The sequence below is a fragment of the Vombatus ursinus genome, unplaced genomic scaffold, assembly GCF_900497805.2.
Source record: "Vombatus ursinus unplaced genomic scaffold, bare-nosed wombat genome assembly UNPS02014818.1, whole genome shotgun sequence".
Lineage (NCBI taxonomy): Eukaryota > Metazoa > Chordata > Mammalia > Diprotodontia > Vombatidae > Vombatus > Vombatus ursinus.
The window spans coordinates 62,196,511-62,441,878 of record NW_020954596.1 but is presented as its reverse complement, the minus strand read 5'-3'; the positions used below and the strand labels follow the sequence as shown (position 1 = coordinate 62,441,878).

The window sequence follows — 245,368 nt, the reverse complement described above, 5'->3', positions numbered from 1 at the left end:
AAAGAAAGAAAGAAAGAAAGAAAGAAAGAAAGAAAGAAAGAAAGAAAAAACCTACCAGAACAGAACTGTCTAATGAATGTCTACACATGCTCAGTAACCTTTTCAAGGGACTCCCAGTACAAGTTATTGAGACTGGATCACCAATGTCTCTACATAGGGAGATTCTATAGAACACACTCTGCACATCACATGCACCAGACCCTCGTTACACAAATAATATTTTACAGGTTGATTGAAGATGTCAGTATTTGAATGACATTGTGAAAACAGCCCTGAACTTGGAACCAGAATTTCTGGATTCTGGTCCCAGCTCTATCACTTACCAGCTGTGGGAAGTTGGGCAAATTATTTCACTTGTCTCAGCTTCACTTTTCTGACTGGTATAACAAGGAATTGTGACTAGGTCATTTCTAAGGTCCTGTCCAGCTCTAACAGTCTATAGCAGTGGTTTTTAAACCTCTCTGAATATTCAGGTTGGTAAGAGGAATTCCTGGACCATTGAGTCTCCTGACCCATTACCCAGGCCTCAGGATTCCCTGCCTCCCCTATCACTCTCTCTTTTCTTTCTTTACAGGATTCACAGAAGAAGAGGTGGTCTTCTATTTGTACCTTCTCAACTAGAGCAACTACTGTGAACACAGCAAGCCAGGAAGAGCAGTCAGCAAACTTCAGCTGGGGAATTTAGAGATCTTGGAGTATGGGAAGCAGTTTTGAGGGACACCTAGAACACTAGTGTGCCATAGCACATGCTTTAAGAACCACTGGCCCATAGGCTTAAACTATTAGATAAGTCTGGGTCACTGGTATGAAATTTGTAACATGTGAAATGCAAACATACTTACAGAAATTCAAATTTATTCTCATTTACTTGTAGGGACTAGAAGATTTAATCAAGGCAGAACAGCTTACTTAAAATAAACCAATGACTTGCCATGATTGTAAACTTTATCCTAATCTAGGAATTTGTTCATTTCTCCTCCTAGCCACAGATATTAATAAGTACTTGGTCTTTAGCCTCAACATATTCACATGCATTAAAAGTAATGAATACAAAATTATTGTGACACCATTTCCCCCAAGCAACATTTAAGTTAAATGTGATAATAGCCAGAGAAAATAAAATTACTATTGTGTTTAAAGATTTATAGTTTACCTGGAGAAAGTACATATAGTAATAAGATGCAGACAGAACTACAAATAAAATTAGCTGACATTCCTAAATATTTATATATATATATACATATATATATGCATATATATGGATAAGAGTTTTGCTAATACTAAAAATTTTATTTTGGTCTTTATTAATAATTATTCAGCCGTTAGTTAGCCATAGCAACCTAGCTAAGATATACAATTCACAATCTCTCTGTCTTCATTTTGCAGCAGATTAAAGGTAGAAGGAAATAGAACTCGTGGGTTTAATTCAACTCAGCACTTTCTAGCAGGGATGAAATAGTATCCATTATATTCACTGCAGTGGTTTTAGAGCAAACTGAAACATAAAATATACCCAATTTAATTAAAACATAAAAAGAAAATGAGGTATCAATAGTAAAAGAGAGGGAGAACAACAGTGTTGATGTAGTTATCTTATTTATACATCTAGATTTACGACATCAAAAATAGTGTGGGCTTTAAGCAGTCATTAATGGGAATATGGTGAAAATAAAGCAACAAAGAAAAGCAATTTAAATAAGTAACATTTTTCTCTTTGTATTTAACCATCTTTAAAGAAGTAGCTATTAAAATTTTTAAAACAGCTTTTAATCAAAGTTTAGTGGTACAATATTTAATTGAAAACAACACCAGATGTTCTTTATCAAAACAGCTTTCATAATGGCTAAATCAAGGTCTTGGGAGCTACTTAATGAGATAATTGTGGGTCTGTTTCCACTGCAGCAAGGCACTATTAATTTGTAACACTGAAGCGGACAGGTAGGGGTGGAGATGGGGATGGGCATGGACACGCGATAGCTGGTGAGAACTCTTCAGCTGCAATCCATCACTCTCTTTGTGATCTAAACAAATTTAGCAACAACAGATCCCAAATTTCAAAGCAAAAACCACAGAGTAGCCCCAAGGGATCAGCCTGCCCTAAGGGCTTCAATACTTCCCCAAATCACATTGGTATTCTGTTGACAATGATAAATAAAAGAAAAAGTTGAAAGCTACATGTGGACCTAAGAGTTTGCCCTTATGGTCTTTATGATTAGAAAAAGAAAGGGGTGGGGGGGAGTGGGAACAATACAGCCCAATCCAATCCAACAGTAATTTATTAAGCACCTTCTATGTGCATAGTCCCATTTTAGGTGCTATGGGAGGACATTGACAAGAGTTGCATAGGATGTTTAGTCATAGAGAGCTGTGATCTGTACTGTTGGAGGGAATATGCATGTGATGAAACCACAAAACCATCTGAGCTTTGAATATAGGTGCTGGGGATACAAAAATAAGGAGAGGGACAGAGACAGAGAGACAGACGGGCAGGTGAACAAACAGAGTGAACTACAAAGGAGCATTTAAGCCCTATTATGCAGGGGCAGGGTAGCAGGAGAAAAGGAGGAATCTGAAGAGAGAATCCAGGCATAAGCGAGGTAAAGGACCCTTCCTAAAATGTCCAAAGACAAAAGCAAAAATAGCACCTGGGCACAGAACTACAATTCTAGGGGGCGAGGTGCATACAGATAAGTATCTATTTGACTTTGTCTAAGTGGAAGAAGATAGTTAACTGAAACTAGGGAGTCAGGAAAGGCTTTCAGGAGACAGCACATTAGTTGAATCTTTTGGTAGTTAAGGAAGGAGTCTATTAAAAGAATGGGGGAGGGAATAGCCTTGTTCAAAGGCATGGAGGTAGGAAATGGAACGTTAAATTTGTCGATAACAAGAAGCCCAATGTCTCTGGAATTTAGAGTAATATAGGGGAATAATATCCAATAAGTCTAGAAAATCAGACTGGAAAATTTTAAAGAGCTTAAAATGCCAAGATGAGGAGTTTGCATTTATTCTACGGGCAATAAGGAGCCAATCCAGTTTCTTGAGCAGTAGAGTGATGACATGGTGGGTAGGGATCTTGGCTGAATGTCAGGAATACCTAAGTTCAGATCCATTCCCTAGCTAAGTCTCTTAGCCTCTATTTCCCTATCTGTAAAATAAGATATTTGGGCTCCATAGCCTCTAAGGTCCCTGCTGGTTCTAAATCTATAATCCTAACATGATTTTGGCAACTGTGTAAAGGCTCCATGTAGAATCACTGCCTTTAAAAGATTTTTGTTAAAAAAAAATTCCTCACTTTTAGTGGTTCCCTATTGCCTCTAGGATAAAATACAAACACCTCAGCTTGGCATTTAAAGCTATTCACAGTCTGGCTCCACTATACCTTTCATTTCAATTCATCAGGCATTTATTGAATGCTTTCTATAAAGGAAGGTGCTGGGCCAGACATAGGATACCAAAACAAAACAAAAACCAGTCTTCCTTCAGGAGATTGCATTCCACTTTTACACTTTAATTACTCTTCTATATGTCTTGCACAAAGTAGGCACTTAATAAATAATTAACAAATGATAACTGAGTTGCATTGAGTTATCAAATTATTAAAAACTAGAAATACTAGATATTTACAAGTCATTTATCAGTATATTATACAGTTGTTATTTAACCTTGAAGCTTATGAACTTCTTTACAAAGAAATATGTTAGTCTCCATTTTTAAAAAATGTATTCATCTATTTAGAATAGAGGTTTGTAACCTTTATTGAATGTCAAGGACCCTTCTGGCAATCTAGTGAAGTACTTAGAGCCCTTCTCAGAATAATATTCTTAACTCCATAAAATAAAATACATAAGATTACAAAGAAAACCAATTATATTGCAGTAAAGATGTAATTTTTTTCCCAATCAAGTTCACGGACATCCCTTAAGTCTATTCACAATCCTATTAGGAGGCCATGGACCTCAGGTTAAGAATTTCCCGTCTAAAGACATTCCAGTCCTGTTCGGATGCATAAAACACACTTTCCCCACACTTAAGTTTGCAAACCTATTTGTTTATACATAGGCAAAAGAGGCCTACCAAGATCCAATCAATTCTCATTATCTCCTAGGCAGCTGTTTAATGGTATCTTTGTTAAAAATGGAATTCCTTTCAAAGAAAAGAGAGATCATTACCTTGTGTTCATAAAAGTTATAAAAGATTTTTTAAAAATGGATTTCTTTGTGTTTAATATTTTTCTCTTTATTTGGGAAATTTGGGGGCGAAGAGGTAGAAGATGCTAGTACTCGCTTTTGTGAACTGCTTTAGAAAGGTGTCTTTGTTTCCATTTCTTAAGGTTGTGGGGGTGGATGGAGAGGGAAGCTGTTCAGCTCAGGGCTGCTTGGATCCTCAGCCTAGATGCGAAAGTTTCCTTTTTGGAGTTGGAGTGGGAGGGCTGTGAGGAGGAATGGTGATGGATTCTCGGGAAATATTTGGGGGAATGAGGGGTGAGGAAGGTTGTCACGAGGTAGGAAAGCGAATTTGATAGCAGCTATAATGATTCTGAGGTTATTGCTCTAATTGTATGAGCCTTGCTTGCCAATTCAGATCTTAGCTTTGGAAAAGAGCTGCCCAGGAGTCTCAAATACACCTAAATTTTGGGGAGGAGAGGTGGCAGATTAAATAAATGCACAATTTTTGGACCCTGAAGGTGGTATTTGCAAGTAAGCACACTTATACAATTGCAAATATATACACAATGGTGTGCCTTAATAAATGTGCCTTCATGGGGCACCTAGGTGGCGCAGTGGATAGAGTACCAGCCCTGGAATCAGGAGGACCTGAGTTCAAAACCAGCCTTAGACACATAAGCCGTATGACCCTGGGCAAGTCACTTAACCCCATTGCCTAGCTGAAAATAGATAATATTTAAAATAAATAAATAAATGTGCCTTCATGGCACAACATATTTGTTTTCTTTTTGTTGTTGAGTCAAGTCAGTCATGCCTGACTATTTGCGACCCCATTTGGGGTTTTCTTGGCAAAGATACTAGAGTGTTTTACCATTTCCTTCTACAGCTCATTTTAAAGATGAGGCAAACAGGGTTAAGTGACCTGTCCAGGGTCACACAGCTATGGAAGCACCTGCGGCTGGATTTGAATTTATGAAGATGAGTCTTCCTGATTCCAAGCTCAGTGCTCTATGCACTGTGGCCTAGCTGCCCATTTATTTCCTTAGTGCTTATAAACATGTATGAGCTTCACAAATCTTAGTTCTCAACAATTCATAGGTTCGTAGGTTCAGAGTTGGGTGGTACCTTAGATGGTACCTTCTAGTCCATCCTCTTCATTTTGCAACATTGGTCAGAGTGGTCAGAGTGACCAAATCAAAGTTACTTAGGTGGCAGAGATGGGATCTGAACATAGCTCTTTCCTTTCTACCATGCTGCTCTTCTGATCACAAAATAAAATAAATACATAGCTTTCCAAAAGTCCTACAAATAAAACTGAAGGCAAACACAAACAATTAGAGAATTTTCTACTCTTCCGGATTATCTAAACTCTGGGCCTGATAATCGGCCTTTCTGGAATTCAGTTACAGACTTGTAAGGCAAGATGTTCTAGTATGTCCCAGTGAGGCAGATAGGTACCTGTAGGGGTATGTGTGTGTGTATGGAATTAATATAAAAACTGTCACAGTATCGCAGACCCATGTATTAACTAGCCCCATATTCCAACTCTGACAGTGGGGCAAGGGCCATGTTGTAAAAAGACTAAGCTTTCTTCTTTATAAACTCTGGGGGTCCTTAACCCAACTCCCATTGGAACTGACAAGTCAAGTGCCCAGAACAAGGCTACATCTTTCCCTTCAGCACCATAGGGCAGCCCCAAAGGAGTGATATGATTTTTCTTTAATGCTATCACCTTAAGTTGCAACTCTAATAAGTTTTCCCTAATATCAATAGCCAGTTATAGTTAATATCTCCTTTATATCAGTGGTTGTCCTACTGATTAGTGCCCCTAAGTCACTTAATTATGTAACGTAAGTTAGTTTTTACTAAAGGATATTTACTGGAAAGCTATAGCAAGAACATAAATTACAAACACATGTGCCTGAACCAGTTATACACTCTCCCCTATCCCACCTTGGCTCCTTGGGACAGTGAATTCTGACTTAAAAGTGTTTGCTACAAAGCATTCACCTCCCACCAAATGCACTTCCAAATGAAATGGCAAATACACCAGATGAGTGGAATCCAGTATCTTGGCCTACATATAGTGTGTGTCTACTGCTGGGCTGAATATTTCACCCTTTGGGCCTGAGAAGGCAGACCATACTTGACTGGCTGGAAACTCTGGCATGAACTTAACATCCCAGACCTCTGATGGCTCTCCTGACCTTTTGAAGCTCACAAGGTCACAGTCCAACTATTTCCATCTCCAATAAAAGTACAGACACAAGAACAGAAGCAATAGCAAAACCATGTGCTTATGGCTTTCAGCCAGCTCCTGATGAGCAGGGACCTGAAGACCCTCCCCACCAAGAGGCCCACAACAGCTTCTTCTTTTTGCTGGACACTAGAGAAAGTAAAAAAAGCCTAATTGCCCCCAAGGTCTTTTGTATGCATTTCCAGTTCCAACTCAACATTCAAATAGGTAGCCAGTCTTTAAATGTCCCATTCTTTCAACACAGTTGGTGAACAGACCTCTGCATAGCCTAAGGGCCTTCCATTACAGGCCATCACACACTTCCAGAAAAAGGTTCCCCAAGCCTCCCTCCTGCTTTGGCTGCTGCCTTCTTTGAGGACAAGACTGTATCCCATTATACTCCTTGGCATCATTTTCAACTGCTAGCCTAAGTGTCACTTAACCTATCATGGATCCATCTTCCATGAATTCATTCATTCCATAAATATTTACTGAACACCCGCTATAGGAAAGGCATTGTGCTAGGTTCTTCCAGAGATCCAAAGAGGAATAAGACATAAATCCATCCCCATAGTAGTGTACAATCCTGAAGGGGAGAAAGACAGTTAATAATAGCTCAGATGCCCATCACCTCTCTCCTAGACTGTTGCCATAACCTCCTAGTGAGTCTTTTTGCCTTAAGTCTCACCCCACTCCAATCCACCCTCCATACAGCTGCCAAAGAGATTTTCCCAAAGCACAGATCTGCCTGTTTGTTACTCTCCTAGTCAGTAAACTCCTATGGCTCCCTATTATCTCTATGAGAAGATATAAACTCTTCTGTTTGTCATTTCAAGTCCTTCTCAACCCGGCACTAACCTATCTTTCCAGGTTTATTATACATTACTCCTCTTCACACATTCCAAGGCCAAGTCAAGTTGGCCTTTTTACTGTTCCATTTCCCATCCCCATGCTCTTGGGCTAGCTGTCCCCCACCTCTGAAGTATATGCCCTCCTCATCTCTACCCCTCAGACTCCCAATTTTCCTTCAATATTTCGTCCAAGTACCACCTTCCTAATCCACCACGCCCTTGTGCCTACCTCACTGTCAATTAGTCTTTAAGATACCTACCTCTAGATGTCCATTTTGTCTTCACCAAAAGAACCTAAGCTCCTCAAGGGCACAAATGTTCTACTTTCCACCTTATATCACCCCTGCATCCTGGGCCTCTGGCCAGTCATCTTGACTTTTGTCTTGTCACCCTGGAGGACAGAGTGAGGCTGACTACTTCATGCAACTCTGCCTCACTTAAATCCAACTCATGAGTAAGTCAAGACGTCACCCTGTGATGTCATTGGTCCTCTTCAAGCATGAAGGACCAACAACAACAACCAGCCAAGTACAATGCTTACCACATAGTAGGTGCTTCATAAATGCCTGCTGATGACTGTTTGCATTTAAATCTTATGAAGATTTACGAAACACTCTCCTGTGGTCCTAGGAGGGGGGAGTCCTAAGAATTATTCTCCACTCCCTTTCTAGATAAAGCAACTAAGGGTCAAAGAAGGGATATGATGTGCCCAAGGTCATGTAGCTAGTAAATGGCAAACAAGATTTGCTTTCAGGTCCCCTAATTTCAAATCTAACGCACTTTTCACTACACCTCACATACTTTTAATCTAATTATGATGTATCATATGGGTGGTGTGGGCAGCTAGGTGGCACAGTGGATAATGTCAGGCCTGGAGTCAGGAAGACTCATCTTCCTGAGTTCAAATCTGACCTTAGATACTTTCTGGGTGACCCTAGGCAAGTCACTTCACCCTGTTTGCCTCAGTTTCCTCATCTGTAAAATGAGCTGGAGAGGACATGGCAAACCACTCCGGTATCTTTGCCAAGAAAACCCCAAATGGGGTCAAGAAGAGTCCAACATGACTGAAAAATGACTGACTATGGGTAGTAGCTACAATATGGGAAATAGGGAGGGGGAGAGGAAGAAAGTTCCTATGCAAAGTACACATTTATTACTTTGTAAAAGTCCTAGTTTTTTAACTCTAAAAGGAATGAAAGCTGAGTGAGTAAAACCAGCAAGCCAGTACTGACATCCTTCACCACCATTTCATTGAGCCAGAGCCTGTCCAGCCTGGAGGGACCTTAGAGATCACGAGGCCTAAACACATCATTTTACTATAACTTGATGCCCAAAAACGTTAAGTGATTTGCCCAGTAATGGGGTCAGCCAACAGCAAAATGGGGAAAGAGAATCCAAGTCGTTCAGTTCTCAGTTATAAAGCATTCCCTTCCTTTGTGGGAGTTTTCCCACTGCTTTGGGAAGCTCGAGACCTTTGATTAGCATGTGCTTCATGCTACAAATCCAAGCCACCCCACTGTATGCTGCCTGCCAGAGTAAGGGCAATGGAGGCAGCATGCATAAAGTGTTCCCTGTTGGCATCAGTTCTCTTCTCATAACAGCCATCCCACTGTGGCTTTTCCAGAATAGCTTGCCCTCCCCAATTTTGTTTTTCAGGTTGCTTATCTGTAAAATGGGTATAATACCTGTGAGACTCAAATGGATAATGCATGTACAGTGCTTTGCAAACTTAAAGCTATGGAAAAATACACACACACACACACACATACAAACACACACAGACATATGCTAGTAATTATTACTGCTGCCTGAAGCTGGAGCAGCCTGGCTAATACATCCTTTTTAAAAGCTTCCAGGATCATTATTTGAATATTCTATGGCATACTGGGAAAATACAGTCTGATATCTACAAAGTAAACCATACTAGTCAAATTGGGTGGCTGCTTTTCCTAACTACTCTTACTGAAATTGTAATTTCAATTGTAATAAAATTGTAATAAAGAGTATTTATTTTATAGCAAAAATGAATGTCCTCAACCCCTTGGATAAAGTTAAAGATTCTTAGTTCCTGATTAGTCAAAAGGGGAAAAAAAAAAAAGAAAATCCCCTTCAAAAGGACTAGAAAGGGGAAAAAAAGGAAAAATGCTGAGGGTTTTCTGGGCTATAATAGTATTCGTTTTGCCCCAGTGCTTCAGATTTCCTTTTTTGAAAGAAAAGATGTCTTGGGAAGTATTGATGCTTTGAGAGACCAAGAATGAAAGAGGCATCTTTGGCATTAGGCAATTGGGATTTGGAGCTTGAGAGCAATAAAAGATGAAAATCCTGGAATTCACCATTTGCTTCATTAAAGAGCTGTCACTGTACCCAGGGGGCCACGCTTCAGATGTGGGTGAAGTGATCTCTGCGTCATTTGTTTATGACTACATCAAAAAACTCATTGTCAGGAGTGAAAGGCTCTCTGCAGCAATCAGAGCCTAGCCTTATAGCCGATTCATCAGTGAGCAGAATGGAGATGGAATGGACTCCAACAAAAAATAAGCGGTTCCCATCTCGAAGCCTAAGGAATGATTCCTCCAAGTTATCGTTTTACAAGTTGCCCCTTCTGCAGCCTAAAACTTTGCTCAGAGCTGAGCTGATGACTGGGCCATTTATTCCCTGAAAACATTTCATTCCCCTCCAGTGTGACATTGTATCAGGTATATTATCATAACAAGGAGAACCTTTTTTTCAAATCTCCACTTTGCGAAGGTGAATTATGGAAATGCAAGCATGTAAGATTAATATAAGGTATTGCATCATTTAACACCAAATGATCATATCATTTTCCCCACAATAAAAGAAGAATGAAGCCTAATTAGGGAATAACTCAGACAGATTCTTCTACTCATCATTAAGAATACTTTCTTATTAATTATATAGCTATAATCCATATTAAATGTGAAAGACTGTGTTAAGGCAAAGCAATATTACAAATTTAAACCTGGAAGTCAATAAATGGTAGTGTTTACCTAGCTTTATTAACAGCTCAACCACTGTATGCTATGCACTGGGCCAAAATTCTACATCTCCTTCATAACATTTTATAATTGGAAAAGTGCTATTATTTAATGACCTTCTGAAAGCTTCCTGGCTTTCAATGTTATGAAATATTATAGGGGAAAAAAAAGATTACCAAGGGAGATTGGTGAAATATTCTGCCTTGAAGCTTGTAAGAAACAAATATCATAGGTACTCTCACACTATATGTCTAAGATGATTTATATTAAGGACTATCTAAGCCAAGATGGTCAGGGAACACTAAATTAACTTTACAGAGTCCTTATCTTATGATTCTGACACTGGGTATTTCATACTATTAATGACTTTACAATGATGTTATTAATCACATATATATATGAGAGGTAGCATGGAATAGCGAATAGTTAGCCTGTCTTAGATACTGGTTGTATGACCCTGGGCAAGTCACTAAATCTCTCAATGCCATAAAAAACTCTCTAAGATTATAGATTGCTGAAAAGGTACTAATCTATATTGGCAGAGGGAGTTTTCTCATTGGAAATTCTTTATCCCAATGAAGTCTGGGCTTAATGCGGCTTCTCCAGAACAAACAAATATATGTATAGAACCCCATCTAAGAGGTAAGATATACAATTCTATGAAAAACCTTTTTGTGTACTTATCGAACAATGAATGAGGCACCTGACATTTGAGTATCTTAAACCAGAGAGGTAGCATGGAATTGTGGCTAAAGGGGTAGACTTTGAAGCAGGAAGAGCTGGGCTTAAATGTCACCTCAAATACATACTAGTAGAATGATCTTGGGCAAATTACTTTTCTCTCAGCCTCACCTGTAAAATGGGGGAATAATGTGTGTAAAACTTACCTTATGGGATCGTCGAGTTAATGTATGGGAAACACTTTATAAATGTTAAAATACTACCTAAATGTCAATCATTAAATATTCAAAATCTTGAAAAAGTTCATAATGAAGTGAAGCTGGCAAGGGAAGCTAAGGACAATTTTTTTAAAGCCTATTGAGGGAAAGAGAAGAGATGGGACCACTGGTTAGGGTAGAATGAATGGTGACAATGGAAAAGCCCAAGCATCACAACTTTTATATTCATAGGGTTAAGCTTTTTGATTTTGTTCTCTGTGACAAACAGAATGGCTGGGGGAGATGATACCAAAGATAAGTAGGAAAATAGTAAGAAAGCATCTTACCATCTTAAATACTTACTACTCACGGCTGGTCTTGGTGAGGTTAAATCACCAATCCAAGTTGGACTACCACCTAGTGTTCTGAAAGAACATGATAACATAGGACTGGAGATGGCAAATGTTTACCTGATTTTCACAAAAAGGGAAGAGAATAGAGGCTGCGGATTTTATAGACCCAATGAGCATGACTTTGATCCTTACAAAATTATAAGGCATAGTATTAAATGGACTAGAGAAATAATGAAAATCTAGAAAAGGAAATGGTAATCACAAAGAACCAGCATGACTTCATTAAGAACAGATTAACATAATTTCTCTTTAGGGCAGATTTCATCTTTTTTAAGTTTATATAATAGAGAAAGACAGAGACAGAAAAACAGAGAGACAGAGGAGAGAGAGGGGAAAAAAGAGACAGATGAACAGCAGCTGGGTGACTTAATGAATAGAGTCCTGAATTTGGAATCAGGAAGACCTGGGTATAAACCCTGCCTCCAACACTACCTTACTATATGACCCTGGCAAGTCACTCAACCTCTAACTTTCGTTTCTTCATCTCTAAAATGGGGATAACAATAGCTTCTATTTCAAAAGGGTTTGTTGTGATAATCAAATGAAATAATGTGTAAAGTATTATGTAAATAATTCTAGCTATTATATATATATGCATATATATGTATGTGTGTATATATATGTATATATATGTATATATACATATATATGGAGAGACAGAGAGAGACAGAGACAGAGACAGAAAGAGAGAGAAAGAAATAGCTGAGAAGCATTAGGAAATGTGATTCACAGCCCCAAAGTAACTGGCAAGAAGAGGGCTGCTGGAGAGTAAATTGAAGCCATGGCTTGAACTGGTTCTAGTGGACAACTAGGGTAACCACCAATCAGGGCCACAGATTGGAAGTTCTAGGGATGAAAGGGTTAGATGCCCAGGGTTGTGGTGGCAGGAATGGATAGAAATTTGTTGTTGTTCAGTCATGTCCAACTCTTTGTGACTCTACTTGGGGTTTCTTTGGCAAAGGTACCCAGTGGTTTCCCATTTTCCTTCTGCAGCTCATTTGATAGAAGAGGAAACCGAGGTAAATAAGGTTAAGTGACTTGCCCAGGGTCACAAAGCTAGTAAGTATCTGAGGACAGATTTGAACTCAGGAAGATGTGTCTTTCTGACTTCTGGCCCAGCACTCTATCAATTGCACCACCAGATAGAAATTACAAAGAAGCAGATTCAGACTGTGTAAGGAAAAACTTTAAACAATTAGAATTGTCCAAAAATGGAATGGGCTGCCATGGGAAATAGTGGTTTCCAACTTACCCCGCTTCAAGCAAAGGCTAGATAGTCACTTGTCTGTTCAGGGCTGAATTCAGTGGCTTCTAACTCGAAGTCTCATGGAAGTTTTCTTCCAACTGTGAGATTCTGTGCCCCTATAATCATTTCTGTATGGTCATCTGCTTGGAAGAAAAAAAAAAAAAAGCAAATGTGAAGTAACACTAGAGGGCCCTTTATTTCAAAGCATTGCCCAAAAATGATCTATTAGTGCAAGTAAATCTCATTTTACATAGTGAATGTTTCCTGAAAAGGAGCATGCAAGTTTAATTTTAGCCAATCGAATCTTTTTTTCCTGAGTTCAGTTAATTCAATTGAAAATAACCTAACTTCATTTCTATTGGTTCCTAACATTCTAAACTTAGGTTCTTGAGGCCACAATCTCGATGTTAAGTTGGTCTATAGACTCATTTTTAAATTGACTGGCTTCAGAATTGCTTTTCAAAGAAATCCAACTATGAAGCATTTTGAAGAAAAAAAAATTGTGGTATGAATCATAGCCTGTTGATTTATCTAGTTTATAAATTTCAAGTTTTGATTAATATATTTTTATATTTTATTTATTTTTTATTTTATTTTTCATTTATGGAACAAAACAAGCATTTCCATAACTTAGTCTAATAAGATGATTGTACATGAAACTGCAAACCTACTGTGCACAACTTGCTATTCCTTTCAAATATACAACAAAATTATCATATAAATTTCTTTTTTTCTTTTTTTTCTTCCCTTTCCTGCCCCTTGCCCTTGAGATGGCTCCCATCAGACACAAATAGGTATGGGTATGTATGTATGTATGTGTATATATGTGTGTGTGTGTCTGTATGTAAAATTATTCCATACATACTTCTATTTATCAGTTATTTCTCTGGATTTCTGCATATGTCCTTTGTAGTTAATTTGGGTATTTATGATAGACAAAATAACATTAGCTCAAAGTCATTCTTAAAACAATATTGCTGTTACTGTTCTTAAAACAATATTGCTATTACTGTATACAATGTTCTCTTGGTTCTGCCCATTTCATTCTTCATTATTTCATGCAAGTCTTTCCATATTTTTCTAAAATCGTTGAACTCATCATTTCTTATAGCACAGTAGTATTCCATCACAATCATAAGCCCAGAGATGGCAGATATTATCCTAATTTTCACAAAAGGGAAGAGAATAAAGGCTGCAGATTTTATAGACCCAATGAGCAAGACTTTGATCCTTACAAAATTATAAAACATAGTACTAAATGTACTAGAGAAATAATGAAAATCTAGAAAAGGAAATAGTTCATTTTGTTCAGCCATTCCCCAATTGACAGGCATACCTGCAAATTCTAGTTCTACTTGTTTTCTTAAAGCAAGTCAACATCAACATACCTTTGTCTTTTATTTTTGTCCATCCCTTCAAAGCAGGCTCCTGGGATCACCCCTGTTACACTGAAAACGTCAGACCCTTAGTACTTTACATTTGTAAACTGGGACTTCTAGCCAAGATGGCTGCCTGAATAGGAGGCCAACTGCCCAGTTCCTACATACCTACTCCCGCAAAACCCCGAAGTTTGGCCAGACAAAATAGTGATCAAGAAACCCAATGTAAAACTACAGTAAGTTATTTCTTCCACCCCAGAACTAGACACAAAGTTAGTCAAAAACCCACAAGCCAGTACCAGCACAGTGGAGTAGCCTCCCAGCACAACCAAAAGTGGAACCAGGAGCCTGCAAGCTTCTGTGACTGGAGGCAGAGAGAGCAGAGGGTTCCCCCTGAGAATGCCCCCAGGATAGTTAGACCTTGGAAACCTTAGGGAGCAGCAGCAGACAGGCAGCATGACCATTAAGGTACCATAGTGCCCAGTCAGCCCCTGGCCCCAAAAGCTCTGAGATCCCCAACATTATCCTGAGACTCCAGAGAGGGCCCTGAAAATCCAGGTCTCTGAACTTCAAATACCCAGAGGGGCCCAACTCCAGAGGTGGAGGTCACACACAAGAACCCAGGTGACTCAGGGCAAGAGCAAGCAGGACTCAAACATCCTATCCAAAAAAACACAGTAAGAGGCAGAGCCTAGCCTCAGAAGAAAAGCCACAATTCAGGAACTGAGGCTGGAGAGATACGCAAATTTAAGAAGAAAAAAAAAACAACTAACTATATAAAAAAGTTATTGCAAATACATGGGGATCCCCCCCCCCGAAAAAAGAACAAATAATTCTATAACAACTGCAAGCAGAGACTCAAAGGAATAAAAAAAAAATGGATTTTCCACAAGGACTACCTAAATACCTAGAAAAAATGAAGCAAAAAAAATTTTTTAATGAAATAAAAGGAAAGAATTGGAAGGTGAATAAGTAGCTTTGAAGAGAAAGTGGTAAACTTTATCTAAGAAACAAAGCCCCTGAAAACTAGATTAGACCAAAAAGAAATCAATGACAGAAAGAAGTATTAGAATATTTGTAAACAGATCTTCAACAAGTCGTGTTAGAGCTGTTCTTTGTGGCCACTGATTCAATGAACAATTCGATTCAACAAACATTAAACCAATCACTACTATTTCTCTTGGTCTTCCCCAGTCCCTACCCCAGCATGCTAACAAAACTCAGTCTCCTCCATCCAGGAGCTTGTTAAGGAGTTTGACAGACAAAAGAGATCAGAAGTTGCCTAGTTAACTGTTTACTAGCCTCAGGGTGGGGAAAGGAGTGTGAATGAAGAGCTAGCATGGGTGGATGAGTAAGCTTGAAGAGCTCCCTTGTCTGAGAGATCCTTTGTGTTGAGTTTTTGGGAGTGTGTAAATTGGGACAGAGCAGAAGAAGTGACTTAAGATGCACTCTAAAATGTGGAGCATGGAAAAAGTGAGCACAACATGACCCAGAGCATGAGGCATGTTTGACTGTGATAAGTTTGTGACAAGAGGGATAGAAAAACTAATGAAAAATAAAACATAAATGTGCAAGAGACATAGGAAGTACTAAAGAAGCTAGTATCATGGAACCATTCAATAAGCACAGACAGATCAGTAAATCCAGCTAACCACCTTATAAATGCAAGTACATGATAGGGGAAAATAGTTAGACAGCACTTGACCTGAAAAGTAACTGAGGGTTTTCATGAACTTTAACCTTAATGAATCTGCAGTGTGATGGTAGCCAAAAATAAATAAATAAATAAATAATGTGACTATAACCTTGACTCGCCTAAACAAACGCATAGCTTCTAGGACTATGGATGTACACACAGGTTATTTATTTTTTGACAAGTCATGACATGTGTATTATAGTGAAGGCTTAGAATCTGTGATGGGTAGTAATAGCTCAAAGTAATAACTTTCAGCTAGGTGGCGAAGTGGATAAATTGCCAGACCTGGAGTCAGAAAGATCCAAGTTCAAATCCTGCCTCAGACACTAGCTGGGTTATCCTGGGCAAGTCTCTTAACTTTGTTTGCCTCAGTTTCCTCATCTGTAAAAAGAGCTGGAGAAAGAAATGGGAAACCACTCTGGTATCCTTTCCAAAGAAGAACCCAAAAGAGGTCACAAAGAGTTGGAAATGACTGAACAACAATAACTCAATTTCTTAGAGTTATTTAAGGTTTACAGAGTGCTTTCCTCACAAATAGACAGTTCAATTGTTATCACTGCCACTTTACAGATAACGAAACTAAGACAGAGGCAAAGTGGTAAACATTGCAGGCAGGATTTTCTGACTCCCAGACAGGGGTGAGTGTTCTTTCCACTAAGGCATAGTAATATACAAAGGAAGCACAATTTTTCAATACGGAGAGGTGAGAGTACAGTTTTCAGATCTTGTCTACTATTCACAAATTCTCGGACCTAGCTCGATTTCAAGGGCTTATTATTCATACTTAGTATGGCTTTCAGGTGATGTGATTGAAATAAGATAGGCCTGAGGTTACATCTCAGCCAGCTCCACTCAGAACCTCCAATGCTCTGCAAAACTTGACAGTTTCTAAAAACAAATTGGAATCATTCAATTCACTTGCAAAAGGAAACGATAAAGTCATGAATAAAAAGAGGAGGGGGCTGTGGAAATAATACTTTATAAGGTTGTCCTGAAGAACTACCTATATGTGTATGCATATATATAAATACATATGTGTATATTATACAGCCATAGAAATTCAGTTGTCCCAAAAGTCTTATGGCAGTTTTAAGGTGCTATGAAAGTTTTAAGCTGCCCTATGACTTTTGGGACACCTTGTATACATCTCTACCCTTAATATAAGCAGATCTCAGATGTCTTTTGAACATACCAATCATAAGTGAATTGGGAATTGCAGTGTGGTACACTGGGTAGAAAGCTGGCCTCAAAATCAGAAAGATCCACAGGCAAGACATATACAGACCTGGGCAAGCCACTTCAGGTTTGAGTGTTCAAAGCAACTCTCTAAGATGCTAAGTCTCAGAGGAGATATTAAGCGGCATTGGTGTTTCTTTATCAGGGAGCTTCTTACACTAGTGAAATTACAGGTCTAGTCCCAAAATAAGCCTGTACTCAGGCTACGAAGTAAGGATGTACTCTGCCATTAGTAGAATTCCTTTGAAATCATGGGCTACACCTCACAATTCAACAATTATTCTAAGCCAAAGGCAGATCTTGGTTTAAAAATAAAATAAAATTTAATTTTTTTTAAATCATTGCTTGCCTATATGTCGTTCCACCTCTTACTGGGGGAAGGGGCTCCACGGCACCATTCTTTGATGACCAGGGTATTTGCATGTTAAGCCAGATTGTGGAATGGAAGACTGTCTCTCTCATCCTCTTCTCCTTCACCCCTAAAGGAATGTTAGGCATCAACCTCTAGTATAGCTGAACAAGTTTGTCCGAAAGTACTTCTGGGACCCAGAACTAATTCCTTATTACCAAAGCTCTTTAAAATGATTAAATTGCAGAACTGCATGTGACCAATGGAGAGAACTCACTACACCCATGAAGTCTTAAATCCAAACAAAAGATACATACGTTTATATAGCACCTTAACGTTTACAAAGCACTTTCCTCAGGATAAGTCCGTGATGAAGGTGATGTTAGCATTATTATTATTCCCATTTTACGGATGAAAAAACTGAGACCCGGAGAATTGAAGTGACTTGCCCAAAATCTCAAAGGGAGTGTGTTAGAGCCAATCTGAATCTTAGCCTCTGGACTCCAGGTCCAGGGTTCTTTCCACTAGACCATGAGGCTTATCACTGAAAGGGTGAGAGGCCAATTTGTAGAATTTTTAGGAGCGATCCGATTTAGATTTTATGTGTTAACATATACTTTTTTTTTAAAGGAAGAAGAAACGAATTGGAAATGATTTATCCTGAAAAGCTTGTAAAACGCCTGCAGCTTGACACCGAAAACCAAACTGGATGAAGAGCCAGCGGAGAAGAAAGCCAGCTGTGGATCCTGAAAGACGATTTGGGTGGTTCCAGTTCTTCTCTCTCCAATTTCTATTGAAAGTACAGCCAAAAGCTATGGTACAATCCAGTATTCCTTCTGGCCTCTCAGAAACATGGATATATTCACCAGTTTAAATTGTTCATTAGTTTCAAGATTAAAAAAAGAAAAAAAAACCTAAAAAATGGGAAGGAGGGTAAAGGACGGAGTAAATGGCATAAGGAGAGCCAATTTCTCTTCAGCCACAGCGGCATCTGGCCCAGCTCCACTGAAAACTTCGTCAAATTCAGTGCTCTGCAGAACGTGAGAGTTTCTAAAAACAACTGGAATCATTCAATTCAGTTGCAAAAGGAAACTGTAAACAGTCATCCATGAAAGGGGAGGAGGTTGTGGCAATAATATTTTATAAGGTTGTCCTGAAGAACAAACGAGAAAACTTACATAAAATGAGCAGCATGTGTATGTGATGAAGGTGATTCAAGTACTACCTGGAGTAAGTGGATGTTGAAGCGGCACTCGCTGTGTTTTTATCCCTAAAGAAGGTGGGAGTAGGTGAGAACTGACTAGGAGGGGGTAAGAACTGACCAGAAGGGGAGATACAACTTTTTTGCATGGGAAAAGCGGAGACTGGAAAAAGAGCGTGAAACCCTCTGTGCACACAGATTTCCCAAGTGGCCGGAGCTGCCTCCGCCTCCTCGCCTTTCCCAAGCTGCAGGGAAGCAGTTTCTCTCCGCATTCCTGTGCGGGTCAAGCTGCCGCCCCCTCGGTGTACTCCGGGAATGGCCTGGGCGCTAGGAGGAGGCGGGGGAGAGAGCTTCTCTCCTCCCTGGGGTGTGGTTTGAGCTGCGGAGAGAAGGCGGAGAGGGGGTGCGGTTTAAGAACTGGACTCGGTCCCTCCCCAAAGTCAGGGGCCAGAGCGGTCCTAGGCTCCGGTTTGCGTGCAGCGGTGCCAACAGCAGCAGAAGCCGCAGCTCTCACACGCAGCCATGCCACCGCCTCCGCTGCGCCTCCTGCTACTCTCCGCCACCGGGCTACTGCTCCTGCTTCTGCCCCTCTCCTCTTCCTCCTCTTCTGAAGTCGGGGAGCCGGCCGCCTGCGGCCCCTGCGAGCCTGCCTCCTGCCCGCCCCTGCCCCCGCGGGGTTGTCCCCTAGGGGAGACCCGCGACGCCTGCGGCTGTTGCCCGGCGTGCGCCCGCGGGGAGGGAGAACCCTGCGGGGGCAGCGGCGCTGGCAGGGGACACTGCGCGCCGGGCATGGAGTGCGTGAAGAGCCGTAAGAGGCGGAAGGGCAAAGCCGGGGCAGCAGCCGGCGGACCGGTGGTGAGCGGTGTGTGCGTGTGCAAGAGCCGCTACCCGGTGTGCGGCAGCGACGGTAACACCTACCCCAGCGGCTGCCAGCTGCGCGCCGCCAGCCTCCGGGCGGAGAGCCTGGGTGAGAAGGCCATCACCCAGGTCAGCAAGGGCACCTGCGATCAAGGTGGGAAAAGAACGCGTGCCTCTCCCTCTGCTCACCCCCATCCCTTGCGTGTTGCGTCCCGCTCCCCTAGTTCCAGCAGCTCCGAGGGTGCACGCCCGGAGTTGGACTCCAAGTTGAACGCCCCAGGTTAGAGGTGAGCGTAAGTGAGAAAGCTCAGGTTAGATGTGGGTCCTGGAGTCTCTCCGCACCCCGCCCCTTGCCTGCAGGGGAAAGGTTGTTAGGCCAGGAGCTGGTGATGGATGCAGTGCGCACTAAGGTAGTCAGTGTCCTTTTTTGGAAGTATGACTTAGGAGTTTGGTTCATGAGCCAAAAAACGGGGGGAGAGAACATGAAAAGGACTGTTTGGTTCTGGAAAGACTTACTCAACCACTCGCACCCCACCACCACCACCCAAAAAAAAGCATCCCTAGCGTTTTCTCTCTTCTTGACAACTGCATCACACTTTTCGCTCCATCTTGAGGGCCTTCTTCCACGCCCCTCCCCAACTCCACGTCATTTTCTGTATCTTACTCTTGGGATGAATTCTGAGGTGTTGGCTGGTAAAGGATGAATGTGACCTCGAAGTTCGGGAATGGGGCTTTTAGAACGAGGACAGGTGTTAAAGACTGTTAAGGGGTCCCCTGAACTTCTCTTTAGTGAAGTCATGATTGCCTGTTGACACGGGTGCTTAGCATACTTTGCTAGGACTAGGTCCCAAGGGGATTAAAAGATTTGGGTGACACTGTTTGTTGTTGTTTATAATAAATAACATTTATGTAGCGCTTACTATGTGCTAGGCACTGTGCTAAGCTCATTATCTCCATTGTTCTTGTGAGAAGCAACTTCACCTGATGAGCGGTGCTCTCTGCATGAAAAAGTAATTTAGGTGAGGTATTCTTTGTGGGCCAGAGGAAAATACAAACTCCTTTGTGGAATGCCTCGGGCTTGAGATGTGTTCTTTTTTTATTATTGTTATTGTAGTCTGCTATGAATTTTCATTGTTGTATTGTTTTCTTTCTTGTTTCTTTCATGCTTAATTCATCTGCAGGACATGCTGTTCAGAGGATACCTTTGAAATTTTTCTTGACAGTTTATCTTGTTTGCTTAGTTTGTCTCAGATAGGTCCAAAGTTGATACGAACTTAAGGCCAAGTGGTGACCAATTTTTTTCAAAAGAAAAGAAAATAAACAAAGTTCAGATTCCCAAAGAAGAAAATTGAAAGTGGAACTCCAATAATAATAAGTGAAGTAACCAAACTAACTGAAATGCCCTTTTTCTACAAGCAAAAGTTCCAAGGGAAAGTTAGAATTCCAGACACACTTACTCACAGCCAAGACAGAGAAGGCTTTGTGAGTTGAAACCTTAGGAGTCATCTAGTTCATCACCACCACCCCATTTTACAGATGAGAAAATTGAAGCTCAAAGATATTGCCAAGAAAGGGAGTAGGTAATACATGCAGCAATCCAGGGTGTAACATATAGGCAGGAGCAGTGGCAAGAAGAAATAGTTTTTTATATTACTTCTTTTTTATGAGTACACATTTTAATGCCAGAAAATTTTGTTCTCCTTGCCTGTTAAGTATTATTTTGTGATAAACCACATGAATAATAACAATAACTGACATTTATACAGCCTTTTAAGGCTAGCTAAGTGTTTTTATGAACAGTGTCTCATTTGAGTCTCACAACAACCTTGTGAAGTGTGTTCAGACTTCACCCACCTTTACCGCCTACAGCTGGTAAAGTCTTTTGACTTTCAATTCATTATTTTTTTCAATATAAAAGTTGGCTCAGTTTTCTAACTTTCCTTTCTGTATGTTTTCACCTTTCTAAGAACTTAGGCAATGACTATTAAGTAATGAAGCAGATGTTGCAAGATAGATGAAAACTGACCTCATTACTTTATTCCAAGTAATAGCCTTTTCTCCACATGCCTAAGAGCAATCTAAAGTGTAAACTGCTTAAGGGCAGGGGTAGAGAGGCTGCCTTAAGGCCATAGAAAATGCCCACATCAATGTTTTACTCCAAAATGTTTGAGTTTCAGTGATATTTTTTTTCTTTCAATTTAAGAACTTTACTTGAGTTCCACCTGTAAGTTAGAAGGAGCAGTTAGGTGAGACAGTGGATAGAATGCCAGGCCCAGAGCCAAGAAGACTCATCTTATTGAGTTCAAATCTGGCCTCAGACACTTAATTAGCTGTATGACCCTGGTCCAGTCACTTGACCCAGTTTCCTTCATTTCATCATCTGTGAAATGAACTGGAGAAGGAAATAGCAAACCGTTCCAGTATCTTTGAAGAGTCAGACGTGACTGAAATAAAACAAGTCGTTTTATTTTAAAGAAATATTTTTTCGGAATATTTTAGAGAAAAGAGGGCCTGAGGACGACTTAATGATTCTTCATATTTTTAAACATAGTTATGAAACAGAGAATGTCAGTCATCAGTTCCACAACCTTCTAGAAGAAAGAAGTAGAGGATATGACCTTAAGCTACATTTAGAAAGAGAAATCCTGCTGAAGGGTCAGGGAAGATGTCTTTGCTATAAAGATTGTTGAACTCTGATGAAATCTTTCTGGAGACATCCTCTAGAAAATTTAGGGATAGCCAGAAGCAAGAGGAGGAAATTTATGATCTTTTTGAAGTCCTTTCCAAGCTCTAGAATTCTATGATGTGATTAAGATGAACACCAATTTCCTGAGAATCTCAACTAGCCTTTTAAAAATACTTTTATTGATGCGTTTTGTTTTTACAGCACACTTATTTCTGAATATATCCATTCCCCATTCTCTACTCAGCAAACCTTCCTTTGTAACAAGAACTTTAAAAAAGTTTCAGAAAACCCAACCTACACATTGATCATAGTAGCCCACACACGTAGTAGTTTACCTCTCCAATGAAAGGAAGAAAATACATTTGCTCAGTTCTTTGGGGCCAACTTTTTATACATAATATTCAGTTGTGTTTCACTGCATTTTCTGCTTTACATTTTTAAAGTCATTGTGTATACAGTTTTCCTGGTTCTGCTTACTTCACTCTTTATCACTTCGTGTGTCTTCTTATGTTGCCTTGAATTCCTCGTATTCATTATTGCATAAAGTGCATTACTACTCCATTGCATTCAGGTAACCTGATGTTTAGTCATTTCTCCAATTGATGGGCACCTATTTGTTTCTAATTATGTGCTACAAATTAAACAACTCTCTCAGATTGGTTCATATGACAGAAAAGGAAAATGGCAAATGTTGATGGGTATGTGGGAAAATTGGGACACTAATGCATTGTTGGTGGAGTTGTGAACTGAGCCAACCACTCTGGAGAGCAATTTGGAACTGTGCCCAAAGGGCAACCAAACTCTGCATACCCTTTGAACCAGAAATACCACAACTAGGTCTGTATCCCAAAGAGATCAAAGAAAAAGGGAAAGTGCCTATATATACAAAAATATTTATAGCAGCTCTTTTTGTGGTGGCAAAGAATCAGAAATTAACAGGATGCATATCAGCTGGAGAATGGCTGAACAAGCTGTGTTATATGATTGTGATGAAATGCTATTGTGCAAAAAAAACGATGAGCAGGATGCTTTCAGAGAAACCTGGGAAGACTTATATGAACTGATGCAAAGTGAAGTGAGCACAACCAGGAGATCCTTGTGCACAGTAACAGCACTATAGTAGGACGATCAACTGTGAATGACTTAGCTATTCTCAGCAATACAGTGATTCAAGACAATTCAGATGGACTTATGATGAAAAATGCTATGTACCTCCTGAGAAAGAACTGATGGGATCTGAATGCAGATTGAAACATACTTTTTTACTTTATTATTCCTTTTTTACTTTATTTTTATTCTTTTTTTACTCTATTTTTCTTATTATACTTTATCTCTTTTTGTGTGCATTTCCTCTGACAATGTGACTAATATGGAAATGTTTTGCATGACTGCACATGTGTAATCTATATAAAATTGCTGACCTTCTCTATAAGAGGGAAGGGAGAATATTCGGAACTCAAAATTTTTTAAAAATGTAAAAAAATTTTGTTTACATGTAATTGAAAAAAAATAAAAATTAAAATCTAATTGTTTTTTACTATGAAAAATTTTATTGTGCTGCTTTTGTGTATATTGAACATTTGTTCCTGCTTTTGAGGCTATATGGTTAGCAGTTGGATCTTTGGGTCAAAGGGTCTAGGCATTCCAGTCACTTTTTTTTTTTCTAGCATAACTACAAACCACTTTTCAGAATGATTGCCCAATTCATAGCTTCATCAACAATTTATTAGTGTGGTTATATTCCTTTAGCCTCCCCAATATCCACCACTGACTTTTTTATCTTTTCTTACCTCTGTTAATTTTCTGGGTGCGAAGTAGAACCTCAGTTGTTTTCATTTGTATTTCTCTTACTATTAGTGACTTGGAGCAATCCTTATTGCCAATTGTAAGAGAACTCTTTTGAGAACTCTTTACATCCTTAAACCACTTATCCATTGTGGAATGGCTTTTGTTCTTATATTTATGTTAAATCATTATTTATCTTGGATATGACATTTGTCAATGGTATTTAATGCCACTTTTGCTCCAATCTATAGTTTTCCTTCTTATCCTAGCAGCATTGATTTTAATCATGCAAAAGCTTTTTAATCTCTTTTAATCAAAATTATCTGTTATATCTTTTATGATTATCTGTCCCTTATTTGGGTAAGAATTTTCCCTGGCCTGGGACATTATCATTATCATCATCATCATCATCTTATTAATTATTAATAGCTAATCATTGTTATCCATATTAATTATAATCTTTATATTAAATATAGCTTATTAATAATAATTAAATAGCTAACATTTACATAGTGCCTACTCTGTTCCAGGCACTGGGCTAGGCATTTTACAAATATTATCTCATTTGATCCCCATGACACTGGGAGGTAGGTGCTATTGTTATTCTCATTTTACAGTTCAGGAAACTAAAGCAGAAATTAAGTGATTTGCTAAAGGTCAATTAACTAGCAAATAGCTAGCTGGATTTAGCAAGTATTAAAAAAAAATAGCAAATAGCATAGGGCTGGATTTGAACTTGGATCTTCCTGTTTTAGGTTCTAGTGTTTTATCTACTTTTCCTGTTATCAGCATGGTGGCACAGGCCTATAATCTTTGCTCCCTTAGAAAGCTATGGGTAGTGGATCTCTTGAGCTCAGGAGTTCCGAACTACAGTAGACTGAGCCCTCAAGAGTCGGGACAGCGGTAAGGGGTAGAGGGTCTGGCAGGTTTCCTGGGGCGGGGGAAGGAAGCAGCTCAGGCTTAAAAAAAGAGCAGTTCCTCTCATAGTGATGAGTAGGGCATTGGGCCCACTGAGTAGCGCCTGCACTTTCAGTCTGGGTGAAATAGAGAGACCAAGTCTTTAAAAATAAATAAGTAAAAATGAAAATAATTTTCTATAAACCATAGTTGTAAAAAGTACCTCTATCCTTTTTTCCTTTAATTTTTAAAGATAAAACATTTTATATTTAGGTCATCCATTTGGAACTTACTGTAGTATGTGGTATGAGATGTTGATCTAAACTTTTTTTCTTCCCAAACTGCTTTTCAGGTTTCCCCAACAGTTCTTGCCTATAGGAAGTCCATTTCCAAGTAATTTGTGCTCCTGAATCTATCGAAAACCCGGGAATTGAGTTTGATGTTTATTTTTTAATATTTGCTTATCTCATTTCTTTCACTGATCTGTTTTTCTGTTTTGTAACCCATATCAAAATATTTCTGATGGTTATTGTTTTATCATGTAATTTCTCTCCCCCCTCACCTTTTGTTTCATTATTTCCTTAGAGATTCTCACCCTTTTGTTCTTCTAAAACATTTGGGCATTATTTTATCTACTTCTAAAAAGTAACTCCTCAGTAGTTTCATTTGTAGAGAGACAGGTTCGCTGCTGCCCAAAATATAGCAACAGAGATTTTTTTTTGGTTTTGACTGATGAAAGAGGAATAGGCTTGGAGTGGTTGGGAAACTCTAAAATTTTATCCTTTGGTCCTGGTTCAAGTTCATTTGCATGCTAAACCAGGGGAGACCTTTGTAGATAATTGTCTGAAAAGAAGGGATGAGATCTTTGAACAGAGTTGGAGGTGGAAAGAAAACAAATTAATCTTACTCTGAGGGCTCTCCGCCTTCTATTTATTAGCTGGGTATGGGAGGCAATCTGGGCTAGGTTATAGCCACTATACCCAAAGACTAGAGCAACGTTGTCCAGCTGGTTGCCCTGAAGAGATGAAGCCTAGATGCTGATGGGCACGAGAAATGCCACCACAAAACCACTGGAGACCAATAGAGCAACACACAGCAGAAATTCCTATGCTCGACAAAGATCACCCAGTGGTCCAAGCAGCCAGCAAAAGATCAATGAATCAGCATCCCATAAGAATACATCATACCCTGGAATCTCCAAAAGGGCTGCTGAACAAAGTACCCAGTGAAGAAGGCCTTCTTCAGGGAGGACTAGGCCCAGTAAATTCCAGATGGTGAAACCATCAGAAAATATTCAGACTTTCAGCACCAGTGACATGAATTGCCCCCACACAGGAGTCGTCCCCTCATGTAAAACCTCTCTATGCCCACTCTCTCCACCGCTGGTGTATGTGTATGAGAGGGTGGCTCAGGTTATTGAGGGATGGTCTACTCTATTGCAGTTTTTCATACTATGTGCTTATTCCTTAATACTTTTGCTTTAAAGGAATTGTATCCTCTTAAAAAAAAAAAACACACATGATGTCTTTGAGACTGTGTCTTTGAGAGAAACCTGATGTAAGAACCTGTGGTTACCATTCTGGAGGCTTTAGGTATTAAAGCCACCGATTAGTTGCTATAATTGTTATTATAGACCTAGTATAAGCAATGACTCTCCCTCCAGTTATCCAAGTCTTCCTTATTCTGTCAAGGGTACTTGTAACTGTCTTTAAGTCTTGATTTTTTTAAGCCTTTAAGCCTTTTTTGTCTTGATAGATTGACTCCTAGGTCTCTTATGAATTTGGTAGTTATCAGTTTCATAGTTTTGCAGACTGCTAGGTGGCACAGTGGATAGAGCACCAGCCCTGGAGTCAGGAAGACCTGAGTTCAAATCCAGCCTCAGACACTTAATAGCTGTGTGACCCTGGGCAAGTCACTTAACCGCTGTTTGCCCCAATTTCCTCAACTGTAATTTCCTCAGCACCTCCCTCCCAGGATTGTTGTGAGAATAGCATGAGATGATACGTATAAAGCATGCCCACTGAGTGGCATGAGTAGGTGATTGTTGTTGTTCAGTCATTTTCAGTCACGTCTGACTCCTCGTGACCCCATTTAGGGTTTTCTTGGTAAGGATACTGGAGTGGTTTGTTATTTCCTTCTTCCAGATCATTTGACAGATGAGGAAACTGAGGAAGATGGGGTTAAGTGACTTGTCCAGGGTCACACAGCCAGTAGATGTCTGAGGCCAGATTTGAATTCAAGAAGATGAGTCTTCCTGACTCTAGGCCAGGTGATCTATTCACTTAGCCCCCTAGCCGTGTCCCTCCCCCCTCCCCAGGTAGGTGCTTATATAAAAATGCTCATTCCCTTCTCCTCCCCTTCCCTTATCAAATAGCACAGTCATCACACCCCTAGAGCCTTTTTTAAAATGGTCCTCAGGGTAGATGCCATGGAACGGCATTCTAGATAAGACTGCCTTATAAGGACGTTCTTTTGCTCCTCGGAATTCCCTTGGATTGAGTCCAAGCCCAGCCTTCCTCATACTGAATTCTTCTATAGTGAATAGGATTATTTTGAGGTCTCTGTGCATTTCCTTTAACTTGGCCTACCCTAAAAGTGAACTGATCTCGTCTTTCCTTTGAATCTAATTTGTGGGAAATGCCATAAAGCACAGCCTTGCATAAATGTCCAAAGTCGTACGTCTGTGTGACCTGAGCTATAGAGTGCATGCATCGCACTTTTGTATTTGAGTGTGCGCCTGTAAAACCTGAGAATGAAGTGGAAACATTCCGAGAGACTTCAAGATGTGTGGACATGGGAGGCACAGAGATTTTGAAATCTCACCCTCTTCCATTCATCCTCCGCACAGCTGCCAAAATCATTTTCCTGAAGTGCAAGTCTGACTGTGTCACTCCTGTATTCAGGAGTGGGGGATAAGAGGACTAGGATATTACAAACTCTGCATTTTAGCATTTAAAGCATGTACCATCTCAGCCTCAAGCTTCCTCTCCAGCCTCTTATTATATAGCACTCCCCTTAACTCACTGTGTTGTTCGTTCTTTGTTCTGGAAGAGGACCAATGACATCAGGAAGGTGATGTCTTGACTTGCAAGTGAATTGGGTGTAAGTAGGGCAAAGCTGTGCAAAGTCATCAGCCTCATTCTCTTCCTTCAGAGTCATCAGAGTGCCATGGCCCCGTTCACTCTCTGGTCCAGCCAGATGTGATGTGTGCTGGATGGATGGAGCCAGCTTGAACGGTCTCTTAAATTTATTGTATGAACGTTTACATCTTGGAAATCAGCAAAAGCTACAAATCGTGGCTTGATTATTGTTTTGTGGTTTATCTACACTTAAATGATGGAGAAAGTAATGCTGCGGATTAAATTTAAAAGTGTATCTAGTTTCCCAGTTTTTTTGTTCTGTTTCCTGGAGAGCCAGATGTTAAGCATTTTACCAGCACGGCACTGGGTCCAACCATAGTGGCCCCATTGCTGCTCCTCACACAAGATACTCCATCTCCTTTCTCTTTGTCTTTGTCCTGACTGTCCCTTTATGCCCCAATGTGCTCCCTTCTCACCTCCATCTTATCGAATCTCCTTAGCTCTAGCACCACCTTCTACATGAGAGCTTTTCCTAATATGTTCAGCAGCTAGCGTCTTCCCTCTCAAAATTTACCTTGGTTTTGGCTTGTGCATACTGTTTTATGTATATGATGTCTTCCCTAAGCTGCTTGCCGGTCAAGGTCTGCTTCGTTTTTGTTCCTACTTCCAGCACCCATTGCAATATTAGGCCCATAATAAGTTCTTAATAGATGCTGTTGTTTGATTGAACTGAACCCCCAACAGGGGCCTGTGATTTCTTTTTTTTTTCTGAAATGGGCCTTGGAAATAAACCTAAAAACCCATATACCTATGAACCACAAAGGCACAAGTGGATGACTTCTTCACAAATAAAACCAGCAAACATTGGCGCTAAGGTTTGCTCTAGAGAACTTTGTTTAATCAGGAACTTGATTAATAGTTTCATGGTTAGTTAGGAAGTTGAGTATGGGGCTTCTTCCCAGGGTTACATAGACTGACTTCCTTGGTGGTCCTAAATTTACCTAATGATTTGGAATTCTTTTATGTGCCTGTCTAGACCAAACACTTCTTCCCTTTTTGGCACACCTCATAGACTAACACGTGTATGTGTAAATCTAGAATAACATGGGCATGTGAGGCTACACATATTAATCAGGGCCCTCCTGGCAGAGTCTTTCCAAGCTGCTGAAAGTTGAGTAGTTGAGGCCTTTCTCTTGATTTCATATTAAACTTGACAGGGGATCCCCAGTTGAGTTCAGCCCACTCCTTTGCTGATTCTTTGGATATGGAGAAATAAAAGAAGGCTAAAGGCCTGAAGAAATGTGTTTATGATTAACTTATGATTGTCATTAAAAGGTTTAATGTATTTAAACTAAATTTGTATAATGGAAAAAAAAATAATCCGGCTCTTTAAAAATAATTCTGTTAAATTTTCTTGAGTCATTCATCCAGAGAAAAAGGTTAAATAAACCGTTGGGGTATACCCAATGACTTCATACCTTTACTGTAAAAAGTGGGAGGTGGGTGAGACTGGAGAGAAGAAGACTGCTTCAGGAAAACTAAAGAGAAATGACTGTTCTAGATAAAGACATGATAGAACAAGCATAGTTAACTGAGAAACAAAAAATATCACAGCAGGTGAATTTAAGATTCTTAGCACATTTAGATAATAGTGTAGCATGCCATGTGTACTTAGATATTTTAAAATGTGAAATAATAGAATAAACAAGAAAAAATCTAGGTACAAATCGCAAACTATCATTATTTAACTGTGATAAGTTTAAAGTGAAATGATGCAGTATGTTGTGTAAGCACCTGTTTACCTTTATATAAATGCAGTGGAGTAATATTTCCTTGAAATTCTTGTTTCTATATCCCTTAAGCTTTTCATACCTAAATTTCTCTGACTGCTATTCTATCCCTTAAAGTATTGCCCAGCTCGCCACCCGGTGCAAATAAATAGTAGAGGCATAGTTAAGAAGGAGAACTGAAAATCTTCTTGAGGATTACCCCCAAAGTCTCACACATTGTTGGAAATGTCACAGAGCTAATCATTGGAGATAAAGTGGATGATTTTGCTTACCTAAAACTAAGAAGCTTCTACAGAAACAAAAGCAGTGCAGTTAAAAGTAGAAAGGAAATAGTTAATGGGGGGGAATATTTGCAAGTCTCTCCGATTAAAATCCTTTATCCAAGATATATAGGGAATTGATACTAGATGCTCACATGTATCCAGTAAAGTGGGGGTGGGGGAAAGGGAACTGGCAGTTGTAATACCCTCTCAAAAAAGAAAGCTTATTGAATCATTTTTTAAAAGTCAACAGAAGATAATAAAAATGTAAGATATTATAAAGATGATAAAGTTCAAAAGGAAACAGAACACTTTTTAAAGTAACAGGTCAAATTTATTCTATGCTTTTTTTTGCTTCTTGGTGAAGCAATCAGGGTTAAGTGACTTGCCCAAGGTCACACAGCTAGTAAGTGTCAAGTATCTGAGGCCAGATTTAAACTCAGGTCCTCCTGACTCCAAGGCCAGAGTGCTATCCATTTTGCCACCTAGCTGCCCCCTATTCTATACTTTCCTGAAAAGCAGTCTGTGCATAATAGAGATTTGTAGCTTCACATACATCCTTTGTTCTGTTTTGTATATGGAAATGTGCGTGGGGGGTGTTAAATGCAAATTTTTTTAATTTGAAAGATAAATGTCACAGAGGTGATAAGTGGAGACTTGAGTTTGGCAGTCTTCCCAGGAATCCTACAGATTTCCTGGAGCAGCCCTAAGAACCCCAGAATCCATCTAATCCATCTAACATGCCACGTCAGAGTCTTGGAGTTTCTGTGCAGATTATTTGAAGGTAGGCCAGAACTTCTCCATGCAAATGTCATTGAAAGTGTCTACCAATCAGCTGTTATTACCTCATGGCCACCAGTGAACTAAGCAATATATAAGATAATTCTTATTCCAACTTAAGCTGTGGAACTATCAACATGAAGGAATTTGAATTTACAGAAAGTTACAGACATTACCCTTTACATCCCCTTACCCTTGTCTTCCCCAGCACAGCTGCTAGGTTCTGCAAAAGCACCATGGTAGAAAAAATACCTTATTGGGTGGTGTGGGGGGGGGGAGGTAGAGGGGAGCAGCAGGTAGGGAAGGGGGAGGGAAGGAGGAAGAAAGAAGAAGAAAATTGGAATGCAACGCTGTGCTGGAGCCAGCTCCAACCAGCTAGCCAATTGTTAAATTTCTAGCATGAGCATTTACAATTAGGAAATTGTCCAAACCTACACATAAAAGTTTCATTTATTGTTTTGTCGATTGTCCAGTCTTAATAAAGTGATGGAAAATTGCTAATAATTCAGATTAAACTTAAAAGAATGTCCTGTGCACATTCTCCCCTTCTCCTTGCCAGTTGTTAATCATTTAAAGAGGGTGACCAGTAGGCTGCAAACCCATCAGAGAGTTAAGGCAGTGTCTACTCCAAGCATGTCAAGACTCCCACTGGTAGAATGGGCAAATGAGAACAATTTGTTCCAACGGCCTTTGAAGCAGGAGTCATGGAGCACTTAGAGCTTGGTCAGATATCGAAGACATCAAGGCCATCCACTTCACCCTGGGCCATCAGTAGTCTTGACTTTTGTCCTGCCACTGGCTTTTAATGACTCTGGAAGAGAGTGAGGCTGATGATTTTGTGCAACTCTGCTTCACTTAAATCCACCCATGATGTCATTGGTCCTCTTCAAAAATGACGGAAGAGGGGCAGCTAGGTGGCGCAGTGGATAGAGCACCGGCCCTGAAGTCAGGAGGACCTGAGTTCAAATCTGGCCTCAGACCAAACGCTTGTCACTTACTAGCTGTGTGACCCTAGGCAAGTCACTTAACCCCAATTGCCTAAAAAAAAAAAAAAATGACAGAAGAACAAAAACAACCAGGATATCTCCAGGAGGGTTCAGGGACCCTAAAAACTTAATTTTAGGGTTTTTTCCCTTAATATTCAGGGGTAAAGAAAGAGCCTTTAATGTATTCAAAAGGCAGAGATGAAGCTGCTTTGAAACTCTGTGTTCTTTCATATATGTTCCAAAGAGGCCATGTTCCTCTCTTACAGAGCAGGATACTTTCTTTGGGTTGCAAAAAGCTCAAAGACATTTCATTTACCTCCTCATCCTTAAGTAGGCCAGCGGGTCAAGTGGTTGGAAGCTTCCACTCTGACATCTGCCCCAGAGTAAGGGGGGAATTATCAAGCAATATACTGCCTTGTACATTCCAAAGAGACCACACACAGAAGTGTAACTGTTGGAGTCATTTGGATAATCCAAGCCAGCAGGGTCTGAGACTGTTGTCTCCAGATATGAGTTATCGGAACATTTTGCTTAGGAAACAGAAATACAGAAGTGAATTTAAATAGCAGCTGTAGCAGTTACATTGGAATCCTGACTTCCAAAGAGCTACCCCTGAGGAATCGGTAGTGCATTTGATAGGGAATAAAATGCCTAGGCAGCAGCACAGTTCCAAATTAGGCAAGGCTAGAGGAGGGAAGCCATGCCGGGCAACGGCTTATTAGGGATGTTAAACCCAGCTGGAAGGGGCGTCACTGAACCAGAGATCAAGGAATTGCCGAATTTTTTGACAGCCCATGTCAGATATTAAGGCAAAGCTCTGCCAAAGTGGTGTCAAAGCATATCAGGTGCAGAATCAAAGAACAGTAGAGTTGGAAGTGCCCGGATCATCTGCTCTAGCCCACCCCCAAAGCAGAAAATGCTGTGCTGAAGGTACTGTGAGATTATTCTGGATCACAGGGCTGTTCGGCAAAGTTCATGAAATAGATGAAATTTGGGCTACCTTTCCACTTCCCCAAAGCAGCACTCTTTATCTTCTTTTGACAGATAATAGATGCTAGGTGGTACAGTTCATGGAGCTCTGAGCCTAGAGTCAGGAAGGGGGGATAGAAAGAGTCCCTCGTATATCCCCTACCTTCTTGTCCCTTTATTTTGTGGTCAGTTCCCAAAGGCTTTTTTATTCTATCAGCCCTCACGTCAAGAGCCTCTACCACCCTATTCTGTAGCTTTTGGAGGGTGCAACCTATAGTCAATCACCAACACCACCCACCCACATATATCCACCATACCTAAGCCACCCCCATTCCTACTTTTCCTCCCGGCCCATTGTCATCTTCCCCAAGGAAGTACTGACATGAAGACTTAGCACACCTGGACCAGAGACATAATTTTGTCAGTTCCTTTAAAAAAAAAATCCCTGGGTCCAGAGAATCTGCACTGTCCCCTAGTATCTTGGTATCAGAGCACATAGCCCAGGATCAGTCTTCCCCTCTTAAGAAATACAAAGTTTCTATAAAGCAGAGGGTACCACAATTGAGTATGGAACAGAATCAGCCCCTGCCCTGATATTGTGTGTGTGAATGCATCGCCATGGCCGGCTCAGGCCCTGACTCAGACCTGCAGGGTAAGAGTAGCTGTATGTAGGTAAATCCCCAGAGCAGCAGAGAATGTAAATGCTAACTATTAACTACCCTACTGGGAGATGGTTTATAAACTCCCTGAGTTTCTATTTATCTTACTTTGAACCCAGTCAAAGGCAGTGCCACAAATATCTCAAGGTTAGAATTGCTGCTTGAATTTAGATCTGTTCAAACAGAATCACGGAAGAATGTTCTTATAAACAAATCATCAGAAACTTCAATCGTGACCTTGTTCTTCATAATCTCGGGGGACAGAATCATAGGATCATGAATTTAAAGCCAGAAGGAACCTTCGAGAATGCCTTATCCAACCCTCTCATTTTACAAATGAGTAAATTGAGGCCCAGAAGTTAAGTGACTTACATAAGGTCAGTACAGGTAGTAAATGGCAAAGTCAAAATTGAACCCAGGCTCTACAGCTCCAAATCCTGGGCTCTTCTCATTGTCCTGTACTGGCTTCGGAGCTGCCTGTCCTTGAAATATCCCCAGATTTCCAATGCAAACAGTGTAATAGGAACCACCCTTGATGTTGGGGTCAAATGTAAATTTTACTTTGCAGCATAAAAAAGTTTCTGCCTTCAAAGAGAGTGGAACACCTCTCACTTTCTAATTGATCTCCTTCATGGAGGATCATTTTTAATGTAACAGTCTTTCAAATATGTTAACAGATGTAGCGCACATCCTCCAGAGACTAGGATTCAAAGAAAACAAAATGAGCGCTGCCTGGGATTGTCTGACCTTAATGCATCTGCATGGCTACAGAAGTTGTTTGAGGAGAATGAAACCACTGTATTAGAGAATATTTCAGAAGCTAGAATCCTTTTTATTTGTTCTGAATTCAACGAATATCAAACAAAATGAACATTTTCCATCTACATGGCAGAAGAGAATTTCTATTATGTAGAGCTTGCTTTTCTCTTAAAGTAGATAATAAATTCAACATGCAACTTTCAAAGTCGTCTGCCTCTGTTTGTCTACATTTTCTTCTGGCCTTCCTCTTTTTTTCCCCAATTTTTTTTGTTGGAATCCCATTCCTAGAAAAACCTTTGTAACAAATACTTAGAGTCAATCAAAACAAACTCCCATATTGAGCAAAAGTACACATTTTAATCTGTATCTTGAGTCTATTACCTCTCCAACAAGAGGAAGGCAAGCATGGTTCCTCATCAGTCCTCAGGAATCATAATCCCATTTGGTTAAAAGGAAGCTTAGAGTTTACAGTGCATCTCAAGTCAGAATGTGTTTATAATTTTCAGTGTTTTAGCTGGCTGATTTAATTAACCAGAACTCATAAGCATTTTGAGAACGTCACCTCAGTGGAGAGGGAGAGGGGAGGGTGAAGGGGATGTTTAATAATGTGGACATTTGGTCCAGATGTTTTGGAAAGATAGAAAGCATACTGTACTTAGAAAACCTGAGGTGCCAGTCTCAGCTCTTCTCCTTATTAACCGTGTAACTGTAGATGAGTCATTTCATTCATTTGGGCCTCAGTTTCCTCATCTATAAGATGAGAATAATAATTCTTGCATTCCCTTCTCAGGTTGTTCTAAGGAAAACATTTTATAAATTATCAAGAATTCTGTAATGTGAGCTACTCTTTCAGGTTTTCCCAGCTGAAGTTTTTGGTGTTACTTATTCTGTGCTTTCCTTCACGTATAATGGATGCTCTGACCTCATCAGTGAGGCACGTCTGAGTTTTTTTTTCTAATAGCAGTGATGCATTTGGACTTACCACCAGTACTCTGCAGCCTTATCTGTGTTGTTCCGGAGGGCAGTGTACTGAAGTGGGTCCACCATCCAAGGATGTGAGAAGATCCACACAGAGATCCCAAACCTTGGCTTTGTTACCTACTGAGCTAACGAGCCAAGCCTCGACTTGAAGCGAGTCCTAATGAAGATTACCCTTACTCTGATGTCCTGTTTTCACTGCATTTACTAAAAACTAAAATTAGGGTGAATCCTGTGAAGTCCTATCACTAGAATTTGCACTGCATATTTTCACTGGACTGGAATCAATGACCATATTTTACATAATTATAGCTTTGACTAGTACGAATTCAAATGCATGTGACCACTTTAGGGGATTTTTTATTCACACTAATTGGGACCTACCTGTAGATCCAAATCTAATTACTCTAATTACACTTGAGTCAGTTCTTTAGTTTGTGGGATGTCTAGGCTCCATACTGCCCCCTTATCCTCTTTCTTGTGACTTACCTATTGGCTCTTTCACTTCTCATTTTCTCAATTTGGGCTTTGGGAAGTAACTAAAAAAAGAAAATGAAGTGGAAACTAGGCCTGATGATTACCTATGAGTTTTTTAGGGTATGGTATAAAGCCCAAGAGTGTCTTTAACCCTGTTTAAATACTGCATACTAGGAATCTTCACGTGTCTAATACCTCCCTTTTGTCTTTAAGCCAGACTCAAATGCTACCCATCTAGGACACAGTCATTGGTTCCACACTGCCTTAATGTGTCCTGGATGAGATTGTACCACTGTTTGTCTGGCTGATCCCTCCTTCTTACTCTATGACTGACCTGCCACCTTTTCTGGCCATTTATGTCCATTTGCCCAAATCACTTAACCTTCTGGGGTCTTCACTATAAAATGAAGTATTTGGACTAGCGGACCTCTGAGGTCCCTTCTAGTTTTAGATTCTGCAGCTTTATGATCTCATGAGCAAGTCAAGATCAAACAGTTTGGATTCAGTCAAAGGGCCGCACTTGAGGACCTAGAGGACCACATGTGACCTTGAGGCTGCAGGTTCCTCACCACTGGACTAGTCATTCTATTCTTCAGCTAGATTTGAAGCTCCTTGAAGGCAGGGACTGTTTTTTATAAGAGGTGACTCACATGCCCGGAATGGTATTGGCCATGCTAGCTACTCAATAAATGGTTATCAGTCGATTAAGCTTTCCATTGATACAGAGTTGTTTGTAAAGAATAAGGAAACTTAGGATGGACTTAGTTAAAATTAAATAAGTTGTTGAGTAATTAAAGTGGTGAAAATTAATAAGCAAAAATTTTTATTTTAAAAATCTTGGGAAATAAAGTGTTGTGCTTTTTCTGCTGGAGCAAAAGATGAAAATAAGCATGTTAGTGTCCCCAGGTTTCCAGCCTAAGTTATCCTTGACTCTCCCCATTCCTCATTCCCCTAGGCAATCAGTTACCAGGTCTTTTTTTTTCTGCCTGCACAACATCTCTCATCTGTCGTCTTCTCTCTACCCACATGGCCACCACTCTAATCCAAGCCTGTGGAATCTCTCACCTGAAATATCATAGTAATTTAGGCTATGTTCTTAACCAGAATTGACTTGGCTAGTCCAATGATTAAAGCTTGGGACTGAAATAGAATGAGACACATAGGTGGCAAAGAATTGGAAACTGATAAGATCCCCATCAGTTAAGAAATAGCTGAACAAGTTATGATATGTGAGTGTGATGGAATACTATTGTGTTGTAAGAAATGATGAAGGGGATGGTTTCAAAAAACAAAACAAAACCAGGAAGACTTGTATGAACTGATGCAGAATAAGTGAGCAGAATCAGAACATTGTACGCAGTAACACCAATATTGGAAGGGTAATCAACTTTGAAAGATTTAGAGATTCTCTGATCAGCATAATGACCAACCACAATTCCAAAGGACTCATGATGAAACATGTTCTCTACCTCTAGATAAGAGCTGATGGATTCCGAGGACAAACTGAAACATTTTCACTTTCTTTCTTCCTTCCTTCCTTCCTTCCTTCCTACCTTTTTTTCCTTTCTTCCTTCCTTTCTTTCTTCCTTTCTTTCTCTCTTTCTTTCCTTCTCTTTTTCTCTTTCTTCCAACATGGCTAATGTAGGAATTTGTTTTGTATGACTATACATATTTTAATGGGCTTTGTTTTTCTTGCCTTTTTGATGAGTAGGGGGAGAGAGAGAATTTGAAACTCAGATGAAAAAATTTTTTTTAATGAGACACATAAATCATCAATCACTTAACAAAAAAATTTACTCAGCAGTAGGAGGGATAGGACACTCAGCAGGGATACAGCATGAGTTCAGTTAGATGTCGTCTTTCCCCCAACCCTATCTCCATGTGGAAAGGCATCTGGTCAGAAGGGTGAGTTGATTCTCACAGTAGTGGGAACCGCTACCAGATTGCTGCCAAAAAAAATCTTTCTAAAACACAGTTCTGACCAGGTCACTCTCCTGCTCAGGGATCTTCAGTGGCTCCCTATTGCCTCAAGAATAAAATATGAACTCCTTAACTTAACATTTAAAGCCATACTCAGTCTGGTTCCGGCCTGCCTTCTAGATTTCATATTGTCCTCCTTCACTTATTCGATCTCTTGCCTCCATGCTTTTGAACAGTCTGTCCCATATGCCTGTAATGCACTTCTTCCTTTCATCTCTTAGCAATATAGTTGAGCCTTAAAGAAACTTAAGGATTTTGCCTCCTACAGGAAGCCTTCCTACCCACCCCCTTGATAATGACCTCACCGCAAAAAGGATTGCATATAGGACTTTGTTCATCACTTCTCTGATGCATTTATTTATGTAATAGCATTCAGTGTTAATATCTTATTTCCCTGTCAGATCATAAACTCCAACAAGGCATGGACTGCCAACTTATATTTTGACTCCACTCCCTCATTCTGGTACCGCACCTTACACATGGCAAGTGCCTAATAATTTGCCTGTCAAATGAATAAATGAATTCTATTGCATGTTCAGCTTACCAGCTTTGTGAGTTTGTCCATAGAAAATTTTTATAATCTATAAACTATTTTATCACTAATTTGCCTCCCCCTTTGGGTTGTGTTCAACATCAGGCCTGATTCAAGCTGGTCCAGCAGTTCAGATTTGGTATTGAAACAAAGTGAGACACACAGATCATCTGACACTTAACAAAAAAAAATGCACTTAACAGTAGCATGGAAAGGATGCTCAGTAAGGATACAGCATTGGTTCAATTAAGTCCATCTCCTCCTCCCCATCCCGCAGATATAGAAATAGGTCTGGTCAGAAGAGTATGTTGATTCACAAAGTAATAGAATATCCTTTACATCTGAGAGGCCCTGACTGCTCATTAGCCATTTTATTTTATTCCCAACAGAAAGTGTCTTCCTTCTATAGGAGTAAGAATGCAAACTCATTTTAAAATTTTCCAAGGCAAAACAATTCAGATAAAACCTACTGTTTTAAACAGAGAGAAAAAGCATTCCAGCACCTAGTAGACCTAACTTTTGCATTATTTGCAAAGATTTTCACATCACTGTTCTTCCTGCATTAGTACAGATAGTTGAGAATTGAATGTACTAGGTTACACTTTGCAGAAAAAATTGTTCCTACTATGCCAGCCTGAAAAATTACAAGTTAAGAGATCTTCCAAATTTATCTACTTTGTGATCAGAATTGATTAGTTAGGCATAGAAGAGATTCTGACTCAGTTCAGTCATAAATCTAACAGGACAGAAAGAAATTTCTCAGACACTGGTTTGTTCAAGAACCATTTTTGGTGATAAATGCTAATCAGTCAGTCTCCAGGTCTCTGCCTAATGCAGGCTTGACTGCCTTGTGTGTAGGGCCCAGCTCAGGTGCTGCCTCTTCCAGGACATTTTTCCCTGATCCTTCTAGCTAAAAGTGATCTCCTTCCCTTTTGACTTTCTCAATTCTCTTTGACCCTTTATGTACTGAAATCACATTTTAACTTATTATTATTATTATTATCATCATCATCATCCTTTCTTCTTTCTCCTTCCCATTCTTCCTGGTCTCTCTTGAATTCCAGGTGCCTTGAACAGTGCCTTATACATAAGGATGGGGATTAGACTTGGGATTCATTGATACAGGGCATTCTTGGGTGAGGACGCTCCCTCATTTCAGATAAAACCTACTGCTTTAAACAAAGAGAAAAAGCATCCCAGCCCCTAGTAGACTTAACTTTTGCATTATTTGAAAAGATTTCCACATCACTGTTCCTCCTGCATTAGTACAGATAGTTGAGAATTGAGAATTGACTATACAAGGTTACATTTTGCATTTCAGCACCTTCTGGTCTTAGACAGTTGCCTACAGTGGTGAGGGGCTGGGGAGGTGGGGGGGCAGGGTCGACATAGCCAATACCATCAGCAATTTATGATTATGGAGAGAAGTGGTCTAGGGTCACAGAGTCAGTGTGTGTAAGCTACAGGACTGGAACCTAAGCCTTCCTGGCTTCAAAATTGACTCTATATCGGGGTATACTAGTAAATGTTTAACAACCAGCTAGGGGAACAGGGAGAATGTATGCAAAGACACACTTTTAAGTTGAATTGCATAATTGGGATTTTCTCCATTATTTTCTGAAGTCTAAACAATCAACAAAAGAACAAATCAGTCGGGGCAGCTAGGTGGCACAGTGGATAGAGCACTGGCCCTGAAGTCAGGAGGATCTGAGTTCAAATCCAGCTTCAGACCAAACACTTGACACTTACTAGCTGTGTGACCCTGGGCAAGTCACTTAACCCTAATTGCCTAAAAATAAAAATTAAAAAAAGAACAAATCAGTCTCTGATTTGTAGCACTCCCCAGATTTCCAAGGTATAAGTGGTCACACTAAAATTTACCAGCCATTTCCATTGGTGCTGCAGCTCTCTATCTACTATGCCACGCATTATCTCTCTGGCTTCTCTTTAGCTCTTATAAATCCTTTGTCTTTTACTCATGATTTCCATGCAGAAAAATAGGTATGAGTTTGTAACTTTTTTTTTTTGGCTTCGTACATCATAGGTGCTTAATACATGTTTTGTGACGTCAAAATAGTAAATAACTGAATTGACTAAGGAGGGTATTAGATTTCAACTGAGAGAATTTGCAAACCCTCCAGAGAAACCTGAAAACAAAGTTTGTTATGGCAATCGTTGTGTAAGGCAGAACTGCTATAAAAAATTCTTCAAGTTGGCAGGTTTTTCCTCCTCAGATTCTGTTTCATTAAGCTGTGGAAGTAGCCCAGTTGATCCCAGATCTTTTTTAATATTAGCCCAGTTGATCCCAGATCTTTTTTAACATGTAAGTTCAGTGACTAGCACTGAGATCTTGTCTTTGATTATTTACCTTAATCTTGGACTATCCCTTTCTGCCTTAAAGGGAGATCACAAACCCTTTCATTTTTTAAAATCAGAAAATAAATTACTTGTAAAATTTCTTACTGATCTCAAGCAAGTTTTTGGAACTGCCTTTAAAAAGGTGACCAAGTCTGTTTTTCTAAGGTTCCTTGATCTCCAGTTTCATAACAATTTTAGCTTCTTGGAGGCGCTGAGTATGCAGTAACTTGAACTTTGGGGTCTTTTTAAACCTTTGTCCTCCAGGACAGCACAGTGCCTCCTTAAAGACACTTACTAAATATTTTGTGGAATGAATAAGACAATTAGGGATCTGTGACTGAGTTAACTAAAGGGTGAGGGGGAATGTATTTCTAAGAAGGGAAGAGTTTGCATGTGTTGGTTATAAATCAAACAGCATTTTTGGAGCTCATGCAAAGAATTATGTTGATTACTAGGTAGAGTTCAGAAGTATTCCAATATGCTACACTATTTAAGAGGGCAGCTAGATAGATAGCAGCAGATAGAGCGCTGAACCTGGAATCAGGAAGACCTAAGTCCAAATCTGACCTCGGACATTTAGTAACTGTGTGATACTAGATAAGTCATTTGACCCTGTTTGCCTCAGTTTCTTCATCTGTAAAATGAGCTGGAGAAGGAAATTACATTCCATTATCTTTGCCAAGAAAATCCCAAATGGGGACATGAAGAGTCGGACACATCTGAAACTACTGAACGCCAACATACTATGTAAGAATAATAATATATGTTGATTGATTGACATGGCCACCTCCCCCAAATGCTTAGGACCAAAAGTCTAACATTAACCTGTGAAACAAGTATAAAAATATAACACTAAGTAGTGTAAAGTTCAGGGAAGCCAGTGAGGATAGGAGTGGTCAGAGAAGAAGAGGTGCAACTGGAACTGAGGAGGACTGGGATATACTATAAAAATCACTGGCTCTGGACTCCCAGGTCCTGAGTTTGAATCCTGCCTCTGCCCCTTGTGACCTCTGTGACCTTGGGTAAATCACTTAACCTCCCTAGGCCTCAGTTTTCTAATTAGTAAAATGACAAAGTTTAACTAGGTGGCCTGTGATATCCCAGATCCCTTTGGACTCTGATCCTGTTGTGTTCCTTAAAGGATGCGTAGGATTTGGGTTGGGGGTGGGGATGGGGGGGAAGAGAGAGAAAAAGTGAGTGAGAGCATTCCAGGCACAACTGATGTTCTGAAGTTAGAACTTCCAAGAACCCACAGTCACGTCCATATCCCAATAGAGAAAATTAAGAAGATTTTAATTAAAAGGAAAATGCAAATTACAGTAATGGGAATGAGGGAATTCCAGTGCTCCAGGAGCTTACATTCAACCAGGGAAGAAAATAAGGATATACAAGACACATACAAAGCACACACGCATGACCTTGGATGGCAAGGCGCTTCCTAGTGTATGCCTTGCTGCAGGAAGGGTGCCTGAGATGAGTCTTGAACAAGCTAGGAAGTTCAAGAATAATGATGATAATAATAATAGCTACCATTTATATAGTGCTTTAAGGCTTACAAAGTGTTTAAAATATGTTATTTCATTTGATTCTCACAAAAACCCTATCAGGTAGGTAGGGAAGTAGGTGGAGGGTGGGATGAGGGGTGCAGCAGTAGCAATAGTATGAGCATACTGATTAAATTGATTAGGGTTATCAAAATTACTCTCCCAATAGCTAACATTGATATAGTGTTTTAATGTTTGCCAAGCACTTTACATATTTTAACTAATTAGATCCTCACAACAAACCTTTGAGTTAGGTGGTCTTATTCCCATTTTACAGATCAAGAAACTGAGGCTAGGAAAGTTCAATTCAGTAGACATTAATTAAGCACCTACTATATGCAATAAACTGCTAAGTACTGGCGATGCAAAAAGATGCAAAAAACAATCCCTGCCCTTAAGGAGCTTACAGTCTAATGGGGGAGACAACATGACCCCAGGGGGGTCAGTAGGTGGGCCAGAGGAGAGCATTCCAGGTATGGGGGACAGCCAGAGAGAATTCCTGGAGCTGAGAGATGGAGAGTCACCAGAGTCCCTGGATCACAGAGTACGTATTGGGGAGTAAGGTGTAAGAAGACTGGAAAGGTAGGAAGGGATTGGGTTATGAAGGCCTTTGAACGCCCCAAACGGAGCCTAAGTGACTGGCCCAGGGTTACACAGCAAGGGAGTATCTGAGAGAGGATTCACACGGAGGTCTTCCAGGCTCCAAATCCTGCACCCTCCATACTGTGCCATCTAGCTTACAGATAAGGAAACTGAGGTTGACCCAGGTTGTGCTTGTCCAAGTTCACATAGCTAATTAGCATCTGAAACAGGATTTGAGCGTGGTTTTCCTGACTCCAAGTTCAGATCTCTCTCTCTCTCTCTCTCTCTCCGGTTCCATGTAGCATGGGAATGGCCAGTGCCAAGACAAGTGTGAGGAGCAGGAGGTAATGAGCAAGGCTGGACTTTAGAATGCCAAGAAGGAGACTGGAAAGATAGGAAGGGGCCAGGTTAAAAAGTTTGAAGTGCCAGACAGAAATGTCTTAAGCATCAAGAAAAAAAGCTTAGCTTCCAGATCTTTCATGCTAAGAGATAGCATAACAGAATAGATGAACTTGGATTTGGGGAGACCTAGGATCAAATCCTGCCTTGGAAACTAGCAGCATCACCCTGGACAAGTCACTTAATTCCTGTGTGCCTTTAGAGCATTCATCTGTAAAATGAGGGGGTTGGGTTTGAAGACCTCTAAGGGTCCCTTCTAGCCCCAAATCCTCAAGTCTGTGAGCCTGTGAAGCTATGAATTTTTGCCTCCTCTGAGAGAAACACAGCATGGACTTACAGTGCCAGGCACATATTAAGGTGCTGGGGAAAATAATTTGAGTGGAATTCCAGCCTTTGTGTTTACATTGTTAAAAAATACTAATAATAACTCTGTGGGGTTGAAGAATGCAAAAGGTGGCAGTTTTACTAAATAAGGTAACTAAATAAGGTTTGGGTGGTAACAGCGATTGTCTTAATAGAGCATGCCCAAAATGCCCCCAAAATAGCCACAGTGAACCAGTAAACCTCCACCACCATCACCACCGATGAATTTACCAAAAGAAATCACGAATTTTCTGGTGCAGCTATAGTATTACTCTGAAAAAAGTGATCAAAATAAATCACTGCTTTAAACCATATCTCTACCTGCTGAAAAATCAAGCCTGCGCTGATCTCTGAATTCTGAAGAATAAATCATGCGTTAAGTCAGCTTGAATGAAATCAAATCCACCGTGGAAATTCCCCCAAGCTTTCATCTCTGTGAAATGAAAGTATGACCCACTGTGGAATTCCTCTGGCCCCAACAGGGAAGTACAGTAAAGAAATTGGCCGTGTGTGGAGCCGTGGCTCCCACGGGTGCTCTTCCAAGCCTGACCCTTATCTCAGCCTCTAGAAATTACCAGGCACACAGAGAAATGAAGGGGGATTTTTCAACTGTATCCTTAATTACTTTCTTTTTGTCAGTTATAATTGTATGGCACTTGACTTTGGGAATACCAACAGGCCTTTGCATATTTCCACATACCTTAAAGGAGAAACAAATAAATAATATATTGGTCACAGAAAGACATAGTCTCTTCTCACCAACACCAGCACCACTACTCCTTGATGGGGATGAGAAGGTACCCAAAGGGTAATAGTCATAAGGTCATTGCTCACCTGCAGTTATTGAAGTTGAAGTTAATCAAAAGTTGGGCATGTCCTCTAATAGAGGCAATAGCTTTTAATGCAGTAGGTTCTTAGATTTCGTGGTAAAAAAGAACTTAGAGCCAATCTAGTCTTCTCTCATTTTAAAAATGGAGCCCAGAGAGGTTGAATAAATTTCTGGGGTTCGCACAGGTGGTAAATAACAGAGGTGTGATTTGAACCTGGATCCTCTTATACCAAATCTTGATTTTTCTACACCATACTAGGCAACCTCAGATGGAGCTGTTCAGGTTTGTTTGTTTTTTAACCCTTTGGATGTATGATTATTAACTCATCCCAGTTTTTAGAATTTTGCAATTCTAATATTCAAAAATACCAGGATTCCCGCTTCCCTGTGTGTGTCTGTGAAAAAGAGAGGGATGAAGTTTTAGGGTCCCACATAAGGATGCATAGAATGTAAACTCCTTGAAGGCAGGAACTATCCACTGTAGCACCTAGCTGCCCAGAGGCCATTGTAGAGTTATTAACTGGCCTAATTTTAATATTGTTGTGTCACAAGGAATAGAGAGGCCAGAGGGGAAGATAAAGGCCAGTCAGTGGAGCGGTCAGAATACACATACAACATTTGTCGGTTAAGTTCACTATCTTATATGGGCACAGATTGTGGCTCCTCAAAACAATTAGAACGGTCACACCAAAGATCACTAATCACAGATCACCATAACAGATGTAACAATAATGAGAAAGTTTGAAATATTGAGAGAATTACCAAAATCTGACTTAGACATGATGTGAGCACATGCCGTTGGATAAATGGCGCCAGACAGACTTGCTCAAAGCAGGGGTTGCCACAAACCTTCAATTTGTAAATAATGCAATATCTGCAAATACAGTAAAGCAAAGCACATTAAAATGAGGTATGCTTATATATTTCTTCTATTCTAATTTATTATTTGTAAATGGCATGATATAATTTTTTTAATCAATGTATGTTATAACGTGCTGTGGTAGTACAATAAATAAGACATGGTCCCTGCCTTCAAAGAACTTCCAATATATGTGTATATATGATAAGTTGCCCATGGTAGGCATCCTGTAGATACTTATTGAATGAATGGGAATCAGCAATTCTCTTCCCTTCTGAAGTACCTACTATGTGGAGAGAATATTGATTTGGTAAAGTAAACGCTCATTGTTCAGACTGAGGAGAAGGGCTATCTGAATTAGTAAAGGTCTATATCACATATTACTTTGAAACAAATGACATTTCACAGTTTTCGGGTTCATATAGTGACAGTTCTTCTAATAGGTGTTTTATTGATGCTTCTTTTTTTGCATCACTGTCATTTTATCATGACTCCACCCACCCCCATAGAGCCTTCCCTTAAATCAAGTACAGTGAAAGCAAAACAAGCCAACACATTAGCTATCTGAAAATATATGCCTCAGTGTGCACCTGTAGTCCACCACCTCTCTGCAAAGAAAAGGGAAATGTGTTTCACTGTCAATTCTCTGGAGGCAAGATTGTTCTTTGCATTAATCAGAGTTCTGATATCTTTCAGTCTCATTTTCCTTAATATTATTGTGGTCATTGTATAAACCGTTCTCTTGGCTCTGCCTCCTTTAATCTGTATCATAGGAGGCTTTCCAAGTTCCTCTGAATTTTTGATATTTGCTGTTTCTTACGATGCCATATTCTCTTACTTTTATATACCACCATTTTGTTCAGCCATTTCAAGATTGATGAGCATCCACTTTGTTCCATTTTTTTGCCACCACAAAAAAATGTTGTGGTGAATATTTAGGGGATTCATGAGATCTTTTCTCTGCCTTTGACTTCTTTGAAAGTATAAAACCCCTTAGTAGCCAAAGAGTTTTGATTGAGCCACTCTCCTAATACAGTTCAAAATTGTTTTCTAAAACAGTTGAGCCAGTCTATAGTCTCACTAACAATATATTAGTGTACCAGTCTTCCAAAAACCTTACCAGCATTTGGCATTTTTATCTTTTGTCATCTTTGCCTATCTGAATCGTGTGGGTTGAAATTTCCAAAACTGTTAGAATTTGCAGTTCTCTTATTAGTAGGGATTTGGAGCCCTGCGGGTATTCCTATTATCAAGTAAAGCTACTAAAAACCTTGGGGTGTTGCTGACAAGGGTCCATAAAGTCAAAGGTATGGTCTTTCCAGTAACAATGTATGGCTGTGAGAGTTGGACCATAAGGAAAACTGAGCACTGCAGAATCAAATTGTGGTGCTGGAGAAGACTTTTGAGAGTGCCTTGGAGAGCAAGGAGATCAAAACAGTCAATATTTAAAAGAAATTAATTCAGACTATTCACTAAAAGGTCAAATACTGAAGCTTAAATACTTTGGCCACATAATGAGAAGATAGAACTCGTTGGAAAAGACCCTGATGTTGGGAAAGATTGAAGGTAAAATCAAAAAAGGACGTCTCAGGATGAGGTCGTAGATAGTGTCATGGAAGCAATGAACATGAGCTTAGACAAACGTCAGGAAATAGTGGAGGATAGAAGGGCTGGTGTGTGATAGTCCATGGATTACAAAGAGTTGAACACAACCAAACAATAATTGTCTTTTACCTATTTTTAAATGTCAAGTAGCAACTTAGATCAGGAAAACAAAACTATAAAAGCATAGATCTGAAAAGAGGCTTAGAGATCATTTGGGCCAACTCCTTTACAGCTGACCAGACTAGGGCCTGGAAAGATTAAATGATTGTCCAAGGTTATATAATACCTCCTTAGTAGGAGAGTTAGGGGATTGCAGGTCTGACTCTCAGGACTTTGTTCTTTCTTGTTCCCCAGCCTGCCATGTTTGGCTGTCATAACATTACCTTGTGGTTCGAAGACCCTTCTCGCCTCTTGAACTCAAACAAATAGAAAGGTTCATTAGTCCATTATACCTATATGGAGTGTGAAAGTAGCATCAAAATCACTTTACAGCTATGAAAGGCAAAGATCAGTTCATTCCATTCCAGGCCCCTGTCCTCGGGGAGTTTATAATCTAATAGAATCTTCAGTTTAGGATCTCAATATAGTTGAATAACGATTAAGTATCAGAAGCAGAATTCTGAGTCTTGTGCCTGGGAATCTAGGACCCTAATTTTCCTTCTGGATCTAAGGGGTAGTACTACTAGGGGACAGCTATATGAGGTAGGGAATAGGGCCTGTGGTTTCCATTGGTATGGGGAACTCCCTCTACCAATGCAGTTTGGCCTCAACTCTGCCACTTGTTTTCTTTTGAAATTGTTTACAGCATAGAAGAGTTCGGTCCTTTGGCCAGAATCACACAAGCAGTGTGTCAAAGGTGCCTTCCTGATTTCAAGAAAGGAAGATAGTTCTCTACCACACCAAGCTCCATCTCAGTAGTATTATAGTTTTGTTTTGAGATCAAGTATTGTCCCTCTATCATTATCATCTGTTTGCTTTGTAATCCTGTGTATTTGACTTTATGCATTTAAAAACATTCCTCTGAGAAGGAGTGCCCAGGCTCCCTCAGCCTGACAGAGAGGTCCATGACAAAAAAAGATTAGAAGCCCCTGCTGTACTCTGGCTCCCCACATCTTTAAGAATTGAAGCTTTGTTGCTATTCAGGTACTGATATTTCTCAAAGACTAATGAAGATCCCCTTTCTCCGACTGAGTGGCAGATGAAGCATCCGGCAAAAAAATAATTTTTGTAAAAGGTGGGAGTACATTTTTAATAGCCTCCTGGGGGTTACACTGCTAAAAAGGATGTGACTAATAAAGAATGTGACTTCAGAGACTCTGCATGTAAGTAACCTCTTGTAAATATTTAAACAGAGAGGTCATGCGTGTTTTTCTTTCTGAGGGAAAAATGTGCAGTCCCAGGGGGAGATAATTAATCTAAACATGAGTTTCCGCCTAACTCATTTTCTAAGCATTATAATAGAAGTAATTTTTAAAAACCCAACAGACTTCTTTCAACTTAGAACTGTAGCCAGATTTAAACAAAAGGAAGAAAGCGGGGTTCCTAGTTTTAAGGGCATACGTAGACCTAGTTCTAGGGGCTAGAAATTCAGAAACAATTAAGGGTCGAGATTAACAGAGAGCCTCGATGACACTAGTTTCTCTGCATCTCACCCTTACTCCAGTATTGCTCTTTGGGGCTGGCTCACAAGCCCCACATTTACTTTCCAGGTTGAGATACCTCCTTCCTGTTCTGACAAAAGGTGGAAGCTCTGTGAGGAAATGTGCTTTGGCCTCAGGGAGGAAAGGTGAGAGGAACCTATGGCATCCCTCAGCATCCTTACCCCACTCAACTCGCTCGGCAGGAGAAGAGTTCTGGTAGCATGGGCCCTAGGCAGGATGGAGAGAGGGAGGGGCAGGCATTGAGCCAAATGTAGCAGGCCCCTTGACAGGGAAAAGGAAAAAAACAGCCATTTATTTACAGCCAAGAGCATTTAGTTGCTGCAGATGTCTAAATGATGAATTGGACTAACCTTAAAAGGAGACCCTCCCTCACATTCCTGTACCCTTTCTTCCTATTGGCAGCTTCGTTCTGTTCCTGACGTGCATCTTCCCTTTCCAAACCGCTGGGATGATATGCTTCTTTTGGGGGAAAGATGCAGAAACAATAATTGGCATTCCCACTGGTTGGTTTAAAAATACAGAGTAAGAAAAATAAACTGTGTTCAGTCAAATTACTCAAAATGGGCCCAGCATCCAAGGAAGTTTGGATGCCAGTTTTTTGCAAGTCCATCTTACAGTGAAAATTCAGTTTCCCATGAGTATATAAATATACGTTTCCATTTATGGCGATCGTTACCGCAATATTACGGGGTCTACAGCACCGATGCCTGTGGCAGAACTTGTTTGCTTCCATTTACTTTGGTTTGCATTTAGAACACTTGAGAATTTTTTCTGCATGTTTTAGTTTTAAATTCTCACTTTGTAAGGATCAAAGAGGTGTTGTCCTCCCTTTCCACTTTATAAATTTTTTTTGTGATAAACTATTCTATTTTTAAACACTGAATTTTAGAAGTCACATTCACTCATTTAATAAATATGACCTGACTTTATGTAAATCATTTTGCTAGGTACTCTGGGGGATATAGAGAGGAAGAAAACCCTGGCACCATCATCCTCAGGAAGCTTACATTCAGGCAAAGTTAATTGTTGTGTTCAACCCTCAAATCCATCCCACTTCTGAATGTTTCTGTTACTTTGAGAATAGAGTCATCCTTCAAGTCACCCAGGTCTGAAACTTCCCTATCTTCCTGTACTTCTCACTCTGCCTCGCACCAAATATCCAATCAGTTTCTAACTCTTGTGGCTTATACATCCATAACATCTCTCACGTACATCCCCTTCTTTCTGCCCCAGCAACCATCACCTTAATTCAAGCTCTTATCATCTCTGGACTAGTGCAGTAATTTCCTAAGTGGACTCTTTGCTTCAAGTCTCTCCCTACTCCAGTCTAGTCTCTATATAACCAACGGATTGATTTTCATAAATTGTAAGTCTGACTATAACACCCTCCAGTGGTTCTACAGTAGCCCCAGAAACAACTCTGTTAGGAAGAAATCAAAGTTATCAATGATCACATGAAAAAAATGCTCTAAATCACTAATAATTAAAGAAACGCAAATTAAAACAACTCTGAGGTACCACCTCACCTTCATCAGATTGGCTAAGATGACCGAAAAGGAAAATGATGAATGCTAGAAGGGATGTGGGGAAATAGGTACACAAGTGTGCTGTTGGTGGAGCTGTGAACTGGTCCAACCATTCTGGAGAGCAATTTGGAACTATGCTCAAAGGACTACAAAACTGTGCATACCCTTTTACCACCCAGCATTACCTCTTCTAGCCCTATCCTCTGAGGAGATCAAAGAAAAAGGAAAAGGACCCATATGTACAAAAATATTTATAGCATCATTTTGTGGTGGCAAAGAGTTGGAAACTGAGGAGATGTCCATCAATTGGGCAATGACTGAACAAGTTATAATATAGGAACGTAATGGAATACTATTGTGCTCTGAGACATGATGAAGGGAATGGTTGCAGAAGAATCTGGGATGCAAAGTGAAGTGAGCAGAACCAGGAGAACAATCTATACAGTAACAGCAATATTGTAAGGAAAATTGACTATGAAAGACTTAGTAACTGAGCAATACCCACCACAACCCCAAAGGACTCATGTAAAATGTTATCCACCTTCAGGTAGAGAACTGATGGTCTCAGAGTACAGACTGAGAATATTTTTTCCTTTTTTTCCTTGCTCTTTTTTGGGGAACATGGTTAATGCAGAAATGTTTTGGGTGACAGTATGTGTAATGGGTATTGTATTTCTTGCCTTCTCAATGGTGGGAGAAGGATAGAGGGAGGGAGAGAACTTGTAACTGAAAATAAAAATAAAATGAAATTTAAGAAAAAAAATAGACTCCTCCATTTTGGTATTTAAAACTTCCCAATCTGATCACTCCAATTTATCTTTCCAACCTTTTACTCACCATCACATCCTCTACAGTATCTAATCAAACTGGCCTTTTTTTTTTTTTTTTGCTGTTGTTTATATTGGCTGTCTAACTCCTCTCTCCCATGCCTGGAATGTACAGTTCTTTCACATCTGCCTTTTAGAATACCTGTTTCTTAGGGAGCAGCTAGGTGGCACAGTGGCTAGAGCTCCGGTCTTGAAGCCAGGAGGACCTGAGTTCAAACTGAGCCTCAGACACTTGATACTTACTAGCTGTGTGACCCTGGGCAATTCATTTAACGCCGATTGCATCACATACACACACACACATACACACACACACAAGAACACATGCTTCTTTCAAGATTCAGTTCACAGACCACTTTCTACATGAAACCTTTCTTGTCATCTACACACTACTGTTCCTCTCTCCCCAAATCACATTATATCTATCTTTTTTATACCTATAAAATATACTAAAGAGACATAAGTATAGATGTGCTGTATCTCCCAGTAGAATGTAAGCCCATCGGATCTGTTGTATATTAGGAATTTGATAAATATTTGTGGATTGACTGATTAAAATTGAAATAACCACAACAAAAGGCTATGTAAGGTAGATACCATGAGATAAGACCAAACTGTCAAAGAGGGAATTATCCTTGATGATGACCCCAGCTTAAGTAAAGTCTTCTTTGCTTCCAACCATTTTAAAATCAGTTGATCAACTCACTTGACCATATTTTCAGTACTAACCTTTTATCGATATTGTTCTACGTTAGCAAGACATGGAATGCCAGTACTTCTGAAGAGCCAAAACCAAATGTCTCCTACGGGGCAATGGAAAGGGACATGATGGGTTGTGAGCAGTCTACAACCTAGAACCAATGAGGATCTCTAAAAAAGATCAGAAGTAAAGGATGTCATCGGTGTATCATACGATTGAAAGAGGAGATAGCAAAAGTGGTGGGTGGCAAGTGGACAGTCAGAGTGCCCCACTGTAACCTTCTGGTGTTGGGAGAAAATGAGGAAGGTATCTAGCACTTTGAATGGATCATCGAAAGGTCATGATCAGCATCACTCCGGGAACTCCTGGATTGATGATATCCATTTGAGTCTCTCTTCAGCTTTTAATTTTGTACCATAAAATCATAGATTAGATTGCAGATGCCACCTGAAGCTCATGGCCCAACACTGCCATTGTGTTTTGAGGGTCAGTGTAATTATTCTGTCAGGTCTTTGCCTTCTTAAAGTGAGTTTACCTTGAAGAAACTCTGCAAAGAGAGAACCACGTTAATATGTAACATGAAGATAAGCAAAAGGTTGATTTTTTTTTCTCCCAGGGGTGTTCAACTGGAAAACTGAAGGGATTCTGTTTGCATGCCATGTAGAAGCCATAGTTCCAGTGTAAAATCTAAAATGAAGGCCAAGTTCTCTTGTTGAAGAACAGTAGGACATGAATCTTCACAAAAGGAATAAGATGAATTATTCATTTATTGTTGTTGTTTGTTCAGTTATGTCTGACTCTTTGTGTCCCCATCTGGGGTTTTCTTGAAAGAGACGCCGGAGTGGTCTACTATTTCCTTCTCTACCTCATTTTACAGATGAGGAAACTGAGACAAACAGAGTTAAGTGACTTGCCCAGGGTCACTTAAGCTAGTAAGTGTCTGAGGCCAGATTTGAACTCAGGAAGATGAGTCTTCTTTACTCTAGCCCAGTACTCTATCCAGTGTACCAGCCAGCTGCCCAATAAAAAATGAAATTAGTTTTTAAACAGAGATTCTCCTTGAAGAAATAGTGGAGTTTGTACAGAGGAAAAAAGAAAAGAAACTGGTGAAGGTTTATCCAAGTAGGAGTACACTTATGTTTCAAATAGGAGTGGCAGAATAATCCCCATCTATGTTGACAGGAGTGCTAATTTCCCACTCTTAATAGAAGATATTAATCACAAGTGCTAAAGAGTGACATTCAGGACAAAAAAAAAAATGGGCTTTAGCCACAACATGAGGCATTTAGTTTAGACAGGAGGAAGCCTAAGTGAATGTTTATACAATTAACCCAGATAGCTGCTAAAGGGGTGGGGATAGGGGTGGGGGGCAGGATGGCAGGGAGAAGGGCAGCTGCATCGTCTGTGAATGAAGGACAGTGGTTAGAGGAGGGGGAGGGAATATATGCCCCTGTAAGTTTTACAGTATGACTTCTTTGTTGAGCAGCCAGGTGGTATAGTGGATAAAGTGTTGGATCTGGTAACTCCTGAAGGACTGGAAGAACTGAGTTCAAATCCTGCCTTCCCAGCTATGTGACCCTGGGCTAGTCACTTGCCCCTCTGTCTCCGTTTTCTCATCTGTAAAATGGGGATAATCATAGCACCTGCCTCCTAGGGTTGTTTTGAGGACAAAACAAGATAATACAGGGTGTCTCAAAAGTCTTAATGCAATCAACTTTTGGAATAGCTTGTATGTATAAAGCATTTTACATACCTTAAACTGCTATATAAATACTAGCTAGCTAAATAGTAGTAGTAGTAGTAGTGGTGGTGGTGGTAGTAGTAGTAGTAGCAGTAGCAGTAATAGTATTATTCTCATTGCTCTCATCAAAGAACAATTTATTAAATACCCATGTATTTGTGGTGCTTTGCAACCACTATTAGATAAAAAGTTCTCTGGAGGTTGGAGGCTAACTATAACTTTTGTGTCATCCATGTAAGCATTTATTAAATCTTTCTTCAGGTCACTAAAAAAAATGGTTCAGTAGGACAAAGCCTTACAGCGTGCCACTAGTGATTTCCCTCCATACTGATAACCATTAACCAGCACTCTCTGGGTCCAGTTGTTCAACCAGTTAAAGATACACTTATCCCGCTCACATTTATTCCCAAAAATATCATGGGAGACTTTATCCAGTGCTTGACTGAAATTAAGATAAATGATGTCGGTTTCATTGCCCAAACTTTCCTAATGCACCTATTCTGTGTAATACACCATGCTGGGTGTTTGAGGAAATTAAATTTTTTTGTTAAGATAGGATCCCAGGCTTCTTGAAGCTTCTTAGGGCCCCTATCCTTATCAAAAAAAAGAATGAAATTAGTTTGAAAAAGGTGTGCCTTGAGACAGAGCAAAAAGGGTACGGGGAATGAAAAAATGGAGGATTTCTTTTGAAAAAAAAGAATAATAAAATTTTATTGACATTTTTGATAGTTTTTCCACCTCCTACATTTCTCAGTATAACCCACCTCTGACCCACTTCCAGAGAGAGTTATTCCTTATAACAAAAGCAGAAGGGGAAACAGTTTTGCAAAACTAATCAATACATTGAACACACAAAGTTTCATGCCCATAGGCCCCACCTCTGCAAAGAAGCTGGGGAGAAGCCTTTTCATGGGTCTCTTTCAAGGCAATGCTGGGTCATTGTAATTTTGTAGCATTCAGTCTCAATTGTTTTATTGCTGTTCTTTCCATTTACACTGTGGTAATTACTGTGTATATTGTTCTGCTGGCTCTGCAACTCTCACTTTTTTATCTGTTTGAATAATGCTTCTCTGTATTCATCACACTTACTGATTCTTACAGCAGAGTAATATTCCATAACATTCATGTGCCACACCTCATTTGGTTTATTTTCCCATAGTCGGGCGATTGTTTCTGATTCCATGCTGCTTCTTCCTATTTCCAGAAGTCCTTTTATTGTCTGTAACAAGCAAACAGTTGTAGGAATATTTAAATAGTTCCATGTTATAAATAAATATGTATTAATAGGATTAAACTAGTCTCCAATAAGTCCTTTCCTTAATTTGTTTCATGATCTTATGGTATCAGTTATGGGCTGTGATTTGTGATCATCCGTTCTTTCCTTCAGCCCTGAGCATTTGAGCCTCATTTATTCACTTGTCACATGTAGTTGTTTTGCCCTTGTGCTATAAACTGTATTCTAAGCCTGAAAGGCATTTTATTTTAAAAAATGTTTTTGCTTCACTGAAGTTTGATACACTTCTGGTTACCTTGCTGAAACCTCATTAAAGCTGCAGTTTAATATGTTACTTGGCAACTAGGAGATTGGGAGTTTTCTAGCTCATTAGTTAGTATACCTCCCCAAACCTACAGTAACAGCATTCCTTTGTGAATGGGAAGGCCTTATTTAAGAACAAGATTGAGGTTTTCCCATGAAAACTGGCCAAAGTAGAATCATTGGAGAATTAGCATTGGAAAGGACATTGGAGTTATGTAGTCCAGCCCTCTCATTTTCAGAGATGAGGAAACTGAGTCCCTGAAAATTAAGGTAATTTGTCCAAGGTCATGTTAAATTACTGGCAGAGTTCTTTTCCACTATAACACGTTAGTTGAGACTAAGGAAAGCAGTAGTACAGATACAAAAGAAAATCCACTTTCCCTCATTTCTCTCTGTTGTTTTCATCAGAAGTGTCTAGGTGGTGAGGGGGAGTGAGTGTGAGGGTGTGTGTGTGTGTGTGTGTGTGTGTGTGTGTGTGTGTATTTATATGTGTATGTATATTTAGATATGTATGTGTATATATATTCATATATGTGTGTGTATATATTTATACACACACATGTAGACATACACATACAATAAACTTGGAATCAGGAAGACTTGAATTTCAATTCAACTCTGGCCAGATCACTTAAAATTCAGCCTAAGTTTCCTCAGTTATAAAAATGAGGGTTGAACTCAGTGGTCTTTACAGTCTCTTTCAAGGCTAACCGTGTGTCCCAATGATCCTTGTGGAGACTAAGCTGAAGAATGGGGGGTATGAGTGTTCAGGGAGGACCAGCAGAGCCAAGTACTCCACCTCCTCTGGTATCAGGGCTTGCTGAGTCCTTTTCAGGGCTGCTCATCCACCTTGATTGTCTACCTGTCACCCAGTTCTTACCTGTGGCTCCAAGAAGCCATAGCATGCACAGCAACCACACCCCAATAAATTATTTTGGCAGATGGGCTAAACCAGAGGGTAACCAAGGAGTCTCAAACCTGTTTGTGCGTTAGGGGGGTGTCTACCCCAAGCATGTGAAGACTTCCCCTGGCAGAATCAGCAGATGAGAATAATTTGTTCCAATGGCCATGAAGGAGGCCAAAGCAGGCACTGTGGAGCACTTAGAGCTTGGTCAAACATCAAAGACACCCAAGGTCATCCACTATATTCTGGGTCATCGCCAGTCATCTTGACTTTTGTCCTACAACAGACTTCGATGCTTCTGGATGAGAGAGTGAGGCTGACAACTTTGTACAATTCTGACTCTCTTCCGTCCAATTCACACACTAGTCAAGACATCACCTATGATGTCATTGATCCCCTTCAAAAACGAAGGACACACGACAAGCTGAAGAATGTGTCTAATCTTTTGTTGGGTAAGAGGTTGGTTTGGTATCATTAAGTCCCAGATTATTTTGAAATTATTCTAATCAGGATGGACTTTTCAAAGAAGTACTCATTTTACTGTGAATAAATGACTTCAGATCACTTCAAGTATGCTTTCCCAATTTTCAGCTCTGAAACTGTAAAACATTCAGAGTCCTGAAACTTTTAGAGGCCTCCTCGTCAAGAAAGGCTTTAAGGAATGGAAGTGCTTGTTCGGAAAATAAGATAGCAAAGGCTTTTACGTATAATCTCTCTGTACATACAAGCTGTAAGGTTTTCCATATCCAATGCTATTTTTTGTTGAGTTCTAACAAAAGGTACATGCAGAATATATTTCTTGCCCTCAGGGTCTACTGTGTTCAAAGCAAATGCTAATATATAGTTTTCACACAAGTTCTGTCAAATAAGGAATTCCTGAAGCAATATTATACCTGGGTGGTATTTTTGGAACCCCTCTATGTCCCACTGTACCTCCAAATACTAATAAGAATAAGTTTTCAGAAGAAGTTTAAAAGAAAAAGAGTCAATTGTTGATGTCTCCAAAGGGGACAAAAAAAGAAATGAAATCCATAAGGCCGCCAGTTTGATTTGTTGTGTTTTACTTTTTAAAGAATAAATACTTTATTGATGCTTTTTTTTAAAAAGCACATCCATCTCACTTCTCAGTGACTCATTCCCCACTAGGACTCTTCCTTATTTTAAAAAAAAAAGTGCAGTTGAGCATAATAAACCAACATATTGTCAATGTTTAATAATGTGTGCCAAATTCTACACTTATAATCCAAGACTTCTGTGCCAAGGAGAAGGAAGCGTGCTTTAACTATTTCTCCTCAAGTCATGACTGATTACTGCATTGATGAGTAATCATATCTTTCATAGATGTTTTCTTGTACATTACTGTGGTCATTGTATAAATTGTTCTCTTAGTTCTGCTTACGCCATAGGCCTAGAGTACTTCAAAGTATCCCAAATTTATCAGAATTCTTTCAGGTCCTTGTTTCTTATAGCACAGCAATATTTCCTTATATTCATATACTGCCGTTTGTTTGTATAAGCATTCTCCAGTTGATGGGCACCAGCCCTGGGAGTTCCTAGCTCCATCGTCCAATCAGAGGGAGAGAGGGTGGTGATGAGATGGAGTACCAAGGCTGATGGGATCTTGAAGGATATTGAGGTCCTCCCAGTAATGAGTTCCCTTGGACATCAAAGACGTCCCAAAGTAGTTACAGCCAGGTGAAAAATGAGGAGGTGACCTCCTTGATGTATTTGCCCAGTAGTAAGTAGAATCACTGAGCCACAGGGTGTGCATTTCGGGAGGAGTTTTCTAGTTTAATTCCAAATTGTTTTTTAGAACACTTATTCTACCGACAGTGACTTGGTATGCCTATCTCCCCTCAACTCCTCCAGCATTAACTATTTTTTGCCCTTTGTCACTTTTTGCCGCTGAAATTTTAGTGTTGCAGGACCTGCAAAGACAAGCTCTGTTGCAGAGACAGTGCCATTCCACACTTGCAGCCATGGAGAACCATCTCCGTGCTCTTTGGGTTCTACTTGGTGGAGCTTTGGTAAATAAAAAATCCATGGACAGAGGTGGAGGGAGCCCTCTGGCCAAATGCCGTCACCTTTCTTTGAGCCTTTCCGCGGTACTATTCAAGTCTATAGACCCATCAGTGATCCCAACCAGTGCTTTTATTTGGCTTTCCTTTATGTTGGCTCCTAGTTCCAAAGTAAAATTGTCAAATCAGCCCCGTGCTTAGAATAATAGGCTTTGTTGAATTTGGAGGAAGCCGGATAAAATCCTGTAAGTAATCCTTAAAGTAAAGATGGAAGGCTAGAATTGATGATTAAGAAACTTTAGATTTGAATATTATTGTGGGCCAGGATCAAGACCACAAGCATTTATAAAGCCTACTATGTGTCAGGCACTGTGCTAAGTAAGCACGGGGGTAAAAAGAAAGGTTAAAAACACAAGTAGTTCATAGTATGCTGGGGAGACAACCAGCAAACAGCCATGTTCGAACAAGACACATTCAGAATAAGTGGAAGACGATCAACAGAGGGAAGGCCGTAGCATTAAGGGGATTGGGAACAGCTTCTTGTACAGGGTCAGATTTTAGCTGCGACACGAAGGGAATCCAGGAGGTAGAAATGAGGAGGAGGAGGAGGAGCATTCCAGGCATTTCTGGAGTCAAGAGGGAGGAGGATCTAGTGTGAGGAACAGCAGTAGACCAGCATCGCAGGATTGCAGAGCGTGTGGAGGAGTGGGGAGTGAGGTGTGAGGCTGGAAAGGTGGGAGCACACACCACAATACTAGCCAGGACTGCTGCTCGAAGGCTGCGGTGCAGACCTGGGCGAGGTAACTAGGCAGGTTGGGGTTAACTTCGTAGGTAACCAGGCAGATGGGTCCGGGATCCCGCTGGGGGCCTTCTGGGCAAGAACATAAAAGCAGTTTTTAGGAGATCTGAGAACCCAGAGAACTTCTTTTCTCATGGCTTTTATCCTCTGCACTGTTTCTGTCTGCTTAAGGAACTGTTTTTACTGGAGGTGTTTGAATGTATTTTTATTAAATGGATTGTTTGTTTGGACCCTAAGGCTCGGGGCAATCCATTTCACCACAACCCTAGACAGATAGACCTTAGGGGTCATATAGTAAATCAAGGCTCAGAAAGGTTGTGACACCACCCAAGGCCACACAGCTGGTAAGCCTCAGAGATGCGACTTGAATTCAGGTTCTCTGCTTACGAATGCCATGCTCTTTAAGTTACAACATCCTGAATTCGACTTAGTAAGAGGAATAGGAGTTAAGGAGCCAGGTTTGGTATGCTTGTCTGGGAGGAAGAACCAGAAAATGGGTGTTAAGGGGAACTGTACCATTTTAACCACTTGCCTTAGAAATAATCCAGTTGTTTTTACTCTGCATTAGAAACAGCATCTTGTAACTAAGTTCAAATCCTGTGTGTAGTTTTAAATTTCACAATTCTGAAATTTTAGGGTAAAGACAAAAGCTTGGACTGGGACTTGGATTTGGGTCCTAAAAATTGGGGGCGGGGGGGGAGAATAGGAATGTCTTAGAAAAGTCATTTAGGGGGCAGTTAGGTGGCGCAATGGATAGAGCACTAGCCCTGGATTCAGGAGGACCTGAGTTCAAATGTGGCCTCAGACACATAACACTTACTAGCTGTGTGACCCTGGGCAAATCACTTAACCCCATTGCCTAGTGGAAAAAAAAAAGAAAGAAAAGTCATTTAATCTCTCCCAGCCTCAGCTCTGATCTAAGATAAAGTGAGATAATTGTGGCTCTTAAGGGATCTAGAACTGGAGGGAGCTTAAGAGGTAATCTTGTCCTCTTCCTACCTGGAGTATGAATACCTGCTATATAGAGTATGTCGTAATAAACAGTCTTTTAAGCAAATCTATAGGGATGTAAGGAGACAGTGAGCTTGTCGGCATAATTCATAGGCTCAGTCAGGAACCACTGCCTAACCTGATAACTTTTAGAATCGGTTCTTAGTGAATATTTGCTGAGTTGAGTTAAATTGAATCTTACCCCATCTAGATGCCTTGAGAATCTAATCCAGTGTGGTCTTTGTTATTCAGAAGTTTTCCAGCAAGCTAACAGACTTCTAGACTTCTAGGTGTCAAACTCACATAGAAATGAGTTGTCTAATAAACCATACCTGCAGCCTACATATTGACTTATTAATGTTATATGTGTTCTTTCTTTTATTTTTCTTTCTTTATTTTTTTTTTGAGAGGTAGTTGGGATTAAATGACTTGCCCAGGGTCACACAGCTAGTAAGTGTCTGAGGTCATATTTGAACTCAGGTCCTCCTGACTCTAGGGCTGGTGCTGTATCCACTGCATCACCTAGTTGCCCCTCTGTTGTCTTTTTATTTATTGTGTTAAATATTTCCCAGTTACATTTTAATCTGGTTCCTATGTACAGTTTGACACCTCTCTTCTAGAGTATTTCACCTGGCCCCCTAAATTCTACTACATCCTACTAAAGATAGGAAAGAAGAAGTGAGAATGAGATGGTCTGGAACAGAGTAAGTCCTTGAAAGCAGGTAGGAACCAATGAAAAAGCCAATACTGACTTCCGTGTGCACTGACACCCAAAGCTTACTCCAGACCGGCACCAGCATGGTGCTCCTTATACCTGTAAAGTCTGTGCCCCCAGCTCAGCCCCAGTTTCCCCATGTAGATCCATGACAGCTCTGGGGTCCAATGATGTATTTCTGATGATCTGTCAAGATGGTTGCATTGTGACAGACCCCTTGACAAGTACCATTCTCACGGGCCAGGGTTTTACTGATGTATATCAGAGTGAATCAGGGGCGCTAGGTGGCACAGTGGATAGATTGCTGGGCCTGGAGTCAGGAAGACTCATCTTCATGAGTTCAAATCTGGCCTCAGACACTTACTAGCTTAAGTGACCCTGGGCAAGTCACTTAATCCTATTTGCCTAAGTTTCCTCAGCTGTAAAATGAGCTGGAGAAGGAAATGGGAAATTACAAACGACTCCAGTATCTTTGCCAAGAAAACCCCAAATGCAGTCACAAAGAGTTGGACATGACTGAAAAATGACTCAACAACATCTGAGTGAGTCTGTTCAGGAATATTCCGGGAACGTCTGGCCTGAGTGTTACCCTGGTGAAATGGGACATACCTTTTATGAATAGAGATGGAAAAGAAATTCCTCTTTGTAATGTATGATCTAGACCTGAAAGGATGTGATTTCCTGCTTTACTCCAACAATCATATCCTATGGCAATTTGATGAGAATTTTACACAATTGGGAAAATAGCAGGAAGCTAGCCCCAGACCATTAGGGCTAGGTTCCCAAAGGCTGTGGGAAGGAGAACATTCTTTGTACTATTTAGTTAATGTTTCATGCTCAAACCATGAAATCTTCCCTAAAGTAGGAACTGCAGCAAGAATAGTTGATATCTTCATGAGTGTGTGAATGAGGGGTGCTTTCCTCCTAGGAGTGCTAATGTCTTTACTACCCAGGAAGTTCACATTCTTCCAGCTCCTCCACTCGACATTATCCTCAGCAGACTAGATGAACCAAGTAGACCCAGGATCAAGGCAGAAAAAACAGGAAGTAATTTTTCAATTCCATAAACATGGGAAGCATATGCCTCTTCATACTAATGTAGCTTTTCTTAATTATTTCTATAAACTTTTTATGAATGCATTAAAAATATCCAATGGGGCAACAGTGGAAAGTGCATTGGACTTGAAAAGATCTAGAGGACCATGGTTCAAATTCCATATCTACTACTTACTACCTGTGTGACCTTGAGGCCTCAATTTCCTCACTTGTAAAATGGGAGTATTGGACTAGATGCCTTCTAAGGTCCCTTTATCTAAGATTCTAAGACCTTTGGCCTACATTACAATCCATACAAGGTGGCGCAATAAAAACTAGTGGTGTTTTGTTTTTTTTAAAGAGATAATTGACCATTATCTAACGTGCAACGGCATGCATGAAGCATACATTTCATATGGAGCACCCTGCAAGTTGGAGCTGGCTTAGGTTTGTTGGCATCTGAGGAGAGATAATAGAGGACTTCTTTTAAACTTTTGGTCTTTACGCTGAATATTTCATAATAAACATTGGACCAGGATAAGCCTGAGGTGAAAGAATGTGGGCCTTCTTTCATGAATGCCCTTGCTTTGGATGTCTGCCTCATTTAAAATCTAGGATAATGTAGGGGAATTTGGCCTTGAACCTTTCCATCCGTCTAATCTGTTTATAAGGGCTTCACTATTCTTTCTTTCCCAGAGGGGGATTCAGTCTTTTCAGCTTCAACTTTTCAGCAAGGCAGTATATAGCAGTGTTTTTTTCCAGTTTGTTAATAGTAACAAATCTATGAATGAGTATGATAACAGGGATTCTGTGAAGTCAGATGTGGGCTCATAGGGCCATTCAGTCCTAGAGCTGAAAGAGACCTTAAAGGTCAGCTAGCCCTAATTCCCTCATTTTACAGAGGAAGAAACTCCTTTTAGGGGACTTGTCCCTGTCCAAAAAAGAGGAAGAAAAAAAGACAAAGGAAAAAAAGCCTCAAAGGCCTGGAAGCCCTATAAAAACAAGAAATGAATTTTAAAACTTTTAAACTTTTTTTTTTAGACTTCCATTATTTAAGCTAGGCTCCTGTTGATGAAGCAAGCTTCTTAGATGATGGTTTCTATTTCACTTTAACTGTTCATGGAGCCATATAAAACTTTGGGACCAGAATGTCTTTCTCACAGTGGGCTTCTAGGGCCTCCCAATAAAAAAATTATTAAGACATCAGATACTCAAATGGAAAAGTGAAGAAAACTCCTACTGCTAAAGGACTAAAGTAGTGCTTTGGATATCTGGATTGTGTAGTAACAGGAACAACCCAGATAGGAACCTCAGTCATGTGGAATTCATGATGAGAAAGTACAACTCCTTCATTTGACATAGAAGGAAGTCGAGGCCCAGAGAGCTGTGAAGTAATATATCAAAAGGCACACAACACACACACACACACACACACACACAACACGACACACATACACACACATATCTTCTCCCTGACCCATCCCTGCATTTTTGTTGGCTTATTCCAACAAATTGAATCCTTCTTCACCCCCTCAAAATAGTCCCCAGATAAACAAAAGATACATATGGGTGGGGCTGGCCAGTTGAGATTCCACTATAATTCATATCAATTTACCAGACAGATCTCGGTGTGTGACTTAATAGCAGCCATATTCTTTCTTGAAATAACAAATCAAGGAGAAAAAATAATAATCTCCTTTATCATAACACCTGTCATAAGCCTAGAGGAAAATATAGGGTTGTTTGAATGTTATAAAGGGTTCTGTCTCAAATCTCTTACTGATACCTGGTTTTGAACATTGAGAGGGCAGAGGACCAGGGAAAATGGTCCCCCTTATCCCTATCCTTGAGTGAGCTGGTATAGCGGTGACACCCTAAGCTAAGTTTAGCAAAGTCACAGCCCTAGATACCTCAGTTATCATTCACAGTGGCCACTGGATTGCAAAAGATCTGAAAAAGGGCGATGCCAAGTGATGTTCAAAGAACCAAATGATTGCACTCATTTTACATGCCAGCAAGGTTATGCTAAAAATTCTGCAAGCTAGGCTTCAGCAATATGTGAACCAAAAATTACTGGAAGAGCAGGCTGGTTTTTGAAGAGGCAGAGGAACTAGAGACCAAATTGCTAATGCTCGCTGGACTGTGGAGAAAGCAAAGGAATTCCAGAAAAACATCTGCTTCTGCTTCACTGAGTACACGAAAGCCTTTGACTGTGTGAATCACAACAAAATGTGGTAGGTCCTCAAAGAGATGGGAGTACCAGATCATCTTGTCTCCTGAGGAACCTGTATGAGGGCCAAAAAGCAACAGAACCAAACATGGAACAGCTGATTGGTTTAAGATTGGAAAAGGAGTACTACAAGGCTCTATATTGTCACCTTATTTATTCAACTTATATGCAGAGTACATCATGTGAAATGCCAGGCTGGAAAAATCAAAGGTCAGAATTAAGGTTGCCAAGAAAAATATCAACAGTCTCAGGTATGCAAATGATACAAATTAAGAGGAATTGAGAAGGCTCTTTTTTTTATGTTTTTCTTGGCCAGGCAGTTGGGGTTAAATGACTTGCCCAGAGTCACACAGCTAGTAAATGTCAAGTGTTTAGTCTAAGGCTGTATTTAAATTCAGATCCTCCTGACTCCTGGGCCGGTGCTCTATCCACTGCGCCACTTAGCTGGCCCAAGAAGCCTCTTGATCAGAGTGAAAGAGGAGACTATAAAAGCTGGGTTGAAGCTTAACGTAAAAAAAAAAACCCTAAGATTTTGGCAACTGGTCCCATGACTTCCTGACAAATAGAGGGAGAAGAAATGGAAGTAGAGACAGGTTCTCTATTCTTGAGCTCAAAGATCACTGCAGATGGTGACTGCAGCCATGAAATTAAAAGACACTTGCTCCTTGAAGGCAAATCTGGACAGCATACTAAAAAGCAGAGACATACACCTTGCCAACAAAGATCCACACAGTTAAAGCTATCACTATTTTCCAGTAGCAACATAAGGCTGTGAGAAGTTGGACTATAAGGGAAGCTGTGAGCCACAGAATCGACCCTTTGGAATCATGGTGCTGGAGAAGACTTTTTAGAGTCCCTTGGACTGCAAGGAGATCAAATCAGTCAATACTTAAGGAAATTAATTCAGGTATTCACTGGAAGGTCAAATACTGAAGCTGAAGCTTGAATACTTTGGCCACATAATAGAGAAGATGGGACTCACTGGAAAAGACCCTGATGTTAGGAAAGATTGAAGGCAAAAGGGAAAGGAGATGAGATGGATGGATAGTGTCATGGAAACAGCAAACACGAACTTAGACAGACTTCAAGAGATAATAGTGGATAGACGGGCCTGTCGTGCTATGGTTTTTGGGGTCACAAAGAGTCCAACACGACTGAACAACAAACAATTCTCACCCCCACCATGACTGGTAATAGGTTGCTTCCCCTCCCAAGCAATGGCAGCTGTCCAGTGACACACTGAGATACTCAGGGAATGTGCAGCGTATAGATAATGTTGTTTCATTGTCCCAACTCACCTCTTGGTCATTTTCTCCCTAGGAAAGGGAAATGATAGTTCTCTACTTCCTTAGGGATAATAGATGCTTGTTGACTGACCCCTTCCTCAAGCTTTCATAATTGGCTGAGCCAGAGTAACATTCATGAAATTATTGAATATGAGCACATAACCTAATCAGTCGAGCCCTCCCTAATTCCAAATAGACTTTTCTGCCAACTTCTATGTATGTTATGAATTCTAATAATTGCTAGTGACAACAAGAACCTTTTTACTTTCTTCCTCCATTATCCAGCTACAGAGTTGATTATTCTCTTGTGTTCCCCCTATTTTTTATTTCAAGAAAATCCCACCTGGGTCTCATTGCTTTTCTCACATTGTGTTAAGCTTAGCTCATTTCAGTTTTCTTCCCTTTTCATGACAGTTCTTTCATTCCATGCCTTCTCCTTCCCATTGTGGGCAAATTGATTGGGAAAAGAACTTAGGTCCACTGCTTAATAATCAACCAACAACCATCTATTAAGTGCCTCCTGTTTGCCAAGAACTGTGCTAGGCAATGTACAAATTGGGAACTCAAAAATAAAAGTGAAATGATACCTGCCCTCAACAAACTTACATTCTAATGAGATAGATAATAAGTACTTATATAAATATAGATAAAACATGGAAAGCAGGTATGGAGAAGGCTGGACAAGCATCTGGAGAGACCAGGAAAGACTTCATGCAGAAGGTATCTCTTGAGCTGGGTCTTAAGGAAGCTAGGGACTCTTAGAAGTGGAAATGAGAAAGAAGGCTGGAGGAGGTAGAGTCAGTATAAAGGCATTGAGACAAGATGGAGTGCCATCATCAAGGAACAGAAAGAAGGCTAAGGTGACTAGGTGGTATGGTGTATGGAGGGGAATAATATGTACTGAGGCCAGGGAGGTAGGAAGATGGTGTAACAAGCTTTAAATGCCCAACAGGAGTTTGCATTTGGTCCTAGAGGTGATAGGGAGTCACTGGAATTTATCTAATAGGAAATTACCTAGTCAGACCTACACTTCAGGAAAACTACTTTGACAATTATATGGAAGATAATTGGAGAGGTGAGAAACTTTAACCAGGAAAACCAATTAGGAAGTTGTACTTGCAAAGCATTATAAGATTTGCTAGATGTTTTACAGAAATTCGTTTGAGTCTCACAACCATCCTGTTAAATAAATACTACAGATATAATTATTCCCATTTTACAGATGAAGAAAGTGAGACTTAGCTTGAGTGACTTGCTTGTGGTCACAAAGCTAGGAAGTGCCAGAACCTGGATCTTACTGGCTTCAAATCTAGCACTTCATCCACTGTCCACTACTCAGCTGCAGTTTAGACAGCAGCATGCTCACCACTCTGGCGTATTGGGTCCATCAAATATTCTAACCCCTGAATGACCAAGTTTTGAAGGTTCCCCATTCAACAGTCAGAAAGCTTTCTTTGCCAGGCAGTGTTTTCTCTCCATTCCCTTTTTGAGAGGAAGAAACGTACTCCCAAAAGATGATGAACACAAAGCTTCACAGAAAATTATTTTCAAGAAAGACGAGCCAGTATTCACATGGAGGAGAGAATAAAGGCTGTGCTTGCCAATGGCTTTTGGCCAGCTTTGTTTGAGAGAGTTCAAAGAAGTTCTGTAGGATGTAAATTATCCTTTTCCCATGAGAGCTTTTAAAAGAGGATCTACTAACAGGGATACCTAAAGTTTCTTTCCTCTCCTTCCTACTCCATCTCTTCTCTACCCCCACCACCCCAGAAAAATGGCAGGAGGAGGAAGAGTGTAGCTATGCTGATCAGTAACACATCTGAATGGTCCACACAATTCTTCATGTGCCATTTCATCTCTTCTGATGTGTTCTTAACTTTTTCCTGTGGAAAAATGACATGATAAGGTTATATTGTGGATGTATTCTTTATTTTTCTAGCCCTAGGTAGAAAATGTTTCATTAATCCTTTATCTTTCCTCTTCTTGCTGACGCACAACGGTCTCCTCTGGTCCACCCATTACTTCATTGCTTATCAGAAGTTCTGTTATCTTCTGTTTTGCTCTGCTCCCCTGGGTGTGTTGTGTCTACATGCCTCTGCTTTCTCTTTACTGTAGGAAGTGTAGTAAGATAATCAAGTGGTGAAGTCACCCCTTTGGTCAACATTCACTAGTTCAAGTATTAAAGCATTTCTTCCCAGACCTGGATCTTCTGAAATCTCAATATGTATTCAGATCAGCAATTCCCAAACTTGGAAGTTATGACATCCTGCCATTGTTGGATTTTGTGACATCCCTCCTCCCTCCAACTACCACTCCCACACAACTGTTCTTTAAAGTGCTGGGTGACTAGTGGCATAGATTTGTTTTTAAAATTAAAGTGATTTGATTTAAAATTAATTTTGTTTGGAAATTATTTTTTAAATTTCCTCATACCTTTTGGAGAGAACCTGGTAAATCACTAAAATGAGATTAAGAATCATTGTGTTACATTTTGGAATAAAAACTTCTCGACCTGGATTCAGATCCCATACGTGACATGAATTAAATGACCTTAGGCAGATCATCTAACCTCCTTGGCCTTAGTTTCCTCACCTGTAAAATGAGGGACTGGAGTACATGACATCTGAGATCTCTTCCAGATCTAAATCTACGAACCTGTTTTCCAATGAAATGCCATTCTTCACCAGATTTCTGATTTATTCACACTTTGTCTAAAATGTATTAGTTTAAAGACTAAGGGTCTTTAAAGAATGAAAGCCCTCAGGGTCAGCTAGGTGGCACAGTGGATAGAGCACTGGACCTGAAGTCAGGAGAACCTGAGTTCAAATCTGTCCTCAGACTAAACACTTGGCACTTACTAGCTGTGTGACCCTAGGCAAGTCACTTAACCCCAATTGCCTTAAAAAAAAAAAAGGAATGAAAGCCGTTATTGAGTTTTGCATTTTTCCCTCTGTTTTCTATATTTGTTCTGTTTGTCTGATTTTAGTTGCTCTAGGCACCTAGGTCTGTTTTCTTGTCCTTAGTAAGCTTTTAATGAAGGTCTACTGAAATGAATTCTGGAGGCTGTTAAAATGTTCAGAACCTGAAAGTAGATGTATCTTATAACCTATAGCTCAGCTCAGTTCAGTTTCCTTCCCTTCTCACTGACAGTTCAAGTTGACTGGGAAAGATCATGGGTCCACTGTTTAATAATCCATCAACAAGCATTTATTAAGTGCCTCCTGCTTGCCAAGCACTGTGCTAGGCAATGCACACACTGAGAACTCAAATATTAAAGTGAAATGATACCTGCCCTCAAGAAACTTATATTCTAATGAGATAGCAAATAAGGGAGAATGACAACAGACAGAACTTAGAAAGGACTGTTTAATGCTTTAAACCTTGACCGGGCTAATTGAGTTATAGCAGAGGCTCTTTACCTTTTTGCTGTCATTGACCCCCTTTGCAGAACAATGTTTTTAGATACATAAAATAAAATACAAAGGCTTACAAAGGAAACCAATTATATTGAAATATAGTTATCCTGTCAAAATATTAAAAAAAAAAACCAAGTGTTTAGATTCGAGGTTAAGAACCTTTGAGGAGTGGTATCATAGGATTTAGAGAAGGAAAGAACCTATAAGATCATCTAATTCAACCCCCTCATATTATAGTTAAGGAAGCTGAGGCCCAGAGACATTATTTGACTTGCCCAAAGTCACACAAGTGGTAAGTGACAGAGCCAGGTTCTAGACTCATATCCTCAGACTCTAAATCCAACATTCTTTCCATCCAACCCCCATGTGAGATTGTACTTGATGTAATTCAACTCTGCCTTCTTCCTCCTCACAAATGTCCTCCCACTGTAACCAAACTCATTTGTGCCCTTGAATCAGTTATGTGTGCAATAGTCTAAATATGATAGAAGAAAAGTATACCGCTGGACAAGAGTAAGAAAAGCCAATGCTTGGGGGCATCTGGGTGGCGCAGTAGATAGAGCACCAGCCCTAAAGTCAGGAGGACCTGAGTTCAAATGTAACCTCAGACCAAACACTTGAGACTAGCTGTGTGACCCTGGGCAAGTCATTTAACCCCAATTACCTAAAAAAAAAAGAAAAGAAAAGCCAATACCTAACTGATCCAACCATTCTGGATAACAATTTGGAACTATGCTCAAAGAGCTATAAAACTGTGCATACCCTTTGATCCAGCAATACCACTGCTAGGTAGTGTATTAGAAAAAAGAGAAAGAAAAGGGAAAAGGACCTATTTGTACAAAAATATTTATAGCAGCTCTTTTTGTGGCAGCTAAGAATTAGAAATTTTATTGTGCTGTAAGAAATGGCAAGCAGGATGATTTCAGAAAAATTTGGAAACACTTCCATGAACTGTTGCAAAATGAAGTGAGCAGAACCAGGAGAACATTTTACAGAGTAATAGCAACATTGTAGGATGAGGAACTGGGAATGACTTAGCTATTCTCAGCAAAAGATACAAGACAATCCCAAAGGTCTCAAGATGAAGTAAACTGTCCACTACCAAAGAATTAGTACTGTCTGAACCTAGACTGAAACATGCTGCTTTTCACTTTCTTCCTTTCTTTTTTATCAAGTCTCCTTGTACAGAATGATTAATATGGAAATGTTTTACATGTATAACTTATATTGGATTGCTTACCATCTCATGGAGGGAGAAGGGAGGGAGGGAGGAAGGAGGGGTAGAATTCTGAATTCAAAATTTGAAAAAGAGAAATATGTCTAACATGATTGTACATGTATAATCTATATCAGATTGCTTGCTGTCTTGGGGAGGGAGGAAAAGAGGGAGGAAAGGAGAAAATTTTGAAACTCAAAATTTTACAAAAATGAATGTTGAAAACTATCTTCATGTAATTGGAAAAAATAAAATACTATTAAGGAAAAAAACACAAATGTTAAAAATTATTTTAACGTGTAATTGAGGGAAAAAATAAAGTATTATTATTTTTTTAAGCTAACACCTATCCTGTGGAACTATACTTGATTTGGAAATTGTCCGTTTTTGTCTAAGGTGGTGGCAGGTAGAAGTTAACCAGAAAGAAGCATTGGGATTGAGAGCCTAACTGGGAGTTTATAAGTTTGTTCAAAGGGTTTGTCCCCATTTCATCACAGGCTGTTGTGGGGTTCTATTGTTAGAAGACTATGAGAATCTTTAACGTGATGCTGGCATCTCCAGGAAGGGCTGTAGAAGCTTTCTATGACCTGTCCCTGTTGTATAGGGAAGCTTCCCACTTTGCTTTTCCATCTCAGGAAGCCGAAGTATCCTATGGTCAGTATCCTCTCGTTGTTCAAATTAGGATCTGGAGAATATATGAATAACCCAGTGCCTAGTCATTTAGGGACTTCCCAGAATGGGGAGTGGGTCATAGTTGCCATTTTAGCCCCTCATGTTGCAATTTCTTCTTGTAACTCCACATCTGTCATCCAGATGGCCTTTTGATTGGGCAACCCAGGTTCTATCTCCCACTGTGTTTTATTATAAGGGTTTCAAGATAAGGTGGAAGTAGAGAGCCAAGTACCTGGATTCCAGATCTTCTGATTCCATCTCACTTTTGACTTCATGACCTGCAACAAGATAGCCCATGCCTTCTGCCTCACTTTCTCAGGACAAATTTCAACACTGACCACCCAAAAAATATGTATAGTATTTTTAAGAACCTCACACCAGAGAGTATGATTTCCATTTCTGTCATCAATTGGAAAGCACATTCTGAAGCCTTTTGCATAGTTTCTTAGTTTCCATTTTTCCTCTCTTTTTGTATTTCCAAATTTTCCCTTCCTACTCTTTCTTCATTTTATGAAAGAACTTTTTTTTTTCTCTGCTATCTCCCTTTGGCTTGGTGATACTAGTTTAAATAAGAAAAGGTTGAAGAAGGAGGGAGGCTCACTGTGCTGTTTCTCCCCCATTTCTGTGTTGCAATTCCTTCTTTTGAAAGTTTTCTCCTTCAGTCCAGCCTGGAGCTTTGGAACTCCTGGGGGAAAGCATGTTCTGGTTTGGCCAAAGCAGACCTTGAGTTTTACCGTCATCTGCTTAGTACATGAAAAAAATAAACTCCACTTCCGGGCTCTTTCTTCCCTAACTCTCAACAAAGAGGAACCACCACTGAATATGGGATGTCAAATCACTTTCCTGAAGGATTTGGCTGGTTGTGAAAAGCAGGGGGTTGGTAACGTAGATATTGTTTACCTCTGGAATTTCCCCCTTTAAACTGTTTCTTCTGTCCTCGTTTTCAGAACTACAGGCTTTTAAGGGCCATCTCGTTTTTCCCCCTTTCAGTGTGATGGCAGATTTGATGGTTGGCATGTGTATTTTTTCAAGAGTCTCTTTCACAGTAAATTTTTATTTACTAACTTATGTCTTCCTAACCTCCATAGGATGAGTTTATTTTTCTTAATAAATGAGTAGTTGTTCTAGACTCATCCTTTTGCCCCCAAAAAATTGGATGTGATTTCATCTCTTGCTCTGTTTTTCTTTTCTTTTCTTTTCTTTTCTTTTCTTTTCTTTTTTTTTTTTTTTGGCTAGGCATGGGGTTAAGTGACTTGCCCAGGGTCACACAGCTAGTAAGTGTCAAGTGTTTGGTCTGAGCCCAGATTTGAACTCAGGTGTTCCTGAATCCAGGGCCGGTGCTCTATCCACTGCACCACCTAGTTTGTTTTGTCTCAGCCGTAGGCCTGTGGGACCACAGCTACAGTCTGTGTGGATTGAGTTGAAGGGGTGTGCATGGGGAATTTTACCCAGAACCATTCGTAATATTTTGGAATTCCATGGGAGGCAGTATTCTAGCCGGAAGAGACTATTGGCCTCCAAATTCAAGGCTGGGGAGAATTCAGGAAGTTGCTTTGTTCAAAGGTTCTTTCCTGGAACCATTTCCACCAGCTTGTTATTTGTTCCACATATTTACAAATTTACAAATGGGAAATAATCCCACAATACCATGTGCTGACCACCTGCCTTGGTTGCTGTGGGCTCTCCAGATTTAGAGACATGAAGTTGTTGTCCAAGGACGTGCAAAATGACTGAAGTGGAAAACTAGAGGTTTTTCTCAGCCTGACTCTAACCTCCTAGCTTATTGCTATTTTTAAAAATGGGAAAAGAGTATTTTCACCATGTAATTAGTAAAGTACTGTTAGTTATTCGGATTAAAACATATGTATACATACATATATAATACACACACACACACACACACACACACACATATATTTGTCTATACAGTTTTCATATTGGCTCTTTCCCAACCTGCTTATGTGATCTTGGAGTCTTCAATTCAGCAAATGTTTATTAAGAACCCTACACACTAAGCACTGGGCTAGGAGCTTGGAGTTACAAAGACAAAAAGAAAACAGTTGTAAACAACCTTTCATTATTATTGTGTTAAGGTTTACATCATATACATACATACATATATATATATATATCTATATACACACACACATACACACACACACACATCAGCATGTATATGTATGCATATTTTCTCTTTGTTGTCCAGATTTAAATAATTCCATTTTACTTAGGGTTCAATTCCATAATTCTTTTTTATCTGTTTGATATGTTAAACATTTTTAATTAATTACTAATAATTTTTAAAAATTCAATATTAAATTTATTTTAAGAAAGAAATATGAATTGGAGCTGTTCATATGACTGTCCTATAACCATTTTTAGTATCTTTGTATTGGTCTGTCTTAATCTTTATCTTTTTTTTTTTTTTAAGGCAATTGGGGTTAAGTGACTTGCCCAGGGTTACGCAGCTAGTAAGTGTCAAGTGTTTGGTCTGAGGCCAAATTTGAACTCAGGTCCTCCTGACTTCAGGGCCAGTGCTCTATCCACTGTGCCACCTAGCTGCCCCTTTCTTTATCATTTCTTAAATCCAGGTAGGATAGCACAGTGAATAGAGCTCTGGGCCTTGAGTCAGGAAGACCTGAGTTCAAATGTGGTCTCAGACATTTATTAGCTGTGTGGCCTTGGACAAATCACCTAACCTCTGTACATCTTACTTTTCTCATCTGTAAAATGGGAATAACCTCACTCCCATGGTTATTATGAGGATCAAATGAGATAATAATTGTAAAGTGCATAACACAGTGTCAGGCACATAGTAGGTGTTTTGTAAATGCTTATTCCCTTCCCATTCAAATGATTTTTGTTGTTGTTGATCAGCACAGATGCCTGGACTGCATTTTTACACTCTTAAAATAGTTGTGCCACACTTGGCTGTGCTGTCCTTCAGAGAGGACAAAAGTGTCTGGCCAAAGATTTCCTGTTTTGAAACAGCCAAGCTGACCTGCACCAATGAACCAGAGCACATTTTGCAAGTCTTTGGTTTGCGGCCTGTTGTCTTTTGCCTCTGATGGACAGTTTTAGTACTTTTCATTTTTGTGTTGTTGGATTTTATCTGAACTTATTAATGACTGCTAATTTTATGGGGACTCATGATCTATGGTAAAGATGGTATTAGCAACTCGGCATTTTGTTGGTTTAGCTGAGTCAAGGACATAAAAATAACATGGCAAAAAAATGACCCAATCAAAATACCCCCTCCCCCCAAAATGTTGAATGTTCACTTTTTTCCTTTAAAAATTTTTGTATTGATTCTTTTTGTTTTTAAATCTCATTCCTTCCTGAACATACTCCTAGCCCTAATTCCCCTAGTTAGCTATTCCAGTGAGCATTGTCTTATAACAGACAGGAAAGGAAAGGGGAAAAAAAATTTAAGCAAAATTAATCAGCATATCACCAAGCCTGACTGTATATGCAGTATTCCACATCCCATACCCCCCACCCCTCAACAAAAGGAGGGATGTGTGTTTTCTCATGAGAGTTTACTTTTAAATCTGATCCTATGTATTCTGCGTTCCATATGCCCTTTTCCAAAACTGGAGGAAATAGGGAGAGAGTATTTTGATAGTATGATATAATGCAAAGGGGGCAGCTAAGTGGGACAGTGGATAGAGTGCCAGGTCTGGAGCCAGGAAGACTCATCTTCCTGAGTTCAGATCTGGTCTCAGACACTTACTTAGCTGTGTGACCTTGGGCGAATCATTTAACCCTGTTTGCCTCAGTTTCCTCATCTGTAAAATGAGCTGGAGAAGGATATGGCAAACCACTCCAGTATCTTTGCCAAGATAATCCCACAAAGGATCAGGAAGAGTTAGATACAATGGAAACAACTGAAGAACAGCAATGTGGAGAAGGCTAGAATGATCGAAAGACCTGCTTCAAGAGCTGTCTCTCACACTCTCTGGGTGTGTGATGATGGCAAGTTGTTTCATGTCTCTGAGCCTCTGCACCATGGAGTAATAATTCAAGTAGCACCTACCTCATAGGATTGTTGGAAGGCCCTCAAAAGATGATGTATGGAAAGAATGTTGCAGCAATAGCCACAATCCTGTGCAGGAGAATGGCATCGAAAGACTTCAAAACTGATCAATGCTGCCTTGGGGTCACTTCAGGAGACCGAAGGCATGAAATGCTTCCTTCTCCTCAGTAGAAAGGGGCTGGGATATAGGTGCAGGGTGGGATGGATGTGGCCAGACATCTCCACTGTGTTCATTTGTTTTATTTAATCATACTCCTTTATTTCACAGGAGAGTTATAAAAGGCAGTGATGAAAAAGAAAAGAAAAAAAAAGATCAAGAAAACTTTTTTTAAAATAAAGAATCTTGCTGTCCTTCAAGCAGGGTTCTCAACATGGGCTCCATGAACTTATTTCTTAACTATTTCAAAAACTCAATTTCATTATAATTGATTTCCTTTGGATGTGAGTTTAGGCAGTTTGAAAACATATTCTGAGAAAGGGATTCATAGACTTCACTAGACCAACAAAGGGATTCATGATGCACACAGAAAAGTTAATAACCCCTACCCTAAAGCCATACAGAAATACCAGGTATTATTATTGATAACCTCAAACCTGTGTGTACGCATGGTTCCCCAAAATCAGAAATTATAAGAGAGCTAACTTTTAGAATGACTCCCAAGTCTTTCTAGGGGAGCAGTCATCACAAAGTACTGACTTTCACATGTTTTGGGTCACTTATTTGGGAATAAATGATATGTAAGTGAATTTCTTAATTTGCTAGTGCTTTTCCCAGGTCATTTTGACTCTTCCAGGATGCAGATGTGCAGCTGTAATATGCGTAATTGAAAGCTGTTCTGTCCCAAGAATGAAAAGCTAGTTTACTGTGTGAAAAACAAGGGTCAAAGCTTCCATAGAAATTCCTCCATATAAAGTCATTGGCTTGAGAGATAATGTAACCATCCCATTCTGAGCCATCCAATTTTTGCATAAGAAAAATGTTCACAAGAAAATAAAATTAAAATCCCATGTAGAAGACTACATCTGCTTGGGTGGTTATTGTCCCAGCCTGTTTCATTTTAGGTTGTATAGCTTGGAAACTCTAGCAGCTTGGCTGGAGAAGAAAAGCATCTCTCCAGGGCATTCTTCAGCATCGAGTGAATGACTTCTGCATGTTTAAAGTTGCAAGTGTAAACCACTCCACACAATCAGAATCTCTGGGTTAGAAGGGACCTGTGAGGCCATCCAGTCTAACCCATAACTGAACAGAAATCCCCTTAACGATATTCCCACATGTTTGAAGCCTTTGTTTGAAGATCTCATGGGAAAAGGAGGCTGCACAATTTCTCCAAATTCTCTCCTTTCCTCCCACACCTTCCCCACGCCTGAGAAGGCAAGCAGTTTGATGTCAGTTGTACATGTGAAGTTATGCCAGACATATTTCCATATAAATCATATTGCAAAAGATAACACAGACCCATAAAAAAGAAAAGAAAGAAAGTTTTATAAGTTTGCTTTAATCTGCACTTTGAGTTCATCAGTTCTCTCTCTGGAGGTGGATGGCAACTCTCATCATGGGTCCTTTGGGATTGTCTTGGATCATCGTTTTGATCAGTTGCTAAGTCTTTCACAGCTATCATCATTACAATATTACTGTTGTAGTGTACAGTATTCCCCTGGTTTTCCTCAGTTCACTTTGCATCAGTTCATGTAAGTCTTCTCAGGTTTTTCGAAAGCATCCTGCTCATTCTTTCTCATAGCACAATAGTATTCCATTACATTCATATACCACAGCTTGTTCAGCCATTCCCCAATTGATGGACATCCCTTCAGTTTCCAATTCTTAGCTGCCACAAAAAGAGCTGCTATGAATATTTTTGTACAAATGGGTACTTTCCCCTTTTCTTTGATCTCTTTGGGATACAGCTTCTTGTTGTTTTTGTTGTTGTTTTCCAGTCATGTCCAACTCTTCATGACCCTATTTGGAGTTTTCTTGGCAGAGATACTGAAGTGGTTTGCCATTTCCTTCTCCAGCTCATTTTACAGGCAAAGAAAGTGAGGCAAACAGGGTTAAGTGATTTGTACATGGTCACACAGCTAGTAAGGATCTGAGGCCAAATTTGAACTTAAGAAAAGTCTTCTTGACTTGAAGATGACTCCAGGCCTAGTATTCTATCCACTGCACCACCTAGCTACCACATATGATCATTTACTATTTAGCAGATATACCTGGCATTTTTCCTCTTCCTCTTTCCCTTGTTCATAAGCCAGTTAAGTGGTATAGTTATTATTGCTTTCTCTCCTCAGGAGAGCCCCCATTTGTAGGGTTCTCCAGGCCGACGATGCCCACAGACTTCCAGTTCTTTTCACCACCCTGGATTGACCACTCAGTTTTCCAAGTTTATTCCCTGATTTTATTGTCCCTGGACCCATGGGACAAAGGCTTAGTAGGGCCACAGCCTGGAGCATCATGTCTAATATCAGAATCCTATTTCTGGAATACCCATGACTCGTCTCTGGCAAAGAAAAGAAGTTCAGTTCTCTTTTCACCAATCCACGTCCACCCCCTCTTAGATTGTCTTAAAAAAGTACCATACCAGAGATTGGCACTGCTTCCTCAGTTTATCCCTTAGGGATACACTAGAAAATTTCAGAAATGGGAGGAGGGGATGTGGGGTGGGGACATTGGGTGTTAGGAAATAGTGCTGATGTCCCACTAGGAGGTTATAGCTGGAAGAAATGATGAGAAAGATTCTGTAAAGTACAGATGGACAAAGGAAAGGGATTTGGGGTACTGTTGAGAACTGTTGAGCCTGTGACCGTCACAGAGGCCTACAGAAAATAGCTAGAAGGCACAAGCTTATGAAGGGGGACTGACTGAGAAAGAACAGGAGAAACTCAGTTATGCACAGTCTGATTAATGTCTGGGATGATCTGCCAAAAGCAGCAGTAGAAACTGTAACCATGAATGTACTAAATAAAAATTAGGCTGGAGCCTGTAGGGCAGAAATGTCATCATGTCACCATGCCTTTGACAGCAGCTGAGCTGAAATAGGCAAATCGTGGTTGCGTGTTATATTCTGCCTCCTCTCTCCTCTGTCCCTCTTTTTTCCCCTCTCTCTCCTGGCCTACCCCCACCCCATAGCTTTAAAATTATGACCATCTTTGCATGTATTGAGTACTGCATTTCATATTGCTTAGAAGATAGGCAGTGAACATTTATTAAGTGCCTACAATATACCAGGCACTGTGCAAAGCCCTAGGGGTGCAAAGAATAGCAAAAGACAGTCCCTGACCTTGAGGAATTCACAATATAATGGGACAGTAGTGAAAAGAGCACCAGATTCAGAGGCAGGAAAACTGGGGTTCAGATCCCTGCTCTAACATACATTAGTCATAGGGCCATGGGCAAATAATTTAACCACTCTTAACCTCAGTTTCCTCAGCTGTAAAATGAGGATCATAATACTGGCACCACCTACCATGCAGGGTTGCTATGTCAACCTTAAATCTCCATAGAAATGTCAAATAGTGGTGGTCTGTTCAAACAGGATACTGGTCATGACTCTTTCCTAGAAATATTACACAGTCACGTCAGTATCCACTTAAATGTGACTGGGACATGATCTGCTTCAAAATTCTTATTGCATATCACTGTGTAAACAGAGAATGTTAGATCTGGAAGAAACCTCAGGAGCCATATGAAAAACTACTACCTGATTCTTCCCTTCTCAGAATTATCTTATAGTTACTTACCTGCCTCCATGTATCTGTGTATCCCTCCCTCCACTCCAGTTGAATAGAAGCTCTTTGAGGGCAGGCACCATTTCATTGACTTTGTATCCCCAGTGTCTACTACAAAGCCTTGCACAAGTCCCCTGACGAGTGACCATCTATACTGTTCTTGAACACCACCAGTGTGAGGAGGGAATGCACTGCCTCATCACTTAGCTCATTCTATTTTTTTCCATTCAGTCCTAATTGTTTTTCCTTTCTATCAACCCCCAAGTCTCCCTCCCTGTGATTTCTCCTCCCTGGTCCCAGCTCGTGTCTCTGAAACCACACAGAATAAATCCAATCCCTTTCCCACATGACAGCCCATCAGATCCTTGAAGAGAGCAATCATGACCCCTTACCCCACCACACAAACATCTCTCCTCCAGATTATACACCCCCAGCTCCCACAACTGTTCCTCATATAATCCTCATCTCAGTGACCTCCAGTTTGTTAGTGGGTGTGTGTGAAAGTTTGGTGTTTGGCATGTTTTGAGGATAGTCTCAGTACAAGGGAAATATTAACTCCCTTGTTTTGGACGTGATGCTCGTTAATGAAGCCCAAGATCCCACTGGCTTTTGGAGGAAGCTTCTTTGCTCTAGGTTCCTCTTTTCAATATCTCTTCCCAGCTATGTTTTGTAACATCTCTCCATCATTATTCCTAAAGGATGAGAATCATAAAGTGTCATAAGACACAAACAGTAATACAGCCATGTTGAATTTCATATACAGGGTGTCTCAAAAGCCTTAGTAGAGCTTAAAACAATGCTAAGACTTTTGGGACACTGTTGTTTATCAAGCAGTCAAACAACAGGCATCTGTTAAGCATCTGCTATGTGCCAGGCACTATGCAAAGTGCTTGGGATACCAAAAAAAACACAGTCCTTGCCCTCAAGAAGCTCACACTCTAATGAGAGAGAGAACTTATAACCAACTATGCACATAGAGGGTGTGTGCAGGATAAATAGCAGATCATCTCAGAAGGACTGGGAGGGAGGGGAGATAGATAAGGATGGGACCAGGAAAAGCCCCTTACAGAAGATGGGATGGTAACCGAGTCTTGAAGGAAGCCAGAAGACAGAGATAAGAAGGAAGATCATTCAAGGCATGGGGGACAGCATTGAGAAGGAGTCAAGAGAAGGAAATAGACAGGCAACAGCAGAAAGCCAGGGTCACTTATAGAATGTCAAGTGTAAGAAGACCAGAAGGAGGGGAGGGCAGATTATGAATGGCTTTAAAATCCAAATAAAGCATTTTCTATTTGATCTTATAGGTAACCAGAAAGTTACTAGGATTTATTGAGTAGGAGTAGGGTAAGGGTATGATCAGACCTGCCCCTTTCTAGGAAAATCATTATGATAACTGAGTGAAGGAAGGACCTCAGTGGGGAGAGATGAGACAGAGAACCTGTAGCCATAGGTCAGGTTTGAGGTGATAAAGGCTACCATCAGGGTGATGGTCCTAGAATGGAGAGAGGGGACATGCTCTCACATGGAGAACTTTTGTAAAGATAGAAATGACAAGATTTGGCACAAGATCAGATGGGTGTGTGTATGTGTGTGTGTGTGTCTGTGTGTGTGTGTGTGTGTGTGTATGTGAGGGGTGAGTGTGAAAAAGAAAAACAAACTGTCCATAACCCAAGTTAGGCAGTCCCTTATACAGGATTCCTTAGTTGCTCTTTTTTGTGTATTAACATGTTTATTAATGATTGTTTGCAATGGGAAAAAAAGAGCACTTTTAAAAGCATCATAAGATTTTGTCCAATCAGATGAATCATAGAATCTCAGAGCCTGGGAGAGACACCTTTGAGGCCATCTCATCTAGCTCTGTTCATTTCAGAGATGATCAAAACCGACCCAGACAAACTAAGTGTCTTGCCCAAGGCAGTCAGCAAGTTACTGGGAGAGCTTGATTAGTTACTTGCTTTCTAGTCCAGTTCTCATTCCAGTATGCCGTGTTGGGCATCACATGAGTCAGACTTAATTGCAGGAATTGTACAGATAAATGTCTGTATCAGACTTCTGCTCTGAAAATTCCACCCTAAAACCTGGTTTTAAGCATGTAAATACCAATAAGCACGTGAGAAAATGGGCTCCTTAATTGGACAGCCTTTCAAGCAGTTAACCCAATTGCTGGTTCTCCCCACGGGCTTTCGACAGATCTGGAAATTAAATCCTAGTTCAGTGGAGTGACCCGTGCCTCAGACGCTGCATGTTTCCTGGCCTTAGAGATTTGCCTGGGAAAAATTGCAAATTTCTTCTTTGGACAAAAAATTTGGCAGTGTTTTTATCCAATTCTCAGGAAACTAACAAATCTCAGTATTCCTGCAGTTGCCTAAAAGAAACCTTCTTCTCCTCCTCTTCCCCCAGCTGTAAATCAGTTGCAACTCCATTTTTCTCTAAGAAGGAGGAATAATGCCTGAATCAGCATTGCAGGAAATGTTGCTCCCTGGAAATCTTAAATGTTTCAAGCCCCAGGTTTCATTCAGGCTGGAAAGTCAGTCAGTGCCAGTGTGTTGTATGGCAAATACAATTCAGATCCAAAGGAGAACAAAAGATTTAGGAGTCAGTAAACCTTGTGATTCCTAAACAACCCACTTGTTTAGAATAATCTTGAAATTAAGGGCACCTGCCTGACACAATGCCCACAAGGAGGGATCAGGGGCGGTAGAAAGGACTGCTTGTCGCTAGGTGTCCAATAGGCCTATAATTAAAGAAAGCTATCCCCGGGGCCTGTGGCATAGCCCCAGCCAAGCCCTGGGGTCAGAGTTTGAAACCTGAGACAGCAAGGACAAGCGCAGGTAATTTCTTTGCCCTCGTGCTCCCCTTTCCTCTAGATACTTGGAGTTTTTTGTCTTCTTTGCCACAAAAACTGTTCTCAGAAAAAGGTTTTATACACATCAGTGTGACTATAATATAGAGGAAATACAGAGTGGTACACAAAGTCCTGGACCGGGAGTCAGGAAGATCTGGATTCAGATCGAAGTCTCGCCCTCCCTGTGTGATCCTGGGCCAATCACTTCACCTCTCTGTGCCTCAGGTAAAACCCCAGGATTTATCTACTGAGTCATAGACCAGTTTTGATCTGAGAGTTCCTTATACCTGATGAAATCCCAAATCTTCCCTGAGAACCTCCCCCGGAGAGGCAGAACGAGCATAATGAAAGCACTGAGCATGAAGACATCTGGAAAAGAATCGCATTTTAGTGGAAGGAATCATAGAAGGCCTGGATTCAAATCCTGGCACATCTGCTTCCTGTACTATATGTGTAATCTGGAGGAAGTCACTTAGCCTGGGTGAACCTCAATTTCTTTGTCTGTACCATAAATTCCTACGAAATCCTTCCCTTTCTTTGCACTTCCATGTCTAGCAGGCCTTTCTCAGGCCCTGGTCAGCTGAATTGCAATCCTCTCACTAGCTTCCTTGTATCGTGTGTCTGCTCCAGTCTCTTCTGCACCTCTCCACCAAAGTAATCTTCTTGATAATGCCACTTTGGCCATCTTGCTGCCCTGTTTGATCACTTTGAGTGGTTTCTGACTCCCTACCAAGGAAAAGCCAAATTCCTGATACCGGTATTCAAGGGCCGCTGGAGTCTGGCTTCTATTTACTTTTCTAAACTTTCAACTCACAATATTTCCCCTTACATATACACTCTCTCTTCCAGCTAAAAGGATCTAATTATGATCCTGTTAGAGGCAGCTAAGTGGGGCAGTGGTTAGAGCACTGGGCCTGGAGTTGCAAAGACCTGAATTGAAATCTGGCCTCAAAAGCTTTACTAGCTTTGTGACCCTGGGCAAGTCACTTAACCTCTGCTGCCTCAGTTTCCTGAACTATAAAATGGGGATAACAACAGCACCTACCTCCTAGAGTTGTTGTGAGTCACGTAATATTAGTAAAAGGTGCTTAGCACAGTGCCTGACACATAGCAGGCACTACATAAATGCTATTTATTGTTATTAAATAGCAGAGCCAGGTTTGGAACCCAGATCATCTTCCCACTAGACCATCAAGCTGCTTAATATTCTGATAGGCTTCCTGCTCATCGTTGCCTCTTTTACCTTTAACCTTTACAGTCTTCTCATACCACCTTACTCACCCCGGTCTACTCTAGGATTCAGTGGCACCAACCTCCTTGCTGTTCCTCACACAAGTCCCTCCCATCCCTGGAATGCTCTTCCTCCTCATTCCTTCAAGTCCCAAGGAAAATCCCACCTTCTCCAGGAAGCCTTTCCCAATCCCCTTTTGTTAACTGTCTCCAATTTATCCTTTATATAACTTGTTTATGTTTACCTTTCTTTGTGCCCCCAGAATTTACCTAGCACATGGTAGGCACCTAATAAATGCTTGTGGACTGACACTAACTTCTCTTCCCTTTTCAGTTGAGCCCCCCATAAGATGGTTTGGGTCTCCCACAACCTATGAGCCAAGACTATCCTCCCATGTGGCAAATATCTGTTGAATGAATGACCACCTAACATAGTCCTGTCCAAAACATGCTTCATTCAAACTTTTCCCAGGGAAACTGTATTTTAAGGGCATCACAACTTTAAAATAATCTCATAAGACCTTATCTATCATCCTACTTTATAACCAAAGTCTACTGCTGTCTTATCTGTCTTACTTCTTACGTCTTTTTGCATGAGCCTAGGGCTATCAGATAAAATCCCCCAAGTCTAGTTACAGCTGTTAGAGCCCACCCTACCTATGGGAGTTCCCTCCATGACCTCCCTTGGCAGATGGCTTTATTCCTTAATTAGCTTCACTGTTAGCATTTCCCTTTATTTAATGTCAGGAAGTTTCCACTTGTTTCATCCCCTTCCCCCCTTGATCATAATGCTTTCCTACTATTCTTCTCTCATTTTTGTACTTTTGTTTGGTGTTTTTCCCTTAAATGTGTTATCAGAATTAAATCTAAATTTGAGGATTTTTGCCAATTTGTCTGAACTCCATGTCATGTCTTTGTACCATTTCATAGAAAGAATCCCAAAGTTGGAAGGGACCTTTGAGATCATCCAGTCGGAGCCCCACTTGAAATTGGTACCCCTCCTACATGACTCTCAGCAAGTGGCCGTCTACGGTCTGGAGACCTCGAGTGACAGGAATCTTATACCTACCAGTGTAGCAGCTCTGGTTGCTAGGAAGTTTCCTCTTTGTGTTTAGATGAAACCTCTTTCCCTGTAACTTCTATTTGTTGATTCAAGTTCTGCTATCCAGGGTGAAGCAAAACAGGTCCTATCTGACTATGCTTTTTGAAGACAAGCCTAGACCCAGTTGGGTAGTAAAAGCAGAGGACCTAGAGCTGCCTTGAATAGACTCATAAAGGAAATAACCCACTTACAGGTAGTAGAGAGTTGACTTTTAAAGTAAAACCTAGAGAGGGTTTATAATTAGATCTGATGCAGACTCCCCTGGTGTTATTCCTAACCCTGTCAATAGGATGACATTAAACCAGACCCTGACCTTACCTCAGTTTCACCCACTGTAAAAGAAAAATTGGTTAATTAGTTTTTTCTCACAGTGATGTGCTAAAAACATAGATGGGTCAGCGTTGAGTTCTACTTGAGCCTTGTAAAATTTAGTATCTAGACAGAACATCCCTGTGCTTTATCAGAAATGTAAAAGTGTTCATTTTAATGGTATCTTCTCTACTGTAATTTTAAATAAATGTGAATTCTAATGAGTTCCACGGTACATTAAAAATTATTTCTGTTCCAAGGTCTTTCTCTTCTCATGACATTTGTAGAGCATCCTTCCTAACTTGGTGATAACATGTTGTAAACTGGGACTGAATTCATCAATGTAGTGTGAGAGTTATTCCCTTTTTATTTCCTTAAGGAGGGATTCCTATTAATAATAAACAAATGATTTCTCTTCTTAACTGTCCTTTTATCGTATATATTTTGTATCCCCTGTAGAATTAAACTCTTTGAAGGCCTTTTGCCTTTGTGTCTCTAGCACCAAGATCTGCCTGCAGGCTTAATATTTCTTGAGTTCTGAATTGCTGAATTCCAGAAATCACGTAAAAATTGTCAAACACTGTCATGAAAATAATGAAATGAAACAAGCCCTGGACTTGGAGTCAGAGGGCTGGGCTCTGCTACTTACTATCTTTCTGACCTTAGAATGTCACACAGCTTCCTTGGGCTCGTTTTCTGATCTATAAAATGAGTCACTACATGAAGAAATGTTCCAAATTCCTAATAATGGAATGCAAATTAAGAGAACTCTGAAGTTTTAAAAGCTCACATCCATCCAATCAGCAAAGTTCATTAACTATAAAGATGAAAATGCTATAAATATGGAAAGAGAGGCTCACTAATGGACACTGCTGGTGAAGCTGTGAATTCATCCATCTATTCTGGAAAACAGTTTGTTTTTGTTTTTTGACTAGGCAATGGGGTTAAGTGACTTGCCCATGGTCACACAGCTAGTAAGTGTTATGTGTCTGGGGTCACATTTGAACTCAGGTCCTCCTGACTTCAGGGCCAGTGCTCTATCCACTGCACCACCTAGCTGCCCTATCTGGAAAGCAATTTGAAACTACTACAGAAGTCACTAAACTGTGACTTGGACCTTTTGGTCTAGCAATATGACTTTTCGTGCATATTTCCAAGTTGTCTACCAGAAGAGTTGTACCATTTTACCATTTTGCCATGTGCTGGTATGCCTATCATCCCATAACCTCTCCAACTTTGAGTTTTTCCATCTTACTATTTTTGCCAAACAAATAGGTATTTCAATTTGCATTTTTAAATTATTGATTATTTAAGAGCATTTTTCAAATGAATGTTGTGATAGCTTACATTTTTGAAAGCTGTTCATCTTGCCTTTGACCGTTTTTTGGGGGGGGGGATGACTTTTAGTTATATATTTCTCTCAATTGCTTATAGATTTTAGGTGTCAGAGTTGTATCAGAGCTGATGAATAAAAAGATTATTTTTCCCCAATCTCCATATTTTCTTATTCTAGCTTCACTGATTTTGTTAACAAAGATGTTCGATTTTATGTAATTGAACTTATATATTTTACCTTTTGTAATCTCTGATCCCTTGTCTGAGTGTCAGTTCTCTTCCTAACCATGTTTGTGAAAGATATAAACATCCGTTTTTATAATTTTTTTTAATGGTATATGTAGATAACATCCATTTATGCTGGTTTAAGTGTGTCTTCCAACAAGCTACCTTCAAGTGTTCCCATAAGTGTGTAGGAAATTCCTTCCCCAGCAATTTGTGATCTTGGATTTATGGACCACTGGGGTATTGTTTCATTGGTCTTGCTTATCTAGTTCTTTTATTTCTTTATTGTTGTTGTTGTTATTGTTCAGTTGCTTCAGTCACATACGACTCTTAGTGACCCCATTTGGGCTTTTCTTGGCAAAGATACTGGAGTGGTTTGACATTTCCTTCTCCAAATCATTTTACAGATGAGGAAACTGAGGCAACCAGGGTTAAGTGACTTAAGTGAAAGGATCACACAGCTAGTAAGTATCTGAGGCCAGATTTGAACTCGGGAAGATTAGTCTTTCCTGACTTCAGGCCCCGCACCTGAAGTCCACAGCGCTTCTATCCACAGCACCACCTGGCTGCTCCTTTCTATTTTTTAGTGTATCAAACTGTTTTTATGTTATTTATTTCAGAGTTGTTTTTTTTTTTTATTTCCCTTGAGATTCTTGACCTATTGTTCCTCCAACTAAAGTTTGTCATTGTACTATAAAAGGATTTTCCCTGTGATCGTTTGGTATAGCACTAAATTTGGAAGTTGATCAGGTGGTATCGTTTTTCTTATACTGGGGTGCTCAGTCATGATTAATGAATATTTCTCCAGTTACTCAAATCTTCCTTTATTTCCATAAAGAGTATTTTGTAATTGCCCTGTTTGTGTACCAGCTACTTAGAGCCTCACTTCCATTTAACCAGTTAATATCAATTAGCTTTTACAAAGCTTGTACAAAATATGTTTCAAAAATATAGCATAAACAGAAGTACAAACATCCCCCCAACCCAAGACCCATGGTCACACTCTCCTCTATACTTTCTTACTCCCTGGGGAGAGTGGGTTGAACTTAACCTAGTTTCTGCATGGCATTAGTCATATCCAAATTCAGCATAGCCACTGGAACAGTCCACATCCCCACCTACCCCTAGGGCAAGCCTAACATGGACACCATTTGACCTTCTGAGGCCAGAAGATCATAGATATCATCACTCTTTTTTAGGTAAAACAGCAAAGAATAAACACAGAGGCAAAGAACAGAACCTCATATTCATGGGCCATATATTAGCCTCAGATGGGAGGTTTCGAAGTCTCTCCCCTCACAATACTGTTTTTCATCTCTCAGAGGACTGAAGCTAAGCAGAAAGGGTCAGATCAAAGGGCTTTCCCTTCACCTTTTAAATGCCCTGCCCCCCATTCTAATTCCAAAGCCAATCAAAGATATTCCTCTTCATCATGTAGTTAGCAGACTGGGACCAGTTACAGACCTCTCTGCATGTTCCAGCTTGGGGAGAAAGGTACCTGCTTTACATATCATCATGCCTCCCCAGTAGCTGGTACTCCAGTTTCTTCCACATGAGGATTACATCAGCTGAACACCTTATGCCAACTTATGCCTCACTACAGGTCATTACTGTTATGCCATCCCTGAAGTTGAGGATGTGATCCCATGTCTCTGATATGCAGGCGTGAGAAGAATGGAGGAAGATAGATTAGAATACAGTTCAGCTGAATTAATTACATTTCATGGGATAAGGATAGGGAAATGAACTAGACCTATAATTTCATTGGTGAGAAAGAACTCCCTAGATCCAAGCCATTCCAATAAACATTTATTAAGTGCCTACTGTGTGCCAGGCACAGGAAAAGAAAGACAGCCCCTGCCCTCAAGGAGTTTATAATCTAATGGAGGGAGACAACACAGAAAAGGAGGCAGGATGGAGGGAATACCAGGGAGTATCCTTGTTCCAAGGAGTTGAAACCAGACAGGGCAGCAGATGCCGAGCAAAATGGGCCCAGTCCAGCCCTCTGTAAAGGAAAGCATTGGAAAGAGCTTGGTACTCCACCTTCCAGCTCTCCAATTAAAGGGAAGAATGGCTGAGGCTTGGGTTAGCATCATGGCAACTAGGTGGCACAGTGGGTAGAGCACTGGGCCTGGAGTCAGGAAAACTCATCTTCCTGAGTTCAGATCTGGTCTCAGACACTTGCTAGCTGTGTAACCTTGCATAAGCCACTTAACCCTGTTTGCCTCAGTTGCCCCATCTGTAAAATTAGCTGGGGAAGGAAATGGCAAAACACTCAAGTGGGGTCACAAAGAGTCTGGGTATGACCACTGAACAACAAATGATGAGATTAGAGGTGATGAGCTTAACCTGGAAGGACAATCTTGTTCTGGAGTTGAAACAAGGCATAGGAACAGATACAGAGTGGAGTAAGCACACTCTTTCTACCATATAGGTTGGTGGTACCTTTTCTTTTTTTTTTTTCTTTTTTTTTTTTTTTTTCAGCCAAAGACAAGGTTTATTAGAACATCCATCATACTGGGCAGACTCTTAAGGAGTCTGAACATGGGTAAGCTGTGGCTAGATTATAAGAATCTAAGCCGGTGGTACCTTTTCTTGCAGTTTTCATGAATAAACTACATCACTTTTTTGAGAATGCATGAAAAATTACAAAATGGCTTTCTTCTCTGTGAACCTTAAGATGTTCTTCTAATAAAGAATGCTGACTTCTCACCTCTTGGTGTCACCATACTAAATGAAGGCAGACAGAGCATTAAAGTGATTTCATAGGCTGGCAAATTGTAAGTGCTTATTTGCAAGATTGTTGTCAGCTAGCTAACTCCCAGTTCTCATGATAATGTCTTGAACTCTTTAGCTTTGGGATGTGAAAGGGACTTCTGTTCCCAAGCCCCTCTAAACTGTATAACACTGATGTATTCTTCTCCAAACAATCCCTGAATATCCCCTGAGCATTGAGGGGTCCTCTTGCCAACTCCCCATGTGGGAAGGAGGATAGAGCAGCATGGGGCATGGAGGGGGGGGTGAAGCGGGGGAGATAAATTCAAAGCAAAATGATAACAATGCCCTTGTGGTCTCTAGTGCTGTTGTGGTAGGGTCTGAAATGGAGCCCACGGCCCAGCCCTTTGCTGCTGAGTGTTTAGTTCAGCCCCGACTAGGAAATGTCTGAGACAGAAATATATACAAACAAACCACTGAGTATACTGAGTGCATCAGTGTTTTATCAAAGAAAGGATAAGATTTTCCCGCCCCACTAGCCAAGATGAATTTCCTATTCTGACCTAAGTTTAGAGGGGAGGAAGCATGAAAAATATTTGGAGATTTTGAAACACCAATCCTTGTGCTTATTCCTAGGGAGGGAAAGAAAAATAAGAAAACCCTGGAGCATAAGAAAGAGGGCTCCTATGGGAAAATCTTATATGTCATGGCCGTTTCCTTTCTAGTTCAAGAAATTAACAGTATACTAGAAATAGCACATTACCAAAGAGAGAACTTCTTGTTCTCTAACTGCTGATTGTGCCAGATAATTTTCCAAGTCTCAGGGGATAGACATCTGTCTTCCCTCCCCCCCCCCCCCAGCTTCTGAAGCCAGTACACTGGCCCACTTCCTTTTGAATATTGGACCTGTCCTTGCCAAGATCCCCAGTGAGGCAGAGATCCATAATTCAGAAGGAATGCTGCTGTTCAAGCAGTTTGCTCCTTCACTTGCCTTCCAACTCATGGGACCCATCCCAAGCTCCCAGTTCTGCCCCTTTTCCTCAACTGTGACCTTCACAAAGGTCAAGGGAAAAGACTGAAGGTCAGGATATCAATTCAGAGGTCATTGCAGTATTCCAGGCCGGTTGTGATGACCTGAATTGGGGGAGGGTTGACTGGGAGGATAACATAGTATAGTTCTTCTTGTCTATAAAGAAGTGACTAAGTTATCAAGAGGAGTAGCTAGGTGGCACAGTGGATAGAACTCCAGGCCTGGAGTTAGGAAGATTGTACTTCCTGAGTTCCAAGTCTGACCTCAGGCACTTACTAGCTGTGTGACCCTGGGCAAGTCACTTAACCTTGTTTACCTCAGTTTCCTCATCTGTAAATTCAGCTGGAGAAGGAAATGTCAAACCTGCCAAGAAAACCCCACAGGGGGTCACAAAGAGTCAGACATGACTGAAAATGACTGAACAACAACAAAATTATCAAAGAGAATATATCATTTTTTATCACAGGCAGAGGTCTTTTCTGGGATACAGGCTCCGTTCCCACTATCCCTTGCAGAATGCTCCCTTTTTCTCCTCCGGGAGAAGATGGGCTATATAGTTTCCAGCCCTCTGCCTGGGTGGAGAGGGGATGCTCCTAACAATCTCAGGATCGTCCTTTCCCCGCATGCCTCAGAGGCTCCGGCCTGAAACGGTGGCTGAATTAACCAAGTCAGTTGGGATCTGGCTATGTGACCCATCAGAGGTTCACATTCTGCCCAAACAGTGGGGCCGATTCCCTCAGTCATTGGGAATCCCACTATGTGAACCCTCAGAGTGCAGCTTCCTTTATCTGAGCCCTGGGGCAAGCCTGCTCTCCAAAGGCCTTCCCATGAGGCAGAGCCTCTGCCACCTCCTCCCCCTCTGAAACCAACCCAGCACCGAGGGGACTGGAACTTTTCCAGACCCCCTCTGGATTAAAGTTAATTTGTTCAAAGGAATTCTGTTCTCTGGAGGCTATATCGATTGATTGATTGAAGTATTTAACCGTACTGATGGAAAGGAAGACAAATGAAATAAATTAGCTGATAATTTAAGAATTATAATTTTGGGGGGTTGAATGTGTATAATATTTTGAAACAGCCAATTTACTGATTAGTGCTTAATTTAATGCTTAAATTAATTTGTATTCCCAGAACACCCCAGCAAAGCATGCTGAAGGCAGAAGAAGCCAATGGGGGTGGGAGGGGGGGAGGATGTAAAATTTGTCAAAAGCAGTTAACAAAGTGAGGAGCTTAATTACATGCCAATCAAGTATTTTACTATAGAAATTGACTGATATTGACTACTTTTAACGGATGTATATGGTTTTTTTCTCTCTCTCACAGGTCCTTCCATTGTGACACCCCCTAAGGACATCTGGAATGTCAGCGGAGCCCAAGTATATTTAAGTTGTGAAGTTATAGGAATTCCAACCCCAGTTCTCATCTGGAATAAGGTTGGTGGTAGGGAATTCTGGATAATGTCCTAAATTTATATTTTTTCATTTCATAAAGAGCTGTCATAAGCTAAAATTAAACTTTTGTGTTCCATTTTTTGTTATTTCTCCAAGATGAGTAACTACAGAGATCACCTTTTCCCCCAAAATTTGTAAGACATTTTCATCACCTGGAAAATATTCCTTACCCTTTTCCACCCTTTGTGCTGTTGCATTGATACTGAAGTCTCATGGCACTGAGCTCTGTTGTTCAAGGCAGACTAGCACGTCTGGTACGAAGGTTTGCCGAGCCCTTTTCCGGGCTGTTCATCACCTTTGGTATCCACCTGGTACTGATAGTTCCAAGAAGTTTTAGCATGAACAGTAGGCTCACCCTCGGAAACAAGTTTAGGCAGACAGGTAAACCAGGTTGAAGGTAACCAAAGGGCCACAAAACCACTGGTGAGTTAGGGGAATGTCAACCCCAAGCATGTGAAGACTTCCCCAGATGGAATGGGCAGATAAGAACAATTTGTTCCAACTGCTTTGAAGGTGGCTGAAGCAGGTGCTGTGGAATGCTTAGAGCTTGGTCAGATATCAGAGATGTTAAAGTCATCCACTGCATCACAGACCATTGCCAGTCATCCTGACTTTAGTCTTGCCACTGGACTTCATTGACTCTGGAAGAGAGAGTGAGACTGACCACTTCTGCAGCTCTGACTCACTTAAATCCAATTCACACATGAGTCAAGACATCACCCTGTGATGTCATTGGTCCTCTTCAAAAATGAAAAACAAACAGCAGCATTGCTATTCCATACCCACCAATTATACTGCTAATCTCAGCCAATCTTCTTAAAGACAAGGACCATTGGCCAACAAGACTGGCCAAGAGAACATGCGTAGATCAGCACAAATCCATTGCCACAACTGGAAAAGCAACTCTTCAGAGAGTATCCTACTATTATCCTCTTATTCAGAGAGTAATTCAGTATTGCCTTGATATTCAAAAGACTAAAATAAATAGCACTACCAGGCACCCTCTTTTATATCTTGTTTATCCCAACAATCACCAGGACCAGACTATCTGCAGCGAAGGTACTGTCATACTGTTTTCTTTGTCCAGACCAGCAGGATTTGGAATTTTGGTTTCTTGCTTCTTCCTCTATTTTTAAGTGGCTTTGAAACTACAAAGGGTAAATACATGGGATTAAAAGGATTAGGGGTGCTAAAAAGGTAGCACATAGTTTTCCTCTTCTCAGTCTTGAAGTGAATATTGGTACTGCTTCTTGGATGTTGAGTTGAAGATGAACAGTCACAATCAGAATAATTAATATTAATTCCTTTAAAAAAAGAGTCCATAACAGCTGCACTTCTGCTCTAATTTCTGGCAATTACACAAGAGCCCTGAGTCACATGTTAAGTAAATCACTCCTACAAGAGTTGAGAATTCTTGTACCTCCCACTCCCTGTCTCACCTCCTCCCCTCCTGCCTGAGCCTAACACACATATAGCAGGGAGGGGAAAAGGCTGTTCTGCTGGGATGGTGTGGATACAAACTCAAACGTAGGCAGTTGGTACAGTGGATAGAGTACCCAAGTTGGAATCAGAGGAGATGGATTTGAATTCCTGACTCTGTATCTTCCTATGCTCATTATGTTTAAAATGATGGAGCTGTTTTAGATGACCTCTTAATTCCCTTCCAGTTCTAAATCTATCAATCCTATTCAAAGGTTGTAAAGAGCCGGAAAGGGTCGTAAACATAATTTCATCCAGCTCCCTTATTTTATAGATGAAGAAAGTGAGGCCCAGGCATGTAAAATGACCTGCCCAGACAAACTGGGACTTGAGCCCTGTCCAATCCTCGCTAACATGATAGCTTCCTCTTAGGGCAGTGACTATATGGCATGTGTCCCAGTGGTCTCTGCTAGTCTGGGGTCCAGCAAGGACCAAGGATAGGTACCAGCTTTGAGCTCTAGGAGGCAACTCAGTGTCCATAAGGTAAACCATTAGGGTGCAGGAGAAAAAATTAGCACTCAAAGGAACAGCATACTGATAACCACCCCCAGCCTTCCCTGCTTTCCTTTCCATTTTCTGTGCCCTGTGCAGGCTGCCTAATTTTCGCTAAGCTTAGGCAGGCAGGTAGGAGTACAAGTAGCAACAGTAACTAGTAAGAAGCAAGAGGTAGCAGTAACTGGTATTGTCAGGGAGCCCAGGAATCAAGTACCCAAGCACAAGACTCTTTCAGCTCTGCAAACTGTTCACAAGACACACATGGCCTCCTTGTCACTTCCCCCCCAAAAAAACTCATTGGACACAGACACACACACACACCCCCAACTCACCAGAAACCAAGGCTGTGTCTGCTCATCTTCCTGTCTTCTTGCCCACTGTCCCACAGTGCCTCTGAGAACCAGGAACTTGGTCCCTAGAAACCATGTCCTGCTGCCTCCCAACCAAGATCAACTATATATATAAGGCCCTGACCCCAGTCCAGAGTCCCATTCTCATAGATGTTTGAGATTGCAGCAGCCAGGTAGTGCAATGGATAGAGCTCTGGGTACAGAGTCGGGAAGACCCGAGTTTGAATCCATCCTCAGACACTTACTAGCTGTGTGACCTTGGGCAAGTCACTGAACCCTGTTTGCCTCAGTTTCTTCATTTATAAAATAAGCTAGAGAAAGAAATGGCAAATCACTCCAGTATCTTTGCCAAGAAAACCTCCAGCAGGGTCACAAAGAGTCAGACACTACTGAACAACAGCAAAATGAGGGAATTGGACTATAAGGCCTTTAAGATCCCCAAGAAAGGGGTAGCTAGGTGGTGTAATGGATAGAGTGCCAGGCTTGGAGTCAGGAAGACTCATCTTCCTGAGTGCAAGTCTGGCCTCAGACACTTACTTGCTGGGTGACCCAGGGCGAGTCACTCAGCCCTCATTTGTAAAATGAACTAGAGAAGGAAATGGCAAATCACACCAGTATCTTTGCAAAGAATATCCTAAATGAGGTCACAAAGGGTCTGACATGGCTGAAAACAACTGAACAACAATATTTATATTAAGCATTTACTGGTGATATGAATTTGCTGAGTGTTTTTTTAAGAATTTATTATTTCTATTGATGTGAACGCCTCTGTACTATCTTTTCATGAAACCCACAAACCATAGGTTTCCAAGAACATGCTTTGAGATGAGGACTCAAATTGAAGTAATCTTATACTCAACCCTGGTATGTCAGAAGGGATGCTGGTAGTAAAGAAATGTCTAGAATTCTAAAACATCAGATATTAACTCTAGTCAACTTTCCATTTTGCATCAACAATTATTCTGGGATTTTGGAGTTTTCAAATTCCCTACAGGCATAAGATTCCATTTCACCATTATTACTACCATACACTTTTAAAAAATACTCACCCTGAAACCAGTGAACCATAGAATTTATTAATCCCTAGGCAGCCTACTGCATCTAGGACAACAGTGCCCCAGAGCCACTTTCCCCCCCTCTTTTTCAAGATAATGCCAGGCAACGTCATTTAGTGAGAGTGTTAACTTGCCGAAGGACAGCCTCGGAAGATTGCAAGCTACCTGGTCTTCCTTATACGGCATCACTTCACCAGAAGGTTACTAATGAGTTTGCTTTTGATGAGAAGTGACTGTTGGACAACCCTGGCTTATCTATCTCCTCCTTTTCCCTCTTTTTTTTTTTTTTTAAGATTAATCCTTGTTTCAGGCAATGGGTCATTTCCAGCCTGAAAGTACTATATAATATGCTCACTTTGCACAATTGCCCTGGAAGGTACTATTTGACGGCTTCAGCTTTTTCCACTTGCCTCTTAAAAGGTCTGAGATGTACAGATGTCTGCTAGTCAGCTCTGGCTTCTAGTTACTTAAATCTATAGACATTAATCTTCTGTTCAAAACAAAACAAAACAAAAAACCTAGGAAAATGGTCTCTAACATTGCTTCTTTTTCTGCCCTTCCCCTCTTGAACCATAGGTCATACCAGGTTATATAGATGGAAAATGATGGCAAGATACAAAAGCTTCATGTGACTTACCTGCAGTTATACCAGAATGCACTTTACTGGTCTCTAGGCACAGGAAAAGTTAGGGGCCTTTGACTTCAATGTTATTTTCCATTGATGAAGCTGTGCTTTTAATTACCTGAATTTGGACAGTAGGGGGACACACCCATGCATGTGGTCCTAAAGACCAAGTCAGAATGACGGACAGAGCAGGCTGCTTTAGTTCTCAGTCCTTGGGATGGCAGGTTGGCTGAACCTATTCGCCCTTATTGATAGAACACAAGTAAAAGATATGAGGATATGAGTAAATGGGGTAGGGTGGGGGGGAGCCTGCAGCCAATAGAAATATATTATGATGATCCTCATTCTCCCTAACTTTCTACCTTTAAAGGAAAAAATAAATTTGGGTGGAGAAAAGGAATGAGAAGACACCTACATGAAATTTTTTGCTCAACAGTAACCAAAAAGGGTACTGGGAAGGTTGAGTTATGATCCAACCAGAAAATCCAATGCATGATCTGTGAAATTCTAGGAATGTGGATACTTCAAAGTGAAAAGTTCATTTATTGCAGAGATCTGAGATCCTTTTTCCTCTTCCCAGGTAAAAAGAGGTCATTATGGAGTTCAAAGAACAGAACTCCTACCTGGAGACCGTGACAACCTAGCCATCCAAACTCGAGGTGGCCCTGAAAAGCACGAAGTAACAGGTTGGGTTCTGGTGAGTACTCAATACAGATGAAAATTTAATTCCTTAAGATGAAGAGAAAACAGAAGGGAGCAGCTGTGTAACACAGTGGAAAGAGCTCTGGGAAAACCTGAGTTCAAATCCAGCCTCAGACGTTTACTAGATGGGCAACCCTGGGAAAATCATTTAATCGCTCTGTGCCTTATTTTCCTCACCTGTAAAATGGGGATAATAATAGCACCTACCTCCCAGGGTTGTTGTGAGGATCAAATAATAATTTTAAAGTTTCGCACAATACTTGGCCTATAGTAACAGCTGTTCTAAAGAACAAAATCCTGTCCCATCCATATTCCTTGAGAGCCAGAATGGCAGTGGACAAGGCATTGGACTTGGAGTTGTGAAGACAAGGGTTCAAATCTTTCCTCACTGTGTGGCACTGGTAAATTCACTTAACTGTTCTGTGTCTGTTTCCTCATCCTTCAAAATAACGAAGCTGGATTTCTTAGGACCTGGAGTCAGAAAGACTTGAGTTGAAATCCAGTCTCAAAAACATACTGTGTGACCCTGAGCAAGTCACTTGACCTACAACTGTCTCAATTTCCTCATCTGTAAAATGGGAATAACAATAACAATAATAATAATAGCACCCATTTCCAAAGGTTGTTGTAAAGATAAAATGAGTTAATATTTGTAAAGTGCTTTGCCAATTTCAAAGCACTGTGTAAATATCAGCTATTATTATTAGACTCATTGGCCTTGAGAATCAGCAAACTTGCATTCAAATTCTGCCTCTCACACTAAGCATGTCACCATGGGCAAGTAACTTAATCTCTTAGTCTCAGGCAGTTCTTAAAGACTATAAACCATAGGCAAGATTTCAGCTGTGTGGGTGGAGTTCCCACAGCAATAAAATCACTTAAGGTCCTTAACATACTAATGTATCTTTTTTCTTCTCTTTATCCTTTACTGTAACTTGGTGTTGATTGTAACCATTATTTTAAGAAATCAGTAATTTGAAATACACATAACTAATTCAGAAACTCCCACAGTAGTAGTCACTTCCTCTTAAGATACAATTTTATTTTTTATGATGATCCATGTTTGCTATGTCTGATGTTTTCCCTATCATGAAACCATTCATGATCTTTATGTCTTCTGTGGTGAGCTTTTAGTGTCTTTCATTTCTTAATCCTGAACTATTTTTCATCAACCTATCTTGTGCCTACATTTGTAATGAATATAGCAAGTATTATTCAACACATTGATTTGTTTGGAGAATTCAAATTTGCCATTAAATTTCTCTAACTCATCTTTTACAACATATGACAGTTGTCTTCATGGTAGCCTTTTTGGTTCTCTTCATTATGTGTACTTCAGCACGAGATGGCTATGTGTCCCATGAAATAGAGAGTTTCTTATTGTCTTTGGGTGCACAATGATACCAACTTCACTGGCTCTCAAGGAGAACCTGAGTTATCTTTCCATGTAGCTGAAACTGTTTTGTATCTTCTAGTTTCATTTCATTGTGAGAACAATACCTATAATGGTTCATTCCCTCTAGAAATATGTTGAATCTCTAGTCATTAGAAAAGGCATTCACATTTGGAGTACCAGTAGTTAAATTCATGTTTGTAGATGGTTTAAAAATTGATTCTTTAAAACAAAAACCTGATTCTTGGCATTCTGTATTTCTTTTTCCACCACTACAAAAGTAGGCTACATCAAGATGAAGGGCTGTCTTTTTTCATTGGGTTGCCGTGGCCAAAGAATTCATCACCTAATAGCCAGGATACTGGTGATAAATCTCTCCCTACTTAGCTGGGCCACACCTCAACACGTAGGCATGGTATGTCACCAGAACTGGATTCAGAGCCTCTCCAGCATGTCAGAACCTGGCAGAAACCTCATAAACCCAGACATACTTTCACAACACAATGAAGCATCAGGATAAGATGTTTGTGGAGGAGTACCAGATTACTCAACACTAAACATCATGTATTTTTAGAATACCCTCTATAACACTCTAACTGATCACTGTCCAGCCTTGGTTTGAATACCTCCCAAAAGCCTCTTCCATTTTCAGATGGCGCAAATTGTTAAACAAGTCTTTGTTATATGGAGCCAGTTTTGCTTCTGTGTAATTTTTACTCTTTGGTTCCTGTTCTGCCCTTTAGACTTCATTCCCTGAAATTATATTGCAAGAATGTCAATATTTACACACACACATAAAAAAATTTCCATCAGGATGGAAACTGATCCAGATCATAGTACCTTCTTGTCTATGCCTTCTCATGCTGAGTAATTCTCATCCTCTTTTACTCTAATTACTCTATAATCTACTCAAATATGCTGGAAGCCTTCTTGAGGCTATCACTCAAGCTGTCCACTAATTATCTTTACATTCTACATTACTGGCAGGCTCAGCCTCCTTTACATTATCCATTTAGTGATGGACTGGCTCTATTCATCATTTTAATAAACCGCAAAAGTTTTAAAAGAATAGTCAATGGAAACAATGAAATAGTGCCTTCATAGATGGTATGACAAAAGAGGGAAATAAAAGCTCACTCTGGGGAACCTCAAATGGCTTTTTCTTTGACAGGTGTCTCCTCTGAGTAAGGAAGATGCTGGGGAATATGAGTGTCACGCTTCAAATTCCCAAGGACAGGCTACTGCTTCAGCAAAAATTACAGTGGTTGATGCCTTACATGAAATACCAACCAAAAAAGGTATGAAATTCTAAAGCCAATTGACTTAAATGCTTTTGCAAATAAAAGCACATCAAATGATATATAGTAACAGGTTACTAAGATCATAGCGATTCATTAACAGCTATCTTTAAAAGGGCTGTTTTCCTAACACTCACTATGTGGATATAAGGAATGTGGTTCTGATGTGTACATTTTGATGTATGGCTAACTAAATTCCCTAAAAATTACTTAGATGCATTCCTCTGCTCAACGTCCATTCTCAAATACCTTATTACTGACAAGGGTAACAACCATCCTCTGGTTACCCAGGTTTGCAATCTCATTGTCACCTTCAACTACCTCTCCTTCAACCCACATTTTCAATCAATTGCCAGATCTTATCAGTTTCTTTCTCCATAGTATTATCTTGCATTTGTTTTCTTCTCACCACCCACACAGCCACCAGAGTGATTTGCCTAATGTGCAGTGACTCCCTATTACCTGAAAATATAATATAAATTCTTTCATTTAGTATTTTAAACCCTTCACAACTTGTATTTCCAGCATATGGACACAGCAGACACTTTAAAAAAGTGATTATTGATGTCTCTGATTCAAATAACACGACTTGGTTTTTTAAAATATTTTTTCCTACCGCTTTCTGTCTCTTAGCATAGTATTTTCCATATTTATAAAACAGATAGTTATTTGCAGGAGATTTCCAACACACCCCACAATTCCTCTTCCCTTAGGGTATGCCCTCTGTCCTTAGAGAGGAAAACCAATAAAGAAGAATGAAAAAGCCAATAAGGAGGAATGAAAGCATATAAGAGGAGAAACACCTACAGAATCTAGTTCTAGACTATATATTGCTACTAATTCTCTTCTAGAAAGATCCACAGAGGAGCCTGCAATAATGAGGGTCCTTCCTCTTCTCTAAAATTGTACACACTATTTTCTTACTGCCTAAAGTTCTGATCAGTAGGGAATACACTTATTTTTCATGGAATAGTAGCTAATTTGCCCCTCTTTGTCACAAATAGCCTGTACAAGGTGTAACTATAGAGATAAAATGGCTTCATAATAAGCCACATAGGAAAATTTCTCACTCTTTTGTAGTTACACCATGTATTTGTGAGATGGTAAATTAGAGCAATCTCAATCCTTTAAATTAGAACTAAGGCAGCTAGTTAACATTTGCTGTATTTCTTAGCCTAACAGAGAGCCACTGAAGATAGTTTCACTAACATAAGTCTGAAATGACCTTTACTTAACCCTAGAATAGGAATAATGGAATTCTGCTTTTCAGTCTCAATCAGATTATGCCACTTAAAGTATGGCTTAACTTCAGTAAGAAAGGAAGTAGCAATAAAGATCTGCTTAATCAAGAGTTCTACAGTTACATACAGACTATCCTAGCAACAAGACTATCTTCCTTATCAGAAATTATACATTATAAAGTAGAAATGGTTCAGTCCCTACAGAGCCCTAAAACTTATATTATGATGGCATAGCTTACATACATTTGGCACAATACCTCTTTACTTAGTGATTTGTAGGTCAAGTTTCCACTCTTTACATCTGATCATTCCAAGAACTCTAAGTAAAGTGACAATGAAAGGTCATCCAACTGTGCATGTTTTTTGCTCCTGCCTTGCTACTGTTATTATTCATAACTAATTTTTACATTTTCTTTTTTAAAACAGATGAAGGTGCTGACCAGTGAAATCCTGCACAGTCTTTACCAGTATGCATAGTTTAAAACAGTCATGGAAAAACTACAATTATTGTTGTCCAATTACAAGTTTCTTTTAATCTAATCCACTAACCCTTTACATTGTATTCACTGGTGTGCAAACATACTCTCTTCATAGTATAAAATAAATGATAACACCAAGTCTAACTACAAAACTTTATTCTCTATTTACAAAAAAAAAGTGTCATTAAACAAAACTCTGCACTTACAGTACTGTATATAAGAGGCTTGATTTTTTTCCTCAGTACATACCACTTCTGCTAAACCATGCTGCATTGTAGAACCAAATCACAGCATGGTGGTATTCACAAATGATTTAGCTTACATTTACTTGAAATTTTTTTTTTAATTTCTAAACACTCATCATTCGAGGTGCAATGCTCATAGACATCAATTCCTGGAAAAGGAGTTTACAAGCATAGGGCATTCGAACCAAAGAAATCTGAAAAGAAAAAAAAGAAAACCATAATTAGCAACATTAAACAATTGAATATACCCTTGACACTTAAGACAGGGTCAAAGTAAACTGGTTCACTCTATAGAACTTGCACATGAAGTCTGTACATGTACATACCTGAGTTTTATTACGACAGCCTCTGCACTCGTATGTATGTGTCCTGGTGTTAGCTATTGCCATTATTCCACAAAGATTGCATACGTGAACTTGATATGGATCTGATGCTTCAAATAATCTTTCCCTTAGAAACTGGGCTGCACCATGAGCAATCTGACAATCTCGTTCCATTTCTCCAAAACGCAGGCCACCATCACTGACATGGAAAAATAACAGTCTATATTAAGATATTGACAGGATTAATGGTAAAAGGTGTCCATCTAAATGACATGTTATTAATAAGATGGACTGAAAAGCTTTTATACTTACTCCTCTTCCGGGGGAAAAAAAAAGCTACAACTCACAACATGGCTCACAAAGATATAAGAATTACTACTTATTAAAACTGTAAGGAAAAATCTAACAACACAATTTTACAAATGATAACTGCTTCCAGTACTTTAAATACTATTTATATGTAGCCAAGCCAGCAGTTTATCTGTTTGGTGTTTCTGCAAAAAAAAAAAAAAAAAGCTTCAAAGACATCACTTGCCTTTTCAAATAGGTCATCCAACACAATGAATACAGCAACATTTGTACTGATCCCATATTTCTCCCTACATGAAAACCTTTACAAAAAATTTTTAACAGTAATAAATGCAAGTATCTCCCTACCGAGATCTACCCTCCATGGGTTGTCTGTTAAGGATCTGAATAGGCCCTCTGGCACGAGAATGAATCTTATCATCCACCATATGCTTCAAACGCTGGTAATAAGTGGGACCAATAAAAATTTGAGATGTGATTTTTCGACCAGTAAATCCATTGTACAGGACCTGAAACAGACAAGGAAATCTTGAAGCACAGACTTAAAGGTACATTCCACAAGTTGAGAGATCAAAATGTAAAGAGATTATTAATGTTAAGGATGTCATACCTCATTTCCTCTGAGATGGTAACCATAATCAGATAACAGATTAGAAATCTTCTGCACGTTGACAGCATCATTAAATGGTGTGGCATCACCAATTTCACCTTTATTAGCTGATACCTTTGGAAAAACAGAGTTATTTCTTGAAATTCTGCTCCCCCATCCTTGAAGGCAATCTTAAAAATGTACATTTAATGAAAAGACTCTTTTCCATAAAGTATCATAAGGAAAGATTTCCTACTTAATATCCAGGGTCCTGAAAATCATGACCTCTAGAGCGAGAATGGTTTAGCTTTACAGAAAATATTCACACAGAAAAAACAATTTCCCCAACAATAAAATGACCTTAAATCAAATGGATCATAGTTTTAGAGCTGAAGCTTTCGACTTGAAAGACACATATAAAGCAGGATGAGACTTTGAAAAAGTCCTTAAAAACATAAAGTTTTAGAATACAGAAAATTTAATCATGATTGTGTAAACAAAATTCATTTAGGACTTCGGCATAGCCTTCCCACACTTTAAAAATTCTGAAATATAGGCACATCAATTCCCAATTTGAAATCAGGAAGGAAGGCAAATTATAGACTTATTCTCCTGAGTCAAGGATGACAGTGACAAAGTTATGTATCTTAGATATCTGATATTCCTTACCTTCCCTTGAAGACATTCAATCAAGTGACCAATAGTCATACGAGAAGGAATGGCATGGGGGTTTATGATGATATCAGGGGTGATACCCTCACAGGTGAAAGGCATATCCTGAAAGAAGAAATATGCTGACTCTTTTGTATGACCCAAAATTTGCCTCTAACATCCCTATCACATATTCACTCAAGTGTTGATATACAGTTTAATTTTTATCTCCTGTTTGACTTTAAAAGCAAATTTTTAAAGTCAAATTTCACCAAAGTCTTAGGGGAAGAAAGAAAAGAAAACACAGCTACCTCTTGCCTGTACTGGATACCACAAGTACCCTTTTGACCATGCCGACTGGCAAATTTGTCTCCAATCTGTGGGATTCTAACAGAACGTACCTGAAGTCAAATAAAAACAGGTCTCAGTTAAGTCCATGACTACCAGTTTACTTTCTGTCCTGTTTACACAGATAAAAACGCACTCACCCTTATTTTGCAAAATTTATATCCTTCCTGGTTTAAGGTTACCATCACTTGGTCCACAATACCAGTCTCACTAGTTCTGAGGAAAGTGCTACAGTCTCTCTTGGTGTAACGCCTATTTGTGCTCTCCAGTTCATCTTCATTTTCAGGCAGAGTTACTGTTTTGCCAATAATAACGTCATCTCCTGATACACGGACACCAGGAGCTATCAAACCGTCATCATCCAACTTGTCATAGATAGCATGCCTCATACCTACAAAACAGACAAAAAAATCCTTCTGAAACTGCCCCACATCATATAAAAACTTAAAAGAGTTAAATGTTACCCTATGAAAACTAACATACAGCATATGTAGATTATTTTAAGTCCAAAAGGTGGCAGAAATCTCCAACACAATCACTAATATTCTGTGTTCATATAATACCTCTATTCTAAACATCTACTTCACTCTGAAATAGTATTATGTAAAATGGATCAGCTGTAAGGAAGCCAGATTGTTCTCAACTTGATATAAGCTTATTATGTGATCTTAGGTAAGTCTCAGTAAGTTTCCTAAGCTGTACATGGTATAGTATTAACCCTTATGCCTCTTATGGTATAATATTAACCCAATTATGCCTATCAAACCCAAGCTCAGTGCCACATCAAAGTAAACAAGACTTTTAATACAGTTCCAGAATATTTTTAAATTTGACCGGAACTACACTGTTCTCTGGAACATCCCAAACATCTGACTCTGAATTACTGTACAAGTACAGATTTTTAAGTTCCAATAATAAATATATGATTTTTTAAAATGAAATCACTAAATGTGAGATATTATTTATCCCATTACTTCTTTGTTAAAAATTATCTGAAAGTTAAAGTTGCGTATATATGATTAAAAAATAAGACCAAATTCCATAGCCACATAAAAAAATCAGTCTCAATACTTGAGTCATTTCAAATACTGACTGCAAATGGTAAAACTGAGGCACAATGTACATTAGAGAATGGAACTTTAAACTTGAATATATCAATAAAACATTGTTCTTCTCATGTTTCTCAAACTTCCCCTTAATACAAGGCCCAACTAACAGTTATGTTATGAACTAAATACAAATAACTTTGGTCCAATTCACATTTTATAGAATATATTCTAATTATGTAAACCACGAGCCACTGTGGAACAATCTAAAATACAGTGACCTAAACAACATGAAGAAAAATTCAATGATCTATAAAATTAAAGTGAATTCCACAATTTTTACACATCAGCCTCTCTTACCCTGGCATGTTTCACGTGTTGGTTTTTCAAATACCTCTTCTTGGTCAAATCCTTTCTTAGATTCCTGTTCTTTGTAAGATCGATAAAAAACTGACCTGAAAAATAATATACATAGGCTCTAAGGCAATTTCTTTAGAGACATAGTAGAAACACGCTCCATTTAATTCCATAGTAGAAATAGACTCCATTTAATCACTTCAGAAACATAGTGCAAAACGTAAAGCAAAAGACAAGAGAAATGGTAGAGAGAGTAATTTCAAACCTAAAATGGCTCTTAGACCAGAATCAACACAAGATGCCACTTCAAAATCAGCTTTTTCCTTAGAACCCAATGACATTTCATCTCAGTAGAAGTCACTTGGCTACAAATAACACTAGAGGTTCACCATCATTTGAAAGAGTCATTAAGCCACTGGCTTTCTATATTAAAAAATTCATGATATTTTATATATTTGCCTCATTCAGTGATCACCCTTTGTATGTGATGCAGTGACTTTGAGCTAATCCACAAAACTTCATGAATGAAAGCAAAATACAAAAATGTTTCAACAGCAAAATTTTCACTGACTGTATGATGGCTAAAAATGGAGACAACTGCTTTCTGACTAAATATTAAAGAAACTAAATATGAATTTCAAGAAGTGAGATGTTAGCTAAAATCGTAAAAAAGGAAACAAATCAAAAAGATATCTTTAATACTCCCCTCTGTTTGTATTTAATGAATTTTACAAAAGCTAACCTGAAAAAACCTCTATCAACAGCAGAGCGGTTCATGATAACAGAATCTTCTTGATTATATCCAGTGTATGATGCAATAGCCACAATCGAGTTGATACCTGAAATATATTAGATCCACACACTGAAGATTAAGGTATGAACTACCCCAAAAAAAAAAGACAATTTTATTTAGAATCTATTGCATTTCTTCATATTTTCCAGAATGCTATCTTACAGGTGGTGCACACCTAAACCTGGATATTCTGATTAATGCAATGATTGGTTAACTAAACAGGTTTTATCTTTTTTATCCACATTCCAGCAAGCAATTGTTTTGACATGAAAATAATGTCACCAATCCCAATTCTGGTTATCTCCAGGCCAACTACTACTCATGGCCAATCTTATTATGATCACTACTAGTCCAAACCCATTTTCTTCCACAGTCTGCTGATTCCTTTCCCTATGGCACTACAAAAGTTTTTCAGAGCCCCTGGCCTCTGTGCATTACCAAAGACTCTGAGTATTAGTTATCAGGGGGGAAAAAACCCAGCAACAATATTCTGTATAACTGGTTTTCCATATTCCAGCTAAATAAGAAATCACATTTTTATATGTTTAAAAAAATTGGTTAGCGCAAAAGTAAGCCAAAAGTTCATTCACCCTTTGCTGGGGATGAGGTACCACAACTGATCTCTTAACAGTACAGGAGCTAAATGATGCTGGCAACCACCCAAGAACACAATGCTTATCACTGCTAAAGGCAGAACTAAGATACTCTGAGAAACGTGCCTTGGAGCTTCAGGCTTTCAAGAGGTCTCAGGCAGGAAGAGAGACTGGGGTAAGGGGAAGATAACAGGATGTCCTCACATACATCTCTCTCTCCAAAACCCTAGTCACAAGCTACCATTAAGCCACATGCTACCATTGGTATGCATCATAAGCTACTGATTCTTGCATTAGTAGAGCTAAATTCTAATCAAACATGCCTCCTGTACTGGCACTATAAAAGATGTTATAATGAAACCATTACAGTAAAGTTTCTTTCATCAGTCTGAATTCCAAAAATACCCTTCATTATAAGAAATCTGCTGACAAAGGTAGAAATACAGAAGGCAGAGGGATGTATTCTAAGAGGTAGAGTCACTCCCCTTAAAATAAAGCAGACTGTTACGCCCCATAGCTAACAAATTACACGGGATGGGATGCTCCTGCCTCTCAAGACAGTCCTCCCCACTCCATGACAGAGGTCACACAAAGGTTCCAGTTGGATGACAGACTCTTAGGAGTCCCTATGTTAAAGCACTTTCCTTAGACAAATCTAGACCTATTGGCTACTGTGACTTTATCTGATAAAGTACCACTGTTCTCTCTGTCACACTTCCCTGTTTGGCCACAACTACCCCTAAGCTAGACCTAAGATAAGAACTTCTTATGGCTTGTTCTAAACAAAGACCAAGCCTGTTAAAAGAAACTTTGTAACCAGAGCATTTGTTCATTAATTTTCACTGTATACTGTAATAGTCAGTTATGTCCACCAAGAAAGAAAATCTGAAAATTAAAGGAAAGCATGAGAGGGACATGGAAGACAAAAATCAGAATTAAAAGGTCAAAAAAAGCATAATGTCCCTGCGTGGAATAATTCCAGGTCTGCTTTAGCCATTACTCCAAATGGTCTTCTATATCAAGAAAAAGGAGGGGATTTTTCAAAGTCCAGTCAATTATCCTGCAGTTCTACATACTTCTAATTCCAGAGAAGAAAAGTACTTCATCAAATCATGCAATCCAAATATTTTTTAATAAGCAGAATTACATCCACAGCCAAGGGCATGAGATCAGTGTTGAAAGAATAATACTAGATTCTTCAGTACAACAGTAACCCCTTGTGGAGGACTTAGTAAATTTAACAATTGTAGCAATGGATTTTCCTATCAAAATGCTGTACAGTCCCTGCACAAACTAAAAAGCCGGGCCACTTTGCAGTTTAACACAAATTGAGTACAGTTAGCGGCTAAGAGATTATTATCTAGATTTAAGTTCTAAAGTGACAATGATGTCAAAGAAATACACAATCACTCTTTTACATATGGGAGGTAATAAACTAACATACCTGCTGGCAACTCTCTAAACCGCAGATACTCCATGGACCGTGTAGTCACAAGAGGCTTTTGGGGATAATAGAGCACGTGAGCTAATGTGTCCATACGAACGTGGAAGTTGGTAATATAAACACCCATCGCCTGTTTACCCATAGCAGATTGATATGTGTTTCTAGGAGACTAAAAGCAAAAAGATGAAATGTCACTGAAAAATTAAAGCATACAAAAGAATGTATACTATAGATGGAACTAGATTCATCTGATAATTTGTCCAGTAAACCAAAAAGGCTTTCTTTTTCCTTAAATGTTAATGAAATGGTACATTCAACATTAAAGAATATTTCTCAGAAAAGATATCAATTATAGTTCTTAAGAATTAAATACAATGAAGACATTAATACATTCATAATAGTATAAAAAAGACATAAATGGCAATCACTACTGAACACCAAGCTTCATGACTCTACAAATATATTGTAAATAAGTACAGTCAGTGTGTACACAATATTCCTGATTGTTTTTCTCCTTTATATTATTTTGTACAGAACTTTCCAAATGTCTGTACACTGTACACATTCATCATTCTTTATGAAAATGTAATGTCCCACTACACTGATGTATTACAGCCTGTTGGGCTATTTCCCAATCCTTGACACTGAAGGTTACCAACTCTAAGTATTTTCATACACATTTTTTTCTTTTTAATTATTTCCTTGGTAGTTAACACCAATATTGACATTACCAAATCAACAGGACTGACCAAGCAAATGGCTTTTGTTAAATATTGCTAGATTATTTTCAAATGTACAATCATACAGGCAAAGTACAGGTGTACCTGTTTTCTCAAAGCCCTTAAAACATTAAGTTTTATACTTATTTCAGCTAAATTAATGGATGTTGGTGTCACATTCTGATTAACAATAACTAAATAATGGAATTTTTAAAAACCAGAATATTTTCCCAAGATTTTATTTGCTATTTGTTTCATCCTTTGTAAACTGGCAGTTCATAAACTTCATTATCTGACAGCACACTCCTCCCTGCCTCCCCACATCCCCCCAGTGACTACATATTATCCTCATGAACTTACGTCCACTCCCTGTATATTCTGAAGTCAATCCTTTACCTAACAAATTTACTGGAAGATCTTTTCACATGTTGCTTTTCTTTTTATCTTTGTTTTCCTGTATTTAAATGTTTTAAAATTTTAATAAAATCAAACTCATCTACCTTGTCTAAGAATTCCTTCCACTACTCAGGTAGTCCACATTTGGAATAAGCATACTGTTAGGTTTCTCTTAGTTTTTTATAAGTTTTTTGTATTTACTTGTAAATTCATCTGGAGTTTACTGTGGTATATGATGGGAAACAGATATAAATTTCTTTTTCTTCATAATGTTATCCACTTTCCCCAACAGTATCACTGAATAACAAATCCTAAAAATATACTCTCTTAATCAGAAAGAGTTTTCTCAAAAACAGATCACTGTAAACTAGTCTCATATTTTATTATATTTTCCCACCTTGCTTATTATGATTCCTCAAGATTATACACTATGAGATACCAAAGTGCTACTAACCTGATTGTGATCAGGAAAAGGAATAATAGATGCACACACACCAAGGATCATTGATGGGTGAATTTCACAGTGGGTATAAGTAGAACAATAAGCAACTCCCTTCTCCTGTAAGTCATCTGGAGTCATGGCAAGCATCACAGTTTCTTCTTCAAGGGTATCAATATATTCCACCACTCCACTGGCCACAAGATCTTGCCAACTGAAAAATTAAATAAGTTTTTCCAATTCTTTATAGTTCCTAAAATCCTATACACATTTGCAATTTATATTTACAGGTTTTATCTTTACTTTCTCACTTTTAAATATATCCTGTTAAATCTGAACATGACAGAAAGACACTAATGCTGAAATGTGTGATTCAGTCCTTTCCAACTCTTCATGACCCCATTTGGGGTTTTCTTGGCAAAGATACAAGAGTAGTTTACCACTTCCTTCTCCAGTTCATTTTACCAACAAAGAAACTGAGGCTTAACAGGGTTAAGTGACTTGCCCAGGGTCACCCAGCCATTAAGGGTCTGAGGTCACATTTGAACTCAGGTTCCCCTGATTCTAGGCCCAGCACTCTATCCACTGTACCACCTAGCTACCCTAATGTGGAAATACAACTGTCAAAGTTCATTTTTTAAGAAAAGCCTAATTCCCAAATGCAATCATTCAAAATACACACATTTTCCTTCTAAATTCCTACCTGTAATTGTTATATTCACGTTCTTTTAACTGATCAATGTGCCTCTTCTTCAAAAGTAGCTTCTGTTTTTCAACGATTAAAAGTGGTCTGCAAATTCGGCCTGCATCTGTATATATCCGAATCTCTCTCTCTCGAATATCTCTGATCATAGAAACCTGTTTTTTAAAAATAAAGAAGGATGATGCATCTGTATTTTCTCTATGTCAGTAAGATTTAGCTAAGAAACAAAAATAACAGGACAAGTTCTCACAAAATTTCTGAGGCAAGTAGTTTAAAAAAAAATCATCTAAGTTGTCATTTTCAATATACATATGATATACACTACACATAAAATAAATCCAAAATTTGTGTTTATGTGGGTAAAAAAGTGCACTTGATTAATCAGAGACTGCTGTCCAAATTAATGCCATACAACTAATAAATGAAACATTCTTCTAGAATCACTAAGGTAACCAGTAGCACAATTTCATTTTTTGCCTTCTCACTGAAAATATCCCAACTGCATATGGTACACAATACACTTTATACCACCATTCTACAATCTACTGAAACCCTTCACTTTCCTGGTCCTAACCCTGCCTCTGTCACACTTATCTACTAAAAGTGAAAGGATATTAGGCAAATGTCTTGTATGTTAATATGCTTAGAACAACATTTCTAATAACAAAAATTCACATTTATATAGTGTCTTAAGATTTATAAAGAACTTTTCTCACAGCAACACTGACAAAAGTAGCATTTTATCCCACTTTACAGAGGAGGAAACTAAGGCAGTAATCAACAGATTCCTGGCTGTCAAGATTCACCTCACAAGCCATGAGGGTCCAAAGCAATGATGTTTAAGGACACTGTAAGATTAGTGAAGACCTAGTACAGCTTTGGAGACTCACTCAAAGCTAAGCATCAAAGAATCAGATATCATACCTAAGATCTGAGGTAGCTTAAATGGCATTCTGACTTACCCCCAAAAATCTGTCTTGAATACTAGGGAGAGTATAAAACCTACCAAAATCAAAACTTTGACTTATCAAAAGATTCTGAGTCTTAGTAAATTATTGCCAAGTAATTATTGGAGTAAGATTTTCCTGTTAGAGGAAAAATATAATTAGCTGTACCTGACCAAAAGGACTCAAGTTTCTGACTTAAGAAAATTATGTGATCTTCTGTAAGGACTAGGTAATTTTTGTTTGCAAAGCATCTCCAGAAAAGTGTCAAGAGGTCAAATGCAAAACTGTAATTGGAGGTAAAACAAATTCAAGGGCCTCACAGGAAAAAGCAAATAAAAGTACATCCTAGATCCCTTCTACAAGGCATGCATTCAGTTACAGAACTTCAATTTCTCCTCGAAATCTAAATGTGGAGTGCCTACTGAGAAAAGTAGCTGAGAACTAAAAGAATTACCGTATCTTCTCCCAATTTGTGAGTGAGTATGTCTCTAATAAACAGACAATATCTCTCCTCCCTCATTCAAGACACTATATAGTAAGCAGTTGAAGTTGATTGGTAATAAACCTACTCCACCTTCCTGGGAAACATATAATACTCAGATCTACTTTTAAGACCAGGAAAAAGAAATCCAAATCTGATTCAGTGGGTGGATGAGTTGTGTTCTTAGCATTCAAATGATATAAATGAGTATGGATTTGCCTTCCTGACATTCAAATCATGTTAAGCTCTATTAATTATGTGTGAAGAGACCTAATCCTGAAGCCTAAAAAGAGATGTGCTACAAGGACTCCAAAAGGATGGACGGAGGTCCAGACTTAGCAGGATGAGGAGAGGTACCACTTAAGGCCAGGACCAACTGCATCTAAAATTACTTCACAAATCAGAATTATAGTTACTCTACTACAGGTAATTAATCTATTACAAGCGTAACGAATTGACTGAAAATCTAGACTGAGATAGTTCAACTGTTGTTTCTGAGTGAAAAGTCTCAATTTGGATTAAGGGAAACTTATTCAAAGAAGCCTATGTAAAGTTAACTTTGGCTAGTCATATGAATTACTTTTTTGTCTATCCAAAGCTAAAATCTCTATTTTAAGAACCTTACTTCAGAGACAATGATATCCATCTGGCGTCGCAATTTCCTTAGGGTATTCATAAGCTGTTCAGGATCTTTATGTATTCCAACCCAGCAGCCATTAACAAAAATCTTGGTTGCACTAAAATTAAAGATTTTTAAAATGCTACATATAGTTATTCCTTATTAAGCAAAATTCATAGAACTACCACCCCCAATAAATCCCCATACGAACTCAGCAATAGCAGCTGGAGAAATTTCTTCTAGATTTTCCATACTCCATTCTTCCAAAAACTCCAGAATTGGAGAAGGTTGAGATCCGACAGAAATATAAGCCATCAGGGCTAAATTCTTCACAAGTCCTACTGCATGGCCCTTTAGAAAAAAAAAATTAGGTGGTTATTATTTTAACAAAATACATCAAAAATCTATTTCAAACCTTTTTTATTTAGTTTAATGTTCCAATCGTATCTACTCTAACCATAGTATTTATAAATCTTAGAACTGAGATGCATTACAAAATGAATTTTAAAAATAAGGATATGTTAAATTAATGATTAGCTGGATTGATGTTTTGAAATATTTACCTCTGGAGTCTCAGCAGGACACACCATTCCCCACAATGTATTATGCAACTGTCTTGGCTTTGCTAATTTACCGTCTCTACCAATGGGCGAGTTCAAACGACGCAGGTGAGAAAGAGTAGATGCAAAGGTCAGACGGTTTAATACCTGGAGAAATGAGCAACAACTAGGTTAATCTAGATTCATTTTTCTATGAAAGGTTAACAAATACTACCAATCTATCAACAAACTTTTCTGCATATACCCTCATTTCTTAAGGAAATTCTTAAACATACTGTCAAAGAAAATTGTAGTTTTCTTAAGAAAGCATACATGCTCAATTTGTTTGAAGTTTTTGAGCAATTTCCCATCACCAGTCCTACAAGACAGCTATTGTCTTTGAGGCAGCTACATGTACATTGAGCTGATACTTGGAAACACTCTTAAAATACAGTATAACAAAAGAGATGCTTAAAATAACTGAATATCCAACAATTAACTTCTAATTTGGGGGCCTTTAAAATATGGATAATATATTTTAATGGGGACTATTTTCTCCTCCTAAGCATTCTAATTTATTCAAAATTATGCTGAATAAAATGAAATGCCAAAAATTAAGATTTTCTTTGCAATAATAAGCAATTAACAAATAGATTTCCACAACTGAATCCCTAATGATTTCACATCTGGAAAAAAATGCAGCATCTTACAGACGAACAGCCCAGAAAAATAAATTCATGTCTATATTGCTAGGACTCTACTACACATTTTAAAGTTAAACTAGAAGTTACATTTGTGCAAACTTTACCTGAGATACTCCCGCTCTAGCCTGGTGAGCCTTCTTTTGATCGCCCCAGTTCCCAGTAGCTAAAGAATATTTTAAGCCATCTGATATGATCCTTGTTTTAATTGCCAACTCCAAGTTGAAGTCCTTGCCTCTATCAATAAATTTCTGTGCATATATCCTCACTTCTTTAAGTAAATTCTTAAACATGCTGCCAAAGAAAATGATTTTTTAAAAACATTTATCACACTCACATGTCAAATATTTGACTAAGCACACAAAAAATCACTGGCAAAATTAATATAGCCTAGAATTATTTACCACAAACAGCCCAGAAATTATTTTATGAAGCTTTGCTGGGAAACACACACGCACGCACGCACACACACACACCCCCCAGCAAGGAACAGGTCCCTGTGTTTCCGTGATTTCCATAAAAGTGTCACCAGTTTTGCTCCTGTCATGCCTCATCCAATCTAGTTCTTATTTCTCTGTAATTCTTACCCTCTAAACAGAAATGCAAGCAGCGGCCCAGCCAGATCCAGCCTCTTGTTTCCATAGTGATCTCTGTCATCCAGTTCCCTTCTTCCCAGGGCAGCCAGAAGTAATCTATGTACCATATACCTACAACCAAAAAGAACCCCACGTTTCTTTCTTTTTTTTTTTTTCAGGATAAGAGGATATGGAAAGCATTTACCCTAAGATAAAGTATAAAGTTCACATCTTTTATAGACATATAGCAGAAATTTCAATCAGACATTTTTTCACTTTGAACAAAAATTGCTCTCTTAAAGAGCAAAGCATTCAAAACAAAACAAAAAACATACCCTAGGAAATAGGCTTTTTTTGTTTCACAAAAGTCACTGACGCCAACGTGAGGAAGCATTTCTTTTTGTAAAACTTCTTTAGCATATTTAATTCTTTTCTCCTTAGTAACACCAGGCTTTGCTCCTCTTGAGCCAATAAAATTGAGTGCAACATTCTGCTCCTGGATGACAAAAGCTTCATCCAAAGAAGGTTTGACCTTTATATTAAAAAATTAAAACAATAATTACTTTCAATTCAACATCTCACACTCCAAATAAGTCCTTACCATCTAGTTTGTTCTTTATTAAATATTCTTAATAAATCTTTTCTGTACTTGAAAATATAAAATAAATCATAAAAGCACAGTTATATAAGTTGGATGGGACCATGGAAATCCAAGTTCTTTGATAAATTCCAACAATTAAAACTTCCCTTGAAAAAACTACCAGGAGCTGCACTTTTTAAAGCTTTCAATGAGGAATAGTAAAATAAAAGTTTTCAAGAAATAAAAAATGTAAGAATAGTTCAGTATGTTTTCTCTGCCATCAAAGTTACAACTATTCTAAATTAAGTGCACACTATTTTACTAAGGTAAGGTGCTGGGATGGGATATTCCCTCTGAGAGAGGAGAGCGAACCAAAAAATGACAACATTCCAACAGCTGGAGTTCTTTTGCTTCCAGCTATGTTCTGTGACTGGTACACATTGAATTTAACAAATATTAAGTACTTATTTCTATGTCAACATTATATGATGAAAATTAATATTTACAGTGCTAACCTTGAGGTTAAGAATCAGTCATCAAAAAAAGGTTAAATGGTAGTTATTTTACTGTTTTCTCACTAAGTTAAGAATATAGGCTAGGGAGTTTTAGGAACTTTTTCAACAATGAGGGTTAAAACAAACTGAAGATTCATTAGAAATCCTCAATTAACTAGAAAATTAAGTTAACTCATTAGCCAAAAACCACCTAATGCCTGAGTATTTAAGTTTAAAGTGGTTTTTACAAAGCCCTTCAACAGACTAAATGAGCAAATGAATTTGATCTTCACATACCATTTCCATCATCTCTGGATCTTCAAAATCATAAATAATATGTTCTAAGATGTCTCTGTCAGACACAAAACCTAATGCTCGAAACACAATGATAATGGGAACTTCTTGCTTGATGTATGGTAAAGTAGCTACAATACGCTGACCAATTGCGCTCTTCTTTGCACCCTATAAAACAAATAGCACACACCAAAGTACATAAATATTTAATATCTCACTCTATGCATTTCATAAGCACACCTCCCACACAAAGAGCAAGATTCATATCTGCTGAGAATAGGCTCACATTTTTCACATTTGAATTAAGGGGAAAGTGCTCAAAGACAAAATCCCCACAGCCTCACACACTTTCCCACCAAGGTTCCCTCAGACCTGTACAACAGGGAGGTGCACTCTGGCTGTTTAGGAATTAACTACTGCCCCACATGCACACCTCCTGTGGGTGAGGGGGAATGGAGAGGAAACATGCCCAGAAAGTTGAAAGAAGGTAGATCAGAAATTAAAAACAAATGTTAACTCAGTGCTAAGCCAGAAGTGGCTTCCATTAATGCTCCTTACCTGTCCTCCTCTTGCAAGCATGCTAACCCATATAGTACTTGTGGGTCGGGAAGAATTCTCCAGACATGACCTACATTCTCCTGTATATGCATATTTGGAATCTTTTTTGGCAAACACATATACTGTATTTGTTGCCATTTTTTCTTGGGCAATTAAAACCTATACAGAAGATGGGGGGAAAAATTCTAAATGTTAGCCATAAAACACATTAAAATCCCCAAATAGGGAAAAAAAGCATCCAAATTTGCATGTTTAGTCTATGATAATATAGTATAGAAAAATAATACTGTTAATGGTTTTAGTTTCCTTTAGTCTAAAATTACTAAAGCATTTTATTTAAAGATTAAGTCTTCATCACTACAAGATATTCATGTTGTACAAAACTCTAGGCAGTACGAAACAATTCACGTTGTTCTAAATATTAGATATATTTTCTAGACACCGAGGCAAAAGTTTAAGCTAGTTTAAATTCTAACAACCAAATTTCCCATGCCTCCACCAAGATTCCTAAAGTTTGCTTACACAATACTGTAATTTTCCAACTTTAACTTGTTGTCATTTTAAAAATATATAGCAATGTTAATTTGTATAAGAAATGTTCATTTTACCTTTTCTGATCCATTAATAATGAAATAGCCACCAGGATCAAGAGGGCATTCATTTAATTCACAGAGATCACGGTCAGTTAAACCATTTAGCAGGCAGTATGTTGAACGAAGCATAATTGGAATTTTTCCTATAAATGTTTTTTGATGCTGTGTCTGAAGCTGTTCTTCTCCCTCTTTAATAACTGTTTTCGTGATATCCACATAAAGAGGAGCGGAATACCTTTGAAAATAAAAACAAAGTGAACTTCGTTTTCTTTTCTCCTTTTTTAACCTCTGTTACAAAGGCAGCTAGTGGTGTAGTGGACAGAGTGCTTGACTGTGAGTGAAGACCTGAGTCAAATCCTGTCTCAGATACTAGCTACGTGCCTCTCTTAGTCTCAGTTCCGTCATTTGTAAATTGGGATAATAATACCACCACCAATACATTTGTGTGTAAGGAACAAACTTTCTGGTGCTATATAAACGCCATGGGGGGTGGGGGGGAGGGGTTGTCATCTACACTGTGTTAAAATAATATCACAGAGACTGCATGTTGGATGTGGAATCAGGAAGAACTGAGTTCAAAATCTGCCTTATTTATTACTATTGGCCTTCCCTATTAGACTGTGAGCTCCAAGAAGACAGAGACTATCTTTTGTTTTTTCTTTGTATCCCCCGTATTTGTCACAGTGCCTTGCACGTAGATGGCCCTTAATAAACAATTCTTATCTAACCCAAGGCAAGTCACTTAACATCTCAGTCTCAGTTTCCTCATCTATAAAACAGAGATGACAGAAACCATCCTTACAGGGTTGTTGCAAGGATCAAATGAGATACTATGTAGAAAAGGCCTTGCAAACCTCTAAGTGCTATATAAATGCAAACTATTACTATTATTTTTGCAAGGGAAGACTTGTGGGATGGATGGGGGTGTGTGACATATCTGTAAATCAATGTGCTAGAAAAATAAAAGACATTAATGAAACAAGAAAAGAAAAACAAGAAAGTTTTGGCATGATCCAGATATTCCCTAATTATTAATCCTCTATTTGGATTAGATGAACAGAGCATAATTCTTTCATGAATAGTTCAGTTATGCAGTGCACTGCGTTTTGCTCACCCTGATACCAACATGGCTACTGGATGAGGTGCCACGAGATTATGTGGCCTGCCCATGCCTTAAAAGGTTACACATCAGCTGCCAACAACAAAGAAATGTTTCTTACGTGAGATTCCTCAATCTGGCTTCATTTGGCATCATAGGTGAAGGAGCCCCATCTCTTTCCCAGTGAGTAGGCTTGGAGAGATAAATCTGTTCAAACTTCAGCAGATATCGAGGCTGGAATTAGACAAAAATATAGCAAATTCAAATCAAGGCATAATCACATTTTTACAAAAGTTGCAATGATTCCCGCTGCTGACTGCCAATACATTTTAATTAGATCAGTAGGGCAAGCACAATCTATATGGTTTCAGTTTCCTTTTCCATCCAGCTTTCAATACCAGGCAGCTCAGTGAGGCAATGCAGTGAACAATGTTAGACCTGCAGTTAGGAACCCCTAAGATCAATCTTGCCTCAACAGGTCACTGAACTTCTCTGGGGAGAACAAACTGTTCTGAGGACCAGATGATGTAAAGTGCTTCAAAAACCTTAAAGTGCTACAGAATGCCAGTTATTAGCATCAAATCCTCTATCTGATCAACATGGTATGAAATTATCTGGGCCCTGAAAAGTCAGCATAGACATTCTGTACTTGTAATTTTAGACTTACAAGTTTTCTTAACATTCAGAAGTAAAACACAAATGAAGATTTTTGAATGACCTGAAAACAGTAAATCTGTTGCTGAGTTGTTTATTCAAGAGTGATAAAGTATTTAAACTATCCACATCATGATTCTTAAGACCAGGCAGTTAACTGAGTCCTATGGGATTAAACCTGTGATTCTGAGCCCATGCTCTTAAAAAAAATGTACCTAATGGCTCTTTTTACATCTGAAAATTCAGGCATAATGGACAAGATGCCAGGCAGACTGCTTCAAGTAAGTTCTAAGCAGAGCCAGGGTAGCCATGGTTAGGTGCATGAATGGTTTGGAAGCCTGAAAATAATAGTAAGACAGTCAGCACCCGAGCCAACAGGTCAATCTGTCCCTTCCTTTCTGTTCCAAGGGCTATCTCCAACCTCAGGACATCATTACCTGACCACTGAACTATAGACTATTGTTTACAGTCTATTCCCACTCCAGAACATCCTAAAAATGTCTGTCACATCCTCCTAAAACACTGTTGCACACATATGTTTTGTTTAAAGAGAAAAAAAAACTCTTCAGTGGTTCCAGATCACCTAGAGAATAAAGTCCAAACTCTTTTACTCTAACATTCAACACCATCCAGAATCTGACCACTATCTGGATTTCCTTCTAGCCAAATTAGTCTACTTAATTACACCTCCAACACAACATGCACATTACCACCACCTCACCTTTTCTCACACCATTCCCTCCATCAGCAATTCATTTCATCATCCTTTGCTTATTATTACATGGGCACCTTTCTTGGCTCCGTATCCATGACATGCTCTTGTACTTTGGCTCCAGTCCTTTGGCTCTGGGTTTCTGACTCATGAGAATACACAAGATCTAGCCTAACTCAGACCGGCCACACTGCTCCTCCCATCATCTTCATGCCATACCCCCTTAACCTCCAACTTTCCATCTCTAGCTCTAAAATAGTTATCAAATTAACACTATTATTCCTGGTATGAATGTATCAATCAATTTATGTCTCCACTCACTATCGTGGTAACTTTCTTTTTTTGTTTGCTCTGTTTTTTTTTGTTAATTAATTAATTTATTTTTAGTTTTCAACAATCACTTCCACAAGCTTTTGAGTTTTAAATTTTCTCCCCCTCTCTCCCCACCTCCCTCCCTAAGATGGTGTGCAATCTGATATAGGCTCTACATATACATTCCTATTAAAAATATTTTCAAAAAAAATTATTTTCACATTAGTCATGCTGTAAAGAAGAATTAGAACCAATAGGAGGAACCACAAGAAAAAAAGAAACAGAACAGAAGAAAAACAAAAGAGAAAATAGTATGCTTCGATCTGCATTCAAACTCCATAGTTCTTTCTCTGGATGTGGATAGCATTTTCCATCATGAGACTTTTAGAGATGTCTTGGATTCTTGCATTGCTAAGAAGGGCTAAGTCTATCAACATTAGTCATTGCACAACATGGCTGTTACTGTGTACAATGTTCTCCTGGTTCTGCTCACTTCCCTCAGCATCAGACCATACACGTCTTTCCAGGTTTTTCTGAAGTCCATTTGCTCATCATTTCTTATAGCACAATAGTATTCCATTCCATTCATATACCACAACTTGTTCAGCCATTCCCCAATTGATGGACACCCCCTCAATTTCCAATTCTTTGTCAGCACAGAAAGCGCTGCTATAAATATTTTGGTATATGTGGGTCCTTTTCCCACTTGTATGATCTCTTGGGGATACAGCCCTGTAAGTGCTATTGCTGGATCAAAGGGTATGCACATCATCATAGCCTTTTGGGCATAGTTCCAAACTGCTCTCCAAAATGGTTGGATCAATTCACAACTCCACCAACAACGCATTCGTGTTCCAATTTTCCCACATCTTCTCTCATGGTGACTTTCTTGACCAAAATATCAACACAATCAAATCTCAAACTGACTGTACAGTCCTTGAAAACAAAGGACTGTATCTGACGCCTCATTATATACCCAACAATGCCTCACAAAGTAGGTGCTCAATGATATTTTGTGAGGACCAAATTTGATGTGCTAGAGGGTAGGAAAAGTAATGAACCCACCAAGGGATTGAAACTAGTAGGCCAGGTTTGGTATTCTGCATTACAGGGAATAGGAAAAGAAGAGGTAGAAGGCACGAACCCCTCTCCCTTCTTTTCTGTTGATCTCTCTACTCTAGCATTTCTCCCTTCTCTCCCTCTTAGCTTTTTCTGCCATTCTGTCCATCTGGTTCAAAGTGACTGTCTCTCAACCCAGAGATTTCAGGTTAGGTCCTTCCTTTCACTCAAACTGTTCCAAGAGGGCAGTTAGGTGGTACAGTGGATAGAGCTCTGGCTTTGGAGTCAGGAGTACCCAAGTTCAAATCTGGTCTCAGACATTTGACACTTCCTAGCTATGTGACCCTGGGCAAGTCACTTAACTCCAATTGCCTCACCAAAAACAAAAAAAAAAAAATTGCTCCAAGAGTTATTTCTCATCCACTCTAAAGATGAATGCAGTAACATTTTCTGGCATTATCTGCTTTTAAAAAATGATTCATACTAATGGCACAGATATTGAGAACAGAATGTGTTAAGAAATGAATAAATGTATTCCCATACTATTTCGGGTAATACTCTCTTTATTTCACTGGCAGACCAGCCTTCAGGCAGAATATCAGTAGAGCAGTACAGCTGAAAGACCCCTGGACTAGGAAACACAGGAAACATCAGTAAATTCTAGTCCTGGTTCTGTCATTAGCTCACTGTGTGACCACAGGCAAGTCACTCTGTGTCTTAGTTTCTTCCCCTATAAAAAGAAATCATCCAGTTTGACCACTCAAAGGGACCTTCCAACCTCAATGCTCTATGATTTCTTTTACTTTTGATTATACATGTAGGCTCTGAGGATAACCCACAGCAAATTTACAATCCCAGGATGGTTTCCCCTCATCAACCAACACACCACCTTTTTATTTTTATTTATTATTTATTTTTTTTGCAAGGCAATTGGGGTTAAGTGACTTGCCCAGAGTCACACAGCTATTAAGTGTTACGTGCCTGAGGCCGGATTTGAATTCAGGTTCTCACGAATCCAGAGCTGATGCTCTATCTATCCACTGCGCCACCTATCTGCCCCTTAAATCACCTTTTTAAATCACCATTCTGTTTCACTGAGGTATATAAACTCACTTTAATATTAATGTAATCTAGATATTATTAAGAAGTCAAGTATGCTTTGAGGAGGAAAAAGAGGTAAAGCCAAAGGATGGACTCTACAATGAAAAGAAATTAATTTTATTATCCGCACAAATGTACTCCTTCAATAGTATAGATAATCAAGGTGGCTGTATGTGCTCCCAAATAAAACAGCCATTAAAAATGCATATTATACTATTTGCCTTTAAGCCATGAAAGGTATGAAATTACAAAAATCAGAAGCTATTAGAGATGTCTTCTGGACTATCTTACCGGTTCTTCAACCTCTCCAGTAGCATGCTGAGCTTCAGCTTGTAAATCTATAGGTGGGGCATCCTCCACAATTCTCTGCACAGACATCTGAATGAACTCATCAAAAGAATCCAGTTGTTGTCGGACCAAACCTTTCTCATCAAAATAAGAACTGAGAAAATAGTTCAAAGATTAAAGTCAATTATAACATAAGAATGTTTTCATTGATGTTTTCAATTTTCCTGTTATCATTCTATTCAATAATGATCAACAGAACACCTACTTTGTGTCTAGCAGTGTATGACATATCATGAGATGGCAAAAATGCACAAGACATTGTCCATGTGCCTGAGCTTACATCTACTTGAGGAGACAATATTTATACATACACAAATATCAAAAACTGTAAGATAAATATTAGAAACTATCAATGATGAGAATAAAACTAAGCACCAAATTGTGGTAAAAAACAGTAAGTGATGTACGATTTCAGCGAAAGGAGAAATCAATGTAAGCTAGAGTAGTCAGAGACAGGTCAGCCAGAGAAGGATGTAAGTGAGCACTGAAATATGGGAAGGGAATTACTAAAGAAGAAAAGGTGTGGGATTAAGCAGCTTGTTTAAGAAACAGTGAGGAGATAAAATCTAGTGAGCCTAGATAAAACGGCTGGTTCAAGCTGAACGAACAGTGGACATAAGGTCAGTTAAATGGTATAAAGTCAGAATAAATGACTTTAGACTTTAGGAATATTAGTCAGATAGAAGCAGGTAGAACAGACATTAGAGGAAAGACACCGAAGTAAGAAATCATAGCTAAGAGCATAAGGTGATAAAGGCCTGGACTAAGGCGGCAGCAACAAGAATGGAGAAGCACTTCAAAGAAGAAATGCCAGGACTAAGTAACAAAAAGAGAATGAACAAAAGGGATGGGTCCAAGATGACTACAAGTTTCTAGACTAGGAGACAGAGAACTGTAGTGCCATTAATAGAAATAAACTAGTTCTGAGTAGGAGGAAAGGAGAAGGAAATGATTATAAGCTTAGTTTGGGGCATGCTATTTTGTTTGAAGCGAAAGCAGCTATCCAAGTGAAGTGTCTAGAGTAGTAGTTAGTGATGCAGGACTAAAACTGAAGTGAGGAGTCAAAATGAAATACAGAAATTGACACGTCACCTTCAAAAGTGAGAGTTACAATCATTTGAACTGATGAGCTCTCTAGAGGAGGGATTCAGAATGATCAAAGAAGTAAATGAGGAAAGGGCAGAAACACAGAAGGCAGTTCATGTGTTTGTCTTCTCCCCAAACAAGAAATGATCCTTGGGGGAAAGACTCAGGGAATAGGGCAGTGAGGGAAATTAAACAGAACTACTGGGAAACTGAAGAACCATAATTATGTAGCGTCATTAAAATTAAAATTTAATAAATATGGATCAAGTGGACTGCAGGATTAGAGATATAGAGCTGGAACAAACCTTAGTCCAATCCCTTTCATTTGACAGAGGAGGAAACTGACAGGGCCAGAAAAGGCAAAGACTACCAATTCCAGTGCTCTTTCCAGTACACAATGCTGCATATCAATGGCAATATACTAGGGGCTAGCAAATACACAGAAGAAGTGCTTCCCGCCCTCAAAGAGCTTACAATCTATTAGCAGAGATAAGACATGCATACAAGTAAGGAGGGTAAGTATATAAGAGAAATGCAAAGTGCTAGGAGAGATTTAAAGAAAGATTACTTTCAGCTACGGGAGTGGAGAGTGTAGAGCATTTGGAAAAGCCTAAGTTGGGCCTAGAGAGAGGCTTAGAGGTGAGGGGGAAGTACATGTTCCAAACATAGGGAGAGGCCTACCCACAGAAAAGCATATAGGCAAGGAAAGGGCAGGAAGAATTAATGAACAGTAAGCAGTTTATTTTCTCAAGAAAACAATTATATGTGAAAGGGATAAATTACATGTGAAAGATAACACTCAAAAGGTGAACTGGAATCAGGATATGACAAGCTTTGAAATTCAGCCCTTTGACCAAAGTCTGTGGCCTTTATATGGCAGATAACAGGTAACCCAATAGACCTTTTCAAATACGGAGGTGATGTGATCACAACTCTAACAATGCTGTGTTAGAGGAATCAGAACAAGGAATCAAAAAGAACAATTAGTGCCAAAATCCAGGAAAGAGGTAATGAAGGTCTGGGCTAGGCGAGTGGCTGTAGGAATGGAAAGGAGGGATCCAAATAGAGATATATAGGGTTTTGTAACTAAGTTCTCTTTATTCATTTCATGAATGAGTTGTGTTTTAAAATTTCTCAGTTATCTGGAACTTGAAATGCTTCCTCTGCAGAAACAAATGTTAGTTAAGTTCTAAAAAGCCTAAGTCTATAATGTACCTGAGGTATTATACCTGGAAATCTATCTCAACTTCCATTTAAAACAATGTTTCCATAGAAAATAATGATCGAAATTCCAATATGAGATGTCAAAAATACATTCTTTTCATTTTATGGTCACAGGAAAGAGATGTGATCTCCCTCAGCTCCATCCATAGATGGAAAGACCCTTATCTTTCCAGTAAGACAGGAGCTGATGAAAAGAGGGTAGAAAGCAGACAGGGGCTCTGGCAAAGAAGTGATGATCTAGACTCCAGATGTCCTTTTATTAAGGGGATTTGTTCTGTGAAGTTTGCATTCAGTCAAAGGGCCTCATTTGAGGACCTAGAGGACCATATGTGGTCTCAAGGTTTCCCACCCCTGATCTAAAGTAAGGAACCTGACGATAGCTTGAGAAGGTTAAGAGAAAAGAGAGCTCTGTGAATGGTGAGAAATATAGCAACAGGTAAGACAATGTGAGAATGAAAACAGACTTTTTCCATTCCTTTAAAAGCTGGAAAAATGAAATGCTTTATTTCAAATAAAATGAAAAATGTGATAAATTATACTATTTTACTCTCAATCAATCTCCCAGACTTTCTGTTAAGAACTACTTTTTTAGTTAGCTAAGAAAAGTCCTTCTGTCCAGATCACTTTCTGACCTAGAGTGTGTTATGACATAAAGCATTTTCCTTATATCAAAAGTTTACTCAAAGAACCCTTCAGTTTCCTTGAAAAAAATTACCTAATAACAATCCAGCAAGCTTCTTGCCACAAATCTGGAGTGATTTCATCATCATCTTCATCATATTGCATATCTACAAAGAAAAATCATAAAATACTTTATTACTTTTCTGTATTACAATAACATACATTGCTGCTCTTCAGAGTAAATAATGCAAGATTTTTGAAAATTAAAACTAAACCTTCTTCCCAAAGGACTCATGATGAAAAAAATGCTATCTACCTCAAGAGAGAGAATTGATTAACTCTAAGTGCAAATTGACATATAATTTTCTCACTTTATTTTTCTTGCTTTTGTGAAATATGACTGATATGGAAATATGCTTTGCAAGATTTCACAAGTAAACTGATAACAGCTTGACCTGTCAATGGGTAGGGAAGGGAGTAGGAGGGAAACAATTTGGAACTCAATATTTTAAAAGATTGCTAAACTGGGGGGGGGGGGGCAACCCCCTAAACTTTTGTTCTTGATTTTCTAAGTCTTTTCCCAATTCCCTTAATAAAATAACATGCATACACTCTCACGTTCATATCCCGAACAGATAATCCTCAACTCACTAAGGTATTTTTTTTAATCATTTGTAAATTAATCAAGAAAGAAATGAAAGCAGCCAACAACTTGTTAGCAACTGAAAGCTACATGTCTATATATTATGAACATTTCTTCAGGAAGACAATTGTATAATACAGGATGTAGAAAACATTAAATGGCAACAAAACAATAAAATGACAGGAATCAATCAACATGTAATTATTGATAACTACTAATAACTACTCTATACCAGCTACTGTGTTAGGCACTGGGGATATAAAAATCAAAAAAACAGTCCTTATGCACCAAGAAGCCTTGAGGGCAAGGACTATCTTTCGCCTCTTTTTATATTGCCAGAACTTAGCACAGGGTAAATCGTAGGTGCTTTACAAATGTTTTATTGTTTATCGAACAACCTTCTAATGGAGGAGACAACATAAACACACGTAATAATAAGACATGTTGTTGGGGGAAGGAGAAGAGGCGAGAAGATACTTCAAGGAGCTAGCATCTAAGTTAAGGTTTTGTAGAAAGTTTTAAGAGGCAAAGTTGAAGAGAGAGTGTATTCCAGGAACAGGGGACGGTCCCTGTACAAGGCACAAGCTTGGAAGATGGAATGTTTTGTGAGGAATAGCAAAAAAAGCCAACTTGGCTAGACTGGAAAGAACTGTAGTCGCATAAAGATTAATTCTTATATAAAGCTAATTCTAAAATTATTACTATATCTACAATCAGATCACTAAATGATTAGAAGATAACAACAAACACTAACTTAAAAGGATAAAGATGAGAAAACACTGTACCATTACAGCAACTTCAACCTGACCTAAACAAGCTGTTGGCTCTGAAAAAGAAGTTTAACCCATGTAAAAGTCTCATGAACAGGCAGTCCAAAAGAGCCCAGAAATCAGTTAAGGAAGCCAATGAAGGACGGACAAGGTGTTACAATTACATAGATTCTAAGGACAATACCAGTGTAGAGTATAAACTCATTTGCAAAACATTATGGAACAAAACAGTGAAAAACAGTAAAGAAAATGAGCCTTCAGATAACAGCTCAACTTCCACAACGTAGCAATACTAGATGATTCTAAAGCAATGAAATTTTGATTCCTATGTAGAAGGCTACAAAGTCAAATAGCCCCTGCCCTCAAATCAACATGGCGGATATGTTGCCTGTGGAAATACAAAGAGACCAAAGATGGAATGCTAAGGTTAAGGAGCAGCAAGCAGATCTGTTTTGAGAGAATGCAGCATCTTGTAGAAGGATGAAATAGTACTGGAAAAAAAGGTAAGATCCAGATAGTAAATGCTTTACATGATAGACTGAAGTTTGTATTTTATCTTAGAGACAATAGGAAGCCATAGAAAGTTTTTGAGCAGAGGACTGCTCAATCTGTGAAGGTGATTTTGTTGAGTTATATGGAGAGATGATAGGAGGAGGGAGAAACTGGGAACAGAGATGCTAATTTGGAAGCAATTGCAAAAGAGCAGACAGGATCTGTGTGGTTTTTGACAAGTCACTTATCTTTTCTGGGTCTCAATTTCCTCATTTGTAAAATAAAGGAATCAGACCAAACGACCTTGATGGGGCCCTTCCATCTCTAGGACACTCTGAAAACACTGTACCATTGCAGCAACTTCAACCTCACCTAAACAAGCTGTTTAGTTAGCATTTGTAAACTCAATCACAAATAGGACAAACACAAAATGAACTAGAAATGCAGTCATTTTTAAACTTCAAGGTAAGTGGAATACAATATTTAAACGCCACCACATTAATACCCAATGTACTATGTGAAAAAATGGTAATGATACTTTTTTCTTTAAAAAAAAAAAGTCAGGAAAAACTATTGGGCTTAATTTTACATACAAAAGAAATCTGTGCTGACCCTTTATAACTTGGGGAAAAAACATGCAAGGGGCAGCTAGGTGGCAGTGGACAGAGCACCAGCCCTGGAGTCCGGAGGACCTGAGTTCAAATCCAGCCTCAGACACATAACATTCAATAGCGGTATGTCTCTAGGCAAGTCACTTAACCCCAACTGCCTCATCAAAAAGAAAGAAAAAGAAAAAAACATTCAAAAAGAATGAAAAACATTAGTGATTTTACAACCTTAAGAAACATTTTAACGATAGCATCAATCACTGTGTGAAAATTGTACGTATTAACGTTTCCTAGTTCTAATGAGAAACATTCAGATTATTTTCCACAGTACATCTTTAAGGTCATACAACTAATAAAGAAGTGTAGAAAATATAAGGCCCTACTGTGTTACTGGCTTAAAATAAAATTTTGCCTACATTATACCAAAGGTAGCATGAAGGTCCCCCTTTAGCAAGGTGTCACCTTTGAGTATATTAAAATCATATAAGAATGTATGAGCAATGCAACTAGGGATAGCATTACTCAACAAGCCACTAACTGGTGAAATCAAATGAAGTATGGAAAATTGAGAAAATCAAACTGATTCTCTTCGGTAATTGATTTCACTTTGCATCACCACTGACATTTTGTGTAACTACCTAAGTCATGTTTCATCTGACTCTGAGTTAGGTTTGGAAGTTCAGCTTTCCTGTAAGTCAAATCATTGTTCTATTCCTGTGTCAAGGATATCAGTTATCCTTGAAGGATGAAGGTAGATGCCAGGGAGTCTGGTTTATTACCTCTATACCACTGGCTGTCCTTCAAGAAAGTCTGGTCTGTTACCACTTTGAAACCAACTAGCCATGCAAATGCATACCATCAATGAGCTTTCCATAGCGACAACATGGAAGGAAGGGTTGTTGCTAGCCCTGCACTCCAAATTTCTAACATTTAATATTGTTTTCCTCATCTATGATGCTGCAGGTTTTGTAACCAATCATACTGTTTTCCCTGTCTATGATGTTGCCTTCTAGTTTTTGGATGCTCCTCCTCTTGTCCATAAAAATAATGCCAGCCCTCATTCAGGGTCTTAGCTAGCTGAGGAGGCTGAGCCCCTCTTTATTGGAAAAGTCATGCTTTGCTAACAAGCTGATTGTGCTTGGTACTCTGTGCCTCAGTTTACCTTAATTTCAATCAAGACAACATAAGGAGACATGTTCACCTAACGTACTGAAAAGTATCATGAAAAATGTGTTGCAGAGTGAAAATATAAAGATTCCATGTTGATGACAAGGTTATCCTACTATGGAGGGGAGGGGATTAGGAGGGGAGAAAGACATTAATCAAAACTAGCTTTAAATTTTAAATCAATAATACTAGGGCTTCTGGAAAGGGCATGTAAAATGACTCCCCAATCAATCAATTCACAATCCCTGTGACTCCCTTCCATGGACACCACTCCCTTACATGTGTTGTCATCCCCTATTAGAATATAAGACCAGTAACTGCAGGGTCTTTCTCAGATTTCTGAATTTATATCCACAGCACTTACCATAGTATTAGCACATATTAAATGCTTAATGCTTTTTCATTAATCAACTTTTATGGTGAGATGGCCTTACTATCTGTCCTACTGCTACATCTTCTAAACTCTTTGGCATTCTAATCTGACCTCATGATGTACCCTAAGTACCCTGGGTTTTGCCATCATCCACCTACTGATGCACCGTGGGGACTTCCTGACCTTTCCATCCACCTCGAAGATGAATCTCATATGCATTATCTACCCCAAATAGAGTTACAGTTCCTTGAGAGCAGGGTCTGCTTCATTATTTCTATTTATATCCCCAATTCTTAGGATATAATAATTCCTTTTTCTTTTTTCATTCATTTATTTAAATTTGCAAAATATCAAGAGGGAGAATGAGGGTGGTAATCAGAATGATAACAAAGCTAAAGACAAGATAAGAAAGAAAGTACTGGAAAAAAAATTAATGCCTATCAACTAAGGAATGGCTAAAAAAATTACATACATGAAGATAACAAAATGACTGAAGATAAAAGACAAAATACAAATTCAGAGATGGATGGGAAGAAATGTAAAATGATGTATGCATCACGCAGAACCAGGAAAACAAAATATAGCACTGTGAAAAATACAAAAACAACAAAAAATTCAAGAATGATGTTTCTAAAAATATTTTAGAGCAAGTTTCTCTGATAAAGGTTTCACTTCTTAAATATATAGAGAACTAAATCAAATTTAAGTACACAAGTCATTTCCCATTTGATAAATGATCAAAAGATATGAAAACGCAGTTTTCAGATGAAGAAATCAAAGCTCTCTATAGTCATGTAAAAAAATGCTCTAAATCACTATTGATTAGAGAAATGTACATTAAAACAAGTCTGAGGTACCACTTCACATCTATCAGACTGGTTAATATGACAGAAAAGGAAAATGACAAATGTTGGAGAGGTCAGAAAATTGAGACACTATTGCATTGCTGATGGAACTGCGAACTGTTTCAACCATTCTGGAAAGCAATTTGGAACTATGCCCAAAGGGCTATAAAACTGTGCATACCCTTTGACCCAGCAATAGTTCTACTAGGTTTGCATACCAAAGAATTTTTTTTTAAATAATGGAAAAGGACCTATATATACAAAAATATTTATAGTAGCTCTTTTTGTGGCGGCAAATAATTGGAAATTGAGAGGACACCCAACAACTGGGAATGGCTGAACAAATTGTGGTACATGATTGTAATGGAATATTATGCTATAAGAGATGATGAGCAGAATGCTTTCCAAAAAACCTGGAACTGATGAAAGTGAAACAAGCAAAACCAGAACATTGTACACAGTAACAGCAATGCTGTATTATGATAAACTGTGAATAACTTATTCTCAGCAATTCAAAGATCCAAGACAATTCTGAAGGACTTATTTTGAAAAATCCCATCCACCTCCAGAGAAAGAACTGAGTCAGAATGCAGATTGCAGCATGCTATTTTTAACTTTATTTTTTTGGTGGTTTTTTTTGGGGGGGGGGGATCTGTTTTCTTTCACTACATGACCATTATGAAAATGTTTAGCATTACCCTAGAAGTATAACCTATATCAAATTGCTTGCCGTCTTAGGGAGGGGGAAAGGGTGGGAGGGACAGAATTTGGAACTCAAAATTTAAAAAAAAAACTGTCAAAAATTTTACATGTAATTGGGGAAAAAAATTCTTTTAAAAAGAATGATATTCCTTGTTCTGTAGACTTTCACCTGGAAGGAACTTTAGAATCCATCTCATCCAACCCCTTCATTTTACAGAAAAGGAAACTTAAGTGTAGAAAGGTTAGATGGGCCCAAGAAGAAGTGAAAAAATTCACCTCCTATTTCCTTCAAGAAGTGGGATACTATGGGTGGAGAATATTGTCTATACAGTCAAACAAATTGTTAGATTTTGCTGAGCCTCTTTTCAAAATCTGTTACAAGGAATGATTCGCTGAGTAACAAAGGGATAGGACTATACCCAGAGACGAATGTAACGTAACAAAAAAACTAGATTCATGAATAAAATTAAGATGGCTTAATTAAAAACAAGATGGGAGGACGAGGCAGGTTAGGAGACTCCAGGCTAGGCTCTAGTGTAACGGACACGTATCAAGATCACGCATTCGGGGACGAATATAATGTAAAACCAAGATACATTAATAAAATTAAGGTGACCATTAAAGACAAGATGGGAGGATGCGGAATTTCAGGAGAAACAAGGCTGGCCTCTCGCGTAACAGACACAGAAGCGCCAGGATCATCAGCTCTACTCATTATGTGTCATGGAGCTCAGTGGTGTCCGGGCCTCAATGTTAAAAGTGGGACCCTCGGGAAGATGGGTAATTAAAAAAAATAAAAATAAAAAAAACAAATAGCCCATCCTCCCTCGGCCCTGCCCAGGAGTTCTTAAGTGGGTTTCTTACCCTCATCCGCGTCGTACATCTTGACAAATAGTTCTCAATAAGCCTAGCAATTAAGAAACGAAAAGAAGCAGACGACACTACCACACACTAGCAAACTCGAGTGAGCTCGAGTTTCCGGCGTTCCCGGCAGACCTTGCGCCTTGACCCTACAACTCAGGTCCAGAACCTTCCGGTTCCTGCGCCGACTTCCGCTCAGCCTGAGATTGAGTGTGCCGCGTCCTGTGGTGGCGCAGCGCAGAGTGGGCGGGCCATTTCGCGTTCCGACTGCGCCGGTGCGTGAGGTGTGCAGAGACGGCGGGGTTGTGTGGGGAGCTCGTTTACGAACCCGTCGGATTCGCGCCTCTAGCAGCTTAGCGTCATTGAGGTGGGAAGAATGTTTGTAGATCTGTCGCGGTGTCTGGGGGTAGGAGACCAAACACCTAGATTAGAATGATTTTCATCCTGTTATTACTGCAAGAAAGAATGAGAGAAGTTGAAATAATACTACTTAGGTTGCGATTTTGCCTTTCCTAAACGCTTTGGGGACTTGAGGGTAGAAGCGAAAATCTGGAATCTACTTTGATCCCTTTTACATCCGCTTTTATTAATTTTCTGTTATTTTCATTTTTGCCTTTAATTTTATTACTTTACTAAATTGTAACCCTAAGTCCATGGCCAGCCATTGATTTTCAAATTGAAGGAAGGTTAATACATGAGAGTACCTTTTCCCAAGAGAAGGACAGAAGGGGCGACGGAGACTGAGTTTGACGGATGACAAGTCCCTGCTAGGCCACCGTACGGGAAGGTCTCGCGGACACGTACTCGAGTCTCGCGCCGCCCCTCCCTCTGTCTGGTGAGCGCACGCCGCTGTCCCCATGCTTCCCCGGAGCTTGTCGCGCAGGCTGCTGCTCCAGTTGCGGCGCGGAGCCGCGCCTCTCGCCGCGCGCCATGGCTTCCGTGCGCTGTGGCTCTCCCCGGGCCGGCCGGCCGCCTCTGCTTTCTCCCCGGTGCGGCTGCAGCACAGCCAGGAGGCGAGGGGAGGAAGAGGGGCGCCGGTCGTGGGCACGATGGTGGACCCCCGCCGGCTGGAGGAGAGCTTCGTGTTCCCGGAGTACGTCCCCGAGCCGGAGGCCGACGTCGAACCGTCAGTGTCGGCGGAGCTGCAGCGGAGGCAGGAGGAGGAGGAGCGGGAGCAGCTGCTGCGGGACGAGCGGCGGCTGGTGCAGCAGCAGAGGAGGATCCGGGAGAAGGGGCAGCACCCGGTGGTTGGGAGCCCCGACTCCACGGTGCCGGCCAGCGGCGTGAACTGCTCCGGCTGCGGGGCGGAGCTGCACTGCCAGGACCCCTCGGTGCCGGGCTACCTGCCCAGCGAGAAGTACCGCAGCTTGGAGGCGCAGACCGAGGCGGGCGGGCTGGCCCGGGCCGTGTGTCAGCGCTGCTGGTTCCTGGTGCACCACCAGCGGGCCCTGCGGGTGCGGGTGGACCGGGAGCAGTACCGAGAGCTGGTGCACGCCGCGCTCCGGCGCCCGGGGCCGGCCCTCGTGCTCTATCTGGTGGACGTGCTTGACCTGCCGGACCCCCTGCTGCCGGACCTGCCCGACCTGCTCGGGCCCAAGCAGCTGATGGTGCTGGGCAACAAGGTGGACCTGTTGCCGGGGGACTCCCCCGGCTACCTGCGGAGGCTCCGGGAGCGCCTGTGGGACGAATGCGCCAGAGCCGGCCTCCAGCCGGCGCCCAGAAAGGCAAAGAGGAGGTCGGCCGGAGCAGGGGCTGGGGCTGGGGCCGGGGCCGAGGTGGGGGCCCCGGCGAGCAAGCCGGCCCGGCCAGGCTGTCTGGTCCAGGACGTGCTGCTCATCAGCGCCAAGACCGGCTACGGGGTGGAGGAGATGATCTCGGCGCTGCAGCGCTCCTGGCGCTACCGGGGCGACGTCTACCTGGTGGGCTCCACCAACGCCGGCAAGTCCACGCTCTTCAACACCCTCCTGCAGTCCGACTACTGCATAGCCAAGGGCGCGGAAGCCATCGACCGGGCCACCATCTCCCCCTGGCCAGGTGAGCTGCGGGGCTCTGCTCAAAGCCCACCTCCCACAGGAAGCCTTCCCCAACCCTACCCGTTCATTTCTCCCCGTTTATCCTCGATGTGGTTTGCTTTGTGTATATTTGCTTGCATGTTGTCTCCCCCATTAGACTGTGAGTTTCTTGAGGGGAGGGACAGTCTTTTGCCTCCTTTTTTATCCCTAGCACAGTGCCTGGCGTGTAGTATGTACTTACTAAATGTTTATTGAAGTCCCTCCCTGCCCCATCCCGCTCTCGCTGTCGAGGTGCTTCCTCGTTTGCCCACGAGGAGGTGTCTGGCACCATCCTGATTAAATCCAGTCTTACTCTGCTCAACCCTTCTTGGGTCCTTATTCGTTTGTAGCCCCCTTGTGTTTGCTCTTTAAGGGGTCTTGACTTGTTTCCTGCATCCCCACGGAGCAAGACAGAGCCTATGCTTTCGAGATCTTAGCGCACCCTCTCTGTCTCCTTCTCTGGCCAGTATAATGAATGCTTGGAGTCGATAACTACTGGGAAAGAGAAAGAGGGACAGTTTTTTGTTTTTGTCTTTATTGATTAAGACTTTGCACTAAAATACATTGCATTTTATTTGCTTCATCATTGTAAAAGTTTACATGTGTTTTGATGTTTCAGGAACAACTTTAAATCTCCTGAAATTTCCTATTAGCAACCCTACTCCTTACAGAATGTTTGAAAGGAATAGGAGACTTAAAGAAGAGGCAGCTAAAAGTGAAGATGATCTTAATGAGCTGGAGCAAAAGCATCTTAATCAGATGAAAAAGCAGGCTTATTTAGTAGGTGAGTATCTTCTCAAGGAACAGATTATGGACTAAGTCCGTTCTAATCCTTTGCTGTGGAACATGAAATCAAAACTCAGAATGGTAAGGGTGACCTCTAACTAAACTACTGTTTAAAAGCAGAGATTAAAAACATTCAGAAAATGGGGGAGAATTCGTTTTTTGGTTTCTTGTGGGGAGTGGGAGTGGCATAGTAGGGTTGTAAAGTTGAATAAGTTGCCTTTCCATTGTCAGACGTAATGGCCCTTTTAACTTCATCCTGTGAGTTATCTGATGTGTTCTTTCCTGTTCAGAGACTCCAAAAAGTAGTAAAGATTGTCATTTCCATGTTGCACCCAGATGCTGACCAGTGTTCCTTTTCCTGCTAGCGGTGATGCTGCCAAGTTATGCTGAGAGCCATTGTGTTTTGAAATCTTCATTGCTGTTCAATCTCAGTTTGAATTCTTCCCATATATGCAACTACATATAAAATATTAACATTTACACTTAATTCTCTGTTCCTTTAACTTTTTTCTCTGCCACCTGCTGACTCTGGAGGTCCCTTCCAGCTCTAAATCTGTGATTCTATGCTAAATCCATTTACTATCCCATAGTGCTGATGCCATAGGCTGCCTAACTCCTGCATAGTACTTAATATTTTCTAGATCTAGAGCTAAAAAGGGACTGACCTCCTCATTTTACAAATAAAGAAAATAGGTCTAGGAAAGAGATTAAGTGACTTACCCAAAAGTATCCATCTACCTGTCCTTAATATTTCTGTGACTTAGTCTTGGTCTCTACATAGTAACTGAATTGAGAGGGACATACATAAAAGGTAGAAATTCAAACATTTTAAAGATCAATAACTTCAAAACTACTCTCCTGTTATAGGAAGAGTTGGAAGAACACTCTGTTCTCCAAAAAATGAGGAAACCACTTTCGAATTTGATGCTGATTCACTTGCTTTTGACATGGAGAATAAGCCTCCGAGAATAACGCATGAAGCACCTGCCAGGCATGTGGAATTGACACCTCAAGAAGTGAAAGATGCTCACTGGTTTTATGATACCCCTGGAATTGTAAAAGAAAATTGTGTATGTATTTTGTTTCGTGGTAAGAAGGTCTTGTCTAAATTAGCAAAAATAAATTTGAGGGAAATGTTGGGCAAAGAACTCTTACCTTCAGACTTAGTTCCACCACGTGTTATAGAACAAATATACAAATGTGGTTTTCTTCCTACAGCAAGTGACTCTGTGAACATGGAATTTCTATTGCAGACATATCTCTTGTACATTTATGGGGGTGGTGTGGGTCAAGGAGGACATGGATAATATAATTTGTTTTCCCTTTTTGGAAGGAAAGCTAGACAGAAATGATGCTAAGTAATATGAAATGTTTGATGGTGTTGGGTAGCTGCATAAAATAAAAAAGTAAAGGGGGTGTGTAAAGAGAATTAGCATTTATATAGCAACTACTATGCCAGATTTTAATAAACACCTTAAAAATATTATCTCTTGATCAACAACAAGCTAGTAAGGTAGGTGCTGTTATTATCCCCATTTTATAGTTGAAGAAACTAAGGCAAACAGACATTCTAAGGTTTACACAGCTAGTAAATGTCTGAGGACAGATTTGAACTCTTCTCTTACTGACTCCAAGCCCAGTACTCTTATCTACCAAGCCACCTACGTGTATGCACTTTCATTATATACCAGATAGTGATTTAAATCATACTTTTATTTATGAATCCATAACTTCCATCATGAAGTTAGTTGGTAATGGCAGATGGACATTTATTTTTTTCTATCAAATCTCTTAAAATGTTTTACTTTTAAGTCATAGAATTCTAGAGCTAAAAGGGACATAAGTGATAAGTGATTCTCAGCCTCAGAAACTCTCCCCCTACTTTCACTTTGACACTGCCCTTCAGCCTTCCCTTTCCTCCTTCCCACCTCTCCTCCCCCATCAGTCTAGCAAATTTTTCCTGGAAAATAACCATTATTTTGGCTAGTTTTTAAAATGTTAATTTTTGTGTTTTAAAAATGATGATGCATTCCTTCAATTATTAAAAGGCTACTATGTGCAGAACACTCTACTAGGTGGTGTAATCACTATGAAAATAGATTATGTTGAGCACTCTAAGGCTTACAAAGTCCTTTGCTTAATTTTGTGAGGTCAGTTCAAACCTGCACTATAAAATAGGATCAAATTTCATTGATTTACATTTTGGACTCATCAGTAGTTCACAAACCATATTCTGAAAACCACCATCCTCATAGCTGTATCAAGGAAAAGGGCATTTTAAAAAAATTTGTTGGTTGGTTTTATTTTTAATGACTAAGGTTAAATCAGAAGTCTTGTCAATCTAGTACTTCGAAACTTTCAACTTAACTAACTTTTGAGAGAGAGACGTAGCTCTGTACTGACAATGAGAGATGCTAAGTAGGAATTATATATTCCAAATAATATTTCTCTTAAAAGTTAGGATCATCAGAAAATTCAGATTTTTTTATTAATTTATTTTAGTTTTCAGCATTCACTTTTTTAAGATTTTGAGTTCTAAATTTTCCCTCTTCCCCATGACAGCATGCAATCTGATATAGGCTATACATGTATAATCATATTAAACATTATTTCCGCATTAGTCATGTTATGAAAGAAGAATCAGAACAAAAGGGAAAAACCACAAGAAAGGGAAAAAAAAAGAAAATAGTATGCTTCAATCTTGTAGTTCTTTCTCTGGATGTGGATAGCATTTTCTTGGATTATTGCATTGCTAAGAAGGGTTAAGTCTATCAAAGTCAGTCATCTTACAGTGTTGCTTTTCCTGTGTACAATGTTCTGGTTCTGCTCACTTCACTCAGCATCAGTTCATGCAAGTCTTTCCAGGTTTTTCTGAAATCGGCCTGTTCACCATTTCTTATGAAACAATAGTATTCCAATATGCCACAACTTGTTCAGCCATTCCCCAATTGATGGGCATCCCCTCAACTTCCAAGTCCTGGCCACCACAAAAAGAGCTGCTATAAATATTTTTGTATGTGGGGGTCCTTTTCCCTTTTTTATAATCTCATTGGGATACAGACCTAGAAGTGGTATTGCTGAATCAAAGGGTATGAACAGTTTGATTGCCTTTTGGGCATAGTTCCAAATTGTTCTTCAGAATATTTGGATCAGTTCACAGTTCCACCAACAGTGCATTAGTGTTCCAATTTTCCCATATCTCCAAATTTATCATTTTCCTGTTTTGTTATGTTAGTCAATCTGATAGTGTGATGTACCTCATAGTTGTTTTAATTTGCATTTCTCTAATCAGTAGTCATTTAGAGCATTTTTTCATATGACTATAGTTAGCTTTAATTTCTTCACCTGAAAACTGCCTATTCATATCCTTTGACTGTTTATCAATTGGGGAATGACTTATATTCTTATAAATTTGACTCAGTTTTCTATATATTTTAGAGATGAGGTCTTTATCAGAGACACTGCCTGTAAAAATTGTTTCCCAGCTTTCTGCCTCCCTTGTAATTTTGAATGCAGTGGCTTTGTGCAAAATGTAACTAATGTAATCAGAATTATCCATTTTGCATTTCATAATGTTCTCTATCTCTTGTTTGGTCATAAATTCTTCCTTTTTCCATAGATCTGACAGGTAAACTATTCCTTGCTCTCTTAATTTGTTTATAGTATCACCCGTTATATCTAAATCGTGTACACATTTTCACCTTATCTTGGTATCTAGTTTAAGATGTTGGTCTATACCTAGTTTCTGCCACATTATTTTCCAGTTTTCCCAGCAATTTTTGTCAAATAGTGAGTTCTTATGCCAGAAACTGGAGTCTTTGGGTTTATCAAACCATAGATTACTATAGTCACTGACTACTGTCTTGTGTACCTAACCTGTTCCACTGATCCACCACTCTTTTTTAACCAATAACAAGTAGTTTTGATGATTGCTGCTTTATAATACAGTTTTAGATCTGGTATGGGTAGGCCACCTTCCCTTGCATTTCTTTTCATTAATTCCTTTGATACTCTGGACGTTTTGTTTTTCTAGATGGATTTTGTTATTATTTTTTCTAGCTCTATAAAATAATTTTTTGGTAGCTTGATTAGTATGGCACTGAATAAGTAAATTAGGTAGAATTGTGATTTTTATTATATTAGCTCAACTTACTAATGAGCAACTGATATTTTTCTAATTATTTAGATCTGGCTTTATTTGTGTGAAAAGTGCCTTGTAATTGTGTTCATTATAGTTCCTGGGTTTGTCTTGGCAGGTAGACTCTCAAATATTTTATATTGTCCACAGTTAAAATTTAAATGTTTTGAAAATAACATACAGTAAGATTGATTTTTATGGCGAATATCAGAACTTCCAGTATTCAACTTAACTTAGCTCAAAGGTTCATAGGATCAGATTATCTACAGCTGAAAGGGACCTCAGGCCAGTAGTCCAACCCTTTTGTTTTATAGTTAAGGAAACTGAGGCCCAGGAGCATAAGTGACTGAATTAAAAACTACAAGTTCACAAAATTTCATGCCATTTTCTTCATAGGTCTTAAATTATCTGACAGAAAAGGAAGTAAAGATTGTATTGCCAACACATTCCATTGTCCCAAGAACGTTTATTTTGAAACCTGGAATGGTTCTCTTTTTGGGTGCTCTGGGACGCTTAGATTACCTACAGGTAAGAAAATGATATCCTTTTTAAAATGTGGCTAAGCACTTTGTGCTGTTACGGTTTTTTTTTTAAATAATGTATCTTCTTCAGGATATTGAGTGTTACCAAAAGAGCTTGGCATTTAGGTCAGGATATTTTTCTTTTCCTTTGGTATTGTTCATGCGGAAATCACATGTTTTGTCAAACACTCAAGTAAAGATATGATATGTGCCTTACAGAAACACAAAGGAAGCTGGTTCCCTTATTTCTGCTGATCTGTTGTATAGTGACTTTAATAAAAAAAAAAAAAACTTTCTGATGGCATCATATTTACATAGCATCTTTTGGGGCTCTTGGGAGTCATCCCTATTTTATTTAGATTTGGAGAAATGAGAAAAATTGACGCAGATGTATCCGAGGTCACTAAATCAATCTGACCAAGGTAGGTGAAACTCCAGGCTCATCGTGTTCAGAGTCCTTGCCACTCACAAGACCATATTCACTTGTGAAAGAAATTGTGTTATGGGCTCCTGTCTCCTTGGGGAGAAATAGCACATAAGAGTCTGGGTTAAAATATTCATCTGTTTACATATTAAGTAGCAATCCATAATAGCCTGCTTTAATGTAAATATTTTAAAGTTTCCTTCTGATTCAGAAACAAGATTAACAAAGCTCTTCAAGAAATAGGCTTTGAATAAAACTTAACTTTTGGTAGTGATCAGAAGCTTACCATTTGACAAAATTTGATAATTTTTGCTAGAAATTCCTTGGTTTGGCAAATTAGGATCACATATACCAGAGCTCTTCATTACAAAAACAGGAAGAATTTGATTTTCAAATTCACTGCAAAAGTAATGTTTTAGTAACACCAGACCCAGATCTCAATCTCTTTCTTTCTTTCTCTTTCTTTTCTGTAATAAACATTTGCTTTCTGATTTCCCTAGCAGGTGATATTGGGTTTTTTCCTTCCATTTTTTTTTGTTTTGACATATTTTAGGGCTTCGGTTGTACTGTGTGAAAGCCTAACCTTTTCGATAAAAGATAAAAATCATTTTCTGTTTCTATCAGAATATTAATTCCAACATTTTATCCATTGTGTCTCTTTGGATAGTCCCAGAGATTTTGGTCAGTCTTGGACAACCTGGAAATTGATTATAAATTTGAAAATAATTGTTTGAGACTAGTTGACTTTACAGAAATAGAGATTAATAAGAGAAAAAAATGGGGTATATGAGCTTACCTGCTATTTACAAACATAAAAGCACAGAAATGTGATATGGGTATGTATAGACTACATAGATTACATATAGGCCTTATTTTTCAGAATAAAAAGACACCTCTTTTTTTCAGTTTTTATTAAAAAATCATCAAGCACATCTATAGATAGTCATAATGGTTGATTTGTAATTAAATGGTACTTTTTATAGAAGATGTAAATTAAGGCATATTGATGACTTCTATGCTTCGAATTTTGCTCATAAAAAAGAAAGTATAATAGTTTATATTTTTATTATTACTCTAAATTAACTTTAAAAAAATAATAATATTTTTGTAAGTTTGGTTTTTTGTTTTTCATGTTGGAAAAGTGTTTTAGCTTTATTTCTTTCTTCAGGGAAATACATCAGCTTGGTTTTCTGTTGTGGCATCAAACTTACTTTCAGTACACATTACTACCTTGGAGAAAGCAGATACCATCTATCAGAAGCATGCAGGTCAAACATTACTTCAGGTAACTGGATACTCTGGTGACTGCACATGTCTGTGGCTATCACGACATGTGATAGCCCCATAAGCCCAGCACACATTCCTGATTGACACGGCTGGGCCAATAGAGCCTTTGTTAGGACACAGCTTAACCACAGCACAGTCTTTGTTATGGTTTCTGCCAGCACTAGCCCCATACTCTTTCTTGTCCCTTGTTTGCAAGAAACTGTATGAAAAGAGGGGCGAAAAACCTTTAGGGTTCCCTTTAAGTGGGGTGAGAGTAGAAACCAGTTTAGATACAAATAATGAAGAAACATCACAAATTTAACACTGAGGTACAAGGGTGCTCAGAGCTGAGTTTGAAGGGAAAGGACTATCAAAGCCTGGTGATAAAAGTCCACAGGTTAAAACAGCTCAAATTGTTCACTATTTGTGCTCAGATGCTTTATGAGCATTTTCTAATTAAGGCCTCAGAGGAATTGATGCCTTTTTTTTTTTTAAACTTCATACTGGGAATAAGAGGTTTCAGGCATTGTTGTTCCTTCACAGAGCCATGTACAGTACATTGAGTAAATCTTGACTCGTGGTCAGTAACTTTGGTGTAGTATTCCACTTAGTTCTAATCATGGTTTCAGACTTATATACAACCTTGGTCATTACAGGGAAGAAATTACCTTAGTTACCCAAATACTTAGTCAACATTCTACTTTACTTATACTTTGTAGGGTTCATCTTTAAAAAAGCACTTGATCATAGCTGCATTTTTGTTCTTGTTGTTCTGTCCTGTCCAACTCTTCATGAGCCTGTGACTATACTGTCTGTGGGGTTTTCTTGGTTCTTCTGTGGATCAAGGCAAGCAGAAGTTAAGTGACTTGCCCAGGGTCACCCAACTAGCAAGTGTCTAGGCCAAATTTGAACTCAGGTCTTCCTGACTCCAGGCCCAGTGCTCTATCCACTGAGCCCCGCCTCGTTGACATTTTGTTCTTCAGTATGGTTTATAGATTTGATTTTCTTACAGTTAAATTTCTGAACTACAGAAAGTTAAAGTCTTATGCTTCTTTGTTGCCTGATCATAGGATTTCAGTGATTTACTTCATACTTAAGAATCATGGATTTATTTTGAGTTTCTAAACATTTTTTTTTTAATGATAGGTTCCAATGGGTGGAGTTGAAAGAATGGCAGAGTTCCCACCTCTGGTTTCTCAAGATGTTACATTGGAAGGAATTGGGAAACTTGAGGCAGTGGCTGATATCAAGTTTTCAACTGCTGGTAATTGAACATTGAACACTTTTTGAAAGTTTAAATTACTTGAAATAGGCACACATTTACATTTAGAATTGCCCAAGTGATTGTAGTTCTTGCAAATAGCTGGTGTAAATAAGATATTCTAAGCTGTACAGACATGCCTAATCATAGAATAAAGACCATTTTGAGGGGTAGCTAGATGGCACAGTGGATAGAGTCCAGCTCTGGAGCCAGGAGGGACCTGAGTTCAAACCTGGCCTCAGACGCTTGACACTTTCTAGCTGTGTGACCCTGGGCAAGTCACTTAACCCCATTGCCTTTAAAAAAAAAAAAAGACCATTCTGAGGAGGAAAAAAAAAATCAGTATTTCTCAAGCATTGTATTAACTAAAGTCATTTGTGTATGTATACCTGAGTATACATACATACTTTTTTAAGCAGAGAAATTGTTTTGTTTTACTACTTTTTCCAAAGTTCTTTTTGTGTATAGTCCATCTTTGATTTATTAGGAAGGCATCTAGTAATTTCATGTGGTATTTGTTCATCTTTCTTACATAGGTTGGGTTGCAATAACATCGCTATCAGAGGACAAACTCCATCTTCGAGGCTACACACCTCAAGGAACAACTCTGACCATTAGGCAGCCTCCTCTTTTGTCTCACATTGTTGATGTCAAGGGGGAGCGAATCAAGAAGAGTGTGGCCTATAAAACTAAAAAGCCACTTTCCTTAGTGGATAGACTGAAATCAAGTAGAAAAAGAAAATAAATTAAAGGAGAAATTAATAAATGTAGGGTATTGTTATAAATTATATTTACTACAAACATGAGGATTGCTATAAATTACCAAAGCCAGTTTTTTCTAGGAAAAGATCTATAGCCTATGTTTATGCCAATAAAATTCATTTTCTGTAGAAAGAAACACTGTCAGGAAGGAGGCTTCTCAGAATTTATTTTTGTTTTTTAAAAAAGTATCATGAACATTGAATTACTGTGTTATAAGCTGAAGTGGAGCCATTATATCTGATAAAACAGTATTTAAGAACTTAAACCAGGGTTGGGGAACCTGTGGCCTTCTAGGTCCTTGGGTCCAGCCTTTTGACTGAGTCCAAGTTTTACAAAACAAATCCTTTTATCAAAGGGATTTGTTCTGTGAAGTTTGGATTCAGTCAAGGGGCCAAATTTGAGGATCTAGAAGGCCACATGTGGCCTCCAGGCAGAAAGTTCCCCACCCCTGACTTAGACTTGGGTACTGAAATAAGAGAGGCTAGTGAAGACAGAAGTTCATTGCTTGTGGAAGGAGACAAAATGCCCTCTAGCAATGGATGCTTTACCTAAATGAGTAAACTTCATTATCTAATCTCTAAGCTTTTAGGCCTTTTAACCAACAAAAGTTAAGATTTCCATAATCCGTGTCCTAAAGTGTTCAAATTTAATGGGGAACAAGTTTCCTGGTAAAACCAGTGGGACAGGAAACTGGAGTTGGCCTCAGTGCCGTTTTGTAGGCTTCATCACCATAAAAGCCTAATGGAGAAAAAAAGTAAATATTCAGACTGATAATAGAAGAATGAAGGTCTAACTTTACATTCTCATGAGTCGGGGCCTCTGGTCCTAGCTGGGTACCTTTAAATAAGATGTTATCTGATCCGTCACTCCCCTGCATAGGATTATCATCTCTGTTTTTTGGCTGGGGTAATAAAACAAGATAAGACCCAAAAAGAAAATAAAGACACTACGAAATAGGAAGTGATAGTGTTGCACCGAGGCACTCACTTCTGATGCCTCAGCCTCAGTAGTTCCTCTTTGGGGAACCACTTACTATAATCCGATAATCCTGATATGTATGTCTATAATAGTCTTCCTTGCATGTGGCAAATCTACCACCTACTTTAGAGGTTCACAACCTATGCTGCTCATCATTGCTGATTGGGGTGTTTGATTCTGACATCTGTATGTCAGTGGTACTCTAGTGATTTCTAACCAATTAAGAATCAACCTGAGTCACCATACTTCTTTTAAATACAGTAATTCAGTACGTTGCAGTTCACTAAATAGACTAATGAAACCAGGACAAGAATGTAAGGGTTTCTTGAGGAAGAAGTAAAGGGGATTGGGTTAAGGAGGTGACCTGACCCCTCTTCACTTCTCTAGTGTATAGTTTATGCTTAGAAAAAATAGCATTTATGTAAGTTTGCAAGGTGCTTTACATATTTTAATTCATTTGAGCCTCACAACAATCCTTTGAAGTATGTGCTAACATTATACTCATTTTGTAGATAAGGAAACTAAGGCAAAAAGGTTCATTGACTTACTAGGGCCAAGTAGCTAGTATCCAAGGCAGGATTTGAATTCAGTGTTCCTGATTCCAAGTCCCTTTTTCTAACGACTAGTTTAAACTAAGGATGTGCCACTGAGTGGCAAATAAAAAGTTCTATGGGATGCTGGCCTATAAGGCATAGTTTAAAACATCAAACCACATACTATGTCTAGCACACAAAAGGTGCTTAATAAATGCTTGTGGGTTGATTGACTCCCATTCTATAAATCTGGGCTGGTGAGCTGGCTCAGATTAACTGAAAGCCTTAAATTGCAAAATTCTATTTTCAAACTACTATGTAAATGCCTACTCTTAGCATGAAACAGTATCCTGGCATGTAGTCCTCCAACAGTTTTGTTTGTTTTGGGGTATTTCCCATAACAACCAGAAATGAAAACAGTAAGAGGCGCACAGGCACAGTCTTGTTTCTGGGCCACTCACAGACTTCCTTCAAAATGGAGATTTGGGAAGCTTCCAAGTCAATGACTCACCCACAGCTCCAGCTGCAGCGGTCATCAAATGGTTTCATTTCTTCACCTAGCATGTACCCCATTTTCAGAGACCTGTTTTGAAAGGCTGCTTCTGATCATTTGCTCTAGACTCCCTTCACTTAACTTTCTCTAGACTTTTTGCCCATGTTTCATTTTTCTTTTGACTGCTTCTCTCTTCCTGGAGAATTTTTTTTTAATCACAATTCTTAATTAAAAGAGCCAACAAAACTTCACAGAATCTCCCACTGAAAAAGGATATTGGGGGGAGGGGGCAGCATGTATTCCAATCTGAACCTAAATAAAAATCCCTCCTAAAAGTACCCCTCATGGGGTATGTAGCCTTTGAACGCAACTAGTAAGAAAACCTCCCAAGGCAACCCAATCCACTTTGGGATAGCTCTGATGATGAGGAATTTCTATCAAGCCTGAAGTTGCCTTTTTGAAACTCCCACCTATTGCTATTAATTGTGCCATCTGGGACCAAGGAGAACAACACAAAACAACTCTAAAAGGACTTCAAGGGAGTTACCATGTGTCATCAGTTTTGTGCCACTCCCCCATCATCCCTGCCTTAGCTAAGTCTTCTTCAAACTAAGCTTCCCCATTCCTTCTACTCATACCCATATGGAATGATCTCTAGGCCCCTCACCATCCTGGTTGCCTTCTGGGTCCTCCAACTTATCAGTGTCTTTTGGAAAACATGCTAGCTAGAGCTGAGTACCAGTATCCATATGTGGTCTGACTGGGGCATAAAACATTAGTATCCTTCCTTCCCTAGTCCTAGACCCTTTTTGGGAAACTGAGCTCTCATACTTGCTCTTAGTACCTTTGGCTCTTAATATATACTCTTTGTGAAGTAATGAATTATATATTCACTAAGAGGGAAAACATCAATGTTAACTTTTCAGCATCATCCCCAGTGTGTCCAGCAGTGATGTCATACTGTTTCCCTTCCCTTTCCCGTGAGATGGCATTTTTTTTTTGGTTGAAGAAAAAAAAAATAGCCAGATAGAACTCAAGGCTAGCAGATTTGTTATGTTCTAAATATGGGCAATTTGTAATTTCTGATCTTTAAATATTCCAAAATATCCACTCCTTAGTCCCAAGCCCTGTCTCAAAAAACTTTAGAGCCCTTTTTTCCAAGTATTCCTTAAAGGTTAAACCTTTTGATACTTGATTGGTTTACCTGCTATATTGGTCTCTACTGATTTCATTATCAATCAGTATTCTCACTTATAATCATAATAATCATAATGCTTATTCCCTGAATATGCCAATGTCTCTCTTTGGTAGATCTTACAGATGAGAAAACAGGCAGAAAGGTGATATACCCAAGATCACAAGGCAGCCAAAATAATTGTTTTTAATTTTACTGATTTTTTGTTTTATATTACCTTTATTTCTAAATATAGCCCCCTTTTCTCTCTCCACTAAGCCATCCACTATAATAAAGAATTAAAGAGAAAAAGCAGTTTGGCAAAACTAACACATCAGTCCAGTCTGTCAATAAGTATAATGTTCTATACTCAGACCCACCCACCCCTGTGTATATTTATAAAAAGACCAAGATGTAGTATGGTCAAAGGAAAGAATCAGAGTACCTGATTTTAGAATCTCATTCCCTGAGCTTAAATGCTTGTCCTGCTACTTCTCTATACCCCCCTCCCAGTCTGTTTCCACATCTGCAAAATGAGGGCATTGAGCTAGATGTCCTAAAATGTGTTCCTTTCAACTGTAAACTGGTCCTTCCCACTCTTAAAATTCTGATTCTAAATACCTTCCCTGAAAATATAAAAGAGTCCAGGCATTTCCATTCTTTCCACTTCCTATTCCATAATTTTTTCTTTATAAAAAAAAGTCTGAGTTCTGCCTACTACTTACCATATTTCCTATAATCTGATTCCCAAGTTTCATTCATTATTCCATAACAGCTGTTATCCATTTGGCCCCATAATAAAACCACAGTGGATATTTCAAGGTTATCTCATTCACAAACCATTCCAAACAGATGAGGGACAAACCCATTTTAAAGACTGTACAAAGGGGAGTTGTCAGTTTCCCCCAGTTACTCCTAGTCTTTCAATCACAATCATAATAATAGCTAACATTTATTTGGCGCTCACTATGTGTCAGCCACTGTGTGTTACAATAATCTCCTTTGATCATCCCACAGTTATAAACGGAGAGAGTAACAGGTCTGGAGCCAAAAGACCTGATATGAAGTCCTGCTCTGCCACTTAACCAGCTGTGTGACCTAAATCACTTTATCCCTCTGAGCCTCACCTTTAAAATGAAGATAATGCTATCTACCCTGCCGACATCAGTGTAAATTTTAAAAGTACTGTATATGAACTATCGTCGCTGCATAGATGTTTCTTCTTGCTCTATATAAAATGCCATTACCTAAACTCTGTTAATATTTGCTATCCATGTGGAACTCAAGCCTTTAAGTGTTCAGAATTGGGGTCTATTTTATAGGCATCTGAAGTGCTGTGCACGTATGGTTTATCCTTACAGTGCTACTCAGATCAAAGCAAATACCAGCTCTCCCCCGTGTATTGTGGTCCCAGTGTTTGTACTTTGCCAATAAGTAAGTATACTAACCAAGTACCACGGACAGATCACAATTTAAGCAGGCTCCTGATCAGTTCTGGTGAAAATCAACTAACTATAAAAGACCGTGAAAAGAAAGCTGTAGACTGGCTGGACAACAAAAAGCAAACTCATGAGAGAATATTCTAATTATGGCCTTAATGTCGGGTTGAGTAACCTTGAGAAGCCATATCACCATAGTTGGTTGTTTCCTCACAATTCAAATACTTAGAAACTGAATCACGAATTCAGCCCTCTCTTAACAACAATGTCATTTCTATTTTTGTAGAACTGGCCTTTTTTTTTTCTTTTTCAAAATGTTCCTTAATATAGTTAGTTAACTGTAAGCATGAAGGTCTTCCGGACTAGCAGTAGTAACTCTACCCAACAGCCTTCCTACAGCACCAGTTCTTCCAAGTGTGTTTAAAAGCTCACTTGAGTATTTTCCTCCTTTCCTTGTGCATAATCATGAATTTCTCTCAGTGGGCCACTTAACTTTACAGTACAAAGCTAGAGGAGAGCAGGGATGGGAATATTTTGATTGCCTGAAAATAGCGAGATAGAGAGTATTCTGTTGAAACACAAGTCAAAATATCGCTTTTTTCTGGATAAACAAAAGCTACTTTGTAAAAGCTAATTAGCTCACTGGGACTGAGAAGTGGCCTGAAGATTTGGAACAGCTGGAAACCTAAGCAAGCAGAGATAAGTGCTTTTGAGAACACAAAAGAAAACAATAGGAGACAAACTTCTATTATTCTATTAGAATGTGAACTCCTGGAGAACAGGCAATGTCTTGCTTTTCTATTTCACTCTCCAGCACTTTGCACATAGTAAGTGCTTAATAAATGCTTTTGCATTAATTCATTCTATTCCCAGGTTGGCCATTATTTCCCATTTAGCCTTGGGAAATGACTTCACTTGCCTCCTAATTCTCATATGTTAAACAAGGATGTTTTTTCCCAGAAATTCATCTTCTGAGGAAAAGTGAAGGAAAATTAATCTCTACAATGTTATGAGCCCAGGGGAAGGGGGAAGCTTAACATATGTAAGGGTAATTGCACTAAATAATAAACCACCTAACAAAAGTCAGATCAACAGACTAATCTTGAGTTAGACTGCCTATGGCAGCAATCAGCTCTCCAGTTAATTCAAATCTTTTCACTCTTATCAAAATTCAAACTTCATGTTTGTGAATTAAGCCATTGGTAATGGGCATTACTGATTACATGGTAAAAGCCAAGCACAGAAGGATTTAAACAGTTTGATCTTTGTCACATGCCTAAAAGTTCGCTCAGAGGAACTCATCCTGAAACAATCGCCACAGAAAAGCCAGAAAGGGTCAAAATGAGGTCAGTAATTCATGGTATGTGTGTAGTACAAGCTTTATTTTTAGATCTTTAGAACCTAACATGAAAACTTAGAACAAACTTACTGACTCCAAGAACAGACATGTGATTGAAGGACTATTCATCCCCAACCCAGCTCCACCAGTGACCCACCATTTGTCACTCATTTAACTTCTTGGCTGTGTCCAAATCTTAACTATGTTGTTGTAAAGCATGATCAGTGAAAAGCATTCTAAAATCCCACCCCATCTGTGTTTTGAAAACATTTTAAAATTAATTTTTGTGATAAGCAAAAATTTGCCCTTTCTTTCTCTCCACCCCACTCCCCAGCCACTTTAGAATGAATGAAGGAAAAACAAAAGTCCTGTTACAAATATGTATGGTCAAGCAAAACAAATTTCTGCTTTGATCATATCCAAAAGAAATACAAATGTCTACATATATAGACACATTTTTGTCAGTCATGTCTGACTCTTCATGACTCCATGTGGGGTTTTCTTGACAAAGATACTGGAGTGATTTGCCATTTTCTTCTCCAGCTTATTTTACAGATGAGGAAACTGAGGCAAACACAGTTAAGTGATTTGCCCAGGGTCACACTACTAGTGTCTGAGGCTGGATTTGAACTCAGGTCCCTCCTGAGGGACCTGAATTCTATCTACTGTACCACCTAGCTAACACACACACACACACACATCATACATCCATATGTATGTATATGTGTATAATTCTGCACTCTTAATCCTTTGCTCTCTCAGGAGGTGAGTAGCATGTTTCATGAATAGTCCTCTGGAATTGCGGTCAGTCATTACACTGATCAAAGTTCCTAAGTCTTTCAAAGTTGTCTGTCTTTACAATATTGTCACTGTATAAATTGTTCTCTTGGTTCAGCTCACTTCACTCTGCATTGATCATACAGATCTTTCCAGATTTCTCTGAAACCATTCCCTTCATCATTTCTTATTACACAATAGTATTCCATCACATTTATATACTATAACTTGTTCATCCATTCTGCAATTGATGGGCACCCCATCAGTTTTCAATTCTTTTCCACCTCAAAAAGAGTTTCTATAAATACTTTTGTACATCCATAGTTGGTTTATTTTGCTTAGGACTAATTCTTTTTTTTAACCTTCCTTCTAATTCCCCCTTCTTCTCTTCCCTACTATTTCCCTGTTTAGTGAAAAGTAGTTATGAAAATATTTTTCAGAGACCCCCAAAGTCATAGATGAAGAGGTATAGAGGTTTTCGGGTGCTCCTAGATGCACAGAGGCACCCCAAGATTGTGGCGCTGGGTCTACCTGAATGAATTCAACCCCAATCTTCTTCCAGCCAGAGAAAAAGTTTATTAAAGATAAATCACATATAGGCTAGGTGATGCCCCGTGAGGACAAGTGGGCATGAGAGTTTCTCAGCATCAGAATGGGGGCAAAGGTGGATCTTAAATTCAGAAAGACTGTGGGAGGGATCTAGGAGTGGCCAAGTAGTTTGGGGTGATGGGAGGAAGGGCCTAGGGAGATCTGGATGGGAGTGGCTAGTAAGCTGGGGTGAACAACTCCTGGGACCTGGACCTCTTGGTGCCTAGCTAGGATTAAGGGTGGGAAATGGCCAGGGGCCATAGAGAGTTAAAACAATGGAGGGGAGATTGGGTGTAGCCACAATGAAAGGCCAGTTGAAGCGGGGGAGGTGGTTGGGAAAAAGGGTCCAGGTAAGAATTCCGTTTGGAAGGTCTGAGAGATTTGAATAAACAATGAGAAGGGAACTCAAAGGTAGAAGTTTGCTTTCAAAGGGAGCTGGGACCAGTGAACAAACTTCTTTTTAGGGCTAGGGGCAAAGGTGCATTTGAATAAGATCAAAAGGCAAGGCTAAGGCTTTCAAAGACAGATAAAGAGAGCTTTCAAAGGGAAATAAAGGCAGTTTCTAAAACTAAGGTTTTTCTGGGACCAGTAGACAAACTGAAGCCAGGTTCTTTTTAGGGCCAGGGAGGAAAGATGCATATCAAAAGGCGAGGTCAAGGCTTTGGAAGGGAGGTAAGGGGAATCTAAAAATTTAAGGGTTTTCAACAAATGGGAGCCAAATTCCTTTTAGGCAAAAAGGGGCAAAGGGAAAAGGGACAAAGATCTCGGCTTCTGAAACTGAAAGCAACCCTCATCAATAGACATACGAAAAATTATATGTGACAAAACAAATCATGATAATAATAATAGCTAGTATTTATATAGCACTTTAAGATATGCAAAGTGCTTTACAAACATTATCTCATTTGATCTCCACAACAACCTTGTGAGGTAGGTATTATCCCCATTTTTATAGATGAGGAAACTGAGGCAAACAGAGGTGAAGTAACTTGCCCAGATCACATAGCTAGTAAGTCGGTGAGGTCAGTTTTAAACTCATCTTCCTGACTCTAAGCCCAGTGATCTATCCATTACACCAACTAGCTACCTCTGTATTTTCATGACCATACAGAAGTGCCCCCCAACATCTCAAAAATATCACGCAATTGGGAATACAGCTGAAGAATGTGTACTACGTAGTTAATTGTCTATTCAAAGACAGATATAGCAGCATTATTTATAGAGCTGGAAACAACCTAAAATTCCCTGCAATTGGTGAACAGTTTTATAAACTTATCAGTGTCATGGAAAACTGTGATGACATTAGCAATGATAAATAGGAGAAACAGCAAGAAATTGGGAAAGATGCATATGAAGTCATGATACACACAAAAAAAAGAACCATAAGGATAATACACACAATAACTAAGTCTATCTTAAAAAGAAGCCATGTACATAAATACAGAGATGAGGCAACAAACAAGTGGATGAACAGTTAGCAATTAATAATTAGTAATAATAATAACTAGCATTTTTAAGGTTTGGAAAGTACTTTCCAAATATTGTCTCATTTGATTTTCATAACAACCCTGGGAGGTAGGAGCTATTTATTATCTCCACTTTACAGATAAGGAAACTGAGATAGGCAGAGGTAAAATAATTTGCCCAGGGTCACACAGCTAATAAGTGCCTGAGGTTGTGTTTGAACTCAGGTCTTTCTGACTCCAGGTCCTTCCAACTATCCTGTAGGTCACTTATGGACTGCCTATAATGAATACAAAGTATGTAGGAATTCATTTTACATGTAAATAGTTGTAAAGATAGGTTTATTTGGGTTTGCCCTTATATATTAACTGCATAATACATTTTTCCAACAATTAACCTGATTTTCTGGATTAAAGTATTGAAAGAAAAAAATAAATATGAAAACATCCTGTGTGACTTCTGTCAGTTGTATTATTTTATAAATATAAATCTAGCACACCAGATTTAATTAGTTATAATGATTTTTTAGGAATTCCTTTGATAGCAATCAAATTGGAGAGCAGGATTAATGCACATCTCAAACGCTAAAATGAGTTTATGCTGGGCTTTTTATTTTAGGAGGTATTGTTGCAAGACACATGTGTAACGTATAAAAGTTCAAGAGACATAATTTCTGGGTAATTAATCATTTTATTAATTCTGCTAGCATATAATTAATAAAAGGGGTCAGTGACACTCTCAAATGCCAAAGATCCCCTCAAGGAACACACTCAATGCTTATATGCCCTTGGAAGAGTGGATGGTCTTGAGGGTGGCAATCAACTCTGATTTGTTAACAATTAACGAAAAGAATGAATATAATAATGAAAGGTGGGCCTATTCTAATGAGGAACTGGGAGACATGTCATTTACTTCCAAACCACCCCCAGCCTAGGGCAATCTAATTAAAGAATTTATCGCCATCCAAATCTGAGTAAAACACAATGGGCTTCCTAACCTGGAAGGAATCAGAACAAGATTGAGAAGAAAGATAATCCAATCTCATGATGGCAATGTCTTTCTGATGCTGGCTTGGCCTAGTAGAGAATAAGGTTTCAGAAAAGGATAAATCTTGTGTATCCCCAATATTAACAATTGGTTATTTAATAATCATTTCTCTCACATGATTTACTTAGGCTATAACAATAATAGCTGATATTTATGTATCACTTTAAGGTTTCCAAAGCACTTCATAAACACATCATTTCATCCTCACAACTCTGTAAGTATGTACTGTTGTTCAGTCGTGTCCAACTTGTGACTCTGGCGTATAGCACACCAATGCTATCCATGGGGTTTTCTTGGGAAAGATCCTGGAGTGGTTTGCTATTTCCTTCTCTAGTGGATTAAGGTACACAGAGGTTAAATGACTTGCCCAGGGTCACACAGCTAGTCAGTCTCTAAGGCTGGATTTGAACTTAGGTCCTCCTGACTCCAGGCCCAGTGCTCTATCCACTGAGCCACTTAGCTGCCTCTAAGGAAAGTACTCCTTGGCATCCTTATCCCCATTTTACAGATAAGGAAACTTATCAATTCAGAGAAAGTAAAGAGACTTGCCCACAGCCACATAGGTAATTAGTGCCTTAGATCTGAGCCCAGTTGTCTTCTGATCCCAAGTCCAATGCTCTTGCCCCTATACTATTCACCAGAGGTTTGTAATAACAAACCATATATCTGTTCTGTTCTTCAATTTCTCTTTTCTTTGTGCATAGACAGTCAAAATGAGCATAGTAACCTAAGAAATCTGGTGTAAACAACTCAAATGATACATTCAACTTTATATTAACTCTGCTATTACTATCGATTTTTAAATGGGTTGAAAATCCATTTAAAGAAAGCTCCCCCCCCTTTCCTTCCTTAGTCTGAAAATCAGGATGTTTAGACCAGCTATACAATCTTAAGGCAAGCAGATTAATGAGCTATCCTGTTTTTGATGAGCTCCCCAGTCTAAAGAAGCATTCAAAAGGAAGGTTCCACCGGAGTTTCTCACATAGTCACCGCACTGCTCCAGAGGCTCTCAAGTTGAGCCCTGTGGATGCATCTTCACAGACAGAATATGAGTTGACTTGAAGTCCTTGCCCTGAGTCAAGCTTACAATACCCAGGCAGCCCTCTGACATCATCTGAGGAGGAGTGGGCTTTCTAAGGGCTGACTGCCAGCAAGCTGTCTGCTGACCAGAGACAGAACTCTAGCCAGTCGGTATCTATATAAATAAAGTTTCAAGGTGGGGAGAGTTGGTGGTGAGAGAAGGGGAAAGGGGGGAGGGAGAGATAGAACAGGTGAGGGAGAGAGGGAAGAGGGGAGGAAGAAAAAGAAGGAAGAAGGGAGAGAGGAAAGAGGAAATAGAGAGGAGGAAGAAAGAAGGGAGAGAGGAAAGAGGGAAGAGAGAAAAGGAAGGAAGGGAGAGAGGAAAGAGGGAATAGAGAGAAGAAAGGAAGAAGGGAGCGACCGAAGAGGGAAGGGGAAGCCCTGCAGAAGAAAGAAACACCTCCCTACTTGAAAACAAAATGCTACTGCTGCCAGTCAAAGGCAAATGTAAGTAATTAGACCCTGGTGAGGACAGCCATTGAGGTAAGCTTCAAATAAAAACAACATGGTGTCCAGAGGAAGGAGAACAAGCTAAGGACAGGCAAATTCCCTGCCCCCTAGTCTGCAGACATCTGTTGGAGGGTGGATAGCCTTGTTACATTAAGCTGCCACCACTCCCTTCTGGTTCTGGGAGGCCTGGACCTGTGAGAGCCTCTGCATCTGAAACAATATTCTGTGAGGGACTGTCTGATGTTGGCAGCTACCAGGTTGGGCGCTGTGGCAAGAGTAGGGTAAGATCTGGGTATTTTGGAAGTCGAGGCAGGGGCTGTGGTAGGCAGAGTCATGGTGAACTGGGATGGGCTGGATACGGAGAAGCCCTGAGGCAGTGGGCAGTGCTATGTGAGATAAGCTGGGTACAAGGAAGTAGCCGGAGCTTGAGCTCCTGAGGCAAGGGGCGGTGCCACGTGGGAGTGGGACGGCAGAGGACTGAGTTCCCTTTGCTTGGTCCCCTCCCTATATGCAACGTCATCCCCAGACGCCTCTTGTGACCTTCCTGACTTCCTGGGTCCCTTTGTGCAGCACTGACCCCAGACCCCTCCTGAGTCTGACTTCCTAGGTCACGTACTCTATCTATGCGCTAATCCCAGATGCCTCCTCCCTGTATCCGGTCCTAGCCTCCTATGTCACTCCCTCCCCCTTGGTGTGCTAAACTCAGACAGCCCCTTCCGGTATCTGACCCTACAATCGTTGGCTAGAAAGCGGGCTGGGGAGGAGGGGCTAAGTAGGTACTTAGGAACGAGCGTGGTCAGATCACGCGCTCTCTCTCCTGGCTCCTGCCCTGTTGCTCTGGCCTTGCTGCTTGGGCTTGCTATGATGGCTTGCTGTGATGGCCTCTGAATAAAGCTCTGGTGTTGGTGCCTCCCAATGGCTTGTCTCTGTGTGTTTATCCAGCTGAGTACCGAAGACTCGAGTGTGAGTATGACTCTGGTAGCGTGCTCCTTATAGGAGGAGCGGGTACCGGCGTGCAGCCGGCAGAAGGTCGGCGTGCGGCCTGTACAATATTCTAATAAATAGGTCACATGGGAAGAGGGCCAGGACTTAGAGCAAAATAGACTCACCCAAGGCCAAAAAGACACTGATGGAGTTGGGATCTGGGCACCAGAAAGGAAAAACCCTGGACTTTCCCACATTGCCAAATCTCTGGCTTTAGCCTGAGGCTATAATCTGGCTACACCCAATCTCCCAATTCTGTTAACCTAGTCTTACCTCCCTATGTATGGCCCCCAGCCATTTTCCACCCTTAATCCTAGCTAGGCTCCATTCTCCCTTGGCCACAAGGTCCATGGCCCAGGAGTTCTGTTCACCCCAGCTTACTGGCCACTCCTAGGTCCCTCCCACAGTCTTTCTGTATATAAGGTCCGCCTTGTCTCCATTAAGATGCTTAGATTCTTAAAATCTAGCCACTGCTGGAATTCTTAAAATCCAGCCACTGCTTAGATTCTTATAATCTAGTCATGGCTCAGATTCTTAGAATCTAGCCACTGCTTAGATTCTTAGAATCTAGCCACTGCTTAGATTCTTAGAATCTAGCCACTGCGTAGATTCTTATAATCTAGCCACTGCTTACCCATATTCCTTAAGAGTCTACCCAATATGGCAGACGTTCTAATAAACCTTGTCTTTGGCTGAAAGAAGGCTTGGGTCGAATTCTTGGGTCAAATGCATGTGTGATTTTGGGGTCCCAGCACCCCTGAACCCCTAAACTGCATCATTATGAGTGTTTTCAAAACTAACCTACATTTATTGGCATCCACCTACTGAAAACAGGAGTAGAATGTGGGCAGTTACTTCTTCACTCTTCTTGTCACTAGCTTCCCATCACACCAGGGCCCTAATTTAGGTATTTGCAGACTGGTCACAGAAGTTATCAGGGTCCCAATTTAACAAAAACATAAAATTAGTGCTTTCAAAATTAGAAAGGACAAAAGAAATCTCAAACTCTTGGGCTGGAGTTATTTCAGATCTTTGTAAAATTCAAGACTTTTACATTAAATTTTCTTCTAGATTTGACCTAAAAGTTGAACTCATTACAATCTATGTCTGTTGGGAAGCTGGATATGGAAGTGGAAACATGAAAGGTTGGGTGGAACACAGCAGCTGAGTCTATGCCAAAAAAAAAAGTGTGAATTCTTTTAAAAAAAAATTTTTATAATTGGTTTCTTTTGTAATCCTATGTATTTTGCTTAATGTATTTTAAAATATATATATATATATGTACATACATATATATATATATATATATATATAGGCTAGATTACCTTTTTGGGTTAAGGAACCCTATAAGGGAACACTGAAACAAAGTGTCTTCACTCTGTTTTCATGGGACTGCAGTAGATAACACCAACACAAATTTCAAAAACACAGGAGTGATCAGGTTGGTTCCTAGTCCTGACTTGCACACAGACTGAAAGATAATTATAGGTACTGAAAAGTGTTTCTTGCAAAGAGCTCCATTTCCATCTCAATTACTAAATGACCTGAATTGTGATGTTAGTGGTGGCGGGGCACCAGGTACTGTGAGAAGAGAGATTCCATCTCGACACTACACAGTGTTAAAGGCCGTATCTGAGTCATTGGAACATCTGGGGAAAGTTTTCAAGTTGATCTATGGCACAATTAAACGATGAGGTTATTTTACAGGTGAAATGCTTAAATCACAAACAGTGCAGAGTGACTTCTTATGTGAAAATTGCAAGGTGCTGTTACCAGTTACATATCTGGGGAGTTACCTTCCAAGGACACCAGGCCTGAGGAAGACTAGAGTTTCATGATAAGGAAGACAAAAAGAAAAGTTGCTTCCCTTAAGCTAATTAATTACTTCATACAGTTTTCTATTCACAGCAAAAACTGAAGTGTAAATAAGTTTTTGCAACAGGCCCCATAAAGTCCTAGCTGTACAAGGCTGTATCCACCATCATTAGAGGGGTGCTAAAAAAAAAATAATAAAAACAACAGTAATCCTATGAAACAGATGAAATACACATTAACAACAGAATGCCCAACAAGGACTAGAAAACATAGTTCCCATTCCTAAAAGGTTGCATCCTCTGTTCCTACATCCAATTTCCACTGTCATCAGGTTCTCAGAAATTGGGCTAAGTTTCTTCCCCTGCAACATTCCATGAAGCTTCCAAATTTAACAGAACATCCCCAGATAGCCCTTACTGCAAGCAGCCCCCAACTAAAAAGCAGGTTATGCTCCAAAATTTCATTTGTGAGAAAGTAGGTTGGAAATTTAAACAGTTCTTCCTACAAAAATAGTGATGTAAATGATTTAAATTGTGTTGGTTAAGAGTATCTTACAAAAACCTATTTAATCCATAATATAGCTGAAAAATGATGTATTCCAAATGGAAAAAAAAAAGCAGAAATACTATTCAAATATTTCCACCACTAACATCCTAGCAGCTAGTTGGCTCTACAACTCATTAAGTCTAAAAGAGTAAAGGAGTAAAAGGAGAGGAATGCTGGTATACTATATATTTTGGAAAAATGGATTTCAGAGTTCCTATTAAGATAGGTATGCTATCTCTCTTGGCAAAGATACTAGAGTGGTTTGCCATTTCCTTCTCCAGTTCATTTTACAGATGAGGAAACTGAGGCAAACAATGACTTGTCCAGGATCACATAGCTGGTAAGTGTATTAGGTCCGATTTGAACTCAGGTATTCCTGACTCCAAGCACAGCGCTCTATTCCCTGGGCCACCTAACTGCCCAACAATGTCCAACCATGGCCTAAAATTCCACAAGGAAAGTTGGTTCAAAAGGAATAGAATCAGGGATGTGCTAGAGCTAGCTCCTGAGCCCATTGTTAAATTATTCAGTGTTAGCATTTATACTTTGAAAATTGTATATAGATCAGGGCTTGATATATTACTCTGTTGATTGTCTAGACTTAAGAAAGTGATGGAGAAAATGTTAAGAAGATAGATTAAACTTAAAAGTGTGTCATGGGTACTGTGGCAATTAAAAAGGTTGGAGAGACATCATTTCTGGGTGATTTAATCATTTTATTAATAATGCCAGCATTTTAATAAAAGGATGGTCATTTGGTCATCTCTCTTAGACCAAAGACAATCATGATGTCAGGCTCACCCTTAGAAGAAGGGTGCTCCAAAAGGTGGCAATCAGCTCTGATTGGTTAACAATGAGGTTACACTGAGGGGCTGACCTGAACTTTGATTATGTCATTTACTTCTTAAGGTACCCCCAGCCTTGGGCAATCCATTCAAATAATTTACTCCCCACTCAAGCCTGAGCAGAACACAATGGCTTCCCCACTTGGGTGGGGTCTGAACAAGAACGTTAGTCCAATCTTCTTATCAGTAATGTTCTTTAAGAGATTGGACTTTTAAAATCAGAACTTTAGAAAAAGGGGGGAACTCTGGATCTCCCCAAATTGTTGGTTATTAATAATCATTCCTCTAGGTACATTTCTTTTTTGCTGTTGTTGTTGAAAGCCAGTTGTTAAACATTTACCAGTACACTCCTGGATGGATCACTTGGAAACATGATGCCCTGAAATATGACTTTCTGAAGATATGAATTTTCTGAGGAAGATCAGGAAGAAAAGGGCAAGCAATCTGATAAAGATAGTATGCATAGAATAGAATTCATGAATCAACTGAGATTTTTTTTTTTAGATCATGTGCATAAAATGGAATCAAGGGCAAGAAACTTCAAGTGGGATGGTCCTGTAAGAATAGTGACAGGATTCATAAAGCTAATAAATGCAAAGGATAGGAAAAAAAAAGGAATAGAGGTATTTGAAAAGCTATTTTTGCAGAAAGAAAAAGGATAGGTAATTGGGGGAATGGGATGATGATAAACAAAAAAAAAAGGTGGAACAACTATTTATTTTGCATTAATTTTCTCTATTAAAGAAGATAATCCTTTGAATGAAAAGTTTCAGGGCGGGGGCGAATAGTTAACAGGGAATTGAAACCCAATCTAACTGAAAGGATGGTAAGAGAGAATGCATCTTTCTTCAATAAATTCAAGTCACCAACCTTGTACCAATAACATCACCGGTAACAAAAAGACCTGGCAAATGCAGCTCCTGAGCTGTTGTAATCTTTTAATGTTCGTGAAAAATGACAGGGGAGCCCTAGGATTAATATTGTCCTGACTTTCAAAAAAAGGAAGAGGGGAAATACTTGAAACTACAGGTCAATGAATTTGATGTCAGATTCCTGGCAAAACTCTTTAATGTATTATATTAAAGGGATGGTTTGGCATTTAAAGACCTTACCAACCCGACTACCTCAACCCTCATTTCTAGTCCTATTTGACATTACTGCTCTTCATGCATGTTACAATCTGATCAAACCAGCCTTCTTTACCACTCCTCATACAGGGCAATCTACCTCGTATCTTTGCCTTTGCATTGGAATGCATTGAAATCCTTTTTTCTCCAACAGATTGCCTCTTCTGCCATGCCCACTCATCACTTATTTTCAGTCTCTCCCTTCTACTGGCTCCTTTGCTACTGCTAGTCATTCAATTCAATAAACATTATTTCTTTTTACTTTATTTATTATTAATTTTCGACAATCACTTCCAAAAGCTTTTCTCCTCCTCCCTCCCTAAGACAGCATGAAATCTGATATAATCTCTACATGTACATTCCTTTAATAAACATTTATAAAACACCTACTATGTGTCAGGCACTATACTGGAGACTCAACTAAGAAACAGAGCTGGTCCTTGTCCTTGAGGAACTTGCAATTAAATTGGGGGGAAACAACACAAAAGGAATCTGAAAAGGGAGTGGGGGGGGGAGTGACCACCAGGAGATACCTGGCATGGGGCATGATGTTCAATAAAGTCAAAAGCAAGGACGGCTGGGATGGAAAATGTAATTACTAAAAGGTTGTAAGCCCTCTATAAAGGAAGGTTTGGGAAGAGTTAAATATTCCACCTTCCACACTCCAATTGGAGGGGAGAGGCAACTTAGGATGAGTTCAAAAGGTGTTAAGTACCAAAACATGAGTCATGCTGTATGGTGATGAGATTTCAAGTGATCAACTTATCCTGGAAAGGTGCATTGTATCCCTTGGAGTTGAAGCCAAGCAGAGCCCAGAAGAAAAATAGAGTGCCTATCTCTTCCCTCACTTGATCCTTCCATCCCCACCAACTATCATCCTGTATCTCTTTTGCCCTTTACAGCTAAATGCCTAGAAAAGTCCTCTACAATAAATGCCTCCAATTGCTCTCTTCTCACTTTTTTTTTAATTCGTTATAACCCAGCTTTGACCTTATCATTCCACCAAAACTGATCTCTCCAAAGTTACCAATGATCTCTTAGTTGCTAAATCCAATGGCCTCTTCTCAATCTTCATTCTCCTTGACCTCTCTCTTGCCTTTGACACTGTTGATCATTCTCTCCTATTGAAACTCTTTTCCCTTTAGGTTTTGGGGATACCACTCTCTCCTGATTCTTCTATCTGACCACTCTTCTGTCTCTTCTGCTGGATCCTCTTCCAGATCACTCTAACCATACCTCCAATCATAGGTGTCCCTCAGGGTTCTGTCTTGGGCCCTCTTCTCCTCTCCCTCTATACTATTTCACTTGGTGATCTCATCAGCTCCCATGTATTTAATTAGGATCTCTATGCCGATGATTCTCAAATCTACCTATCCTGCCCCAACCTCTCTGCTGACCTCCAGTCTCACATCTCCAACTGCCTGTCATACACTTGAACTGAATGTCCAATTCAATGACCTATACAAAGCCTTTCTTGAATTCCCCAGCTGGTCCTCCCTTCTACCAACTCAAAATTATTTTATACTTATTTTGTACCTGTATGGTTTATTACTATATGTGTACTAGAGTGGGTAGGTGTCACAGTGGATAGAGTGCTGGGCCTGAATTTAGGAAGACTCATCTTCCTGAGTTCAAATCTGGCCTCAGATATTTACTAGCTGTGTGACCCTGGGCAAGTCATTTAATCCTGTTTGCCTTAGTTTCCTCATGTGTAAAATGAACTGGAGGAGAAGGAAAACCACTCCAGTATCTTTGCCAAGAAAATCTGAAATGGGGTCGCAAAGAATCAGACATAACTGAAGACGACTGAACAACAACAAAAATATGTGTACATATTATTCCCCTGGCTAGACTACAAGCCCAAGAACAGAGACTTATTTTTGTACCCCCAGTGCCTTGAATAGTGCTGGTACATCACAGGTGCTTCAGAAATGGTTGACAGTTTGTGACCATTTAGAAATGAAAATAGAGTCAGCAGGATTGTACCCTGAATGGATGCTGTCAGATTAACCTCCTTTCCATTCTTGACCGACTGATAGATTGATAGATCTGAGAACTACTACCAACGTAGTCTACTTGCTTTTTCACAAGACATTCAGATGGCAAGCCTCTCACATCATTTTTTGTCAAGATACAGTGATAAGGGCTAAAAGATGGTACAGCTTGTAAATGTCGTAGTCCAAAAAATCCTCTGAATTTTGGAGTTTATTTTCAGCTCTATGAAGCACATTTGCAGCAAGCTGCCTCTGCTTTGGACTAACCCCTTCTTCTGGCCTAATACCATGACGCTTTACCCTTTCCTGGAAACTTCCTACACAGGTCTCACTAGCCAATGCCTAGTTTGTGACAGCAGAGATGGGAAATCAGACACACCTGAGCAAGAATCCCCATTTCCCCATCTGCCCTGTAAAATCCATGGCCCACGCCTGAATTACTGAGTTGCCTTGGTATGGAAGAGGAAAAAAAAATTCAGGTATCTTATGGGTCATCTAGGATGAGTGACAAGAATTTGGGAGAACAACAAGTTTAGAGTAGCCTCTTAAAGGATAATAATGAACCCCTCTTCCCTCACTTGCCGATGCCTGAAGATTGTCAGGCCCAAGGTCCCAGGGACCTATCTTGTGGAGGCAAGAACAATCAAGAGACATCTCCCATGAAGATGCTTCTCTCTTCAGGTGTCTCATGCTAGTCCTAAATCTAACCTCAAGTGAGTTCGGACAAACCATAATGAAGGCCTACTGCTCTCAGAATTACTGGCGTGTTGACTCTTTTGTGAAGTACCACAATCACCTCTGCCTCAGTATCCAGAGAAAACTGGTAGGACATGGATAGACTGATGCTGAGTAGAAGGGAGTCAAACCAGGAGAACAATGTATATAACAACAATATCACAAAGGAAAACAACTTTGAAAGATTTTAGAATTTGGAGTTGATCCTAATGATTAATTATGACTCTAAAAGACTGATATCTCCCCTAAAAGTGTAAATAACTTGCAAGAAGTTATTGATTAGAGGTGTAGAATGAGAGATTCATTTTCAAACACAATCAATATTTGCACTTATTTTGTATAATTATACATATTTGTTGCAAAAGGAAGCCTTCATTATTTTTATGAAGGTAAGGAAGAAAAAAGAGTTAATGAATCATTTAAAAGCAGAAGGAAGTAAAGTAGAAGACATAAACAAGCAAGATAATGTTGGAACTATGTTAAATTTGAATTTATATATATATGTATATAAGTACATATGTGTGAATTTATATTTATACACATACATGTGTTTATATATTTTATATATATGGAGAGAGAAAAAAAAAAGAAAGACATGAAAGAGAGAGACAGAGAGAAAAAAAGAGAGGGTGTCAGATTAAATGACCCTTGAGGTCTAGGTCTAAGGTTACAGTTTTAATCTATGAGCCTATGTCAACCTGGAGGAAGGTTTCCAGTGGAGTGCCTTTGACCTAGTGTACTGTTCAATATTTGTGTCAGTGCCTGAGATTAAGGAATTCTTGGCATACTAATCAAAATTGCAGATGAAACAAAGTTGGAAGGCACAGTTAACACATTGTACAATAGAGCTGGGAGCCAAAAAGGTCTCATCAGGCTAGAATGATGGGCCAAATCTTCTTCAAACTTCAAAGATGCTTTGGCTCATGACCCATAAATGGGCCACTTGGTGGTGAATTCTTTGGCTATGGCAACCCAAGGAAGGATAATGTGTTATGGCAGCCCAAAAAGTTAATGTGATCTTGGGCTAACTTAATAGTGGTTGAATGTCCAGAATGAAGAAGATATGCTGCCTCTAAGTTTTAGACAGGACGTTGACCAAATGATATACATGTAAAGGAGGGAGTCCAGGACTATGAGAAGACTAGAAACTATGCCATGGGAGAATTACTTAAAGGAAATGAGGATATTCAGCTTAGAAAAAAAAAAATAGAAGTTAGGGAGATTCATGATAACTCTGCCTCTCTGATTGGAAGGTGAGACCATGTACCTCAAACCTCCATTTAAGGAGAGAGCTCAACTCAGTATCTCCTCATTTCTCACCTGCTTACACTACCTTAGGGCTTCTCTGATTGACTTCTCTACCATATCTCCCCTTGCCCCACATAGGTTACCTTCTCTACCCCACCCCTTTTCAGATTCCTTTTGTATTTTGTCTTCCACTGCCTTACTTTTTTCAGAATGTGTATCCTTAGCACTTAACATGGTGCTTGGCACACAATGTGTGCTTAATAAATGTTTATGGAATTGAATTGAATTCACTATCTAAAAGGTATAATGGAAATAGCACTGAATTTTCATTCAGATCTGGTTTCCAATACCAGCTCTGCCACTTACTAACTGTATGACCTTGGGCAAATTGCTTCCCTTCTCTGGACCTCAGTCTCCCCAACTGTAAAATGAGACAACTGGACTCTATGAAGTCTAAGTCCAACCAGCTTGAAATTTATGACCCTATGAACTTAAGTATTTGAAAGGTTATAATGTAAAAAGAAGAATAGACTTGTTCTTATTGGCCCCAAAGACAGAAGTTTGAAGCAATAAATGGATAGAAGCTCCAGAAAAAGCCAAAATTCCTTTATGAAGAAAAATTTACTAACAATAACTGTTCAAAAGTCTGTCCAAAACTTTAAGTTGACTGAGATGCTGATGAGAGGATAAGAGAGTAAGCCTAAGAAGGCAGAGGATTGCCAAATAGGGGAGATAACACAAAAACAACTATGTACTAACAAGCTATATAATAAACCCAGGAATTAAACAAAATTATAAAAACTTTAGACAAACAAAAGCAGATTTCAATTTTAAAAAATTATCTTGGATCATTGTCTTGATCAGAGTAGCTAAGTCTTTCACATTTGATCATCATTACAATATTGTTGTTACTGTGTACAATGTTCTCCTGGTTCTTAGTTCACTTTGCACACTTTACATCAGTTCATATAAAACTTTCCAGATTCTTCTCAAACTATGCTGCTTGTCATTTCTTCCAGCACAATAGTATTCCATCACATTCATAACCACAACTTGTTCAGCCATTCCACAATTGATGAGCATCCCCTCAATTTCCAATTCTTTGCCACCACAAAAAGAGCTGCTATAAATATTTTTGTACAGATAGGTCCTTTCCACATTTTTTAAAAATCTCTTTGGGATACAGACCTAGTAGTGGGATTGATTCGTCAAAGGGTATGCACAGTTTTATAACTCTTTGGGTTTAGTTCCAAACTGTTCTCTAGAATTGTTGGACTAGTTCACAACTCCACCAACAGAAGCACACACTTTTAAAAAATTTTGAACTTAATACTAAATAAAATTAGCATTCCCATATACAAAGTACAGCTGAAAAAGAGGATGATACATAAAACTTCAAATTCTATTATGTGTAGCTCTCTTTTCCTTTTAAGTATATAATAAATTCAATAAATAACTTTCAAAGCTAGTCCTTATGGTTTCCTTCCAGCCTTCTAAGCAAACTAACCATCAGTCATGAGAGGGCATTCTTCTAAATGAAACAAAGCTAAGAAAACCGAGATGAGGCACTACCACTCTCGGGGATTCTTCTGTATACCTTATTCTGCTTATCTGGCATTAAGACCCAAATACAAGAGCTTTGGGGAAAGGCCACAACAAAACGGTGTTCCTGTACCTCTGGAGAGGGAAAAAATAAGCAAAAATTGAGGGTCCCTGATGCCTACTTCACAATTTTGTCTAGAACCAGACACATTTACCTTCATGTTTAAGCCCAGACAAATAAACTGCATCCGTGAGTTATTTCAGGTTTTTACCTGTATACGGTCATCCTGAGCTTATGAAAACCTTCACGCCTTAAGGAAACCACATACTCCATTCTGCTCACCTTGGCACTTAGCAAATTTGGGTAAAGAGAACAAGGATTTTGCTGTGATGGCAGTTTTTTTCAATAGAGGATGGGATTCATTGTTTGTGTCCCCAACTCATCCTTACCCTCTGCTTAGGTAGGTACCTCCTTGAAACTTAAAAAAGCTTTAAGAGTATTTACATGACAGGGCATCATGGGATTTGAATGGTGCAACAACGAAAGGTACAGGTAGCGTGTGTCCCCACCCACCTTCAGAAAAACACAGTAGGAAACTTGAATGCTCTTAGAAAATCACGTTTCCTGACCCTGAGGTAGGAGAAGGTAAAAGAAAAGCATTCACCTTCACCTTGCCATGATTGGAGATTTTCCACGGAAGAAAACAAGGAAACGTTTACACAGTAACTCTCTGAGAAGCTCATTTGGTCCCACCTAGGTGAATGATTGAGGCAAAGCAGACCCAAGCAGTCCCAGATGAAAGTACTAAAAAATTATCAAGCGTAGCCCCAAGGGATGTAGCCTTTTCAGAAACTGAGAATATCAGAGTTTCAGTGATCAAAGCCAGAGTGGTGGCTATATAGTTTCTGGGTAATTTAATCATTTTTTAATAAGGCCGGCAAGTTATTAATAAAAGGATGGTCATTTAGCCATCTCTCCTAGGCCAAAGACTGGATTGTGGGTTTTTTGTTTGTTTGCTTATTTGTTTGTTTGTTTAGAATGGTTCTGTTATTTTCTGGTTGTTTATTTTCTGATTTGACCTGTAACTAGAGCCCACACTGGATTGGAGGCTCAAGATTAGATTATATTTCCCTTCACATATATTGAACTGAAGCATAGTTGCAGGGAGAGGAATGGAGGCCCTCAGTTGGAGTGAGAGGCTCCTGTTAAATATGCTATTTCATATATTCTGTGATTCTCAACTATAGTTAAGAATCTAAAAGTCAGCAAAAGAAGTCCTCTGAGCTGTTTAAATAGAGGTTACAAAATTCATCAATTTATCTCATGGGAAAGACCGCACCCCCACCCCAGGCCACTTGACTCTTTTTAGTATAATTATAGGTCATCTAATACACCAATGGCATCAGGGTGACAGCCTGATATCAAATGAGAAGTAATACTGAGGAAGTAGTCATAGATTTAGAGCCATAGCAGGCTTGAGGGGGTATAACCTTTTCATTTTTACAGATGAAGAAACTGAGATCCAGGAAAGCTGAGTGACGTGCCCAAACACATTAGCAGCAGAGCTAAGATTTAAACCCAGATACTTAATCAATTCGGAGCTCCTTTCACTGCAACATCCCAGACTCAAAAAAGCACCTGGTCAGTGTCTTACACATAACATGTGCTTAGTAAATAATCGCTGAACCACTGAACCTCATCTAAGACTATCTGGTAAAGGGGCAAATGGCTCAACACACCTCAAAGGGCCCTGAGGAAATCACTGTTATTTATAATGATGACTTTTCTGTCATCCAGTCATTGGATATTTACTGTGTGCCTACTGTGTATGAACCACTAGCCAGGTGCTCAGTTTAAATACAAAATTTAGATTTGCCAAAAACAAAACAAAGTTTAGATAAGACACGGCCCCTGCCCCCATGAAACTGGCGATCTAGGAAGACTGAAGTCTACAGGAAGATAGAAACATGGATCACTACAACATGCAATATTACATAAGTAAATAAGAGACTCGCAGAACTAAGCACTTTGGGAAGGAACGTCAGATACGGAGTCAGAAAACCCAGCTTCAAATTCAGGTTCTGGCCTTTAACCACTTTTGGCCTCAGCTTCCTTACCTGTAAAAAGAGAGAGTTGTACTTGACATTGTCTGAGGCCTCTTTCAGCTCTAAATCTAGGGTTCTGTCATCTCTGGAGAAACCTTTGTGGAGGAGGAGGCATTTCCATTGCACTTCAAAGAACAGGCTGAAACCCTGCAGATGATGGGCAGAGAGACATCCTTGGGATATGGCATAGAGGAGGCAAGAGAACACAAAATGTGTCTGGAAGACAGAGAGTTGTCCAGTTTGACTAAAGCATAGATGACATGGGTGGCAGCAACATAAGACTGGAAAAGTTGGATGGCACCAGATTGCATAAGGCTTTGAATGTCGTACAAAGGAGCTTCTGGGGCAAAGGAGGTAGAGGTAAGAAGAGTAGGGAGTCATTGCAGATGCTTGAGTAGGGGTGGTGACATGATTAAATCCATGAACGAGCATTCTGGCTTCCATAGTTCAATACTTGATGTTCATAGATATTAACAGTAGTAATAATAGATAACATTTATATGGCACTATGTGCCAGGCACTGTGCTAAGTGCTCTATAATTATTATCTCATTTGATCCTCCCAACAACCTCTGGCCTTACTATCATTTTACAGATGAGGAATTTGAGGCAAACAGGTTCAATGACTTGCCCAGGATCACACAGCTAGGAAGAGTTTTGAGACAAGACTTGAAGTCAGAGCTTCCTCATTCCTGGCCTGGTGCTCTATCCACTGTGTCATCTACCAGCCTGATGACCATGAGCTTTCACTAAACTATTTTGTGTAGCATTTGTTTATATATCACCTGTTTTAATGGAAGGTAAGAGCATGAAGGTCAGAGACCCCCCCCCCACCACATCTTTGTATTCCCACAGTATAATAACTTGTTAGTGACAACAAATAATTCACTGAATTAAAACTTCTTCTTCATGAGGATAGGGGAAAGGGATGTAGCAAAAGAAGGTGAGGTATTCCTAAGTCAAATATTCATAACTCAGGGCACGAATATTCTAAAGCAGTTGACTAAAAGTATAGTATTTAGAATTTAGAGAAAGACCAGCGTTCACTTATACTTATGGGACAGTTTTCATAAGTTCCTATCTGCTAGGTTTGTTTTCTCACCTGAGGGTCGCCTAAGATTAGCATTTGTCTCTCAGCCTGTCTTCTCCAAAATCCTCAGGTTCCATGAGACAGCTGAAGGGGTTCTCCAAGGGAAAAAAAATGTAATAACGGTAAACTGACACTAACAGACATTATGGGTGCCTTCTTTTGGTTATGCATAGTGTGTCTGCTCAGCCACTGCAGAAGACTGGTTGGAGTCCATTGCTTGAGCTAATAAGTGGTTTGTAAATAATTTGCAACCAATAACTGAAGGAACATAATAATGTATGACCAAGTGAAATCATGTGGGTAGCAAATTCTATAAACCTTAAAGCACTTGAAGGTCTTCCAAGTGCTTTACGTACCTTTTTTTCATTTCATTCTTTGTGCATCCTGTGAGGTAGATGCTATTATTAATCCAGTTGAGTTGCTTGCCCAGGATGGCACACAGTAAGTGTCTGAGGTGTAATTAAATCCAAGTCTTCCAGACTCCTAAAGTCCAGCTCTTTTCAAGTACATTAATTGCTGGTGTTGGCCTCTGTCTTGGCATAGTACATGAAAAATAATCACAGTACATGTATTTTTAACTGTTTTACTGTCAATTTATTTTGTACCAATGCTCATTAATAGTTAACAGGAGGCTAACAGCTAGTGCATTCCTGTCATCCTGTAAACCACATTGGTCTCTTTAGACAAATCCCATTTTTTTTTCCTTTTCGGTGAAGTGGTTTCCCTTGTGTCTCCAGAATTTTATTTTTGAGCATCTCCTATTTAACTTGACAAAATTTACTGAATGCTTTTGCATGATATGCCAGGACACTGTGATAGGGATTTATGTAATATAAAGATGAGTGAGATATTATCCCTTTTCTTCAAATAGGTTATAAGACATGTATTCAACCAACTATAGTATGATCTAAAAAGAGATGCTATAAGAGATATATTATGGGATTGCAGAGGTGGCATAGATTACCTCTGGCTTTCAGCTTTAAACACCATGACTCTATGAGATGATCAGGGAAGATTTCCTAGAGGTGACAACATCCAAGCTGGACCTTGAAAAATTAATGATTTTCTACAGGCAGAAAGTATTCCAGGCAGAGGGCATCCCCTGTATAGGCAGGTCAAGTGGTGAATTTGAGAGAACCCAGAGATCATCATGTGACAGATGAGGAAACTGAGGTTCACAGAGTCCATGACATCACAGGAGGCCTTGATTTCTATTATTTTCTGAGCAATAGTTACTGAAGATGTTTTAACAGGGCAGCTTTGAGCTTTAAAACTACACTGGCTAGGGGCAGCTAGATGGTGCAGTGGATAGAGTCATGGAGGACCTGAGTTCAAATTTGACCTCAGACACGTAACACTTGCTAGCTGTGTGACCCTGGGCAAGTCACAACCCCATTGCCTAGCCAAAAACAAAACAAAAGAAAAACTACACTGGCTGCAGTAGATGGGGTGGAACAGAAGGGAGAAGACACTATAAGCTACTGCATTAGCTCAGCTCAGTGGCAATAAGGTCTTAAACTAGTCATAGACATGACTGCTTAAATTTAGCCAAGTTTCTGAAAGAGTCCTAAGACAGTTAGAATCTGGAGATACTTTATATTAAGAGCCCAAAGTTACCGCTAGCATTCAAAGACATAAAAAGGTGTGTGCCTTCAATGGTCTTCCAACACAAAGACTTCTTTCATTGTACCCACTGTACTAGTCTGGGCAGCTATGTGGTATCTCTACGTATCAATGAGTAATAGGAACACAAGCTTAAATTTCACAGGATTACTTTCAGAAATGGAAGAACTACTTTGTTGCCATTATCATCTCAAGTGTCCAAGGCAGTTGGGTGGTGTGAGAAAGCAGAAACTCAAAAAATAATCCTATCAGCACTATCTCAAAGTATCTTTTGGATTTTTTCATTAAGGCCACCACCAAGTCTTTTCCAAATTCCTCTACAATACCGATTTTCCCCTCTTAATCTTTAATCTTATAAATAAAAACAAACCACTTAGAAGCCCAGAATTTATTTTTATTATTTTGCCCTCTACTGTTTTTGCATTTAAAGTTTTTTTCCTTACATCGACTTCCAAAAATGTTCCTCCTTTTAAAGCAAAAAAAAAAAAAAAAAAGGAAAATTAACCAATGTAGATGAGCATATGTGCTGTCTCACACTAAAACAATAACAAAAAAAAATGGCTAAGAGGAATACTTCCTCATGTCTTGGACTCAAGCTTGGTCATTATATGCATGTAGCATTCAGTTGCATTTTTATTCTTTGTGTTTATATTATAGTGTGTGGGTTGTCTGTCTGGTTTTGTATACAAGTCTATGTATTGGTGGGGGTAGGGGATAAAATGAGCTTTTTTTTCTTTGGCCTTGGACAAGGGGAAAAAGAGACATTGACCTGAATTTTGATAACTTCAGAATGCTCTTACTGAAAATCAATGTTGAGAAATGAATGAAAAAGCATTTATTTTGTGCTATGTGCCAAGCATCTCCCAAGCCTAAATTCTGATTTGATGATTGCTAAGATTTTTTTTTTTTTACTTAAGTCATATAGTGATATGAAAATCATTGGTGAGGAAAGATCCCTACCAGTTCTAACATTCTGTGTCTAGGATATTGTGAACACTGGATTTAAGTGAATGGGAACAGATAATTAATATACAGTACTTTGCAAAACAAAGCACCATGTAAATATCAGTTATAACTAATTTTGAAATTTGGAGGGTAACCTGGATGGCAACAGGAACTAAATTTAGGCAAACCTCAACAAGAAAAAATTAGAGCCTATTTTAAAATAGGGTTTTACTTTTAACAGCAATCCCTCTGCTTCTTTTGTTTAGGTAAAGTTTTTGACAGTTTTATGTCTCTTTGGGGAAGTCCTAATTTGGACATTCTAGTCTGGTCTTACTCCTTTCAAGCACTTTAGGATAGCTAGCATTTGTCCCTTGGATCTGTCTTTTCGGGGAAGGTGAGGAAAAGCACATTTTTTTTAGCTAAGTAAGTAGCACATTTCCTTGAACTCGTCATCCTAAATGGCAACCATCCTAGCTGTCTTTTCTGGACATCCTCCAGTTTATCAATGTCTTTCCTAAAACTTGATATAATTGAAGATGAATACAACACTCCAGATGTTGTTTGACCAGGTTGCTGCTGGTTGTCCTTCGTTCTCAAAGAGGACCATGACATCATGGAGGTGATGCTGAGACATGCAAGTGAATTGGATTTAAGTAAGGGAGTCATGAGCCTCACTTTCTCTCGTGCAGTCATCTGGGTCCTGTGGCCAGATATGGATCAAGACGACTGGAGATAGCCCGAGACGCAGTGGGGGACCTTGGCCTTTTCAAGCTAAGGTCTTTAACAGGTCTCAATTTGACTGAGGCAGCACCCATTCTGTGATTAAGGCTTATTAAGAAATGAGGCAAGGGCAGCTAGGTGGCACAGTGGATACAGCACCGGCCCTGAAGTCAGGAGGACCTGAGTTCAGATCTGGCCTCAGACCAAACACTTGACATGTACTAGCTGTGTGCCCTTGGGCAAGTCACTTAACCCCAATTGCCCAATAACAAAAAAACAAAAAAACAGAAATGAGGCACAGAATGGCCTCTTAAAAAAAAAATATGGGAGGGCCCCAATACAGCTCTGGACAATACGCTTCTTTTAACGTAGCCTGAAATTGTATTAAATTTCTCAGCTCCCATTTCACACTGCTGACTCACTGAATTTGTATTCAACTGAGAAGCATGGGAAGAATTACATGAAGTACAGAATCTCAAAAGTAATATATATGACTACAACAATGTAAGTAGAAAGAATAACAAAACAGTCAAAACTGAAAGCTTTTAAATTATAATGATCAAGCTTGACCCCAAAGAAGATAGAAGGCATCTCCCGCTGCTTGTTTATAGACTGTAGCTACGGAATGCTGCATATAATCAGACTTTTTTGATATTGTTTAGTTTTCCTGAAATGTTTGTTTCCTTTTTATGCTTATTATAAGAGATGGCTCTCTGGGAAAAAGGGGAAGGATACGTTGAGAAACTTAGGTGAGGTAAAAATAAATTTTTTTTAAAAAAATCAATCATCTTCTGTGAAATCTACGGCAATGAAAAAATAAAGTGCATAAAGAACATTATCTAGACTACAGCATGCAGCTAGCAAATTAAAATGTAATGTGGAATATTTGTTGCACATATATAATATACTGGACCTAAAACTGAGATTGAGCTAGAAATCATTTGGAAAACCAGTGCTCTCTATTATCCCAAAGCACTCACTTCTACAAAAAGTCATATAAAGTAAGTTATTCTCTTGATGATTCTAGATATTCAAAATATTTGACACCAAAACAAAATCACATGAAACCTGAAATTTAAGAGATGTGGTAAAAAAAAATACAGGCTAATATACATTAACAATTAAGGTAGGTATACAAAAAATAGTATAAAAGACAAAGCCATTAATGAATGTCTAGAAAATGAGGTGGGATGGTCTTGTAGCAAGAATGAGAAACGATAAAATGATAATACACAAGTATCTCTGAGCATACTGGGAACCAGATGAGGATCTCTTGTATACTGAGATGATTTATAAAAACATACATAAAAATCATACAAGATGAAAATGTGAAGGATCACAATCTGTTGCTAAAAGTGATCAATTACGAAACATAATGCATTCATTTGCATATCAAAAGGTTACCTATCAAAAAGTTAATAATTAAGAAATTCAATTGGAAGAGTCCTAAGAGGTCATCTGGTTCAACCTTCTGTCCAACCAAGAAGCCCTACAATAATATCCTTGACCAGTAGATGGTAATAAATCTCTCCTTAAACACCTCCAGCAAAATAATATTCAATTATGGTGAGATCCAATTGTTAGAAGTCTTAGCACCTCTAAAGAGAAAAGAAAAACTTGAAGAAAAACATAATGAAGGACACTTCTATAGTTTAAAAATAACATAGCTTTTTTATTATCAAAAGTCTTCTATCGTGAGTTTTTAAAATGGCAAAAAAAATTCTTACCTAGCTTCTAATATTAATGAAACATTAGAAATTTAAGCTCATATTGGTACCTGCTTTTGTCACCTTCCTTTTTTTCTTTAAATAGACCACAATAATACTTGAGAAATGATGTTTTTTAGACAACCTTAAGTATGGTTTAATTAAGAACAGGTCACTCTGTAAATATAGTTTACCTAGATTTTAGCAAAAGGCCTGATAAAGTTGTAATCCAAGCTATTCTGCTGGAAAAGATGGAGACAGCTAAAATGTAGCATAATTAGATATGTTCAAAACTGATCAAATGATTAAACTTAACGAATAATTCATTAAAGGTCTGTGTCAATTTGCAAAGTCTCTGTTGGAGTGCTCCAGGGATGTTTAATATTTTTATCAATTACTTGGATAATAGCATAGGCAGTATTCTTATTAAATTTTCATCTAACACAAAACTGGGACAGCTAACACTGAATGGCAAGAGCTGGCTGTCAAAAAGATTTGATAGTTTATAATACTGGGTTGAATCAAATAAGATTAAATTCAAGGATGAATGTAAAGTATTACAGTTGGTTTCAAAATAACAGCTTCCCAAGCATAAAATGGAGATGGTAGCACTTTAAAAAAAAAAGTTTAGGAGACTGCAGATTCAATATGAGAAATGTGACATGGAAGCCAAGTAACCTAATGTGACCTTGGGCTGGAATAAGATGACCTACTATGCCCCTAGGTTAGGCACATCTGGAGTACTATGTTCAATTATGGGAATCACATTCTAGGAAGGTCACTGAAAACCACCAGGAATGGTGACAGATCTTAATTCTTTATTTTTTGGGGGGGGGGGGGGACCTAGGCAATGGGATTAACTGATTTGCCCAGGGTCACAAAGCTAGTGTTATGTGTCTGAGGCTGAATTTGAACTCAGGTCCTCCTGAATCCAGGGCTGGTTCTCTTATTTACTGCGCCACCTAGCTGCCCCTGAGGGATCTCAATTCTACACTATATGAAGACAAGCTGCAGCACTGGTAACGTGTAGCTCCGTAAGTTATGTTCAAGGAAAACATTATAGGGCGTTCAAATACTTAAAAGGCTGTCATGTTGAAGAGGCAGCAAGAATTGCTTTGTGTGGCCCCAGAGAGCTGAAGCCGGAGTAATGGGTGGATGTTACTAAAAAGGCCAGTATTTATACTAGCTACAATACTCAACTATAGCCTCTTAATTATTATTCCATGTCAAAATGTCAACTTGTTTTGCAAGTAATCACTTTAACTATAATGGCTCTAAAACAACCACCTAATAAAAATGTTACTTTTGGGGTTTTTTTTGTTTTGTTTCGGCTAGGCGATGGGGTTAAATGACTTACCCAGGGTCACACAGCTAGTAAGTGTTATGTGTCTGAGGCCCACATTTGAACTCGGGTCTTCCTGACTTCAGGGCCAGTGCCCTACCCACTGTGCCACCTAGCTGCCCCCAAAATGTTGCTTTTTACTATGAATTGTAAGGGATCCTGATTGCTTCATGCCTATACTATATAGGCCTTCTTGCATATCAGATTATCTAGTAAACTCTGAATTACAATTATAATGAAGTAATTTTCAAGGACTACGAAACAAGACTTACACCGAGGCAACACACTTTTTTAATAAAGTTTATTTCAACGTAACTATGCTTAGGGAAATACACTCATATGGGTTAATATAATGCAATTTAGTTTAACTTTACACTACAATTTGGACCAAAGACTTATACATGGTTTAGGTTTAAAAAAAAAAAAACAGGATTTGCAATCTGGTTTATTTTTCATCTATTACAAATGTATAAAAGATCCTCAAGTGCTGCTACAGCAGGCAGCAAGAACCATGAGAAATTTACCTTTGGTTTACTTCAGAAAATAATACATTTATTGCACTGTAAAAGCTTCAAACATGGTGCAACAAAACATTATAAAAATGTTTCAGTGCCAGCTTACAAAAATTCAATAACTAGTGTAGTCTTACAAAAACAAAGCATATGTACATGTGAAACAACTGCATTAGCTATCTGGATTCTGTTAATATTGCATGTAGATTGTGGATCTACACAAACCAATATTCAAAAAATTCCTTGAATTTGAGTAACACTATAAGCTCAGTTATTCTGCTGAGGTCAGCAAGGTGACAACACATTGGCTGTCAGTTTTCACCGTTTTGCAATTTGTATAAAAAAGAAAAACTTCAGCCTTTGAGCCTCAGTCCAGAATGGAGAACTACACTAACAAGTTTCAAATTCCTCATTCAAAACACACAGGACAATATGCTATGGCGGTTGCTTCTGTTAAAGGTCACGAACCTCCAAATGTCAATCAATACATCCTTCCCTCCCCCAACATAGTTCAAACTGAGAAGTGGCTCCAGAAACGGACCAAGCATGAAAGACAAGAGCAGATTGATATCTACAAGAGGCATCATCAACAAGCCTATAGAAAAAGAAGCACCTATGACTGGAAACCAAAAAGAAAGAGAAATAAGAAATAAACTGAAAATACTGAAAAAAGAAATGATGTGGTACACATAAGTTTAAAGGGCAAAGGAAACACATATTTTAGAAGACCAACAGCATAAGTTAATTAGGTTCACACACTATAGTATTTCGGTAGTTTGTTACCAATAATACAGAAGCATCAACTTACACATATGAATAGAATGTTACTTCCTGTTACTTCCTCCTAATATATTGCCAAAAATTCTAGCTTCAGTTCTATCCAAGTAAAAAACTGAAAGATGAGACATTTTCATGCAAATACTAAATATTCCAAATAAAATTTCTATTTATTGGAAATTTATATTTGGAATTATTGATTTACTTTAAATCAATAAGCAAAAATACACAGCAATAAAGGACAGTACCTAATATAGGCCTGACTGTCACAAAGTCCTGGCTTGCTGGGAGAAAGGCCTTAACTTCCACCTACTACCCAGTAAAACAAAAAGTTATCTTGCAGCAACATAGGTCTTGATCAATTTGATGATCAAGTTGTTAATTTGTTACATTTAACTTTTAAGTTTTTTAGACTAGTCTTAAAACTGGATTAGAATATTACTAAAGCTCTTCAAAATCTGTAAGAGATGGCAAATTTTCTTGCTTAAGAGATTTGAAGCGACCTAATAAAACCTCTTTCCAGAACTGAGGTTTCTGTAAGTCTCTGCTAAACATTTACCAAAAGATGACATTTTTTATTTTCATATACCATAAAAGAAAACCCAATAAAATGTACCCATGAATATTAAAAGTAGGTGTTTTTTAAAGGAAGACATAACTAGTTTCATTATAAAAAAAACTTAAACATAAATATAGTTGCAACTTGATCTTATGTTGACAATGATTGTCAGAGCCTAGTATTCAACACCATTTAATCATACTCATTCATGCACACTGAACACATGCTACATCACACAACTTACTCCTGCCATGAGATTTTTCTGCTTCCTTAAATCTTTGGCCTCCCAATACCAATCCTTTAACCTAAAACTCATCTTCAGACCACTGCCAAAAGAAGCACTCCCCCTGTCCCATGTCCATATCCCACCCTTCCCTCCCTCCCCACGTTCCCACCCCTTACCTCAGTTTCCCCATTCATTCAAGTTGTACTGCTGCACATTTAGGAACACGGCTGAAATATGATCAGAACTCATTTTCTATTATCAGGTCCCATGTTTAAAGATGAGAACCTAAACGTTAAAGTGACTTTACAGAAATGCAAGATTAGGATTTCTCAGGTTTTTTTCCCCCCACTGTGCTCAAATCCAATATACTTGCTAGGAAAATTTTTCAGATTAAAAAAAAAAAAGAAAGAAAAAACCTTTAAGTCGGATTTTCATTCGGAGTCTTTAGGAGTTGGCCAAAGAACCTATGAACAAAGGACCACTAAGAAAAAGACACCGTCCTGAAAAGAGATTTCCCTTCTAGTGCCAACTGCCCATTTTGAATCTGAGAGGTTAGCTTTTGTTTGTTTTGTTTTGTTTCCAAATAGTCTCAGGCCACTGCAAGGGCAAGCCGAGGCGCACACAGTGCTGGAGCTAGCAAAATGTGTCCTGAGAATATGTTGGGTTTTTTTAAATCTGAATGGTACCAAAGATAAAGTTAACTGTACTGGATGCCCTGTTCACTCTCTTCATAAGGAGCTGGGGTTGATCTACAAACATCTGTAAATGCCTTTTCTTACCCCAGCTGAAACCTTGGAGGACTCCAAGGCTCTGCATAACTTGAATGAAAAGGGAAGAAGAGGCAATTCCCCTCCCTTCTTCTCCAATCCCAGGTTTGCTACTTACCAGCATATTACGTTTATTTATTGGATTGGTGGCTAGTACATGAAAGGTTCCATTTATACTATACAGTTTGGGAAGCAGCCGTACCAAAACGGACTCGGGGGGAAAAAAAAACCCTATTGATGTTTGCTATGTGAGATTTTACTCACAAATTGATCGTACTAGATACATTACATGGCCAAACTGCATAATGATTGTGAAATCAAAACTAAGTAGCGCCAATTTACTATAGCCACTTAAAAATAAATTAACATGAAATACAGATTCTAATATGCATCAGATGTGAAAATCAAGATATAAAGGATTGAATCTGCATTTGCTTCATCTGCTCCCAAACTACACATTAGCACATATACATACAGATAATTCTTAATTTTAGCAAACTCAAATGACTCCCCATGAAAAAAGACAACAAACTGCAGCAAAGGAAATGAACAGAAAAATACCTGTTCTGTGGTAAGCAACAAACCTGAAAGTTTTTTTTTAAATGAACCAAAATAAACATGCATATATATATACACACACAAATATATATACACACATACACACACATATATAAAGTGTTCCTGTACAGCAAAAAAAATGCTATTTCTAAACGATTACACTGCATAGGTAAAAAAAGGGAAAAAAAAATCAAAAACACAATGTGCAACATTTTAAGCCATTAAAGCACCACCAAAAATAAAAAATAACACTCCCCTTTACTTCCCACAATTAAAAACCATTGTTATAATACTTATGAAGATTGACATATACAAATCAGAAATTTTAATCAAAAATCAGAAAAGACTAATAAAAGGTGGACGAAATTCACTGTCCATTATAGGGAGAAACAAAAAACATTTTAAAAAGTATGACTGTTCATTTCTTTAACCACACTGTGGTTTTGTTTTTTTTTGTTAAAAGTGCTAATTTTCTGAAAGAGACATCAGATTCCTTAAAGAAAACCACTGAGTAATTTGCTACCAAATGCTGATTTATACCTAACTAAACAAGGAACCTTAAACGTATTTTAGACAAAACTAGAGACTAGAAATGGGAAAAACACCGACTACCACTAACTGTATGATCAACAGAACATCTTGGCTTTGAAAATCTCATTTTAAAAATAATTTATGCAAAGGCTAATAGTTTTCACTAGTGCTAGTTTAGTAGAAAAGAGAAATCCAATTCCTTGGATTCACTAGTGTATGCAAGAGATTAACAAACTATTATACAAGGGTGGTGAAGAAAAGGTATCTACCTGAAATCATCAGATCCTACTCCAAACTTAAACAAAAGGGAATTGTCTACTGTAATAATTATTCATAAAATGTAACAGATCTCATAAAAGAATTGTAGGCTTGTTCATATAGTTGAGTTATTCTAACTCCTTAGTTGCTTCCTCAAGGTAGTAGACATTCACTAAATGTCGATTAAGGTGTTTGCTATACTCTCCTTCCTTTCTGAAAGATCTATCACAGAAAATGCAAACAAAGTTTGCCGCTTCACCTGCTGCCGCCACTTCTTCCTGGGAAGCTTTTCCACTCGTTTCTTCCTGTACAGATCGAGCACCATTCAACCCAGAGTCATCACTGCCCTCTGACATGTTGTCACTTAGGTCGCTTCCATCGTGGCTGTGGATGCCCTCATCCTCATCAATTTCCTGAGACTCACTGGCAGCAGTAGGAGCTGATGAGGGCACTGGCACCGTCTGGGAAGCTGGCTCACACTGCTCTGCTGGTGGTGAAGGAGCAGGCAACTCAGGTTCTGGTAACAGTGGGGATTCTGGCAGGGGCAGCTCTGGCAGCGAAGGGGGCTCTTCAGCTCTCAAGTCTTTATCAGCCAGATGCTCCGCTGGGCTTGGACTTGGTTCAGTTTCCATTTCACACACTATGTCAGTCTGATGCTCTTTATCAGGAAGATCTTCCTCTGGCTCACAAGATGATGGACTAAGTGACTCCTGGGCACCACCAGACTCTGGCTCTTCATCCACAGCTTTCTGAAGAGCAGCTTCTTTGTCTTCTTCCTTCTGTTCAAGGAGCATTTCTTGGTCTTCCATTTCTGCATTCTCTACATTTTCAACTGGTGATGTAGGTGCAGGCACAGGCACAGGCACAGGCGCTGGTGCTGGTGCTGGTGATGGCTCTGGCGCAGGCCCTGGTGTTGAATGGCAGTCCTGAGTGTCTGACCTCTCTTCAGTTATTGGGCTATGAACAGCTACTAAGGCATCTTCCACAAGGACTTTCTCTTTCTGCGGTTCTTCCCTAGGGCTGTCAGACTTTTCCTTTGGATCCTCTTGAGAAGGAGGAGGAGGAAGAGAAACAGGAGGAGGAGGAAGAGAAACAGGAGGAGAAGGAGAAGGAGGCTTTTCAGGGATCAGCTCATTCTGAATTGGCTTTACCTGAATGGACTTGGGCTTTTTACCATGTTTACCTTTCAAAGTTTTCTTTTTTTTGTTTTTCTTCAGGCAAGCTTTTTGTCTTTTATGCTCTTCCACTCTGACTTCATCTTTTCCAGCTTCCTGGCTCTTTCTAGATCTGCTTTCGACTTTCTTTTTCTTTTTCACCACAGGTTCTGTATCATTCACTGGGTTACTATTTAAAGAAGCTGCTTCACTTTCCATCTTTCTTTTAACTTTCTTGTTTTTACACGATTTTTCTGAACCTTTCCCTGCTTTGACATCTACCACCTTTGACTCTGTTGCCAACTTACGATTTCGGGTGGTCACTTGGCCTAAAGAAACTACAGTGCATGGCTTTTTCTCTTTTGAGGCATTTTCTTTTTCTTTTTTCTCCACTTTTACATTCTTTTCATTCATCTTTTCCACCACATCTCCCTTTGTTTTTGTTTGTTCTTTTTCAGTTTTTTCACTGGCCACACTATCAGAACCACAACTGTCTGCCTCACTCTTTTTGGATTTTTTTAGTTTCACTTTGGAAACATCCATTGCAATATCACAACAGTCGGAATGCCTGGACTTGATATGATACTGCAGATTACACTTCTTGGAAGCAGCATAATCACATACAGGACAAAGGAACTGTCGTGGGTTCACATGGAGCTCTACGTGCTTTTTGAAGTTACTACGATCAGCTGTTTTGTAGTCACAGTGTGGGCAGGTCAGCGGCTTCGGCCCATTGTGAACCTGCCTAGCGTGTCGGGTTACTTCATGCTGATTAGAGGCCACATAACTGCACTGATCACATTTAAATGGTTTCTCACCTGTAGATAAGATAAGAAAAATGGGAAGAATATAAATTTTAAGTAAAATGAATTCAAAACTAATTTGAACAAATGTAGAGGGATGGATGCGAACAGTGTACCCAAGTTTAAGCAAATATGCACAAAGTAAAAAATTGACCCATGCATCTTTTAGTTGCCATATTTACTAGTATGGTTTCTCTTCTTCCCCGCCAATATTTTGACTGTAAAAGGAGGAACTATTATCCATTTATGCTACCATTCTTAGCAACTTTAATTTGAAAATCTTAATCAAACTTTAAAATGAGCCCTCCTAAGAGTTGCATAGCAATGTATTTAGCAGGAGGTCTTTTTCTGGTACCCCTAGCTTTGACTGCTTTATCCTCTGAAACTACTTCCCATCCATTCTATATCTATCTTGTATGTACCTAGTTATTTATGCTCATGTTTGTCTCCTCCATTAGCATGTGAGTTCCTTGAGGTTAGAAACTATTTTTACCTTTCCTGTATCCCTACCAATGAGCATAAAACCACCAGGACTTGGAGGGTGATGGATAGGGGGGAAAAGAGAAGGAAGGAAAGGGTTAAGTAGCTACTCACTCTCTCCATTTCCCAGCCAATGGCAAACAACCTCTAAGTTCCTTTAAGTTAATCCACTGTCTATATTGGCACAAACCCTGTTATTATTCATCACAGTGAGAGTTCAACAACCTGTTCACCTCTCTCAGAATCAGAAATTTGTCATAAAAAAGGACCTTAGAAAGTAATTTCAGCTCTTTCATTTTAAAGAAGGAGAAATTGGGGGGGCTCTGATTTAAGTCATTTATCTAAAATTCTCAACCATATCCCCACCCAACACTTAAAAAGTAGATGATACAACCTCTTATTTCCCTGAAATTAAGGCCATCCCACAGACAATTCCCTCAAATATCTCTTCTCATGCCTCAAAAGTTCTCCGCATCACCTGTTTTCATTTCCTCCCTTCTACTTACAAGAGTCACTAAGTTTAATCTCTCTCTGTTTTCAAACCCATTCCCAGGACATTTTCTTGTTTGTCTCTCACTACTCTAATTACTCCTTTTCTGTTTTTTCCTTCTCTTCTCTCTCTACACTCTCTACCTCAGTAATCTTATTCATTTCAATGGCTTCAACCCTTCCACAAAGAGGCTCTGGCACAAGCTCTCATTACTGCATACCTGGTCTATTGCAACAGCATTCTAATAGTTTTTACCTCCAGTTTCTCCCTGTTTCAATTAATTCTTCAAACCAAAGCCATTCTAATCTTCATAATCTTCTAGTCAAACCACTCCTGTTCCGTCATCAACAATGGCTCCCTAATATCTATTAAGCAAGTCACATTTCTCTGCCTGGTGTTCAACAATCCTTTTAAAATGCTGAACTATTGTACCTCTCTATCCTAAGCTCACATGCCTAGAAATATTCTCTTCCCTATCAAGCCTGCTAGGGGACTAAGGTGGTACAGTGGATAGAATGGCAGGCTTAGAGTCAGAAAGACTCATCTTCCTGAGTTTAAATCTTACCTGAGACACTTATTAGCTATGTGACCCTGGGCAAGTTACTTAACCCTGTTTGCCCCAGTTTCTTCATCTGTAAAATGAGCTGGAGAAGGAAATAACAAACCACTCCAACATCCTTACCAGAAAACCCTAAATGGGTTCATGAAGAGTTCAAAATGACTGAAAAACTTCTGAACAACATCAAACCTACTAAACTTTTACCCATCCTTTAAACTCCAACTCAAATAGCATCTTTCTGAAACCTTTCTTAAATATTTTATCCCACTCTCAAATATTATCATATCCTTTTACTCTTTGAACCTTGCAAAACATTTTGCTTTCGATTTCATAATGAACTCAATGTGCAATACTGTATATTTTAACTATGTTTTATTCCCCTGCTAGATAATCCCCAAAGGAGGCAAGATGGTAGAGAAGAGCACTGGTTCTGGAGTCACAAGTCCTGGGTTCAAATCCTTCCTCCGATGTTCATTACCTATGTGACTTCAGTTTCACTCTTTGTAAGACAGGTGATTTAAATTAGTTGGTGACAATCTCTAAAGTTCCATAAAGCTCTAAATCTATGAAGCTATGTCAGGGATTATGTCAAAATTTTCTAATCTCTCTCAACACTGTATTCACCACATACAAGGGGTATATTTATTCACTATTTATTGAAGTGAACCAAATCCTACTTAAAAGGATTCTTTTCTGGTAAGTTCATCGAAATTTTAGAAGATGGGAGGGTACTTTATCTTATTTTTTTTTGGAAGGGTACTTTAAAAGTAAGGTAGTATTTTCAGAGGAAAACACAAGTAAATATGGCACGTAAAAGAACAAGCTAGGAAAAAAGTACAATCACAAATACATTGAAAAACAGTACCAGAAAAAAATTAAAAGGAGCAATAGAGTAACACACATTCTATCAGAGTACATACCCATCTAGATCACTCTATAGTAATATTACCAAATGGTATCCATACCCAACTGGTCCTTTGGAATGCATTGCAGAAAAATGAAAATTAACAATTGATCAAACAGAATATTCATATAGTCTGAAAGAAATCAACGTTGTTCAAAACTCTAAAAAGATTTAAAATCTATAATTAAAACTAAAATGGAAGCTTCAAAACTAAGACATTAAACTTGCTCACATTAAGACAAAATTCCATAATGAGTAATGGTAAAATAATTATCAAAATACTCAGACTCTAGCAAATTTAAGTCAAGTAATAAAAATGAATAAATAAAGCACATACATACATAATGTTAAATACTTATTTAGAATATTCCCAAAACACGTTATATGGTTCAATTCTAAGGAATCTGAACATATCTTATATAGTCAATGAAGAGGACTGACATAATAGTTTCAGATCTTGAAAGAGATGAATGTAGAAATAATATCCAATATTAGTAACTAATAATACCCTTTCAAAAGCCAATAAACTCCGAGTAAGCATATTCTGTCATAATCAATAAAGGATGCCTATTGAAAATACACAGAAATGCTTTTAAATACTTTCTCAGGTCATTCCCAAAGGGTCATTATCTACACTTAATCTTAATATGAAAAGTATGAATACGCAAAATACCGCTATGAACATGAAAGAATTTGAGAAAAAATACAGTTAAAAAAATACAACTTTTTGGGTAAGCATTAGTTAAAATATTTTCAAAATAATCAGATAGGACATAGTAACCATTAATTCATTGAGGTCAAGATCTAGGCCTATCTAAATCCTAGCTCAACCACTGATTTTATTCCACTGATTATAATTTTATTCAAAAGTTATATGAATATCACACTACACAAAATTGCTTTAAAACTATATTTAAATAAATGAAATTCAAACCATAAAATGTCATAAGTTTTATGTCATTCCATCTAAGTTTCTATAGGGATTTGTTGTTTGTTACTTCCCATTCCTTTTCCTAAAGATCTTTCCATATTTCTTTATCACCCTCATATTTATTCCATATTTCTTTATCACTCTCATATTTATTAATACTTACAGCATTATGTGTTCATCTAGTTCCCCCTTGACTGGGCAATAAGGTTTCTTTCCAGGTTTTTTGTAATTACAAAAAATCCTGTGAAAATCTTTGGGCAGCTAGATGGCACAGTGGGATAAAGCACCAGTTTTGGACTCAGGAAGACTCATATGTGACCCTGGTCAAGTCACTCAACCCTATTTGACTCAGTTTCCTCATCTGTAAAATGAGCTGGAGAAGGAAATGGCAAACTAGTCTGGTATCTCTGCCAAGAAAACCCCAAATAAGGTTATGAAGACATAGCTGAACAAATGAAAGTCTTTTTTTTTTTTAAAGGCAATTGTGGTTAAGTGGCTTGCCCAGGGTCACACTGCTAGTAAGTGTCAAGTGTTTGGTCTGAGGCTGGATTTGAACTCAGGTCCTCCTGACTTCAGGGCTGGTGCTCTATCCACTGTGCCACCTAGCTGCCCCTCAAATGAAAAATCTTTAAACAGATATCTTTGTTGTTGTTGTTGTTGTTATTTCTACTAACACTTTCAGGAAACATTCTCAACAATTGAATTGTTGAATCAGGAAATATATCTATCTTTGTAACTTTTACTGCATATATAAGTATATTAAAGTAAGTCTACAATTCTACTAGCAATGGTAGTAATCTATTTCTCTATATCCCCACAAGAAATGGGTTTTGCAACTTTTAAATTTATTCTGCCAATTTGACAGGTGTGACAACATGATTATATCTTCTTCCCAAGGATTACTGACAAATTTTTGTTTCTTCTTTTGATCACTGTTCATCTTTTCACCTCCCCTAAATGAAGTCATAGTTAAGGCAGGAAAATTTCCAAGAGAAAAAGGTAGAGTCCAGAAACTACAGATAAGTTTGACAGCTGGCAAAACTCAAAAATGGATTATCAAATTATTTGGAAACTTTTTAATGATTAACTCAAAATGGTTTCACTCAGAGAAAATTTCATAGCAAAGTAACCTCATTTGTTTTTTAAAACAAGGGTACTAGGATAACCTAGGAGGGTAACTTAAAGTCTTACCTCTGATGACTCATCACTAGGTATTCTTGAAGACTATATTTACAAAAAAAGACAATATCTCTGTTATGTGAGGTCTAGTTGAGCTAGGTACAGAAAGATTGATCACTATGTTAGAAGCCAATGAATTTCTTTATTGAAGCGACTCGTAAAACCTATCTATTTCTTCTTAGAGAGGTTCTAACTCTAGTCAGTGGCAGGAGTAACCATCTGGATGAAATAAATTATGGAACCTTGAAGGACTGTGAAATGCTTAGCCAGCAGAAATGATGAGACTGTTTTAGACAAAGTAGGAAAATGTGGGCAAGATTATACAGTTACAAAGATGCAGAACTGACTGATTACCCAAAGGGTTACTGACAGGAACGATGTCAAACTAGAGGGACTTCTAGATTTCTGTTCAACAATTTTCTTGGTGAAGATATGCCTTACCAGATTTTAATAGACACAAAGTTATTCAACAAAAACATTCAATAAGTACCTACTATATGCCAAGCACTATACAAAACTATGCTCACATGGGACAAGAGTATCAAGATTCAAAAAAATCAGCAGACTGGAATAAGGTCAATCTAACAAGATTACTTTTAGTCAGGATAAATATAAAATCCTACACCGAACACATTTAACTCCTATGAAGACAGAGGGGTTTGATTCCAACACTTCAATATGGCCCAGGGTGCTATGACTGTCAATCGCTCCATTAATAACAGCTTAAGTTCCAGGAGACAGCCATCCTTGGAGTCAGAGAGATCCCCTGCCTCTGATCTATGCTGGCTGTGGCCCTGGCCAAATCGCTTAATTTCTCAGTGCTCTTTAATCAAGACTCTAAACTGCAGAACACAGGCCTGGGTCCAAATACCCAGGACAAGAGAAGGAATTATAGCAACCACCAGGCATTAGTCAAGCTATATCTGGTTATGATGTTCAATTCTGAGAGTATACTAATAAGGAAATACACAAGCTTGAACAAATCCAGGAGAGCAAATGGGAGTGGAAAATGCTTAGCCTTGAAAGGGTTAAAGAAAAGGGAATGGTAGAGAGGGGAATAGGTGAAGATGAACAGAGGCCACGGATAAGCAAGGTCTTCAAATTCTTTGAAGATTAACATTGAATCTAATCCTGATAGTGCAGCTCCAGAGGATATAACTGGGACTGATCGGTAGAAGTTACAGGTAGGCAGATTCTGTCTGAATATAAAATAAAGCCAATAATTAAATCTATTATAAATGGATTGTGACATTATAGAAGAGAAGCAAATTATATACTTTGCTCAGATATGGGTAGGAGAGGAATTCTTTACCAAACAAGGAATAGAGGCAATTACAAAAGATAAGACAGATAACTTTTATTACATGAAATTGAAAAGCTTCTGCTAATAAAATTAATGCACCTAGGATGAGGAAAGCAGTCAAGTGGAAAAAAAAAAGGGTTTGGTATCCAAGCTATATAATCTATCAATCAATCAAGAGAGTCATATATAGTTATCCCTTCCACATCTTGATTTTCCCCGTGGAGGTTTCAATATATCATGGATTGGCAAAAGAAATTAAATAGGAATTTTGGGGGAGTTTTGCTAAAGACATAGACAACATGTGAAGGCCAGCAGATGACAAAAAAATTTAGAAACTCAGAAATACATAAAATATATGCATAGCAGTATATGATACCAACATAGTTTGTCTTTCAATACCACAATAATTCAGACTTCTTCTCTGGTACAAAGGGAGGGTCAAAAAATTTTACACAGATATTCCAGATCAAGGGGTTGATGTGCCCCTAATCCCCAATACCCCCCACCTGCAATGTGAAAGAGATAACTGTATGCCTATACAGTATACCTACAAGCCACTCTCACACAATAAGTGGTACTCAATACAATACAGTAAGTACTCAAAAGAATTGTCAAGTATTTACAACCACATAAAAGAATGCTCCAAATCACTCATAAATAAGAAATGCAAATCAAAACAAACCTGAGTTTTTACCTCACACTCAGCAAACTGGCAAAGACAACAAAAAGATGTCAACAGTCAATGTTGAAGGGGTTATGGGAAGACAGACAGGTGCATTGTTGATGGAGGTGTGAACTGGTACGATCATTTTGGAAAGCAGTTTTGAATTATGCAAATAAAAAGACTAAACGTCCATAACCACTGACCCAAAACTGTTACTGAGACTGTACCCCAAGGAAGTCAGTGAAAAGAAGAAAATTTCAATATACATCAAAATATTTATAGCAGCGCTTTTTGTGATAACAAAGAATTGGAAACTTAGTAGATGCTCACTGACTGGGGAATGGTTAAACAAACTGTTCAATGTGACTATGGTGAAATATTACTCTCTGTACAAAATGATGAGTACGATGAATAGAGAAACAGGAAAAGATCTACATGAACCAATGCAGCGTAAAATACACTGAGCCAAAAAAATAATATACACAATGACAATAAAAATGCAAAGAGCAAGCACACAAGTTATAAGTGAATGTTACAAAGTCATAAAAAACAAAAAACATGGCTTGAAAAGAGATTATGCGATAACACTCCTAATCCACCCCTTCCTGGAGCTAGGAGGTCCACACATGTTATGTACAGCATGTACTTTGACTTTTTTGTCTTTCAAAAAATTTATTTGTCATATGGGATAGCTTGTGAGGAGGATAGGTAGCAATACTGGAGAAAACTATGATGATGCAAAAAAAAATCCACCAATATCAATAAAAATTATTTTAAAAAATAGATTGTGAGATAGTAAGTTTTAACAGAGGAATTTCTAGGTTCCCTGTCCAATAAAACAATTCCTGAGTAAAGACAGGCTTACTACAGTTCCACACTGTAGAAATTACAAGATGAAAGACATCTTAGCAATAGCGCATATTTAAAAAGAGTTAGGGACTTAACTGATGCTAATTTTTTATGAGTCTATCCATACCTTTTCATCTTATGCAATTCTTGCTCATGTTTTCCCATAAATAATACAGAGGACCTACCGAGGTGCTAAAAGGTCTTTGGTCTGGGGTCTTTTTATGTTTCATGTATATTTGAACCTGTCCGTCTACTTTTGTTCTCTCATACTACATAAGTTCATTTCATTTTTCCAATCATAAGGTACCCTCAATAACACTTCTTTTGGCACTTCTTATGTATAGGTCACCACATGAAACATGCTTCAGCCATTTTTTGTAGTAGCAAAGAAACAGAAATAAAGTGGGTGCCCATAAACTGGGGAATGGTCTAACAAATTGTGGTACATGAATAGAGCAGTATAGTTATTTCTTTGATAAAGAATTAAAGGATATGAGCAATCATATGAAAGAAATGGATTTTTCTACAAAGAGTATATGAATACCCAGAAAAAAATGAAATAAAAGAATGCTGTGATAGAACCAGACTATCCCTATTTTCCCACAAGAGGATTAGTTTTCCTAAAATTGAACCTGAGCAGGCATTAGGCCTGACCTCAAAAAATGCTCCAATCAGAGGCGTCAAACACCAGCACCACAACACTCCAGATGCATTAAAATGCAATTATGAAACATTTAACAAAATAAACTACAATAAAACATAGATGATGTTAATATGCATTTCCTAAGTCAACACATGACTGCAGGATGCTTACATACGTTTAGTGACCCCATTCTATCCAAGCTTAAGACCACTGCTCTAAATCACTGATATCTAGAGAAATATTAATCAAGATTACTCTGGCTTCACCTCACCTCCAGTAAACTCTTAAAAATGACAGAAGATGGGAAAAGACAATGTTGAAGAGAATGTGGAAAAGAAAGGCATGTTAACACACTGTTGGTGAAGCTGTGAAGTGGTACAAGTACTCTGGAAAGCAACGTGGAACTATGAGAAAAAAGTAACAGATCCATAAAACTTCTAACCCACACATTCCACTGGCTAGGCATATGACCCAAAAAGGCTAATGATAAAAAGAAAGACCCAGTCAAGATGACTGCCTAAACAGAAGCAGATATATTCTATATGCCCAGCTCCCACAAACCCGCTGCAGCAAAAACTTTTAGATTTGTACCCAAAGATAATTAATCAAGATATTCAATGAGAAACTACTCATTGACTTCTTCCACCCCAGAACGACACAAAAACTGACAAGACAGGTTAGCGACACTTGTGTATTCTACAAAGCACTGTGTCCAGAAGCAGCAAGAGTGGATGGCTCCACTAAGAAAGTTCCAAGGTGGGGACCCTGGAAGCCCCAGGGAATGGCAGCCACCAGAAGAGACCAACTCACTGTGAAAGCAAGGCTCAGACTAGGACACTCCAAGAAGGAACTGTTAAGATGATGCAGTACTAACCTTCTAATAGAGAAGAAGCAAGTGTTCCTTCAGAATCTTATGTCCTCAAAGGATACCAAGGAAATTAAATAAGAAAAACAGAAGACCTTGAGCACAAATAGGTTCCATTCTGATGGTTTTAAAGAGGGAAAAGTGGACAGGGGATCATGTTAGCCTTTTTCATGTTTTTTTTGTTGGGCTGCTTTTGCTAGACTATTTTTTCTCCCCTCTTTATTCTTTATTATTAAGGGAAGGGGGAGATGGGAAGATACACTGGGAAATGTAATTGATGTTAAACAAAAGATATCTTTAAAATAATATTTGTAATAATGATCCTGAATCACTGACAAAAGGTGCATTATACTAAGTATAAATACATTTTGGTTAAGGTAGGGAGTGTACAACGATTTTAGACAGATTTTTAAACTGAAAATGATTTTAAATGGTTCTTAAAGACTCAATTACTAGAAAATTTACTTTAACCACAATACATACATATTCCAATGCCAAAAACTTTAATGGTCCCTAAGAGATAACACTTAGAAACTGGGAGGGTGATACAAATGAATATAAACTCTAAATTGATACTATAGGGACATAGTCATATTAAGTGAAATACATCTTTTATTATGTGTTCCTTTAAATTATAAAGGCACAGTTGTTTGTTTTTGTTTTGTTTAGGCAATTGGAGTTAAGTGACTTGCCCAGGATCACACACCTAGTAAGTGTCAAGTGTTTGGTCTGAAGTCAAATTTGAACTCAGGTCCTCCTGACTTCAGGGCCAGTGCTCTATCCACTGCGCCATCTAGCTACCCCAAAGGCAAAGATTTTTAAGTAGCTCATAGCATATGTTTTTTTTTTTCTGCAACACACTTACAGTTTGCCATTATCAATACTGTTCATAAGGAGAGTAATACCAAAATGCAGAATGCTGCATGTCATAACAAAAGTCAAACCTTAAAATTGCTCTGCAATACTTTCTGTAAAAAAACACATAAACAAATTCTATTTATAACATAATTTATGAAATCTGGAGCCAGGATTCTTTCTAATTGAAAAATGAATGAGTTGATCAAGTTTTAATCATTTTTATTATTTTCAAATAGCCCTAACCTTCCACTAATTCCTAAAAAAATTTTTTTAAGGACTACCGGTCCTGAATCTCTAACTGAAACAAGAACATGTAATGTATGTGATTAATTATAACTTTATGCTTTCATGTGGTAACAGCTTACGATAATGTAGCTCCCTTCATATGTTAACAGAAAGTCACCATAAAATCCTACTAAAAATAACACAGGATTTAAAAAAGTATCAGGTCAATAGGGAGAAAATGATGTTATGAAGAATTAGCACAGTTGGTAATCTGCATGGATCTGGGCTGCAAAAACTTTCTAGTATCAGTAGAACTGTCTAAATCCTGGTGTTAAGATTTCAAGAGCTGTGCAAATGATTTAGGCAGAACTACTTATCCCAAAACGACATACGTGAGAGTACCTACATGGCAGGTTATGTCCCTTCTGGCTCTATCTCTATATTCCCATTCACACAGTGTAAATATCCTTTTATAGAACACCTATGTTCTTTTTTCTGATTCTTCGCTCACCAAACAACATTCTAATCTAAATTTGGTCTCCTAAATAGACTTGCTCATCAAGAGGGAGCACACTTTACAGATGACCAATACTTATTACCACATTTCCTAGTGCTCCCACTATAAATTATCAACAGGCATTCTTATCTATTAAAATTTCATGGCCTTTAGTTAACAGAAATTGGTTTGTCAGGGTCTGATCACCCCCAGTCAACCAGTTCAGGAGGCTGTAAACCTGAGAAGAGACCCTTCACTGAGGATTCACCATGGCTAAGCCCACCCCAGAGGCCAGCACGGCCAATTTTACCTAAGTACTTCAGAGACTATCAGACAAGAAACAAACACACCCACATACACCCCCGCACACACACCCACACATACCCACTTTAAGCTTGGCTAAAGTGTTAACATGAGTATCTAAGACTCAAGAGTTCACAAGGGAGAAGCAAGTGGTCCAAGGATATAAACAGAGAGCTCTCAAAAGATTTTAGATCTATTAAATCACTAATAAAGAGGACTAGAAATCAAAACAAGGCTTCATCTCACACACATTATGTTGTCAAGGATAACCAAGGGCAAAATGTAAGCATTGGAAAGAGGAGGCTGGCACACTAATACAGTTAATAGAGCCAACAGTGACTAAAAATGTCCAAACCCTTTGAACCAGAGATCCAACAAGGCATATACCCCAAGGAGGTCAAGAACAGAAAGAAAGATTCCCAAACTCTTGAGAGCAGCACTTTTTGTGGCAACAGAGAACTGAAAACAAAGTGAATGCACAATGGGTAGGGCTTAACAACTTGTGGCACCTAAATGCAATGGAATATTACTGTCTTAAGAAAAGATAAATGAGGAATTCACAAAAGCATGGGAAGACTTATTTGAACAGATACAAAGCAGAACCATGAAAACCAATATGAACAATGACTTCAAGAATTTTAAGCAAAAAATAAACTGAATGCTGCATAATAATGATCAAGCTTGGAGCATTGTACCCTTTTCCTTTTTTTTTTTTTGAAGTAGGAGACCATGTGTATGAAATGTGCATATAATATCAGACAAGGTGTACATGTTGTACAGGTTAATTAACTTTTTTTTCTTTCTGTTACAACAGAAAGATCACCAAGCAGAGGTACAGAGAAGAGTATTTTGGGAAATGATATATTAAAAAAGGCAGCAGAAAAATAAGACATGATAAATTAAATTATAAATAAAGCTCTTCAATCTAATAAAGCTCTTCAATCTAATAATTTGTATCTCCTTTGTCTTCTACCATTACAAGTATTAACCAGCACAAACAAGTTTCCATGTTTTGATGCTATTATCATGCTACTTTCCACGTTTCATCAGAACATCAGCGTAGTTTTGTTCCCACAACCCCAAAACTCTGCATGTACTGTAGTAAAAAGAAATCATAAAAATATCTCCAAAATGTAGCACATGACAGAAGCAACATACATTCTTATATTCTAAGACAGAGAATTCCTTTTTATTAGAACTATGGTGTTTTCATAGGTCTTTATTATACAGGTTAACATTAAACTTACTTTGTAACCCTTTTGACTTGATTCTTTTAAAAAAATTTTTTGACTTGATTTTTAAAAAAGATTTCCACAAGCATGCAACTCAGTGATCCAAATCAACCATTAATCCATTATTTATCTTCAATGATATCCTTATGTCCTGCTTTGATGCCTCATTATGGCAAGAAGGTGAACCTGGGTTCATGAACTCTATGTACTATTAGAGTGCAAGCTCTAGCAGGTCCAACTAACCTGGAAATGACTCAATTATGGGGAGATTAAGTTTGTTGCCTAGTTAAGGTCAGAGAGACTCATAACTAGGTTGCAAATATAGGGACAGACACTCAACTCTCAAACACTCTGCTAACCTAAGAATCTGCTAAACGAGAAGGGCTGCAATCTTCAATGGTGAAAGGACCCATTTCACTGAGATTAAAGATATTTTACATACTAAAGCTATTTTCCTACTCACAAAAGTCTAAGTTACCACACATCCACTGAATTAAAGGAAAAACTTCATGTGACTGTGTCCACTAGGTGGAGACACAGATTAGTTTAATTACAACATAAAAACATCATTCACATCATTAAGCTGCTTTGATAATTTGCTAGTTTATCAAGTAATCACTTATCTAAACATAAGCCTTTTATCAGATATCATATTAATCATTATTTTAACTCCAATTAGATTATACCTATAAACACATTTCAGAATGTTTTTTATAAAAGTTGAAGTAACAGTTCTAAAAGAATCTCCCTATAAAAGTTATTTACCAACCATGACAGAAGCCCCACCTCACTCTTACCAACCTGAATGAGTACGCATATGTCTAGTTAAATGTGTCTTCTGTGAGCTGGAATAGGGACACATAGCACACTGATATGGGCGTTCACCTGCAATAAATCAGTCATAAATTAGAAATGTCAATAAAGGCAAAATACATAGAAAATTCATCACTTGCTGACAAAATACATAGAATATTCATCACCGTCTATGCCCAGGCAAAACACAAATGATACACTGATGTGACTAGTAAACTATTAGGGTTACTAGAATCTTCTTTGATTCAACTTAGCATCTGCATATTTCAGCTTTGAAATCACAACAAATTTTAAAGTTGAGTACAATAAAAAAGATCATCCTTCAAAATGCTCTCCAGCCCTCTTCATACTTTAAGTATCTAATAATAACTCATCTGGTAGTAAGTTATAGAGCAACATAAATTAAAAAGTAGTCTGCCACAGTGTGGAACTTAATTTCTATTTTTTAAATATAATTATTTTTAAAAATCTGATTTTGACCAGGCCTATATCTATGAGTAACAATTATTCAGGCAATTTCTTTTCTTCTTCTTTCTTTTTCTTTTTTACTACCTACCTCAGAGTTATTGTGAGGAAGGTGCTTTTACAAAAGATTAAATTAGTAAATGCAGGACTTGGGAATCAGAATATATAGGCTCAATTTCTACTTATGGTCTTTGACCCTAGGCAAGTCACATAACCTTCATGAACTTAGTTTCCTCATAATATCCCCATCAAATAGGAATATTAACACTTGCATAATTTACCTCAAAGGGTTACTGTGAGGATAAAGCCAAGAGAAAGTACAGAGTATGCCAAAAACTTAGCTTCATTATTAAAGCTTAAAGCTGCACTGAGACTTTTGGGACATGTACTCATGAAGTGCACTGCAAAGCTTCATAAGCCATAATATGAGCTCTTATACAAGTACTATTTTTCTTAGCTAGCAGTTTTAACAACTTTATGAGATAAATTAGTATTAACAACCATTTTATAGATAAGACTAATAAAATTTTTAAGTTAATGTATATAGATTATTTCAAGATGACTCGGAAGGCAACAATGGATGAAAAGCTCCAATGCCAGTTCTGCCACAGTGTGTGACCTTAGAGCATTTAAGATCCCTAGGCCTTAATTTTATCACCTATTAAGTCACGGATGTTTTCTAAGAAGCCTTCAAACTATTCTTCTATCACTGACTAAGAAGGCCAGGGCAGGCAGGAACACAACAAGAAGAGAATTTTGGTTTTTTATGACTTCTATTGTTGGACCTGTCTTCCAATTTGCTATAACTCCACAAGTCTATGAGTTCAAGGGGCAAAGGAGACGATAAACAGTTCCAATAACTCCACTCCTACCTCCATTTAGGAAAAGGTAAAACAGAAGAGCATCTGTTCAACTCGAATCTTTCTACTACCACCTTTTGCTCACTAGGCACAGCATTTCTCATTGAAAGACATAGCCTAGTGTAGCTAGCTTAATGTTAGGAAGACTTGGGTTCAAATCCCACTTACAAGCTATGTGACCCTGAGAGCAAATCATCTAACCTCTTTATGCCTCAGTTTCTTCATCTATAAAAGTGAGGAATTTGGCTTCTAAGGTCCCTTCCAGCTCTAAATGCATGTCCTATGATTCTAGGATTAAAGGCCTGCCCTCCTCTCCATTTTCACCAGGAATGACCATGTCCGACCATCCCTAAAAGCAGTACAACTGTTTAATTAACAAATATTTGTTAGGCACAACCGTGCTGAGGAATACAAATACAAAAAAAGAAATTATTAAAATATACCATAAATGGCTAGAGAGCTGGTTTTGGAGTTTGGAAGACATGAGTTCGTGTTCTGCCTTTGAAAACACTAAGCTGTATGACCATGACAAGTCATTTAATTTCTCAATATTCCAGGCAACTCACTTAAGACAAATTATTTAAGAGTTATGTATCTATGGAGGTAGTTTCACACCAGGAAGCTTCCCTTAACTAATGAAATCACAGGTAAAAACAATCAGAAAGGTTATCTGATATAATGGAAAGATGTATTATTCCATTAGACTTGGAAATATTTCAATTTCTACACTTAAAACCTATTCGACCTTGCGAAAGTTAATTGAGTTCTCTAGGCCTCAAAGTTCCTCATCTGTTTAAAAAGAGAGGTTAAGAGCAAGTCTACTTTAAGGGAAAGTACTTTGTAAAGCTCAAAATACAAATTCAAGTTAGTATTTTGTCCTGAAAAAGTTATAGGGAAGGAGAATAAAAAGCATGGGAGAGCAGAAAAAGAGAGAAAGGAAAATGAACAGGACGAAAATAATAATAATAATTATATATGTAAAAATAAGCTAGGAATGGATGGTTCCATTAATAATGGCTTTGTTTAGTGGCAACAATGCCAGAGGAACTTTGGTTTGGAGACATTTTAAAATAATGGCAGATTTTATCAGGGAAAAACACTTATGGATTAACATGAATAACAAATGAAGCTGTCTATAGACTATGGATGTTGATGATGCGACTGCTAACTAGACTTAAGGGGTAGTAATAAGCTGATTTTCAATCAAAAACATTCTCCCATGGTTGAAAATGTCTCTTGGAGAGAATTTGTGAACTTGTACAACATGGGGGTGGGGAATAGTATATCCTCCAATCAGCTTGCTCTTTATCATCCACTAAACTTACATGTAAATAACAAAGCAATAAAATGGAGGGAATGGATTAAACTGGCAGTTTAAAAAGAGATGGACAAATTGCCAGAAAGAATCTAGGCAAGTATTCTGCCATTTTCCAATTCCAAGAACTGATTAAATTACAGAGGCTTTCCACATCAAACAACAATTTAAAAAGTATCTATTAGGATTTTAGGGGTACTTAAAATGTGACTTCCCAAAATATTGGAAAGGTAGATGAGAGACAAGCATTATTCCTTTTTTAGAGATTAAAAACTTCAAAAATAAGGGGCAGCTAGGTGGCACAGTGGATAGAGCGCCAGCCCTGAAGTCAGGAGGACCTGAGCTCAAATTTGACCTCAAACCAAACACTTGACATTTACCAGCTGTGTGTGACCCTGGGCAAGTCACTTAACCCCAAATGCCTAATAAAAAAAAAAAACTTTAAAAATAAAAAGAATCTCCAAAGATAATCAGAAATATGGCAGTAGTGAAACTTGAATATGATCCATGATAAACTCCACTGACCTTCAGAAGTCTAATGATTGATCATCAATACTAAAAACATAAATGATATAGTACTATAATAAAAAACATACAAAATATATGATTATTAATCCCAGTAATATAAAATTTAAATGGTTTTGATAGCTGTGCCTCTAACTACATAGCAGTCCCATTCCAAAACTACCAATTACAACAATCTCAAAAGATCCTAGGTAACAGTAAAAAAAAAAAAAATCAACGGATCTTCTAAATGGGATAAAATGGAACCAAATAGATTTAAAAATAAACTAGTAGACAAAATGCTATGTAAATACTAACTATCAAGTACTTCTAAACCAACTAGGCTACTCACCAATTCTTACCCTACAAAATATTACCACTACTACTAACATCTTAGCTTCTCATGTCCAGCTTTAAAACTTCAACTGAATGCTACCTCTTCAATGAAGTCTTTCCCAAAAGGAGAATCATTTCTGTCCTGCTGAGCACATTCACAGGAAAAAAAAAATCACATTCCTTCTTTTGTCTCATAGCTATGTCCTCAGTAGACTATAAGTTCCTTGAGGGCACAGACTCTACACTTTAGGAGGTACAGGGAAAAGCAGTAGCTCTGTGAGTCAGAGAACGTGAGTTTAAATGGCCATCTCTGATGCAAAACAACTGATTTGGCAAGTCCCTTAACCTCCTCGGGACCCATCATCCTCATCTGTAAAACGGGGAGGGTGAAGAGTATGGGGAGGGGTGTCAGATTAAATGACTTCTGGGGTGTTTCCAGCTCTAAACCTATGATCCTCAATTATATATCTCTCCCATTTCTTTGTCTGGCATGAAGGAATTTAATGTTTAACAATTTAATGTAAAACAAATTAAGAGCAACATTAATTAAGAGCAATATTACAATGAGCTGTTAGATAGATCTTCAATCATCCTTTAAACCAATCTATTGTTTAAAATCTTTCAATGGAATGCATTTCTTAAGATTTGAACACTAAAAATTAATATAGCATACCATGAATAGGTAGGATCAATTTCTCCAGCTATTCATCCATCAAGTTTCCAAAAGTATTTCAAGGTATTTGGCAGGCCCTTCCAATCCTTCCCTCATTTTTCTTATGATACCTTTTTAAAGTCATATCCTGGATATATCCTCCCCCCAACTTAAGAAAAACAGTTAAGGTTATACAACATTCCACACCCAAAATAAAGAAAGATGTTTTATCCTGTTCCTTCCAATACAATTTAAATTAAAATTCTCAATTACCTTTTATATACAAAGAAAATGGAAAAACTTGTTAGGATGTTAGTATGCCTTTTTCATCTTTTTCCACATTTCCCCCCATGTTCTACTATTTCTCAGTCCTTCTCCTCAGAAGGCATTTTCTACTCAAGTTTTTCTTCTAGACACTAGAAAATGTACCAAGCTGGAAAATACAAGATCTGGAAGATCTTATTTAACTAAGGCCAGTTTGTATTCAAATAAGCAGTCCACAAGTCTAAGAAATTCAACCAACTATTGAACCGGCTGCAAATCCTGAACTGGGAAGAAAATCATATCTAATAAGTTTGGGCTATGACTAGTCAAAGTTTAATGAAGATTCAATTACAGATTCAGACAATAGATGTCACTGACATCAAGTGCTAAGCAAATTTTATGACGTGGTTAAGAAAACCATGAGCTGATCAATCCTCCCTGCTTCCAACTTACTGGCAACCTGAATTAATAATAATACTAACATTCTGCAGCACTACTCAGAATTCCTTCTTAGAGAATGTATTTTAATTTAAACTGTCACCTAGATAATGTATCAACTAGGCAAACTTGATTGTGCTGAAGTAGATAGAGCACTGGGCCTGGAATCAGAAAAACCTGAGTTCAAATATGACCCCAAACACTAACTAGCAGTGGGGACTCTGGGCAAGTCACCTAACTTCTCTTTGCCTCAGTTTCCTCATCTGTAAAATGGGGATAATTATAGCACCTACCTCCCAGGGTTATCGTGAGGATCAAATGAAATAATTGTAAAGCACTAAGCACAGTGTCTGGCAAAGAGTAAGCACTACATAAATGTTGGCTATTATTATTTCACTGATGAGTAAGTTTTTGATTAATTCTTTTAAAAATATATTGTACAGTTACTAAAATAAGCCAATCCAAAAAGTTCTGAAATGCACTGATTCCTATTTACAAGACTAAATTTTTCTTAAGTTACATTAAAATTAATTAACTAAACTGGCTCATGATTAAAGTAGCTAAAAAGCCACAAAATGGATAAAATATCCAAAAATCATCCATCGCAAATTATAGGGCACACTCCATTCATTACATAATTCACGAACCAATCCTAATGATTTTCCTATACTGAAGTAAAAGTTAGCAAGGTATAGAAGCTCAATTCAATATGGTTCTAAGTGCGTTATATGCAAAAAAAACTGTAAAAGCATAGAGAGAACATAGGAATTGGAATCCAGAAGACCTGGGGTCCAGTATCAGTTCTGACATTTGTGCAACTGGACAAATCAAGTCACTTTACCACTAAGAAGCTCATGCCCCCCCTTCTATCTTCTTAAGGAGGACACATCTGACCTTATCCCTATCCCACAGTTACTATTATTCATAGGATGTCTTCAAACCACTGAAAAAAAATCTCATTCCCAAATAAGTTTGCAGGGAGTTAATTGCTGAAGACTGTAATATTCATGAATAGGTAAGAATTTATTTGGTATTTATTTTTACTTAAATTGACCAACTCACTAGGCAGATTCTGTCTTTCCTAAACTGATGTAAAATAATGAGAGGCTTCTCCTTTGACAGCTATACTAACTAATGCTGAAGGTTACCTTTGCACCATCTAAAAAGGAGGGGTGCTCAATTTACACTAAAGAAAATGAATGGTCTAAAAGAGATTTCTAGAAGAATGCCAAATGTTAAAGAAGAAAAAATTAAGCATCACAGGTAGACTTTCATATAATTAAATTTACAGCATGCAAAAAGATTGTTAGCATTCAGTTTACATTATTGCTTGTACTTGAGAGTAAAACGGAATTTTTAATTTTGTTCAAAGTCCTTCAATACAGCCTACTTCTTCCAATTAGTCTTGACTAATAAGGTTTTATTTTACATTCCAAAGTTCATTAGTGCAAACAGCACTAACTCTAAAAGATAGGTATCTATCTAGATGAGGCTCTTCTCTTCACAGATGAGCATATAAAGAAAAGATCAAGACACTTGTCCAGGTTAAACACAGTGAGCTGGGGCAAAACCAGGACTAGACAAAAGGTTCCCTGGCTCCCACAAAGGAAAGACAACACATGGAATGGGGAAAAAAACAAAACGCTCTTACCAGTATGTGTTCGAATATGTTGAATGTAATTGTTTTTCCTGTCTGAAAAGTAGGAGCATTGGGAGCAGGTATACACTTTCTTAGGAAAATGGTTTCGCAAGTGTTTCTTCCAATGATATTCGCTTACAGTGGTGTATGTGCATAACATGCACTTATAGACTCGCTCATTCTCTCCTGCTTTGTTGTGGTGCTTCAAGTGAGCCAAATAGTGATCATATCTGTTAGTATTATAGCCACATCGGTCGCATCGGATAGGCCCCTTGGAGAAATCCGCTTCTTCAGCAACAGACGACTCGGACTCCTTGGTCTGCGCTTGTTGTGCTTGTTTCTCTGCATTTTCCTCTGCAAAAAACTTATTGGCGCTGTGGACTCTGATGTGATGGACAAACTCTTCCTCAGACTCTGCTTCATACTGACAAGGTTTGCAGCGAAAGGGCTTGCTCTTCAAGCTCTTGCATTTGTCCTCAGGAGTCTCTGGCTGATAGGGTGTCTCTGAGGGAGGGTCTTTTTCTGAATTAAAAGTCTCTGGAACAGATGATCCATACACAGTCTGAGGGTCAACAACGATGATTTCCAAAGACCCCAATTCCATGTTTTCAGGTCTATTTGACTCACTTTCTATTCCAGAAGCCCCTTCAAGTCCCTCCCCATCACTGTCTGAGAAGTTGTTGTCTCCCACTGTGGTCAACTCTGCCATTTGTCTTTCTTCTCCAACCATGTAGTCACAGCAACCACCATTCACTTCCCCAGTCAAGGCCACATTTGCCAACATAATCAGCTGAGGTGCTGCCAGCTCAGCTTTGGAGAGGTCGTGTAAGTCGTACATGTCGTTAGGCAATGCCATGACGATGTTGGCATTCCCAGTGAAAAGCCCGTTGCCTCCAGTCTGACCCAGCACTTGAGTGGCCATAACAGCAGCTCTATAAGCAAAGACCAAAATAACTAAAATCAAACATGTGAGAAGAAATGTAATTTTAAGGTCTAAAACTGAAGTAACCTACTTCTGCTTTAAAGTCATCTTGCCTTTCCCAGACGTTTAAATTAGCTCTTCAAATGTATTAACACTTTTCAATTTTAATTTATGAGCTTTAAAAGCTCTAAAGTTCTCTGAAAATCTTAATCCAAGGCCACCATTGAACAGTGGACATGACCTTGAGTTTTCAAAGTCCATACTAGCAAAATGCAGCTCCAGAAGACTTTACAACAAGCTGAAAGCTTCCTAGAAGCAGAAGATGGGCCAACCTAGATAAATTCAGAGATGTTCACCTTTCAAAGCACCATCTACAACATGGCTTTTGGCTATAGCAATTCATAACAAGTCTAGTCAGAGGGAATGTTATCTGCACCAGACCAATAAAACCACTTATCTTTTGAAGTACTGAAATCAAGAGAACTTGAAATAATTTTAAATGCTGTTTAAAAATACTTTAAATCACAATTCTTTTTTTTACTATATCCCAAACAAAAATTTTTTGATCATTTCTTCAAAAAAATGTTAATTTCAATAATGTTACCAACCAAGTTTAGTCTATGTCCAATATATATTTATTTGATTTATTCCTGTCTTTTCTTCACTCCACCCCTTCTGAATTTCAGGTGGAAAAAGTTTACAAGTTACAATTCTTCAGTTTTGCTTAGATCTTATTTTGTCCCATTCTTTACAGTTTTTTAGGTATGTAGTTCCACTTCATAGAATTATCAGAACATTTCAATAACCTTGTAGAGTTCTCTCCTCCCCTTCACACCCCTCTACATTTCATTTGTCTCATGAATCAGAAAGCTTTGAGGCCGCTGAAAGCCATGCTGTGCATTCATTATATACACACAGACAAGTCTGGAAAGTGGAAGACTGTGATAATTGGTCAACTTAATTGAATTTCATATGAACTCAATCACTAATTCCAGATGACTAACCTATTGTGAAAAGGACCATCTAGTTTGTTTTAATTTCTAAAGGCTCCCATTGGTCCAAAAAAAAAAAAAAAAAAGTTAATGGCCCCAATTCCTATGAAAGGAGTGTTATATTGATTGGCTAAAAACCTCATGGACGAAAAAACAACCGTGAATTTCACTTCTGGGAGGGGCAGGAGCCAACAGGACCAGGAGTAACTTTTTTTTTTTGCATGCTGGATTTGGCCTACTTGCCTGGAAGCCATTACAGCATAATCACCTTCAAGAAAGCAAGTTGGCCTTAGAGGGTCTGGCTGTCCTCCTTCCACAAACCTCAACATGCCCTGCCTTCTTTAACTATCACCTCAATTTCTGAGAAAAACAAAGGTCGAGCAGGGAAACGCCGTTCAGAACTCAGAAGCCCGAGCTGGGGGCACCCAAGTAACCAATTTCCTCCAAGTGTCCAAACAAAAGCCAGTTTCGTTAAGCACCCACAAACTCGGAAGAGTTTTCTAATCAAAATACCAACACAGGGAAACCCCACCTCGCCCGCATCCGTCTAGATTCCTCCGTCGCTCCCTAAGAGCCTACATTTTCTACTTTTTCCTCCAAACCAAACTCTGAACTTTTAAGAATGGGGGAGGGGGGCTCCCCATCGAGCAAGGCCAGAAACGGAGCGCTGCAAGCCCGGGAGGCTGCAGACATTCCTCCGTGCTGCTGCTGCTGCTGCTGCAGCCGCTGCCTCGGCGGCTGCTCCTGCCGCCGCTGCATTCCTGCCTGAAATAGGCATTCGGCCATTTTCTCAAAATACCCAACACAAAGCAGCTCTTTGCAAACTCCGGGGCTCCGTCCTCCTCTCCCCCTCCTTCTCTCCCAACATGCCGACAAACTAGATGGCGATTTCCCCAAAGCCTGGCCTCGAGGCTTTGGGTGGACCCCCAAACCCTGCCTCGGCTCGGGCCCCAAGTCCCGGGCCATTCCCCTTCTACCCAAGACCCTCTCCCCATACTTCCTTCCCCTCGACCCCGCGCCCCCTGGGATGTGGAAGTTGGAGGAAGAGGGAGAAGCGGAGAGTCAGTTTTACCAGGTCTTTTTGGACTTGGGCTTCTGCAGTCTCCCACCTTCGGCTTCCCCAAGAATCCTCCTCCCCTCGTGGGTGGAGGCGAAGGCCGGCAGGGGTGGGGGGGGGTGGCGAGCTGCCCAGCTCTGGCCTTCGCGCCTCCGGGAAAAACGTTTAATAAAGTGGGAGAGGAAGCAGCCCCCCGAGGGTCGAGCGGGTCTCCCCCACCCACGCCGGCCGGGCCCGCCCGCCCTCCAGCCTCTCCCTCCGGAAGTTTCTGAACTTCACTCCCCCGCCCCTCGCACGGCCCGGCGTCGGGAGAGATGGGCGGCCGGGCCGGGCCGGGCCCAAGGCGGCCCCAGGCTGGCTACGTGCGCCCTGCCCTGGGCCGCGCCGCGCTGAGCGGAACCTCGCGGCCGGCGGAGATGGTGCTGCCGCGGACAGCCCGAGCGCGGCGGGGGAGGGCGGGAGGGAAGGAGCGGCGGCCGCCCGAGCAGCAGAAATCGCTGTCCAGCCTCATTGGCGGAGGCGCCCGGGCCCCTCGGCTGACTCAACCCGTCCGCTCCCCGAATCAACAGCGCCTTCCGGCCGGGGGGGAGCGGCTCGGCCGAGCCGGGCAGGAGGGGCTGGGTGGGGAGCGGGGAGGCCGCGAGCTTGGGGAGGAGGGGCGGCGGCGCGGGGCCTAGGAGTGTGTGGGTATGCGCGAGCCAGCCAGGGCCAGGCGAGTCCCCGCGCCGCGAGGGTCCCCCAGGAGAAGAGAGCGAGAAGGGAGGACGGGCGTGCGCTGGGCCAGCGGCAGGAAGTTTGTTTCAGGACTAGAGAACGGAGCAGCTCCGCTAGCCCTCGAGGTGGCAAGGTGCGCCCCGACTGCCCCGGGTTTCGGAGCGCGGAAGAGGAGAGAAACCGAGTCACCTGGAGAAGGGGAGTCTGGTCCGAACGCCCCGCTCCGCAGCCGTCCTCCAGGACCCCAAACACCACCCCACCCCCCAACCTCCGCGACGCTGTCCCTCCTCCTCCTCCCCCGCTCTTCGAGCCTGGCTCCTTTCCTCCCTCCCTCCCAGCCGCGGGGGTGTAACCCGATCCCGCTCCTCGGCCTCACCCCGCCCGGGGCCGCTGCTGCCTGAGCCGCAATATCTGCAAATCAGCCCTGGACAGCGCCTCTCTCTCCTCCTCCTTCCTCTCCCCCACGCCGCCGCCGCCGCCGCCGCCGAGCAGCCAGCCTACCTGAACCCTCACCCCCTCCCCAGCCGCGGCTCCTTCCGGCTGGGGCCCGGGGTGTGGGGGGGAGGGGGAGCGGACTTACCGGGGCTCCCGAGGGGAGGGGGGAAGGGGCGCAGCACGTGCGCGTCCTCCTTTTGCTTTTCTTTGTTGAATGGAGTTTCAGAAATTGTTCGCAGGAGGAAAAAAAAAAAGTTACCAACGAGTAAAGTTGGGGTTAAGGCCACGGGGGCTGGAAGAGGCCCCGGAGAGCCCGGCTGCAGGTGGTTCTCACGCTGCGAAGGCTTCTCCGGCAGCTCTTGCCTCCTCTGGGACCTAGTGCGGGGCCCGAAGGAGCAGCGGGGACGCCTGAGCGGGAGTCTCCGGGTACAGTGCTCCAGGCTGCTGCGCCGCGCGGCCGCCGGATCCGCACATTCCAACACAGGAGGCAACGCGGCGCAACCCTCCCGCGCCGCCGCCGCCGCCGCCGCCGCCGCCGCCTCCAGCGCGACACGCCCCCTCCACCTCCTCGCGCGCGGCCCCGAAGCCGAGAGGCGCGCGCCCCCAGAGCGGCGCGCCCCCGCGCCGCGCGCCCCGCCTCCCAGCACGTCCTGTGGGCGCCTCGGCAGCCGCCGAGGTCCGGCCCGGATCCCGAGCTCCGGCAGGCGCCCTTCAGGCCCTTCACCTTGTTCGCCAAGCGAAAGAGCCCTTGCCGGCCACCTTCACTTTCCCGGGGTCCGGGAAGGGCTCTTTGGCGCTCGAGATCGGGGTACCAGGGGAGAAGTGGATCAAGCACATGGTGGCACCTGGGGGATCGTCACGGGGTCTGGACCGCACTGTCCGGATCGCTCTTATTTTTATTTCCTGTGGGTCCAAAGAGAAGAGATTAGGAAATAAAGTTAGTTGGCACCAAGGGGGAGTGCCTCTTCTCCCTTTTTTCGGAAGTAAAGTAGTTCAGACTTGGGTTTGAGTTCAGCTAATTAACGTCTGAACAAGGGCAAGCCACTCCATCTTTGGGAGCTACAGTTTCCTCGTTTGTAAAATGAGTAGAACAGCTTTCTTCAGGGGAGTTGTTCAGGAAAATGCAGAAGTGCCACAGGAACGAGCACTGCTCAGGACAGCTCTCTTCGGTTACCTTGTACGGTTTTTTACCTTGTCATCGGTTGCCTATCCAAGTACAGGTAAGCACCTAGGACAGGAACTTTCTTGTTCCTTTGTAGCCAACCACCTGAACAGAGAGTGTCCTTAATAATATATGTGAAAGCAATTGTGCTTCCAACTCTAAGTACAAAAAAAAAGTGCAAAGAAAACAAAGTTGTGCTTGGATATTAATTTGTATTGGGGATGGAGAGAAAAGAATCAAAGATAACACTGAGGTTTCCAGGTTGAGTTATTGGGAAAATCATAACAGTCATAGACTTGGAACGTAGGAGGTCACTCTGTTCTAACCCATTCATTTTACAAAGGAGGAAACAATGAATGAATAGCATTTCTTAAGCTCTTAACTGTATTTATGCCCAGGACTGTATTACTTGTGCATACAAATAGCCAGTGCTAGACAGTCCCTGATTATCGAGGAGCTTCCGTTCTAATGGAGATGACACTTAGGGAGTGGTGACCAGGGAAGGAAGTTTTGGTCTGAACAGTCACAAAGATGGTAAATGGAAACAATCGGGCGGTCTGTTAACCCATCACTCAGGAGGTAATGGCAGTGGTGATTTGACTGCGGTTCTCAAAGGAAGGGGAGGTGGTGGAAGGTACTCACTGAAGACAAAAAAAGGTTAAGTGTCTAATCCAAGGTCACAAGGGTCGCAAGAGCCAGAATTCTATTGCAGGACCTCCCAACTCCACAAGTAAAACTCTTTGCACTTTTTTGCCTACTGGCCAAAATAGGCTGGGAGCAGGGATGGTTTTGGAAGAAAAATGATGAATTCCACTTAAGTTTAGCATCCAAGTAGAAATTTAAGTCAGTCAGTAAAAGTGCCTTGTACGTGCCAAGCACTGTGCTTAGTGCTGGGGATACAAAAAAGAGGCCAGAGTCCCTGTCCTCAAAGAGCTTACAAACTAATGGAGGAGACAACGTGCAAATAAATATATACAAAGCAAACCAAATTCAGGATAAAAAGGAAATAATTAACAGAGGGAAAGGCACTGTAATTAATCAGGGTTGGGGAAGGCTTCCTGTAGAAAGTAGGAATTTACTTGGGACCTAAAGGAAGCCAGGGAAGTCAGTAGTGGAGCAGGGTTGTGTTCAGGCATGACAGACAGCTATAGAAAATGCCTTTGAGGAGTACAGAAATGGAGTGTCTTGTTGGTAGAACTAGCAGGCCAGTCACTGGAAGGAAGCATATGAGTCTCAGAGTAAGGTGTAGGAAGATTGGAAAGCTAAGAGGTGGGTGGGTCATGAAGGGCTTTGAATGCCAAACAGCATTTTGTATTTGATCCTGGATAACAGGAAGCCACTGGAGTTTATTGAGTTGGTAGGGTGACATGATCGGACCTGTGCTTTAGGAAAATCACTTTAGTGGCTGAATGGAAGATGGGTTGGAATGGAGAACAGGCTTGAGGCATGCAGATGCCTACAGGCTATTGCAATAATCCTGGCATGAGGTGATGATAAGGGGCCTGAACAAGCACGCTATATACAAAATTGTGTATGTACATTTGTACATATACATATACACTCAGATACATATATTTTACCTGTTTCTTTCCTGTCACCCCAATATTGCTCAAAGCTCCCCTTTCAACCTATTAACATGTTGCAACTCAACTGTTCTGAACTGCAAGAACCACCTGGCAGCCAATACAGGGAACTGTCTGACCCCAATGTCTTCCTTTCCCTCTCTCCCACAACTGCCACCTCTATCCTGGCCCCTCAGGTGAACTGTGTGCACAGCAGGATCCCCCTTTTTCCTATAATTCACTAATCTAGTCAATGTGAAATAGTAGAAATGACACTGGACTTGGAATCAAGAGACTTGAATTTATATTTATTCAATATTCTCTCCCCCTTTAAATGCAAGTTACTTGAGAATAGACATTGTTTCATTCTTTGTATCCGTATCCCTAATACCCGGCACATAATAGGCACTTACTAAATGCTTGTTGATTGATTAATAGGCATTTCAAACTCAAGATGTCCTAAACAGAACTAAAATCCTGCCTTAAACATTTACTAGCTCTGTGACTCCAGGCTAGTTACTTCATCTCTCGGTTTCCTCATCTGTAAAATAAATTAGTGGGGCTAGATGGCATTGCAGCTCTGGATCTATGGTCCTAAAATTCTATGATCTTTCTCCACCAAACCCACTACATTCCCTTTATCTCTTAAGGGAAATCATCCTGCCATGCACCCAACTTTACAACCTCAGTGTCATTCTCCACTCTTCATTCTCCTTTACTTCAGCATGCTAAATCAATTGCCAAGTCTTTTCTTACCTATTATCTTCTATTTATATACATTTTTAATTTACTTGACAGGTCAGGCCTTAATTATCTCAAATTTGTACTTTCACAGTGGCCTCCTAATTGAGCTCTCTGCCTCCAGTGTCTCCCCTATCCATCCATCCGTCTGTCTATCTGTCCATCTGTCCATCCTCTACTACACACAGATGCCAAAGTGATATTCCTAAATGTCTGATTCCTGCTCAAAGGGCTCACCACTTCTTATCAAAACACAGAGTAGGGGCAGCAGTGGATAGAGCACCAGCCCTGAAGTCAGGACGACCTGAGGTTCAAAGCTGGCCTCAGACCAAACACTTGACACTCACTAGCTGTGTGACCCTAGGCAAGTCAACTTAACCCCAATTGCCTAAAAAAACAGAACAACAACAACAAAAATAAAGCAACAAAACACACAGTACTCAGCTTGTCACTTAATGCGCTTCTCAATGTGACTCCATACCTACCATTCAAGACCAGTTTCATGTTTTTCCCTCTCATTCATTCTTCATTCCAACGAGACTCTTAGTTGCTGTTCCCATATCTGAGATTTGTGCACTTTTGTGCACAGACTTCTTCCTCATTTCTGCTTCTTTAAAACAAGCCATAATAAAGGTCTAAGGCTCTAAGTAGTCCTGGTTTGTCTATCTTTTGTGAAAACTTCCCTCATTATTCAGAAAAACCTGGGAAGAGTCATAGAAATTGATAAAGACTTAAGTGAGTAGAATCAGAACAATTTATACAATGACAGCAATATCATAAAGACAACTTTGAAAGACTTAAGAACTCTGATCAATATAATGACCAATTACAATTCCAGCGGATTTATGATGAAACATGCTACCCTTCTCCTGAGAGAGAGGTGAGGGACTCAAAATTCAGAAAAGAGAGAAGGTTGCCTTTTTTTTTTGACATGGCCAATGTGGAAATTTATTTTACTTGACTATACATAGTTATAATAAGGATTTTATTTTTGCTTGTTGAAAAAAACTACATTTGATTTAAAAAATTTATCCCTGTCAAATTTTATGTACTTAGATTTAGCCTAGTGCTCTAGCCTGGGAAAATGTTTTCAAATCCTGATGTCATCTGGTGTGTTTGCCTTGTCCCTTCTAGTTTTGTTCCATCTGCAAATGTGACAAATATACCATCTATACTTTTTTCCAAGTCATTAACACAAACATTTAACAGAACAGGTACATCCACAGGTAGGAACTTTATTAAAGATCTTTCTGAATTGATCTCAAATCTTTGGGAATGGCCATTAACCCAGATTTGAATCTACATAATTGTAACCTAATTGTAATTCATCTCATTCATAAGAATAACATGAAAACATTGTTCAATGCTTTGTTTAAAAAAAAAATAACACCCAACTATGTAAACTGTCTAAAGCAGAGATTCTTAAACTTTTATTTTATCATGGGCTTCTGTGGCAGTCTGTTACAACCTATGAACCCTGATTTGGAATGTTTGTTGCTTTTGTTCATAATTGAACAAAATGTTACATTTCACTTAAAGGTTGATGAAAATAAAGATGTTTTCCCCCCATCCATGACCTTTAGGGAGGGGTAATTCCCAAAGTCTTAATCTCAGATTAAGATCCCCTGAACTAGAGCATTGCCCTGATTTTACAGTCTAGTATCCCGGTCAAAAAAGGAAATTATGTTAGTCCAACATGATCTATTTTTGATGAAGCCATGTTGGTTTTTTGTTGTCACATTTCCTTTTCTAAATTTTCACTGTTGTACAGTTGGGTCTGATTTCTTTCTGACCCTGTGGACCATATCACACCAATACTGTCCCTGGGGTTTTCTTGGCAAGGATACGAGAGTGGTTTACCATTTCCCTTCTCCAGAGATAAACAGAGGTTAGCTGACTTGTCCAGGGTCACACAGCAGGTGTCTAAGGCCAGTTTGAATTCAGGTCTTCCTGATTCCAGGCCCAGCATTCTATCCATTCTGCCGCCCAGCTGCCTCTTTTCAAATTTTCTATAGCCAGCCTTTAAAATAATATGGTCTGGAATCTTGTCAGGAATACTTTCCAGGAAGTCAAGTTACTGATGCTTAGTTTGCAGATTCCATTATTTTCCCTTTTTTAAAAAAATTGGCTCAACACATAACACTCCTTCAGTCCTGGGGCACCTCTCTCACTCCCTGTTACCTGGCAGAGACCATTGCCAGTAGCTCCACAAGGATACCAGCTAGTTCTTTCAGTACTCTGGGCTGTAATTCATCTGGGCCAGGTGACCTGATCAAGGTCAGTTAGTTACTGTCTTATTATGTCCTTTCTTATTTGGGGTATTAAATAACTTGAAAAAATTTTAGTTAAAAATTTCTCAATTCATTTCTAAATGAAATCCATTACATAGAGTCATAGAGGACCTGGATTCAAGTCTTGGTTCTAGTAAACATAAGCAAGGCACTAAACCACTCTGCCTCAGTTTCCACATCCATAAAATTGGGCATTAGAGTAAATGCTAAGGTCCTTTCCACCTCTAAATTTATGATCCTATGATTTACACATTATGCTAAATGTCTAGAACAGTAAAAAGTTGTAGAACTTCCTAATCATTAGGATTGTTACTTTTTCTCATTCATTAATTCACCTATCCTAAGATTTGAGGATATTGTTGTAAAACCTGGCTATAACTAATTTCTTTAAATAGTGGTAACTCTCCTTTACATAGCACCTTATGGTATACAAAGCACTTTGCTCAGGTCAGCCCCTGAGGTAAAAATGCAAGGATTGTTTTGTCCACATTGTAGGTGAGGAAACTGAAGCTCTAAGCAGTTAGCTGACTTGTCCATTGTCACACAATTAGTAAGCATGTGAGAAAAGATTGGAACCTATGTCCCCTAATGACAGAAATCTGAGGAATGAGCAGTTCTGGTGTGTGGTTGATAGAAAACATTGAGAGTTGGTTTGCTTCATATTATCTTACACAGTATTCCCTTATTCAATATTCCTGTTGCTTGGAATGAGTGAAGGAAGCATTTAAGTACTTACTAAGTGCACAGCACTGTGCTAAATCCTGACTATACAAACAGGAAAGTAAGACAGTCAGTTCTCAAGGAGCTCATGTTCTAATGGGGGAAGCAGCAATAGCAAAGTTTCAACTACAAGTCAGATCTAAAGGTCCCATGCACTTTAGGGTGCAGCAGAAAAGTAGATAGTAATGCATTTTCTTTAATGTCAACTCCACTGATAAGATCATATGAATTTTTTATTTTGAACATTTAACAATGTGCCAAGGACCTTAACAAATATTAAATGTATGTAGTTTTGCTTATAGTAAAGGTATACTGTTTGAAAAGTCAGACTACGAACTCACTGGGAACAAATGGCCTACGGAACACAGTTTTACCTGTTCAGTGAAGTTGTCTACAATTTCTCCAATAATTCCATATTTTCTGAAAACTTTCCAACCCTAGTATGATCCTTCCCACTTTATCTTAATGACCACTTCTTCCCTGAGTGTGCCTAATTCCCAAAATGCCACAATTACATGGTATTTGCCTATATCTACACTGATATCCTTTTATTATTATCAAAATCTGTGTGGTTTGGGACTTTTTTGTTTTGCTTATATTGATTTGAAAAATAATTTATAAATTATTTTTATAATTTTATTTTCATACTTTATATTTTTATTATTAATTTTTATAATTATAAATAATAAAAATAAATCACTTCAGATGTTATTTATCAGTTAATAAACTTTTCTTAAAAGAACTTCTTGACCATTCTTGACCATTTCATTTCAAGAGATTGTCCTTAGAAAATACTGACTGGTTTATTTTTTGATTTTTTTAATTTTATCTTCATTTTTTTTCAATTGTATTTATTCTTTTGCCCCCCTTAACTCCCTGCCTTGCGAAAAAAATACAAAACCCTTGTAACAAATGTGCAGAGTCAAGTTAAAACAAGTTTTCATATTGTCCATGAACAAAAATGTTTCTCGTTCTGTTTTTCTTAAAATGTCAAGTAATTGTTGAAGACTTCATCTCCTGGCAAAAACATTTCCATAAAAGAAATGTGGTCATGAAACTAATTAGAATTAGAATTATACTCTTAGACATAACTTAATTTTTTCTTCTTTTCAGGTGAACCATCAAGTCTTGCTTTATTCTTAGTGTTAGGTACTGGCCATTCTTAAGTATTTAATTAACTTATTTTTTCATATAGAAACAAGTAATGTTTTCTTTATTTTTTCATTAAAAAAAAATCACCCTTATATTTCATTGGTACTTATGTTAAGCAGAAGAATAGACACAAAAAAATTGTCAACTATAATAGTGAAATAATTAAAATAGCTGCATGATGCCAGTAGAACAAATGTTTTTAATCTTCTACTGCCTATGGTTGGTAACATTTTGTTAACAGAGGTGAGGGGGGACAGGGAGCAAAATAAGCAACCCCATCCATCCAGGTGCATGACTGACCAGCCTTCCAAAATGGGCCCAAGAAATAATTCAAGTTGAGGACTTTTCAGTGCATTGAGGAGGATCAAGGGAAGAATTTTTTGAGGATAGGTGTTGTGCATGTTAGAAAACCGACTCTAAGGAAAACAAAAATAAGCAGCAAAAGAAGAGGAAAAGATTAAAGACCCCCTCCCCAAAAAAGATAATCCAGGAGTCAAAGGTCTCGTGTAGGGCATAACCGTATTTTATGAATTGAAATCGTCTGATAGAGGATATCCTTTTTACAAAGCCTCATTAATGGTACATTTTCTTTTCTCCAAATGTGTGTGATAGATTAGTGACACTTTTGATCTAGTTTTGAGGGTCTACAGGTGCAGTTTGTTACTGTACCAGGGAGAGAGGTAAGTGTTTTGTTGGGGCCCACTCATGAGTAATTGCTAGGCATAGTGTCCTTGGGCTGGTAAGAAACTGTCAAGAGATAGTGTTTTGAGGCTAGGGAGAAATATGGTCTTGGAATTGGGGTCCAAGCACAGGCCCCCAAGCACCCCATCACTTTCACCTTAAAACCCAACTGTTCTGTTCTTTCCACTATAGCACACTACCTCTCAGTATAGCTCTTTTTAAAAGAGAGTATATAGAATTTATGACCCTTGTGACTTAAAAACACCATCATAAACCTCATCCAAAATAATAGCAATAGTGGTAGTACTGGTGGTGGTGGTAGTAGTAATAATGATACCACTACTAATAATAATAGTTAACATTTATATAGCACTTAATATGTACAAAGCACGATGCTAAGCAGTTTGCAAATATCTCATTTGATCCTCACAATAACTTTGGGAGGTGAGTGGTATTATCATCTTCATTTTACAGATTAGCCAACTGAGACAGAGGCCAAGTGACTTGGCAAAGGTTATACAGCTAGTATCTGAGGCCCGATTTGAACACAGTTCTTTTTTTTTACTTTTTTTTTTTTTTGATGAGGCAGTGGGGTTAAGTGACTTGCCCAGGGTCACATAGCTAGTGAGTGTTACATGTCTGAGGTTGGATTTGAGCTCAGGTCCTCCTAACTCCAGGGGTGGTGCTTTATCCACTGTGCCACCTAGCTGCCCCCTGCAGTTCTTTTTGACTTCAGGTCTGGAACTCTGTCCCCTGCATAATATAGGTGCCCCACAAATAACTGCTATGCAGTAAACATTTTATTTCTATAGAATGATCAATCAATAATTACTTCTTGAATACCTATTATGTGTTTAGTATTCAGTATTGTGGAATGGAGGTAATTAAAGTCTTCCTCAATTGATAAATAGTCAAAGGATATAAATAAGCATTTTTCTAAGGAAGAAATCCAAGCTATCAATAAGCATGTGAAAAAATTCTCCAAAACACTAATAGAGAAAAAAGCAAATTAAACCCATCAAATTGGCAAAATTGGACCACAACAACAACAACTAAAAAAGGAAAACAATCAATGCTGGAGGAGTTACAGGAAAACAAGCACATTATTACACTGCTGGGGAGTTATGAGCATTCTGGAGAGCAATTTGGAGCCGAGCCCTCAAAGTATACCACTACCCAGGCCTGTACTCCAAAGAGAACAAAGAATGAAAAGGACTCATATGTGCAAAGTATTTATAGTAGCTCTTTTTGTAGTGGCAAAGAACTTGAAGCTAAAGGAATGCCAATAAATTAGGGAATGGCTGAAAAAATGATGGGATGTGAATGTAATAGAATACTATTGTGCCATAAAAATGATGACAGGGATGGTTTCTGAGAAATCTAAGAAGACATATGTTAGCTGAAAAAAAAAAAATGAAGTGAGCAGAACCAGGAGAACAATTTATATATGCTAACAGTAACACTGTAAAATCAAACAAGTTTGAAAACCTTAAGGACTCAGATCAATGCAATGACCATGATTCCAAAGCATTGAAGCATGCTACCTATCTCCTAACACAGAAGTGATGGGATGTGGTGTACAATGAGACGTGTTTTCTTTTCACATGGTCAAAATGGGTTTGTTTTGATTGACTATGCATATTTGTCACAAGGGTTTGTTTTTCTTCTCCCCCCCCCCAGTAATGGGAAGGGTAGGGTAAAAGGAAGAAAAATAGATGTTTGTTAATTGAGGAATTTTTTTCTTTTATTTTTAAAAAATTGTACTCATTTATATATTTTTATGATTAAGTTTTTTTAAAAATTTGAGTTCCAAATTCTCTTCCATCTTCTTGAAGGCAAACAATATATTATACATGTGAAGTCATGTAAGATATTTCCATATTAGCCATGTTGAAAAAAACAAAAGCTTACTATGTATTTTCCTCCATCCTATTTTCTTCTGTTTATACTTCTCTCTGTCTCTCTGTCTCTCTCTCTCTCTCTCACACACACACACACACTTACTCTGTCCTTCCTCAAAAGTCTGTTTTGCTTCTGACTGCTGCTTCCCTTAATCCTCCCTCCCTCTTTCACCCCACTTCCCCTTTCTCTTATTCCCCTTCCCCTCTTGCTTTGCTCGCGGGTAAGATAGATTTCTATGAATTTTTAATTTAAAAAGAAAATAAATCAAGATAGTCCTTATTTGTAAAATTTTCAGAATGCTGGCATTAGCTTAGATAATATCTAAAGCCCTATCCATTTCTAAGAAATTTTGTGAGTTTGTGACATGGTCCCTGACCTCAGGGTCACCACAGTCTATTTAAGATGGGAAAACTAACGTTTATCAAATGATAAGAGACCCTTTTCTCTTATTTTCGTGATTAAAATTTAAGGAATGGCAATTTAACCCATGAAAATATATATTATTTCAAAATATGTAAGTGATTAAACAGATGTGCAATAATGTTCAAATTAAAAGTCTAGCGAATGTGCAGAGTACCTGGGATGGTGTCTCTCCATGTGGAGAGGCTGGGGAGACAACTTCTGGCAAAGTCAGGATGATATATAAGAAGTGTATTGAAGAGACTGTGGAGTATGTGTAGACATTCTTTAACTAGTACTGAGCTGTTCTGCAGAGGCATTCAAAAAGGCCCAAGTCAGCTTTGGCTGATTCTCTTCACTTCATTCACTTATTCCGATAATCACGGTATCCTATGACAGGCCATGCTGCAAGGCACAAGACCATGTGGGCCTGATAAACAGGGTCCTTGGCCTTTGCATTTTTCTTTTCCATTTTAAGTTAAGAAAGTGGAACCTCAATGACCTTGTGAATTTCAAAAGGAGGTAAGGAGAGCTTAGCATCCCAGACTTCTCCAGTCTGATTCTGTAGCATCAGTGCTCTAAGGAGCAAAAAGCAACCCATAGGAATAACCTTCTGGACTCAGGCCAGCAGCAGCTAAGAAAAGGACTCATCTGCCAATCATGCCATATCTAGACACGAACTCAGTGAGACTACTGTTCCTCCAGAGAGGAACAGACCTGGTCATCTGGAATCTACTTGAAACTCCCAACTGAGGTCCTTTCCACCTTGCAGCTTCTGTGATTCTGTAGTGGGTACTAAATAAATATTTGTTGAGTAATTGTTGAAGGAAGGAAGAAAGAAATTGTTGCTTCTCCACATAATGTCTTTGTGACCTTGGCCAGAGCCTCAGTTTCCTCATCTATAAAATGAGGGGGTTGAACCAGGTAACCTCTGAGGTTCCTTCCAACTCCAAGCCTATAATCTGATGTTGTGCTGATGCTCGTGAGGGAGCTCACCCCATTTCTGGGCAGCTCTAACTGTTAAAAAGTTCTTGCCTGTACTGAGCTAAACTCTCCCTTCCTTAGGGCTTCCATCCTTCAGTCCTAGTTCTAGTCCCTGGAGTTACACAGAATATATGTGACCCCTCTTCATGTATTTGAAGGCAGCTCTTATGTCCTCAAGCTCCTCAATTTATTTCTTGTTCAGGCTACATTATCAATTCCTTTAACTATGCTGGTTTCCTTCTTCTGGACTTGCTCCAATATATCACTGTCCCTCTTAAAATATGGCACCAGAACTGAACACAGTAATACAGATTCGGACAAACACAGAACACATTACCTCCCTTGTCCTGGGCACTATATTTAAAGCAGCCTCAAACTTTAAGGAACAGAAACTAGATGGGATGGTGACTTTTTTATTCATAATTTAATTTTGTGGTTATTTTGGTTTGTTAGGATTGTTATTAGAACACCTTAATTATAAAGTTTCATTGCCCTAGATGACTTTAAAATATTTCATCCTAAATATGTTCCTGAAAAACACAAGTAGACAATTATAAACAAGTAGAAATTATAAGAAAAAAAAGCAAATTTTTGTACAGAAAATAAAGGTGTTTTTTTCTTTGTTTTGTTGTATAGAACAAAAAAGTAATATATTTAGAATAAAGGGAAACAAACAGATAAGGGAGCAATTTTGACATCCAAAATCTATAAGAAATTGATGCGAATTTATATGTCTAAATTTTCCAGTATCTATTCCAGGGGGGGAAACCTGTGACCTCAAGGCCACATGTGGCCCTCTTGGTCCTCAAGTGCAGGCCTTTGGCTGAATCCAGACATCAAAGAACAAATCTTAAGGGGAGTTATGTGATTTGTGATTGGTGAAGTTTGGATTCAGTCAAAGGGCTGAACTTGAGGACCTAAAGGGCCATATGTGGCCTTGAGGCTGCAGGTTCCCCACCCCTGAATTCCAATACATAGTCAAAAGATAGATGGTCAAAAGATACTAATAGCCAGTTGTAGAAAGTAATGAATATTATTTATAACCACTTGAAAATTGTTTATACTCTATGGAATCAGAAAAATGCAAATTAAAACAGTGTTAAGATACCACTTTATACCCACTTAGTTAGCAAAGCTTTTAAAACCATAAAATTCATGCTGGCTGGCAATAAAGAAATAAGCTCACTTTCACTACTCCTGATGAGGCTGTGATTTGTTTAGATTCTTGTAGAAAGCAGTATGGCATCATACAATACAAGTTACAAAACAGTTCTTATCCTTTAACCCAGTGACCCTACTATTATGCTACTGATTTTTTAAAAAGTATTTATACAAAAACATTACCAGCAGTTTTATTTAAAACAGTAAAAATTGAGAATAATTCATGTCTCCAATGACTGAGTGATGGCTGAACAAATGGTAGTATGTGGACTTAAACCATTATTTGGGAAAATTAAATTAATGGAAGCAAAAGTAATTAAGTAGGGAAAATCATTATGTACATATTAAATATCTATTATGTACAGAAAGAATTAAACATGGAATGTTATTTGCTATATGAAATGACAAATATGAAAAATAAAAAGAAACAATGGAAAATCTTATTAAAGTGATTCAGGGAAGAAAACAATCATAAAATATACATGCTAACTAAAATTATTTAAGGAACAATAAAAAAGAAAAAAATTCAGAAAATACACAGAGAAAGAATTGAGAAGGGGAAATAGAAGTAGAACAAAACTTTTTATTTCTATCTTGTTTAATACGCTTTTAAAACCCTAAATGTATCAAGCTTTCAGTTTCAAGTATAATTCTTTTTTTTATTCCTGTTTGTGTGTTTGGGGGATTTTTTTTTAAGAATAATTATTTGAAAGGGACAAGTAGAAAAATAGTAGTTTTTAAAAGTGTTAGACACGGCTGATATGGAAATATGTTTTGCATGACTTCACATGTATAATCAATATCACATTGTTTGCCTTCTCAAGGGATGTGGGAGGTGAGAGAATTTGGAACTCAAAATTTTGAAAAATTAATATTAAAAATTTTACATGTAATTGGGAAATATTTAACAAAATAAAATTTATATATGTGTATAACATTTTAGTGTAATTAGAAGGAGATAGGAGAGGACTTCTGCAACTCACCCCTACCTGGAGGTGGAAGGTCCACATGTGTTACATATTACACATGCTTTCAGACTTATTCAATGTATTGATTAGTTGTGCCAATATTTCCCCTTTTTTTTCTTTTTTTTTGTCTTTAAAATATTATTTATCATTTGGGATGATAAATCCCCAATCCTCCTCAGGGGCCAGGGGGAGGGGTGCTATGGAAAACCATGGTGATAGAAAACAAAAAAGATATCAATAAAGTATTTTAAAAACAATTCTTTTTTATTAATTTATCTTAATTTATCAACAATCACTTCCATAAGCTTTTTGAGTTTTACATTTTTTCCCCTTCCCTCCCCAAGACATCTGATATGGGTTATACATTATTATTAAACATATTTTCACATTAGTGATGTTGTAAGGAAGAGTTAGAACCAATAGGAGGAACCACAAGAAAGAGAAAACAAAACAAAACAGAAGAAAATAAAATAGCAAAAAGTATGCTTCAATCTGCATTCAAACTCCATAGTTCTTTCTTTGGATGTGGATAGCATTTTCCATCATGAGACCTTTGGAGATGTCTTAGATCCTTGCGTTGCTGAGAAGGGCTAAGTCTATCAATGTTAGTCATCACACAGCGTGGCTGTTGCTGTGTACAACGTTCTCCTGGTTCTGCTCACTAAAAACAATTTTTAAAAAATAAAATTAAAAGTGTTGGTGTTACCTTTTGTCTTTACATCAGTTATTTCCCCTTAACCATTTCCCCTGAACTCTGCCTTATGTTGCACTCCTTTTGGTGGGACTACTCCCAACAACTAAAACCCAGTGTGGGGGTTGAGCGAAGGGTAACTACCGCAGGTTCAAAGTACTTTATCAGTATTTTTCTAAAACTGTAGCTCATGAGCCCCCGTAGATGTGCTTACCTTCAATAGTTAACCAATAAATGTAGTTAGCTCAAAGCAAAGGCATTTACCAAGCTTGCATCATAAAAACAATTATTAAGAAAACATTCCCTCCCCTTAACCTGGAGCTCACTTGCTTTCCTGGAACTATACAAAGTATTAGTGGGATGAGTGGGCATACAATTAGAGTACACTAGTACAGAGGCACAATTATAGGAAATATATATGGGCAAAGGCACTCAAAACAGAGACCTGATAGCTTTTCCCTTCTCATCCATTCTGGATCAGCTGTTTTGCTTCCAGTTTTTTGCTACACAGCAAAGTGCTACTAGTCTGCCAAATAGACATTCCAAATAGACATCCTATAGGCATCTCAAACCCAACATGGTCAAAAAAATCTCACCATCTTTACTGTAACTGGTGCTGAAGGAGACAAAAACAACATGCTAATCTGAGAGAGTTTTTTTTTTTTGGTAGGACTAGAAAGGGACATTGAATTTTTTGATGAATATATCTATTTCCTTTCAATTAATGTTTTTCATATATATATATTTATATAGAGAAAGAGAGGTAGAGAAAAAGAGAAAGAGAGAGAGAGAGAGAGAGAGAGAGAGATACATCATGATTGATAAATACTTGTAGGTAAAGTGCCCTGAGATATAGCAGGGAGGGGTAGAATACTGAGTGATAGCCATCTTGCCCAGGGTCCTATGTAATCATCCTGAATCTCTCTCACAAATTCCCATATCACCAACTGGTCACTGGGTATCTCTACTTGGATGTGTAGTAGGCATCTCAAATTCAATGTTTTGTTTTGAGAGGCAATCGGGATTAAGTGACTCACCCAGGGTCCCACAGCTAGTAAGTATCTGAGGCTAGATTGGAACTCAGGTCCCCCTGACTCCAGGGCCAGTGCTCCATCCACTGTGCCACCTAGCTGCCTCTCAAATTCAACACTAAAACCATTATTTACCCTCATACCCTTCTACACTTTCCTCTTCTCCCAAATTGCCTGTTTCTATTAGTGCTATTGCATTCTTCTAGTCACCAAGATCAAAACCATATGACTCTCAACTCTATACATATGGCCCTAGTCCTTTTGAGCTGTAGCTGCATCACTAACTGACCAGTGGACATTTCAAACTGAATTTCCCATAGACATCTCAAACTCAACATGTCCAGAACTGAACTTATTACCCATTACCCACCCCTCTTCCTAACTTCCCTACACAATCAGGAGGACCACCCTGATTCTAATCACCCAGGTTTGCAACTTCAAAGTCATCCTTCATCCGTCTCGTAGCTAAATCAGTTGGTCAGTCTACCCAATTCTACCTCCATACCTCCCTTGCTCACACCCTTCTCTCCACTGAAATAACCGCTTGCACAGGTCAGGCCTTCATCCCATCTCACCTGACCATTGAACTAGCCTCCTCATTGATCTCTTTGCTTCCATTCTTTCCCTCACTCCAATCCACCCTCCAAAAAACTGACAAAATAAGCTGCTTCTTTTTTTTTTTTTTAGGCAATTGGGGTTAAGTGACTTGCGCAGGGTCACACAGCTAGTAAGTGTCAAGTGTTTGGTCTGAGTCAGGATTTGAACTCAGGTCCTCCTGACTTTAGGGCCAGTGCTCTATCCACTGCACCACCTAGCTGCCCCTGATATTTTGTTGTTGTTGTTGTTGCTGTTGTTGTTGTTGTTGCTGTTGTTGTTGTTGTTGCTGTTGTTGTTGTTGTTGCTGTTGTTGTTTGAGGCAATTGGGGTTAAGTGACTTGCCCAGAGTCACATAGCTAATGAATGTTATGTGTCTGAGGCTGTGGTCAGTGTTCTATCCACTGCGCCACCTAGCTGCCCCCAAAATAAGCTTCTTAAAGCACTGGTTTGATGATATCGTAAAATCTTCAATGGCTCCCTATTTCCTTTAGGACAAAATTAAAAACTCATTCTGACATTTAAAGTCTCTCACAATCTGACTTCAGTCTACATTTCCAGATTTACTTTAAATTACTCCCCTTTATGAACGTGATGTTACAGCCCAATTTATCTCCTTGTTGGTCCTGCCTTCTTGCTTTTGCTCTGTGCCCTATAGCTGGATTGCATTCCTTCCTCAATTCTGAGCTTTCTGAAAGGCTCACCTGATGAGAGAGGATTATACTAGAAGAAGAAAGGGAGAGGTAGATCGGGTAAATTATCTCACAAAAAAACAGAAAAGAAACAGGGGAAGGTGAGAGGGAATGAGTGAATCTTATTTTCATAGGATTTCACTTAAGGAGGGAATAACATACACACTCAATTAGGTATGGAAATCTATCTTACCCTACAGGAAAATAGAGGGGGAAGGGGACAAGAGAGCAGGGGGATGATAGATGGGAGAGCAGATTGGGAAAGGGGATAATCAGAAGCAAATACTTCTGAGGAGGGACTGAGTCAAAAGAAAGAATAGAATAAATGGGGGAGGGCAGATAGGATTAAGGGAAATAGAGTTAGTTTTTCACAGCATGGCTACTATGGAAGTGTTTTGCGTAACTGCACATATATAACCTATATTGAGTTGCCTGCCTTTTTAATGAGGGTCAGTGGGGAGGGAGGAAGGGAGAAAATTTGGAACCCAAAGTTTTAAAAACATATATTTAAAAAAAATGTTTTCACATGCAACTGGGAAATAAGAAATATAGGAAATGGGGTACAGAAATCTATCCTGCTCTATAGGAAAATAGAAGGGGAAGGGGATAAGAGAAGGGGGGAGAGATAGCAGGGAAAGCAGACTAGGAGAAGGGGTATTCAGAATGCGTGCCATCTTGGGGTGGGGGGAGGGGCGAGAAGGGGTGAAAATTTGGAGCTCAAAATCTTGTGGAAGTAAATGTTGAAAACTAAAAATATATAAATTTATTAATTAAAGGCTCACCTGAGTTGCCAGCTCCTAGGGGAAATATTTCCCAGTAGTCTACTTGCTAGTGGCTTCTACCATTCTCCAACTGACTTTTTTTTCAGGGAAGAGGGCATCAATATTTATTTGAATTAATCCTGTGGGACAGCAGGTTAAAGGACATTGTAGTCTGCTACAGAACAAAGCAACTATGCAAAGAGGTATAAAATTATGGAAGTAAGTAGACATCAAAAAATTTGAATATGATGCCTTTTATATATTTTTTTCCGGGGAGGGGGTAGGGGGAAGGAAGGGGCATGAATGGGGAGAATCTCTGAACTAGCTCATAGCAGACACATGCTGAGAGAGTGTCTTAAGAGAAAGCAAGTTGTATGTGAAACGAGCAGAAGTAAAAGTTACAAAATGACAACCAGCAGAAATGTGAGGGGCACCAATGCAGATTCTATGTGTCAAACAATCATTTCCAATGTTTGGCTATCACTGGCCTAATATCTGGGCAAAAATGAACTATGGGCAAGTAGACTGATTATGTCACAGAGAAGATACTGACCAGCATTTGTAGGAATTTCTTCACCACAGAGTTCCCTATATCAGTAAAAGCAGAGTTCCAGGTCCCATCCTCATTCTGTTGGCAAAACTACACTTTTCAGTTGACTTTGGGGCAGATCTATACAACACATTAAGATAGTATGGCCCTTTCTAGGAACTGCAGGGCCGGAAAGGGTTACCTAGCCAAGCTCCCTCCAGGGATACTAGAAAATAAATGCTTAAGAGTGGACCTAAAGTTATTATGTCTTATAAACCCTTAAGGTCCCAAGTTTATATAGTTGTACCAGTGACAATCTAAAACCTCCGAGACTTGTGAAGATGGTGCCAATGTGATAATGGTCCTTAGGTACACAGATGATGAATCACCACTGAAATATCAGGTTATGATTCAAAAATCCCAATAAATGTCATTGCTCTCTCAATTATCAGCAACAGAAGCGTAGACTAAGAGTTACTTGAGAATTGGTTGGTAGCTTCTACTTTTTATATCTGTAACCTTAAGGCCTGCCTTATGGCAACAAACAATGCTAATCACATAGTGGAAGTTCAATAAATATTTTATCAACTTCTAAAAGAAACCACTTTGCAAATTATGAAAGACATCAAAAGTCAGTATTATGAAGAATCCCTGAGAAAAGACAAGTAGGGAAACATGAGTTACTTAATATTAGGAAAAATTGCTATTTCCCCCTCTCCCCCAGGATGCCCATGACACACATTTTCTAAAGGGTTTAGAGGGCTGTTAATTTCCCAACATCTTGCAGAACAGCTGTGCTAAAGGGTTCTTCTGGCCTATTTGTTTAACAAAGTGTGAGCCAAAGGAAAAGATGCAAGCTAAGGAGCGCTTCTGCTGAAGTCTTTACTTTCAGATGGCCGTCCCTCTCTTAAATGTAACATAGTATTAATTCCTAAGCACTTGAGTTCTGTGAGCTGGAGTTGTTCCATCAAGAGCAGCTCAAAGGATCTTAAATGACTGCATCAGCAACAATATGTTGGCCCCGTCTAGGTGGGGCTATTTTAAGCATGTGAATTGATGTTTACAGTAACAAAGCCTAGAAAAAGCCACCTAGAACTGTGTGCAGTTTGCAATTCCTTTCTTCTGCACTTTAGATCACCTGGGAAGCAGGGTAGCATTTTACTCCTTACCATCCAAAAGGCATAGAAGAGCTGTACTCATCAAACTTGTTAGCATGAATTAAGAGGTAAAAATGTTAAATCTTTGAGTGAGATTTCAGTCTGTATGATGCTAAATTCTCTAGTCTCCAGAAAGGTTGAAGTACAATACTGAATTGAATTGAATGGAGATAAAGATATCTGAAGGCTATAATAAACAACTCAGGTACACTTGCCTCATTTTATGACCATGCCCAATATTTGGCCCTCTCTGTGCTGATTAAGAAGTACATCTGTTTGGATGCAATTATTTCCACAAAGTAATAACTTTTAAGTCTTGACACAAGAATATAACTGCAGCAGAGTTAAAGCTTCACACTCTGTGGGAAGACAACTGAATGGCAACCCTAAAGAAAATGTGCTTATTTCTTTTTTTTTTTCCTATCCATCGAGGAGGTGATTTTCACAGATTTCTGGATGGCTGTCACACCCAAAAGCCCACAGTGTTCCAGGAGCTCCTCCCTGTTCTCCTGGATGTATGACTGGAGGAGCGACATCTTCCCCAGGGTTTCTTTCTCTACTAATGCTCCGACAACTTCCACAACAACAAAGGGCATATAGTTTCTTTCTTCCTCTGTAGTCCTCACTGTTCAGTCTCAGCCCGGCTTCTTTTGCCCGCTTCAGTCTCTGGTTATTTCATTTGAGGGCTTCAGAAACTTCGGCCCAAGTTTCTTTGCCTCCAGCAGCTGCTGGCCACCCTGGGACTAGCTGGCAATGCCAACTCCAGGAATACAGGGCCTCAATTGCTCCCAAAGGCTCATCTTCCTCATAGGAAAGCTGACCCGCCTGCCACAGTCTAGTCCGTGTGACTCTCCAATTAACTTCTATTCACTTAATCTGTCCACATCATGTATTTACCAGTGTTAATGTAAGGTCCTTGAGGGCAAAGATTTTTTTTTCTTTTGTCTTTGTATCTCGGCACTCTGCACATTGTGTTTGTTTAATTAAATTTGATTGAAGCAAATACTATGGCAAGGAATTGGGGTTTATATCTTTCCTGAAATCTCACTCTCTTTACTTTGATTACAGGTCTTTTCTGAACTAAGGCTTTCAGAAGTAGAACAACCCAACCTCTGAATTCTAAACAATATAAGTGACCTTTTAGCAACCTTCTTTTAACTTCTAAACAACTTAAATGGGAAATTACTACTTGCCCAGGTCATTAGGGTTTGCAGGGGTCCACTGCAATTGCTATTATGGTAAAATGAGACAAGTTCTAAGGCCCTTTCCGTTAGAGGCTGTATTAATGCCTCTATCAGTGCCCTGGGCACCCTGTACCAGATCTATGCTGGAATGAAACAAAGCACTCACAAATGATTGAACAGTAAACAAGCGGAAGTTTACTTTTCCCTAATGAAGCATATGGCAGCAAGGACCTAGCAGCACCTCTCTCCAGGTGTGTGTGGTCAGCAGGGCAAAGCAATATGGTGATTTGTATGGTCTTTAGAAATCCACCAAAGTAGAAAGTCCTGTGGGGGGCAGTTTTTATGCCCTCAGGTGACCAGGAAGCTGCCAAGGGAAATGCGCCAATCAAATCCCAGGGTAACCTTTGTCGGCTTTTAGAGAAAACTAATCTATATTGAGGCGAAAAGGGGAATCCTAGCAATGAGTGATTAGTCCTATCACTCCTGAACTCAGAATCCTGTGGTTCCATAAGATACTAAGTTTAAAGCTGCAAGGGACCTCGTGGTCATCTAGTCCAGTCCCTTCATTTTAAGGATATGGGTCCCAGAGAGGGTAAGTGACTAACCTGAGGTCACACAGGTAATTGGCATAGCTAGAGTTCAAACCCAGGTTTCCACTTTAAAGTCGAAACATCATTGTCACTTTAAATTGAAAAATACCCCTCTCTTTTCCCTTCCTCTCACCTTCTAAGCCCTTCCTGGAAGAGCATCCAAAGCAAGGTGAACAGGCCATGAAAGCAATCCTGAAGGGAGAGCTATGCAGGTGCCATAAAGTACTTAGGTTTCCTCTATGTTATTCCATTATTTTGTTGCCATGAAGGAAGGGAGGATCCTGGATTAACCATTATGATTCCTTTACACTTTTCCAGGAAATCCCAGATAGTATTTGAAGTGGTAACAACTGCTGAGTTGATGGTAGAAATTTATAACTGATAAAATTCTTAATTGCTGCTCTTATCAATGGGTGATTGTTAATGCAGATTGCTCAAGCCCTTAAGTCTGTATAGAGAACTGAACACTTTGCCAAGTTTGTAAGAAATACAAAAGAAATAGAAGGTATGAGAGAATGCTAATCATTTTTGTGCATGTTGGTACTTAGCAAATGGATGTGATCCAAACAGATGATCCAATGTTATTCTTTTTGCAAAGGCTAAATAAAAATACATACTTAATTTTTTAAAATTGGAAATTAATTGGAAAATGTAGGACTTAATGTCAGCTTATTTATAATAAAATGGGGTCATAATTTTCTTTCTGGCTCAGTTTTCTCTTTGCCAAAAAAAAAAAAAGTACTTGGAGAAGTCATACCAAATAATTGTGTATATTCTAGGAACTGAATTTCTGAAAACCATTATCTTACTGCCTAGGCATTTTGATATATATATATATATTTTTCTTAGTGTATTTATTTTTATTCTGAACTTTATTTGATACCAAATAAAAAGGGCATTTCCAGAGACATATGTTTAAAAAAAGATTGTCTATGAAAATGTAAATTTTTATTATATATTGCTTGTTCTTTTAAAATATGTAATTAATTCAATATGTAACTAGTAAAGCTGTCTAACTTGTCTGTGATTCTTTCTGGCCTTCCTTCTATTCTCTTTTGTACATTATTTTATTTTATTGGGAGGTAATCAGAGTTAAATGACTTGCCCAGGGTCATCCAGCTAGTAAGTGTCAAGTGTCTCAGGCCACATTTGAACTCAAGTTCTCCTGACTCCAGGGCTGGTGCTATATCCACTATACCACCTAGCTGCCTTTGTACATTATTGTAAAATGTACTTCAATGATCTTTTTTTCTTTCTTTTCTCTTTCTGTCCTTTTTTGGAGGGCTATCTCTAGTCCCTCCTCCCTTCCATGCTGCCCTTGAGGAAAAACAAAACAAAACAAAACAAATCCCTGGTAACAAATACGCACAGTCAAGCAAAACAAATTCCCATTTTGGGTCCAAAAAAATATGCCCTATGTTGCACCTCTCATCCATTGCCTCCCTGTCAGAATTCATTGTCATCTCTTGCCCAGACAATTGGAACTAGTTCTATCAAAAGAGATGACTGACTGAAGTTCTCTTTAGGGCAATAGCTTTAAAATTATAAATTATAAGTCAAAACATATTCTCCTAGTTATGAGTTTTGAGTGAAGGGAGGAGTCAGAAAGGAGAAGTAATAAGGGGTTATCATTGAGTTCATCAACATAAGGATTTATTTGCTAAAGTAAAGCAGCACAGTTAATGAGCCCTGGATTTGGGGTGGAGGACCTGGGCTCATATCCAGCCTCTGTTGCTTGGGCCATGTGTAACCTTGGTACTCTACCACTAATCTGGCACTAGTGTTTTCTTGAGTTGAGTCAGGAGCTCTCCTCTCAGTCAGTGACAGTACATGCAGCTCTCATGTGACCTTGATCCAAGACCAGCATTAATAAGGGTGGGATGAGAGTAAGGGGAGTGAATGGGATGGGGGGGGGGTGGAGGACTAATCTGTAGGTATGCACAGGCTTCTCCCTCACCCCAAGTGGCAGGTTCCCTCTACACCTTCTTGCATTCCAGGATCTGGAATCAGACATAATGCATCTCAAATAACATCGTCAAAAACCCAAAGTCTGACATAACATTCCAGCCTTCCTGACACCCCTATTATGATACAGTAGACTGTAGTTCCTTTCTTCCTCTCACAGTCCTAAGGGTTTTTTTCTTTTCTCCTTGCATAGACATCCCCATTTCCTAGCTTCTTTCCTTTCTATATCAGTCATAAAAGACCAGTAAAAGCTGAGCACAGTTCTCAGCTTGCAGAGTTCAAGCTACCTCAGAAGAAATCAGCAGAAGCATTTTAAGTTATACTGCCGAGGAAGCTAAGTGGTGAAGTATGTGGCCTGGAGTCAAGAAGACCTGAGCTCAAATCTGACCTCAGACACTAACTAGTTGTGTGAGCCTGGGCAAGTCACTTAATCTTGTTTGCTTCAGTTTCTTCATCTGTTAAATGAGTTGGAGAAGGAAATGGCAAACCACTCCACTCCAGTATCTTTGACAAGAAAGCCCCAAATGGGGACACAAACAATTGGACATGACTGAAACAATAGAAACAACAAAGCCAGGTCCCCAACCCTGGGTAATCCTCACATTTCTATTTATTTTCTTGCTCTGGTGTCGCTGAGAGCTAAACTGATGGAAACAAACTGGGTTAATTAATTGGTTCCATGAAAACTTACACTGTTTAACCCCAAGTGGGCCCTCATAACTGGTAACCCATCATTGATTCTTTTCTAATTGACACTCTATCAAATTCCTCTCAGCAACTGTTACTTCCTCAAGCTTCTTCAAGCTGTAGACTACACTTGCCACCCTTCTTACTCTCTGCTGAAGATTAGACTTTACTGAAATCAACATGAACACTTTCAATTCTCTCCTTTGCCCCTCAACATTTTTCTGTACTGTATCTTCACCCAATCTCTCCTTCCCTCCTTTTTCAAAGGAAGTGTCCCTTTACCTTCTTAAAGCCAACAGCTCTACTTGGGCTCTCTAGCATATCTCCTCTTTCAATTTATGGTTATTTGAAGAGAGTGATTAAAATATCCCTATCCTTTGACCCAGAGCTTAACTGCTAGGCACATATATACCCCAAGGTGGTTAATGACAAAAAGAAACAATCCATATATACCCAAAATTAGGTAATATGCCATTACCTTCCCTGTTCCTGGTAAAGTAATGTAGGCTTTTTGTGACCACTATTTCCTTTTCTAGATGTTGACTAACCAATCTTGTAACCTTTAACAAAACTATCCCCTAAGAATATCTGGTCTACACTACTAGGCCTCTATCCTAAAGAGATCATTAAAAGGGGAAGAGACTTATAAAAAAATATTTATAGCAGCTCTTTTTTGTGGTGGCAAGGAATCGGAAGTTGAGGGAATGCCCATCAACTGGGGAATGGCTGAACAAGTTGTGGTATATGAATGTAATGTATAGTACTATTGTACTATAAGAAATGATGAGCACGTGGATTTCAGAAAAACCTGGAGAGATATAAACTGATGCAAAGTGAAGTGAGAAGAACCAGGAAAACGTTGTACACAGTAACAACAATATTGTGTGATGATTAATGAACAAATAAATAACTTAGCTCTTCTCAGCAATACAATGATCCAAGACAATTTCAAAGGATTCATGATGGAAAATGCTATCCATACCCAGAAAGAGAACTGATAGTATCTGAATGCAGATCAAAGCACACTAGTTTTACTTTATTTTTTCCTTTTGGTCTGTTTCTTCTTTCACAACATGGCTAATATGAAAATATGCTTTACATGATTGCACATATATAACTTATTTAAAATTATTTTTTAGGGAAGGGGGAGGAGAGGGAGGGAGAAAATTTGGAACTCAAAAAATTTTTTAAATGAGTGTTAAAAAATGTCTTTATATGTAACTGGAAAAAATATTTATAATATAAAAAAAATCTGATCTATCTGTAAATCTTCCACTATCCATATCACCTTTAATTACAGTTAATAAACTTAGAAATAAAGACTGTCTCAAATCTCTTCCCCATACCTTTACCATTGACTAGCTCCTTCTGCCCAGTTCCTACCTAGCTTTCAGGTACACTTCAAATATCATGTCTTCCATGACTTTTTTCCCAATGTCCTAGTGAGAAGAATCTTTCTTTTCTTATATGTTACATAGCAATATGCACCTGTCTTTTAGTCTTATCATATTCCATCCTGTATCCTAATTATTTTATAGTTATTCAATCTTTGTGTCAAATGAGATAACATATAACATGCTTTACAAACCTTAAAGTATACTATAAATGCTAGTTATTATTATCTACCTCTCCCCTTCTATGTTATTGAATGAATGAATATAATGTTGAAGAGTTTGGTTGTAAAGGATCTTGAATTCCAAGCTAAATATTTTAGACAATCCCAATGGCAAGGGGGAGCCATTGATAGTTTTTGAGTGGAGGGTGAAGGTGTACCTGGTGCTCTTTTCAGATTAGTCAGACAGCTGTATGTCAAGGATGAACTGAGATTTCAAAAGAGAAACACTTGAGGCTTGGAGACCAAAATAGTCCACATGATAAGAGAATATTTAAATATGACTACTGGGGCAGCTAGGCGATGCAGTGGATAGAGCACCGGCCTTGGAGTCAGGAGGACCTGAGTTCAAATGGGGTCTCAGACACTTAGCACCTACTACCTGTGTGACCTTGGGCAAGTCACTTAACCCCATTGCCTAGGCCCCCCACCCCCCCCCCAAAAAATATACATGACTACACTAGGAATAGCAAAAATGAAAATGGAGAGAGAAGTAGTAAGACCCTGATAGGACTTGGTGGTCAATTGGATTGGGAGGAGCAGGCTAAGAAATTTATATTCTATTTGGTAAGCAATGGGGAGTCACAGAAGCAGAGTAGATTGATCAGCAGAGAATTAAGCAGATTATACAGTCAAAAGATGTAAAAATATACACACTAACAGTTGGGTATAGAAATATATTTCACTAAAAAGGAAAACAAACTCTAAGGATGTGCAAAAAATATTTATAACAACTCTTTTTGTGGTGACAAAGAATTGGAAACTGAGGAAGTGCCCATCATTTAGGTACTGTCTAAACAAATTATGGTATATAAATATAATGGAATACCATAAGAAATAAGAAGATAGTTTCAGAGAAACCTAGGAAGACTTGTATGAAATGATGATGTGAATTGAACAGAACCAGGAGAACAATTTATATAACAATATCTATATCATATAATAACAACAATGTGGTGAAGACAACTTTGAAAGCTTTAGAAACTCTGATGAGAGTAATGACCATGGACTCCAGAGGACTAATAGGGAAACTCGCAGCCCACCTCCTGATATGGAGGTGAAGGACTCTGAGGACAGGACATGGTCAGTGTGGGAATTTGTTTTGCTTGACTACACATGTTTGTGGCAGGATTTTGTTTTCCTTCCTCAACAGCGCAGAGAGGGGGCACAAGGTGAGAGAGAAAAGGCAGATTTTTGCTAATTGCAAATAAATATTTTTTAAAGTAAGATTATACAGGGAAATAGAGTGTTATGTGATTTAAGTAAAATTCACATGTTTTATAGATTAGAAAAGAAAAGGAATGGATAGTAGTAGTAGTAGTAGTAGTAGTAGTAGTAGTAGTAATAGTAGTAGTAGTAGTAGCAGTGGTAGTGGTAGTAGGTAGCGGTAGCTGTGTGCTGGGTATTGTGCTAAGCACTTTTTACTCATATTATCTCATTTAATCCTCACAACAACCTTAGAAGGCAGGTTCTAGTTTATCTCCATTTTACAAATGAGGAAACTGAGGCAAACAGCAGTTAAGTGACTTGCACAGCATCACCCAGCTGGTAAGTTTCTGAAGCTGGATTTGAACTCAGGTTCAAACTCCAAAGGCTAGTACCTTCTACTGCCCCACCTAGAAGCCATAAGGAAAGTGTGGATACCTTCAGAACTTGAGAAGCCTACTGATCTCAAGACCAGTAGGTCTTGGAAAAAGGTCTTGAAAAAAAATTTAAATTTCAAGTGTTTGCCATTCCATTTCCTTCCATTTCTTAGCACTACATCATTTTTCATCCCAAATCCTCAGAATGTTATTAAAAATAATAATTGCCATTGTTTTTTGTAAAGCATTGAATTTTGCAAAGCTCTTTATGTATATTATCTCATTTGATCCTCAGGACAATTATGTAAAATAATATTACATGTATTAGTATCCCTATTTTGTTCATGAGGTAGTTTCTGAAGCTCAGAAAGTTTAAGTGGACTTACTCATTGTCACATAGTAAATGTCTGAGATGAGATTTGAATCCCATCTTACTGACTCAAAGACCAGCACAGAAATCACAAAATTTTCTGAGTTGGTATGGACCTCAGAGGACAAACAAAACTGGATAAAGAATTTCCACTAAAACATATTTAAGAGTGATTGTCCCGTCTTTGTTTGAAGATCTCCCATAAAAGGGCAACGACTATATGTCAGGTACTCAAGGAATAGACATCACAATGCTTTTCCACTGAGTCCCTTCACCCTCTCCTAAAGTGAGATAAGTTGGTCCTTGGAATTCATCTGTCTGCAGATTTACACTACATTAGGCAATCCAAACACTGAACAAGCAAGAAACATTTATTAAATGCCTGCTATGTGCCTATTATGTGTCTAGCTCCATGCTAAGCTGAGGGATCCTCAGAAAAAAAGCAGTTCCTGCACTCAAGGAGCTTACACTTTATTGGGAAAACAGCGTGTTCAAAATAGTTTGGTACAAAATATATGCAAAGTAAATACAAAGGTTATTTGCTGGTGAAGGTGTTGAGGTATTAGAAACTAGGAGGAATGAATGAGGAAGAATTCAAGCAGGAGGCAAACTGATCTGGGCTTTAAAGGTGGGTGCTTAGGGATTCTCTGAGATTTGGTAGAACTTGGTAGATCCTGGAGGAGGGAAAGGAAAGGGAAGGGAAGAAGCATTTACGCATTAAGTGCTCACTGTATGCCAGGCATTGTACCAAGTGTTTTACAATTATTATTTCATTTGTTCTTCACAAATAACCCTGGGAAGTAGATGCTATTATTATCCCCATTTTATAGTTTGATACTGAGGAAGCAGAAGTTAAGTGACTTACTCAGAGTCACACAGCTACAGATTTGAATTCCATTCCACTACCAGCGCTATATTTACTGTGTCACCTAGGACTTTTAGTATAGGATTCTATCAATGAGTCAACTAATCACTAAGCATGTATTATGCAGAGAAACTAGGTGGCATGGTGCATAGAGTGGATGGCCTGGAGTCAGGAAGACCAGAGTTCCAATCTGGCCTCAGATGCTTACTAGCTGTGTGACCCTGGGCAAGTCACTTAACCCTGTTTGCCTCAGTTTCCTCATCTATAAAGTGAGCTAGAGAAGAAAATGATAAACCATTCCAGTATCTTTTCTAAGAAAACTCCAAAAGGGATCATGAAGAGTCAAACACGACTGAAAACAACTGAAACAAACAACAGTAACATATAATATACATATATATACATTGTGTATATGTATATGTATGTATGTATGTATGTATGTATGTATGTATGTATGGTTAAGCAGCTAGATCACTCAGTAGAAAGAGTGCTGGGCCTGGAGTCAGAAAGACCTGAATTCAGATCCTGGGCAAGGCATTTAACTTCTGTTTGCCTTAATCCACTGGAAAAGGAAATGGCAAAACCACTCAAGTATCTTTGCCAAGAAAACCCCCTGGACAGTCTGGAACACATGGTCACAAAGAGCAGAATACAACTGAAGAACACGTACTATGCACTTACTATGTTTCAGGAATTGTGTTAGGTTTAAAAGATCTAAAGACCCCTCCCCCCACCAAAAATAATTTTAAAATCCAAATTTAGGAGCTTACTTTCTAACCAGGAAACCAAGATCACATATGTAGAGGGATGGAGCAAGAGTCTTCAGTCTCCAATTGAAGTCAACAAAGTAAATTCCATTGATATTCTTGACAAAATTTAATGAGCAGTACTTTGAAAACTATTTGTGTTATTAACACATCAATTCCTTTTGGGGGATGAGGAATGGCCTTAAGCAACTAGATTTTAGGGCAATTACTATAACTGACCAGTAGAGGCCTAAACAAAGGAAGTATGAAAGCTAAATTAGCTAATTGTCTAGGAGTTTTGGAGAATTTTTGCAGACAAATGGGAAGGATTGCAGCCAACACCACATCAATGAATAAATTCCAGAGGAAAAGTACAGGTTAAGACTGCCAATTAAAACATAACAGTAACTTTAAACAAATCAAATCTGCTTAAAACTTATTTGCTGAATCAAAGAATTTCGGAAATAGAAGGGACACCTGAGTCTTAGAAGTTCCGACATAACTGCATCCCCTATACAAGACCACTGGCCACCCAACTTCCATGTGGAGACTTCATACCAGAAGCCAGCCCCTCCCCAGGCAGCCAATTCCTTTTGAATTTTTCAAGTTGAGCAGGCCTGCCCCTCGGCCTGGGATCCACACATTTAAGTTGCTTAGTAACTGGCCAAGTAAGTAAATCCAGTAAGTAAGCATTTAATGAAACTTACAATGTGCCTGGCATGGTGCTAATCCCTTCAAAACAAAGACCATACTATCATTCTTTTCAATTCTGATACATTATTGACTTGCCTTAAAGATCCTTTCTTCATGCAGAAGGAGAACACCTGAACCTGATTCTGATTAACATGGTTAACATTTCCAAGCAGAAATGACTGGAAATCTGGGGTGTAAATAATCACTGTAGATATGAGAATTAGTGGTAGAGATGGATGAAAAGCTGGAAAGGGCCTTAGAAGCTCATCCATACCTTCATTTTGCTGATGAGGAAACTGAGGCCCAGAGAATTGAAATGACTTTGCTAACGTGACCATTATGTGACCTTAGCTAGGAAGTGGCAGAAGCAGGATTCAAATCTTGTTATCTAGTTCCCAGATAAAATAATTCTTTCTACTACATCACAGGACCTGCATCTGAATCTGTGCCTAGGCCCCAGTACCACCTAAAACAACTATGCATAAACAAATTATATACAGGATAAATAGGGAAGAGGGAAGGCATCAGAATTAGGAGGGGTTGGGAAAAGGCTTCCAGTAGAAGATGGGATTTTAGCTGGAACTTAAGGAAAACCAAGGAAACCAGTAGGTGAAATGAGCAGGGAGAACATTCCAGGCTTGGGCGATAAGCCAGTGAAAATGTCCAGAGTTAGAGATGGAATACCTTCTTTGAGCAACAGCCAAGAGGCTAGTATCCTATGGATACTATGATGGCTCACAGAGTACATTGGAGAGGGGTGTAAGAAGACTGGAAAGGGGAGAGGTAGGGCAGGCTATGAAGGGTTTTGTACAGTAAACAGAGGATTTTATACTTGATCCTGGAGGTGTAAGAAGTCTCTGGAATTTATTGGGAGGGGAAGGGGAGATGTGGTCAGACCTGAATTTTAAGGAGGCAGGCAGACCCACCAGCAAGCTGTTATAGTAGTCCAAGTATGAAGTGATGAGGGACCTAACCAAAATGGTGACAGTGTCAGAGGAATGAAGAGGACATTTTTTGAGAAATACTGCCAAGAAATACTGATGCCAAGGTGAGCTGGCATCAGATTGGATATGAGGAGTGAGGGTGAGGAGTCAAGGATGACACCTAGGTTGTGAGCCTGTGTGACAGGGATTCTGGTGGCACCCTCAACAGTAATAGGGGAGTTACGAGGAATAGTAGTTTTGAGGGAGAAAATAATAAGTTTACTTTTGGACATGTTGATTTTAAGATGTCTGTACTATATCCACTTTAGTAGGAAGCTGGATGAACACAGAGGTTGGGGCTAGATGAGTAGGTTTAAGAATCATCAGCCTAGAGATCCTAATTAAATCCATGGGAATTGATGAGACTACCAAGTGAAATATAAGAGGGCCCAGGACAGAGTCCTGTTTAGCAGGTGTGATCTGGGTGAAGATCCAGCAAAGGAGACCAAGATGGGGCTGGTCAGATAGGTAGGAGGGATCTACAGGAGAGAATAGCATTATGACAACCATAGTGCTTAACTAAATATTAGTTGACTGAAAATACTAATGTCTGAACATATAATACTGAACATATAATTCTCCAATGTAAGTTGGCAAGATTTTGTTTCTGAAAAGAAATAGTTTGAAAATTTCAGGGTTACATATGAGAAACACATGACATAATGTATGTAAGCACTTTGTAAATCTTAAAAGGCTTTGTAAATGCTAGTACTCTTACTATATAAAAATCATATTATTGATTTCAGTATGTTTTAAACACAAACAAAAATCTATATACATGTAGAAATGTCTTGCTAGGCTTTACTCAGTGTTCTATTATCCATCTATCTGTCTCTCTCTCTCTCCATCTGTCTAATATGTAATTCATGTTTATATGATGCTTCTTCATTTTAGAATACAAACAATATTCAAAGCTCAAGATTCTACTTTCTTCAGTACTTCTTTCAAGTCTAGTTTAATTTTATTGTTTCTTTAAAAAATTATTTTAAAAATATTGTTGATAGCCTTTATTTTTACATTACTTAAATTTTTCATTCTGTTCCTCACCCTTACCCTCTTAAAGAAACCCTCCCTGTAACAAAGAAGAAAAAAGAGTGGAAAAAAACATTTCCACCAAATTAACTAACAGTTAATTTGTTCGGTACTTTTATGCAGTCTTGTATACCTATAACCATGGTTTTTCAGAGCCTAAGTCTGACAATGTCATCACCAGCTCAAGAATCCTCAGTGGCTCCCTATTGCTCACAGAATAAAATACAAATTTTTCAGCTTGGCCTCTGAAGCCTTTCACAACATGATTCCAGCTATCTCATGAGGCCCACCTTTCCAGATTATGGCATGGAATTAACTTTCTCTTACAAATCCTACACTAGAGCTAAATTGGTCCACTCCTGATCCTGGAAGTCCACATTCTATCTCACATCTCTATGCCTTCACCATAGGTTTTCCCCTATGCCTGGCAGAATGATAATGATGATGATGATGATTGTAATAATATTTTATAGTGCTTTCAAGGTTTCAAATTACTTTGCAAATATTATCCAACTCCTACTGTTACTATCTTTATTTCTAAATGAGGAAGCTGAGGCTGAGAGAGGATTGAACTCCTGATCCATCCTCAAAAGAACCTCTTAGAATCAATCCCTAGCAATAGAATAGAAGGATAAAGTGTTAGTTGATGCAAAAAGTTTATTTTGAAATAAAAATTGTTCATCTATTATCTCTATTTTCTTTAATTTACAGATTTTTTAAAAAGCACTCATTACATTGACTCAGTTTAGTTCAAAATTTAAGGTTTTTTTAAACAATAGAGGTTAAGTAACTTGCCCAGGGTCACACAGCTAGCAAGTGTCTGAGGCCAAATTTGAACTTAGGACCTCCTGACTCCAGGGTTGATGCTGTACTCACGAGCTACCCCCTTAAAAGGTATTCTTCAATTACAGTCGTTTCAGTGCTTGCTTTCTTCAAGGCTCAGCTCACCTGCCCTTAAAGGAAGCAAAGCTAGCCTAACTCCTAAGTTGTTGGCAAATTCTCCTCCATCATTTATATACATATCTGTTTACAAGTTACAGCCTTAAAAATGCTATCTGCATCAGGAGAAAGAACTGATGGACTCTCGTGAAGCCTACTATTGTCACTTTTTTAATTTTTTTGGTAGTTTTTTCCTTTTGTTCTATTTCTTCTTTCACAACATGAGTAATACTGAAATATGTTTTACAAGATTGCACATGCATAATTTATATCAAATTGTTCCCCATCTTAGGGAGAGAGGAGAGGAAGGAAGGAGAATATTTGGAACTCAAAATTTTATTTAAGAAAAAATGTTAAATATTGTCTTTACATGTAATTGGAAAAAATAAAATACTATTTATTTATTTTTGCTTTTTGGTGAAGCAGTTGGGGTTAAGTGACTTGCCCGAGGTCACACAGCTAGTAAGTGTCAAGTGTTTGAGACCCCATTTGAATTCAGGTCCTCCAGACTCCAAGGCCAGAGCTCCATCCACTGCGCCACCTAGCTGCCCCAATAAAATACTATTTAAAAGAAAAAAAATCAACTTATATCCTTATCCCACTACACCCTCAAGTTGAATGTAAACTCCCAGAGGGCAATGACAGTTTTTTGGTTTGGTTTGGTCTTTGGATCCCAGCCCTAGCATAGGCCTATGCACATAGTAGGTTTGTTGAATTGGAAGCTCTGTTCTACTAGAATTTATCCAGCATCGCCTTTACCCACACTACATAAGTGCCTGTGCTGGAAGCAAGATTGCAATTTGTGGAATGTGCTTTTCTTGTCCTTAGCATAGATCTATCTAGGCAATTTCTAACATCATCCAATTTGACAGAATTCAAAGGCCAACAAGATAAGATTCATCACAATATTTTTGTGGCTGTCCATTTCTTTCTCCCAGACATCTCATTCATCTCTCTAGTTCAGAGGCTAGTCCATGGACTGTTACAATGGCTTCCCCACCTCCTGTCTCCCCCTCTGTCAATTCATCTTTCACAGTACACCCGGTTTAATTGTACTTCTTGGTGTGGTTCAGTCATATCTTACTCTCTGTGACCCCATTTAGGGTTTTTTTGACAAAGATATTGGAGTGGTTTGCCATTTCCTTCTCCAGCTCATTTTACAGGTGAGGAAACTGAGGCAAACGGGGTTAAAAGACTTGCCCAGGGTCACACAGCTAGTAAATGTCTGAGGCCGGATTTGACCTCAGGTTTTCCTGACGCCAAGCCAGGAGCTCTATCCACTGTACCTCCCAGCTGCCACAAATGTAATTGTACACAGATTTAATTGTCAGTGCCTTTTGCTCAAAACCCTTCAATCCTTCAGGGGCTCCTTTTGCTTTGCAAAGGGTCAGTTAACAAGTATTTATCAAGTTCTTATATGTACCATGCTGGGAATACAAAGATTAAAAAAAAAAAGCCCCTGCCCTCAAGGAGCTACCATTCTAGTGGAGGCAACAACATACAGATAACTATGGACAGATAAGATACGGAAATCTGAAATAGGAAGGCATTAGCAGCTGGGAGATGATCCACCCTCTTGTAGAAGGTGGGATTTGAGCTGAGTCTTGGAGGAAGCCAGGGAAAACCAAAAGGCAAGGTGGCAGAGCATTCCAGCAGAGAGCCTGGGTACAGGCAGAGATGATGATGATGATGATGATGATGATGGTAATGATGGTGATGTCTGCAAAGAGATTAACATGTTATCTCACTTGATGATCATAACCACCCTGCCAGGGAGATGCTATAATTATCCCCATTTTACAGCTGAAGAAACTAAGGCAGAGAGAGGTTGTGATTTTCCCAGGGTCATAGAGCTAGTAAGTGTCTGAATCAGAAATTGAACTCATCTCTTCCTGATCCTCTATCCATTACCACCTGGCTGCTTCAGTCTGTGAAACAGAGTATCATTTTCAAGGAACTGAAAGTAAGCCAGACTCTTTAGCCCAATATTCAAGGCCGGCCCACCCACCCACATACACATACAATTTTTTTTTTTTTTTTTTGCTTTTTGGTGAGGACCTTGGGGTTAAGTGACTTGCCCGGGGTCACACAGCTAGTAAGTGTCAATTGTCTGAGTCCACATTTGAACTCAGGTCCTCTTGACTCCAAGGCTGGAGCTCTATCTACTGTGCCACCTAGCTGCACTGCCCCCCCTCATTTTACAGCCTTATTTTATATTGTTCTAAATTCCCTTTCCCAAACACACAGTACAGTACAGACAAGTTATATTTCCTGGAAAATAGCTTGTATTTGAAATGGCCTCCTCTTTCCTGTTGATATCCTATCTATTTTTCACTACTCAGTTCTGAAGTCATCTCCTACAACCAAGGAAACTCCTTTGTTCCTCCTTGTTGGAAATTATTATTCCTTACTAAGAGCTTCTATTTTGTACCTCTCTCATGTACGTGCTATGTTCTATTTAGCATCCTATGTATTTTCGTGGCCTTTTGTTTTGGGATCCTCAGAGCTCTCCATAGTTCCTGTACACAGCAAAGGCTTAATACCAGTGGTGTGTTGGTTGATTCTGTCCCAACTAGCTGTCAAGGTACAGAATAGTCGTTATCTTTGAATTATCCACAAGCTTCCCTAATAATAGGTGCTTAATATACCTCTGTTGACTTGAAGCAACCAAACTGGGAGTAAGGAGGTGCCTGGCTTTCTTTTCCTTGTCCGTTAACCCTGTCTCCCTCCCTCTGAAGCCAAGCAGGGTGAGTGGGCAGTGGAAGCTGGCAAGGACGGCGAGAGAGGAAGCAGCTTCTTTCTGGAAGACGCAACAGTGACTGCCACCCAGCCCAGGCCCTCATCCTGACCCGGCTCTGTCCCGAGCACCAGGAACTCCCCAGTGGGGCCTGGCGTTATTAAAAATCTCCTCGCCAATGCTGAGAGGATCTAAGGCAGAACCGGAGCCTAAAACATTGTGACTGCAGGCACTCAAAGTAGAAAGCAAAATCAGATTTTCAGTGTGTGAGCAAATCATTAGTCAGAAGTTATTGATGCTGTGAAGCAATCAGTAGAGCCCATAGCCTTTGGCACCAGGGACCGGGAGCAGTGATTGTAACTTAAGCAATAGCCTCCATTGTGGTGGACAAGGCCTGGGGATAATTGACTGTGACAGGGGTTATGCAAGGGAGAAAGGCCATAGAATGGACATCAAAGGCAATTATAACACAACCAAGCTTGTCATGAAAAGGGGCAGTCATTCAGAATGCAGTTTTAAAAATCATTTCCTTACACAGATTTTCGAATTTGGCTATCTCACAGCAGATAGAAGGCCCAAAAGCTTTCAATGAAAATGGCATTACACCAAAGAGCACCCTAGGAGTCTGCTCCCAGGCATTGGCTGTTTCTTGATATGCAGATTTGTGGCCTGTGGAGAAGTTATATTTTCAGTGTTCACATCTGCTTTCCATTGAGCAGTGAAATCTATCTGATACTGAATCCTCACAACACCAAAAATAATGCTGGTTAACCAACTCCTTAATATAAAAATATGACAATTGGTAATAGGGCATATTAATGCAGACCACAAAAGTCCTATTGGTTTTATCACATTCTCAATCACAAAAAAACAGTATTAGTTAATAAAAATGAACATTTCCTGCAGATAGATTTATTTTGATAGGTTGGTTCGTTTTGCTGAAGCTTTTTTTTTTTTAACCCTTTGATACTTTGGGAAAGTCCCTCTGGGAGGAATACATCGGGAAATGTAGGCGATATTAAACCAAATGATATCAACAAAAATTTATTTAATAAAAAATAAATCACCATAAAAAGAAAATAAGATACATTTTTAAGCGTAGCATCTTTAGTACTTTAGTATTCTGCAAAGTATTTCACACATTATCTCATCTAAACCTTCCAACAACCTAGAAGGAAGACACTACAGACATTCTCTCACCACCACTCCCAGGCCATTTTACAGATAAGCAAACTGAGACTCAAGAGAGTTTAAAGTTTCTGTTATCACCCGGACTAAAGAAATAGCCCCTAAATTGGACCCCCAGCCTCCAGTCTCCTCCTTCTCCATCCTCCATGTAAATGCCAAAATAACTGTGTTAAAGGAACACCTCTAAAATAGGTCTGACACTATTATTCTTCTACTTGACAGTGTTCATTGATTCCTAGACAGTAAAAGACAGTCTCTAGAGTAAAAGACAGTCTCCTCAGTTTGTCACTTAAATAAAACCCTTTACAATACGACTCTGGCCTACCTTTCCAGGTATATTATCCCCTTTTCACACGGTACACCTCTGCCTTACTGCCTAGAATTCCAACTCCTACATGCATGCTGAGCTATGCATGGCTTGTCTGCACCCCAAGCGTGGACTCCAAACCCAAATCCCTCCTCCGATAACTTCCCTTCAGCTCCAGCTTGGTACTACCTCAGATGGGAAAGCAGTTCTCAGGGGTCCCACAGCTTTTTAAGAGTTCTTTCTCCCCCTCCTTAAATTATCATGCAAATACCTTATTTACCTGAAGTATCTTCTCAATAGAATCCTAGAAAACACAACCACAGCTTTTGTGCTTGGGGTTTTTCTTGGGGTTGGGTTTTTTTTTTTTTTTTTGCAAACCCGAAGTCTAGCACCTCATCCAGGCACAGAAGTACTTAATGAATAACAATGAGTTGGACTGCAAGTGACTAAGGGAACCCAGGTTTTCCTGATTGAAGCCCAGCAATCTGTAGTCTACTAAATGCCCAGTCCTACAGTATTAACTTTGGGGCAATTAAAAAACGAAATCCATGATCTATTACCCATAAAATCTGAAGTGACTTTTATAATCACACTTAGTTGGAGCTGTTTCTAATAGTTGCTATCTGTATCAGTGACTAGATAGCTACGCCTATTTCTTCTCTCATTGTTTTTACATGTATAATCCGTATTATGTTGTTGGTGGAGTTACAGATAGAAACTCTGACACTTGTGATTGCATTAGTGCCGGGAACTCCAGGAAAAGCACACCATAGCTTACTATTACAGGCAAGCACCTTCTCTGCCATTTATAGTTTTAAAGTTACCTTGAGCTGAAGAGTCAAATGCCCCGCCCACACGGCCTGTGTGTTGAAAGTGCCCAACAGTGCTTCCAAGTGAGGCCAGAACCAGATTAAAAATGTAATTGGGAACTATTAAACAAAATAAATAAAAATACAATAAAATATAGATAGCATATTTATTTTTTTTGGCTAGGCAGTAGGGTTAAGTGACTTGCCCAGGGTCACACAGCTAAGTAAGTGTCAAGTGTCTGAGGTCACATTTAAACTCAAGTCTTCCTGACTCCAGGGCCGGTACTCTATCCACTTCACCACCTAGCTGTCCCTAGATATCATATTTTAAAACTAAGTCAATATGCAGCCCACAGGGATCCCTATGTACCTATTAGTGGACCCCATTTCTCTTTGAGTTTAACAACACTGGTCTAGGAGCAGTGAGAAGTTAAGTGATCTGTCCAGGGTCACACAGTCAGAATGTGTCAGAAGCCAGATCTTCCTGGCTCTGAAGCCATGTCTCTATCTACACCATGCTATCTCTCTCTCTTTTTTTTTTCCGCTTTTTGGTGAGGCAATTGGGGTTAAGTGACTTGCCCAGAGTCACACAGCTAGTAAGTGTCAAGTGTCTGAATCCACATTTGAACTCAGGTTCTTCTGACTCCAGGGCTGGTGTTCCATCCACTGTGCCACCAAGCTGCCCCCATGCTATCTCTTATGCATACATATTACTAGTACTAAACATGTGATCCTGTTCTCATTGCAATTATTAATAATGCCTTATGTTGACATAGATACCTTAACAATTTACCCATGTTATCAGAACCCTGAAAGGCTGTTTTATAAATGAGGAAACCACACCAGGGTCAGAGTAAATAGCCTAGCATTTATATTGTTCTATGGATGTTATGGAAGCAACTTGATGGATACAGCTCCATGCCTGGAGTCAGAAAGACCTGAGTTCAAGTGTGATCTCAGACATTTACTAGCTATGAGACCCTGGGCAGATCACTTAACCTCTGATTACCTTAATCCACTGGAGAAGGAAATGGCAAACCACTCCAGCATCTTTGCTAAGAAAACCGCATGGACAGCCCTGGTGTGCTGTGGTCCACAGGGTCATGAAGAATCTGACACAACTGAACAACATATGTTATTCTCTGCATGTGTCCTCACAGAAACTCTGGGAGGTAGATGCTATTATTATCCCCATTTCCTAGATGAAGAAACTGAGGCAGACAGCGGTTGTGAAATACCCAGGATCATACAGTAAGTATCTGAGGTGGAATTTGAACTCAGGTTTTTGTGACTCCAGATCCAGAGCACTTACCCACTGTACCATCTACTTGTCATTAAATGACTCCCTAACGTCAAGGGGCTAATCAATCCTAAACTAGAACCCAGATCTTCTGATACCTAATTCAACTATACTATTCTGCTTAAAATCTGGTTTTATTCTAGTAATGAAATTAGAGTCATTACCACTTTAAAAATGTTGAATGTCACGCAATAATTATTAAAATAAATTAAGACACCTATTATCTTGCTTTTTTATTACCCTGGCTCTTATTCTAGTCTGTAATAAAAGATACACTTTCAAGAAAATAGAAACAACTTGACCCAAATATGACAATTTCTTTAAAAAATGAAAAAATTTTTAATCAGTATTTTTGTTGATTCATATTAAAAAAAATTAAGGCTAAAAAGAGGTAAAACGCCAGATCTGGACAGAAAGAACACTGAATTTGGAGTCAGGATCTGGGTTCAAATTTTGACTCTTAACTGATACTTAACTGAGTGGCCTTGGAGAAGTCACTTAATCTGTCTTGGCCTTAATTTCCCCATCTGCAAAAATGAAGAGGGCAAACTAGACAACCTCTATAACTATAACCTCTAAGGTCCCTTTCAGCTCTAACTCTGATACTTAAAAAAAAAAAAAAAAACTGTCCCAGAGTTACTGAGAACAACATCACTTCTCTGCAAGTCATTATCTTAAACAATCCTCTGCTATTGACATGAAAAGAACAGAGGACACCTGCATATATGCCAGAACAATTTTTGATGCTCATTAAAGTCCTTTTTGCCAAATAACTATTAGATATTCACTGACCCCTATTGCAAGACTGTGAGAACATGCCCTTCTTTGTATATTGTTCCCAGCCCTTCTCTGAGTACAGACATTGTTGAAAAATGGGTCTTCCAACCTCCAAGCTGCACAGAGCTGCAGTTGGTGCTTCTTAAGAATGAGTTTATAGATTTCTCCAGGCTAGAAACACAGAGAACTATACTCCTCCTTTGTCCCTCAAGTGGAACCAATAATGTGCAAAGTATCGTACAGAGATCACAGGGAAGATGGAGCCTAATCATAAAGAGTTCCAGAGTATCATGTGTGTGGTTTTTTTTTAATGTTCTTAAAAGCTGTTTGCCTCGTTTCAGCCAGTAAACTAGATATGATCTTAGAAAGACTGAGATAGGCAGAGAAAGAAAGATGATTCCCTTGATGCTGCTGTATTTTATTATTATTATAATTGTCACCATTTCTTCAAAAAGCTTTATTTGATATTGGATCAAAATGTCTAGCTAGGCTTGGGGTCAGGTTCAAATTCTCGGTTCAAATAAAGTCTCTGACATTTATTAGCTTGTGTGACCTTGTGCAAGTAGTCACTTAACCTCTAGATGTCTCAGGCAACTCTATAGGACTTTATCTTCTAAGTCACAGAAGGGCTATGATGTTCATTAGGGAGTTAGTTCCCTACCCTAAATATTTATTAAGTGGTTACTATCTAGATATTCTTCCTGTACACCATGCACAGTGCCTGGCATTTACCAAACACTGAATAAGTGCTTTATCTATGTATCTAACTCTCTTATCTGTCTAACAACTGGCAGAACAATGCTGTGTCAAATATTTCCCTGGTCAGTCATTTTCCAACGCTCGCTAATGTTTTATCATCTAGTTATGAAAATTGTTTCTGTCTTAAGAGTGGTAGTGCCTGTATTAGAGCTATAATCTTAGCTCCTTTGCTGATAATCAAGGCTACCCTTATCTATAAGGCAATATGGTAGAGTGGAAAGTGAGAACCAGGGTTCAAATGCTGGCTTGAACACCTACTATGTGAAAATCATTTAACTTTGATGAGCCTCAGTTTCCTCATCTGTAAAATAAGAAGGTTGGGCTAAAATGATCTCTAAAGTCCCTTTGGCCTCTAAATCTTGAGATTTCCTCATTCAGTGTGTCAGTCTTTTCCTCCCTGCATCCCCACCATCTTGATTGGGGACTGAAGAAGGACAAACTTACTTATGTTCCTCTAGCTGGACTTTCTTCTTCATTTCAGGTCAGAATTTGAAGCCTGGAGGAGGCCAGTTGTGGGAAGCGGGGGTAGAGGATAGACCTGTAATGCTGAAAGACTCATCAAAAACAGTTCTAATTTTAAGTCCTAGGAGGTATGAAGTGTGGGAAAAGGAGAAAGGGCAGCACATGGGGGTGGGTGGGTTTGAGCATGATAATAAAAACTAGTGACCCAAACAATAGGAATACGAACTATAGAAATGTTATAATGGGAATACAGAAATCTGGGATATGAGTCTTATTTCAGTTTCTAAGCTTGACTCATCATTTCACCCAGGGTGAGTCAGACACTTAACTTTTCAAAGCTTCCTTCCCTCCCCCAGCCCCCCTTCCTATTTGTATTATGCCTGTGTTCCCTTGACAGAGTATCTCCTTCGGGGAACTGATTAAGAATTAATCTAGGAATACACTGGTAGTGAGCTTGGTGTAAAGCCATTTAAGGAGAGAGAGACTGTGTCCTGTGTCTGTAGTCAATTAATGACATTGTTCCTAAAATTGACTATTTTCAGGAATGGATTGTTATAAATGAGCTTTAAGTGAAAGCTGGTGGAGAAAATAATTCACAATTTTATGTTTGTATTTATAGACTATACAAACCATTTAGTACAAAGAATTCCCAAAGTTTCAACAAAGTGAAAACCACACTGTTTAGGAACTCCGCCATTTATGCTTTGTAGGGAAAAGAAATTTGAACTGATTATGTAAAAAAGTCATTTGCTTTTTTAATTGCTTTACAAGACTGTCAAATGCTAGGATGTTAGCAATAGTTCCGGAAAAGCAGACTTGATTATAATACCAGACAGAGTGCCACCAAGGGTGTGGATTTTCCAAGATACATTCAACATTGCAAAACTTATTTTTTAGGATCTGAAATCCCTACCACACGGCTAGCAATTGAATTAAAAAAAATATTTTTACAATATACTCATTTCATGCAAAAGAAATGACAGCTTTTGTTACATTGTTTTGCCAGTATGGTAGATTTAATAATGCTAACCCCAAAGGACAATGAGGACAGGTTATTGTTTGAGAAATCCAATTCAAGGTCAAAACAGTTAATTAAGCATCTAATAGGTGGAGGTAAGAATGACTAAAAAGTATACTGTTTGTTAGTAGTGAAGAGAATGTGGCTAGCCAGGGACACGGGAATAGTGGATGAAAAAACATTAGGGCTGGAATAGGAACTAGGGAGAGAGGTCCTAAGAAATGTGATGCATCTGCCTTTTCTTCTTAAAGAAACTTGGTTGATTGTGGGAAAGGGCCGGAGGGAAATCCCTGGATATTTCCACCATCTCTGTGGACTACTAGCAACTTGAAAAACCATAGAGACCCTCATCTATACCTAAAGCCTCCTGATTCCATTACCGACCCTCTGGTGTCTTGGGTCCCTCTGAAAGGACTTGTAAAGAAACCAGCTGTCTGTGGGAACGATCAGGATCTGACCCCAGAGTTACTGACTGTGAAAGTCTGGCTGTTCTGACCACAGAATCACAGGAAAAAGAAACAGACAGATTAAAGGAACTGTTCCAAGAATAATTTTGGCACTTGATTTAAGAACTGGAAAATAATCTACCTCGCATTTGGGTAAAGAAAACAAATCAAGTACAGTAAAGGTCTGTAGAAAAATCCAGCTGAGAGCCTGGGGATCTAGAACGCTCTTCCTTCTGTTTTTCATGAGAGCACATCTGTGTAATCCTGATGGGCTCTTTCTGGGGTCATTTTCGTTTTCTTCTGTTTTATGCTGTTTATAGTAAGCAAGATACATGTGTAAATAGGTGTGCATTCATTAAACATACATGCACATGTATTCATGCTTGTGGACAAATGTATGTGTTTGTGGGGGTAATTGATTTCTTCCCCTCCCCCAAGATCACAGGAAGTAAGGGGCAGATGACAGAGGTAATGAAGTATTACTTGCTTTATTTACAAAGGGTGAAGACATTTCCCTAATGAAATTGGAAGGAAAACTTTCCATTGGCCACCTGAAGATTGGTTGCACCCCAGTGGCATTTAGAATGCTAAAGCTTACCAGCCCTGAAGATTGCAGAGCCCAGGTAGAAAGCAGTTTTGTGGCATGTGACTTATTTGCCTCTATGAAAAAACACGGGGTGGGGGGGAAGAGGGAGGGAGGGAGGGGATTTCTTCCTACACACAAACATGTCAGCCGTGGGGCCTTGCCTACCCCAAAAGAACTACTGCATCTACCTGGGATCAGGGAGAAAGAAAAGAGACAGAAGAAGCAGAAAGCAGCTTCAAGGAACATAACAGCTGGCAGCAGAAAAGAGAGCCAACAGTGGATTCAGAGAGAATTAGCCCCGGCAGTTGGAAGCCGAGCTGCGGTCAGGAGCAGGTCCAGGAAGGCCAGCTTATTGACCCAGCTAGCCAAGATTGTTCAGCCCGGTGTGGGGGAGGGGCGGGGAGCAGCCCGAAGACCCTACAAGAAATCTTACACAGACTCCATAGTGTCAGAGGCTTGTTATCTTGGTCATACATGTTCCCTACCTGTGTGTGCCTCACTACCAGTATATTTACAGTTTGTGCCCACTGTTCTCACTGCTGTTCTGTATATTTGTGGGATAGATTTCATAAACTCCAGGTTTACAAGGAAAATGTTGCGGTAGCCACTGTACTTACCATGGCATCTTACTAACGTGCTTTAAAAATACACACATACACACACACACAAAATAAATTAAAAATAAAAAAATATACACACAAATTTTCCCCAATTACAAAATAATTTTTAAACATTTTGTTGTGTTTTTTTTTAACTTTTGAATTCCAAACTCTATTCTTCCCTCCTCTCCCTACTTCCTGAGATGGTAATATATAGGTTATATGTGTGCAGTCATGTAAAACATTTCCATTACTAATGTGCTTTTGTTTTGAACAGATGTTGGCCTACTGAGTAACTATAAAAAGTTAAGTTCACTAATGAGGTTCTTGTGAACTCTAACTTTAGGAGATATGACCCCCAGTGCCCCTTAAACGAGAGGTAGTGACTAGCCTCTGGTACCCCAGTCTGTGAGTTCAAGT

General features: G+C 39.2%; 4 protein-coding genes across 6 annotated transcripts; 2 read left to right on the top strand and 2 right to left on the bottom strand.

The window, feature by feature from the left end:
• The first annotated feature begins 19,078 nt into the window (after nucleotides 1–19,078).
• IGFBP7 (insulin like growth factor binding protein 7) lies at nucleotides 19,079–99,257 on the top strand. The gene is made up of 5 exons (XM_027836094.1): nucleotides 19,079–19,659; nucleotides 89,806–89,915; nucleotides 94,518–94,634; nucleotides 97,204–97,330; nucleotides 98,998–99,257. Exons 1-5 carry the CDS (start codon nucleotides 19,170–19,172, stop codon nucleotides 99,015–99,017), a joined length of 864 nt encoding a protein of 287 aa, XP_027691895.1. The 5' UTR covers nucleotides 19,079–19,169; the 3' UTR covers nucleotides 99,018–99,257.
• POLR2B (RNA polymerase II subunit B) lies at nucleotides 99,190–129,184 on the bottom strand. The gene is made up of 25 exons (XM_027836093.1): nucleotides 129,067–129,184; nucleotides 122,697–122,769; nucleotides 119,615–119,765; nucleotides 115,607–115,719; nucleotides 114,402–114,621; nucleotides 113,794–113,952; nucleotides 113,239–113,403; nucleotides 112,203–112,399; nucleotides 111,880–111,999; nucleotides 111,400–111,586; nucleotides 110,616–110,759; nucleotides 110,264–110,403; nucleotides 110,059–110,170; nucleotides 108,006–108,160; nucleotides 107,318–107,516; nucleotides 105,749–105,917; nucleotides 103,661–103,757; nucleotides 102,922–103,016; nucleotides 101,656–101,906; nucleotides 101,479–101,568; nucleotides 101,186–101,293; nucleotides 100,538–100,651; nucleotides 100,276–100,436; nucleotides 99,622–99,817; nucleotides 99,190–99,489 (listed from the first exon to the last, which is right to left on the bottom strand). The coding sequence occupies exons 1-25, from the start codon at nucleotides 129,083–129,085 to the stop codon at nucleotides 99,400–99,402; spliced, it is 3,525 nt and encodes a 1,174-aa protein (XP_027691894.1). The 5' UTR covers nucleotides 129,086–129,184; the 3' UTR covers nucleotides 99,190–99,399.
• A 148-nt stretch (nucleotides 129,185–129,332) lies between these two features.
• Nucleotides 129,333–140,593, top strand: NOA1 (nitric oxide associated 1). Its single transcript, XM_027835999.1, has 7 exons — nucleotides 129,333–131,097; nucleotides 131,734–131,898; nucleotides 132,768–132,970; nucleotides 136,435–136,566; nucleotides 138,152–138,268; nucleotides 139,396–139,513; nucleotides 140,047–140,593. Exons 1-7 carry the CDS (start codon nucleotides 129,921–129,923, stop codon nucleotides 140,253–140,255), a joined length of 2,121 nt encoding a protein of 706 aa, XP_027691800.1. The 5' UTR covers nucleotides 129,333–129,920; the 3' UTR covers nucleotides 140,256–140,593.
• Nucleotides 140,594–175,509: 34,916 nt separating this feature from the next.
• REST (RE1 silencing transcription factor) lies at nucleotides 175,510–201,979 on the bottom strand. 3 transcript variants are annotated; one of them, XM_027836548.1, is made up of 4 exons: nucleotides 201,679–201,979; nucleotides 197,426–198,345; nucleotides 190,929–191,012; nucleotides 175,510–178,161 (listed from the first exon to the last, which is right to left on the bottom strand). In XM_027836548.1, exons 2-4 carry the CDS (start codon nucleotides 198,333–198,335, stop codon nucleotides 176,318–176,320), a joined length of 2,838 nt encoding a protein of 945 aa, XP_027692349.1. In that variant the 5' UTR covers nucleotides 198,336–198,345; nucleotides 201,679–201,979; the 3' UTR covers nucleotides 175,510–176,317. The 3 variants fall into 3 exon arrangements, with proteins under 3 accessions (XP_027692349.1, XP_027692350.1, XP_027692348.1); XM_027836549.1 differs by lacking the exon at nucleotides 201,679–201,979 and adding an exon at nucleotides 201,288–201,329; XM_027836547.1 differs by lacking the exon at nucleotides 201,679–201,979 and adding an exon at nucleotides 200,400–200,540.
• Between the last annotated feature and the right edge of the window lie 43,389 nt (nucleotides 201,980–245,368).

Bases quoted from the DNA above. Each gene is read 5' to 3' on its own strand.
- POLR2B (XM_027836093.1), bottom strand. The intron at 114,622-115,606 runs GTAAGAAACATT...TTATTTTCAAAG, and splicing joins GCCAGATTGAGGAATCTCAC to GTATTCCGCTCCTCTTTATG. The intron at 110,171-110,263 runs GTTCGTATGGGG...CTTTAATTTTAG, and splicing joins TCTCCAGCTGCTATTGCTGA to TGCAACCAAGATTTTTGTTA.
- REST (XM_027836548.1), bottom strand. From the start codon at position 198,335: ATGGCCACTCAAGTGCTGGGTCAGACTGGAGGCAACGGGCTTTTCACT. The intron at 191,013-197,425 runs GTAAGAGCGTTT...GATTTATTGCAG, and splicing joins ACATATTCGAACACATACTG to GTGAACGCCCATATCAGTGT. The intron at 178,162-190,928 runs GTTGGTAAGAGT...TCTTATCTACAG, and splicing joins ACATATGCGTACTCATTCAG to GTGAGAAACCATTTAAATGT.
- IGFBP7 (XM_027836094.1), top strand. From the start codon at position 19,170: ATGCCACCGCCTCCGCTGCGCCTCCTGCTACTCTCCGCCACCGGGCTA. The intron at 89,916-94,517 runs GTTGGTGGTAGG...TCCTCTTCCCAG, and splicing joins CAGTTCTCATCTGGAATAAG to GTAAAAAGAGGTCATTATGG. The intron at 94,635-97,203 runs GTGAGTACTCAA...TTTCTTTGACAG, and splicing joins AAGTAACAGGTTGGGTTCTG to GTGTCTCCTCTGAGTAAGGA.
- NOA1 (XM_027835999.1), top strand. From the start codon at position 129,921: ATGCTTCCCCGGAGCTTGTCGCGCAGGCTGCTGCTCCAGTTGCGGCGC. The intron at 131,098-131,733 runs GTGAGCTGCGGG...TTGATGTTTCAG, and splicing joins CACCATCTCCCCCTGGCCAG to GAACAACTTTAAATCTCCTG. The intron at 136,567-138,151 runs GTAAGAAAATGA...TTCTTTCTTCAG, and splicing joins GACGCTTAGATTACCTACAG to GGAAATACATCAGCTTGGTT.